Genomic DNA, 284825 nt, shown 5'->3' on the forward strand with positions numbered 1-284825 from the left:
CATATTTATGCAAAAACAACTTATTCAAAACAGCTTATTTATGCAAAACAGCTTATTCGAAACAACTTATTTATACAAAATAGCTTATTTGTGCAAAACAGCTTAATCAAAACAACTTATTTATACAAAACAGCTTATTTGTGCAAAACAGCTTATTTATTCAAAACAGCTTATTCCGATTTCATTTTAAAAAACAACTTATTCAAAACAACTTATATATGCAAAACAACATATTTACGCAAAACAACTTATTCAAAACAGCTTATTTATGCAAAACAGCTTATTCGAACCAACTTATTTATACAAAATAGCTTATTTGTGCAAAACAGCTTATTCAAAACAACTTATTTATACAAAACAGCTTATTTGTGCAAAACAACTTATTTATACAAAACAGCTTATTCCGATTTCATTTTAAAAAACAACTTATTCAAAACAACTTATATATGCAAAACAACTTATTCAAAACAGCTTATTTATGCAAAACAACTTATTCGAAACAACTTATTTATACAAAATAGCTTATTTGTGCAAAACAGCTTATTCAAAACAACTTATTTATACAAAACAGCTTATTTGTGCAAAACAACTTATTCAAAACAGCTTATTTATCCAAAACAGCTTATTCGAAACAACTTATTTATATAAAATAGCTTATTTGTGCAAAACAGCTTATTCAAAACAACTTATTTATACAAAACAGCTTGTTTGTGCAAAACAGCTATTTTGCACAAAATAAGCTTTTTATGAGTTAGAGAGAGAAATGAGTATGGATTATGAGTTTCTTTACTGGAACGTTGTTTAACATGTTATACACTGAAATTATTACTGAAACCATAATTATGGTTTAATGGTTTTGATAATCATGTATGTGAAACCAAGATAAATGTGTAATGATTTTTAATGAAATTATTATTGTTAGAAGGTTTTGAATAATGATTAAGATATTATACACTGAAATTATTACTGAAACCATAATTATGGTTTAATGGTTTTGATAGTCTTCTATGAGAAACCAAAATAATTGTCTAATGGGTTTGCTATGGCTATGGTTTCTGTGAGTTGGTTTCAAAACCATTTTGCTGTGGAAATGGTTTCCGTGAGTTGTACTCCAAAACTGGTTTCCGTGAGTTAGACTCCAAAACCATTTTGCAGTGAAAATGGTTTCCGTGAGTAATGCTAACACCAGATCCGAACCGGATTGATTATAAACAACACAATTCATCACAACATTCTCAATAATTCATCAAATCCGAATTCCAGCTTATACCAACAGATTTTACATCGAATCATTTCCCAATTCCAGTGAAAATGGTTTTGTAATAAAAAAATTGTGATAAACATTTAAATCATTATTAAGTAACCACTTAATAGTACACACTTATAACCTAATGTGAATTAATCAATAAGTAACCACTTTTTTGTAAAGCCTCGTCATCTCTCTTTTATTTCTTACGTTGTAAAACGAATTTCTGACTTTGTCTAAATATAATCGCGCTTTAATGGTTTTAATAGACTTGTATGTGAAAGAAAAATAATTGTCAAATGCTAAATAAAATAAAAGAATAGTGAAAATTATTATTGACAAATGATTTTAAATAAAAACTATTACTGAAACCATAAGTGTGGTTTAATGGTTTTGATAGTGTTCTACACGAAACCAAACTAATTGTTTAATGGTTTTGCTATGGGTATGGTTTATGTGAGTTGTACTCCAAAACCATTTTGCTGTGGAAATGGTTTATGTGAGTTGTACTCCAAAATCATTAGATGTACTTAATGGTTTTCTTTGATCCAACATGGTGCATATCACAATCAAAAATAAAAAACATATGGAATTTTCTAACCATAACAGAACATTTTCAAAACCATCAGATTCAGGCACCAACTTTGAATTCTTAGCAACAGAATCACAATTCTCAGAAAAATTCCCAATTTGATTTCGACAATTTCTCAAACCAAGTCCATCATCAATTTTCCCAAATTCAAATCAATCCCTAATCCCTCCAACTCATTACTCCCAATTCTCCTCCTCTTCAACGTCGTCCTTTCACAATCAACGTCGTCCTTTTTCTTCCAAAAATCAAGAATGCAAAGGAACTTGAAAATCTCCAGCAAACTTCATCACCAAACCAATCAAACCCATCATCTATATGTAACCAAAATTGAAAATCATAGCAAGATTTGAATTCAAACACAAAATCATCGGTAGTAACAGTTGACAAATTCCTGAAAGGATGGGACCTGAGAATTGAACCAAAACAAGTGAATGAAATAAAACTGAAGAAAATAGGAAATTAAAACTAGCTGTTTGTGCAAAATAGCTTATTTTGTGCAAAATAGCTTATTTTGTGTAAAATAGCTTATTTTGTGCAAAATAGCTGTTTTGCACAAATAAGTTGTTTTGTATAAATAAGTTGTTTTGAATAAGCTGTTTTGCACAAATAAGCTATTTTGTATAAATAAGTTGTTTCGAATAAGCAGTTTTGTATAAATAAGTTGTTTTGAATAAGTTGTTTTGCACAAATACGCTGTTTTGTATAAATAAGTTGTTTCGAATAAGCTGTTTTGCATAAATAAACTGTTTTGAATAAGTTGTTTTGCATAAATATGTTGTTTTGCATAAATAAGTTGTTTTGAATAAGTTGTTTTTAAAATGAAATTGGAATAAGCTGTTTTGTATAAATAAGCTGTTTTGAATAAGTTGTTTTGCACAAATAAGCGGTTTTGTATAAATAAGTTGTTTTGAATAAGCTGTTTTGCACAAATAAGCTCTTTTGTATAAATAAGTTGTTTCGAATAAGCTGTTTTGCATAAATAAGCTGTTTTGAATAAGTTGTTTTGCATAAATATGTTGTTTTGCATAAATAAGTTGTTTTGAATAAGTTAGTTTTTAAAATGAAATCGGAATAAGTTGTTTTGTATAAATAAGCTGTTTTGAATAAGCTGTTTTGCACAAATAAGCTGTTTTGTATAAATAAGTTGTTTTGAATAAGTTGTTTTTCACAAATAAGCTATTTTGTATAAATAAGTTGTTTCGAATAAGCTGTTTTGCATAAATAAGCTGTTTTGAATAAGTTGTTTTGCACAAATATGTTGTTTTGCATAAATAAGTTGTTTTGAATAAGTTGTTTTTTAAAATGAAATCGGAATAAGCTGTTTTGTATAAATAAGCTGTTTTGAATAAGCTGTTTTGAACAAATAAGATGTTTTGCATAAATAAGCTGTTTTGAATAAGCGGTTTTAAAAAAAGTGATCCTAATAAATTGTTTCGAATAAGCTGTTTTGCATAAAGAAGCTATTTTGAATAAGTTGGTTTTTAAAATTAATCGGAATAAGCTGTTTTGTATAAATAAGTTGTTTTGAATAAGCTGTTTTGCACAAATAAGCTGTTTTGTATAAATAAGTTGTTTTGAATAAGCTGTTTAGCACAAATAAGCTCTTTTGTATAAATAAGTTGTTTCAAATAAGCTGTTTTGCATAATTAAGCTGTTTTGAATAAGTTGTTTTGCATAAATATGTTGTTTTGCATAAATAAGTTGTTTTGAATAAGTTGTTTTTTAAAATGAAATCGGAATAAGTTGTTTTGTATAAATAAGCTGTTTTGCACAAATAAGCTATTTTGTATAAATAAGTTGTTTTGCACAAATAAGCTATTTTGTATAAATAAGTTGTTTCGAATAAGCTGTTTTGCATAAATAAGCTGTTTTGAATAAGTTGTTTTGCATAAATATGTTGTTTTGCATAAATAAGTTGTTTTGAATAAGTTGTTTTTTAAAATGAAAACGGAATAAGCTGTTTTGTATAAATATGCTGTTTTGAATAAGCTGTTTTGAACAAATAAGCTGTTTTGCATAAATAAGCTGTTTTGAATAAGCGGTTTTAAAAAAAGTGATCCTAATAAGTTGTTTCGAATAAGCTGTTTTGCATAAATAAGCTATTTTGAATAAGTTGGTTTTTAAAATTAATCGGAATAAGCTGTTTTGTATAAATAAGTTGTTTTGAATAAGCTGTTTTGCACAAATAAGCTGTTTTGTATAAATAAGTTGTTTTGAATAAGCTGTTTTGCACAAATAAGCTCTTTTGTATAAATAAGTTGTTTCAAATAAGCTGTTTTGCATAAATAAGCTGTTTTGAATAAGTTGTTTTGCATAAATATGTTGTTTTGCATAAATAAGTTGTTTTGAATAAGTTGTTTTTTAAAATGAAATCGGAATAAGTTGTTTTGTATAAATAAGCTGTTTTGAATAAGCTGTTTTGCACAAATAAGCTATTTTGTATAAATAAGTTGTTTTGAATAAGTTGTTTTGCACAAATAAGCTATTTTGTATAAATAAGTTGTTTCGAATAAGTTGTTTTGCATAAATAAGCTGTTTTGAATAAGTTGTTTTGCATAAATATGTTGTTTTGCATAAATAAGTTGTTTTGAATAAGTTGTTTTTTAAAATGAAATCGGAATAAGCTGTTTTGTATAAATAAGCTGTTTTGAATAAGCTGTTTTGAACAAATAAGTTGTTTTGCATAAATAAGCTGTTTTGAATAAGCGGTTTTAAAAAAAGTGATCCTAATAAGTTGTTTCGAATAAGCTGTTTTGCATAAATAAGCTATTTTGAATAAGTTGGTTTTTAAAATTAATCGGAATAAGCTGTTTTGCATAAATAAGTTGTTTTGAATAAGCGGTTTTTAAAAAATCATTCTAATAAGTTGTTTTGCATAAATAAACTATTTCGAATAAGCTATTTTGCATAAATAAATTGTTAAGAAAAAAATTATAATATGGGGCTTTATTAGGCTCACAAATAAATAGATTTTATAGTGGACCCAAATAATTTTTTTCATTTGGGGTGTAGAAAGCGATTATGTTGGGTGTAGAAAGCAATTATGCACGGTGCATAAGGATCTCCTTATGCATAATAACTTTTGCCGATTAAAAATATTGGCCGCGTAAACAACCAAGTAAATAACTCATTTGTTTTCCCATTGTTTTCTAAAATTGGAAAATAGTCAGGTGAAATGGTTTTGAAATAACCAATGTAGGAGTGGCAGTAAAGGATAAGAGATTGAAAGAATCATATTTCAGAACTCCAAAAAATGTTTACAAACCAATGCAAGAGAAAATTAAATCACCAATCATTGATTCCCTTCTACCTTATCCGTCTCATTTTTTTTGTGTCTAATTTCGGAAGAAGTAACCAAGAAACTATGGTGACCGATGTTAGCATAAATCTTATTCACTCAAAGGTCATATTTGGTTCAAAAGAGGAGAGGAGAAGAGAGCGCATGAATTTTAAAATGCTTTATGTTTGGTTCGTCGAGACAACTTGAAAGGGAGCTAAAATTAACTTAGGAGGGATATGACTCACCTCCCTCACCCTCATCCCCACAAAAAAAAAAAACAAATCAAACCAATATAACTTATCATAACTATCCCCTACAGTCAATTCCCCTCATCCAAACAGACCTAAAAGGATTGTTCAAATTTATTGCATTCCTTGGGAAATAGATCAATAACCTAAAGGACAAAACCATAATAGAAAAACTTATAACCAAAAAAATATAATAAAGAAAATAGAAATAGAAGAGTAATGAAAAGATTTCACTACTCATAAGTCACTTGCATTAAATAAAATCATCCATAATTCAAGTGCCTGCTTGGTATCTAATAATTCTAAGGAAAAATTGATGGAATTAAGAACCAAAAAAGCAACTAAAGAACAAGAAACATGAGAAAAGCCTATAAAGCTAAGAAACTCAGAAAAGCACTTCCAATTAATGACAATTAGATCAAATTCACATCTGCATCTGCATAGAAAACAAAGCAAAACAAAAGTCAAAAATAAAATATCAAAAACAAAATTAGTGGTGATTGAATAGCATGAAGTGAGAATTGACCTGCATGTTACTAGAACACCTATAACAGTATTGCATACTGAGTGGAATTTGCAAGTAAATTCAGACTCAGTATTTTGTTTAGGTTGCATATTTCTCAGTTGCTACAAATATGGTTTCTTTACAAAACTGATTTAAAGTTGTTCAGATAGTTATTCACACAAATTTTGTGATAGCTTGCATACCCCAAAAGAATGCATTTTTTTAAGGGGGGAACGACAGAGCATGACAAAGAATCGGCATTTATCACATACAAAGTCATCCCTTTCACCCTTTTCCCACTTCCTCAAAACTCAAAATATAAATACTTTCTCCTAATTTTTCTTAGCGCCATCTTTATAAAATATTAATTACTGCATTTTGTGGAGCAGTGGATTTTTGTTAGCTTATCTGCCTATGCCTACTACACTACCCTTTAAAATAAACTGATTATTCCTTGTGCAACTAATAACCTATGGCAATATACCTTAAAAAGAAAAATTGGTTAAGGATAATATTTCTTAATTTGTGCACCGAGACAATGTTTAGGACTACCTTCATAGCAGCACATATTTCATCAAACCACCAAATCGAACGATCTATATACTACTTACATAATCATATATGTTATCAATAAAATGAAAGTTGACATGTTGCAGAAGCCCTTGGGCATGGAGATAATTGACTTTCAATTTCAGATTGTTTATTCTTGCTCCAGATTGACATAGTTTCTAAAACGCTTGCATTCTCCAGAAGAAATCTTGCTAACATAATGTGATTACGTTGTAGGCCAAATAATGCGAAGTCCCGCATAGTGCAAGTTGTAAGGTTTAATGAAACGCAACTTGGAACAGACTTAGGATAGACCCAATATTTTATTGTAAAGTCCTTATATTGCTGTTTGTCTTCTTGTAATTTCTGTTAATAATACACATAAAAATGAAAGAATAAAGGTATGTTAAGAAAAGATAAATCAAATTATTCAAATATGATTCTTAAACTTAACAAACAAACCTGATAAAGTTCAAGATTTTGAAGCTTAGGGCAATGGTGGAGCACTTGTACAACTATATCCCAATCATAATTGAGCACCAAATGGGTCAAATTATAGAACGTAGGAAAGTCATAAGGGCGATCAACCTAAATTATACATAAATAAAAAATAAAAATAAAAAAACCAGAGTGTAAATTCCCCAAATCTAAATACAAATGGATCACATATTGTTCTTTCTCATTCCATTCTATAATAAAACAAACCTTAGATAGTTGTATACGGAGAAACTCCAAATTTGAAAGAGATTTCACCACAAAATAGCAATCACAAGCGGTAATATCAGCTCTGTTCAACTTTCTTAACATTGAGCTGCTTTTAAAGTAACCAAAACGAGCACGAGTGTAATATTTCAAGTTTCCATCAGATATTTTAGATAGTTGAAGTTCTTCAAGAACCGGACAAGCATTTAGAAGCCTCATCAATTCATGTTGGTGAGGGAAGTACATCTTTCAAATGTAGTGTTTTGAGTGAGGGCAAATTAAGTTGAGAATGATAAGGCCTTAAGAAACAAAGGCGACGGAGCTTGAGAACAACAAGGGTTGTACAAGCAATGATACTAGTACGAAATTGAGAGGAATTACCAACAACGAGAGAATGAAGTCGAGGGGTATATGTTTTACCGTGAAGGATGAATGTGTCGATGGAATGGTTACCGGCGGATTCTCGCGAGCTCAAGACAGAGATGATGAATTCCTCGAAGTGAGAAAAGGATTCCTGGTCTTTCAACTTGGTTTCGCTAAAGTCGAGAACGAGAACGGGAACGTAAAGCCATAGATGAATCCATCGCTTTGAAAGAATGGAAGTGACAAAGGCTTGTTTGGTAGAAACAGAAGAGAGAATATGAATCAGGATATCATCCGGTAAACTGCTGATCCTATCTACCGCCTCCGTTGAAAGTTCCTGCTCAGACATCCTTCCTATTGCGGCACAGTGTTTGTTCCTCACAGTAGAAGTGTTCTATTACGGTGACAGATAGGGTTTGGAAGCAATAACGATTTAACCCTAGAGACCTGTTAACAGCCTGGTAGGGTAGCTAAAAGAATTTTAAGCTTTTGTTTAAATAACCAATTTATTATTTTCCCTCAAAAAAAAAAAAACCAATTTATTGTCTTTGGTTTAGGCTTTGATTTTTGTTACGAGGGGTTAGACATTCACCTACGTATGAAATTTAAGAAATTCCAACACAATTTTAATAAAAAGGCTTTGATTTTTTTTTTGTTACCAGGGGATGCGAAATTGCAATTTTTTTCCAAGTAAACGTATACTCACGAGTCAAATTCCATTCTCTAATTTTGTTAGAACATCGTAAGAACCTTCACCATGAAATTTTAGAGTTTTTAAACAAGATACAAATTAATTATGAATTGTTTAAGAAATTCATAATTACGGGGAATAAAAATTCATCCCTAGTTGGAAAAATCTATTTTTTGTGTGTAAAACCATGTTTTAAGATCCTAAAGATGCCTGGAAAAAAAATCATAAAATTCAATATCTAGATCACTCTTTTGGACCACTCGTATATTATAGGTTCAAAAATAAGAAGAATCTCAAATTACAAGGTTAAAATATCTATTTTTTATTTTACAGGGTCATTTTTCGGACATCGCGTATTTTCCAGAGTCAATTTAAACAATTAACCCAAATAAATTTGTAATATTTGGTCCACATCGCATAATATATGCGGGGGCCGGGGTTCGAGCCTCGGACACCCCACTTATTCACCTTTCAGGTGAATTTCTTTAGCCACTAGCCTATTTAAACAAAAAAAAAAAAACAATTAGTAATATTTGTAAAGCACTAAACTTTTACATTTCTCTAGTCACATAATTATTTTTATTTGATGGAGTCAATTACAAGGAAGTTTAAAACATATATACTAAAAGAGAGGAGGAGATGGCTGGTGGTGTTGCAAGTGAGTTGCAGCATGCTAGTAATTTCAAGGAGACACTCAACGGTATTTTTATTACTTATTTGTTTATTAATTTTGATTTTGAATGAGGAGAAGCAATCAACTTTTATTTTTATTCCAATATGGTTTACAATTTCATAGGAAGGGATGAGATTGTGAAGAAAGGAGGAAACGAAAATTAGTTGTTGTTCATGGAAACCGACACAGAGAAGGAGTAGAAGATTAAGGGGAAAAAACATGGAAGAATTTGCAATGACGTTAAGTTGATCGAGGAAGAAGATGTGGAATAAAAAATGAAACATTGTTAACAATAAATAGTTAATTACACAGTTGCCCTTCAGCTTGACTTGTGTTTAAAAAGAAAAGTTTGGGTTTTTTTGTCATAACAAAATGGTGTTCAATGCTAAACCACACCTTCACAAAAGTATATGGGTGTTTTGTAGCATTACCCTATATATATACAATTTTTTTTTTAAAACCAAACAATAGCCTTGTACGTCACCTACCACTACCTGGTCGTTGCATCCTCATTCTTCTTCTCGACATGCAATTTTCAGAAATTTTTTATTTCACATTTTTTGTAGTGTCGTTTTTGGTTTTGAAGTTTTTGATTATGGAGAAACTGACAGAGTTACTCTCTCCTTCTCTCTCTTTCTTGCAGTTTCTCTCACTTTCTTGGGAATTTTTCTTTCGTGAGTCTGCAATTTCATTCACATATTGATGATTAGTGTTTTTTATTTGAGGTATCAGTAAAATAAAAAACATAATAAATTGGTTTTTATTTTCCAGAAAAAAGATGAGGCAATTGACAAAGTCACGTTGTTGTACAGTCATACTAGAAGCGACGAGCATTTTGCTATCAAAGTTCGAAAGAGTTTTTTGTTTTACTTAATTATAACGAATTTACAAAGCTATCCCTGCATTTAAAATTGGTTGAATAATAGTAACTTGATATTTTGGTAAAAGACAAGTGGGAGCAGGGTTGCTAACTTACTCCTTCATGTTTTTAGGTGAGAGTAAGTTAGCAACCCCATATATATATCTTCCCTTACCAAACACTATTAGGCAAAGGAAAAAAAACACTAAAACAAACTAAAGAGGCAAGAAATTTTAGCCATCTTAATATGAAACCACCTCCAAGCTACCACTTTAATCTCATCTACTATCACTTCCAGCGATCAAGACTGATTTGCGAAGACCTTATCGTTTCTTGTTTTCCACAACACCCAAATGGTCGGTTGCCCTTACCACTTTGGTTGAAAATTGACATGCATTTCATCAGTTACCTATATGGCTATACATATCTTGATGTAAATGGACTTGTTCTTGCAATAATAAACATCTTATTTATTGCATCTGGTTCTGCTAAAATATTGTTGTTATTTTTTTTAGGATGCCCCTAATATGGGCCCCTAAATTAAAGGGACCTTGGTGAACCTCAACAAATGACCTGCTGTAGCCGGTCATCTCTTTTAGAAAGAAAAAAAACTCATTTTGTCTTCCTCAAAACTAAAAAAAGTAAAACTCATTTCATCTATCGAAATCTTATTGATAGAAATTTCAAAATATTAGTTTTTTTTTTATTAAAGTAAACCGTCTAAACGAATAATCTTCATAAACTAGAATGTAGAAGGTGTGATTTGCTGATCTTCTATAAAATATGTCACTGCTCCATTTCAATGGAATATATTGCTTTCTTTGTATTAGAAAAAAAATACTTAAAATCTAGTGTTGAAATGAATTTGGAGCTTGGAAAATCATTAGAGTTGAACTTGAACATACTGAGAAAATAAAGGTCCATATTAGGGGCTTCCTTTTTTTTAACCATCAAATATATTAATACTACTCATTCCATGTACAAGACAGACCCCACTAATGCTTTCGAACATAGTGAATAGATTCAGAGACATGACCAACACCAAACCTAACCATCGAAACGCATCATACCAAATTCCAATGGTAAAATCACAATCGCATCATACCAAACTCGAATAGCAAAACCACGATGTAAAAATAAATGGAAGGTTGTTTCCGGTTTATGCTCATTAGTTTGCAAACTACAATCATACTTATTTCTAATATGAATAACATTGCTAACAAAATATGACAACCCTAATTCAGATGGTTTTGGCTCCAAACTATTCTGGCCGTTAGATGCATCTGTGTTGATCTCCACATAATCTATCTGTTCCCAATAAACAGTCTTTCAATGTCAACTCACAATTGCATTGGTAACACACACGGTTCCTAATCCAATAAACTTAGACCAATATTCTCTTCCCACTTTCCAATATTCTCCCACCACTACCTTCTCTGAAACTCTCTCTCCATTGCCTCATCGAGAAGCTGCGACCACCGTGAGGATGCCGGCTTTGAAGCCTCATATATTACTGCAATTTAAGCTGCAATATGTTTTTTTTCCTCAATTTCTTATTTGATTTGTTCTTTCTCAATTTGATATCGATTTCACAAATTGCATCGTTAATATTTAATTCAAATTGGGTTGATGATAACATTGAAGATTTCAGCTTTTGATTCGTTTCTAATTTAGGTATTAGATCACATCATGCGCCATGTTGCAAAGGATTGAAGGACCAAGGTTGAAAGTTACTCCAGTGAGGTTTTTTCTATCTCTATTAATTTGTTTTGTGTTCATTCCCATAATTGATTCTCAAATTTTGTGTGTGCACTTCTCTGTTCATGTTAATCACTCTCCTGATTTTCAATTTTTCAATTTTTTACAACCTGAGTGAACAATAATTGTTCTATTTCAAAACAATTTTTTTAGAGAGGAAATTTCAAAACATTGTTGGAGGCTGAATTTGTTTATTAGATAAAATATGGAGGACATTTGGCTGTTTGATTTTTTTGGTTATTCTTTGTCTTCATCTTCTTAAGGACCTGCATATTTATGGCTCTGGTGCATATTATTCGTTGTCTTCACTTTTTAGTATCATTTAAATTTTAGATGTAGGTAGTTGGGAGGATTTCACCAAAGTTGGTCTGTTTGTGGCAAGAGGTGCGGAAAAAACACATGTCTATGAAATTGATTTTGTAGCAGGTTAATATCTGCAGTGGCAAGAGGTACGGAAATCTGCTTCCTGTAATTGCAATATAAGGGTGGTTAAAATCACTTGAATGGTTTTTCTATGTTCCCCCTAACTAAGTTATGAAAAAAACTTTATAATACTATCACCATGTTGTATAGATCTCTTAAATTTTAGTAACTCTTTATATTGATGTGATCATGAGTTTTTTTTTTATTCATGTTGAAGGAAACCTGTTAATTGATTTAAATGAATTTAGTAAAGTTTCTCTACATGTTTTGTCACCCTTTCTCACATTTTGTCATTGATTCCAAATTATAGTAGTGCATTTCTTTATCCAATCAGGATTGATCATTAACTTGAAATGAATCTAATTTGTTCTTCAACATGAGTTTTACGTCATAGGTTCAAATTTCACAAGATCACCTCTTCACTCTGCACACAAGAAAATAGCAAGGATTTTTGCTCACTCAATTTGTTGCTTGGGTGTGCTTGGTGTTTGTTGTCTTTGAAGGTTATTTCCCTTATGCTGTTGTGACTTTATGGCTCTATTTTACGTTCATGTTTGCATAATTGACATCAACTATGTGTTACGTGATAGGCTGCAGAGTGTTATTCCTCCTTCGCGTGCTTTCATTTTGTGGAGACTGTTTCACAATAAAATCCCCACTGATGAAAATTTGAGGAAAAGGGGCAGTTGTATTGTCTCCATATGTCACTTCTGTCTGAAGCAGTCTGAAAGTTCATAACACATTTTCTTCGGATGCCCTGTTACTTTCTCCCCTTGGGATTGGCTTATGAAAGGTATGAATAGACAACTTGATCTTTCGAATTGCTGCAATCTGATTTTGGGTACTTCTAGCATTGGTAGCAAACTGGCTCATCAACTTATGACATCTGACATTGTTCATGTGCTATGGATTATATGTATTGAACGCAATAAAAGGAACTTTCATGGTATACAGGCTAACATTGGAACCCTCATTAATAAGGTCATTTCTGAGGTTCGTCTCAGTTTTGATATAGTTCTTGCTAGAGGCATTTCCTCTATGACAGACTTTCGCATAACACAACTCTTTCATGTTCCCTTACTGCCCCCGAGGACTGTTGTAACAACTGATATTTTATGGATTCCTCCTGAGATGGGATGTATCAAGATAATTGTGGATGGATCCTCTTATGGCTCACCCTCTATTAGCACCATTGGTGCTGTTTTCAGAGACTGGCAGGCAGGTTTCTTAGGATGCTTTGTGCAAAATATAGGCCATTCTACACCATTGGAATCTGAATTTGGTGCGTTGGTGTTTGCTGTTGAGAAGGTTCTGGAACAAAATCTGAGTGTTGTTTGGTTAGAGAGTGATTCGTTGATGGTTGTTAATGCTTTTAATACTAACGGTGATGCTGGTGTGCCTTGGCGAATGCGGGTCTGATGGAACAATTATGAACAGATGGTTAATCAGCTTGGCTACAAATGTTCTCATGCATTTCGTGAGGGCAACATGGTTGCGGACGCTTTGGCAAAAAACGGACAGGGGCTGGCTCTTTGCACATCACAATGGTGGAAATACCCACCACAGTTTATTCTTTCACTGTTAAACAGAGAGCAAATTAGGTTTGCCTTTCACTATGTAATTCATTGTGCATATGGTGCAGGCCTTTCCTGTTTGTTAATACCATTCATTGCTTGATGGAAAATTGTTAAATTTTTTTGTTCAAATTGTTAAATTTTTTTGTTCGTCCATTGAAATTTTGTTCGTCCATTGAAATTAATAACACATGATATTTCAATTTAATCTTTTGTTTTCATTCTTTTATTAATTCTAGAAAGAGTTTTCCTACTCAGATTTTTCAAAGTGTGTTGTCTTATTGACTGTCTACTTGAGTATATGTTATCATAAACAGGTTCTTTAAAAATATTTTAAATGTAGTTTTATATCATGTATCATAAATAGATATTGCAGCAATGCTTACTCACCGAAAAGTTGTTATAACTAGCCGACCAAATAGTTTGTCTTTTTATCTCATTTTGATTATTATTATTATTGTTATTATTATTATTATTATTATTATTAAATTTATTTTAATTCATATACTTTGCATGCTTCATACTACAATTACAGGGGTTTTATTGAAATGAGATGCATAGTTTTTGTGGAAAGGGTCGTTACAACTATTGTCCTTGAGATTATTTCGAACACTTTGCTTCCGAAATACAATAGTTGTAGCCTGGAGGGTGAAATTCACTGCATGAAACAGTGGTAAAATGCAATGGAGGGACACCTCTTACTGTTTTGCATGTAAATTTAAATGTAGACTTTACTTATATAAATGCACTCAATGTTTTTCAAATGTAAGGGATCTTCAACACATATGGACCTTCCTATCTAATGTTTCAATGCTTGCAAATACCATCACAAATATTTCTAAGTTTCTTGCTTCACTAATATCGGTGCAATTGATTTAGACTTAAGTGTATGAAAACTTATTTTTTTTATTTGTAGGAAAGTTTTTTATTCAAATACTCCATTTGATAGGAAGTTTTTTTATAGTTTTTTTTTTATAGTAAGGTCCTATAAATAAATAAATAAATCTTTTCTCCCATTCATCCATTCAGATTATGTAGCAGCTAATCTTCTATTCCATTCATCTATTCATCTACTCATCTGATGAATATGACAACTGCATTAATACGACTTCAAATGTGGTGTATAGAGAGATTTTTTGAAACGTGTAAAACCCGACTTATAAAATCAAGTCATTTGTATTGTTTTTGGATTGCAGTTGTTATAACTTTGTGTGACGTTGAATATTGCATTGCAAAGAATGTTTGTAAATGTACATGACCCGTGCGATAGCACGGGTGGACGATCTAGTTTGATGTAATACAAGGTGACAACTTCACAAAATGTACTTACATGACTAGAATTAGAGAATTGCAAACTAAATTTGAATTACCTATAATAAATCCTTGTAAAACAATTGAATAATAGTTAAACGTTGACACAACTGTCATTGCAAATCAAAGCTTGCAAAAATTTGATAAACCATTTTGTAAATTTCTACAATTAACATTACAAAACTCAAATCTCAAATCATACAAAATATACATTATGGTTCAACTAATACAAAATGTTTGAACTATAATAAATCATGGATAGCACGGGTTGGCAATTCATAGTTCAAGATATTAGCCTACTACCATTTTTTTTTTAAAATTCAAGACCTATTTTACAAAACGAATTCTTATATCCTAGCAAACAATCAACATCAAAACTATAGATTTCATAAAATAACCCAATAACATTTTGTTATGAAAATAATGGAAATGCGCTAATCTGGAATCCGAGATCTGTTTTGAAATCTTGAGTGATTTCTCTAACCAAATCTTTGGAACGAAAGTTTCAAAATATAGCTCCTTGATTTTGTTGAAAGATTGGAATTGATTTTATTACAGGACCGAATAGGGGAATATCCTTTATAATTAGTTATTATTTCTTGTGCAGCAAATAATCTTTGCCAATAAATAAAATCTTCATTAAGATTATGCAAGTACAAACTAAATAAGTTCAATATAAGTTGTGCACTGACATAAAGTCAAAACTCATAATTCATCAAACCACCAAATCCAACAATTTCATGGTAGAAGCTAATGAAACAAAAGACATAATAGAGAAACTACCACCAATAAATTGAAAGTTGACATGTTGCAAAAGCTTGACATAGTCTCTAAAACTCTTGCATTCTCCAGAATAAATCTTGCTAACATAGTGTGATTACATTGTAAGCCAAATTATAATGCAAAGTCACGCATAGTGCAAGTTGAAAGGTTTAATGAAAGGCAGCTTGGAACAGATTTAGGATCCACCCAGTTTTGTATATAATATCTTGTAAGTTGTAATGTACTTATTTTTCCGAATGTCCCCTTGTAACTTCTGTTAGTAATACAGATAGTCACGATCAGATACAAATAAAATAAAACAATACATAATAAATGCACTATAAGAAAAGAGAAATCAAATCTGATCTTATATTTAACAAACAAACCTGATAAAGGTCGAGATTTTGAAGCTTAGGGCAATGGTGGAGCACTCGTACAACTATATTCCAATCATAATTGAGCACCAAATGAGTCAAGTTATCGAATGTAGGAAAGTCATAACAATAAGGATAACCCTGCATTTTTTTTTTAAAACAAAATATGAGAAAATAGGGTAGAATTCACCAAAATAAAGAATATAACTGAATCACATTATTCTTTTTAAATGGAATGCATCATCGTTCATTCTTAATAATGAGACAAATCTTGAATAGTTGTGTGCGTAGAAACTCCAAATTTGAAAGCGATTCCACCATAAAATAACAATCACAGATGGTAATATCAGCTCTGTTCTTCTTAAGCTTGAGCTGCTTACTTGTTTATGAAAATGAGAGAGACCGTTATAGCCTATAATAGATACTCGAAGATCTTCTAGAACTGGACATCCATCCAGAAGCAACGCAAATTCATCTCGTCGGTCAAAGTAAATGTCTCTCAAATGTAGGGTTTTGAGTGAGGGAAAATTTAAAAGGGAACTTGCACCCATAAACGAAAACCCATGGAGCTTGAGAACAACAAGGGTTGTACAAGTAATGATACTATCAGGCAAATTAGGGGCTATTGTTCCTTTCCAATCAACAGGAGCTTGATGACAGAGATTGAGACATTGAAATGTTGCGTTTAACCACATCGCCAACCCATTCTTCGATGTTGTCAAGGCTACTTAAGAGAAGTTCAGAGGAATCATATTTAACGTAGAGGATGAAACTGTAGACGAATTCATTGAAGTGGGACGCGGGTTTCAATTTGGTTTCGATGAATTTGACATCGGGAACGTAACGCCAAAGATGAATCCATCGCTTTGAAAGAATGGATGTGGCCACGGCTTGTTTGGTAGGAACAGAAGAGAGTATGTGAATCAGTATATCGTCAGGTAAACTTCTGAATCTATCTATGCCTATGGCTGCCGTTGAAACTTCCTGCTCAGACATTTTATTACGGCAGTGTTTGATCTTCACATAAGAAGTGTTCTATTACGGTGACAGATGAGGTTTGGAAGCTAAAATGCTGTTAAGCTTTTAAATAGCCAAGGTTGCGGGTTGGATTGGATCGGGCCGATAATTTCATTCAGTCCTGTTTTATGGTTGACCAGTCAATATCTTTTAAAAAAATACATTATATAAATTCTCTTTCAAAATATAAAAATACGTAAATGTTAAGCCAATTTAAGAAAATCAAAATATATAACTAATGACTATACTAAAAACAACAAAAACATCTTGACAAAAAAAATAAGGTTTAAATGTGTCATTGGTCCTTGCACTATCATCAGATTTTGGCATTGGTCCCTGCACTTTTTTTTTGTTTGGCATTGGTCCCTGCACTTTGTAAAAATATTGGTCCCTCTGTTAACTTTCTGTTAAAAAAAAACACAAAACTAACGGAGTGCCACGTGGCCCAATCATTTCATGCCACGTGGCACCAATACCAATATTTTTACAAAGTGCAGGGACCAATACCAATAGTTTTGTGTTTTTTTTTTAACAGAAAGTTAACAGAGGGACCAATACCAATATTTTTACAAAGTGCAGGGACCAATACCAATATTTGCAGGGACTAAAGGCATATTTAAGCCAAAAAATAACAAAATTATCATTCAAACAAATAAATTACATCATCTAAAAATCTATAATAAATCAACAAAACATCCAAAATTAAAACTTCATGAGTTCACCAATTGACTAACTAGTAAAAGCATCAGGCTAAAATCATGAAACAAAAGCAAGCAGGACCATGTGCAAGTAAATTAAGGCCCTTGGCACAAAGCCTTAAAACTTAGTGGGGCCTCAAAATTCGAAAGGAAAAAAAATCTTGTACAAGGGAACAAAATCCGTCATTAAATGTCATTTTTCCTTAGGTAAAATTCTAGAAGACAACAATTTTGCAATCAATTATGCATCCATGATAAAAGTCACTATAAGTGGTCTTGGATTTTTGTTTCAATTCTTTTTAAATGAAAGTTGTCAACATTATAAGAGGACATCTGAATTGTCGAAGGCGTCCTTGGAAATTAAAGGAGTTTCTTATCTCTACTTTATGAAGAAGAACATTGGAAAACTGATTGTAAGTTATAAATGTGATTTTTTTAGTTAATTTCAAGCCAACAGGTAACCCCATTAGCACTCCATTTTTTAGCGGGTTAGGTGAGACAGACAATCTACTAGTGAAGAGTTCAAAATATCAATCCACCTCGCTAAAAAGGGTGGGTTAAATGGGCTAATCTGGTGGGTTTAACCCTTTTTTTTTGAAAGGGGTTTAACCCATTTTGTCATCCCTCTTCGATATCCAAACCAATCAACTGTCTTTTGTTTAGGCTGAGTGTTCAACCTATGCTTTTAACATTAAGATTTAACCAAACTAATCTAATTTGTATTGGGTCGGTTTCACGCCTGATAAAGAAACAAATTAATTCTAAATAAAAAACAATTCAACTATTTGTGTTTTTTTAATGGCAAATGTAAGAATATTACTTCTTCCATTTCATAATAATTGTCGTTTTAGCAAAAAAATATTTGTTTTAAAATGAATGTCATTTTCACTTTTCAATATAGAATAAGTTTTTTTTTTCTTTCAATTATACCCTTTAATTATTACTATTACACTAATCTTAAAACAATATCTTTTACTTTACATTTATGATGATTAGATACACACCAATAGTTAATAGGGTTAGTTTAGTAAAAATGATGTATTTTGATTACTTTATTGCATTTCTTAAATTGATCCATAAAATGTGTAAGTAATCATTTTGATTCATAAATTTGTGAACCAGTGTTAATGTAGTCTTCGAATGAATCAAAACTACAAAAATCATCCATGAATACATCTTCCTTATCAAAAAGGACGATTTGTGGATCAAATTAACGAAGATGTGTATAATCAAACTGACCGGAGTTAGGTAGCTCAATTAGTTGAGTATTACTTTTTCCACCCTATAGGTTTCTCGCGCGCCCTGCGTTTTTTCCAAAAATGCCCTTGTGCAGTCCAGATTTTAAAATCCGGATTCATGTTTACAATTTTGGATTTTATAATCCGGACAATTCTTATGTATAATCAACCATCAGACTCTCTCACATTTCAGCAGTTTTGAGTTTTGCTTTTAAAAACAACAAAAAAGCTAAGTAAAAAATGCTAAAAACATGTCAAATAAAATCATAAAAATATAAAAATACCACCAAAAAAATTCTTAAAATCAAATAAAACTAGTGCAAATTTTTTCGAATTTTTCTGAGAATATAAATAATTAAAAAAATGAAAAATGGGTCTAAACGAAGGAATTTTGGATTTTGAGGGGCGGAGTCCCGTAAGCAGTCTCTTCTAGGGGAGTCATGGTCCTTGAATTTTTTCTGATTTTTTGGGGAAGTTTCAGAGAAATCCGATCAAGTATCCCGAAAACCCGATTTTTGACTATGAACAGGTAACAATGACCCAAAACAAAAGGATAAGAGTTAGGAAGATTAATGTTGTCCCTAAAATCGCTATACATGTTACAAACATGTTTAGGATTTGTGTTGATACAGTTCGGATTATATAATCCGAACTGTTTTACCTTGAAAAAGGGTGTTTAGCTGGTTTCCGGATTATGTCATCTAGAAACATCATGTAACGCACCCTATTTTTTGAAGTTTCCGGATTACAAAATCCGAAAAAATCCGTAATTCCATTTTTCACCCTATAACAAAGGAAAACACCATTCCGGATTATGAAACATCAAGGGCATTCTTAGAAAAAACGCAGGGCGCGCGAGAATCCTATAAGATGGGAAAAGTAATACTCCAATTAGTTTGACACATTCAGCCTTCAGGTGTGTTTTTATATAAGTTTGACACACTCGGGCTTATTGTGAACTCCACTCATGCATTGACTAACATGACTATTAACTTGAATTGTGATTGATCAAGTATTGTGTGAGTATTGTATAATCGTTGAACAACAAAGGATTGTAAAAACGAAGAAACAATTCCAATTACTTCCATCTTATTAAAGACCAATAAAACGAACAACGACCACAAAATGTTGGTGAACAGTACAAAGAGTGGCGATGATAATGACAATCCGAATTCAAAGTCACTAATAGTGCAACTTGAATATTATTTTTTTTTTTTATATAAAAAGGAAGGAAATTAAATTACGAATTCAAACAAGACAAAGTAGTGTATCTAACATCATCGGCTAAAATAATACTTAAAGGAGGAGGAGGAGGAGGAATAGCATCAACTAAAACCTAATCAAAAGAGGGAGCAGAGTGCCCCATATTTGCTAAAGAGGTCGGTGTGTGAGGAGGGTTCCATGTGAAATTTATGCAATGTTATGTTGGTGAACTTTTTCTCTATCACCATTAGAGCATATACATATTAAATATATAGGAGCTAGGGTAGCTTTGACCCACTTCCCTTAGTCTTTGTGCTCTAATGGTGATATGTATTTCTCATGTAGGTTACTGAGTGAGTCTTATCAATTGGGGACCTGCAAATTTTCTAATTCTTCAATTAGGAAATAATTTTTGTTTATGCCCTCAGATCTTACATGCCTGAAAATTAACATGCAGCCACAATTTTAATCACCAAGACTAAGCTTTTCCTCGATTTTTAGTCATGTAATCACTGCATTTTATGGAGTGGTAGATTTTTGGAAGTATATCTACCGACTAAACTACCCTCTATAATTAACCTATTATTCCTTGTGCTACTAGTAACCTACGTCAATAAGCAAATCTTCATAAAGATCATGTAATTACAAACTAAATTATTTAAGGATACTATTTTTTAACTTGTTCGCTGAGACAAAGTCTGTGTGACATTCATATAAAGCTCATAGTTTAAACTACAAAATCAAGCAGTTGCATAATCAAAGCTAATGAAACAGAGGGTAGAGAAACCCTTACATGCATATCCTATATGTTATCGATGAAATGAAAGTTAAATGTTGCAGAGGCCATAATAGTGCCTGAATACAATTTTCATTCTATTTCAGGCGACCGTTCCCTGACACCAGATTTTCATGGTTTGTAAAATTCTTGCATTCTTTAGAATATGTCTTGCTAATATAAAGTCACCTCGTAAAACTCTTTCTCCTTTCAAGCAACCACCAAGAACAACTCAACCGTTTTGTGTGGCTGAAGCAACCACCAAGAGAGTCACCTTGTAAAACTCTATCCTTTCAAATAACCACCAAGAAAGACTAAACTGTTTCAGTAGGTCCAAAACTGCATACAAAATTAAAAAATGTTTTGCGTTAATTGAATTGCATAAATTCAATAATTTTGAAGTAAATTTGCCATATAAACTTTGCATTCAACACAAATACAATATAATGCTTGTTTCTCTAACTTCACAAATGGTACTGTTTCTAAAGTAGAAACATATTGATGTTATCTGGACACTGCAAATACTCGTTTTAATTTTTTTTTCCACTGCAGTATTCTCTTTTGAGACAATCTGAAGATATCTTTTTCTATCAAAAACTTTCATGGCTCTATTTGAAGGTCAAATCTCCAATGTCACATGCAATGTTTTCTAAATAATTCCAAAACAGGCTGCAGTCAGAGGCAAATTAGCAAACTTCATAATCATTATAACACACAAGCATATAGACCCAACTAATCTAGTGTGTCTAGTTCCTCAGAATCTTCATCTTCTATATAACAATATTCTTGTAAAGTAAGGTAACCATTAATACATAATTATCAACGCTCTCTACTCTAGTTTCCAACAATTATATATATTTACAATATCAAATGGCTCACAAAACTAAAGTGCAGGGGTGGACCATTTTTTCTCATGGTAAACCTTATATGGAGCCAGGATTATATATTAGATGAAAGTAAATAAAAGTACTGAGAGTGAGAACAGCGTAGATATTAGCAGTTAGCACTAGGTAATACCATAAACTATGAAGTCCTTATTACTAGAAAGATAAAACAAGCTAGATGATGTAAATTAAACAAATCCTATACGGAGAACTGAGACGGAAAAATGGGAGAAGTGGAAACTAGAGGAACCACTCGATCACCAAGGTTAAAGAGTCACATGAGGGACAACAAGTTATTTGGAAAAACAATTCCATGGTGGACCTTCCAACAAGAATTAAAGCTAATGCAGTTTCCTTCCACACAAAAACCTAATGTAGTTCCTTTTGACATATAAGCAGTTGGGGAAATAGCAATGCATATTTCAAATCTTTAACCTAGAAAATTAGGTAGAAAGTACAGCCTAAACATTACAGCACAAAAATAGCATGCTAGATCCTTTTTATATCATGCAACATGACACCCTTTAGTGGTGACAACATAAATGTATTTCCCAAGCTGGTCATTGGCCTATTAGAGTAAACAATCAAATTAGTCCCAGTCTCCCTGACTTTGTAAGAAACTCTCAAATAGGTCACTGAGATTATGAATATTTCAAAAAGGTCCCTGACTTTGTCAAATTTTACTCATACTAGTCCTTCTGAAAACATGTTAGGGACTAAATTAATAATAAGCGGTTAAAGATAGGGACCAAATTGATAGTAAGTGGTTAAAATACAAGGACCTAATTGATAGTAAGTGGTTAAATTTAGGGACAAGGTTGACAATTTAATAGTCGGGGACCTTTTTGAAATATTCATAATTTGATAGTTTACTTGGCCTATTATCCATTGCCACTGACAATTAGGGACATGTAAGTATATCATTGCCTTGCATCTGAAGTTTTCCGATTCTTAGGTCAATCCAAAGACAATTGTTTGGAAGTCAATCACTGTATCGGCCAAAAATTAACATGCAGCCACATCTTTAATGCCATTGAAAAATATTAGAGCCAAATATGTAACACAATCAGTATCACATTAAGACAAAATTAAAGGAGAAAAAATAATGGCTCTTAAAAAATGGCAACAACCTGAAATGCTTAGTACTATAGAAATATGAATATGGCCTGTAGGAAGAAATAAATGCTTAGTTAAGAATTTTGCTTGAGTAAGATATCAAACAGAGTGCTAAAAAAGCATAGTAAGATATTAGAGGATGGAAGAGTGTCCTAGCCCTACTCCTCTTGAAAGTTCTATTAACCATACTTAAGTGATCTCTTTCCTTTTTATCTGCTTCGAAGGTTCTTAAAAGGAAAAAGCTTCATTGGATTTAGTTCTTAACAAGGTGTTTTAAAATGTTGTTTGGAAAATGGTCGCGGCTGCGTCGCAATCTTTGATATTGCAGAGAATCACTGTCAGACGCGGTATTAAATAAATAGTATCACTGTGTCACAATCTTTGATGTTGCAGAGAATCACAGTCAGATGCGGTTGGTGAGGCCTCAATAACAGAACCACGATGTTGTGGCCTACATCACGGTCACATAATACCGTGGTTTGTGATACACTTAGCATAAGCTTCTAACCAGGTGTTATAAAATGTTGTTAGGATAATAGCAGCTGTGTCGCAATCTTTGATATTGCATAGAATCACTGTCAGATGTGGTTGGTGCGGCCTCAATAACAGAACCTCGATGTTGTGGCCTACATCACGGTCACATAATATTGTGGTTTGTAATACACTTAGCATAAGCTTCTAACCAGGTGTAATAAAATGTTGTTAGGATAATAGCAGCTCATGTGTCGCAATCTTTGATATTGCAGAGAATCACTGTCAGACGCGGTTGGTGAGGCCTCAATAACAGAACCTTGATTTTGTGGCCTAGACCACGGTCACATACTATTTACCAATGTTCTTAATACACTTAGCATAAGCTTCTCCACAATCACAAGTCATACGATTACTGCATTTTGTTTATGGAGCAATAGATTTTAAGCACCTTATCCTGCCTACTAAACTGCCCTATATAATTACGACATTTTGTGGAGCAGTAGGTTTTGGGCAACCTTTTCCTGCCCTACTAGACTACACTATATAACTACTGTTTATTCCTTGTGAACCTTAACTTCCTAGTAAACTCGTCAACAAAACCAAATTTTCAAAATGATCATTTAGATATAAGTTATTATTAATGGGAAAACCAAAACATTAAATGCTATCAAAATGCAAAGAAGGATAAGTATTGATGCATAACCAAAGGGAAAAATAATAACATTATTTTGATATAAGTTATTATTCTGCCCTCTGGTTATGCATCAAATCTAAATTCAGCATACAAGTGGCCATAAAATGGATAAGTATTGATCTAATTGTAGTCACAAACAAGTTTAATAAATAAACATATAAAACAGGTAAACAAGTGCTAGATAAATCATTTAAAGATGATTTTTACTTAACTTGTGCAGCGAGACAAAGTCATGACTTCCATAATAGCTCAAAATTCGAAGTTCAAACCACCAAATCAAGTAGATGCATGGTAGAAGCTAATGAAACGAGATACAAGTTAGAGAAACTACTACTTACATAGTCTATATGTTATCAAAAACAGAAAGTTGACATGATGCAGAGGCCTTCGGGCATGGGGACAACTTCGTTTCTATTTCAGGTGGTTCTCTTTTGCTCCAAATTGTCATTGTTTCTAAATATTTTGCATTTTTTAAAATATATTTTGCCACCGTATACTCTCTCCGCAAGCCTGAGCAATCTCGAATAGTGCAAGTTCTAAGGTATGATGAAAGGCATTGTGGAACAAATTCTGGTTCCATCCAATTTTCTTGATCATCTTGTTGATTCGATATCGACAGGTATAACTCCTATTTATAGTACACAAAAATTAAAACAAAACATAAAGGCGACTTAAGAAAAGATAAACTGAATATTATTCTAAAAGTTGACAAAAGTTGACAAACCTGATAAAGTTGGAGATTTTGAAGCTTAGGGCAGTGGTGGAGCACTTGTACTACCAAATCCCAATTATTGTAGAGCTCCAAGTGGGTCAAATTATGAAAGATGGGAATGTCAACACAAGGGCGCTGCAGCTTATTTGCCTAAATTATGTACAAAGACACACTATCAAATCAGGGTAAAATTCCTAAAAAATTCCAGATGAATTACACTTTTTATGTTTTCCATCCCACTCAATCAGTGTATTGTATTCAATTGAGATCTACGAAGCACTAATACATGTCACGGCTGAGAAATAGAATCCATGTGTCGGCGTGTTAAACACCGACACATGTCAAACACCGGACTCCTCTTCAATATGAAATGTTAGTGTTATATAGATTGAGGTGGCATGCATTATATCCATAATCAAACTGACCTTGTAAACTCTGTCGTCTTTTACATAAAACATAGATGTTTCCATGCAGAGAGACACCGAAGAAGATAGTGCTTTCACCATATAACATGAACACCAACATTTACTCACATCTGCTTTAGTCAGTTTGGGTAAGGTTAAGTTCTTAAACTCCTGAACGGTATGAGAATCTTCCTCGTAATAGAAGAACACAAGAGCCGCATGAAAATCCTCAAGAATCGGACATCCGGCTAGAAGCAACATAAAATCTCGAACTTTTGAGAACTTAATGAGTCTCAAACTAAGGGTTTTAAGTGATGGAAATCCAAATCCAACAGAAGTAAAAGAAAACCCATCTACACGGAACCAACTGAGATTTAGACTTACAAGGGTTTTGCATGTGAAGATGCTAATGGGCAATTTGGGGAAGTATGGGTAACCACTAAAGTGATCGGGAAGAGGCACACGAAGACGGAGATTAAGATACTTGAGTCCGCGTTGAACAACAAAGTTGACCCATTTAGTGAGAGTGGGGAACTCTTTATTATAGGCAAGATGAGAATCACTATACTGAATGTTGAGGTGGAAACTGTCAATGAAACGAGATCCAGCAGCGTCTCGAGAGACCAAAACAGAGTACACAAATTCGTTAAAACGGAGATTGGATTCAACCGTATTCACTCTGATGTCAGTGAAGTTGATATTGGGAAGATAATGCCAGAGATTAGTCCATCTCTTGGACAAAACGCTTGTAGCAACGACTTCTTTTGTGGAGACAAATGAGAGAATGCGGAACAGGATTTCGTCCGGTAAACTGCTGATCTTATCCACCTTTGCTTCTGATGTTGAAATTCTCGGTCTCCGTCGCTGCATTTCACCTTCCTCTTCGTTTTCACACAAGTGGAGTTACGCAGATAATCAACAATTAAGGTGTAAATGAGGATCTACAAATTGAAGAAATGCAGCTTTTCCATCAACCTAAACATCAAATTTTCACCAAACAAAATTTCAAAATTGCAATTCAAACATAATATAGCATAATTTTTTAGTGAAAAAAGTAAATCTGAAATTAAATCAAAATTATGAACAAATTCTATGATATTAGAAAGAACAATTACAAAACATAGATCAGATCAAAAAAAAACATAGATCAGATCAAGAAAAGAGCGAGATGAAACCTGGATAAGAGGTAGAGTTACACAGCGCATGAACGGTACGGGTAACTGACTGGTAAGAAATGAGTTTCTTCAACGTTTGGCAGCGCGTTAAAGTTGGACACACTTTACCATTTTTTGCGTGTGGTAATAAATTTCGACACACTTTAAACTTCATCTTTCATTAAATATGTTTTTCTCTCTGTCCCTTGATAAATGATCTTTTTTAAATTCATTTAAAACAAGTTTTCTCTCTCTTTTATTTATATATTTTTTTAATAAATGTGAAATGAATAAATGATTCACTTAATTCAGAACTAAGAAGGTATGTCCCCGTGAGCTTTGAACTAAGAAAAAAAATAACTAAGAAGGTATACTATTCTTTTAGTTCTATAAATATTTCCATATAGTTCCTTAAAAAATAATTAAATCTCAGAAAATTTGTTCAGGAACTATGTAGAAATATTTTTTTTCTTTTTCCATACAAAAAATATCCACATAATTTCTATATAAGAGGAATGTTGCGGACACTCTTTTTTAAACACTTTATCTAACATTCACTCTCTTATTAGATTAAATTAATGTATGTCACACCACTTTATATGAAATCTATTTCCAAAGTATGATATTCATCTTGATTTAAATCAATGAAAAAGTAAGTTTAAAAGAGTGTTAAAAAAAGAGTCTTACTAGCATTAAATTTTCTCGGATTTCTAGTTTTAAATTTTTTTCGTCAACATTTGTTATTATTGTTCTTAAGTTTGAATACGTGTGTCTTTATGATATTTCAATGATCATTTTTTTTTAATGTTTAAAATATGATTAGAAATTTTTTTAACAAAAAATTAGAATTATTAATAAATATAAATTAAATAAGAATTTTAAACCAACAAATCATAAAAAAATTGTATTTAATTGATTCATTGTTAGAATAAAATTTGAACTTTTGCAAGAAAAAAATTCTATAATGTACTAAATATGATTGTGAAAAAATTTAAAATTTTGAATGATATATATGAGTTGATTTAAAAGTTGAGATTAAAAGCGGTGATGAAAAAATTTTGATGGACTAAAACGAAAAAATTTAAATATTTCTAAGAACAAAAGCATATTTAACTCTTACTTCATAAAAAAAAAAACATATTTAACTCAATATCATTTATACAAAAAAAATGGTGAGTCACTTCGAATGTAACACAAAATTAGAGCTTCTCATTTGGATGCTAATCGTTTACTCATAACTTGTTTATCTAGTAAAAGACATGTGTATCCACATTATATTCTTTTATAATTGATATATTATAAAATGGAGATAATTTAAATTAAATGTGAAATTAAAAGATGAAAAAAAAATTGAAAGAGAAAATAAAAAATTTAATATTGATTTTTTTTTTGTGGTGGCCGGGGTTTGAACCTCGGACCTTGCATATATGCATTGTCCCATGATATTTTGAACATAGTCATCAGTTTTCAAAGTTTTTAAAATTTTATCATATTGTGTTTCATATATATGGGTATATAAAAAATTGTCTCCATAAATATAAACATATAAAATTTGCAGCGGACGCAGTGAAAATATATAACGGTGTTTTACATATAAAATAACAAAAAATTTTATAGAATTTTCTAAAAAATAAATAAATATTTAATAGAAACATTTTTCAAAAAATATTTAATAATAGAAACATTTTTCAAAAAAATATTTAATGTTTTTCAAAAAATATTTAATGTTAATATTTTGTTTTAATGTTAATATTTTGTAAAAATATTTAATGTTAATATTTTGTTTTAATGTTAATATTTTGTTTTTGTGGTGGCCGGGGTTCGAACCACAGACATTGCATATTTTATGCATTGTCCATACCAACTAAGCTAAGGTCACGAGGACTGATGTTAATATTTTGAAAATAGTCATGGGTTTTCAAAATTTTACCATATCAATTTTCTAATATCATTACATTTTTTTACTCATCTCACACCAACACATAAACATTTATTTTTGCAGATATAGAAAAATAAAATTCACAAATATTTTTTTAATAGAAACATTACATTAATGTCGATACTAAAATAATTATTTTTTATAAAATTACCACAATGTTTTTTTTTTTGAACAAGCCAAAATGAAATATATTAACAAAGAATTCTACTCTCTAGCACAAGGAGTGGCAGAACAAAGTTACACAAACCAATCCTTTTTCCAAAAGCTGAACAATTGATTTAAGTTTATTAGAAAACAGCCTTTGGTTCCGTTCATTTTATATGACCCAGATACAACACAGCCAAATCATGTGAAGGAATGAATGGCAGGGATAATACCCACCGGCAGAGAACCTGAATTGCTGACAATGATCTAGAACACTTTGGGGATCCACAAAATACACACCAAGCCAATTTTTCACGTGTTGCCAAAGAGAACCAAAAATAGGACAATGAATAATTAAATGGTCTGCTAATTCAATTTGACCACACCCTAAAAGACACAATTGAGAGTCCAAAGAAATAATCCCACGACGCCTTAAGTTGTCCTTTGTTGGCCACTTATTGCGTAATAGATGCCACGCACAGATAGAAACCTTCAAAGGAACGCTTTTATGCCACACCGCATCCGAGACATCATCATGAACGTGTATCTCCTTTCTCATGAGCATTCGATACACACCACGAACAGTGTACTCGTCTCTAGCATTCGGACGCCAAGTCCAAGCATATGGCCTAGAATCCTGTAAAGACACATTAGAAAGTAAAAGCTTAATTTCCCCCCACCGACTCCTCCTTCCAGACCATCAACCTACGCCTCCACGTCCAGGCATTCCCTTCATCCTCCCAACCCAAAACTTTCATCTCCCCCATCATCTTGTCCTTATGAATGGACAAATCATACAACCTCCTAAATCTCGCCCTCAACTTCATTGATCCAACCCAACAATCTAACCAAAAGAATGTGTTTAAACCGTTCCCCACACTCTTAGTAATATTCTCTTCAAACCAACTCCCACCCTCGACACCTATCCCTTCCTGGATTCTCACTATCTCACGCCACCATGTCGACCCCCTTCTACCACCATCTCTAATATGGTCTCCTTCCTCCCCAAAACGAGAAGACAAGACCTTAAACCACAGTCCATCCCTATCCACTAAACACCTCCAACACCAATTACCTAACAAAGCAATATTAAATTCTTTCAATCTCCTGACCCTCAAACCACCAACCTCCTTTCTCAAGCAAATTGAATCCCAGTCAACCCAGACTATTTTCCCATTATCCTCACACCCACCCCAAAAAAAATTAATTAAAATAGATTCAATGGAGGATATTATACCTGCGGGAGCTCTGAAAAAAGAAAGGGCATAGACAGGCAGAGAGGACAGGACGGACTTAAGGAGAATCAAGCGACCACCAAAAGACAAATTCTTACTTTTCCAATCAGACAGTCTAGACTTTATGTGATCAATAACTGGATCCCAAAAAGACAAGCGTCTAGCATCACCACCAATGGGAAGGCCAAGATACACAAAAGGAATTTTCCCAATTTTACAAGATAAACACAGAAGCGGCTTCACCCAACCAGGACTCTTCGACATTTACACCAACCAACATGCTCTTATGAAAATTTACCTTCAACCCAAAAATAGCTTCGAATAAAGTCAGAATCGCCCGCAAGGCTCTCACATTCACGCCAAACATAACAATGCAAGGGTGTTTTACTTGTTTGTAATAAGTTTTTATAAGTTTTTCTTTTTGTTAAACAAGTTTCTCTTACATCTTTATATTTTGTTTTCTAGTTCTCCCTCAGCAACAATATTGTCCTTATTTTATTTGGATGCAAATTATTTGAGTTCTCATAATATCCAAAATAGACTATCGAATATATTTTGTTTAAGGGTACTATCGAAATTTATTGACCGTAAATTGCAAAATATTAATGGTTTTAATTCATGTGACAATTCGAAATGTTTTGATTGGTTGTGTGTGCAAAATTATTTTGGACTCTCAATCCACCACCATTAAACTCTATTAAAAGAAGTCACATATCATAATCAATAATCTCCTCTAGTACTAAAATATATTAGAGGTTGAACAAGCCACAGACAGCGAATCTCATTGATTCCATCACAATATTTGGTTTTTTTTCTTCATATAAGTGTCGATGGACGCCAGTCGATAAGGAAGTTGGATCTCTTCTTCTCTCATTCTCTTATTCTCTATTTTGTGTCTTTCTCGCTCTAAATTTTAGAGAGAAGATCAAGAGAGAGATAAAAAAAAATAAGATTAAGAGTGAGAGAATATCAAGAGAGAGAAAGACACGATGAAGAAGAAGAGGAGAATAAGAGGAGAGGATCCAAATTCGTCGATAAGTCAAAGTAAAATTTTTGAACGTTTATAAAAAGATAGGAAAAGGGTCTTTCATCTTTCTAAGACATAGATAGAACTAATTTATCAAGAATAAGAAATCGAACAATCCGTATTTAAACTTGAGCCTCAAACGCTTTTAACCTTTTAGCTCAAACTAATTGAATTACACAACCCCTTCAAATTGCAATATACTAACAAGTTCAGAATTTTGAATTGATTATTTTAACACGACTCCTTTCTTACATATACTAATTTTGGTCGCAAGCTTACTAGTAGTTACAAATATTTTGTTTCTTCAACAAAACAAAAGAAAATCCAAAACTTATTTACTATATAGGTTAGTTGCATTTTCAAAATACTTTCTTTCTACTTACGCACTAAAATGAGTTAGTTCTTTACTTTAAATTGTACTAAAGACCAAATTCCATAGTTCAAATCATTCGGTTGAAGTTTACGACAGTAGATGTACTTTCATCCAAGTATTTTTCTCTCTTTAACCTATCTGTCACATCCGAAGGCTCTGTCTATGTGACACTATTGTCAGCTCGCTCATAATATTTACTCTCATATTACTTTGAATTTGTTTTCTTTACCATATCTCTTTGTTATATGTCTATTGATAATAATTTAAAGAGTCTCACTACCATTTCAAGGAACACTAGCAATTATGAAATTTTGACCAAGAAACCACAGACTTTTTAATTTCAAAGTATTGGAAAGATCTAATATTGGAGTTGAGGCTTGCATGCCAGAATCAGTTGTTCATCAGCTCCCCTTGATGTTTATAAAAAAAAAAAAAAAAAAAAAACAAAGTTGAACATGGTTCTTTTCACAATTGTCAAGGTTCTTTTTTATAAATACAACATACATCCTTGTGTCAAATTGTTGTATGGATATGAAACATGTGGAAGGTTAGGAGCAAAACGATCTTTCAAGGGACATAAATCCATTAGTATGTTTGGGAAATCAAAGAGATACACAGTATGTGGATAGAATGGTAACACACGGACGGCAATAGAAAATGTAATTCAATTCAAGGTGGAGGAGCTTTGAGGTGCAATGTAATTCAATTCAAGGTGGAGGAGCTTCGTGGTATAGGCGCACAGTGTTGGTGAGATGGAATATTTGGATGTATTACATTTTAATATTATGGTGCACATTGTGTTTAGACTGTACTGGATTGATTTTTACGAATCAAACATGCTATGCTGGTGATATATGCATGGTGCTTGACAGTTGTTGTCAAGATGTGTCGGAATGAGAATGTGCAGAATATAAAGATGGTGATGCACTGATGCAGATATTTGACGGTGTTGTTGTACAAATGAGTGGAAAGGGAGGCTAAATTGGCTAGAATTTCAACAACTATACCTATGTTCATAAGAGATAGCTGGGAAAATGCAAACAACTGAATTAGATGTCACTTATAATGTGTTGGTCATTCTTCATTGAGTTGCTTTTGTATTTGTAAAAGAATTAATATTTGCGATGGAGCCGTTCTAGGGGGGTTATTTTGGAGGAATTGGTACAATTTGTAAAAGAATTAATATTCATGTTGTTGGTAATTGGCTTGTGGAGGAACATGTGTTTATGTAGAATGGTATATCAACTGTATATATGACCGAAATTAAACACTGTTTCTGCTGAAAGTTTTTTTTCCTAATCCTAATGCTTTGATTATTGATTATTAATGCAAGTTTGACTCTTAAAGAAACAATGTTTAGTATCTTGTGAGAACAGAGAGGGAGAGGGAGAGGGATCAAATGACAGTACATAATGCATCGATCCCTCATAATAGAGGGTGGGAGAGGGAGGAGGAGGAAGGAGAGAGTGGGGAAGAGGTAAGAATCTATGGCAACAGAGAGGGATATAGGGGAAGAGACTCGTGTGTGAGTAAGGTTCCATGTGAAATTTATGCAATGTTCTTCAAAAAAAAGAAATTTATGCAATAATGTTAAGTTGGCGAAAGTTTTCTTTTTATGTTTTACTAACTTCTCTAGTCTTTGCGTTCTAATGGTGACATGTATTTCTCATGTGGGTTAATGGGCAATTATCAATTGCCATTGGCAATTGGGAATATGCAAGCATCACATTGCCTTATTGACTTGTATCTAACATGCAAGTATACGAGTGTATCAGGAATGGCTTTTTTTGTACCTCAAATCTTACATACTTGGTTACTTTTTAATGCCTGAAAGTTAACATGCAATTTGGATCACTAAACTTCTCAATGACAGACCAATCAATTACTGCATTTATAATTGACTCACTACTCTAGTCCAGCTAGTAACCTATGCCGATAGCCAAATCTTCAAAACATCATGCATGTACAAACTAAATCTGATAAAACTTAAGCACAGGAGGACAACCCAAAAGACTAATCCATTAGGCAGGAGAGTCTTATGGCTTAAGTACAACATCTAACACTTTTATTTACTCACTTTCATTAGGTGGGATTCCTAATAAAATCATTTAAGGATCAATTTTCTTTAACTTGTGCACCAAGACAAAGTCTGTGACACGGCTTTCATAAATAGTTCATAGTTTAAACAACGAAATCCAAAAATTGCATAATAGAAGCTAACAGCTCATAGTTTAAACAACAAAATCCAGAAATTGCAGAATAGAAGCTAATGAAACAATACCTACAAATCCTATATGTTATCATTTAAACAAAAGTTGACATGTAGTAGAGGCCCTAGAGCATGAAGACAATTTACTCTCTATTTCAGGCGACCGTTCTCCGACAGACCATATTTTCATGGTTTGTAAAACTCTTGCATTCTTTAGAATATATCTTGCTAACAAAAAGACACCGTGTAAGCTTGTAAGTTCAAAGCCCCGAAGAGTGCAAGTTGTAAGGCTTAACGAAAGGCAACGTGGAACATATTCTGGATCTGTCCAATATTCTTTATCTATAATGTAGTCATCCGAATCGCATTGTGACTTCTATTAATAATACAAATAAAACAATACATAAGATACGGGTTTAGAAAAGATAAACTAAGTATGATTCATTAAACTTAACAAACCTGACGAAAGTCGAGATTTTGAAGCTTGGGACAGTGTTGGAGCACTTCATTAAACTTAACAACTCTACCACAATCATCGTAAAGCTTCAAGTGGGTCAAATTATGGAATATAGGAAAGCCATCCTAAATTATGTAGAAAGACAAAGTAACAGAAATTAAGGAAAAAATTACCTAAAATAAAATAAAGATGATTCACAACAAAAGGACTTCCAACAATCAAACAAACCTTCCAAGATTCTATGCTCAGAAACTTCAAATTTGAAAGTGCTTCCACCCAAAAATCATGACAACATTCTCTAATACGTGCACCGGTCAAATTTCTCAAGCTTGAGCCTTTAAAGACATGATCAAAATCAAAAGGGTTTTTCAATTCCAATTCCAAAAACCTAAAGTGCACATTAGATACAACTAAATCTTCAAGAATAGGGCAACCAGCTAACAGCAATATAAATTCTTTGTATCTATCAAAGTACATTTCTTTCAAATGAAGAACTTTAAGCAATGGAAATCCACTAAAATCCGAAGAAAGACCGTTCTCCACATATAACCAATGAAGCTTGAGAACAACTAGGGTTGTACAACTGAATACACTAATAGGCAAATTTGGTGGCGGATTTTGATTTTGAACATAATATACATCTAGATAAAGATTGAGATGTTGAATTTTGCGATCAACAACATAATTAACCCAGTTTGTTACATTGGGAATGCTATGACGAAAGGCGAGTTTAGCGTAATTGTATTCAATGTCAAGGACGAAAGTGTTGATGGAATGATTACCAGCGGCTTCTCGAGAGAGTAAAATTGAATAAACGAATTCGTTGAAACGATAATTGTCTGCTAGATTTGAAAGTTTGGTGTCGGTGAAGTAGAGATTGGGAACATGGCGCCATAGATGAATCCATCGCTTTGAGAGAATGGAAGTGGCGAAGGCTTGTTTGGTGGGAACAAAAGAGAGAATGTGGATTATGATCTCGTCCGGTAAACTTCCTATTCTATCCATCGCCGCCGTTGAAGCTTCCGGCTCAGACATTCTGTTCGGTCGTTCTTCACAGCAGTAGTGAAAGCTCAACAACCAGAAGAGAGAGAGAGAGAGATGCAGCGTTAAATACTAATATGGATTAGGGTTAGCAAATTTAGGGCTTTGGTCTATACTATTACGACCTATTACATTTTGTCTTGGAGAAAATCATCAAATTGATCTTTGTGCGCAACTCACTCCTGTTTTGTTAAAAGTTTATCAATTAAGTCCCTGTCTTTTTTTTTTTTTTTTTCTTTTTCACATGACAAATGACTTAATTGAGAGACTTTTGACAAAGATAAATACTAGTTTAAAATATTAATAGAGTACAAATTTGAGAGCGACTTACAAGACAGAGACCAATTTGGTGGTTTGCTCATTTTTGAGTAAACCATCAAATTAATCTTTATCTTTGTAAGCTACTCTCAAATTAGGTCTCTATCTTTATGTTTTTGTCACATGATGAATGAATTAATTGAATTTTTTTTGATAAAACAATGATTAGTTTGAAATATTAATAGAGTTAGAGACTAAATTGAGAGCGACTTATAAAGACCGAAATGAATTTGATTGCTTCCTCTTTATTTTTTAAGTTTAACATTTATACTTCCTTCGATTGTTATTATAAAAAAAATTAAATATATTTTTAATCCATATAAGCATACCAACTTTCGATTTAGTTTAAAAAAATTCTTCAACTTTTGTAAAAGTTTTCTATCACAACTTTTAGTCCATCTTTTAAGTCAGCTAATCTGTAGACTTCATATTTGTTAATGAATTTTACCTCAATGTTTAGAATATATTATAAAAACCTCTCCCAAAAAATATTAGATTTTTTTTAACAAAACATGAATTAAATATGATTTTTTATATTTTTGAAGCTTAAAAATTCATATTTAATTTATGTTTTGTTAAAAAATTCTAATTTTTTCTGCGAAAGATTGTTATAATATTCAACACATTTATGCACAATTTCATTCAAAAATATAAAAGCTACACATGAGTTGACTTAAAAGTATGGGCCAAAAGTGGTGATAGAAAATTTTCTAGGGTTAAAAGTCGAAAGAAAAATTTAAGACACTAAATCGAAAAGTTGGTGTATTTATAGGGATGAAAAACATATTTGACCATAAAAAATCATTTTTTAAATTTATTGAATAACTTATGTATCTGATTTGTAATATAAGTCAGATACATCGATTATTCAATGAATCTAAAAAGTGTTTTTTTGTTTCTTATAACAGTGTCCGGAAGGATTATATAAAATTATTCATTTTAGTTTTTTTTTTAGTTCAAGTAGATTTAGTAAAAGTGTGCATTTAATCATGTAAGTCGTAAAATATTTGCCCAATGATCCTCTTTCTATGAAACTCGTTACAAAGTGCTTATGTGGATGTTTATTGAAACGTTAGTAGTCCAAATTTATTGCTCTCATAATCAGTGTTGATAACTATATTATTCAATTTTAGTTTAAAAAAATCAATCGATTACTTGATTTATAATTTTGTTGATGAAATATTTATATGTAAATTATGATTGAATTGAGAAAGAATGAGAAAAAAAATGTATGTAAGTAATTATGTTTGATGTCATAAACACATTTTGGACGCTCCCCATCAATGTTATGATCATGTAAACACAATTTAACAAAGTTGGATATATTATGACTAACTTGTTCACTTTTATTGACATATATGACAGATTTAAAACTAAAATAACTAAAATGGAACCCACTTAGGTGACCTGATGATGTTGGTTTGAGATCTTGGGGTGTGCTCATTTCATATTTTTAAGTTCGATTTTCTCTGATTTCAATTTCGATAAGCTAGTTTGCCTTCTATAAAACTTTCTTCTTGCGTAGTTTCTGTCGTCAGCACTCAAAAGTTCATGAGTGTTTGAAAGAGTTCGTATTTTGGATATAAAACAAACATTTTTCATTTGTGTAATTGGTAAGATAAGTTTATAGAAATAGGTTATGACCAGCAGCGGAGCCACATTGAGCTGAAGGGATACTCTTGCATACCCTGACACCCTCTTACCAGGAGTTGTAGTGTAATGTTGCTTCTCTCTTACCGTCCCCTTGACATTCTTAAAAGGAATGCAGTTTAAATTCAGTTAGAAGATAGTCAAATTTGCCTCTTTCCAATTGAGTATTACGTTGCCAATTCCCACTGAGTTGTAGTGTCGCAACATGTTTTTTTGAAATAAGTGTCGCAACTGTTATTGTTATTATATTATGGGTTAATAGGTCTTTACCCATGTAATATAGGTATTTCCGGTTTTCCCCACTGTAATTTTTTTTATTTACCACCCTGTAAAAAAAATTGTTTTGATTTACCCCTAATAGGTCAAACAAAAACGAAAATTTCTTGAAAAAATAAAATAAAATTGGTTTTTGTTTGGCATATTAGAGGGGTAAATCAAAACAAATTTTTTTTACAGGGGGTAAATAAAAAAAAATATTACAGGGGAAACGAAAATGACATATATTACAGGGTTAAAGACCTATTAACCCTTATATTATACTCCCTCCGTTTCAAAATACATGTCCAAGTCAACCACTTCACATATGTCAATGCACAATTGCATGGTCAAAGTAAGTCAAGTGAATAGTGCACATTGCAAAAATTGGACATGTATTTTGAAACGGATGGAGTATAACGTTAAATTAAATAATGGTAGCATTTAAGTAATCATCCTACGGTCCTAATTTTGAAAGATGTTTGATAGATCTTTAGTTTCATTTATAAAATGTATCTACTATTTAAATTAATATTTTAGTCGAACAGTCCAATAACAAGAACTTGATATATTAAGTGTAGAAAAGTGGAAAATCATGAATTTTAATTCGCCTCCCAACCCATTTTAGTAATACTAGCAACTTTCACAAACTTAGAGTTTTGATCAATTAAGATCTTATATTTAGAGACGATAAAAAAGGTGTTGTAGACTTATATTTAGGAATAAGAGATCTAACAAAAAAAAAATTAGTTGAAACTAAAGGACATATGATTTTGTAACCAAAAAAAAAAAAAAAAAAGACATAAGATTTTTATTGCGAGTCTACCAACTAAAAAGGTTGGTGTGGCAACGGGCAAGTCATTGTTTGCTACAATAGTTGGAAACAAAGAAAGCTTGCTAGAAAAACTCCGGACAAAGAAAATGAAATAAACAAAGGTGCTACATCAAACATCCTTTCTGAACCACTAGTGGATAAACCACAATTTGCAATAAATTTTGCCAAAATGACCCCTTAGTCTTTCACCTTTAAGTAACCCACCAAGAAGTACTCAACTGTTTCAATTGGGCCAAATCTGCACACAATAAAAAATGTTATAATAAGATAAGATTAATTGAATTGCTTAAATTTAATAATTATGAATCCAATTTTCCCATATAAACTTGACATCCAACACAAATGCAATATAAACTTGACACCTACAAATACTTGTTTTAAACTTTCTCCATTGCAACATTTTCTTTTTGAGACAATTTGAAGATTTTTTTTTTTCTATCAATAATTTTCATGGTTCCATTAGGAAGTCATATTCTCCCATGCCAATAGTGATTTTCAAATAATTCCAAAACCAATTGCAGTTAGAGGTAATTTAGCAATCTTTCAAAATCTATATTACACAAGCATATACACCAAAGTAATCTAGTTCTTCAGAATCTTCATCTTCTACCTAACAATATTCTTGAAAGTAGGGTAGCCATTATACTTTTCAACAGTCTACTGTCCATCTATTAAACAATCACACACATATATGGACCATTTTCTTCTCATATTGGTACACCTTACATTAGCAAACTTCATAATCAATATAAGGCACAGAAGCGCATGTAGACCCAACTAATTCTCTATCTCAATCTAGTTCTTCAGAATATTCTACCTAACAATATTGGTAACCAATTGATACATGCTTTTCAACAATTTCAAATCATTATCACTAGAAATATGAAAAAAGGTTGATAAACTTTCAAGTCCTTAAGAACCTATGTCGGCATCATAACTTTCAAGTCTTCTTTAATGGGCCAATCAAAACATTATATGCTATCAAAAGACAAACAAGGATTCCTTTGAGAAAACATTATTTAATCTTGTACACATCTCCTGCCTTATGGTTATGTATCAAATTTGAATTTAGCATGCAAAAACTGCCCAAAAAATGGATAATTTGATCTAATTGAACTCCAAAAGTGGTTTAATAAATAAATATACAAACAATCATATAAGAAAAATACTAACTAAATCATGTTTACTTCACTTGTGCAGCAAGACAAAGTCATGATCTTCATAATTAATAGCTCATAGTTCAACTCAAACCACCAATCCAGAAGTTAAATTATGAAGAGAGAGAGAGAGAGAGAGAGAGAGAGAGAGAGAGAGAGAGAGAGAGAGACTACTACTTACATAAACTGAAAGTTGACATGTTGCAGAGCCCTTCGGACACTTGAACAATTTTCTTTCTATTTCAGATTGTTCCTTTTCACTCCAAATTGTCATGGTCTCTAAAATTTTAGCATTCTTCAAAATATATTTTTCTAACATAAGCTCACTTTGTAGGCTTAAAAAGTCCCGAATTGTATAACTTTTGAGATCTGATAAAAGACATTGTGGAACAAATTCTGGTTCGACCCAATTTTGTTGATTACCTTCTTCGTTTCCGATTGCCGTGTATAACCCCTATTATTGTACACATAAAATGAAATAAAATAAAACAAAGCATAAAGGTATGCTAAGAAAAGAAAAATGAAATGTGATTCTTAAACTTAACAAACCTTGTAAAGTTCAAACTTTTGAAGCTTAGGTAATAGGTGGAGTGCTTGTAATACATGAGTATTCGTAGCCACGAGTACCAAGGAAGTTAATTGAGAGACGGGAATGTCATCATAAGGATGTTGCAGCTGATTAACCTAAATTATCAAGAAAGACACCGTAAAAATTCAGTGCATCACAAATATTCACAATAAAACGGATGACTTGCATTTATCGATGCATAAATAATTTGAATGAGAGAGAACTTTTACCAGATAACCGAAATAAAGATGAGTGATATTTGCTCTAGCTAATTTGGGTAAGCTTAAGCTTTTAAACTCTTGATGAATGGTAAGAGAATCTTCTCGAGAATGAAAGCGCATATAAGACGCTTGTAGATCCTCAAGAATTGGACATTTGGCAAGGAGCAACATAAAATCCCGAAATTTTAAGAAGTTCATGACTTCTAGACGAAGGATTTTAAGTGATGGAAGTCCAAATTCATTCGAAGTAACAGAAAACTCCTCCAGCATGAATCGACAGAGGTCGAGGCTTACAAGGGTTTTGCACGTGAGAATACTTAAGGGCAATTTGCGAATGATATTATGTTCGTCCACATCTAAACGGAGACGAAGATACTTGACTTTGCGTTGAACAATAAGGTTAACCCATTTGACGACGTTAGGAAAGGAAAGATCATTGGCAAGATTAGAACTACTGTATTTAATGTCTAGATGGAAACTGTTGATGAAATTGGAACCAACGGCATCTCGAGAAGCCAAAACAGAGTACACAGATTCGTTAAAACGGAAGTTTGATTCGGTTGTATCAATATTGATATTGGTGAAGTGGAGATTGGGAACAGAGAGCCACAGATGAGTCCACCGCTTCGACAAAACGCTTGTGGTAACTGCTTCTTTGGTGGTCACAAACGACAGAATGTGGCAAAGAATCTCGTCTGGCAAACTGCTTATCCTATTCATCGATGCAAACGAACAATAAGTTGTGCCGCTAACTTTTTCACTAATACTCTTGTTGTGAGTAAAGAGATACTATGCTGTGCGGTAAAGAAAGTCTCTGCTCGTTTCATCAATTGGACTGTACGCAATTTATCAACAAACAATTAGGGTTCAACTAGTCATGATTCACGATTAGGCTTATGTTTTTGAGGTTTTGGCACTCGAGTCATGATTCACGATTAGGCTTATGTTTTTGAGGTTTTGGCACTCGATTCGTTTTTGTTGCTAGGCTCTCAATTTTATTTTTCTTCAAGGAACTAGGCTTTCAATTTTATTCTTTGGGTTTGGCACCGCACCAAATTTGGACTAGCCTCTTATCAAAAGAAATTTAACACTAATTAGGAGCAAAAGTTTTATATAAATTTATTTGGCACCTTTTTTCCACCTTATTGAGTTTTTCATGCGTCCTACGTAGTTCAGATTATAGAACTTGAACGACATAAAGACCCTATAAAACTTTTCAAAACATGTTAAAACATTTAGAATTTTAGAATCCGAACATGATGCGCGAGAAAATCAAAGGATGGGAAAAGTAACTGCCAATTTATTTAAGAAATGCTAACAACTGATGCAACAGGTCAGGCTAATGGGCCGGCCCATTAGCCCATATTTTGTGTTGGGTCGGGCCTCAAAACAGCTAACCCAATTGCACTTGACCTTTTTTTGCCCTAGCCCATTTGGCTCAACCCACTCTCAACATTTGATTTTTGTTAAAAAATACATTTTTTTTTTAAATTATCAACTAATTTCAAACTTTTTTTTAAGGAACTAATTTCAAACCTATTAATAAAAAGATTTAAATATGCAAACTTAATAAAAATTGATAAATTTAGCTAAAATTTTAAAGTTTATAGATTATAAATTATTAATTTGATTCAATTGAAGGAATAAATCTCCAATTTAATTAATATTCAATGTTAATGTAAAAATTATTTACACTTTTATGTTCATTCGATCCTGTTTTAGCAAATAAATAATTGTGAGAAACTAATATATAAAAATGACAACAAAAAACAAGAATGAATAAATAAAAAAAGAAAAATAAATCAACTGCTTCTAGAGGCCCAAATCCGCACGCAATAATTTTTAATTCAATTTTTCCGTATACACTTTTTTTTAGGGAATTTTTCCATATAAACTTGGCATTTAATACATACAATATCATACTATATATAAAAGTTGCCCCAAGCCATCATTTTAGCCCTAATTAAACCTAAACCCTAGAGAATAAAATTCCTGTTTTAACCCTAACCTAAACCTTAATTACGAAACAGCTATAGTAACAAATGAAGAGAAAAAAAAGCCGCGAACAACAGAATAGAAACCAAATTATGAGAATAACCACATCTCTCTCTCTGTTATGCATGTTTTCTTCTCTCTCGCCCCCACTGCTCTCATATGCTTCTTCAATCGATCTCAGGTATCTTAGTTCATATACTCTTTCCTTTAATTAATCGATTCACTTTATTTTCGTGGTCGCACGCTACACTATATGGCTCGAATTTCATTTTTTGATTCTGTTTTCAGGGGTTTTGAGGGGATAAACATGATCTTTTGATAGTTTAGTAAAAATTTGATTTTGAGTTTGATTTTATATACCCAGAGACCTTTTTTTTCCTCATTTATTCTCTTCTGCTCATATCTAAATCACTCTTTTTTCTTTTGCCCAGATCTTCATTTATGACAAGTTACAAACTTAACTCCGAAGATACAGGTAATTCCATCACATTCTCCATGGTTCTTTTATTTTTGCTTTTGTCCCATTTCAGTTTATTTTTCATTTTTTGAACAATGAAATTAAACTTAATCTTATTCTTATTGTGTATGCAGAAATTTGTGCTTAAAGCGAACATATGGGATGGATGCAACCATAAAGTCAAGAAAATCTTGCAGAAAATTGATGGTATGCACCTATTAATATGATTTATTTACATCTTAAAAAACATATTATGCTTTCAATTGTTATTATCCGAAGTTAAACAAAACCAAACTGGAGTGTGCATCTGTTTCTTATATTGTAGGCTTTGTGAATCAGTTTTTCCACTTACTTTTGCCTCCCCCATCTGTTTGATATAATGCTTTTATGAACTGTCACCTATAATTTGGCTTATATTGTGATTTGTGTGTTTTGGCTGCAGTGATATAATGCTTTGATTTGTGTGTTTTGGAATCATGCCTCAGACAATCTCTAATATGTCCTTAGTTTGTTTATTGTTTGTTCTTTATAACTTCTCTCCACTGTTGAATCAACGTCGCCAAATGTTGTATCAAATTTGGCACTGATCTCATCCGTCAAGATTGTTGGAAAAACACTATAATTCTTTTATTCCTTCCTCTGTTTTTCTCTTTCGAAGTGCTCAAAGCGGCCGGCGGCGGCACCAATTGAAGGTTTATTGTTCCTTTCTTTTCTTCTAAAAAATTCTAAAAACTACATTTGGTGCTAATTTTTTTTTGACAGCATAATGTGGATGCACCGGTAAAAGAGGAATAAGACGTATATCAATGAAGAAAACAATTACTAAAAAGAGGTTTTATCAGTTGTTTCATAATTGTTTTTTAGCTTAGAACAACAATGATATGGGATGGTGCACTGCATTTTTGCGGTCTATTCTTTTTGTTTCTAAAATATATTTAATAAGGTTGCTTCAAGTTGAGCCCTAAAGCTTATAGTTAGTAAAGGTTCAGATAGCATATATTAATTACTCAAAATATAAAAGAAAATGTTCATCAGTAAGGATTATAATAAGAATATGGGAAGGAGTTGAGTTTAGTTCAGGGTTTTGGAGCAACTACTGTTTGTTTGAGGGCTGATGCATTTTTGTACTTTTCTGTTTCGGCTGCAAGTTTGTTTCAATTCTTTTATCGTCTGCTTGGATTTGTTTTCCATCTGTGTTTGTGCTGCTGTAGTTTTGTTTTGCAGGGTTATCAATTCAGGTTCATTGTTGAGGCTGTTTTGTTGTCCTGCTGCAGTTTCGTTTGACATTGATTTTTTAGCCAATTCATTTTGTTTCTAAAATAAATTTATTAAGGTTGCTTCAAGTTGAGCCCTAAAGCTTATAGTTAGTAAAGGTTCCCTTAGCATATATTACTCAAAATATAAAAAGAAAATGTTCATAGTAAGGATTAGAGATTTCAAACTTGATTTTGAATTATTTTCCCAGTTATGCAAGCAAGTGACTTTGAAATGCATTTAGTATCACCTTGCTTCTCTCATATCTACTCTAATTATTTTATATGATATGTGTAGTGGCCTTCATCTTTTGTTTAGTCTATTCAATTAATCTCTTTTGTTATATTTTTTTTTTTTAATTATTGAGTTTGTTTTATCTTTCCATATATCATATATATATATATATGATGAACGCACATATCGTTAAGGGTTTAGAGGTCATTTTAGCCCTAATTAAACCTAAACCCTAGAGAATAAAATTCCTGTTTTAACCCTAACCTAAACCTTAATTACGAAACAGCTATAGTAACAAATGAAGAGAAAAAAAAGCCGCGAACAACAGAATAGAAACCAAATTATGAGAATAACCACATCTCTCTCTCTCTGTTATGCATGTTTTCTTCTCTCTCGCCCCCACTGCTCTCATATGCTTCTTCAATCGATCTCAGGTATCTTAGTTCATATACTCTTTCCTTTAATTAATCGATTCACTTTATTTTCGTGGTCGCACGCTACACTATATGGCTCGAATTTCATTTTTTGATTCTGTTTTCAGGGGTTTTGAGGGGATAAACATGATCTTTTGATAGTTTAGTAAAAATTTGATTTTGAGTTTGATTTTATATACCCAGAGACCTTTTTTTTCCTCATTTATTCTCTTCTGCTCATATCTAAATCACTCTTTTTTCTTTTGCCCAGATCTTCATTTATGACAAGTTACAAACTTAACTCCGAAGATACAGGTAATTCCATCACATTCTCCATGGTTCTTTTATTTTTGCTTTTGTCCCATTTCAGTTTATTTTTCATTTTTTGAACAATGAAATTAAACTTAATCTTATTCTTATTGTGTATGCAGAAATTTGTGCTTAAAGCGAACATATGGGATGGATGCAACCATAAAGTCAAGAAAATCTTGCAGAAAATTGATGGTATGCACCTATTAATATGATTTATTTACATCTTAAAAAACATATTATGCTTTCAATTGTTATTATCCGAAGTTAAACAAAACCAAACTGGAGTGTGCATCTGTTTCTTATATTGTAGGCTTTGTGAATCAGTTTTTCCACTTACTTTTGCCTCCCCCATCTGTTTGATATAATGCTTTTATGAACTGTCACCTATAATTTGGCTTATATTGTGATTTGTGTGTTTTGGCTGCAGTGATATAATGCTTTGATTTGTGTGTTTTGGAATCATGCCTCAGACAATCTCTAATATGTCCTTAGTTTGTTTATTGTTTGTTCTTTATAACTTCTCTCCACTGTTGAATCAACGTCGCCAAATGTTGTATCAAATTTGGCACTGATCTCATCCGTCAAGATTGTTGGAAAAACACTATAATTCTTTTATTCCTTCCTCTATTTTTCTCTTTCGAAGTGCTCAAAGCGGCCGGCGGCGGCACCAATTGAAGGTTTATTGTTCCTTTCTTTTCTTCTAAAAAATTCTAAAAACTACATTTGGTGCTAATTTTTTTTTGACAGCATAATGTGGATGCACCGGTAAAAGAGGAATAAGACGTATATCAATGAAGAAAACAATTACTAAAAAGAGGTTTTATCAGTTGTTTCATAATTGTTTTTTAGCTTAGAACAACAATGATATGGGATGGTGCACTGCATTTTTGCGGTCTATTCTTTTTGTTTCTAAAATATATTTAATAAGGTTGCTTCAAGTTGAGCCCTAAAGCTTATAGTTAGTAAAGGTTCAGATAGCATATATTAATTACTCAAAATATAAAAGAAAATGTTCATCAGTAAGGATTATAATAAGAATATGGGAAGGAGTTGAGTTTAGTTCAGGGTTTTGGAGCAACTACTGTTTGTTTGAGGGCTGATGCATTTTTGTACTTTTCTGTTTCGGCTGCAAGTTTGTTTCAATTCTTTTATCGTCTGCTTGGATTTGTTTTCCATCTGTGTTTGTGCTGCTGTAGTTTTGTTTTGCAGGGTTATCAATTCAGGTTCATTGTTGAGGCTGTTTTGTTGTCCTGCTGCAGTTTCGTTTGACATTGATTTTTTAGCCAATTCATTTTGTTTCTAAAATAAATTTATTAAGGTTGCTTCAAGTTGAGCCCTAAAGCTTATAGTTAGTAAAGGTTCCCTTAGCATATATTACTCAAAATATAAAAAGAAAATGTTCATAGTAAGGATTAGAGATTTCAAACTTGATTTTGAATTATTTTCCCAGTTATGCAAGCAAGTGACTTTGAAATGCATTTAGTATCACCTTGCTTCTCTCATATCTACTCTAATTATTTTATATGATATGTGTAGTGGCCTTCATCTTTTGTTTAGTCTATTCAATTAATCTCTTTTGTTATATTTTTTTTTTTTAATTATTGAGTTTGTTTTATCTTTCCATATATCATATATATATATATATATATATATATATATGATGAACGCACATATCGTTAAGGGTTTAGAGGTCATTATGAAAGTGTGCGAATGTTGAATGAATGCCAAAAGGGTTTGGTTGTATATAGTCCCTTGCATATATAAAATATGTTTAGTATCCCTTTCGGTTGATAGCTTTTAATACTAATCAAGTTACCTTCTAAAAATTCTGAAATAAATATGGTTGAAGTGAAAGCAAAATTTCTTTGGTATCCCTTTTCTGGTTTAAGTGGAAACGTTAGTTTACTAATATTTTCATAGTTGAATGGCTGGGGCAAAATTCTGAAATAAATATGGTTGAAGTGAAAGCAAAATTTCTTTGGTATCCCTTTTGTGGTTGAAGTGGAAACGTTAGTTTACTAATATTTTCATACTTGAATGGCTGGGGCATATCACATATATTTCATACTTGAATGGCTGGGGCATATCACATATATTTTATATATCTGTTTTGGCATTTTATTGTTTCATCCCCCGTGATTTTGGCTTATAGTTACGTGTTTTTTCTTCAAAAAGTCTATGGTATGCATAGTTTGTTCCCTTTCAATGTGAGGGCAACCCTTTTTTCAGTTGATTCTTTAGTATGCCTTTTTAAGTTGATAGACTTTTATGCAACACTTTGATGTCCATGCGGTGTCCCTTTTAATTGTTTTGGTGGGAAAACATTCCTTGGCCTAACATGAGATGAGAGTATTATGAATTTGTTGTCGTTGGGCAAACGAATCTTATACATTTCTTTATGATTTGTTTGTCTTTGTTATATACTCAAGATTAAATATGGGTTCTGCCATGTAGTTTAATGATAGACTCACTTTTTTGTCAAATTCATCTTTGTGATCATAGTGATTTTGTATTAATTGTCATAATGTGGGCTGTGTGACCATAGTGCCTTTTAAAGGAAAATCTGGAGTAAGCTTGATTATGAGTTTGTATAGAGGGCTTGGTTTCTACTAATTGAGTTATTGAGGGAGTTTGTAACCTTTTGGTTTCATTGTGCAGTGAAGAAAAAATATGAAAAACATGAAGTTGTGCATGAAAGGTTGTTTTAAGTCATACGCTGGCACACTCTTGAATCCTTGCTGCAGTTATGCCTCTTGGTGTGTTGATAATGAAGTTGTGCAGCCTTCTTGAGCAATGCAACAACGGTTCTGTCATTTACTACTATTTCGGCTTGGTTTTGTACTTACTGATGTTTGAGTGATATGGCTGCTTAGTGTCACGTTGTAAAATTGATGTGGCATAGACATGTAATGATTATACTTTATTTGTTTTGTATTGTACCAATGTTTTTTTTTTTTTTATTTGGGGAGTGAGGAGTCTTTAATTGGTGTAGTCTTGACTGAATGGTGTTACTCTATTAGAGTTGTTTTGTATTGAAGACTTTGAACCCGTTTTTTAAAATATATCATCTATTAAAATAAAATGTGATCTTAATAGGCTTAATTAAATGAGCAAGCAATAATATGACAGAAATTTTTCTTTTTAGTATTTGAAAAATAAAGTAATGCTTCAAATTGTTAGATACTACCAAAAAAAAAATTGTTAGATTTTTTTTTTTTTGAAGTTTCAAATTGTTAGGTAAATACATGATAGTTTGCGTATTTAATACATGTATTTGAAGTATGTATTAAACTGGTAATCATTTTTCTTTATAGTGTTCCTTCAATACCGTGTCTTTTTTTTTAAATGATACATATTAGCGGTTAGTTCTTACATTATTTTTTTTCTTCGTTCGGGTTTGAACGTAAAACATTCAACTACTTATTACTTAACTGAAATCAGTTGAGCTATGTAACCCCCAACTTCATTACACGTGTCTGATTAAAAATACTAATAATTTAAGATCTCAGACCCGTGCGTCGTGTGGGTTTGATGTGCATACTCATGAATTTTTGAACACGATTGTTGCTTCTGGAATTCCAAAAGGTTTACATTTCAAGGTTATCATTGACTCCATCAGACAAAAGAATCTCATTCAAGTTTCAACGAAGACAATTTCCATTGGTTGTTTCATTTGCTATGACTATGAATAAAAGTCAAGATAGTCGCTTAAACATGTTGGAGTCTATCTGCCTCAATCAATTTTCTCTCATGGGCAACTATACGTTGCCATGTCTAGAGTTACTAATAGGAAAGGCTTGAAGATATTGGTTCATGATGACGAGGGTGATGATACAAATGTAACATCAAATATGGTCTATAAAGAAATATACCAAAATGTACTTTAGTTGGTTCGTATTACAAAAAAACTTTGGATATCCTTATTAATGTGTTTTGTTATACTAATACTTTTATTTCAAATATGATGTGCTTGCTTTATTTATATTCTAACGTTTGTCAAGGATTACTTCACTATACATTGTCCAGTATTATTAGAGACCCGTGCGATAGCACGGGTCAAAAGTCTAGTCTCTTTTAAATATTGCTACTCAAATAATCTTATTTACTAAAGCTTAACCCGTAAAGCTAACCCTAAACCTAATTTTTTTCCCCCCATTTTTTCATCCACTTTTCTAAGCCATTGGATCTTGCGCATTTAGGCGCCATTCAATTTTAGCCATTGATCATATTATATTTATCTCTTCTATTTTTCGAAACAACTATTTCGTATTTATCTCTTCTATTTTCCGAAACAACTATTTCATATTTATCTCTAACTATAATTTTGGTCATATCCAAAATTTGTTATCAATTCACTTAAATCCGAAATTTGTTTTCCTATAGTTTTGGCCATCCGAATCCTTATTTATTAATTAACCTAACAAATTTCCCTTTCAAAAAAAAAAAATTAACCCAACAAATTTCATTCGTATCCTCCTTTTTTTTTTTGAAACAAATATTTTCTACACTTTTACGATTGCAATTTAACATAACAAATTCCATCTAAAAAAATGCATCGCACAAATTTTATTCTTATCCTCTTGCCTTTTTTTTTATGAAGCAAATATTTTGGTTATATATACGAAGTCCTTAACCTGTTTCTCTCAATCTTATATATTATATCTTATATATAATAAAATCTTATATCTTATATCTTATATATAATAAAGTTTAACCCCTAAAGCTATTTCTAACCCTAATATTTTCCCCCCATTTCTCCCTCCACTTTTCTGAACCATTGGATCTTACACATTTAGGCGCCATTCAATTTTAGCCATTGGTCATCTTACTTAATTAATGCCAGCCGAATTCTGTTATCAAGTTTGCTATAATTTTGGCCAGACGAATTTTGTTACGAAGTTTGCTATAATTTTGCCATATTTCCATCTCTTTAGTTGTGAAGCAACGCATCACACGATCCATAAAAGTAGAACTATATTTGCTTGCATTCACTAAACTATCTACCAATATCACTAAAACTATATTTGCTTGAGGTTCACCTCTTCGAATCTCTTCTCCCGATTCTGCCAACTTCGGATTCATGAAATTGCTCCGTCATCATTTTTAGGTCAATTTTCAATTCTTCTTATCTTAAGCTAATAATATTCCTTATGCATTTCTCATCAATTTTTGTCACTCTAATAACTTTCACGAACACGCCTGCGATTATAGTTGAATTCGATGAAATCTCACTCAATTGTTTTGATTATTATTATTTTTTCTAATAATTTTGTTGATTTTTGTTTGTTCGGCGAGAACTGTAAATGGCATCTAAACAAGTAGCTAAATAGAAACGATTGGGATCGATTGGAGCAAGAAATGTGTGAATGGGTCGTCCTCTTCAACAACTTCGTCATCTAAACACTGTCGGCGTCGGCGTCAATGCGAAGTAAGCCACAATTTTATCATGAAAATGTGCCTTTGGATTCTCAAAAAACCAAAGAGAATATAACTATGACTATTCAGTTTTGTTCTTTAAAGTATGTGATTGTAAATTTTGTTATTGTGTTGTGCGATAGCTGTTGATGTTAATTTGATTGATGTGTGATATATTATTTGTGTGACAGTCAGAGGGAAATTCGTGGCAAAAGATTGCTGGTATACAGATGGAGATACTATAGTGAGAAACGAGTATAATCCGTCTATAACTTATGCTTACGGTAAAAAATAGCAAAGCTCATATTTGTTAATAGGTTTTTTGCTGTTTAATTTTTTTCATTTGGTATTTAGGTTGAAGTATTGAGTAATATTTCAAAGGTCATACATTATAGTTTTGAGATTTGGGTTAGAGATTCAAAGCTCTGTATGTCATCAAATTAAGATGGCAACATAGGGAGAAATATTTCAAAGGAAGATTTTACATTAAGCCATTTAGCATTGATCACACCATTGCCCTTCTTATTTGTATTTACCTTAGAGTTGGTGGTTACAAATGATTTGTATTTCAATGGTCAGGAATTAATGTGCCAAAATCACATAGGTTCTGGTTTAGGATTTCCATTGAGTGATATAACAAGTGGTAAGCATAGCTTTCACTAATCATGGTAATTATGCTTCTCCTTTTTAAGGTTCAAGGAACTGCCACTAAGGATGTATTTTTTCAGTGTTCAAACGCAGCAGCTGTAGCAAAGAGTCTTCTAAGCTTCTTGGACCTGGAAAACATGTTTTATCAAATGCAAAGCTTCAGAGAAACCTCACCATATCTTGCCCTTATGCAGACTCTACTGAGAATATTGAAGGTTGCAGTAAACCAAACAACTCAGGTTAGCAGATTACGGTTACGGACCTTTAAGCAATTTTAATTTTTGGCAGAGTTATACTTCTATTTTTTGACATTCTTTCTTATATATTATTAATTTATCACGTATAGGCCATGGTTCAGGCGTGGACAATGGAGTTTTAGCCAAAAATCCGGTTGTTGGTGATTTTATTAAAGAGACAGTGGTATCCGACATTAATTTCATGCAAAAGAGTTCAGGTCGAAACATACATTATTTGCGAAGACTTTTTGCAGCATTGATGGTCTCTGATTAGCTGTCCAGACCAGAGGTTGTTTGGAATAACACTTCGCCTAATCTATTTGATGATAATTTGCACAAACAAAGACGTGTACTTGGTGCGCCTGGTAAGTCTGATTGTTAAAACTGTAGTGTTTTTTTTTATAGGTTAAATTTACTTCTCTGTCTGGATAGCTAATCTGAATATATCACTTATTTGTTTATGGCCGGTTAATTTAGAGGGTGAAACTTATGCATCGACATTGTACTACATGCTTAATTCGTATTGCAAACCTGTGTGTAGGAAGATTAGATACTAGCCAGCATGAATTACACTATATTTCATGTACTAATATACTCAAACAAATTTGTAGTTTGTTGGTGTATAGTTTACAATCTGAATTACACTATATTTTGGCCAATTTTTCTGCGCCTACTATTTAGTTATCAAGGGAACTCTAATTTTGCTCAATTTTAGTTATTCTCATTGATGTCGCAACTCTAAGCCTATTATTTAGTTATCAAAGGATACAAAGACACAGCTGTAATGCGTATTCAATGCACATTAGTTGTTATCACTTGCACCTTTATTTGTATGTATCAGCTCCCTGTATATATCTAAGGTACTCATCTCTTTACTTGCGGTAGCTTGGAAACGAAAAACAAAGGTTATACATGGTGATTTTTGATTTGAAAGTATGGCCAACACTTACACTCCGCTCTTATAGCTGTTACTAGAGGAAAGAGAGATTTTAAGATGAAAGTTAGAGTAGCTCATATTTGGTGTATACCAACAAAGAAAATAGTTAAAAATATCAAATAAATCGATTGCCTTCTCATAAGGTAATATTATGCTATGAAATTTCATATTGTGTTCTATATTTAATATGATATGATGTTCATATCAGAGACACTTATGTTTTCGTGGTGTTTAGATTTTTCAATAGTGATGCATCAACATTTTGTTTTTTGTAAGTTGTAACCATCCTGTCGTATGCTTCATTATCCATAGTTTAAGTGCACTTTAGTTGGATTCTACATAATTATTTTTTGATGGATTGAGATGAGACTTATTTTGGAATAGCTTCTTTTTGTGATTTTAAACAATGGATTCATGCTCAACAACTTTTTTTTGTGAGATTGTATATATTTTCAGCATAAGTGGTGAACTAATATTCGGGGATTCAAAATACTTATATGTTGCTCTAATTTCCCTGCCGTACGTTATTTTCATTCATACTCTTGATGGTTTAGCAGATACATGGACGACAAACAACAATTGCATCAGTATTAGGAGGTGAGAATTCGTACTCATTCGAGAAGAAATTGTTTTCGTTCAGAGTAGTTTGCCAAAGATGTTCAGGAGTTTTGGGCAAATTATTCATCAGTAGCAGTCTACGAGTATGTCTTGAATGGAGGAGCCAAATCCCACGCCCAGTTTTGTATCAGTCTCTGTTATTGTTTCCTAGCAGTAATTGGCACTATTGTGATTCTGTGTTTGTTATTTTTAGAGATATTGAGGTCCTGTTTTTGTTATTTTAAGAGTAGACACGTTTTTGTGGAGAGAGCTGGAATGAAGTGTCACATTTTTTTTCCTGCATCTTTTAACATGTCAGTCTATTCTTTATCGAATAAATTAATTAGTTTGGGGATCGTCATGTTGTCAGTCTCTCTTAATTGGTCTGCATATTGGATCTTTACAGTATTTTGAAGTTTTCCATTTGTAGTGCTTTGGATTGTTTTGTATATAGCCCTAGATTATGAGGTTGTGGAAGGCAATTGGTTTAGTATTTTTAAGTCATCCAAAGGAATATTTTGTAGGGTTTAGATGTGAATTTGTTGAGGCTTCTTTAATAGTAAGTTGATCGAGTTATATTCATAGTATGATGCCTTCTCTAAGCTTACTATGATACTATTATTCATTTTTAAAATTGCTTTGCGTGTCACTATAAGTCATTGAGGATTTGATATCATGTAAATAATAAAGTAAATCCTAACACATTCCACATAAGAATGAAGATATTGGTTTGGAATCTTATAAGTCATTGAGGCATGTTGATCTTATTGGTTACAGGTGTTGGAATGATTAACGAGTAACAACTTGCAAATTTACTTTTAAGTTTCAAGTTTTGTAAACCCTACCATGTTCTTGAATATCTTATTTGAAGTGACGGAAAATGATTAAGTTTTGTTAACTATTCAATATAAGTTTCTTTTGGTATCGCGCTTAAAATTTGTGGCTGCATCATTCTAAATAGCAATTTTCTAAAATATATTAATGTCTCTCTTTGTTCAAGCCTCAAACTCTAACGATGTCAATTTAATATGAATTGTGTAATACATCATAATCATCATGTGAACTATTCAATTCCCCTAAAAAAAAAATATATATTCAATTACATTTTAGTTATCCGGTAAAACTTATTCATGACTTTTTTTGGTTGGTTTGACCCGTGCGATGCACGGGTCGATGTTCTAGTAATACTTAATGCCACTTATATGATAGTACCAACTGGCAAAAAAATAGAAACAATGGAAAATATTAGGGTTGCAATCCCCTGTATTATTCAAAATATCACCTATTGTTGTTAAAAATAGTTTAATAGTTGTGCAGAGATTATTTACTCAATTGAGAGAAATAAGGAAGTAGAGTGACCTCATTCCTACAATAATATCTCTTTATTATGAAGTTCATAACTTTGTCTTGCTACACTATAGTTAAGGAAAAATTATCTATGTATGATTTAGTTAGTACTTGTCTACCCGTTTATAAATATTTATATTAAATCTCTTTATGACTTCAGTTGGATCCATACTTATCCATTTTCTGGTAACTTGTATAGTTGTATGCTTAATTCAGATTTGATGCATAACTACAGGGCAGGAGGCGCTTATAACTGCAGCGCCAGAAGTGCTGGAAAACATTTAGGTGTTGTTGTGGGCGTTGAGTCCTTGCTGGTGGTAATTGAACTCTTTGTATGTTCTATGAGTGGGAGTGGGGTCCGATATATTGTATGGCTAAGTAATCGGCTTTTAACCGGTCTATCTGCGTTGTGCCTGTTTTGTTTGGCTTCGATGTTGGATGCGTATTTTGGGTTCTGTTAGGGGGTGGTTCTTGTCATGGTGGGTGGCAGTAGTTCTGGTCTTCAGTGCAAAGTTTTGGTGTTCTGGTGTGCGTCGAGGCGCTAGTTTTTGACAAATAACATTTAGTTATTATAAATTTATAATTGTAAATTATAGAAAATCTTCCACTTTTTTCAAAAATAAAAAACAACTTATTTAAAGATCAGGTGTTCTGATACACTTCAATGTCAATCGCTTCACCTTTCAAGAGATGTTGAAACTAGAAGCTTACACCATTGGAGAAAGAAGGGGTGAAGTCTATGTTTTGCGTTAAACATCATCTTAGAAGCCTCTACGCCCCCAAAATAAACTTCCAATAAAGTAACTTGTTCAAAAAAAAAAAAAAAACCCAACAAAGATAGCCTCATTCAAATGAATATATATCAAGCAAAACTCAGTACTTTAAAGATGGAAAAAATACCACACAGGATACTTTCAACTCTATTGCACAGGAAAGAGGGAATGACTTCTATAAAATCTCAATAATACCAAATTGAAACATACTTTATAAGAAAAAAATTATTGCCAATGTCCTAAGAATAGAACATTATTCTTGAAAAAATAAAACTAAATCAGAAACAAGACTGAAAAGCTCATAACTGGAGTTTTCCTTTGCAGCAACGACCTTCTACAGTGGCTCCTATGGTAGAGTAACAGTGGCGCTTTCTCTGTTCAGGTTTGATGACATCGGAAGAAAATGATTAGAAAAGAGTAGAGCGTGGAGATAAAATGAGAGAAGTATATGTCTATGTAAATTCAATTTCAAGAGGAACGTCGAACCTTCAAGTTGCCAACTCAGTAGCGAGAATGACTTTAATTATGAGAATATTTCAACGCATAGTAAAAAGTGTTCTATATTTCTTGTTTATGCAATGTTTTTTCGGTGTTAAAAATATGAGGTATGTTTTATATGAATGTTGTACTGGAATGAAATGGAATGAGGACATAGCAAAGTCTATTGTCAGCAACCCAAAGTCGTGACAGTGAAATTCGAAGAGCGAGATAGAGTAGCAACCTTTTGTATTTCAAGTGTGATAGGAAGAGCTCATATTTTGGACTTACCTTATAAAACAAACATTTGTGTAATTGATAAGAAGAATTTAGAAAAGTAGGTTATGATATGCTTATAAGTTGTTTTAAGTTTATTTTTATTAGATGTTTAAGATAGCTGATATAAAAAACTTATACATAACAACATATATCCTTTCTTTTATTGTAGAAATAATTTATGTAAGTTTAAACTTGCATGTTAAATCAGCATGATTGCAAAAGTAACAACTGTTTTTTTTTTATACCTAATTTGCATAAAGAAATATTGTTCTTATTAAACCTGCATGTAAAATCAGCATGACTGCAAAAATAACAACTTGTTTTTTTTACCTAATTTGCATAAAGAAATATTGTATGTTGTCACACACACCATTTTTCGCACTGCTTCCTTGTGTAATGGATCAAAAGAATCCTCAAAATAATCTTGGCTTGGACTTACAAGTCATGAAGGAAACAAAGAAACACTACAAGTTCATGCTCTAGTCAATTTGATGAATGGTAAGAGAATCTTCCTGAAAATAAAAGTACATACAAGACGCTTGTAGATCCTCAAGAATTGGACATTTCGCAAGGAGCAACATAAAATCTCGAACTTTTGAAAAGCCGATGAGTTCTAGGTAAAGGATTTTAAGTGATGGAAGTCCAAATTCATTCGAAGTAAAAGAAAACTCCTCCAGCTTGAATCGACAGAGGTGGAGACTTACAAGGGTTTTGCACGTGAGAATACTTAAGGGCAATTTGTGAATTAACTTATGTTCGTCCACATCTAAACGGAGACGAAGATACTTGACTTTGCGTTGAACAATAAGGTTAACCCATTTGACAACGTTGGGAAAGGAAAGATCATTGGCAAGATTAGAATTACTATATTTAATGTCTAGACGGAAACTGTTGATGAAATTGGAACCAACAGCATCTCGAGAAGCCAAAACAGAGTACACAGATTCGTTAAAACGGAAGTTTGATTCGGTTGTATCAATATTGATATTGATGAAGTGGAGATTGGGAACAGAGAGCCATAGATGAGTCCACCGTTTCGACAAAACGCTTGTGGCAACTGCTTCTTTGGTGGTCACAAAGGACAGAATGCGGCAAAGAATCTCATCAGGCAAACTGCTTATCCTATTCATCGTTGCAAACGCTTTAACTTTTTCTGAAAGGCAGAACCAATAATCTTGTTGTGAGTAAAGATATACGTACGCATTTTATCAACCAACAATTAGGGTTCAAGGGTGATTTATTTTGGAACTGGATTCGTTTTTTTTTTTAGGGTAAAATATGCATTTCATCCGTGCAATTATAGGTCATTTGATTTTTCATCCCTGAGCTTACTAATCCTCCCATTTTGCCCCTGTAAAAATTATTCATTTGAAAATTTGTCCCTCATCAGAGTTAATCACTGCCACGTCACTGATTTGATGACGTGGCACTGCTAATTGAATCATATGCACGCGAAATGACCAAAATGCCCTTAGTAAGCTCAGGGATGAAAAATCAAATGGCCTATAATTGCAGGGATGAAATGTATATTTAAGCCTTTTTTTTATCTATTTTAATTTCTTTTTTAGAAAAAATTAATTAACAATGAAAAAAAGGACTACATAAGTCTTTACAATCAACAAAACAAATGTCCTAGTGAGCATAGCTCAGTTGGTATAGACAATGCATAATATTTGCAAAGTCAGGGGTTCAAACCTCGGCCACCACCATAAAATCAACAAAACAAATTATCTAAAAGGGGGCCACCACCAAAAAATCAACAAAACAAATTATCTAAAAGGGGACAAGAATGCTCAATAGAACTTTACAAAGAAAAGGCCAAATAATCTAGAGAAGCAATTTGACAAAATATATTAATTGGGAATTGTTTCAAAGTTATTTCGATATTGATTTTGATTGGGTGAGCCATACCAAGCAGCATTCAACTCTTCAGTTTCTTTGTTATATGTATGGTCGGTCGGTCGGTCGGTCGGTCATATGAAAATGAAATGGCGCAGAGGAGGAATAGAAAAGTGAATTTTGAAAGCATTTGAATTGAAGCACATGCTGCGTTTTGAATATTTATTTTTGGTTTGGTCAAAAAATATTTATTTTTTGTTATATAAAAAAAAGTTAAATATTATTTTTTTCTCTATAAATATATCAAATTTAAGTGGGGTGTCCGGGATTTGCCCCGGACCCTGCATATAATAATGCATGTCCATGCCAACTGAGTTGTGCTCACGGGGACATCAAATTTTTGTTTTTTGAGTAAAAAAATTTACTTTGATTTTTAGTCTCTCTTTTTTTTTTTGGTACAGATTTTTAGTCTCTATAAATTTTACTTTGATTTTTAGTCTCTCTATAAAATATTTAATCACCACTTTTGGTCCCAAATTTATAGTCAACTCATATATTTTTTTTAATGAAATTTAAGAGAAATGTTGTAAAAATCTCTCCCAAAAAAATAGAATTTTTAACAAAACATGAATTAAATCTGAATTTTAAACCGCAAAGAATATAAAAATTCACGTTTAATTCATGTTTTGATAAAAAAATTCTATTTATTTTTTTTTAGAGATTCTTATAATATTATTAACTTTTCTGCAAAATTTTATTTAAAAATATGAATTCTACGTATGAATTTACTTTAAATGAGAGATTGAAAATGATAATGAAAAACTTTTGGAAGATTAAAAGTACGTTGAAGAAATTTTTTAGATGAATTATATTAAAAAATTGGTATATTTATACGGAACGGGTGTTATGAGCCGAAATATAGTTGTTAATCTCAATATGAAATGAATACCGAAACAAATAAAAGGACATTTAATAAGTAACTATTGTCAATCGATAGTAATGTATAGTTAACTAAAATGCAACACCATTACATGAATTATTGTACCTTCTTCTAAATGTGGGTTGTTTATACTACACGTTACAGAACACTTCCTCATAGACGATGTTGGATGTCATTTAAGTGTCTTCACCGTCTTCATTTGTGATTAATATCTTCAACCCTTCTCTAAAAGTAACCCTCGAAACCGCAACATACAATTGGCCATGAGAAAATACAGGCGTTTAAAAATTATAGGAGTAGACATGTCATGAGTTTCTAAATATTGCCACTCTTTTTGGTTTAATGGTTAAAATCTATAGAGACACACGTTTAGCAAAGGGAAACATGCCACTAAGCTTTAATTTTAAATCATAAATAAAACAAAACAAAAAAATTTATTGGCTAGAATTTATAGAGACACACGTTTAGCAAAGCTAAACATGCCACTATGTTAATTTGAAATCCTAAAAAAAACAAAAAAAATAATTCACTTGAAAACAGATCAATGTTTAATAAGCTATCAAAATTCTATTATTTTCTTTTTCTTCCCAAGACCTTGAGTTTATTAATGACATGAACCTAATTTTTTTTTTTTCTTTAACAACATTACAGCAACATTATAATACTCAAATGTATACACTGTATGATTGTACGTTTTTAAACTTAGATCAGTAAATATATACCCAGGTAATTGTTTGCAAGAATGATAAATACTTATACTTTTTTCCTAATTGTTGAACATGAAATTTTGGTATAGTTATAAACTAAATAAGTACTGTCAAGTGTTTCCAGATACAATCTATCTTCTTTAACTATAGAATCGCAGCAAATCTTATTTCATGTCTTCAATCTTCAACACTATTTTAATTTAAATTACTTCTTGGTGGTCCTAATTAAGAACAGCGAAGTTAACAAAAAACTTAAGAGTGGTAGATTCGACAGTAAGAGTATGACATACAAACACTGTATTATTTATCCAGGATTTCTGGCATATTTTGTTTCCTTTCTCTGCATTAGAAACTTTCAGACAGTTGCTTTTAGGATATTAAGATATGAGGATGGTGAACAGCTTTTAGAAACAATTAGAGTTGGCTATTTTGTTCTCAATTTTTTTTAAATTTTTTCTCATTTCATCAAGAATGAAACACCATTCTCTCCTCTCTCAAGTTCTCAACATTTACACCATGAAGCAAATATCTTGAAGAAAGCAAAAGGGGCAAGCAAAGAAAGCACGGGGAATAATTATTCTGAATTTTTTGTGAAGTAAATAGCAAAACTCCACCAGAAAATGTGATGAATATTCAACAACGTGCAATCTCCCTGGGGTTTAGTTTACGTATTGCAGTCAATTGAATGATACAAATAAAGCTGGAAGTAAGATACTTGGAAACAAATGTTAAAAAACTTGCAACTATTTAATTGAAAACCAATACTTGAGCCTAAGACAAATGTTATTACATCCATGTTGAATGTTATAGATGAAAAGAAGATGCAAGGATGTAGTTAAAGATGAAAAGAAGATGCAAGGACGTAGTTTAGTATAAAAATTTGCTGGTATTTATAGAATAAAGTGTGTGTGTGTGTGAAGGGCTACCATTGTATGCATTGGAAACGCATAAAAAGAATTAAAAGCTGCAGATGTTATCCAACAACGAAGTACGAACAACTAATCTCGTTGTTGGATAACACTGCAGATGTTGAAATAACCCATTAATCCATTGAAATTTTTACACTTGATATAGTATAATATAGTTCTAAATGAGAGGCCTGCCAACTTTCTGGCTTTGACCTTAACCGACCAAAGCTTTTCAATGTGGTTGCATAACAGAATTAAAGTATAGATATTAATTAAAATTTGTCGGAAACTTCTTTCACTGTCTGCGCAAAACTTTTGAAGCATCATTCAGCTATAGACCTTGCATGGCTTGTTGTTGGAACATTGGTGTGAAGATGGAAAGAAATTGGAAGGTTGGAAGATTAAACACCTAGTTATTAAACTTTGATCTAATGTTGTGTGAATTGAAAATATAGAGTGTGGGGGTCCCACATAAAACAGAACACACATTAATAGTGTTTAAACAATGGTATTTAATTTTAAATACCTGATAATGATGAAAATAATAATTATTATTATTCTTTATTCATGGATATCACTTCCCATAATTTTAGGTTATGTTTGTTGTGATAAGATTGAGAATCCAACTGAATTTCTTATCTTTCCTTCATTAGTTTGTTTCAGCTAATCTTGTGGGTTTGTTTCTTTTTGAACTTATCCGATTAGTTTGTTACTTGAGCTGATCTGTGGGTTGCTTAATTTTTAAGTTTACTTAATTCTTAAGTTTCTCCAAATTAGTTACAAACTCTCCCTATAAAACGAGAGCTCACCTAGTTCAAAAAACACACCAAAGAGTTTCATTGAGTTGTCGGGAACTCTTTCTCTCTTCTCCCTTTCTTGACTTGTGTTGACGAGTCTTTCTTCTCTTCATCTCCTTTTTCTGTCCCTTTGGAATTAAGAGTGTTCTTAAGACCATAGTCCCTTTTCGGTTTAATGTCCCTTCGGAATTAAGAATGGTCTTAAGTTCATAGTCCCTTCGATAATTTTATGTCCTTCGGAATAAATAATAATTTAAGATCATAGTCCCTTTTCGGTATAATGTCCCTTCAAAATTATGAATGATCTTAAAATATATTCTTCTTCGATTCTTGAAGAAGTTAGACGTTAGAATGGTGTAAAACCATATTTGAGTGATCATAGTATCATAGTTGGAGAAGTTAATAATTAGAAAGGTGGTAACACCATATTTGAGTGGTCTCAGCACCATAATAGAGTGGTAACAGTACCATATTAAAGTGGTTTCAGTATTAAAGAGTGGTCTTGGTAGCATATTTGAGGGTGTAATTCTCGAACGGTTTTCTACAGTGCAGTAGTTAATCGAACAGTTGTAGCTGGGCTTGTTTTATCCTGGAGGCGGCGTGGTTGATAGTCTGCCTTGCACAATTTTAGGCAGTGCCACGAAACGTCTTAAAGAGAGCGGCCTGGTCGTCACTCAACATAGTAACAACTTCGGTAGAAAATAGAATTTGGAAAACCAAAATACAACACTTTGGAAATCCAAAAACAACACTTGTGGATCCTTCTCTAGGCAACATATGTGTATCATTGAAATGTAATATCATTGAAAATCATAAAAGATACTAATAACATACAAATCTCATTAACAAGATTTCTTTAAGGAAACCATCGTCTCCTGAAGCTGCACACAAGAAAGGAAATAAGTGTCAAGACAATAATGCAAGTCAAGTGACCGGAACTCAATGAATTTATCAAGTGAATAAAAGAATTTGAATCATCTGATGAAACAACTTATGCTTTGAAAAAGTAATTAGAAACTACTCCCGCCTTCAACAATTCCAACACACAACAAAGGTAAAGTGCAACAACTTGCCAACAGTTTTTCCTTTGCAGAGATGTCATGTTTGAAACAAGAAAATGCATCAGAACCAAAGCCTGGGGTATAAAGACCATTCCATAATGCACAAAATTACTCCAAAACTCTAATTTGAAAAGAAAACAAATACTAAAATGTTCCGGTACTAAATATTGTGCAGATTTTGTTTAGAAAAAATACCTGTTGCCTTTTTAAAAACTGAGTAAGGATTAGCACTAGCAGCAGCAAAAATATAGAGCAAAGACTTCGAATAAAATAATGTTTCGTCAGCAACAAACAGATCTTATTGTTAGTTCCAACTTCCAATTATATTCAAGCAAGAGAAAGTAAAGAAAGCTCTATTGTGCCAGATAAACTTGCATGGAGAGAACGGAGCAAGTGAGAAGCCAAATTTGTAGATCTCTCCTCGTTTTGGCGAAGCTTAAGTTCATGGGAAACCTCGTCTGAACATAGCAGATCAGGAGCAGATCCAAATAAGTGGGTGGAAGATTGTGAGATAGGAAAGCAGCAGGAGAATAAGTTGGTGCGAAGGATGGTTTAGACTAAGATTTTGTTGAAATGTTAGGGTGATATTTGAAGCAACTGTATGGACAGGGATCTGGAGGATGCTCAATCACAATGGAAGTTGAAGGTAAGGATACTTCACAGTCAAAACAAGGTGTCTCAATGGTTGTTAGGGAATATTGGAGAATAAGAGGGAGTTTGATATGATGAAATTAATGGCTTAAGAGTGATCAATTAACTGTGGAGATGGAGCAGGTAGGTAGGCATGTAGTGTATGCTTTAGAAAAGAAGATAATCTAATGTCTTTGACTTAGCCAAAAACTAGCATTATCAAGACTTGTTTGAGCTATTTGTAGTGTATGCTTGTGTAAGAGATCAAAACAGAGTGCTAAAAAGGTGTTAGAACATAAGCTTTTTGTTTTGGAAAATAATGAAAAAAACACAGTAAGATATTGGAGAATGGAAGAGTTTCCTACCCCTTCTCCTCTTAAAAAAACTTCCGTTAACCTACTCTTAATCGATCTCCTTCCATTTATTATCTAATTTGAATGTGCTTAAAACTTGAAAGACTCATTAGTTCTTAACAAGGTTTTAAATTGTTATCGCGGTAACGGTCACAGTTGTGTCACAGTCCTTGATATTGTGGAAAATCGTAATTGAATGCAAATGGTTTAGCCTCAATAACGGCCATATTGCAGCAACGGAGACAAAACAAACCTTGATGTTGTAGTACAGTTCACGGTCACAGACCTTAAAACTTCAGTTCTTTATACCCTTACTGCAAACTTCTCTCTAATCACCCTTAATAATAGCGTATTATTCCTTATCCAGCTTAACTGCCTATGACGACAAAACCAAATATATAAACAGATCGTTTAGATCTAAGTCATCTTCAGTGAGACAATTAAAACATTATATGCAATCAAAAGACAAACAGAACAGTGAATGAGGCAACCACTAACAACAAACAGTAGCACCAAGAGGCACAAGAATGTGAATGTTATTTCTCGTTGGAAAATTGGCAACTGGTTCAATTGATATCCAACAACAATGGGCATACGAGATTCGGCTTATTTGCAACAACCGGAATGGACAATAGAAGAAGTAGGGGCTATTGCATTTCTTGTAAGCATTTAAAACCTAAAAGATTCAAGAGTCCAGGAACATGTTTTGACGGAATTTTTCAAACTATCTATCTATAACAAGATTTTTGGCAGCTGGAGCATTTCACAACATATTTGAAGTACGTGAATCAGCCATGACTATGGAAGCACGAAAAAATGTTGCAGCAGAAATATATAGATTATCTATGATAAATGATTGTAAAGTGCAAATTTGAGCAAGTTCTAAAGCCATGCATGCTCTAGTTGGACTACTAAAAGAAAGTACATCAATCGGTTTAAGAGATACCGATACTGCATTATTCACTCTTGCAGCTTATGATCCTTAGAAGTTAAGTATTGTAAAAGCTATATTAGTGAAAACGAAGCGTGTCACTCATGAAATTAAACGTGTCAAAATTTGACACGAGTGCAGAGGCAAATCCTATTCCATTTGACAAGATTTTGATAAAAATTTCTAAAATCATCCATAAAACCATGCTTCAGTGCAAAATCCTCGAGAGCTTATCTTTCACCTTTCAACAAGCAACCACCAAGAAAGACTATATTGTTTCCAAAGGCCCAGATCTGCATGCAAAACAAATAAAAAAATGTTATATGTTAATTGAATTGCAGAAATTCAATAATTTTGTGTTAAATTTCCCATATAAACTAGACATCCGACACAAGCACAATCTAATACTTGTTTCTCTAACTTTACAAGGTGGACCATTTTTTCTCTTGGTACACCTTATATGGGGCCCTGATAACATATACATTAGATAAAATTAAATGGCCATTGATCATTGAGGGTGAGAACAATGCAGATATTAATATTAGCCATTAGGTAATACCATAAACTATCGAGTCCTTGTTACTAGAAAAGTAAAACATGTTATCTGTTGTAAATTAGACACATCTGAAGCTAACAGAGTCAGAAAAATGAAGAGGGAAGTGGATACCAGAGGAACCACTCCACAAAGTTTAAAAGATTTGAGTAACATGTGGGACAACAAACTATGTCAACAAAACCGATTATTCCTTGTGCAGTTTAACTGTATGGTTATCAACAAAACCAAAGAGTTGTTGGGCCACTCAAAACATCATATGCTATCAAAAGACAGACAATGATTCCTTTAAGAAAACAACTACTTATAAAACCTTGGTATCCGCCTGTTGTCCTATGGTTATGCATGAAATCTGAGTTTAGCATACAAGTGGCAATATAAGATAAGCATTGATCTAATTACAGTCATAAACAAGCTTAATAGATATATATGAATAAGCAAGTAGACAAGTGTTAACTAAATCATTTAAAAATGGTTTTTCCTTAACTTAGTGATGTAGGGTAGAGAAACTACTACTTACATAGTCTATGTGTTTTCAAAAACTGAAAATTGACATGTTGCAGAGGCCTTCAGGCGTTGGGACAACTTTCTTTCTATTTTCAGCGGCTCACATTCGCACTCGATTGTCATAGTTTGTAAATTTTGTGCATTTCTCAAAATATATTCTGCCAACAGAAGCTCATGTTTCCGGCCTAAAAAGTCCTCAATAATGCAAGTTGTAAAGCATGAAGAAAGGCATTGTGGAACAAATTCTGGTTGCTCCCAACTTACTTGATCATCTTCTCCATCCGACATTAACACGTTATACCCCTGTTAATATTAGACAGTCATTAAAACAAAACATAAAGATGTGCTAAGAAAAGATAAACTGAATATGTGATAGGGCCAAACCGCAAGTGCACGGCCTATCGAAGTAATAGTAGTAAGTAGAGTTATCGTTCCGCTAGGGAGTTGGTCAATCCAATTAGCTTTTAGAAATTGATTAGAAGAGAAAGAAATAAGAAGTTGGAGAGTGCAGTTTTTGAAGGTAAATAACAATAATATTAAAAAGCCTTGGGATCATTAGTTCATCATAATAACGAATCCTTTCACAAGCAAGCCTTAAACTTATAATTAAACGTTAATCCTAATTACTAAGGACAAGTCTCTCTTTAGCATATCACAGCTCCTCTCGAAGTCAGTGAGTGTATCCCTCCAACAACCACACCTATTCTCATGGGTGATTGCCTTTGGGACCCTTGAAGATCGAAACTTTATGTGTCCCAAGGTTTGCTAGACTATTCTCATGTTTCGCAAACCTTGTCTAAATTCACTTGTTCGGATATCAAAGCTCCGCGTTCGCTTTATGAATTGATATCTGTGATGATGAATTAACCATTATCAAACCCTCCGCGTTCGCTTCCACAGTTTGATAATAATTAATTCATGTTAAAACGGTGAATTTAGATTAGGAATTAGGGTAACAATTAATTAGGGTTTAAGACTTGGCTTGATCCGGATTACGTCATTAGACTTATCCAACGATCCCAAGACAAAGAAGTCTACTCACTCATGTTCATCGTAGACATGGGGGAAGAAGAGAGAAAATAACAGTAAAGTAAATTGCAAAGAAAGTAAAAGGAAAATAAAGACTTTTATTAAAATAGCTATTGAAATAAACAAAGTAAAAGGGTGTCTTGTTTATGGTGGAGAGCTACTCTATTTATAGTTTTACATCTGACTTAGAAACTAAGCAACTAAAGGGATAAAACGGTAAAGCTGCAACAGGGTAACTTGGGCCCGAAGAAAAGCAGCAAAAGAGTATCCTGGGGACGGGCACGGCCGTGCCACATGTTGGCACGGGCCGTGCCAAGCTTCTGAGTTTGGGGGAACATATTTTTGTCCTGAATCTTCGTATTCTTGCGCTGTATTTGCTCCAGTCCTCTTTCTTTCACTCCAAGGCATCTTCCACCATATATTTATTCCTAAAATAAAACAAAAGACAATTTGAAGTAAAATATTCTAATATAAAATAAAATGCAATAAAACTAAATCAAATCTAAAATAAAACTAAACTAAATAAGGCAATAAATATGACTATCTATGACTCATCAATATGATTCTAAAAATTCAACAAACCTGACAAAGTTTGAGATTTTGAAGCTTAGGACATAGGTGGAGAACATGTATTACCGTAGACCAATAATCGTGAACCTCCAAGTGGGTCAAATTATGAAAGATATAAATGTCATCATAAGGGCTCTGTAACCGATTCACCTAAATAATGTAAAAAGATACACTATCAAATCAGGGCCAAGTTCTCAAAAGAAAATGCATATGATTAACATTTCTACTGTGTTTTCCATCAATGTATTGTATTCAAAATAATGGTCTATGAAAATGGACACCGGATACAACACTTATATATGTGTGTAAATTTTTTGAAAAACGGAATCAATGAAAAAGATTGAGTAGCATGCATCATATCATTATTCACATTAAAACATACATCTTCATTTGTGTACAATATTGTATCGATGCTCAGAGACTTCGAATTAGTAAATGCTTTTGCCGGAAAATTACACCAAAATGCACTGATATGTGCTCTAGTCAATTTGGGAAAGCTTAAGTTTTTATACTCTTGAATGGTAAGACAATCTCTCGTATCTTGGAAGTGTATATCAGACGCTTCAAGGTCCTCAAGAATTGGACATCCGGCTAGAAGATAGACAAAATCATTAACTTCTGAAAACTTAATGTATACCAAATGAAGTGATTTGAGCGATGGAAGTTGAATTCCATTTGCAGAAAAAGAAAAACCCTTCACATGAAACCAACGGAGGGCGAGACTAACAAGTGTTCTGCAGGTTAAGATGCTAGTGGGCAATTTGGGAAGAAAATTATTATCAGTATCGAGATGAAGATGGTTGAGTTTGTGTTGAACAACAAGGTTGATCCATTTAGTGACATTGGGAAAGCTGAGATGATAAGCAAGATTAGAGTTACTGTAATGAATGTGTAGGTGGAAAGTGTTGATGAAATTGGCGGCTTCTCGAGCAATTAAAACAGAAAACACAAACTTGTTGAAAGTATAAATGGATTGAATGTCATTTAAATTGATTTCGGGGAAAATTAGATTGGGAACATGATGCCATAGATGAATCCATCTCTTTGAAAAAATGCTTGCTGCAACTGATTCCTTCGTTGTGAGAAAAGAGAGAATGTGAATCAAAATCTCATCTGGTAAATTTCTGATTCTATCCACCGCTGATGCTGATCTTGAAATTCTCCGTCGCGCCATTTCTTGTTCTTCAAATAATTTGCAAGAACGGTTCTTTTCTTGAGGATGGTGAAGACTGAAGAGTAATGCTGACGTGGTGGAAAGAGAAGAAGGTAGGGGAAGTAATTGCGAGGGAAAACAAAGGAGATTGATTTGCTTGGGAAATAAGACAATAGGGAGGGGAAGTAAGTGTAACTATATAAGTGATGGAGGGGTACTATGGGCAGTTGGGCACAAATAGGACATAAGACCACTTAGAGAGCATGCAAAGTAAGTTAACATTGCCATATATATATATGTCACATTTTCCAATTCTTTCTTCAAACAAAACTCCGGAAGCAAAAATTAGAGCCATATATGTGCCAAACCTGGTATAAAAATTAACATGCTGTCACATTTTTAATACAATCGAAAAAATATTAGAGCCAAATATGTACCAGAATCGACATAAAAATGAAGGCGCTTTAAAAATAGCCCTTCTCCTCTTGAAGAAGCTTCTATTAACCTTAATCGATCTCTTTTCTTTTTTTTATCTAATTTGAAGGTGCTTAAGAGTTGAAAGACTCGGGTCATTAGTTCTTAACAAGGTTTTAATTGTCATTGCGATAACAGCCGTGATTTCATCACAATCTTTGATATTGCAGAGAATCGCGATCAAATGCATATGGTCTGGCCTCAATAACGGACATGTTGCAGTAACGGGTACATAACGGACCTTGATGTTGTAGCACAATTCGCAGTCACCAACCTTTAAAATTCAGTTCTGCAAGCTTGTCTCTAATCACAAATCATGTGAGTGCTACATTTTATGGAGCAGTAGATTTACACACCTTTTCCTACATTCTACTAAATCACCCTTTATAATAACTTATTATTCCTTGCCCAGCTTAACTGCCTAGTAACCTATGACAACAAAACCAAATCTTCAAACAGATCATTTAGATCTAAGTCGTTTTTCAGCGAGACAATCAACACATTATACGCTATCAAAAGACAAACACAGATCTCTTTGAGAAAACAACTACTTAGTTTAATCCATGAACACGCCTTCTACATTGTGGTTATGCATCAAATATGAATTTAGCATACCGGTACTAACTAAATCATTTAAAGATCATTTTTCATGAACTTGTGCAACAAGACAAAGATAGTTCAAACCAGCAAGTTGCATGGTTGAAGCTAATTAAACGACAATCAGAATAGAGAAGCTACTACTTGACATGTTGCAGAGGCCTTCAAGCATGAGGACAGTTTTCTTTCTATTTCTCCTTTCCATCGTCTTCGGCTCCATACTTTCATGGTTTGTAAAATTCCCGCATTCTTCGTAAATAAGTTTGAACTTAATGCGGAACTTATCTCACTTGTGCACCATAAAATTTACCCTCCAAAAATAATTAAGTGTTTAACTCCCACGTCATTTCCCCACCTAATAATTCTCTCATATTTTTGGCTCTTCAAACAAGAAAACAACAGGTGGTTCACATATTCTAAAATTTCAAATCAAAAGACACATGAGAGATCGTGGAGATCACTGAAGACACCTCTTTTATTCAAAGCTTTTCTTGTTTTGTGGGTGGTCTATCCTGCAATAGTGTCCCACAAAACACATATTTTTGAGGGACACTACAACATTTTTGGCTTTAGGCAACGAAACTTTAGCCCACGTCTGAAAAACCGTTGGGTATGGTATTATATGCCACGGATTTTTACGCGTTGACAGGTTTCTATACTTTTTTTTTTGACCAGCTGAAAACCGTTGCCTATACAAATATGGCTACGACTCTCTAATTGTTGGATTAGAGTACCCGTTGCCTATTACCTATAGGCAACGGATGTTTTATGTTGTTATTTAAACCACAATCCAAAAGCGTGGCTTTTCTTTTTTAATAGGTTGCACCTAAAAAAGCGTGGTGTAAACTCCTTCTGACCACACTTTTGTTAGATATTACGCCACATGTAATAACCGTTGCTAGTAACTTCGTGCCTAGGAAATTGCCCTCTTCTTTTTTAGTGATTCCTTCTTTTTCCATTAATAATAAAATAAAATAGAAAGTGTATCTATGTTTTAAGTTTAAATATGTTACTAGTCCTTGCATTTTGATCATAATTTGACATTAATGCCTGCACTTTTTTAAAATTTTGCAATTGGTCCTTCTATTAAGTCCACGTTAAAAAAACAAAACTAACAATGTGTCATGTCGACCAATTATTACACACCATATTGCACACTAAAAGACAATTTTTAGAATTAAAATATTCCAAAATTTTTAGACCTCGCACTTTTGCACTTTTTTATATTGGTCCCTACACATTGGTATTGATCCTAAATGCTTTTTTTTTAGAAATTTTTTTCAATAATATAATTATGTTTTATAATAAATTATTATTTTGTTGATTATTTTTATTAATACGAATTATAAAAAAATAACTAAAATAATGAACATAATAATGATAAAACATAATAAATAATAAATATTGGTATAACGTGGGATAAACTGTTTATCAAGTATTGGCATAACGTGAGATAAACTTTACAATTAAAATGAACAAAATAAATAATAAATATAGACAAGGTTTAATTTTTTTTAAGAGATTTTAGATATATTTTTTGTCTCTATAATATTATGAATTTCCTTCTTAAAAAAAATTGCTTCGACTTTTAATCACTTTAAAGTTTTTCATCACCGCTTTTAATCCTTACTTTTCAATCAATTCATGTATGCATCATTTGAATTTTTTAGTGTGTTTGCAGATTATAATATTACTACGAGAATCTCCCCAAAAAATTGAATTTTTAATAAAAAAGAATTAAATACTAATTTTTATGTTTTTGGCGCTTAAAAGTTTTTATTTGATACATTTTTTGTTAAAATATTATTTTTTTTGTAGAGATTATTTTCTAGGACCAAATGTGTGGACTAAACAATTTTGGGACTAAACAATTTTGGTTGAAGGTTTAACTATAGTTTTGATCCCTCCATTTTAAAATAACATAGTTTTGGTCCCTCTTTCAAATTTTGAAATTAAAAGTAGTGACAGTTCCACATCGTTGGATCTTATGACACGTCATTTAAAATATGTGACATCAACAATTTTAAATTTGTAAAAAAAAAAATCAATTTTGAGTTAAAAAATATTAAAAAAGGGACCAAAATTGCGTTTATAGCATAGCCTATAAATTTTTCCTCTTAAGCTTACCCTTATTTTTTTATTATTAAAACTTTATTTATATCCTTTATAATTGATCGGAATTGACCAAAATGTTACTGTCGAAAATGGGTGAGTGGTTGCTTTAACTGGAACAACGAAGGATGCGTACCTGCAAACACTCCGACGTTCAAGTCAGTGTTGTGTTTAGAAGAGGGTGCTAGGGGAGTAGATAGAATCTTACCTTAGGGACTGCTGAGAGGCACCTTTATATAGTGTGGAGGTGCAAGAGCCGTTATAATGCACACACAGGGCTTCAAATTCGTGGGAACCGTAACCGCCAAGCAAGATTCGCGTAAGCGTGAGGGGATTCAAGCTGGAATAGATATTCTTTTTGCTACGAGCACCCCCCCCACCCCCCTCGCGCCCATAAAAGGGCTTACGAAAATGGGTCTGTGAGCATTTGCTCGATCTAGAACAATAATTATAAGTTATTATACTTTAAATATGGAATATATGACATCACAAATAAGCTATAGTAAAATGAAACACTCATTTACGATAAATAAATAAAATGACATTACAAAAACAATCCAAATAGTTCTTTCTTAAAAAAATCAAATAGGTGACAACAAATTTAAATGAAAAAGACAATCGAAAGATCTATTTCATTAAAAAAAAAATTCTTTTTTTAACTTTGACATTTTATTACTATGTTTAATTTTTTTTATAAAGTATAAACACTTAAATGATAATTAAATAAATATAAAGTAAATTTTAGTACATACAAATTAATTTATTAGTAATATATAAAAAATTAAATTAATAATTTTAAATTATTAAATACTAAGATCGGTTATATGATATGAAATAGGTCTCTTATAACTTAACCAATGTCCTGAGTTTGTATCTAGTCTTAGGTATGAAGCATCGTTAAAAGTTTATCACTCATTTTGGTCCCACAAGATTAGATAGATTAATCTCCGCGGTTACGCACACAAAAACTCTTAGAAAAAATTTGTCACTCATTTGGGTCCCACAAGACTCGAGAGATTAGTAATTGGTTTAGTTTTGTAACAAAAAAAACCCAATTACCCATTACCAATTTCACCGTATAAAATAATTGGTTTAGCTTTGTAAAAAAAAGTATAAAGTGAGCATAGTTCAGTTGGTAGGACAATGCATTATTATATGCAGGGTCAGGGTTCGAACCCCGGACACCCGACTTATTCACCTTATAAGGTGAATTCTAGCCACTATGCTACCTGACAAAAAAAAAGAAGTATAAATAATAATTTAATAAGTACAATTACCAACTACTTTCTAAAATTTCTAAAAAAAAAACCCATTATCAATTATGCCACGTGTATGTGAATAACCTTTAAGCACTAACACGTGAGTGTTTGGAAAAAAAGCACTAACACCTTTTAGCACAAAAGCACTAACACGTGAGTGTGTAGAACAAAAGCTACAGACCCACAATTCCATTGTTTTATCTCTCTTTCAAAACAAATGAGTGTTTGGAGTTGAAGGTTCTTCTTCCCCTACCAACAAAACCCACGCCTCCAGTCACCTCTCCTCTTTTATCTTCTCTGTCACGGTAATGTCTTGTTCCGGCTATCGTTATTTATTTTCTTTCTTTTGCTTTATGGTCTCTTCTTCTTTCTGTTTTCCTCTGATTTATTTTCAATCTAGATCTATTTTAGATCAAACCACCACCTGGATTCATTCTTGCAGTCATCGTTATTCAGTCTCGCAGTCACCGTTAATCAATTGTAAGTGACACTGTGACCTTACTTCATTAGATTTGCTCAGATTTCACCATTAGATATAAAAAAAAAACCCCAATTTTTTTTATCTAAAACCCTAACTTTTTTCTTTCAAATTTGACATTATGTGTAATTTTAAAATACTTCTAACTCTTTGCTTTGTAAAATTCATATTATGTTGATTTTGGGTATGTGATTGATAATTTTCTCATGGTTTTATTTTTAAAATCAATCTTTTTATATATATTTTTGGTCTCATTTAATCATTAATTGTTTGTCTCACTAAATCAAAAAGCTGGATTGGTATTTGATAGTACATAATGTTTCTGAGTATTTCTATTGTTTGTATTATCTTTTGTTGATCCTATTTTTCCTTGTTTTTTTATTATTATTGCAATTTATAAGTAAGCCATGGTTAAGCATAATAATGTTCTATTACTTGAACATAGTTTCTATGCTTCGACTACAACAGGTGCTAGAAGTACTAGATGAGATGTTCACGTTCTATGCTTTTGACTACAACAAAGTTGAGCATATATATAGGTGATTCAATAATTTCTGTGTGTGAAGTTAGGCACATAACTAGATTCAATAGTTAGTTGTTGCTTTTGCGCATGTATGTGTGGCTGAAGTTTTTCTATGAAGTATGGACTCCGACACGGACACCTGACATGGTATTGACACGGACACGTCGACATTGCTAATGTATAAAACATAGGACACCGACACCGATACTCATATATTAAGTTATTTATAAAAGATTTACATTGAGAATCAAAATACATACATATGCATCTAATTTGAGCAATTTATTTCATTAAAAAAAGTTTTATAACAAGGTACAATAGTATTTGGCCTTTATTTACCCATCTACAATCGAAAAATTTAAAAACGATGTAATCAAATTTAATGTCTATATTCCTCGTTGATCAAAGTTTCTCAAACATCATTAACTCTTGAATCTACTATGTGTGAAAGTTGAGAATTTTTTTTAGAAATTTATCTCAGTTGTCCGACACGCCTCATATAAGTGTTATATAGGTGTCGAACACCAGTCTAAGGAATGTCGAAGTAAAAAAGAAAACAATTTATTTAAGGCAATTGTCCGACACATGACGTACGAGTGTTATATGAGTTTTGAACACTGACGCGTGTCAGACACCGCGACACGTTTAATCCTAGAGGTGTCCGTGCATCATAGCCAAACTTACATAAGCTATGTAGGATATTGAAAGTTGGATATTGAATATAATTTCTTTGGTAGAGTTCTATCACTAGATATATTAATTGTTACCAATCAATTACTCCTCTTTGACCTCTAATGATCTTCTATTTGACCCTATTATCTATGTTTGTAGATAAAGATACAAAAAATCACAAGATTGTTTAGAGGAGAAAATATGACAAGTTTAATTGAAAAGAGTACACTTTAGCTTAATTTAATCTTACTCTAGTTTCACTTTTTATCTATTCCTCCTGCAGGGTTTAGTTTTTAGTTCAAGAATGAATTTACTTCAACACTTTAAGAAGCCTTGCACTCATGAGCATGTTGAAAGTCCTTGATGTTGTTATAGTGTCAAAAATCTTATCTTTATGAGTTGAAGTGTGTTGTCATTTGGTGATAATTTAGATTTCAGATGTAACAATTTTAGTAGACATTTAGATGCTAATTTTGAAAATGTAATTACAAAAAGAATCTGTGAATTTGGTCTCAGCTTCGTTAAATTTATGTAGTATATATTTTGACGTTGAAAAAAATTTAACTGTTGTGTGCATCTTTAAAATTGACAATTAGAGTCTCTTAAAATAATTGTTATTGAAGAAAAAAAATATTGAGTGTGAAGTAGTGCCACTGCAGTATGTAACTCAATCTGGGAAAAGCCAATTTTTTTTTTTTTTAAAATGTCCCAATAGGCAACGGTTTTACAGCGTGGTTAACAAAGAAACCGCACCCTAAAGTTATTAATGCATACCGTGGCCTAAACAACAGGCGATAGTTTACAATCGTCGCATATAAGAAACCGTGGACTAAAATAGACTCTTAAAGCGTTGTCTATTCACACATTTTATTCAACGGTTTCAGGATTCGTGGCCTAAAGACAAAAAACCGTGGCATATGGAATAGGCAACGGCCGCATATACCACGCCCGAAAAATCGTGGTAAAAACGTTTATGCTACGGTTTATGCACTTCTAGCCACAGTTTTCCGTTGTTGCCTAAGGCGAAAAATGGTGTAGTGGGAGCTTCACTTTTTCAGATAAGATTTAAAGCAAGTGAAATATTTTAGACCAAGTTTTCTTAGCCGATACAGTTTATAGTAGGATTTCCACCAAAGCCATTCGATCTGTCCAAAGTCCAAGTCTAAAGTCCTTTTTCAGTAGACCAGATTTACTATTTCCATAATTACTTTCAGCTCATGTACTAGTTCAGTTTTCTGTTGAGAAAATTTATTGGCCTACTGTCATTGCCATATCAAAAATAGAACACAAAACAAAACAAAACAAAAAAACTAAAGAAAAAATGGCTTGCTCGTTATTTCATATGAAGAACAGGAAAAAAAACTTTAAAAAAAATCGTGCTCGCCATTCCATTTGCAGAACACACAGAATGTTCAAAAAAGGTCTGCAATAATATTGAACTATATGGATAGACATATCAATTTTTTTGGTGATAGGGGCAGAAAAAAAAAATTCTCAATTGCTAGTCTTTAAGGTTGAAGATATCCTTTCTCCTTCAAGTATCCCTCTAAGTTTCTCTCAAATTTTTCATGTTACTGATCGTGGAATCGGTGAATGAATAATGGAGAGTTGTTATATATAATAATCCCTCTATTAACTCCTTCTCCAAAAAATGGAACTAGAATGTGGAATAGAAGAAAGTGGGACTCTAGGTCAACTAGGAATGAAGTTGCAATTTACTTCCAAATACACGCACTACTTATTCAGAACTCAAGAACGTGCCCCTTTTTATTTTCTCTTACTAACATTTAATTTCCTATTATTAGATAAAGGGATGATGACAATGCTAAATGGAAATCAGCCATATGCATGTACATCAAGAACTAGTACATGGTGCAAACAAGTCAATATCTCTTCCTAAATAATAGGCATCATAGTCATTGCATATCATAGTCATTGCCTTAAAAATCTATAACAGAACTAATACGTATATATTCTCTTGGTTACCTAGGTGTCATCCTCTCCTTGTCTAATAAAATTAATTATCTTAACCATACCATTTATAGCTCACACTTTTTTTTTTAAAGAAAATTATTATTCATATCTGTTTTCAAAATACTTTAAACTAAAATAGGGCATCCGTTAAATTACTTGTAGCTTTAACTTGACTAAATATTGAAAAAAAATTATAAAGAGATGCTATCACTTAAATACTCAGACATAAATTATTTTATGTCAAATTAAGATATGTTACTCTAGCACAGAGGTAAGATAAAATATCCTGGTCTTACATCACCAAACGGTTGTACAAATATCATTACTCTAAACGTTTGAGGCACCATTAAACTGTTTATTCCTTGCATGGCTTGTGAATCCTTCATTGGGAAACATCTTCACATCATTGAAATGTAATATCATTGAGAAAAACAAAATATTTCTCTGTTGAAATCACCACCAGCTAAAGCTGCACAGAAGAAAGGAATAAAACAAGTATTAAGATATTAACTAAAGCAAGTCAAGTGACCAGAACTCAATGAATTTATCAAAGCGAGCAAAAGAATCTGAATCATCTGGTGCAACAACTAATGCTTTTAAAGATAATTAGAACTCAATGAATTTATCAACTGAACAAAAGAATCTGAATCATCAAACAAATTTTTTGTCAGTTCCAACTATATCCAAGCACACAAAAGAAAGGAAAGAATGGTCTATTATGGCAGATAAACTTGCATGGAAAGGACAGAGAAAGTAAGTGAGACACCAACTTTTTAGGGGCAAAAGTATTGAAAGAAAACAAGCATTTGCAGGTCACTCAGTGTATCAGCTGAAAATTAACATGCAGCCACATTTTTAACACCATTCAGAATATTAACACCATTAAGAATATTAGAATTTATTAGAGCCAAACATGTGTCAAGTTACGAACTTTGCTTGACAAGAGATCAAAACAGAGAGCTAAAAAGGTGCTAGAATACAAGCTACTTTTTTTAAAAAAAAATAATAATGAAAAAAGTATATTAAGATAAGGATGGAAGAGTTTCCGGCCCCTACTCCCCTTGAAGAAACGTCTATTAACCCTCAATAATCACTTTTTGTCCTTTTTTATTTTCTTCAAAAGTGCTAAAAAGTTGAAGGCCTCATCATAGGTTCCTAACAAGGTTTTAAACTGTTGCCGTAGTTGTCTCACAATCCTTTCTGTTGCGTAGAATTGCGGTCAAATGCGGTTTCTGCGACCTCAATAATGGTCATGTTGCAGTCACAGAAACATCACAAACCTTGATTTTGTGGTGACCCAGATCACAGTCACAGCCCTTAATCTAACACATTGGTTCTTAATACCCCAATCGTAAGCATCTCGCAAATCACAAGTCATCTAATTACAAAATTTTGCAGGGCAGTAGATTTTAAGCACCTTTTCCTGAATACTAAACTACCTGTTATAATAATTGAGTTTTCTTGTGCAACCTAACTACCTGGATTCAAAACATTATATGGATTCAAAAGAAAGACAGGGATTTCTTTGAGAAAACAAACCTCCTTCCCTATGGTTATGCATTAAATCTGAATTTAGCATACAAGTGCCCAGAAAATGGATAAGAGTTGATCTATAATAAATAACAGGCATAATAGAGAAACTACTACTTACATAGTCTATATGTTAGCATTAACTAAAAGTTGACATGTTGCAGAGGCTTTCGGGAATTGGGACAATATGCTTTTTTCACATTCACTCGAGATTGTCATGGATTGTAAAAAATTTGCATTCTTCAAAATATATTTTGCTATCATTCGTTTACTTGGTCGGATTGCTAAGTACCGAAGAGTGCAAGTTCTAAGGTGTGATAAAAGGCATTGTGGAACAAATTCTGGGTCCACCCAATTTTCTTGATCGTCTTCATTTCCCTTTGCCGCATATGACCCCTGTTTATTGTACACAAAATAAAACAAAACATAAAGCTTTTTTGTTAAGAAAAGATAAACAGAGTATGATTCTTAAACTCAACAAACCCTGTAAAGTTTGAGATTTTGAAGCATAGGGCAGTGGTGGAGAACTTGTACTACCAAACGCCATCTATTGCAGAGCTCCAAGTAGGTCAAATTGTGAAAGATAGGAATATCATCATATGGGGGCTGAGGCTGACCGACCTATATTACGCAGAAAGACACTAACAAATTAGGGTGACATTTCCGAAAGAAAAAGAAAATAAATCACTACAAAACACTGACACTGACACTGACACCCACCCTAACATGTTGATAATAATAATAGTATGAGAAAAGTTGAATTATAGAATGTAGTCAGATGATAGTGTCTGTTGTTTGTGCTACAAATGCATTGTATTCATAATAAAACGGACCTGGTAGACTTTGCGGTACAACTTGAATGTATCTAAGCGCAGAGAGTTAGAAGTAGAAAGTGCTTTCAGCAGAAAACGGTAACACACACGTTGAGTGATATCTGCTCTAATCAATTTGGGTAAGCTTAAGCTTAAGGTTTTAAACTGTTGAATGGCAAGAGAGTCCTCACCACGACGCAAGTATATACGAAATAATTTTAGATCCTCAAGAACTGGACATCCAAATAGAAGCAAGATAAAATCTCGTTTTGTAGCGAATTCAATTGCTCTCAACCAAAGGGTTTTGAGTGATGGAAATCCAAATCCAATGGAAGAAAAAGAAAAACCCTTGACAGAGAAGCGATGGAGGTCAAGACGGTTCGGCAGGTGAAGATGGTAATAGGCAATTTTGGTAAGTAGCTATTATCATAATCATCCACGTCGAGATGGAGATCATCATAATAACCCAAATGGAGATTGAGACGAAGATACTTTAGTTTGCGTTGAACAACAAGGTTGACCCATTTGACAACATTGGGACAAGTGCGCTTATACTCAAGATGAGGGTTACCGTACCCATAACGAGACGAGGCTTTTGAGCCTCTCAATATAATAAAATCAATTTTAAAGTGCTTGTTAAATTATTATTATTATTATTATTTCAAAATAATAATTAAATAAGAACAACCTCACACAATATTAAATCAAAAGGAATGGTGAAATGGTCCAACGTCTTAGCAAAAATAGATTATCTACCACGTGAATTTTGCTAGACTAATGAGAGATCTTGATTCCTATGATTGTATAATCAAGACACACTTATGATAGAATTTCAACTGCAGATTGGACAGACTCTGATAACTACACTTGTCCTAAAAGTTGGCAAACTAATTCACAGTGTATGCACCAAGAGCCTTGTTCACTAACAACAACGGTAGAGTGAGGCACAAGAATGAGAATACTATTGCTGGTTGGAAAATTGGAAGCTGGTTCAATTCAAATCCAAAGACAATTTGCATATGAGATTCAATGGACAATAGAATAATCAATAGCAGAAGTAGGGATTATCCCATTTCCTGCGGTGTCTTGGGTTGAATTTTTTATTACTCCTCGTAATTTATTCCTTCACTTGGAATGTTGGGGTGCGGACTCGAAATCAAAGAAATTCAAGGAAGGAATTTGGTTAATTTTACATGCGATGATTTGGGTGACTTAGAGATTTCGTAATGATAGGATTTAGAGCGATAAAGTTAATGAGGTCGATGATATTGTTGAAGCGATTAAGCTCTTCATTTAAAAAAAATCCATTAATGAGGTCGATAAAATCCATTTCAAAAAAAATAATTGTATTTTTAAGACAAAGTTTCTATTAATGGATTTCATAGCCAATGCCTTTAAGACACGTGTTAACAAAACTCATTTCATCTTTCATAATTTCTACAATATCACCCCTTTTTTTAACAAAAGTAAACGATATCCATTCATTCAAATTGATGGAGTACATCGATACAATACAAATCCAAATTCGCTAAAAACAAAAAGGATGAATATGTGAACAAACTCACAGCATCCATGTTAATAGCATAAAACGGCAAAGTATATATGCCTACAAATATGACTAATATGACTATATTCAAGTCTCCAAAATACTCATGTCTCCGGATCTGCAACGTTGACGACGCCAAAGTCATTGTCATTGATCGGATCTGCACTTGCTCAAAGTTAATCTTTCAACCTGAATCAAATAAACACCGCACTAAGACGGGAAATCAAAAACACCCCGCACAAAGACGGGAAATCAAAACAAACAGAGTCGTTCAGAGACGACGAAATCACAAAAACAAACGGAAAAAAAAACAGAAAATATGTGAAATCACTTATTCAATTAGGATATAAGGAAAAACAACTCAGAGGGGTGATTTTTGAGTCAAAATTGACCCTAAATCACCCCTCTGACAACAAAGAAAGGGGTGACGGCTAGGGTTTGAGAAGGAGAGAAGAGAGAGAAGAAGAAGAAAGGGGTGACTAATATCACCCCTGAAAATTATTCCATTTATGCTTGTCCAGATAGTTTGTGCGTCAAGCCTTAACCCCGTGAAAAATACAGTACCAATTTGTAAAAATATTAATTCTGTAAAATCAATAAATATTGAAGACTTATTTAATTTCAAACTTAAACAATGCGCATGAGAACTAGCAAAATGTTTCCCTGTAATCAAGGTGTTGGGGTTAAAGGAACTTGGAGTCTATCATCAATCTCACTTCAATGATTAGTTGATTGCTTGGTTTTACTTGAAATGTTACTATTTGTCAAGGTGTTGAAGTTAAAGGAACTTATCAGATGGATTAAGGTAGGTGGCTATGTAGTAACGTTGCAGAGGTGAGTCATGCCAGAGCCCAGAGACAAACTTTTGACGCATATGGTCGACAGTGAAAGGTTTATTAGTCCGCGGGTTTCTTTCAGCACATCAGCCACTTGTTCGTGTGTTTTATGCGAAAATATATCCACACCATATAGCACTGCTGGTTCAAAGCTTCTCTTGTAAGTGATCTATCATGCAATAGTCTCCAATCAAACACATTTTTATGGAGCTTCGCTTTTCCAAATAAGATTCAAGGCAAGTGAAAGATTAGAATCCAAGTTTACTTGCCGCTGACCTGAAATGTACTAGTCATTCATGTACTAGTTCAGAATTCAAATTTGCAGAATTGCTTCCACCTCATGTACTAATTCGATTTCCTGTTGATAAAATTTGTTGGCCTGCTGCGCAGAATTGCTTCCACCTCATGTACTAATTCGATTTCCTGTTGATAAAATTTGTTGGCCTGCTGCCATTGCCACCTCCAGATCCTATTTACAAAAAATCCATGTTCTGCAACTGTAGAATTCTTCTGCCTCAGTAGAGAAATATGGTTGGGAATGATTACTTCAGAGAGTGTTACTACCTAGACATTTCTCTTTCAAATATGATATTTGTTGATTATCTCTCAAATCATTGTTAACATTTGGCAGAGAACCAATGTGTCCCATTACGCATCAAAATTTTCTGCTTCTAGGACATCCCTCTGACAAAATTGAGGCTTGACCTACACATACTATTCTAATTTCTAACTAACCTAGTTGATATACCGCAACTCTGCCATTCCACCCTGCAAACACGTGATATTTAATTTATATATATATATATATATATACGATTAATAAATAAGCACTCAATTGAAGGTTACCTTCCGACACAGCTTGAGATGAACCACGTATGCAACCAGCCATTGAAGCCTTAAAGAACTAATTAATGATAAGAAGCCTCTAATTATAACTTAATGATGGATACGATGATTGTTGTGTGTGCGATCATGAGTAATTACCTTATTACCACTTGGGTTGCGCTAGACTGTATATGGGGGAACTCGTGATTGTATCATCAGGGCACACTTATGTTAGAATTTCAATTGCAGAGTGGATAGACTCTGGTGACCACACTTGTCCTGAAAGTAAACAAAGACTAATTCGCACCAAACTATGCATTAAAGATCCTTGTTTGCCAACTAGGAAAGTAATGTTTCAGTGAATGAGGCAACCACTAACAACAAACAGTGGCACCAAGAGGCACAAGAATGAGAATGTTATTTCTTGATGGAAAATTGGTAACTGGTTCAATTAATATCCAACAACAATGGGCATACGAGATTCGGCTTACTCGCAACAACCGGAATGGACAATAGAAGAATCAATAGCAGAAGTAGGGGCTATTCCATTTCTGGTAAACTTTTGAAATCTAAAAGATTCGAGAATCCAGGAACATGTTTTGACGGGTATTTTCAAACTATCTATCTATAACAAGATTTTGATCATGGCAGCTGGAGCATTTCACAACATATTTGAAGTACTTGAATCAGGAATGACTATGGAAGCAGGAAAAAATGTTGCAGCAGAAATATATAGATTATCTATGATAAATGATCGTAAAGTGCAAATTGGAGCAAGTTCTAAAGCAATGCTTTCTCTAGTTGGACTATTAAAAGAAAGTACATCAATTGGTATAAGAGATACTGATACTGCATTATTCACTCTTGCTGCTTATGATCCTAAAAAGTTATGTATGGTAAAAGCTATATTGATGAAAACAAAGTGTGTCACTCATGAAATTAAGCATGTCAAAATTTGACACGAGTGCAGAGGCAAATCCTATTCCATTTGACAAGATTTTAATAAAAATATCTAAAATCATCCATAAAACCATGCTTCATTGCAAAATCCTCAAGAGCTTATCTTTCACCAAGAAAGACTATACGGTTTCCAAAGGCCCAGATCTGCATGCAAAATAAAAAAAATAATGTTAGATGTTAATTGAATTGCAGAAATTCAATAATTTTGATGTTAAATTTCCCATATAAACTAGACATCCAACACAAACACAATATAATACTTGTTTCTCTAACTTTACAATTGTTCGGCGATTAAAGTAAAAACATAGTGATGTTACTTGGACAACATAAATATATATATATATATAGGTGGACCGTTTTTGCTCTCGGTACACCTTAGATGGGACCCTGATAACATTCTACATATATATATTAGACAAAAGTAAATGACCATTGATCATTGAGGGTGAGAACACTGCAGATATTAGCATTAGGCATTATGTAATGCCATAAACTATCGAGTCCTTGTTACTAAAAAAGTAAAACATGCTAGTTGTTGTAAATTAGACACATCTGAAGCTAACAGACACAGAAAAATGAAGAGGGAAGAAGAGGGAAGTGGAAACCAGAGAAACCACTCCACAAAGTTTAAAAGATTTGAGTAACATATGGGACAACAAACTGTGTCAACAAAACAGATTATTCCTTGTGCAGTTTAACTGTATGGTTATCAACAAAACCAAAGAGTTGCTGGGCCACTCAAAACATCATATGCTATCTAAAGAAGTAACAGGCAGAATAGAGAAACTACTACTTACATAGTCTATATGATACCATTAACTAAAAGTTGACATGTTGCGGAGGCTTTCGGACATTCAGACAATTTTCTTTTTTCACTTTCATTTGAGATTGTCATGGTTTGTAAAGAGTTTGCATTCTTCAAAATATATTTCTGTAACATAAGTTGACTTTGTAGACCTGCATTGTTCCGAATAGTGCAAGTTCTAAGGTGTGATAAAAGGCATTGTGGAACAAATTCTGGGTCCACCCAATTTTCTTGATTATCTTCATTTCCCATTGCCGCTATTGACTCCTGTATATTGTACACAGAATAAAACAAAACATAAGGATTTGTTAAGAAAAGATAAACCGAAAATGATTCTCAAACTTAACAAACCTCGTAAAGTTTGAGATTTAGAAGCTTAGGACAGTGGTGGAGAACTTGTACTACCAAATGCCAACTATTGTGAAGCTCCAAGTATGTCAAATTATGAAAGATAGGAATAACTTCATATGGGGACTGAGGCTGACTGACCTATATTACGTAGAAAGACACTAACAAATTAGGGTGAAATTTCCAAAAGAAAAAAGAAAATAAATCACATTGTTACATTAGTGTATTGTATTCAATTCAGGACTACGAATGAAACACTGACAACACCCACCCTCACATGTTGATACCAATAAAAGCATGAGAAAAGTTTAAATTATGGAATGTAATAAAATGATCGGTGTCTGGTGTCTAATACAGACAACTTGTGTCGGTTGTCTGTGCTACATAGATTGAGGTAACATGCATTGTATTCATAATAAAACGGACCTGGTAGACTTTGCGGGCTTGTGTGTACAACGAGAATGTATCTAAGCACAGAAAGTTAGAAGTGGAAAGTGCTTTCAGCGGAAAATAGCGACACATAGATTGAGTGATATCTGCTCTGATCAAATTGGGAAAGCTTAAGCTTTTGAACAGTTCAATGGTAAGAGAGTCCTCCTCATCGCAAGTCAAGTATATATCATACAATTTTATATCTTCAAGAATAGAACATCCATACAGAAACAAGACAAAATCTGGATCTTCAGAGAAGTCAACATCATTCAAACTAAGGGTTTTGAGTGATGGAAATCCAAATCCAATGGAAGAAAAAGAAAAACCCTTAACAGAGAAGTGACGGAGATCGAGACTAACAAGGGTTTTGCAGGTGAAGATGGCAATAGGCAATTTAGCAGTAGGCAATATGGGTACGATGCCATCATCAATGTCCGAGTAATCCACATGAAGATGGAGAAGAAGATGTTTGAGTCTGCGTTGAACAACAAGGTTGACCCATTTGACAACATTCGGATAACTGAGATGATATGCAAAATGAGGGTTACCATATTCAATGTCGAGGGAGAAACTGTTGATGAAGTGAGAGCCGGCGGTAGCAGCGGAGTCTCGAGAGACGAAAACAGAGTAAACACAATCGTTAAATCTTGAATTAGATTCAATGCTATCAATTTTGATGTCGGTGAAGTCGATATTGTTAAGATAGCGCCAGAGATGAGTCCATCTCTTGCAAAGAATGCTTGTTGCAACAGCTTCTTTGGTGGTGAAAAGTGAGAGAATGCGACAAAGAACATCGTCCGGTAAAGCGTTGATCTTATCCGCCGCCGTTGGTTTTGAACTTCTCTTTTCCCGCATTTCACCTTCTTGTTCAAACAATTACGGCGGGTAAGGTGTAAAATCAGGTTTTGGCTCTCAAATTATATATAAATCTCTCAATTGGAACAGCTGTGTTTTTTCTCAATTGAAAGAATTTATTAAACCTTTTTTCTTACTTATTTTAGGAAATAGTTTTTTTTTTTTTTCAAAGTAATCTTTATCTTTATCATACTAAAAGTTACATAGTTTTATCTAGCCTTAATCCTGTCTTTTTTGATGGATCTAATTAATTTTTATAAAACTTTATACCACTGCCGTTTTTTATATTTAAGTCTAACCATAATCCCGCCTTATTAGGATACCTAAAAATTGATTTGATTTGTACACAAAACTTATTCACATACCATTTCTACAATATGTGATTGCGATTTTCTTTTAAATTATAAACGTATTTATATAATCTAAAAAAAAATAATGAGATAGTATAAAAATTGTGGTCTTTAAATTTTGACACGGCAATTTGTGTGATCTTCCCATGTGGTTATAATCTCACTTAATGGGATTAAACTAGTGTTGTCTACGGTGAGAGACCTCTATAGGTCTCCTACCGGTGGGAGACCCCCACCTTTTTTTTTTTTGCAAATCAATTAAAAACCATTGGATGTATTGATGAAAGACATTGAACGGTTGTGATGTACAGGGAATATGGCCCATAAAAATTAATATTTAATCATAAATTTTGATTTTAAAAAATGAAATGGAAATTGAAATTAAACTTAGGAAAGGGTGTTTTGGGAATTGTCACAAAAAAAATTTAAAAACCCAGCACGGTTTGGAAACACTATATTCAATTTTTTTTTTTAACAATTGCTAAAACATTATAATGGAGTTTGATAATTTTTAATTTAATTAAACCTCTGCAAAATTAAGCCTATTTTAATTTAATTTCTTTTCTGTCCATCTGGATTGTTATTATTTCTCTTCTGTTTTCGTTTTATTTCCAAAACAGTCGTTGTGCATCTTATATGGACTAGCATTATAATGGTTTAATTAAAATAATTTTTTTGGATTGTATTAAAATAAAATTTAATTTTAGAGAGGTTTAATAAAATTTAAAATTATCAAACTGTTGCCGGGTTTTTAAATTTTTTGTAACAATTCCCAAAACACCCTTTCCTAAGTTTAATTTCAATTTCCATTTCATTTTTTAAAATCAAAATTTATGATTAAATATTAATTTTTGAGGGCCATATTCCCTATACATCACAACCGTTCAGTGTCTTTCATCAATACATCCAATGATTTTTAATTGATTTGCAAAAAAAAAAAAAAAAGGTGGGGGTCTCCCACCGGTAGGAGACCTATAGAGGTCTCTCACCGTAGACAGCACCGATTAAACTCGGTTGTTATTGTTGTTACATCTTTCTTTGAGTCACGGGATATTAGTTCAAGATATGTACAAGATACAAATCGCTTTTAGTATCTCAAAGACCCTTTGGTTAAGAAAATACCACTTATGTCATCAAATGTAGCCAGTAAAATCAACTTATTAGCTTAACACTAGAAATCCATTAAATTGAGTGTTCAATTAACATGGTGTTCTAATCATTGAGAGTGAGAAAAATAGAGATATTAGTGTTAGGTAATACCCAAAACTATAAAGTTTTCATTACTAGAAAGGTAAAGCAAGATAGATATAGTAAATTTGACAAATCTAAAAAGAACTGAGTACGAGACATAAAAATGGATGGATAAGTGAAAACCAACAGAGGAGCCACTCTACCAGGTGAATGGATTTAAGTCACATGTGAGACAACAAACAATTTGAAACAACAATTCCATGGTAAACCCTCCAATGACAATCAAAGCTGATGCAGTTTTTGCTGACATATAAGCAATCAGGAATATACCAAGACATAAATATAACACCCTGATATGGTCAAGAATTACTATTTCGGAATGCTACACTGAGACATGGATAATTAATATTACATAATTCAACCACTTCGTAAAATAACACTTCGTTAACTTGAGCATTAAAATAAATTTAACTAAAGATAGTTCAAGATTAAGACACAAAAATGCAGTTTGGTTCCAAGACAAGAACAAGGATTAACACCAAAAGTCGACAACTTTGACTAAAATTTAGTTCAAGACATCAAAAGGAAAATCACATAGTTGCGCTCATCCAAAATAAAACGCTCAACAGCATAAACATTACAAAGATCCATAAACTTAACACATAACAAAATAGCAAGATTCAATAATTAATCATTTGTTCCAAATCAGTCTGCAACGCCCTTATCTTGTTGCACCATCTGAAAAAGAACAAATAGCACAGGATGAGATCTACTTATTTTCGTGTGTTCCAACTAATACCATAAGTGTGGCCTCTAAATTCTAATTTGCCTTCATTTACACATTCCATGTATATCAATAATACATATGCATTCCAACATGCGCACACCCCCCCACACACACCCACCCACACACACCCACACCCACACCCATATTACAGCACATATATAGCATGCATTTCCAAACGGTGGCCATAGAAAACCAAGGACATGGAAGTAAAACAATGCAGCATAGATCACATTTTAAAATTAACAGGACTAAGGAGGCAACCGATAGCCAGGTTAATTAGTGTATCAGCCAAAAATTAACATGCATAACAAACCTTGATGTCGTAGCTCAAGTCAAATCACAATAACAGACCATTATTTTAAACCTCAGTTCTTAATGCCCATACTGCAAGCTTCGGCCAAATCATAAATCATGTGAATGTGATTATTGCATTTTGTGGAGTTGTATTACCTAATATCCTATGACAACAAAACCAAATTTCCAAAAAGATCATTTAGATCTTATTGGTATTTAGAGAGACAATGTAAACATTATATGCTATCAAAAGACACACCCGTATCCCTTTGAGAAAACAACTACTTATTTAATCTATGTACACAATTACTGCTCTGCAGTTATGCAACAATCGGAATTTAGCATACAAATACTAACTAAATCATTTAAAGATATCTTTTTGTGAACCTGTGCAACGAAACTTAGTCATGATCTCGTACTACCCCATAGATCAAACTACCAAATTCAGCAGTTACGTGGTAGAAGCTAATGAAACGACTGGTAGGATAGAGAAACTACTACTTACATAGTCTAAATGTTATCAATGAACTAAAAGTTGACATGTTGGAGAGGCATTGGGGCATGGGTACAACTTTCTAGCTGTTTCAGACGGTTGCCTTATGGTCCAGATTGTCATGGTTTGTAAAAAATTTGCATTTTTCAAAATATATTTTGCCAACATAAGGTCACTGTGAAAGCCGTTAAAGCGTTTAATGTTGCAAGTTCTGAGATATGATGGAAGGCATTGCGGAACAAATTCTGGTTCCGCCCAAGGGTCCGACCAATCATGTTGACAATATTCTTCATTCCACTTTGACGAGTACTCCTCCTATAAATAGCACACGTAATAAAATTAAACATAAAGGCACGTTAATAAAAGATAGACTGACTATGATTCTTAAACTACACAAACCAAATGAAGTTCGAGAATTTGAAGGTTAGGGCATTGGTGAAGCACTTGTACTACCAAATCCCATCTATTGTGGAGCTCCAAGTGCGTCAAATTATGAAAGACAGCAATGTCATCATAACATTGTTGCAGCTGATTCACCTAAATTAGGTAGAAAAACAAACAATCAAATCAAGGCAAAACATCGGAAAAAATACTCCATCACATTTTTGTTTTGTTTGTTGTCAATCACATTCAAGTATTCAATTGAGGTCTATGAAGTACTAATACATGATACAACACAAAAACACCAGAATTAATTTGAGAAAATAAAGTTATTTGACTGTAACAATAACATGTGGACATGCTGATGCCGATACATGTGATTATTTGTAATGAAACGGACCTTGTAGTCTTTATTGTGATACAAAGTGGATGTATCTAGGCAGAGTGAAACCGAAGTAGAAACTGCTTTCACCATATAACAGGAATACGAACATTGATAGATATCTGCTTTAGTCAATTTGGGAAAGCTTAGCCTTTTAAACTCTTGAAGGGTAAGAGAATGTCCCTCTTCCTGAGAATGCATGCATATACTAGACAATCGTAGATCCTCAAGAATTGGAGATCCGGCTAAAAGCAACATGAAATCTTGAACCTCATCGAACTCAATGAGTTGCAATGAAAGTGTTTTGAGTGATGGAAATCCAAATCCAACAGAAGAAAAAGAGAATCCTTTGACAGAGAAGCGACGGAGGTCAAGAGTAACAAGAGTTGTGCATGTGAGAATAGCTGTGGGCAATTTGGGAAATTTCCTGTAACTATCATCATCAAGGTGAAAGTGATGGTCAACATCTAGACGGAGATGAAGATGGCTGAGTCTTCTTTCGCGTTGAGCAACAAGGTTGACCCATTTGGTAATATTGGGAAACCCAAAATTATAAGCAAGATGAGGATGACCGTATTGAACGCACAGCTGGAAAGTGTTGATGAAATTAGAACCATTGGCTTCTCTCGAGAGCAAAACAGAGTACACAGATTCGATCAAACGGGAGTTAGATTCAATGTCATTGACTCTGATGGAGGGGAAGACTAGATTGGGAACAGAGAGCCATAGATGAGTCCAACGCTTTGATAAAACGCTTGAGGCGACAGCCTCTTTCGTCATCACCAAAGAGAGAATGCGGCAGAGGATCTCATCCGGCATACTGCTCACCCTATCCACCGTTGCTGCTGCTGATGTTATTGGTTGCTGCATTTCACCGTCTTCTTCTTCACCCACTGCAGCCATCATCAATTAGGGTTCGTTCTACGGGTAAGTAAAGGGGTAAATGAAAATGAATATTTCAACTAAGCATTGGAACAGAGAAGATTATAAGTTGTGAGGCATTGGAAATATTGGGATGTGCTTCAAAGTTAATAATATTTCGATTTTTCTGTTCCTGCTTGTATGTATGGTCGGTCATATGAAGCGGCGCAGAGGAGTCATGAAAAATGAAAATTTTGAAAGCATTTGAAGCACATATATGTTGATGTGTTCAAAACCGAACCAATTCAAGAGAAAAACCGCAAACCGAACCAATCCAAAACAAAACTGCAAAAAATCGCATTTTGTTCAGATGTAATCGGATCATTTTCTTGCTCAACCGCATGGTTTGGTTTGGTTTGCAGTTTTCATTTTACCAACCAAACCAAACCAAACCAAACCGCAACTTAAGAAAAATGTTGATTAAACATATCCCACCTAGACCAATACTCATAGAAACTCAATGGAACAAGTTAGATTCTTTCTTTACTACGTGCTATTTGAAATTTTAGAGAAAGATTAAATCTTAGTCTTTTGCATTTCTTACTAAATAGGATTATGTTTTGTCCATGTTTTTAACTTGGTTTATGTTGTTGGAAACATTGTAAAATGAAAATGAAATTGTAATATTTGATGAAAACATTGCAGAAAATATGTTGTGTTTAAGCTTTTTAACTTTTTAATGTTGGAAACAAAAAATTGTATCGTCTAAAAAAACCGCACAAACCGATCCAACCCAAACCGCATTGGTTTGATTTGGTTTGGTTTGGATTTTATTTTTAAAGTAAACAGAACCGAACCAAACCGCAAACTTTTTTATCTTGCGGTTCAGGTAACTTTTACCCTCAAAATCGAACCAAACCACACTGTGAACACCCCTACGCATATGCATCTAGATGCTCATATTGTTGATATCACAAATTTGCCCTTCATTTAGATGGAAAAAATGGGAGGGAAAACATAATTACTCCCTTATCCCTATATATAAACCCCTTTGTATTTTTCAGATTTCGTTAGTGCAATTAATGTGTTTATTTTAGGTGTTAATATTACCAAATTATCATTTATTTGAATGTGTATTACTTTTGACTTTTAACATTTCAATATAAGTTAGTATTATTAATTATGAGTATATTTAGGAGAAAAAAAAATGAGTGCATCTGGTCATTTGAAAAATGGTTTATATTGTGGGACAAATTTTTAGTCAAATAGGTGCTTATATATGAGGACAGGAGGAGTATTAATATTCCATCCAGCCGTCGCACCTTATATTTGGAACAAAAAGTTGTGTTGTCATTTAATGGAGAACAAGAATTTCGATTTTTATCTTGTCACTTGCCTTCAATTTGTCTTGTCCCAGATCAAACGCATCCTATTTGTATCAAAAGTAATTTAACAATTACTTTAAAAAAAGTAATTTAACAATTTTTATTTTATTTTTTACAAAAATAGACTATATGTAAAAACTATCAAAATTGTTATATCATTTACTAATAGATAGTAGTATTTTTTAACTTTTCTTTTTGACCTTTTTTTAAACATTTTATTGGCTATTTGTCTCCTCCATGTTTGGATAAAATTGTATTCTTATTAACTTTTGGAAGTGTAGAAAAGGCAAGGGGAGGGAGAGCAAGAAACGATACCAAGTACAAACAACTAAACTCATTGTTGGATAACACTGCAGATGTTCAAAAAAACTCATTAATCCATTGAAATTTTTACACTTGATATAGGATAATATAGTTCTAAATGAGAGGCCTGCCAACTTTCTGGCTTTGACCTTAACCCACCAAAGCTTTTCAATGTGGCTGCATAACAGAAGCAAAGTATAGATAATAGATATTAATTGAAATTTGTCGGCAACTTCTTCCATTGTCTGTGCATAACTAGCATCATTAAGTTGTAGTCCTTGCATGGCTAGTGGATCCTTCTCTAGGCAACATCTTCGTATCATTGAAATGTAATATCATTGAGAATCATAAACGATACTAATAACATACAAATCTCGTTAACAAGATTTCTGTGGAAACCATCGGCTCCTGAAGCTGCACACAAGAAAAGAAAAAAGTGTCAAGACATTAATGCAAGTCAGGTGACCAGAACTCAATGAGTTTATCAAGTGAATAAAAGAATCTGAATCATCTGATGAAACAACTTATGCTTTGAAAAAGTAATTAGAAACTACTCCCGCCTTCAACAATTCCAAAATTAAGCACGCAACAAAGGTAAAGTGCAACAACTTGCCAACAGTTTTTCCTTGGCACAGATGTCACATTTGAAACAAGAAAGTGTCACCATTTAAGACCTAGTACCTGATAGGTACCCCCATTGTGGGAAAAAAAATATGAGGGTCTTTTACGACCCAGGGTCTAACTTAAGACCCTCATCTTTAAGTGGTCCCCACACACTTTTTTATTAAAATAATATGTTAGTGGTGAAATGTAAATGATTAAGAGTTAGTGGTGGGACCCATTTAGACTCTTTGTTAGAAGATCTCCATTGGAGTGACTGAATGCCTATTAGGTACTGAATACCTATTAGGTACTGTTATTAAAAAATAATAAAAAAGTGATGTGTACAAGTGAGACCCGTTTAAGACCTTCAATTTGAAGGTCTCCATTGTGGATGCTCTAAAGACCATTCCATAAGGCACAAAATTACTCCAAAACTCTAATTTGAAAAGATCTAAATATTAACATAACACTAGAAATCCTTGATGTTGTGACCCAGATCGTGGTCACAGACCTTTATTTAACAGCTTGGTTCTTAATACCCTTAAGTTTATCCCCAATCACAAGAATTATCCGGAATTGGAACCAAAATACAAACTAACAGTAGTGGCATAAAATTCAAAAAACATCAATCCACACGATGCAAACAAAACCACTGCACCACCAGCCACTAAAATCCAACCAAAACAGAACCAAAAACAATAAAGCCAAAATGCAGGCCTAACTCGAAAACATCCAGCTACAGAGACTCAAAACCTTGACTAAAAACCACAAAAATCACAGAAAATATACATGAGACAGCACCAGAACTACCAGAGAAGCCACTCCATTAAGGTGAAAGGATTTAAGTCACATGTGAGACAACAAACTATTCGGAAGAACAATTCCATGGTAAACCCTCCGATGAGAATCAAAGTTGATGCAGTTTTTACTGGCATATAAGCAATCATGAATATATCAAGACATAAATATAACACCCTGATACAAAATGGTCTAAAATTATTATTTCGGAATGTTACGCTTATGCATGGAAAATTAATATTACATAATTCAACCAGTTCAAAAAATAACACTTCGTCCAACTTGAGCATTAAAACAAACAAGGATGCACACCAAAAGTGAACAATCTTGACTAAAATGTAGTACAAGACATCAAAAGGAAAATTACATAGTCTGGTTCATCCAAAATAAAACACTCAAGGGCGTAAACATTACAAAGATCCATAAACTTAACACATAGCAAAATACCAAGATTCAATAATCAATTATCAATCTGCAATGCCCTTACTTTTCTGCGCACGCGCGCGCGCGCACACACAGACACACACACACACACACACACACACACACACACACACACACATATATATATATAGGGATTTGCTAGAACACACCCACTAGTTTTTATGTGGGAGTGTTTTAGCAAGTTATAACTAACAAGTTAATAAATACACCTTAAGGTGTATGTTGCTATAACACACCTTCTAAAAAAAATAAGTGGGTGTGTTCTAGCAAATCCTATAGGCATTTGCTAGAATACACCCACTTATTTTTTAGAAGGAGTATTTTAGCCTGTGAATAACTAAAAAGTGGTTAAATACACCCTAAGGTGTAGCTTTGCTAAAACACTCCCACATAAAAACTAGTGGGTGTGTTCTACCGAACCCCATATATATATAGCATGCATCACATATATAGCATGCATTTCCCTAGCCGGCTATTACCCTGTTATAGGTTGCCATTGAAAACTAGGTACATGGAAGTAAAACATTACATTATATGTCACATTTAAAATTCTTTCTTCAAACAGGACTGGGGAGGCAACCGATTACAGATCAATCAAAGTATCAGAAAAAAAAAAGAAAAAATAACATAACATCCATAGCAAACCTTGATGTTTTAGCACAAATCGCAGTCGCAGGCCTATATTTTAAATCTTAGTTCTTAATGCCCTTGCTGCAAGCTTCTGCCTCATCATAAATCATGTGAATATAATTATTGCATTTTGTGGATCAGTAGATTTTACAAACCTTTTTCTGCCTACTAAATCACCCTTTATTATTATTGTTTATTCCTTATCCAGCTTAACTACCAAATATCATATATAAAACAAAACCAAATCTACAAAAAGATCGTTTAGATCCAAGTTGCATTTAGCGAGAAAATATAAACATTATATGCTATCAAAAGACACACCCGTATCCCTTTGAGAAAACAACTACTCATTTAATCTATATGCACAATTACTGCTCTGCAGTTAAGCAACAATCTGAATTTAGCATACAAGTACTAACTAAATCATTTAAAGATCTCTTTTCGTGATCTTGTGCAACGAGACTTAGTCATGATCTAATAATAGCTCATAGTTCAAACCGCCAAATCTAGCAAGTTGCATGGTAAAAGCTAATGAAACGACAGGAAGGATAGAGAAACTACTACTTACACAGTTTATATGTTATCAATGAACTAGAAGTTGACATGTTGAAGAGGCCTTCAGGCTTGGGGACAACTCTCTTGTTATTTCAGACGGGTCTCGCTTCACTCCAAATTGTCATGGTTTGTAAATTTTTTGCATTTTTCAAAATATATTTCACTAACATAAGGTCACTGTGATAGGCATTAAAGTGTTTAATGGTGCAAGTTCTAAGATATGATGGAAGGCATTGTGGAACAAATTCTGGTTCCACCCAAGGTTTCGTCCAATCATATTGACTATATTCTTCATTCCACGTTCTATAGTACTCGTCCTATAAATAGCACACATGATAAAATTAAACATAAAGGCGTGTTAAGAAAAGATAAATCGACTATGATTCTTAAACTACACAAACCAGATGAAGTTCGAGAATTTGTAGGTTAGGGCATTGGTGAAGCACTTGTACTACGAAATCCCATCTATTGTGGAGCTCCAAGTGGATCAAATTATGAAAGACAGTAATGTCATCATAACAGCGTTGCATCTGATATTTGTAATGGAAAAACAAACTATCAAATCAAGGCAAAACTCCGGAAAAATACACTACAAGGTCTATGAAGTACCAACACATGATACAACACAAAATACTAGAATTAATTTGAGAAAATGAAGTTATTTGAATGTAACAATCACATGTGAACATTGTAATGGAACAGACCTTGTAGTCATTGTTGTAGTACAAAGCGGATGCATCTACAGAGTGAAACCGAAGTAGAAACAGCTTTCACCATATAACGGGAATACGCAAACGAACATTGATAGATATCTGCTTTAGTCAATTTCGGTAAGGTTAAGATGAATGTCCCGATAATTATGACCGATGTCTATACGAGACAGTCGTAGATCCTCAAGAATTGGAGATCCAGCTAGAAGCAACAAGAAATCTCGAATCTCGTTGAAATAAATGAGCTGCAAGGAAAGAGTTTTGAGAGATGGTGAAGCGACAGAGGTCGAGAGTAACAAGGGTTTTACATGTGAAAATAGTTGTGGGCAATTTGGAATAGTCAAAAAAGTGGCGATTGTCATAGTGATCCTCAACATCTACATGGAGATAAAGATGGTTGAGTTTTCGGGCGGGTTGAACAAGGTTGACCCATTTGGTAATATGGGGAAACCCTAAGTTATAAGCAAGATAGGTATTACCGAGTTGATGAAATTAGAAGCAGTGGCGTCCCGAGAGACCAAAACGGAGTACACAGATTCGATAAAATGGTAGTGGGATTCAATGTCATAGACTGTGATGGAGGGAAAGTGGAGATTGGGAACAGAGAGCCATAGATGAATCCAACGCTTTGATAAAACGCTTGAGGCGACAGCCTCTTTCGTCGTCACCAATGAGAGAATGCGGCAAAGATCTCATCAGGCATACTGCTCACCCTATCCACCGTCGCTTCTATTGATTGCTGCATTTCACCGTCTTCTTCACCCGCTGCAGCCATAACAGGTGTAAATGAAAATGAAGATTCCAATCAACTAAGTTTTTAAGCACCATCTAGATCCTCATACGGTGGATGTGACAAATTTGCCCTTCATTTATAAGTACAAAATGGGAGGGAAAATGTTAATAACTACTCTTAGGCTCTGTTTGGATAGCTTAAATTTAACGGAGCGGAATGGAACAGAATGAATGGAATGGAACGGAACGGAATGGAACGGAATAAAGATATCATTCCACTGTTTAGATATTTTATGACGGAATGGAACTAATTTCCCATTCCATTGTTTGGGAAGTCAACAGAACGGAATGAGCTATAACTTTTATTCCAATTTTACCCTTTCATGTAAAAAATAACATCAAATAAACAATAATAAAATTATTGACTAGCTGAACATAATTAAGGACAAGAAAATTGAAGATTATTCAAATCTGTATCATCCCATGAACTCAGTACCTATGGCGCAGCTTCTCTAGTTCCATCATTTTTATTGGCTTTTAAAATATTAGAATTATTTAAAAAAAAATTAAAAATTACTTAATTGATAATACACTTTATAATGAAAAAGTTGAGTACTCGAATAAATTATTTGTTCAAGTTAATCTCCATATTTTCTTGCATGTCTTTTATTCTACGTCCATATACACAACTAATGATGTTTCTCCCATAAAAAATAAAAAATAAAAAACACAATGCTTTTGAATTATTTGTCAATTACGTTGAAATTTTGCTCTATGTTGTTTAGAAGAAAGATAAACAGAGAAAGAAGAAGAAGAAAGTCGTTGATGCACTTGAAAATAAATGGCCGGAAAAAAAAAAAAAGGAGAAGTGGAAGGAAGATATGGAAAGTGATGAAATAAAAAATAGGGGTGAAATGATAATTATGTAATAAAGAAAGTCCATTCCATTGCATACCTCCCAAATTGGATGGAATGAAAAATAAGAGGAAGTGGTGGTATAGGATGGAATGGATTCCATCATATTCCATTCCACTCCATTAAAATTTTACAAATCCAAACAATGGAATATGATTTCATCCCACTCCATTCCATTCAATTCCATCACATTCCATCAATCCAAACATGGCCTTAGGGGAGGGGAGTTAAGATCTTCTCCATTTGATTAAAATAAATGGACATTGTTATTTGGCGAGATATAGATACAAGTATGTAGTGGATCTCACCATTATGTGGGTCCTACCACTATTAATTATTTTTAAATTTCGTGTTTTTATTTTTTCAAATGGACGAAATGGAGAAACTAATAAATGGAGAGGATCTTAACCTTTGTTTAAACTTCTAAAAGTATCAGAATTTTATAATGAAAATTGTGTAGTTATGCTTTTACATAAATTTTACTTGTATTTGCAAGACAATTTCTTTTTGTGGCTTCCTTAAACAACGTCTTTAAGACACTTGTTAGCAAAACCCTTATTAATATTTCTTCATCCTTTACATTAAAACAAAAAGTTGTATTGTCGTTTAATGGAGAACAAGAATTTTAATTTTTGTTCTGTCACTAGTCTTCAATTTGTCATGTCCAAAAAATTGTTTTACAAATTAAACATTATTCAACTACAGCTATTTTGCCATGTCATTTACTTTTTAAGATATCAAACACACATTATTTGTATCAAAAGTAATACAAAAATAAACTATTTGCAAAAACTATCAAAATTATTATAGCATTTACTACTAGATGTCTTCTCCATGTTTGCAAAAACTATCAAAAATAAAACTATCAATTCTTTTTGACCCTTTTTTAAACATTTTATTGACTATATGTCTTCTCCATGTTTGGATAAAATTGTATTCTTATTTACTTTTGGAAGTGTTAAAAAGGTAAGGGAAGGGAGAACAAGAAACTATACAAAGTACGAACAGCTAATCTCATTGTTGGATAACACTGCAGATGTTCAAAAAACCCATTAATCCATTGAAATTTTTACACTTGATCAAATACAAAGAATGGTTCTTTTGACATCTAAACCTGATTTTGCTTTGGATCATGTTGTTTATTGGTTGACCCTTTGGGATCAATTTCAAGCTTCATAGAGGATAATATATTTCCAAATGAAAGGCCTGCCAACTTTCTGGCTTTGACCTTAACCCACCAAAGCTTTTCAATGTGGTTGCATAACGGAATTAAAGTATAGATATTAATTAAAATTTGTCGGAAACTTCTTCCATTGTCAGTGCATAACTAGCATCATTAAGTTGTAGTCCTTGCATGGCTTGTGGATCCTTCTCTAAGCAATATCTTTGTATCATTGATATGTAACATCATTGAAAATCATAAACGATACTAATAACATAAAAATCTGATTAACAAGATTTCTTTGTGGAAACCATCGGCTCCTGAAGCTGCACACAAGAAAGGAAAAAAGTGTCAAGCCACAAAGTAAGTCAAGTGACCAGAACTCAATGAATTTATCAAGTGAATAAAAGAATCTGAATCATCTGATTAAACAACTAATGCTTTGAAAAAAGTAATTAGAAACTACTCCCGCCTTCAACAATTCCAAAATTAAGCACGCAACAATGGTAAAGTGCAACAACTTGCCAACAGTTTTTCCTTGGGAGAGATGTCACTTTTGAAACAAGAAAGTGTATCAGAATCAAAAGAACCAAAGCCAGGGTAATAAAGACCATTCCATAATGCACAAAATTACTCTAAAACTCTAATTTGAAAAGAAAACAACTATATCCAAGCAAGAGAAAGTAAAGAAAGCTCTATTGTGCCAGATAAACTTGCATGGAGAGAACGGAGCAAGCGTGACACCAAATATTTAGATCTCTCCTCATTTTGGCGAAGCTTAAGTTCATGGGAAACCTCGTCTGAACATAGCAGATCAGGAGCAGATCCAGTTATGTGGATGGCAGATTTTGTTGTAGGAGAGCAGCAGGAGAATAAGCTGGTGTGAAGGATGGTTTAGACTAAGATTTTGTTGAAATGTTAGGGTGATATTTGAAGCAACTGTATGGACAGGGATCTGGAGGATGCTCAGTCACAATGGGAGGTGAAGGTAAGGATACTTCACAGTCAAAACAAGGTGTCTCAGCGGTTGTTAGGGAATATTGGAGAATAAGAGGGAGCTTCATATGATGAAATTAATGGCTAAAGAGTGATCAATTAACTGTAGGGATGGAGCAGGTGGGTAGGCATGTAGTGTATGTTTTAGAAAAGAAGATGATCTAATTTCTAACTTTGCCAAAAACTACATTATCAAGACCAAGATTTTTTCAAGCAGAGCCACTTATTGTTTGAGCTATTTGTTTCAATCTATGGGGAAAAATTATTGAAAGAAAGCAACCGTTTGCAGGTCAATCACTGAATCGGCTGAAAATTAACATGCAGCCACACTTTTCATACCATCAAAATATTAGAATTTAGAGCCAAGTTATGCGCCAGAATCAGTATAGGAGAAAATTAAAGCAGAAGAAATAAAGGCACTTAAAAATAGCAACAACCATAAATGCCTTAGTAAGATATTGGAGGATGGAAGAGTTTCCAACCACAGAATTAAAAAATGCATAAGACTCACAAAGAAACAAATGCTAAGTTAAGAACAAGATCAAAACAGTGCTAGAATACAAGCTAGTTTTTTTCAAAAATAATAAAAAGAGCATAGTAAGATATTGGAGGATGGAGAAGTTTCCAACCCCTACTCCTCTCAAAGAAACGTCTATTTAACCCTCACTAATCAATTTCTATCCTGCTTTATCTGCTTTGAAAGTGCTTAAAAGGTGAAAGCCTCGTAGGTTCTTAATAAGGTTTTAAATTTTTTTCGCGGTCGCCACGCAATCCTTGCTATTGCAGAGAATCGCTGTAAAATGTGGTTACTTTGACCTCAATAGCGGTCATGCTGTGGTCACAGGAACAACACAGACCTTGATATGATGACCAAGATCGAAGTCCCAGCCCTTAATCTAACACCTTGGTTCTTAATACCCCAATCTAAGCATTTCCCTAATCACAGGTCATTTGATTACAACATTATGTGGAGCAGTAGATTTTAAGCACCTTTTCCAGCCTACTAAAGTACCCTTTATATTCCCTGTTCCTATGAAGCACGGAGTGTCCGACACCAACGCATATAATTACACAGAATTATGAGATTTTTTCAAATTAATAGCGGTGTCAGCGTGTCAGTGTCCGTGCTTATGCAGCTTAAATGCCTAGTAACCTATGACAATAAAACCAAATCTTCAAAAAGGTCATTTAGATCCAAGTCCTTATTTTTAATAGGGCCATCAAAAGACAAGGATTCCTCTGAGAAAACAACTACTTAATTAATATTTGTACATGCTTCCGGTGATGCATCAAATCTGAATTTAATATGCAAGTGCCCAGAAAATGGATAAGAATTGATCTAATTGAAGTCATAAACAGGTAGACGTGTACAAAGTAAAGAGGTAGACAAGGACAAAGTAAATCATTTACAGATCATTTTCATTAACTTGTGCAGTGAAACAAAATCATGACCTTCATAATAGTTCATCGTTCAAACCACTAAATCTAACAGTTGCATGGGAGAAGCTAAAGAAATAACAAGCAGGATAGAGAAACTACTACTTACATAGTCTATATGATGTTATTAATAACCAAAAGTTGACATTTTGCTGATGCCTTTGGGCATGAGGACAATTTTCTTTCTAGTTCATGTTGTTCAATTTTACTCGAGATTGTCATGGTTTGTAAAAGTCTTGCATTCTTCAAAATATATTTTGCTAGCATAAATTCACTTTGTAAGCCTCCATTGTCCTCAATAGTGCAAGTTCTAAGGTGTGATAAAAGACATTGTGGAACAAATTCTGGTTCCACCCAATCTTCTTGATCATCTTCTTCGTTCCCCAATGCCACATATACCCCCTATTTATTGTACATAAAATGAATCAAATATGAACGTTGGTTAAGAAAAGATAAACCAAATATGACTCTTAAACTTAACAAACCTCTAAAAGTTTGAGATTTTGAAGCATAGGACAGTGGTGAAGCATTTGTACTACAAAATTCCAACGATTGTGGACCTCCAAGTAGGTCAAATTATGAAAGATAGGAATATCATCGTAAGGGAGCTGACTCACCTATATTATGTAGAAAGAAACTAAAAAATTAGGGCAAAATTAAAAACAAAAAAATAAATCACATTGTTGCCTTTGCTTTTTCTATGACACTCAATTGGGGTGGAGCAGTTAAGTGTATTCAACTGAGGTCTATGAAACACCGACACTAGACACGACACAAACATATCAACATCAATAATAATATTTAAAAAGTTGAATTATTGAAAGTAATCAGATGATTGGTGTCTATTGTCTGATACACACACAGACACTAGACACCGATCATTTGTTGGTTGTCGGTGCTACATGGATTGAGGGCATGCATGCATCATATTCATAATAAAACGAACCTCGGGGACTTCATGGTATTTTGTGGACAGCTTCTGAAACACCCCTACAAGCAAATTTCCTAGGATATCTAGCATGAGTGTTAAACTCGGCATCGGGTACATTAAAATTACAATAAATAAAAACTCTCTGAATAAAACACAGAATTTCTCACCTGTTAACTCAGAAATAGTACCACTGACGTGTACTTTATGTTATTCAGCTACTTCTGCTTCTTCATCAAAAACCATCCCGTCGTATAATAATTCGTATATCTGAAATAAATAAAGGGAATGGGGTGAGACAAGATGTCTCAGTGAATTCCACCTATCTTAGGCTGTAGGCAACCTCGGGGAACCTAGGATCGCCATCTGTTTCTAAACTCAACCCATTTTGGATTTATACTATTTCATTTGGCATAATTGAGCGATTAGGGAATAACTAGAATCGCTGTCTCAAATACTACTTTGATTATATAACACGCATAATCATAATCATAACCTTAATCAAAAATATAATCACCATAATCATAACCATAATCATAACCACAATAATCATAATAATCATAAACATGTCTCCAATATATCGTATTTTGGTATAGCTTATACTTTGACATACTTATCTGGGTATGTCTCTAGTTCTTTTCTCATAATAACTAGTTTCGGCTAAACTAAGCCGGAGTTCCATAACTAAAATTCCTCATTTCCAACGATTGGTAAGAAGGCCCATGAACTATTACTTCGTAGCCAATTTATTCTAAACATAATTTTCGTGTTAATATGTGTTTGCTATGTTAGTATTCATGTTGGAGGGTCCTTAGAATTTTTCCTTGGTTCCATAATTTTATTTTTGTTCTCTTTCAAATATTATTCGAATAATTCTTGACTTAAAATCTCATATCATTAATTATACATTTCATTCGTTACTATGAGCCGTACCTCATAGGCTACATTATCTCTCGTTGTAGCAAACGGATAAAAATTCATTACTATGACCCGTACGTCATAGGCTACATTATCTCTTCGTTGTAGCAAACGGAATATACCACATTATCTCTTCGTTGTGGCGAACGGAAATATACCACATTATCTCTTCGTTGTGGCGAACGGAATATACCACATTATCTCTTCGTTGTGGCGAACGGAAATTTCATAAAATATCTATGAGCTTGTTACTCATAGGCTGCATTATCTCTTCGTTGCAGCAAACGGAGTTTTTCTCAATAGTCTCATTTCTTTCTTTCTTTCTTTCTTTTTCTATGAGCATGTTACTCATTTCAATTTTTCTCATCATTTCCATTTTCTGTGATTTTCTATGATTCACTGTGAGCATATTACTCATAGGTTGCATTTCAAATTTTCTTTCAAATCATTTCTATAAGTATATATATACATCAATTTTGTTGTTAATTTCCCTCCAACATTTATACTAACATAAACATACTCTTAACATAAAAGAGATTTTAAGTTACACTAATAAGGATATCTAATTCATAAATTCTCATTCTACTATCTCATATGGAGTACAAGACTCATCCATGTGGAACATATAGCTCATCTCAAACACATTTACAATTAACAGCATAATCATCATTATAGCAATCATTTCAATCCAATCAATTCTAAGCACACCCTATAGAGAGGTTTTTAAGTGGGGAAATTCTATGTTACCTCAACAATTATGAGTTCCATGAAATTCTTACTAATATAACACAATTCCACGATAAATCTCTTATTGTTTCACATGTTTAAGGAACCAAATTCATAAAAACTCATTTTCAAAGGAATTTAAAAACAATATATAAATCATGACAGAAATCACAAAGTAATTCATAAAATGGTCTATTTATTCGTATTATCTTAATAATCTAGCATAATCATAATCGATCTTCAAAGGTGAGATCTAAGCTAAAGGAACTCACCACTAATAATCACTTATGGAATCTTTAATTCTCCTTGATGCTTCAGCTAAATTTCCTTCAATCACTTCTGCCTTCATCTTCCCAAAACAGCCTATTCCTCAAAAAACATACCAAAAACCCGTAAGCACTACCCAACAGAATTTACCAAACTTCAAACGCATTTTTCGAATCCGTTTTTGATCCGAATCATACAAAATTTGTGTCCAAACTGTAGGGAATTGAATGAGGAATCCAAAAATCCAATAATTACTCAATTATGGTTTACACAGCCAGATATACGTCCCAAATACCACAAATCTGTCCTTATGAAAATTTTAAACTAACATGCCAAAATATTCAGCTTTAAAGTCTAACCATCACACTCAGTTTCAACACCACCACTCCATAATACAGCAAAAATAATTCATTTCAAGGTGCTCATATAACTATTTTCATCCAATCCCATATCAATTTCTTTAATCTCAATTTACCAACTTCTCTAGTTATCATGAACTCTCATAACTTGCACATACAATTACTACAGCCTTTAACAATTTCAGTCATCAATTCAACTTCCAACTTAGTAAAGAATTAGTAAAGAACTCACCTCATTTAAAAAATTTCATCTTGTGATCCTTGAGCCAAAATCCAAACTCAAGCCACCAGTCTTGACCACCCTCAACATAATTAGCATCCCTTATGTTTATTCCTTCATGGGTATCTCCAAAAACAAGTTTACAAGTGAAATTCCATGAGTTTGAGTGAAAATGAAGATTTGGGAAGAATATGAGAGAGGGGCGGTTAACCTACAAAGAAAGGGAGGGATAAGTTTTGCTTGCTACACACTTGCAATAACACTTCTAGGAACCCATGGCATGGTTATTATAGTGATTCTTAAGGATTTGGAAAATTTGGAGAAGATTGAGGAAATAGAGAGGGAGGGCCGATGGTTTTTTTGAGAGAAAAGGGAAAGATGTTATAATTTTTTTTTTTTGAGAAGAATGAGTGGAATTGTCTAGAATTCTTTAGACAATTTCCTACTTTTATGGTATTAAAGGGGAAATTACCATTTTGCCCTTAGTTCAAAAAAAATCTCATGGAGGGATATTACAGCTTCACTATATCTAAGCACAAAGACTCAGAAATAGAAAGTGCATTCAGTGGAAAACATGAACACAAACATTGAGTGATATCTGCTCTAGTCAATTTGGGTAGGCTTAAGTTTTGAAACTCTTGAAAGGTAAGACAATCCTCCTCACAATTCAAGTATAACAGAAATAATTCTAGTTCCTCAAGAACAGGACATCCAGACAGAAGCAACATAAAATCTCGATCTTCAACGAATTCAATACAATTCAAACTAAGCTTTTTGAGTGATGGAAAGCCAAATCCAATGGAAGAAAACGAAAAACCCTTAACAGAGAATCGATGGAGGTCGAGACTTACAAGGGTTTTGCAGGTGAATATGCTTATTGGCAATTTGGGTAACCGGTGAATATCATAATCCTCGTCATCATCATCATCATCATCATCATCAGAGTCATCTACAGCTAGATGAAGAAGAAGATACTTAAGTCTGCGTTGAACAACAATGTTGATCCATTTGATGACATCAGGATAGCTGGAATATGCAAAATTAGGTTTAGTGTAATGGACGTTGAGGTAGAAATTGTCTATGAATTCAGAGCGTGCAGCGTAACGAGAGGCTAAAACGGAGTAAACAGACTCGTTTAAACTGTAATTAGATTCAATGCTATCGACTTCGATGTCGGTGAACTCGACATTAAGAACATGGAGCCAGAGATGAGTCCAGCGCTTTGACAAAACGCTAGTGGTAACTGCTTCTTGGGTGGAGAGAAAGGAAAGAATGTAACACAGGATCTCATCCGGTAAACTGCTTATCATATCCACCGGTCTCCGTCGTCTCATTTCTTCTTCTCCGTCGCCTTATCCGGTAAATGTTAGGGTTAGGGTTAGTGATGTTTGGGCAGCGACTGTGTATATGAATGGGCGAGGTGAAGTGAACTATGGGGAAATCTTGGCTCTCAAACATTGGCAACAAATTCGAACATATTTCTTTTTATTATTATAAGAAAATTTCTAATAAGGATCTTTATAGAAAATAAGTAAATAAAATTTTTTTTTTGTCAAGTAGTCTAGTTAGGGATGGCAATGGGTACCCAATGGGCAGGGTACTATAGTACCCATCCCCATACCCGCGTTTGTAAAAAATACCCGTACCCGAGCCCATACCCTCGTGGGCAACAACTTTAGTGTCTTTCCCCATACCCTATGGGTACTTAAGTGCTCATACCCGCACCCGTTACCCGCACTTTAACCATGAAAAGAAAATAAAAAACACCACAATTGAAATAAAATTATGATCCAAAAAATTTCAAATCAAATAATAAAATAGTATGAATCGTAGTATTTAGTCAAATAAAAAAACATCCAAAATACAGTAGAAACTCTTTAAATTAATACTCGATAAATTAATAAACTCTCTAAAATAATAAATTTGTCCGGTCCCGACTTGGGCCAATGTAAAAAATTGAAAAACTCGATAAAATAATAAGATAATAATTTTTCGGGAGGTCCCTTTATAATTTCCGGTCCCAAGAAAATCATAAATTAATAATTCATAGAAACTAAAAAAAAATATATTAAGAATACATTAAACACATTTGTTCATCTTGTTTACATTTACGGTACTTCAAAAGTCATTATTGATTTCCAATGCATATGAACATAGTAGTTACTAATTTACGTTGAGTCCCAAGGTTCGCTGCAACGTAATTCTAAGAGGCGTAGACTAATTTGCCTTTTTGTTTGGTATGTACAGTATAATTATTTAAAAACTCTTTAAATTAATAATTATTAATTTATCGATAAATTAATAACTCTCTAAATTAATAAATTTCTCCGGTCCTGACATTATTAATTTATAGAGTTTTAACTGTATCCCTAGAAAGAAGGAGAAAATAGATATTTTACATCAGTTATACGTTAAAAAGTTGCAATTGCATGTTAAATTCATAATAAATTGTTACTAAAGTTTTTATTAAGTTGCATTAAGCTGTTTTAGGGTTAGGCTTAAATACTTACATAAATTAATTAATTGTACACAAAAAATAAATAAATTATTTTTCATATTATATAAATACATATATATGCGGGTTGCGGGGCTGGGTAGTACAGTGCCCATACCCGTGCCCATACCCATTCAAATTTGCGGGTAATTACCCATAGCCAAACCCAGACCCATGAAAGCGGGGTTTTACCCTACCCATAGCGGGTATTTTTTGCGGGTGCCCATAGGGTCTGGGTCCAATTGCCATCCCTAAGTCTAGTGGCCAGAACAGAACTCACACAATTTAATTGTGGAGAAGTGGAGTGTCCGGAGTTCAAACCCCGACCCCTATATTATACTACATATAATATGCAATATCCCTACCAACTGAGCTAAGCTCACAGGGATAATAAGTAAATAATTTCTAGCATGAATAAATAATTATTTTGATTTGTAAAAAAAAAAATTGATTTTATTATCCTCTGTTTGGTAAAAATAGGAAATAGTTGATAAATTAGTGTATGGCGTATGCGCTTATAATTTAGCTTATGGTTGATAACGAATAAGATATGATTGAATTTCCCCCCCCAATTGCGTTGAATCTTCATAATTACTTTGATATAATTGAGCATCCGATGGATATTGGTATTTTCTTGCAAAATTTAAGGAGCATTTTCGGCTGATACATAAGAAATTTGATGAAATTCAAAATTCAAGAATCATGAAGTTTCTACCTCCAACAATGGCAAATGATGGAAACATCATGGATGATAGAAGGAAGAAACGAAAAGAAAAAAAAAATCAAGAGGTTAAAAACATAGGCTTTAGAGAAGAATGTGAATGAGATTGATGAGAGAGAATATAATAATGGTTAAAGTGCACTTTTCCTCCCTTAACTTTCAAAAATTTGTAATTTTGGCCCCCTAACTATGAAAACTATAATTTTGGCCCCCTAAGTTTTAGCCCCATTGCAAATTTGGTCCTTTTGGTCAATTTTGACCGGTCAATGCCCATGTGGCATGCCACGTGGGTAATTATTAAATTAAAAAAAAATAAAAAAAGTCACTTAATCATTTTTTAATTAAATAAATAAAATATCTAATTAAAAATATTAAAAAATTATGGAAAAATGAAAAATAATAAAAACATTGAAAAAAATATGAAAATTAATAAAAAAATTGAAAACAAATTCTGAAAATATTAAAAAATTCTGGAAAAATGAAAAATTAATAAAAAATTGAAAAAAAAATATAAAAAAATTCTGGAAAATTGAAAAATTAATAAAAAAGAAATTTTTTTAAAAAATACGGAAAAAATTTAAAAATTCTGGAAAAATTAATAAAAATAAAAAATGATTAAAAAAATAAAATAATCTAATAAAATGAAAAATAAAAATTCTGGAAAATATTTAAAAAAATTTCAAAATTTTCATTGTAATATGCATATTTCGAAATTTTCATTGTAAAATTCCCGGTTTATAAATACACAAAAATTCCCGAAAAAAATACTAATGAAAATTTTGAAATTTCGAAAAATACACAAAAAACATAAGCTCGGTTTATAAATACACATATTTTTTCCCTTATTCTCGGTTTATAAATACACAAAAATTTCCGGTTTATAAATACACAAAAATTCCCGGATATTTTTTTGGAAATAAATACACTGAAAAAACCTAAGTCGACATATATACTAATGAAAATTTCGAAATTAATTTCAAAAATTTCATTTTTTTAAAAAAGATTAATCTTTTTAATTTTTTCGAAATTTTCAAAATTTTTTAATATTTTTTTCATTAATTTTTCATTTTTCCAGAATTTTTTAATCTTTTTTATTTTTTTTAGAATTTTTCATTATTTTTCATTTTATTAGATTATTTTATTTTTTAATCATTTTTTATTTTTATTAATTTTTCCAGAATTTTTAAATTTTTTTCCATATTTTTTCAATTTTTTCATTTTTATTAATTTTTCAATTTTCCAAAATTTCTTATTTTTTATTAATTTTTCATTTTTCCAAAATTTTTTAATATTTTCAGAATTTTTTTCAATTTTTTTATTAATTTTTCAATTTTCCTGATTTTTTAAATACTTTTTATTTATTTAATTAAAAAATGATTAAGTGGCTTTTTTTATTTTTTTAATTTAATAATTACCCACGTGGCATGCCACATGGGCATTGACCGGTCAAAATTGACCAAAAGTACCAAATTTGCAATGGGGCTAAAACTTAGGGGGCCAAAATTGTAGTTTTCATAGTTAGGGGGTCAAAATTGCAAGTTTTTGAAAGTTAAGGGGGGAAAAGTGCACTTTAGCCTATAATAAATAGTCTTAAAAGTGAGATATAAAATATTGAATGCCCACATTAAGATTTTGATGAATAATTATTGACCTTTAGATTAAGTGTGTGTTTGGTTCAGCTTTGAATATAATTGATTCTGACAGAATTGATTCTGATAGAATTGATTCTGACAGAATTGATTCTGAGAGAAGAGAAATGAACGCTTAAGATTTGGTGTCAACAAATTCGTTGACACCTGATGTCAAAGGATCCTGACTCTAACTTAATTGAGAAAATTTTAATTAAAATAATGACTAGTTTAAAATATTAATAGATTGAAAACTAATTTCAAAGTGATTTATTTATAAAGACATGAATTAATTTAGTGGATTGCTCGAAAAACAGAAAGGAGAGAGACCTTACTATTTTACATCAAATGTTTCTCTCTTCAAGTAAAAAAATGGACAATAAGCCATCCTTCTTGTTCATATCTATATCGCAAATTCCTTTTATACATCGTTATAGATAACAATTGTAAACTATAGAATTTCATCTAAAGCTGTTATTTTTTTAATGTAGACTATAATCTTCATTAGAGAAAAACGGACCAACGTGTACTTTTGTGTGTATTCCAGTAATACTTCAAAATAATAAGAAAAATGTTATTAAATTTCCTTAGACAATTGTTAATAAATCGAATATAGTAAATTTAGTATGAAACTGTCTCATAAGTCCTAACTCAACTGGCAAAAATGCCGAAATTATTAGGTCGGACGTCATGACCGGGGTTCGAACTCCGATACCTCCACTTTGTGTGTGTGAGTTTATGATGGCAGACTGTAGTCGATCTCTTAAAACTATACCAAAAAATACATTTTTTTTATTTCCTTAACAAATGTCTTAGGGGTACCATTTTACGGTATTGACCTCCTCCCTAAATTTGTCATGTCCTTGGAACGATCTTAAAATATTGTACAGTTGAAGTTGTCACGTCTTCTTAAAATATTGTACATTTGAAGTTGTCACGTCTTATTCTTTATTTTTTAGAAGATCAAATCGAACTGGAACGATCTTAAAATATTGTTTGAAGTTGTCATGTCTTATTATTTATTTTTTAGAAGATCAAATCAAACTTATCACTATGTGTTCTAATATTAGTATGACACAAGAAATGATGAAACAAACAAATGTCACTTAATCCACCTTATTTTTGTTCCCAACATTATAAAGTACAAAACCACTTAACCTTGTGTTTAGCTCCAAGATTACACAATGATCCCTTAAAAGTTAACCCCGCCACTAGCAACCATCTACGTAACTGAGAAAGTTTTCTATGATTACAACCCCAAATCAAAAAGATTTGGGCACACTCATAAAATAAAATGAAAATTTAAAAGAGAGTAAAATTCAATAATATTAATTGATGTGACTAAAAGCCCGTTTGTTATAGCTTTTTTAAGGAAAAAAAAAAATCACTTTTTTTTAAAAAAATAATCATTTTTAAGAGTTTTGCATCCGTTTGTTACAGATTTTTTAAAAAAATCAGAATTTAAAAACAGCTTCAAATGAGAAGCTGTTAAGAGCAGCTTCTCAAAAAATAGATTTTTTTTATAGGAGAGAGAAAATATGATTTAAAAGATTGAGTAACAAAAAATCCCTTTTATATTTGTATCCAAACAAATTAGATTATTTGTTTAAAAAATGTGATTTTTATTACGGTAAACAAACGCAAAATAGATTCTGATTTTTCACAAAATCTCTAAAATATAATCTCTAATTATTTTATGTCAAAATCACTTTTATTTTAATCCATAACAAACGGGCCCTAAATTAATTTTGTTTTAATTCTTCAGTTTATATAAGTGTGTCTAAATCTTTTTGATTTAGGTTTGTGAGTATAATAAACTTTCTCCTACATAACTTGAGCCCTAAGTGTACAATATTGATCCGTCTAAGTGACATTTCTTTTATTTTTATTTTTATCAGTGGAGTACCATTTCATTAAATTAGCTAGTAAAGCACCCCAATTTCTTATGGTAACTTTTTTTTAATATAAACAACATTCATATATTCAAGTCGGCTAAACAAAAGCCCATATTGTCACTAGAGGAACAATTCAGAAAGTGCATTTGCTAGTTGATGTAAAATCAATCAGGCGCCAGAATAAGCTGACATCCGTCAACCAAACACTTGACCTTAATGTGAAATGAAGCCTCTAGATGAATCTAGGATTGATAACCTATCGCAATTGGATGCTCAATCAAATCATACTTAATTAAAATCTTAGGCAGTCTGATAAGCCTAATTTGTTTGCCCTAACCCCATTTGCAACTCCCGTTAACCCTAATTTGATTTAAATCACGTGTTAAATAACCTAGCATAGAGCAGTGCAAGTAATAAATGATGGGAATAACAAACTGAACACTACTTTTATTTAAAGCTCATGCTAATTGATCATACATAGAGCAGTGCACCTAGCCCGCCATTTTAAACTTGAGGCTATAAGGTTGTTAAGCTTCTGATTTAAAGTAGTTGTAGGGAATCATTGCTATATTAATGACAACTACTCAATCTAAGCCTTATGCAAAGTTCAAGTTTAAGCATGCTTAGCTAGAGTGTAATTAATCACTATAGGTAGGGATATGAACTCACTAGACGTGTTAGGATTTAATTGTCATCAGACTTTGCTTGCTCAATGTAGTTGTATGACATGTGTCGTGTGGTAATTGTACCGAGCTCATCATTTATACTCCCTCCGTTTCAAAATGAGTGTCGCTTTAGCTAATTGCACACATATTAAGGAATGGAATAAAGTAGTCAAATGTCATAGCAATTTTACCAAATTATCCTAATCAACTATTGGTTTGTTTTTCATTAAAGAAAAAATAATACTTTGAAAATAGTGTAACATAATATTAATTGAAGGGTACAATTGAAAAGAAAAAGTTATTATTGCATTGAAAACTGAAAGCGACATTCATTTTGAAACAAATTTTTTTGGCTAAAACGACACTCATTTTGAAACGGAGGGAGTACTTGAAAATCTCAATATAGGGCGGCTCATGCTAGGTGATATAGCTTTAACTTCAAGTCTACTTGTGGAGCTCAATGTAAACCAATTACTCATGTGCCATTACAAATACTAGACAACATTCAATTGCAGGTGTTTTCTCCCAGACTTTTGTTGGCAGTTCAATCTACTCTTGAGGGCACAAAAATTAAATGCAAGGTTGCTCATGCTAATCATGTCTGTGGCAAGTCTTCTATAGTCATCATGTCAGAGTCACTATATATATATACATGTACACTACCAAATGTTATTTATGAGTAACACTATAACAGACCCGTGCGACAGCGCGGGTCAAGAGTCTAATGTAGTGTAACTAGTAAACATTATTATTACTCGCATAATGGGTAACACTTATAAAAAAGTTCAAGCAAGTGAGGTTGGCAATTATCCGCCTACATCTCAATTATCCCCTAATAGTAATTGTTAAATATTGCCAATTTCTTATTGAAATTCAAGCAATTTCTCCTAGTCAAAACATCAAAGTAATTGTGGTCTTTTAAATTGTAAACAAGTACATGACAAATTTGCAAATAAGTATTATTGTTTTATGAACTCTAAAAACCAATGCATAATTTAGTGCAATAGAAATATTGATCGAGTTTGTACCCAAAAAAAAAAATATTGATCGAGTAATTGTGGTCTTTTAATTTGTAAAATTGGAGTTGTTAAATCTCTCTCTAAGTCAAAGGGAATTGGTTCAAAATATGTATTTTTATTGGCTATCAGTATCTCAAAGCCTCTTAATTGAGAAAATACCAATCATATCATCAACTGTAGCCAGTAAGATCTAAATATTAACATAACACAAGAAATCCATGAAATTAGGCATATATTCAATGGTTTTTAAGTCAATTTTCCAATGTAAACTTGGCATACAACACAGATACAATATAATAATACCTGCTTCTCTAACTTTACCAAGTGTTCTGTGATTAAAGTAGAAGCATATTGAAGTTATCTGGGTACAGCCAATACTTGTTTTTAATATTTATCCACTGAAGCAAATTCCTCTAAAGTAGAAACATATTGAAGTGCTCAGTACTATAAAAAATACATGGCCTGAAGGAAGAAATGAATGTTTGGTTAATAATTTTTCTTGTGTATGAGATCAAAACAGGGTACTACAAAAGTGTCAGTAAACACAAACTCGTTTCTTTGAATATAATGAAATCACAACAAGATATTAGAGGATTTAAGAGATTCTAACCCATTCTCCTATTGAAGAAACTTCTATTAACCTTCACCAAATTGCTCTTTCCATTTTTATCTGCTTTAATAGTGCTTAAAAGGTCGAAGACCTATCGATTCTTAGCATAGTTTTAAATTGTTGTGTTTATGTCGCAATCCATGATGTGGTCACGGGACATGTCAAACCTTCATGTTGTTACCCAAATCGTGGTCACAAACATTTATTTAACACCTTGGTTCTCAATACCCTTATCGTTTCCCCCCAATCACGAGATTTATCCGGAATTGAAACCAAAATACAACCTAACTGTCGAATCAGTGGCAACAAATTAAAAAAACATCAATCCACACAAAGCAAACAAAACCACCAGCCACTAAAATCCAACCAAAACAGAACAAAAAACAATAAAGCCAAAATGCAGACCTAACTCGAAAACATCCAGCTACAGAGACTCAAAACCTTGACTAAAAACCACAAAAATCACAGAAAATATACATGAGACAGCAGCAGAACAAGCTCAACCGTGGGAAGAAAAAAACACAAAACTGGCACCTTGACACACACCAGAACTGCTGCCACCGACCAGGACAAAAGCCATCCCCTAACAGAACCCAAAATACGCATCCAACATTGAAGCCAAACAAAACAAGCACAATACAACTAGACCGGTTAAAAGCCGACTACTTAGCCATACAATTTATCGGACCCCACTCCCACCAGGAAGGACCCAGCGCCACAACAATACCTAAATGTTTTCCACCACTTCTGGCGCAGTTATAACCTTAATCAAAAGTCATGTGATAACTACATTTTGCGGAGAAGTATGATTTAAACGCCTTTTTCCTGCCTACTAAAGTCTAAACTACACGTTATAATTATTGATAGTAACTAATGTCAACATACCAAATCTTCAAAAGATCATTTAGATATAGTTTCTTTTTAATAGGCTATCAAAACATTATATGCTATCAAAAGACGGACAAGGATCCCTTTGAGAAAAACAACCACTTAATCTCAATACGTGCCTCCTGCCCTGTGGTTATGCATCAAATCTGAATTAAGCATACGACTATACAAGTGACCAGAAAATGGATAAGTATTGATCCAACTGAAGTCATAAAGAGGTTTAATATAAATATATATAAACCGGTAGACAAGTACTAACTAAATCATACATAGGATCGGTTTTCCTTAACTAGTGCAGCAATACAACTTAACTAGTGCAGCAATACAAAGTTATGAACTTCATAATACTAAATCATACATAGCATAGGATAAGTTTTCCTTCACTAGTGCAGCAATACAAAGTTATGAACTTAATAATAAAAGCTAATGAAACAACATGCAGGATCGAGAGGATCGAGAAACTACTGCTTACATAATCTATATGTTATCAACAAACATAAAGTTAAGTTGACATGTTGTTGAGGCCCTCGGGCATATTGACAGTTTTTTCTCCATTTCTGAAAACTCATTCCTGCTCCTGATTGTCATGGTTTGTAAAATTCTTGCATTCTTCAGAATAAATTGCTCCAACATAAAATCACTTTGTTGGCCTGAAAAGTTCTCAACAGTGCAATTTTTAAGGTCTGATAAAAGGCATTGTGGGACAAATTCTGGTTCAACCCAATTTTCTTTAGTGCCTTCTTCATGCGCCATTGCGTCACATAACCCCTATTAATCATACACATGAAATAAAACGAAACATAAAAGTGTGTTAAGAAAAGATAAACCGAATACAATTCTTAAACTTGACAAACCTTGCAAATTTTGAGACTTTGAAGCTTAGGGCACTGTTGGAGCACATGTACTACCAAATCCCATCTATTGTGGAGCACCAAGTGAGTCAAATTATGAAAGATAGGAATGGCATCGTAAGGGCGTTGTAGTAGATTGACCATTTTAAACTAAATTATGTAAAACAAAAAAAAAAAAAATAACACTACTAAATGTGAATCACATTTCATTGTATTGAATTGAAGTAGCATGCATCATATTCACAATCAAACGAACCCGAATCACTGGATGGTCGTCTGTATACCAATATTCCACGATATTAAGGACCTTCAATGTATTTATGCACAAATACTTTATAGTAGAAAGTGCATTGACAGGAAAACAGTGACAACAAATTTGAACATCTGCTCTTAGCAATTTGGGGAAGGTTAAGGTTTTAAACTCTTGAAGGGTAAGAGGGTTCTCATGACCACGGAGTAATGCTTCAGATACTTGTAGATCCTCGAGAATTGGACATCCAGCTAAAAGCAACATAAAATCACGAACATCTAAGAAGCGAATATGTTCCAATTTCAGGGTTTTGAGTGATGGAAATTGAAATCTATCTGAAGAAAAAGAAAAACCATCGACACGGAACCAACTGAGGTCGAGACTTACAAGGGTTTTGCAGGTGAAGATGCTAACAGGTATTTTAGGGAACTCTTTTGGTAAGTAAAGATCAATATCAATATCATAAAAATGATTATCAATGTCCGATAAATCCACATCAAGGTTAAGAAAATGGAGACGAAGATGCTCGAGTTTGCGCTGAACAACAAGGTTGACCCATTTGGTAATACTGCGAATGGCGTAACCGTAACAATAAGCAAGATTAGGGTTATCGGATCCAATGTCGAGGCGGAAACTGTTGATGAGATTGGATCCAGCGGTGTCTCGAGAGACTAGAATGGAGTAGACGAACTCGTTAAAAAGAAGAGTGGATTCAACGCTATCGACATAGATATCGGGGAAGTGAAGATTGGGAACAAAGAGAAAGAGATGAATCCATCTCTTAGAAAGAACGCTTGTTGCAACAGCTTCTTTGGTGGTGAGAAGTGAGAGAATGTGAATCAGAATCACGTCCGGTAAACTGTTGATCATTTCACCTTCTTCTTCTTCTTCACTCCCCGGATTCAATCTCGGTGTACTAAACTAACGTTCATGCGGATCTCATCCGTCTCTTTGTGGCGTGTAGTTGGAAAAATTAAGGTTTAATAGCAGTTTTGCCCCCTAAGTATTAGGAAGTTACGATTTTCGCCCTCTAACAAAATAAAATACACATCTAAGTATTGTCCCTTTTGCAGGTTTGGCCCAGGCCAATTTTGACCAAGTCGATGCCGACGTGGACGTTACGTGTGTAATTTTTTTATTTTTTGTTTTATTTTTATAGTCATTAAAAATAAATAAAAAGTTACACATGTGGCGTCCAAGTCAGCATTGATTTGGTCAAAATTGATCTGAGGCCAAAACTGCAGAAGGGACAATACTTAGGAGCTTAATTGTATTTTATTTTGTTAGGAGTCAAAATCACAACTTTCTAATACTTAGGGGGCGAAAACTGTTATTAAGCCAAAAATTAATTGTTTAATAAGATACAATGATGTGATGATAAGCTATAAATAAACTATTGAAAAATGTTACTCCATAAGTTAGTAAAAAAATGGTTGTTGTCCCCTTGAACTTATCTCGGTTGATAAAGACAATGTATAGTTTATGTAGGGGGCAGAGTTTGAATTACGAACATCCCACTTCTTTAAATTGAAAATGTGTGAGTTTCAATCACTAGTCCCGGACATCCCACTTCTTTAAATTGAAAATGTGTGAGTTTCAACCACTAGAGTACTTGATAAAACAAACAGGATCCTTTGGTAAAACATGTTAATTTATGGTGGATAAGCTTCTATAACAAAAGAAAAACCCTGCTTGATAAATGTTATATCATCACACACTTATAAGTTATTTTACGAGTTTATAATGTATTTTTCATACGTTATTTCAAGTGTTTAAGCTTATATCAGTGGGTTGACATTTCCTTTATTGCACCAGACTCAGTTCATGATCATCTTCATCAGTTTGGTCATATGACGGGGTTACCGTGGTTTACACATTTTTTTCTGAAAGTAATTTGGCATGTTTCTGCCTGGGTTATTTGGAAGGAATGGAACAGCGGTATTTTTACGCAGAAAGATTTGGATTTGTATCATTTGACAGACAATGTCAAATGTATGTCTTTTTTATGGCTAAAGGTCAATAAGCTCACATTCGCTTTCAGTTATAATGACTGGTGGCAGCACCCTTTACATTGTATGTGTGTTATAGTCAAGGTCGTTCCTACGAATCTAGAGGCTCGACTCTGTAAGCAAAAAGAGGCCCGTAAAAAAATAAAAATGCAATTTTTTTTAAAAGATCAATCTCTTATTTAAATTGAAAATGAAATCCGTAAACATAAGAAAAAATGATGATAATTTAAAATTCTTTATGGTACGTAGTATGAATATGACAGTACTGTATTATAGAACAGTGAGTCACAAATATTTAATGTATAAAATGTCGCATCATGCCAAGGTATGAGATCAAAGATGTCTTTCTTAATTAACAGAAGCATGGTGGTGTAGCTAAGTATATTTTTATGTTATGATATTGGGCTATAATTTTTTTTTTCAGGCCCATACATTAGAGAGACCCAGCTCAATCCATTGAGTTGTTTGCACCTCGAGGGTCCGGCCCTGTTATAGTGTAACTTTCTTTTTGTTATTCTTTCGTAGTCTTTTTTTGATGGCATCAAACACTTAACATTGTATTTTTTTTGAGTTGTTCTCTTTTGCACACACCTCATGCGAGATGAACCATTTTTTATGATTTAATATATTTCATTTTGCCTTGTTAAAAAAAAATGTTTAAGCTTATAGCTTATTATTATTTCTTACCATTTTACCCTATTTATGTCACCTAAAATCCCGTTTATAATTTATTATTTTTTTAGCAATAATCTATTATAGTTTAAAATAAAATAAGCACGTTTTAAGATTAACTTTTTTAGTTGAATGAAATTTTGTTTTTGTTGATACATTTAATTCTAGTTAATTATATATTTTTGTAAGGACAATTAACCTATATTGTCACATATCCTAAAAAAAAATCTTACACTGTCGCATTTTATTTGTCCCGCTTTATTTTTTTTGCCTTTTATATCAATTCACGTCTACTTGTAAAAACATCATTTCACGTCTATTTATTTTCTGAAAAAATTCACGTTTATTGATGTTTTTTATGTCTTCACTTTTATATTTTATATCATGACATAATTCACGTTTATTGATGTTTTTTATGTCTTCACTTTTATATTTTATATCATGACATCTATTTTTTTTTTCATGTCTAAATCTTTTACTCTCTGTATTTTATCGTTATGTTTGATTTTTTGTATGGTATACTGAAGTAGAAAAAATACCGGAATATAAAATAAAATATATTAAATTAATAATTTTAAATTGCTAAATTCTAAATACTTGAATATTAATGGATGTTAATTTTATTATGAATTAAGATTGTCATTTTACATTTATTAGCTAGTTGAATGAATAATTTTATCAAACACTTCAACAAGCTTATCAACTATCAATCATCAGTCATAAACTATTAGATAACTTAACAGTTATCCGCTATTTTTATCAAACAGGGTCTAAGTTATAAACTCACGAGAAAGTGATAGCTATCAAATGTATTTTTTTTAGTAAAATGAATTTATAAGACATAAGCTATAACTCAATAAACGTCTTTCCAAGCAGACATTAATTGTCGCATTTATGTTGTGTGTGATTCTTATGAAAATTATTGGTTGAATTAATTTCAATGGTAAACTTAGAAGAAGCATTACCGAAACATCTTTATTAAATATAAGTAGTTAAACACGATGAAATACAATAAATATAGTATATTCATGACAAAATAACAAATATTACATTGTTGTTTTAAAATGACAATCATATTGAAAAAGAAAAATAATAGTACAAAATTGACAATTAAAATGAGGTGGAGGGAGTAAATTGTCGTGGCTATGAATGAATATTAAAATCAGCTAAAGCTAAAAGTATTTGAGGATTCTATATTATTTTCTCGTTAACTATTTAATCTTTTGATTAAATTTCCAATTGTAGGGTCGGCTAGTAATCTCTTGTTTATGAAAATACTTGAAATTAATCTTTAAACTATTTGTTAGTGATTTTCTTTTTAAGAATGGCTTACGAATCTTCCCTCAGAAAAAAAAAAAAAAAAAGAATGGCTTACGAATCTAATTAGGAGGAGTCTCTACATCGGGACTCATGAATTTGATATAAGAATTTAGGTTTAAATGTGTAATTGGTCCCTGCACCTTCAACAGATTTTGACATTGGTCCCTGCACTTTTTTTTGTTTGACATTGGTCCCTGCACTTTGTAAAAATATTGGCATTGGTCCCTGCACTTTTTTTTGTTTGGCATAGGTCCCTGCACTTTGCAAAAATATTGGTATTGGTCCCTGCACTTTGGAAAAATATTGGTATTGGTGCCATGTGGCATGAAATGATTGGGACCAATACCAATATTTTTACAAAGTGCAGGGACCAATACCAATATTTTTACAAAGTGCAGGGACCAATGCCAAACAAAAAAAAGTGCAGGGACCAATGTCAATATTTTTACAAAGTGCAGGGACCAATACCAAACAAAAAAAAGTGCAGGGACCAATGCCAAAATATGTTGAAAGTGCAGGGACCAATTACACATTTAAACCAAGAATTTATATAGGATTGAATAATCATATCCTTTGAACTATTGTTTTGACGTGGAATTAAGTTTGATTTATATCACTATAATAAAAAATACAACAAAATTGCAGATAATATTGTTTCAATCATGGTTGGTCGGTCATCAAATTGAAGTTGCTTCCACCTCAACAAGGATGAAGGAGTTAAAAAGTTGTTGATATTGAATGTTTTTGCGGTGACAATGTTGTTTGTAGAACACTAAATTACAGAAGTTTCACCCCAAGAAGAATGTTATGCACATGATCTATGAGAGTGGATTTTCAATGTGGTGTCTTTGTTCAGTTGGGAGAATTGGGAGAATATAAAATGGTTTGAAGACTCTAAAACATGGTCTGCTTCTTGTAGTTATATCTGCATTTGTTGTAGTTACGCATGATGAAATACAAAAAATAGGGTTATATTAAGAAATCGACTAGAAAAACAAATAAGCACTCAAATGAAGGCTTCTTTCCAAGACAGCTTGAGATAAACCACATAAGCAACAGCCATTGATTTCCAAGACAGCTTGATATTATGATTGTTGTGTGTGTGATCGTGAGTCATTACCTTATCTACCACTTGGATTTCACTAGACTAGTGAGGGATCCTATGATTGTATTATCAGGGCACACTTATGATAGAATTTCAATTGCAGAGTTGATAGACTCTGATCACTACACTTGTCCTACAAGCGGATAAAAACTGATTCACAATGCTTTAATACCAAACTATGCATTAAAGAGCCTTGTTCACTAATGGTGCTACGGAAAAAATGTATCAGTGAATGAGCCAACCACTAACAACGGTAGAGTGAGGCACAAGAATGAGAATACTATTTCTAGTTGGAAAATTGGCAACTGATTCAATTGATATCCATAGACAATTAGTATATGAGATTCGGTTACTCTCAACAACCAGAATGGACAACAGAAGAATCAATAGCAGAGGTAGGGGTCATTCCATCTCCTGTAACACTTAAAATCTAATGATTCAAGAACCAGAAACATGTTTTGATTGCATCATTCAAACTATCTATCTATAACAAGATTTTGAACATGGTAGCAAGGGCAGTTGACAACATATTTGAAGTACTTGAATTTAAGAGAAAATGTTGCAGCATTAATATATAGCTTATCTACGATAGATGATTGTAAAGTGCAAATTGGAGCAAGTTCTAAAGCAATGCTTGATCCAGTTGGCCTATTAAAAGAAGGTGCACCAATTGGTGAAAGACATGCATAAACTCTTCCAGTTTATAATCCCAATAAGGCAATCACTAAGAAAGACTCAACTGTTTCTGGAGGCCCGGATCTGCATGCAAAACAAAAAATATTGTAAGTTAATTGAATTGCATAAATTTAATAATTTTGATGTTAATTTTCCCATGTAAACTTGGCATCCAACACAAGTACAATATATCACTTGTTTCTCTAACCTCACAAATTGTTGTGATTAAAATATCAAATAAAATGAATATCTAGCTATTGTTCACCTATTGCTCTTACTAACTGTTCTCTCTTTGTGATGGGAATAATTCAAGCCAAAAACAAATGGTTTAATAGTTGTGTTTACTCAATTTGGTGCATATTTTGAGAGAAATAAGAAAGTAGAGTGAACTCAATATGGATCCAATTAATCTAGTTAAACTCATAGTCTATATGATAAAATCATATAGACCCAATTAATCTAGTTCATCAGAATCTTCATACTTTCCAATTGTGTGTTACAAGTACGTATGGATTTTGTCCCGAAGAATCCAAGAACATTTGCATCCAATAACTCATGTGAACTGTCGCATGAAATCGTAGACTTAAGCTGCACAAGAACTCTTGTGGCTCCCAAGCTTCTTACGCAAGTGTTGAATTTCGTTGAATTGAAGGATTGATAAGGAAATGATGAATTTAATGTGCTTTGATGAGAGGTTCTACCTGTTGAACCCATAACAAGTAATTTCCAGAATCTAGATACTCCAAAATTGCCACACAAAAAAAAAAAAAAAAAAAACGGTTTTTTGTGCGTCTAAGAAGACTAAGTGAGGAGAGACGCAGCAGTAGAAGAAGTGGAGGCACCCATTCTCGCGGTGGTGAGCTTGGAAGAGAGATTCTTCTAACTAGATTCTATTGATTCAATATTTTGTTATAATTGTGAGTGGGTAGGGTCCTTATATCGGCCTAGACTACAATGGACTTAACTGGTCAGGTTTTGCAACCAGTGAAGCATACTAAAGCTGGAACATAACTTAGCAATACAAACTAGAGTTGGTAACAAAGATAATTTAACCAACTGAAGTTTTTTTTTAAGAGTCATCTACCCAACTAACTGAATGTTAGTTAAGTCTTTCCTCCAATAAGCATTGATCTAATTGTAGTCATAAACAAGTTCAATAAATATATAACTAAACAAGTAGACAAGTACTAACTAAATCTTTTAAAGATGATGTTTTAACATGTGCAGCAAGACGGTCATTTAAAGATGACATTCATAGTAGCTCATAGTTCAAAGATCAAACCACAAAGTCAAGCAGTTGCAGGGTAGAACCAATGAAACGAAAGGTAGGATAAAAAAACTGCTACTTACCAATATAAACTGAAAGTTGACATGTTGCTGAGGCTTTGAGGCACGCGGACAACTTTCTTTGTATTTTAGATGATTTGCTTTTGCACCAGATTATCATTGTTTTTAAATTTTTTGCATTTTCCAAAATATACTTTGCCAACACAAGCTCACCTTGTAGGCCTGAAAAGTCCTGCATAGTGCAAGTTCTAAGGGACGATAAAAGGCATTCAGGAACAAATTCTAGGTCCACCCATTTTTCAGCTTCTTCATTCTCTATTGACCCGTATGAATCCTAATAATAGTGCACATAAAATAAAATAAATAAAATATTAAGGAGTGTTTTTTTTAAAAGAAGAACATTAAAGTGTGTTGAGAAAAGATAAACTGAATATGATTGTAAGACTTGAGAGACCTGATAAAGTTTGAGATTTTCAAGCTTAGGGAAGTATTGGAGCACTCGTGCTACCAAATCCCAACAATCGTGGAGCTCCAAGTGGGTCAAATTATGAAAGGTAGGAATTTTATCATAAGGGTGTTGCGGCAGATCCCCCTGAATCATGTAGAAAGACAACTATCAAACAGGGGCAAAATTCCCAAGAAAAACAATGGAGTGAATCACAATTTTGTTTTGTTTTCCATCACATTCCATTGACGTATGGTATTGAATTGACCGACATGTTGACACCAATAATAATTTAAGAAAATAGATTGAGGTAGCAAACATCATAGTCATACTAAAACTGACCTGCAAGAATTTAAGGCCTAGTGTGTACAAATTGATAGGATCTACGCATAGATGCTCATAATTAGAAAGTGCTTTCAGCGGAAAATAACACTCACATTGAGTGATATCTGCACTAATCAATTTGGGTAAGCTTAAGCTTTTAAACTCTTGATGAAGAGTAAGAGAACCTGTAGGAGAATATGTAAGAATAGAAGACGATTGGATTTCTAAATAAGCTCGTAGATGCTCAAGATTAGGACATCCAGCTAGAAGCAACATAAAATCTCGATCTTCAGGGAAGACAATAAACCTCAAATTCAGGGTTTTCAACGAGGGAAATCCAAATCCAATTGAAGAAAAAGAAAAACCCTCCACACGGAACCCCAAGAGGTCAAGACTTACAAGGGTTCTGCATGTGAGGATGCTGATGGGCAATTTGGGATCTTCGTTCTCGTTCTCGTCCTCGTCCTCGTCCTCGTCCTCCTCCTCCTCCTCCTCCTCATCATCATCATCATCATCATCACGGTTAATCGCATGAAGATGGAGATAAAGATGCTCGAGTCCACGTTGAACAACAAGATTGACCCATTTGGTGATATTGGGAAAGCCGAGAGAGGCAAGATGAGTGTCAATGTATACAATGTCGAGGCGGAAAGTTTTGATGAAATGGGAGCCAGCGGTGTCGCGAGAGACCAAAACGGAGTCCACAAATTCGTTAAATTTGTGATTAGAATCAACGTCATTCACTTTGACGATGCCAGGGAAATCGATACTATCAACAGATTTCCATAGATGAGTCCATCTCTTGGAAAGAATGCTTGTTGCAACAGCTTCTTTGGTTGGGATAAGAGATAGAATGCGGCTCAGAACTGCGTCTGGTAAACTGCTGATTTTATCCACACCTCTTCTCCGTCGCCCCATTTCTGCTTCTTCTTCGCACAAATAGGATTTTTTACGGGTAAAGTAAAGGTGTAGTAAACGAGGTTTTGGCTCTTTAATTTGAAGGTAGCGCGTGAATTTTGGAAAGACCTTGTTCAAACTTCCTTCGTTGGTTCTTAATATAAAAAAAATAAATTAAAAAAGAAAATTGAGGAAAAAATAAATTAATTTTTGTTTACTCATTTGTCTTTTATAAATTAGAAGGAGTGATGTTATTTTTTTTTTAAGTGAATTGTTTGAAGATTCAGATTCGATTCTTCCGAGGTAAATTTTGATGGACCGATTTCATATAGAGGTTTATTTTGGCTTTAAATGATAGCCCACAAGTGTACCCTAAAATTGGATCTTTCAGATTAGCTGATCGTTAGATCGATAACGAGTTTTAAAAAAACATTACAATTGTGATAGTTAACTTTGAGATTTTCCTAAAAAAAAAAACTTTGAGATTAGATTTCCTCAAAAGAAAATAAAAAACTTGGGGAATTAGTCACTTTAGTCCCTGAATGAAGATAAATTGCAAAATAGTCCCTGAATGTAGACTTTGTTAGTCAATTTAGTCCCTGAATGCAGACACCGTTAGTCAATTTAGTCCCTGAATGTAGACTTCGTTAGTCACTTTAGTCCCTGAAATTGACCATGCAGGGACTGTTTTGCATATTATCTGCATTCAGGGACTAAATTGACGAATCGTTCCCCATTCAGGGACTAAAGTGACTAATTCCTCAAAAAAACTTTTAGATGGAATTGAGTTACAACGTGTATATCAATGACAATGGACAAAATTAAAGGATACACATGGTTGATGTGTAAGGCGAAGCTAATAATTTTTAAATTAAAGTGACACCGAGAAAATAAAAACTAAAAATAACTATTTAAATTTGTTTTTGTTTGAGTTCGATGACAAAATGGTCAAATTTATCTACAATCTACAATTGACTTTATATTAATCTGATTAGCAATGTCTACCAAAATTCATTATCCGTTTTATTTTTAAATCATGTATCGACGGTTTTCATTGATAACAAAACTCTCTTTATAACCAATAAAAAGTCCAAAAGTATCAAAAAAAAAAATAAGATGAAACAAATTTATCAAACAAGGGAAAATATTTTTACTTTCTTTTTCGTTTTCCTAATTCATGATGGAAAAAAACTTATTTAAGGTGGCTAGATATATATTATTAGGATAGCTAAATATAAAATAAACTTAGTTATACAAATAAAAAAAAATTGGGGTAGCCCAAACTACCGCATAGTTGTTCATAGCTTCACTCCTTGTAATGTTGGTGCGACATTCTTTGACAATAAGGTGAAGATAAATATGTGTTTGAGATATCATGATGAGAGCTTTATAAGTGTTAAAATCATGCGGTTACCTTTGAAATATCGAAGTGGGGTGATGCTATGTTTTTTTTGTCAAGTAATCTAATGGTTAGATTCACATACTATAAGTGTGGAGAAGTGGATAATTCAGAGTTAAACTCATGACCTTACAATCTATTGTCTATGGAGCTACCAACTAAACTATTTACATGATGAAACTTATGGTTTATTAGTTGTCATCAAGTGGATTGCTGGTCTCAATAATGTATTTTTGAGATAGATGCAAAGTGGATGAGTTGAATAATTTCAATAAGCATTTTGAAGATTTGTCATATTTTAGTTTTATTATTAGAGGCTGTATTTCTTGCACATTATATATAAACACAATAATTTAGATTATTACAAGACAACAATCACGAGGAGTGACATGCAGTGATATAAATGTAACAAGAAATGTTCGGAACCTTTTTTTTTTTTAGCATTTTCTCTAACATTCACTATTTTATTGGGTGAAACTCATGTGAGTCTCACCACTTTATGTGGGATCCATTTTTAAAGTGTGGCACCCACATGGATTTTACTCAACAAGAGAATGAATGTCAGAGAAAGTGCTACAAAGAGAGTGTTACTTACACTTCTGAAATGTAACTTATCCAAAATTATTATTGATTATATTGGTATTCCTAGCATTGTTAAATTGATATTCCTCCAATGGTTAGTTGTTCATTTGTAGGTAACAACTTTATTATTAGCATGTCCATGTAATAAGTGTGTAATAAGTAGTCGACTCCTTAATCCTGAACCTTTCCCTATTATCGAATCCATTGGTTTAGTAGCTTAAAAGTTGCAATGGATCATATCTTCCATGTCTCATGTTTGGAGAAGTTTTCTATGGTTAGAATCTTTAGTTCACCTACTCTACCCCCTGCACTGTGAAGTTTCTATACCAGCTACATATGCTTTCCTGGATTCTCAAAGAGTGCTCAAAAAGAATATGAAGGACTTTCTGCAGCTGATGCCTCTTGCAAGTCGGCTCCATCATGCATAAATGACACTTTGGTATGTACATTTGCGTTTGAGGATAAGAATTGTAATAACTAGAAAGTAATGCTATGGTCGCTGGTTAATCAAGCATGGCTGCTAAAGTTGTTCCTTTTTCTTAGGTTAATCGGCGGAGGAAAAGAAAGAATCCAAGAACTTAGTGCCAACCATTATACCTAGTCAAATGATTTCTTCTTATTGGAGGTTACTGCCACCTGTTACTATAGCTAGAGATGATCCACTTATGCAACCAACCATTGATGCCTTGGCTTCAGCCATTTACTCTCTAGAATGTGATGACAATTAATAACTAATGAATGAGAAGTTTCTAACTATAACTTTCTTATGGCTATGTGAAGGTGGTGGTGGATATAATGAGTCATTACCTTATCAACCACTATAACTAAAGACTAACGAGGGATCCCGTGATTGTATCATCGGGGCACGCTTATGATAGAATTTAAATTGCAGAGTGGATAGCCTAAGCAATACACATGTCCTAGAGGTGGACATTGGACAAAGACTAATTCACAATGCTATGGAAATAATGTCCTGGTGAATGAGCCAACCACCGATAAGAAAATTAGCAGCAAGAGACGCAAGAATGAGAATGCTATATCTGGTTGGATAATTGGCAATCAGTTCAACTGATATCCAAATACAAATTAGCTCACGACAACCAGATTGGACAATAGAAGAATCCATAAAAGAGGTAGGGGATATTCCATTTCCTGTAACTCCTTTAAAATCAAAAGATTCAAGAACCAGGAAAATGTTGACTGCATTTTTCAAGCTATGGATCGATAACAAGATTTTAACATATTTAAAATACTTGATTCAGAAAAGACTATGGAAGCAAGAAAAAATGTTGCAGCAGAAATATCTATAGCTCATCTATGATAGATGATTGTAAAGTGCAAATTGGAGCAAATTCTAAAGCAAAGTTGGACTGTTAAAAGAAAGTGCACCAACTGGTAAAAGAGATGCTGATACTGCATTAGGTCTTGCAGCTTATAATCCCAAAAGTATTGCAAAAGCAATATTAGTAAAAACTAAAAACAAAGTGTCCCACTCATGAAATTAAGCATGACGGAATTTGACAAGCGCACAGAGGCAAATCCTATTCCATTTGACAAGAATTTGACAAAAATATCTAAAACATCCATAAAACCATGCTTCAGTGAAAAATCCTCAAGAGCTTATCTTTCACCTTTCAAGTAACCACCAAGAAAGACTCGACTGTTTCAAGAGGCCCAAATCTGCATTCAAAATATTAAAAAAAAAATGTTAATTGAATTGCATCTATTTAATACACATTACTTGTTTCTCTAACTTTACAAATTGCTCTGTGATTAAAGAAGAAACATAATACCATAAACTATTAGCATTAGCCCTTAGGTAATACCGTAAATTATTAAGTAAAACAAAGGTAAACTGAGCATGCAACAACGGTAAATTACAACAACATGGCAATAGTTTGTCCTTTACAGAGATACCACGTTTGAAATCAGAGTGTGTATCGGAATCAAAGGAATGAAAGCCTGGGTCTAAAGACCATTCCATAATGCACAAAATTATTCCAAAACTCAGGTAAACAACTATCAACATATTCCAGCACTAAACACTGTACAAAATTTGTCAAGAAATAATACTTGTGGACTGTTCTAAAAACCAGGTATCCATTACAGCAAGGATTAGCACAAGCAACAACAAAAATATAAAACAAAGACTTCAAAAGGATAGATCAGGAGCAAGCAACTCTAATTGTGTGGATGGCAGAATGTGAGATAGGAAGCAGCAGGAGAATAAGCGGGAGGGAAAGGGTTAAAGTGACAGTTGAAGCATCTGTAAGAACAAGGATTTGGCGGATGCTCAGTCAAAACAAGGAGTGCGATATGGTAAAAATAATGGCTCAGAGTGATCAATAGCAGAAGCAGGTGGGTAAGCATGTAGAGTATCCTTAAGAAAAGAAGATAACCTAGTTTCTCTGACTTTGCCAAACACTACATTATTAAAACAAAGTTTTTTCTAGCAGAGCCTCATATTGTTTGAGCTATTTGTACAATCTTTGAGGCAAAATCATTTGATCTAATTGAAGTCTTACATAAGTTATTAAATAAACAGATAAAAAAAATAAACAGGTGGACAAGTAGTAAGAAAATAATTTAAATATTGTTATTCATTAACTTGTGCAAGGAGACAAAGTCATGTCCTACATAACAGCTCATAGTTCAAACCACCAAATCTAGCAGTGATATGGTAGAAGCTAAAGAAACAGCAGGCGGCATAGAGAAATTACTACTTACATAGTCTATGTGTATCACAAAAGTTGACATGCTGCAGAGGCCTTCGGACATTCGGACAATTTACTTTTTTCACTTTCACTAGAGATTGTCATGGTTTGTAAAACATTTGCATTCTTCAAAATATATTTTGCTAACATAAATTGACTTTGTAGACCCTCATCGTACCCAATAGTGCAAGTTCTAAGGTATGATAAAAGGCATTGTGGAACAGATTCTGGCTCCACCCAATTCTTTAGATCATCTTCTTCCACACACGCATATAACCCCTGCTTATTGCACACGGAATAATACAACGAAACAAAACACAGAGAAGTGTTAAAATAAGCATAAAGGTGTTTAAGAAAAGATAAATCGAATATGCTATTAAACTTAACAAACCTTATATTTGAAATTTCGAAGCTTAGGGCAGTGGTGTAGAACTTGTACTACCAAATGAACACTGTGCTGGAGCTCCAAGTAGGTCAAATTATGAAAAATAGGAATATCATCATATGGGCGCAGGGGATGACTCGCCTAAATTATGTAGAAAGACACTAAGAAATTAGGGTAAAATTCCTCAAAGAAAAAAAGAGAATGAATCACGTCGTTTCAACAATGTATTTTATTCAATTTGAGAAAAGTTGAGTTAGTGAATGCAATCAGATGATGAGTGTCCGGTGTATGATACCGACAATATGTGAGATAGCATTAGCATGCATCATATTCATAATTAAAACAAACCTTGTGATAGACTTCCTGGTAGACTTGGCGTTCTTGTGTGTACATCCTGAATGTATCTAAGCACAGAGACTCAGCAGCAGAAAGTGCATGCAGCGCAAAAGAGTCACAATTACAGTCATCAATATCCGCTTTAATCAATTTCGATAAGCTCAAGCTTTTAAACTGGGTATAATTATTCCCAGAGTACCATACTTGAAATAATGTGAGATCCTCAAGGACTGGACATCCCAATAAAAACAAGGCAAAATTTCCATCAAAGTTAACATCACTCAATTTAAGAGTTTTGAATGAGGGAAATCCAAATTCATCGGAAGAAAAAGAATAATTCGGGAAAGTGAAGTGACTGAGGTCTAAACCAACAAGGGTTTTGCAGTTCAAGATAGTTTTAGGCAATTTGAATAAAAAGCGTTCATTAACATCATACGCATTATCACAGTCATCAAAGTCATCCAGATTTAGATCAAGACTAAGATGTTGGAGTTCGCGTTTAGCAACAAAGTCGATCCATTCGAGGACCTTTGGGAAACTGATCTTATAAGCAAAATGAGGGCTACCGTATCCAATTTCAAGAGAGAAACTGTTGAAAGGTGTACCGGCGATGTATAGGGAATCCAAAATGTAATTCACAGATTTGTTAAACCTGTAATTAGTTTTCTTGCTATAAATATAGATGTTGGAGAATTCGATATTGGGAACAGAGAGCCAGAGATTAGTCCATCTCTTTGAAAGAACGCTTGTTCCAACAACTTCTTTGGTGGAGAGGAAAGAGAGGATGCGGCAAAGAACGTCGTTCGGTAAACTGCTTATCCTATCCGCCGCTCTCCGTCGCCGCAGCATTTCTTCTATCTTCTTCATTGTTACACAACTAGGGTTGTAAGTTGCGCATCAACGATTGGGGTTAGGGTTATGGCTGCTCGGTAAAGTGTGTGTGTGTGTGAGGCGAGCTGAAAACTAATAAGAAATTTTGGCTCTCAAATTTATTTTTAGATACAAAACCAATTTATCGATTTTGGCTCTCAAATTTGGCTCTCGAACGTTTTCAACTATTTAAGTTTGGGCGTTTGGCGCCTCTAAAAAAAAACTATTTGGATTTGACAATGATATTTAGAAATAAATAAATTTATAATTATAATTTATAAAAAAGATAAATAGTTATTTTGTCATTGTGAGCATAACTCAGTTGGCATGGACATGCATTGTTATATACAAGGGTTGGAGTTCGAATCTGAACACCTTGCTTATTTACATAGAAAAATGTAAATATTAGCCACTAGGCTACTTAATAAAAAAAAAATAGTTATTTTTACTCCAAAGCACTTTAATAATATGATAAAGACTCTCTTCCAACTTAATTCTATGTTTGAATCTAGCTCTAATAATATAGTAATGTTAAATATTTTGAGAAAGAGTTTTGACTTTCATTGTAGTCATACTCGGTTCGAGAGATTAATTTTTGAAGTTGCACGTAAATAATACATGATTGACAAATATGCTTATTATACTGATATTTATCTTTAGTTTAGAATATGTTAACAAAAATGTTTTATAAATGCATAGAAGATTGATAGTGATAATAGTTTAAAGTTTTATTTTGACATTGTTGATTAAACAGATGTACTTGTAAAAGTACAATAATAGAATCTATGGTTTATACAGTTTATTAGATGCCTTGAGAATGATCTTAAGGGTGGTATTTAAGCCCTTCATGGGCTTGTATTTCGTTGACTTAAGGCCCAAGCAGCTTGGGCCCTAAGTCACTCTAGAGCATTCTAGATGTTTCTAGAAGCTTGTCAAGACGGCGCCCTTAGGGGGATGCGCCTAGGGCTACAGAAGCCCTTCATGAGGGCGCATGAGCCCTTCTCAAGGGCTTATGTGCCCTTAAGGATAGATTGACGGTCCAACAGATAATGACCCTTTTTGTATATTTTGTATATACATTTAACTTTCCGGAGATACATTTAACTTTTGAACCTGGCCAAACACACATATCCTCACCATTAGCTATAGATGGAGGAAGAATTGCAATTATTCTATCAAGAACCTCCGTGACCAGCCATCCAACCACTTAAATTTCAATTATCTTCCAATCACCAATAGGAATAGTAAACCTGATATATTTGACATTCACCACGTTTAGGCTTTCACCGTTTCCACGTAACCGGCAGATTTTTGATATTAGGCCACAATTGCACCAACGCCTTCCCCAACTTTGAATCAGTTTGTTTAGGAACAACTTCTATAACTGATTAAGCTATACCAACCCTTCCTACAAATGATAAATGCTTTGATTTCCAAGCAGACGGTTTGTTTTTAAAGTGCTCCAAAATGTAATTAAAATCCTATCTTTTCCAAGCCCGGTGCAAATTGGAACAAATTCTAAAGCAATGCTTACAATAGTTGGACTAATAAAAGAAAGTACACCAATTGGAAAAGGAGTAATAGTCACTTTGGTCCCTGAAATTGTAATGAGTAGTCAAAATAGTCCTTCAATGTATCAAAACTTCAAAATAGTCTCCGATTATGCATTTTGTTAGTCAAAATAGTCCTTGATGTTAAAATGTTTAATTAATATTGTCAGATTAGTCCTTCAATATACTTACTTATTGTCATATTAGTCCTTAATAAGTACATGTTTATTGTCATTTTAGTCCCTATATGAAAAGAGTTATTGTGAACATTGAAAGGTTATTTTAGTGTCAAGGACTATTTTGACTAACATAATGCACAATCAAGGACTATTTTGAAATTTTGATACAATGAAGGACTAAAATGACTAACATATTCAGGGACCAAAGTGACTATTACCCCAATTGGTAAAAGAGATGACGATACTGCATTAGGTGTAGCAGTTTATAATCCCAAAAGTATTGTAAAAGCAATATTAGTGAAAACAAAGCGGCTCACTCATGAAATTAAACATTACGGAATTTGACGAGTACAGAAGCAAATCCTATTCTATTTGACAAGATTTTCACAAAAATATCTAAAACATCCATAAAACCATGCTTCGGTGCAAAATCCTCAAGAGCTTATCTTTCAACTTTCAAGTAACCACCAAGAAAGACTCGACAGTTTCCGGAGGCCCAAATCTGCATTCAAATTCAAGTGACCACCAAGAGAGACTCGACTATTTCCAGAGGGCCAAATCTGCATTCAAAATAAAATATATATATATATATATATATATATATATATATATATATATATATATATATATATGTTAATTGAATTGCATATATTTAATAATTTTGATGTTAATTTTTCCATATAAACTTGGCATCCAACACAAGTACAATATATTACATGTTTCTCTAACTTTACAAATTGTTCTGTGATTAAAGTAGAAACATAGTGATGTTATTTGGACACCACAAATGTGTGTGGGACCCTGATTACATATATATTGACCATTAATCAGTGAGGGTGAAAACAAGCCGGATATTAGCATTAGCCATTACATAATACCATAAACTATCAAGTAAAACAAAAGAAATTAATAGCATAAAAATTCCATTAGTAAGATTTCTCTTTGGAAATCACTGCCTGCTGAAGCCTTACAGAAGAAAAAAATAAGTATTAAGACATTAAAGCAAGTTAAGTGACCAAATTAGTCACAGAAAGAAAAAAAAGTTAAGCTACCAAAACTCATGATTTTATCAAGGGAACCTGAATCATCTTATGCAACAACTAATGCTTTTAAGGTTAATGAGAAACTACTCCCGCCTTCAACAATTCCAAAATTAAACACGCAGAGGTAAATTGCAACAACTTGTCAACAATATGTCCTTCACAGAGATACCACGTTTGAAACCAGAAAGTGTATCAGAACCAAAAGAATCAAAGCCTGGTGGTAAAAACCATTTCATAATGCACAAAATTACTCCAAAAAGCAAATTTGAAAGGTAAACAAATACCGCAATATTCCATCGCTAAACACCGTACAAAATTTGTTAAGAAAAAATATGTGTGGACTGTTCTAAAACTGGGTATCCAGCAACAAAATTTTGTTGAAGGGCTAGAGTGACATTTGAAGCAACTGTAAGAACAGGGATCTGGAGCATGCTCAGTCACAAGGGCAGGTGAGGATATTTCACCGTCAAAACAAGGAGGTTTCTTGGCGGCTGAGGATGTTGATTGTTGGAGAATGAGGGAACATGATACGACGAAAATAAGTGATCAATTAGGTTGGTAAGCATGTAGAGTATCTTTAGAATAGAAGATAACCTAATTTCTTTGAATTTGGCAAACACTACATTATGAAAACAAAGATTTATCCCAGCAGAGCCTCATTGTTTGAGCTATTTGTACAATCTTTGAGGCAAAATCATTGAAAGAAAACAACAGTTTACAGATCAGTCAGTGTATTAGCCAAAAATTAACATATAGCCAAAAGAAAGACAAAGATTTCTTGAAGAAAACAACTACTTATCTAATCTTTCATTCCTCTTGCCATGTGGTTATGCATCAAGTCTGACTTTAGCATACAAGTGCACAGAAAATGGATAGGAATTGATCTAATTCAAGTCTTGCGCAAGTTAAAAAAACAGGTAGACAAGTAGTGCAAGGAGACAAAGTTATGACTTTCATAACAGCTCACAGTTCAAACCACCAAATCTAGCAGTGGCATGGCAGAAGCTAAAGAAACAGCAGGCAGCATAGAGTAATTACTACTTACATAGTTTATGTGTATCACAAAAGTTGACATGTTGCAGAGGCCTTTGGACATTCGGACAATTTACTTTTTTCACTTTCACTGGAGATTATCATGGTTTGTAAAACATTTGCATTCTTCAAAATATATTTTGCTAACATAAGTTGACTTTGTAGACCTTCATCGTATCCAATAATGCAAATTCTAAGGTATGATAAAAGGCATTGTGGAACAGATTCTGGCTCCACCCAATTCTTTTGATCATCTTCTTCGTTATGCGCGGATAACCCCTGTTTATTGCACACAAAACAAATCACAGAGGGGTGTTAAAAAAATACATAAAGGTGTGTTAAGAAAAGATAAATTGAATATGCTATTAAACTTAACAAACCTTATATTTGAGATTTCGAAGCTTAGGGCAGTGGTGGAGAATTTGTACTACCAAATGAACACTATGCTGAAGATCCAAGTAGGTCAAATTATGAAAAATAGGAATATCATCATATGGGCGCAAGGGATGACCTGCCTAAATTATGTAGAAAGACACTAAGAAATTAGGGTGAAATTCCACAAAGAAAAAAGAAAATGAATCAATTGAGGACACGGCACTGAAATGTTAACACCAGCAATAATATGAGAAAAGATGAGTTAGTGAATGCAATCAGATGTCTGATACCAATAACATGTGTTGGTTGTCTGCGCTACAGAGATTCATGCATCATATATTCATAATAAAACAAACAAACAAACAAACCTTGTTGTAGACTTCCTCGTAGACTTGGTATTCTTGTGTGTGCATCCTGAATGTATCCAAGCACAGAATCTCGGAAGTAGAAAGTGCATTCAGCGAAAAAGAGTAACAAATACAATTAGTAATATCCGCTCTAGTCAATTTCGATAAACTCAAGCTTTTAAACTGGGTATAAGAGTTCTCAGTATTCATCAAGTATACTTCAAATAATTGTAAATCCTCAAGAATTGGACATCCTGATAAAAACAACGCAAAATTTCCATCAAAGTTAACGTCACTCAATTCAAGAGTTTTGAGTGAGGGCAATCCAATTTCAGTGGAAGAAAAACGCTCGATACGGAAGTGACATAGGTCGAGACTAACAAGGGTTCTGCAGTTCAAGACGCTATTAGGCAATTTGAATAAGAAGTGTTGATCAACATCATACTCATTATCACAGTCATCAAAGTCATCCAGATTTAGATCAAGACTAAGATGTTGGAGTTCGCGTTTAGCAACAAAGTGGATCCATTTGAGGACCTTGGGGAAACTGATCTTATAAGCAAAATGAGGGCTACCATATCTAATTTCGAGGGATAAACAGTTGAAAGGGGTACCAGCGTTGTCTCGAGAGATCAAAATTGAATTCATAAAGTCGTTGAATCTGTTATTTGTTTTAAGGCTATAAATCAAGATGTTGTTGATTTCGATATTGGGAACAGAGAGCCAGAGATCGGTCCATCTCTTTGAAAGAACACTTGTTTTAACAGCTTGTTTGGTGGTGAGGAAAGAGAGGATGTGGCAAAGAACGTCGTTCGGTAACCTGCTTATCCTATCCACCGCTCTCCGTCGCCGCCGCATTCCTTCGTTCTTCTCCATTACACAATTTGGGGTTAGCGCTGTGAATATGTGTGGACAGTGGCGTAACGTTCAAATTTTTTAGGGTAAATACAGACTTTGGTCCCTTAACTTATTTTTGCGTTTCATTTTGGTCTCTTAACTTTAATCTGTCTCAATTTGGTCCCACAAGTAACTCTCTGTTTACCAAAATGGTCTTTTCCGTTGGTTTTTTAAAAAAAACGTTAACTTTGTATTTTCTATTATTGAAAAATAATTTTAAATTATTAAAATTCATTCAATTAAAATCTGATCTGGTGTTCTTCATCCTCTCCTTTTTGCACTATTGTTCTTCATCTTCTCTTTACTCCTCTTTTTGTTCCATCTTCTTCCCTAGTTTATATTCACACCATAATCACATAACACAAAATCATAGAGCCAAGAACACAACCAAACCCACAGTATCTCCTAAACCCACAAAGTCGGGTCGTTACTGACCCAGAAACTAAAATCACGCAGAATCAGAGTGAAACCGTGAAGCTAGAACAAAAGCTTAAAACCCCAATTTGTGACCCAGAAAAACAACTTTAAAGCAACGAAATCCGAATCGCAGCCAATCGAGATCAGAAAACCCCAATTCATATCGAAACAAAAATCTAGATTCGAGTAAAATTCGGACACATATCAATTGAAACCAAATGGGCACGTTGAAATTAGATGAGATATAATCGTTGTTGTGTTTTCACTAATTAGAGTCTAATAGCAACTATGTAGCCTTGCCCAACAACAATGAAAGTCAAATTTGACAACAAAAAAAAAACACGCAACAGTAACATGGGAGAGATAGAGAGAGGCCGGAATTTTTTTTTTTGCTTTTTTGATTATGAAGAAAGGAAGGAACCAGAAGGATTTAACAGAGATTGGTTTGATGGAAAAAAAATATGGATATTTTAGAAAAGGTTTATAATTTATGGGTTTTATTGGTTTGAAGGTGATGAAGAAGATGAAGGTAGATGAAGATGGTGAAGAACACCAAAAAGAAGAAGAAGAAGATGAGGAACAAAATAATGGAGAAGAAGAAGGAGAGATAGAATCACGAGAGAAAAAAGAAGGGGATTTGAAGGGGATTTGGTCCCTTAACTTTTTTAAAATTATTTTTCAATAATAGAAAATACAAAGTTAACGTTTTTTTTAAAAAAACTAACGGAAGGGACCACTTTGGTATGCGGAGAGATGCTTATGGGACCAAATTGAGACAGTTTAAAGTTAAGGGACCAAAATGAAACGCAAAAATAAGTTAAGGGACCAAAGTATGTATTTATCCAATTTTTTATCATTGAATGTTTACTTCCTTTGTTATATTAATTTACGGATGTATCGAAATTACGAATAAATTTACATGTGTCTATTTTATTAGTCGTTTTAGTCCTCAAATTTGTTTTTAAATAGTTAATTTAGTCTTTAAAAGTGTTTTTGTTGTTCTTTCAAAAAAAAATGTTTTTATTGTTCAATTTAATCCATAAAATTACAATGATAGGGTCATTGGAAATATGTTTTGAATTTAAATATATTTAAAACTCATAGTATTAGTGTCCCACACATCCAACGATCAAAATAGTTATTTGTCTATCTAGAAACAAAAGAGAGTTGGTGCAAAGCTAGTATTTGAGGGGGTTCAAATAGAGAAATATATAAGATAATCTTAATCAAACTTATTTCTAATACTAATAACAATGTTAAGAAAAATTGACAACCCTAATCCTACCTCTCTTGGCGCCAAGGATTCTTTGTTCCATATTAATTGCATGCACAATTCACAACAATTGATTCATATTCAAAACTCCCTTCATTACTAACATTAAAAACGCATATATTGGAGGAATGTGAATGATTCAGCTTCAAAACGTTTTAATTTTTAATAGTTTAATTGGTAAGCAAGAGGGTTGTCAGCATGCTATAACTTCTAGCCTTCTAAAATGAACGTTATGGCCATTTTATTTTGGTTCATGAAATCCAAAATAATGAAAAGTCATTCCTAACATTATATGAACATTAAAATGATTATGCTATCCAAATAAATTCTATTGATTAGATTGGAAACTCTAAAAATAAATGTTTTAATTTTTCCAATAAAATCTTTCCCCATCTTATCTTATATATATGCATGATTGCCCAGCTCTACTACCATGATCATTTATGCTTTTCTGCTTTGTTAAGGTGATGTGATTCTCCTTTTACTTTCCTTTCCTTTATTTTGTGTTTGGATTTACATTTTTGGTCCATAAATTGGATGATATGTTTTCTCAAAAAGAAGTTCATATATGCCACATATATAGCATAGAAAGTTATATATAAAAAAACACGTTATTTTTTTTAGTCTAATGCAGTTTTATTTTCAGGTTTTATCCATAATAATAGAGAGAGGTGTGATTGCTAATGGTGTCAATTTTTTTTATGTGAGTGAGGTTTCTCTTGCTTATATGTCTTATGAATTTTTAAGATGTACTTTTATATCTATTAGTTTATTTTAATAGTTTTCTTCCTTTTCAAAACTATTTGTTGATGGCCTTTTTGATAGTTGAATCAAAGTTTTTTTCCCTCATGATTTATTATTGTAAACCCATTTAAAAATAGTTGATTTTTTTTTTGAAGTGTGATATATTTTTTAAATTAGTTTGTTCATGGTCTTTACATGAAAGTTGTTTTCTCAAATTTAGTTTTGTATTTAGTTTCCTTTGAAATACTTTTATACATTGATTTGGATATTTGGTCATCTCACATTTTCATAGAGCGTATTTTAGTTTGGTTTGTTATCTAGCTCATGATGACATTTTTTAGGAATTATGATCAATATTTATAAAGACAAATATTTGACTACGTGATATTGGAGAAGGTTGTATATTGCATGGAATTTCATCTCAAACCCTGATAAAACCATTTTTTAAAGGCAATCATATGTCTCGCTAAGCCATGTACATGTATTATATTCTACGAGAGTGGTGAAATCTTGAGCAATTATTTGTGTTTGTATTTGAGTTATCTTAAGCTATAATATTGATGATGTGTTACCTCTAAAGGTTACTAAAAAGTATTCATTTAAGTTAGTGTCTTAGGTTGAACATGTATCTATGATCTTTAAAGCATATTAATATTGAAATGTACCTTTGAAATTTTGAAAGCTTAGATGTTTTTTAAGCTAGAACCGTGTTGATATGACACAAAAAAAAAGTCTCACTCTCTTTAATATGCTATGTAATTTTAGGTTAGAATTGTGATTGACCAACTCAAAGAAAAAATTCTCATCCTTATTCTATCTAATAATCACTAATATTAATGTAATTAAGCATAAGTTACAAAGAATAGGACCCTTTATTACTACATAATGTCTATATATGATTAAATAAACATGGTAACGTAAACATCAATTGAAAAAAAAATAGACAAACAAAAATATGAATTAAGCAAAGTGACAAAAAGGTGAATCAAACCGTTGGCTAAAATAATTTTGACCAAAAAAAGTCAATAAAATTTCATAAATGGAGGCCTTAAAATAAGCTAATTTAACACCATAATTAAGGATTATCTTTTTAATAAATTAGGAGACCTTAAATAAAAAATAGGAACGTAAAAGTTAGTAGTTAGGTCACATTGCTTAATTTAGAAAAACATGGTTAAATATGAAAAAGACAAAACCACCAAAAATTTATCATATCTTAACTCGAACTTATTGCATCATTTCTTATGAGTAACATTAACATCAAGCATAAATGACTCTAACTATAATAGAAAAGAATATGAGCTTCCAAGATAAAAAAACCAAACAACATATTATTACACCACTACGATACAATAAAAGAATTTTCTTATATGATTGCATTATTAAGATAAACTATGATGTATATCTTTCAACTTATTAAATATTATAGGATCCACCGAAAACTATATTATTTGTATTTAAAATATTTACACAAATCTACGATATAAATCAATATAAATTCTCATATGTTTTAAAAAGTACTTCTATTTTAGTATAAATTAGTATTAAAATAATCATATCACTACATTAAAAAAAATTATAATCCAATAAATAATTGTGATTATACTTATCATAATTTTTATTTTTTCATATGCAAGTTATAATCCAACCCGTTGGCCAGAGAGTTCCTGATGCTCCTTCATCCCTTGCTGTTGCGGGTTCGTGGCACACCAAAATAACATCCAAGCTATGCTTTCATATCAAATGTTGATAGGTGGTTCTCCAAAGTCTGAAACTTTTTTATTCATGGTTTCTATTTTTTTTATTATTGCGGTGATCCAAATAATGATCTGGTTTTTTAATGATCTTATTGAGCCTTTTCAAGAGATGTTCATAAGTTATATTTCGTTCTTATTCATTAAATGAGATGCTTTTGAAATATACTGATTTCTTTGTTTCTACTCCTTTTTTTGTTGATTGGATGATATCAGAGTTGGAATTGATCACTAACTTCATGGTTAATATAGTAGAGGTGAAGAACTAACTTTAAAAAATATTACTAACGTACTATGTGATTTTTTATATTGAAGGGGATTCTAACTAAACATTCTGGTTTTTTTTTTTTTACATTTTAATTAACTTTGAAGAGTCTATTGAAATCCATTCATGTGCTTCCAAGTAGAAATCAACATCTAAATATTCTCAAGGATATTAGTGGAATAATAAAGCCTTCAAAGTATCAATACAATTACTGTTCCATTCATTGATTTCTCTATGTACGTTTGGAACAAATATAACTTATTTCAATTTGCTTTTTTTCTCCTTCAGAATAACGTTGCTTTTGGGACCTCCGAGTTCTGGAAAAATGACACTTCTATTGGCTTTGGCCGGGAAACTTGATCAGAAATTGGAGGTTAGAACATTAATAAGAAGATAAACCCACCTCTTATCTATATTTTCTATTTTATCAAAATCATGGCATTTAATTGGTATACATGGTGGGATTGTTCACCTTTCAACTGACTTCAAATGATCCTGTTGAGTTGGAGCATTAAAAACTACAATTATTCATAATTAGTTGGTGCGATCCACTATCCCAATTGGTGGAACAATCGATGCATACATTCTATTGTGCTGTGCTTTTGCAATTCACTGATATATTTGTTATCCTAATCACTTAATTTCTTGCATTATTAATAAAAAATAAGAGGGTGAAACACTGTTGCTCATGTCATAATAAGCTCGGGCTGTGTTTTTGATCATTGTTGATCAGAAATGGAATCTACTAAAAGGCGCAAAACCAACGGTATGTAATTTTGATTCATAATTTTAAATAACATGAAGGTAGCATAGTGATTTTCGTTGCTATAAAAGTGACAAATTGTGTCGCAGTCCTTGATCAATGCTCTTTAATGTAGTTGACACTCCATCAACGCATAGAGAAAATAGAACTTTGCCATCAGATAAAGCAGGCCTCAAACCGATTGCTCCTGGAAAATACAATCTAAGGCATGTGGGAAATGAAGGTAGTATACAAGGAGGTGGAGATTGTATTGATAACACAACCAATGTCGTATACAAGGAGGTGGAGATTGCATTGATAACTCCACCAACCTTGAACCGTCATTTTAAATTTTTTGGATTTGTCATGATGTACTGTATTTTGATTTCTTACTATATGATGCTGGGCTTGGGACTATATTTTTTAAATTAAAGGCTATAAATGCCCGTGCGTTAGCACGGGTAGGAGAACTAGTCTTAATCTTAATCTTAATATATATAAATGTTGGACAGTCTGACCTAACCCTAATCCCGCCCTTTTTGTTGGGTCTAAATATTTTTTAATGAAAAAAAAGGTTTTCTAAGGATTCAAACCGAAAATCGAGTACCATATGGCTCCACTATACATGTCTCACCACTAAGCCACTTCCATTTAAATTGAAATATTGTTGCTTCCAAAATTGATATACCGTACTAAAACATTTTTTTTAAGTCACAAATACCTTTTTTTTTTTTTGAAAGAGGTCACAAATACCTTAGAAGTTCCTTTTCTTATAGCAATTTGTTTTCATTATTAACGATTCTTTTACGAAGATAGTTCTTTTTTTATTATTATTATTATTAATATTATTATTATTATTATTATTATTTTCCCTTTCCTTGTCATTTTTATAGATTTAAAAGTCATTGCGGTTAGGATCAGTTTCTTGGTGTATGCTTACTACGTGTAACGAAATTAAAGTTCCATTTGACTGATTCAGATGATAATTTTATTACTAGAAACTTCGCTTTTTAGTGTAATTTTGTTGGCCTCTTTGTTTCTCATATATTATATTTCCTGCCGTTGTTTATTCTGACTTTTTATTTGCAAAAATCACTACACTGGATTATAATGTTACTTTGTTTTCTCCCTTTGACTTTTCAAACATGTTTACTATTTTTAATTTGCTTATTTTAGTTGTTCTTTTAACGTGAATGTAGTTGAGTATAAAGGTTGAGTAAGAACAAATTTAGGAACACAACCTGGTAATATTATTTGATAAGAAAATAAAGTTAATAGCTTAAATTGGTATAGTTTTTGCATTTTTTTGTTGTGCTTTGCAGTCATTTTATAGTAGAGTATTAATATTTATATACGAAATTCTACAAAACATGTGCATTGCACGGGTTAGAGTCTACTTGGTATAAAATCATAGAGATGAGGGGGTTCGACTGCACCCCCTGGGTTGCAGCTGGCCCCGTGTGTCGAGGTGAACTAATAACAAATTTTGGCTCTCAAATGTTTTCAACTATTTTGATTTTGGCGCCTCTCCAAAAAAAAACTACCTTTTGGGTTTGGCACCGCCGATGTGGATCTTTTCCCGCCTTTTTGGTTCAACTCTCTCTTCTTTTTAAGATCAAGGCAGGATGAATATCATGAGAGGATACAAATCCTTGGCACCGCATCAGATTCGAACAGACTTTTTTTTTTGTGAAAAAAATGAAATATACTTTAACTCTAGTATTTAGAAAATTAAATAAATAAATAATTTGTAAGAAAGACTAATAGTCATTCTTACAAATGAGTATTTGGAAAAGATAGTCATTCTTTACAAATGCAACTCTAATAATATAGTAGTATTAAATTTCTTGAGAAAGAGTTTTGTAATAGATTTCAGTCATGCTTCTTTCATAAATCTGTCTTTGTAATTACATGTAGATAATACTCAATTCATACATATACTTTGCATACTAATATTTATTTTTAGTTTAGAATATGAAAAGTGTTTAACAACAATGTTTTATAATTGTATAGAAGGCCTATGATGATAATAGTTTAAAGTTGTATTTCGATATTTTTAATTAAATTTAACCCTTTTTAATGTTTGTTACAAATATGACTATTTTGTATATATTACTCCTTCCGTTTAAAAATACATGTCCGATTTTTCCAATGTGCACTATTCATTTGACTTACTTTGACCATATTTTTTAACTAATGTATAAATACAAATATTAAAGATATTAACAGTCAAAATTGTGCATTGACATATGTGAAGTGGTTGACTTAGACATGTATTTTGAAACGGATGAAGTATTTACATATTAAACAGATGATGGCTCTTTTTAAAAGTCATCCTTTTACTTTGCGGAGATACACTTAACTTTAGAACCCGGTCAAACACACATATCCTCACCATTAACTATAGATGGAGGAGGAATTGCAATTATTCCAAGAACCTCTCTGACCAGCCAACCACTTAAATCAATTATCTTCAAATTAGCAAAGATACCCACCAAGTCAGCAAGAGATATCTCTATAGACCTCCCTCAAAAAAGGTATAATAAACCTGATATATTTGACACTCACCACATTTAGGCTCTCACTGTTTCCACATACCCGACAGATTTGTGATATTAGGCCACAATTGCACCAATGTCTTCCACAACTTTGAATCAATTTGTTTGAATTCTGCTCTTTACCCAAACAGTTTCGCTCATTCCCAAAGTAAATGTCCAAAATACCCCCACGCATGTTAACTCACGCAGCATAAGTTAACTCGCGCTAGTGTTAAATTTGTGTGAGTTAACTCACGATGCGTGACTTAAGTTACTCAAAAAAAAATATACTAAAACCCAACGTGAGTTAACTCACGCTAGTTATAAGTCTGTAAAAATCACATTGAAATCCCAACGTGAGTTAACTCACGTTGGTTTTCATGGCTAGTGGGCAACAAATATAAGACAGTGATATTGCATTAAGCGGCACAATTAGATTAATAGTTTGAATCCCTTAATTTTCTTACATGATTCAGTCTTGCAATCACTGTCTGTGCTAGAGGGGTAGGTTTACATCTTATCTTATATATGTTAATATCTTAAATGGATTTTGATAAAGTGTATGGCCGAATAGTAGTATATATTGTTATGACAAACTACTACCAATGAAAGTGTATGGCCGAATAGGAGTATAGCTTGTTGTTGCCCACTAACCATGACATGATTTTATCAAATGATTTTAATCATGCGGTCCCTACCAACCATGAATGAATGTACCACTACTACCACTACCATGAACGGATGTACTAGTAGCAATGAAAGAAACCAACGTGAGTTAACTCACGTTGGGATTCAATGTGATTTTTGCAAACTTATAACTAGCGTGAGTTAACTCACGTTGGGTTTTAGTGTATTTTTTTTTTTTGGGTAACTTAAGTCACGCCGCGTAACTTAAGTCACGCCGCGTAAGTTAACTCATGCAAATTTAACACTAGCGTGAGTTAACATGCATAGGGGTATTTTGGACATTTACTTTGGGAATGAGCGAAAACAGTTGGGTAAAGAGCGGGATTCAATTTGTTTAGCCACCACAATATCCTTGTTTAAATCCTTTCTATCATATTTACTTTTAATGACGTACACCATAAATAACTATCGCCACTTCTCAGAACCTAACCAAGCTTCGTTAGACAAGCATTATTCATTGCATTCAGATTCCGAAAGCCAGGCCCTACCAAATCCTTCTGTTTTGTCACAACATTTCCAATTAACATAATGCACATGCTTTTCTCTGTCATCATCATCATCATCATCATCATCCCAAATGAGGTTCCGCTGAAGCATCTGAATCTCATTCAAACAACATTCCAGCAAGGCTATTGTAATCATAGGATAACTAGGAACAACTTCTATAACTGATCTAGCTATACTAACCCTGTCCCTTCCTACAAATGATAGATGCTTTATCATTGCTCACTTTTTTACCAGGAAGCTGACGAAATTGATTAAAGATAATAATAACACAATTCATCTGCTTATCCGTGGCCTGCCCAAATAACAAAAGATCACGTGCAAACATTAAATGGGTCATTTCCTCCTGCTCGAAACGCTTTCGAATCCCCACTATTTTGACTTTCAATGTTTTAAGCTATACTATAATGGAAACAGGGTAACGTTTAATATGGGAAATGATTCTTTTTTCCCATGATGGGAAAGTTGATGTTTCAGCCATTGATATATTATTATTTTAAATGAATGGTTCAGATCTGTTGATGGCAACCTTCTTACAACTTTTTGGCAAACAAAAAATTTAACCCCACAGAAAATTGTTTATATCTATAATTGATAGTGGGCCTTTATGTTTGTGAATGTGGGCTTCCGTTTATTTTCTTCTAATGATGAGTCATAGTTTATTTATTAATTAAAAGCAAAAAATAAATTGTTTTCTGGTAGATTAATGCTTTAAATTATTATTATTTTTTTAGTAGAATAGCACTTTTTTTCAACCGGTAGACTAACACTTTTAAATTAAAAATAAATTGGTTTTTCAAATTTAATAAATTCAATTCAAACCAAAAATATAAAAAGAAACCGACACTAAATTAAATATAAAAAAATGAGTAGAGAAAAATAAAAATGGTTTCTGTTCCTATTTCTTCTTCAGCTAAAAGAAGAATAACTTCCACCTTGCTATCTTCAACCTCTGCAATTCACGCACCACCACTAACACCAATGCCTTTAATTTTCTCTTCATTGTGATTGTTTGGAACACATATTTTTCTATCACTGTCGGTCACTCAATCTCCACCCTAAATCCCTTGCGTAGGACCCCACACGTTCAACAATTCCTCCTCCGATCCCTTGTAGTCTTGGTTGAAGATAGGAAGATGGCTAGAGGAAACTACAGAGATGGGTGGCGTATTCAAAATGGAGGATTGGAGGAAAATTAAATGGATGAGGTGTAGAGATGGGTGTTGTGTTTGGAGCAAAATCACAAGAAGGGAACTCGTGTGGCTGACATGTTGATAATACTCCACTGTTATGCAAAGAGCTGGGTTAATCTTGAGCTATGAGAAAAATTATGAAATGGGTCATACTCATCATTCACGATGGAGGATTGAGATATTCTTTATTTTGATAGATGAAGAGTAACAAAGGCAAGGTCTAAATCCTTTTTTATTGCAGTAAAGTAAGGGGGTGAAATAGCAAACTCATATAATTGAATAAAGTAAGTAAAAGAATATTTATTTTTTTAATTGTATCTGGTTGAAACCGGCTGGTGTCTGTTAATGGCCTCCCTTTCCCATGGTGGGAAAAAAGAATCCTTTCCCATATTAAATGTTACCTGGAAACAGTGTGACAGGTGCATATTAAGTTATACTAAAATGATTTGACATGGTCCACTTTACTCTTAATCAATAATTGGTAGATTAAACCAAATGTGTTAAGATAAGATGATATAAGTCTTTTCTAACTTAATCAAAGTCTTCGTATAACACCAAACCTCAATATTGTATGGGAATATTAACCAAAGTCTCTTGATCAATATTGTATGGGAATATTATTCAAAAACCATCCAAGTCTTCGTATAAGACCAAACCCTCAATATAAACCCACATAACTACCAAGCATGCCTTGACCAAAACAAAAACAAAAACTACCAAGCATGCAATGATCATTTACTTTCAAACCAGAATGATTAAGCACTTTAATATGAACAAGACATTGATAGTATATGTTTACTCACGGGAAGAAAAAAAAGTACTCCAATGAAAGAATTCCATTTTAAATGATAAATGTTACGTAGAACTAAATTAATGGAAAGTGCAAGCATAAATTAATGGATAGTTCAAAACAAAATAAAAAATGTTTTATAAGGCATTCAAACAGATGTTTCACTAAATTAAATAGTTAATCAATTGGGTATATAATAGTCCAACTAGTAACAAAATAAAAATACGGTTTGTGCTGCAGATGGTGGTGCATAAACAACGTCAAACCCTCATCAATGCAAAAAGTATAAACGATTCGAAACATCATCGCTGGTCATGGTGCAAGATATCTGAAGAGAGTATAAGGTTTCAAATATTATACTAACAAATCACCCTGTAATAAAGGAATAAGTAAAAACTGCATTGATGAGATCTTCCTTGGAATCAAACTGATCCGCTAACAAACCCCTCGGTCTCCAAAGAAGCTGTGTCACAGCAACTGCAACAGAAGTACATATTAAGACATGGCAGGATGTGAAAAAACTTATTCGGTTACTAATAAAGACAACTCGGAAGCTCAAAAACAGAATCCTTATTTTATTTTTGTTCTATTTAATATACCAATAAACCAAGCAATTATATATGTAAGTTAATCACTTTACATGCTTGTTCTTAATATCATTCCAAAGGTGCAGGCATTCTTTCTCTAACAGGCATTTTAATAAATTAAGATGCAGATGATACTATCAAATGAAATGTACAATGAGAGTTAATCAAAAACATAAATTCACATTTGTAAATTGTAAATTGAAATCATGAGTTACTCAGGAAATAGATCAGCCTTTGCTATGTTAAACTACAACATGTATTGTGATCCAGGTGTATACTTAATACAACATGCAGTATATGATAGTACCAACTGGCAAAAAATAGAAACAAAGAAACAAAGGAAAGAATTGGGGTTGTAATCCCCTGTATTATTCAAAACATCCTTGATCATGATGATCTGAGACAGAGTACAATGAATGAGTAAATTTCAAGTCACCTCAATTCTCCCACAAGAAATTGTTACTAACCAACTCTACGTATAGGGGTTAGCTACAATCAGTTAAAGGCATCTATAAGGCATCTAAATCATATATTGATTTTGAAGGTTGAGTGATAAAATTAAATTTGATGTGTATGTTTGGTTTGAGAAATAATTTTCTGTTTTTATTTTATATTTTTACTTTTAACTAAAATACAATTTTTTTTAATTTTCTGTTTTTCAAATATCTATACATGAAACGGTGAAAACAATACAAATAATATGACAGTTTCATAATTAAAAGTGAAAACAGAACACATTTTACCATATCCCTTGATTTCTTGTATGATAACAAATAAGAGATACTTTTTGACAAGAATTATGTGCATCCAATTTTCAGTACTTACTCTCCTTGGCTTGGCTTCTTTCTTTGAGTTCACCTAGGAAGTATCAAATAAATGAATTTCTAGCTATTGTTCACCTATTGCTGTTACTTGTTCCCTCTTTGTGATGGGAATAATTCAAACCAAAAACAAATAGTTTAATAGTTGTGCAGAAGTTATTTACTCAATTTGGTGCATATTTTGAGAGAAATAAGAAAGTAGCGTGAACTCAATATGGATCCAATTAATCAAGTTAAACTCATAGTCTATATAATAAAAGCATATAGACCCAATTAATCTAGTTCTTCATAAACTTCATATTTTCAATTGTGTATTACAAGGTTCGGATCAGAGTTGGAAAAGCTTCCATTAGTGTGTTGTTAAAAGTACACATGGATTTTGTCCCAAAGAATCCAAGAACTTTTGATCCAATAACTCATGTGAGCTGTCGCGCAAAATCATGGACTTAAGCTGCACAAGAACTCTTGTTGCTCCCAAGCTTCTTACGCAAAGCAAGAGTGTTGGAACTTGGAATTGAAGGATTGATAGGGAAATGATGAATTTTACATGTTTTGATAGAGGTTCTACCTGTTGATCCCATAACAGGTCATTTTCAGAAATTAAGCAGGTGTTGGTAGAAGAGGTGGACACACCGTTTCCTGTGTTGAAAACGGAGTTTTGTGCGTCTGAGAAGACAAATTGAGCAAGTGGTGGTGAAGAGGTGGACGCACCGTTTCTTGCAGTGGTGAGCTTGGAGCCATTGGAACATTCTGGCTTGCTGATACCAATGTTAAATTTCTGTGATTCTCAGTTTTGAGGTCATGGATTGAGAGAGATATTCTAACTAGATTCTATTGATTCAATATTCTGTTACAACTGTGAGGGGGGTAGGGTCCTTATATAGGCCTAGAGCCCTAGACTACAATGGACATAACTGGTCTGTTTTGCAACCAGTGAAGCATACTAAAGCTGGAACATAACTCAGCAATTGCAACCAGTGAAGCATACTAAACTGGAACATAACTCAGCAATACTAACAGAGTTAGTAACAAAGATGGTTCAACTAACTGAAGGTTAGTTGAGTCTTTCCTCTAATAATTATTAATCTAATTGTAGTCATAAAAAATTTCAATAAATATAAATAAACAAGTAGACAAGTACTAACTAAATCATTTTTTCTTAACATGTCTAGCGAGACAAAGTCATTCAAAGACGACCTTCATAATAGCTCATAGTTCAAAGATTAAACCACAAAATTAAGCAGTATAAGCTAATGAAACAACAAGTGTGATAGAAACAAAAAACTGCTACTTACTTACTCTACATGTTATCATCAATATGAACTGAAAGTTGACATGTTGCAGAGGCTTTAACGCACGCGGACAACTTTCTTTGTATTTTAGATTGTTTGCTTTCGCACCAGATTATCATTGTCTGTAAATATTTTGCATTTTCCAAAATATACTTTGCCAACCCAAGCTCACTTTGTAGGCCTGAAAAGCCCCGAAGAGTGCAAGTTCTAAGGGACGATAAAAGGCATTCCGGAACAGATTCTAGGTCCACCCAATTTTCTTGATTCTCTATTTCCTCCCCTGAGTCCTAATAACAGTGCACATAAAATAAAATAAAACAGAACATAAAAGGTGTGTTAATAAAAGATAAATTGAGTATGATTCTTAGACTTAAGTAACAAACCTCGACAAGTTTAAGATGTTGAAGCTTAGGGAAGTGTTGGAGCACTCGTGCTACCAGATACCAATTATCAAAGAGCTCCAAGTGGGTCAAATTATGAAAGATAGGAATATCATCATAAGGGTGTTGCGGCTTATCCATCTGAAACATGTAGAAAGACACACACTATCAAATAGGGGAAAAATTCCCAAGAAAAACAATGAAGTGAATCACTTTTTTGTTTTGTTTTTCATCACATTTCATCAATAATTTAAGAAAACAGAATTATCGAATGTAACTAAATGTGCCGGTGACACCAACACCACTTCAACATTTAGTGTGGATGTTAGTACATAGATTGAAGTAGCAAGCATCATATTCATGATAAAACTGACCTCGTAGAATTGGAGGCCTTGTGTGTACAACTTGAGTGTATATATGCGTAGATACTCCGAATTAGAAAGTGCATTCACCGGAAAATAAAACTCACGTTCATCATCAGTGATTATCACTGCTCTAGTCAATTTAGGTAAGCTTAGGGTTTTAAACTCTTGATGAATGGCAGGAGAATTTGTAGCAGAATCTTGGATGTCTATAAAAGAAGCTAATAGATCCTCAAGATTAGGACATCCGGCTAGAAGCAACATAAAATCTCGATCTTGATGAAAGTGAATATCGATCAAATGAAGGGTTTTCAATGATGGAAATCCAAATCCAATAGAAGAAAAACAAAAACCCTCCACACGGAAGCTACAAAGGTCAAGCCTTACAAGGGTTTTGCAGGTGAATATGCTAATCGGTAATTTAAAGTCGACTTCTTCAACATCCGGACAACCAATGTCACACATATGAATTTGGAGAGAAAGATGCTTGAGTCTTCGTTGTACAACAAGGTCGATCCATTTTGTGATATTGTGAAAGGTGGAAGAGGCAAGAGCAGTTTCATCGTATGTAATGTTGAGATCGAAACTGTTGATGAAATTGGAGCCAGCTGCGACATGAGAGACCAGAACGGAGTACATAAACTCGTTAAATTTGTAACTAGATACAGCGTCGTTCACTTTGACTTCAGATAAGTTGATATTATCAACAGATTTCCAGAGATGAATCCATCGCTTAGAAAGAATGCTTGTTGCAACAGCTTCTTTGGTTGGGATAAGAGATAGAATGCCGCTCAGAATCGCGTCTGGTAAGCTGCTGATTTTATCCACAGCTCGTGCTACAGCTACTCTCCTCCGTCGCCCCATTTCTTCTTCTTACAATTAGGGTTTTACGAGAAATGAGGTTTTGGCTCTTCAATTTATAAGCAACTAGATTGCACAATTTAAGCATCACATGAAAATAAATTAAAAAAGTGTCATTTCAAGATCACATAGGACTCCCTCCGTCTCACAATAATTGTTTTTTTTACCCATTTTTCTTTTTCTCAAAATAATTGTCACTTTAGAATACCAATGCAGCATTTATTATTTTTTTCCATTATAATACCCTTATTTATTGAACTTTATCCAACTTAACTACTCCACTAACTACAATTAATAAGGATGTTTTAGTAAATGATACTAATTTTATCATCAAAATCAACATAATTAATCATTTCCTTAATAATCGTGCATCAATCTTAAACGACTACTCCCTCCGTTTCAAAATGAGTGTCGTTTTAGGTGTTTACACACATATTAAGAAATGCAATGATTAAAAGAAAGAGAATGGTTATTTTATCAAATTATCCTTATTAACTATTGGTTAGTTTTAAAAGTAATACTTTGGAAGTAGTGTGCAAAGTATTAATTGGAGGGTACTATTGAAAAGAAAAAGTTATTATTGCATTGAAAACTGAAAGTGACATTCATTTTGAAACAATTTTTTTTGGCTAAAGCGACACTCATTTTGAAACGGAGGGAGTATTATTTAGAGACAGAGGGAGTAATAATGTTAGCTAACTAACATTTTAAAACACTTCTTTATAAACTACATTAGATGTAATATTTGTATCTTTTGTCGTCAGTTAACAATATCTCTAACCCTTTTTTAAGTAACTATGGACTTTTGATCCGTGCGTATTAAAAATCATGCTAAAATATCTTTCAAAGGAATATATGGATAAACCTTTTACCAATTGGTCTTTTAAGTTATTTTTTGTTACAAATTGGTCATTTAAGTCATAGAATTCCTCTCAAAAAAAAAGTCATAGAATATTTACACTGTCATCCATTTTTCAGCCAATTTCGTTAAAAAGTGTTTATATACCATTTAACATTAAGATGGTAGATTCAAAAGTGCTTATGACATTAAAAATGATTACTTGTGCACATTTTCTTCTTCTGGTTTTTGAATTTCTAGCCTAATTTTACATATAAATATTCGATCAACAATAATATAAATCAAGTAATCAGTCAATTTTGTTTTGAATCAAGATTGAATAACACACCTATGAGCTCTAATTTTGAGAGCAATGAATTTGGATAGACCAACTTAACATTAAACATCCACATAAACACTTTTTGATTAAGTTTGATGAAATTAGGATAATGGTGCAAATATTTTATGACTTAAAGAACCAATTTGTAACAAAAAACTTAAAGGACTAACTTATTATAATCATGTAACTTAAAGGATCGAAAATGATATTTGGTCAATATTTTTATATGATTAGCATTTCTAAAAAAAACTTCTTGAAATTTATGACAAATCTGATTGCTTTCAAAAAAGGTTTTCCCAATATCTAGAGCTTAAACCATTTTCTTTTCTAAGATGAAGATGAAATTAGGATAATGGTGCAAATATTTTATGACTTAAAGAACCAATTTGTAACAAAAAACTTAAAGAACTAACTTATTATAATCATGTAACTTAAAGGATCGAAAATGATATTTGGTCAATATTTTTATATGATTAGCATTTCTAAAAAAAACTTCTTGAAATTTATGACAAATCTGATTGCTTTCAAAAAAAGGTTTTCCCAATATCTAGAGCTTAAACCATTTTCTTTTCTAAGATGAAGAAATGTTGTAAATCTGTGTTTAGTAATTACCACTGTGTCTTTAGCAGGAAATCTTAATGACCAAAAGGATTGTATAAGAAAAACCATGAGCACTTTATTTGGTGATAATATTAGGACCTTTTATACCTTGTCTAAACTTAAATCAACATAGTGTATCCATTGAAGATAAAACACACATAGATAGAAGCATCATAAGGAGAATGCTTAACATAATTTATAACATGCTGCAAAGATAAACGAAATCAACATTAACTGACCATTCATTCAATTTATAGACGAATACAGAAAGCAAACATAACATACACCAAAAGGTGCCTTCAAAATAAACAAACCAAAGGCCCTAGATGGTTCATATTACATACGGAAAGACATACACAGGTAAATAAGAAACACAAACACAAACAGGTTCAACATAGCCGTAGCACATATCACAGCATCCATCTCCACGGAAATGATCTTGCTTCAGTTCATATCTCCGGCTTTGATAGCAACGATCTTCGCGTCTTTAGTGGCTAAGCCTTCTCCAAGCTCAATGCATTCAGCCCATCGATACTTTCAGCTGGCCTTTTTCCTAGCATTTTGCTTGTTGGGGTGTCAGTTCCTAAAATGGAACATTTGTCACTTAGCTTCTATGAGCAAGCTTAACAAACAGATTTATATATATGTTTGTATTTACACACGCAAAAGGGATGGTTATATTCAACTTGTATGCTTAGCCAATGATTTCCAGCCAACTAGTAATATAGAAGATTTACTATGAGAATGATGTTCATTTAGAGAGACGTGTTCATCTAGTATGCAATGATGATAATCATGAAGAAATGCACATACCAATGCACTTTGTTACATTTGGCAATAGCAATGATGACCATAAATCTTATATCCAAAAGTGCAAGTTACATGCATGAGAGATTATCAGTTGCTTGGCCAACACACATAAGAAAGCATTCTTGAAGCCAACTTTGATATCCACAACTTGTCTTAGTCTTAAGCCAACGAAAATAAATATTTTTCCATCTCAAAGATGGCACAAAGATTGTATCAGTAGATTAAAATGTTGCTTCCTTGATTAATTTGACTTATGTCCTCACTTGTAAGATTAGACCAGTGCTGTCATTATGGAAAAATTGAAGGAATTTAGTGCCTTATTTAGATTACCTTCATTATTTATGACAGAAATCCCATGACTATAAGATAATCTCAATGCATTCTCTAGTTTTTTCATTAAACAGTTCACTTTCAAAAACTTTAATCTCGGATACGATGAGATATCGGCTGTCATTAGCAAAAAGTGGTTGTTTCTTTTGCAAAATTAATTTGAAATGTATCTCATCATAACTAATCAATAGTTGCAGACCAAATATAGTTGATGTGCTTGTATCAATACGGATCAAAATATTCCTAGTACGAAATTTGGTTGGTTCATTCTTGTTCGATATCAATACAGATGAAAATATTAGCAATACAATGTTTGCTTAATGTTCAAGCAAATGGAGAGCATATCCCTAAAGTGACACCATGACAGAAGAGAACATACCCTTGATTTTTCAAATATTGAAACGAATACACATTTGATCAATAAAATTTTTGGATTCTCAGCTATAAGGATGATGTCGAAATCAAAAGACTGATTCGCGCATCAGTGTCATTGTTTCTTGATGCATTTATATGCCAAGGCTGTGATATGGGGTGTCTTATACCTGATATCCGTATTGATATGAAAGAATCAGTCGTGCTATGTGCTGCAATATCAGGTTATGACGGGAATATGCTTTTTAAGAATTATCGTACAGTAAATGTCAAAGATGAAATTTGGCCGGTAAATTCTTGTGCGAGACTAATATGGATCAAAATAGTGGCATTGTAATGTTTGCTGCATGTTGAGGTAAATGGAATGCATAACCATAAAGTGACACTATGGTAGAAAAGGGGTTGAAAAAAAATACCTTAGTGACAGAAATGAAAACACATTTAATCAATTCAATGTTTCGGGATTGTCAGTTAAACATATGAGATTGAAACCGAAAAGAGTGTTTGGTGCATCAGTGATCTACTTTTTGTTAGCGTTCATTGCTCGAGCCCGAAATAAGCGGCATTGACAGCTGAGCTATATTTGCTGTCAAAACGGATATAACCGAAACGGTTAATACGCGCTGAAGGGAGCCACGGGTGCCCTATTCCTAACACATCTACCAATCTGTTTCTTTTAGCGTATATAGTACTTAGAAATTGTGGACTTCTCAGGTATATCGAAGACTTTTTAATCATTGTCTCTGCACCAGATTTGTTGTGCCGGTTATACACAATCGTTGTGGAAAAAATCGGATAAATCTAAACAATCACAGTCACTTTATCAAGGCATACTATCAACATAACAAAGAAATCATATGATATTCAACATACTCTGCAAATAATCCTTGACAGAGTTATCAGCAGGTTTCTTAAACTGCAACATGTTTTGAATTAGATTTTAAGTAAGCATTTAATCTATAACAGTCACATCACAGTAAGTGCATAAGTGCTATGTTGCATCAAATTCAACTGTGATCAGAAAACTCTGTAATGACCGGATTTTAGACGAAAAAACAATCACAAACTTAACATAGATCAAGGTTTACCATCTTACTATATTAAAGGGAGCTTAGCACTGCTAGCAAACCCTAGAAATTTTGCTCTGCCAAGTTGCTGGTTAGTTCCTTTGCAAACTCAAGGATTTTGTACTGCAAGCTCTTAGGCGGGAAAACCCTAGATTTTGCATTTTGATGTGTGTTTTACTTCTATACCCTTCTGATGCAGACCTGTTCATGTCCATCCATTGATTGCCAAGTTGGATCCTTTGAAAAAATAAGCTTCAGATCCCTTAGACAGCAAAATGATACACATAAAGTGGGCGGTGCACACCATTCAAAGGTGGACGGTGCAGACTACTCAAGTACTGCCATCACAGACACATTAAGCTAGACCGATTGGAGCATAAATCTATTGAATGGAAAGTTGAGACACAAAATCTCTATAATCTCTATCCCTCTATTTCCTCTTCAATTCTGATCTCTACCAATCCCTCTAATTTTCCTCTTCAATTCTGATCTCTACCAAATAAGTTTAGTAACAAGGCAATTTGAGGATCGTGGGCAATTTGAGGATCGTCAATCTGATATAAGAGGGAAATCGATGGTTCCTTCGCCACCATGACTGGATTTCAGAAATGCTTCATCTCAGGTAATGTGGGCCGCTTAACACTCCATTTGTAACATAATCATCTCTTTCAATTCTCTTATTAATTCCTGTTATTATATGTTCTTGGTATGTTATGCTCATGAGGGGTTTTGTTTGTAAGATGTTTGATGAAATGCCTCAATGATGACAAACTTTTGATTTGATTCAAATACAATTATGTTGTTGCAAACATACGTTGTATTATTATTAATTCTGTTTGGATAAAGATTTCATTTAGTGCTTATGAAATAAGCTAGAAACAGCTTATGGACACGTCATAAGTTGTTTTTATAAGCTTTCTCAAACAATTTTACAAGTGTTTATGCAGGTATTTCTGAATGAGAGATACCATATGAGAAGTAAGTTCATCAATTACAATTCCCAAATTTATTCAATTTTTTTTTTTTGTTTCAGTTCTTTTTTATGGTGATTTTTCCCTAAAAAAATGATGGTGATTTTTTTTGTGTGTATATATTGGAATTAGATGCTCATGCAGAGTGTCAGGAAGCAATTGACCAAGTTGTTCGGGGAGGCTTTCAAAGCTAATGTTCTCACTGAACCTTATGTTGCAAAAAATGGCGTCAAACATGCTGATTATCAATGGTCAGTTTCTCTAAATCGACTCATTTACCCTTTGTTTGGATTTCAACTCAGTTTAATTACATGCATGATAACTTATGAAAACAGCTTATATATTAAAAATTACTTATACATAAGCACTTAATTAAGCTGTTTATCCAAACAGTCACATAGTGTTTTAGTTGCGCTGTAAATTATTCAGTTTGTTTTTTGGCATCGTAGATATTCAGTCACTTCGATGTTTATCCCCTAAAAGTTTTAAAAGTGTGCATTTATTTTATATCTATCCTAATTCACCAACAAATTGAAAAAGTATTTTGTTATCTTATGTTCTGTATCTATTTATGGACTGTCCTGTTTCTACGTAAATGTGGCAGTAACACGGGTACAAGGATACGCGATGGAGGTTGTCTGGTCATTTTAAAAAGAAGAATGGAAAAAAGAAGAAAGTCATTGACATTGCTCTTGAGGATTTAGAGTAAATCTTAGTGTTCTGTCTCTTTTATATTTCAGTTGTATTCTTGCACTATCCTTTAACTTTCTCTCCTTCATTTTCTATGGACTTGGTTGGTGTATGCATGTTTAGCTTTATAATCTAACATTTGATTACATACAGAAACAATCAAATAAACTGCTTTCTATGGAGTAATTTTGCTGGAAAAATAGAGTCATATTTTGCAACACATGACATGTCTTCACCAGTGATTTTGATCCTTCAGTTTGGCAAGTTAAAGAAGTATTTAGGTGCCATTTTGGTTCTAAGGTAATTTTAAATGGAGATTTACCTGAGGTTGATGCATATAAGACTACTGTATACAATTTAGTATTCTTACCTAGATTATAGATTATCAAGTGCATATGATTTAGTCTTCATGCTAAACTACTGTATAAAATAGGATGAACAATGGAGAAATTGAATTGACTCAGACTATTAGTCAGAATTCTGTACATAACATTTTAGCATTGACTGAGGATTTGGTTAAAACAAAGCTGATGACAATTGAAAATCTGATCGAGTCAACCAAGGTATTTCTTACAACCTGGCTTTTAATTATTTTTTGGGATAATTGCACAACACCTTAAGTACCTTTTTATCAATGTTGTTTTAACTTATATGGGCATGTTGCGGATCAGTGTTGGCGACCATTTGTGAGATTGAAACATGTACTGAATGGTATTTTCAATCATGTACTCAATGTGCATCATTGGTTACTATTGTTGATGAACAGCTGTGTTGTAAGAAATGTGTGGAATGCTAGAGCGTCGTTCCTAGGTATACTAATATTTGGCCATCTATATGATACACATACATCCTGCTTAATGATGTAGTAATACTAAATATATGATAATTTTATTAGATTCAAAGTACATGTTATTGTCATGGAAGACGCTGGATCGACAACTTTTGTGCTATTTGATCGTATTGTTACTCAATTTATCAGGAGGACTGTCCAAGATTTGATTTCTGCGGCTGAAAAGGTGATTCATCTATTGTTGTTTATGTGGAACACATAATCTCTTATAAACATCAAATTTAACATTTAGTATTACTATATTAATTTGCCATTTAAGTCCTTGCGATGGTGACTTTATATTAGACAAACCCTCAAGGTGACTACCCAGCTTATTTCAACTGTATGCTAGACAAGCAAGTGCTATTCAAAGTGGAAGTTAGCAGAGGCAATGTGCACAATAAGTGGCGCAATTATGCTGTGAAATACGCACCACTGATGTCGAAATTGTTCAAAAATGGAAAACTAAAAACAACATTGATGTATAATATATTTTTTTAAGCAATTTAAGCATATTGCCCTATATTAATTCTAACATGATTCTTTAATTTTCCAGGCCTTGCAGGGTGTTGCTGGTGTTGATCGTAATGATGTTACTCCTGACAAGATTAATTGTCAACGTTTCACAGGTTAGCATATTTTTCATTTTGTTTCTTATATGCGTTCAATATCTTGGAAGATGAGAGGCTTAATATGTTTCACAAGTTGGATATACTGTTTGAGGAAGACACCTTTAGGAACATTAATAAAAGGAAACTGAAACTTCATGAATGCATTGAATTTCTAACCAATTACCAAAGACAACAAAATTGAATATTTTTCAGGCGGACCTTGCTTTCTATGTGATTAATGACCTACAAATGGCTCAATCAGCCAAAGCTTTTGTATGCAACAAATTTTGCCCATTTTAAATTCATTTTACTGTTTTATCAATTATACATTCTGAAGTTTGACTATGATGGTGCTGATAAAACTTTTTGACGATGACTGGATAGGTTCCTGCAATCATATACATCAGCAGTTTCATTGTATCGATTGCATTACAGGTTCACTTTTATTGTGTTTGTGTGTGTGTGTGTGTGTGTGTTATTTTTCTTCATTGCATTTTCATTTTGTCAATCTCGATTTTTAATTTTGTTTAATCTTTGTAGGAGATAGCATGGACCGGCAAACTTCTCAAAGCTTACTTACTGCTCTGCTGGATCCATTCTTTGGATTTTTTGTGGTTATCATACTTTTAACTGACCACATGAGTTATGCCATGTACATAGTTTCAGTATTTATTGGGATAGCAAATGCCCTCATGATGGTATGATATGATTTTTACTTGATTAATTGTCTATCAGAAAAAAAAATCTTTTATTTTTCGGGGTGTTTTGAAGACAATTTCTCTATAAGAGGATGCATCCAGTGCTCAAACTTTATGCTGAATTAATATAAGTCTCTAACAATTTCTCTATAAGTTTGTAACAATTTCTCTTTCATTGTTTCTCCTAAAGTTTTGTAACAAACTATATATGCACAGTGTGATTTTTTTTACTGAGTTCAATAAACCAAAGAATTACTCCAAAAATAATAAATATGCACAGTGAAGAACAATATCTCACGGCCTTTTATGCAGACATAGCTAAACTAAGTAATATATGCATGTTTTGAAATTGTCATTAGCCATACCAACTCTAAGCCATGAAACTCAATTATAGGCGCAGATTGACACTAACTTAAAGGCTACTGTTTGGGTTTATTTGCCTCAAGCCAATTTTTTCTCATGGGCAGCTATATGTTGCATTGTCAAGAGTTACATCAAAGAAAGACTTGAAGATATTGATTATTAATGATAAAGGGAAGAAAAAAAAATGTACTTTAGTTTTTTAATGAACTGTTTGACCTTCTTATATAAAAATTCATGTCATTATTGATCAATTCTACATAATATTCTACAATGATATATTTTTCAAATTGATTGAGTTGATTGTAATCAAAGCATATTAATCAATAGTCTATAACAAACCCGCGCGATAGCGCGGGTCAAGCGTCTAGTATCATACAAAGATACATTAACCAAACATGCAAGAGGACCAAACTGACCTCAATACAAATCATCCAAAAAACACGGTAACCAACTACACAATACCAAAAGAGCACCAGCCCCAAAAAATTACAGCCTCCATGTCTTACAACACACATCATCTCAAATGTCACTGCACTTTTTCCTGAGTGAACACTGGATGAAGTAATGGTTGACCTTATACACATGCCTAGCATCGGTATTATTCATCGATTTCACGAAACCTCTATGAACGCACTGCAAAGGAACGTGCCTTATATGAAGGATACCATTCCTTGTATTTTCGGTGACAGCAAGCTTTATAGCATTACCTTTGACTAATCTATGCGCAGAGCATAAAAGTTTCCAGTCACCTCCAATCCTGCAAAATACAGTATCTTCCATCCTGATGAATACCATAAGATCACACTTCCAAATATTACCATAATGATCAATGATAGAAAGTCGAGTTGCAATTGTGGGCAACGCATCCTCGCCGAAACCTAACCAAGGTACAACCTGTATTTAAGAGAATATAAACCAACATTACTAATCATAATCAAGAATCTAAATTCTAACCATATATTTTTCACACAATGCTACGACATTTACCAAATATTCAGAATCAATGTCAGACGAAGTCAATATATGAACGAATGTGCGGTAAAACTGCATCACTGGTTTGCCATCGCTTGGAATGATCATCTTTGATATAGGAGGAAGACAGTTGTTAGGATAATCAACTTCTACTCCTGATCTGTCTTTTATGGTAATGTGCAGAAGGTTTGATTCGATATAGGTAAGGGTGACCCATGCACCAAGGCCAATCTTATAGAAATCCTTCAACCCTATCCAACCACCCCTAAAGTACACCTTACCATTTTTCTTGTCGACTTTAACCTCAAACATATTCTTGTTTGGATCACACAGCATAACATAGTCATCAACGTGAACGCCATATTCCTTAGCAAAACACGATGGTAACCTCGTCTTCAGCTGATATATACAAAAAACACATGTCGCGGTTATTTCTATTGGGAATAGAATACTGGCACAGTATATAGAAGAGAAACAAATAAGTTAAAAGCATGTCAAAAACTAAGCAGTCTTGGTGATAACTTGCTAGCCAAGCAACATGATTGCATATCACATAAACGTAAAAGGTTGTCTGCGTTTAGGATAGATCTGCACTTGAATAATATGCAGAGGTAGCTAACTAACAATTATCGCCTATGCTTTACGTGACAAAGGGCCGATAACTTAAACAACTGCGAGCTATTACTTTCTAGAAAATTATTTTCAAGCAATTTGGCTTAGGAAGATTAAATCAGTTGAATCAAATCCAAATTCTTTGTCATATCAACTGGTCTTTGTGCGCATTATACATCAGTGCCTCAAACTTAAATTTTCATAGATTCTTTTATACACAATCATAATGACCATAATACATATTGTCTCACTGCAACACTATATCCCAAAAATATGACCATCATAATATGCAAGTTGTCCTTAAAGATTATATGAAATCATCGTATATGATCCGATGAAACAGCTAGCAGACTTATTCTCAAGTGGAAAACATTCCTCCTTAACATCTGATTTGACAGACTCATTTGAATGAGGATGAATGCAATCAGTTGAAGAGCTGTGCAAATTTGCCTTCATAATAGAATTGAGAATACCATGAATGCAATAAGTTAAAGAGTCGTGTATGTATCTACGGCAACTTTGCTATTTATCTCATTATCAAGTAACTAGACTGCATAAGTTTAATAAATGGCAAGGTAATCCATACTCTTATCAAGACGTGAAAAAATGGTCCACTGTAGATTCTCAAGTTTTGGTGGATTGACTTTTGTGCCATTTTATTTTTGGACTTTTCCCCGGTTTGGTAATTTATTGGAGGTATGATGTGAAGGCTGTTTACCTCTCTATAGTTGTTTTTTTAAAAGGTTAAAAGACTATTTACATAATTACCAACCCATGATTTCGGCGGCTGTCTTCACCCTTTTAATGAAATTATATTATATTTTAAATGGATTTTGGCTGCAATAGTTTCATCACATGGGCTTCTTCATTGATTGTGATGCAAGTAACCACTTAACCTGATATTGTCAAAGACTTTTTTTTGTCAAATCACATCAAGACCATTTGTAAGTAAAATGCTATAAATGTTGCTCATCCCTCATTTCTCACGTTGTGCATTGCTCATTCATTTGCCATTTTCAACGTCCTTCATTCTCTACATGATAAGTGAATCTGTAAGTGTTTATCCTTCTCCATTTTTATGCATTTCTTATGTTTATACATTTCAAATGCTTATTGATATATAGATTCTTCATGATCTAAAACTGAGTATGTATGTTGGATGATAAAAACCAAAAGCTTTATCCATCCAATTTCTTCCATCTTCTTTCTCTCCACCCTATAGGATTCAACAACCAAAGGAGGTGCTAGAAGAAACTACACAAGCAGCAACAAGAGACTGGAGGATACAACACTAGCAACAATGAAGACCTACGAAAAAAGTTCCAAAGTCGGATCAAGCAACAAATCAAAAAAGTTATGATTTTTAAGAAATTGAAAAATTATAATCAACATGTTGTATTGATGATCCATGCATTTTAATTTCAAGATTTGTCCCCACTAACATTGCTTAAATATGCAGTCATACAAAGTTCAATTATACACAAAACTTTAGCTATTCCTAACTTCAATCAGGAAAAGATGTCGATTTGCAAAGATTACTGTGACCCAACCACCAGCCAAAATGCCATAAAAGTTCTTCAAAATCAGCAAAATAAACTTTCCCGTTCTTCTTTTCAATTGCAACCTCAATCTCATTCTGGTTATGATCGCGCAGCATAACATACGGCCCCACCTGTAATCCAAAACCTCTTGCAAAGCAAGCAGGCAGCCTTCCCTTACGCTGCATAAATGATCGATAATCATGGATTACTTTGACTTGTGATCAGAAGGAAAAACCAAAAACAATGACCCCCATTCAACTATGTAAATCAATTGCATCTTAGTAACACAGTTGAATAAGAAACTCATATGAAATACTTAAAAGGTGTATCATATAATCTAACGCATCTAATCTTTTACTATTGTTCATACATACATCATGTTGAAACCAAGCATTATGCCAACCAAACACACCATTAAAAACACAATATTAATGTAGCACATATCACATACTTAAAGAATGAATTAATTAGTAGCAAGTAAACGAACTCACAGAGCATATGTCGTACTCCATGTGAAATGTCCGAAGGCTAACCAAATCCCTCATAACACGTCTGTCAATCTCCCCACCAGCATTGCTTTGAACTGTTAACACCAAATAGAATATGCACAAATAAGAGAACATAAAACGGCCATAACACATGACAAAACAAACACACAAAACTTGGAGCAAGACAAAAACACAGTTCCAGCTTAAGGAATAACCAACAGTACTATGAAAAACAACAAACACGCACTACTTAATGTTTGATCTTTTTGATTCAATCATTTCATGTGATAAAATTTATATACATATCAGTTATTTCATACATTCCCCTGTTTCAAACATATAATTAAGGCTTAATACATGCTTTGGTCCCTTAACTTATTTTTGAATTTCATTTTGGTCCTCTAATTATAAAGTGTCTCAATTTAGTCCCTTATCTTTACTTCCGTCAATCAAATTAGTCCTCTCCGTTAATTTTTTGCAAAATCTATTAAACACTTTCCACATGTCATTTAGGATTTGTGATCAATGGCTGGATTTTAAAAAACACATGATATACAATGGAGACGCAAACATATGATAACTTCTTATTGTCTTTCCGTATTTTTTTATTTTCCTAAAAATAAAAATTAAAAATTACAACAATATTTTCATCCTAGCAGCAGCAACACATACCCTGCTGCATCTTCTTCTTCTCATTCGCTCACTCCCTCTTCTTCAATGGCCATCCAATTCATGCAAAAACACCTGCAAAAACTCCCTCTAACGTTCAATCTGCAGCTGCTCTGGCTCTATTCCTTCTTCATCTCTAAACAGTAACTAATCTTTTGATGTAGTAACTGCACTGGTTCAGCTACTTCTGACATAGATTTTAATAAGAAAACTGCATAAGTTCCTGACTCAAAGAAACCTTTCTGCATAACTTTTGTTAAGGATTCAATAAATTCGCCGTTTCTGAAAGCCAGTAGTTTCTTCAATCCAGCTTCAGACACGTGAAGATTATGAAGTATGCTTAATGCTTCATCAACAGTGTTAGTCTCTGATAAAGATCCAGAGTTGTTAACAAAGTCAATGTTGCAACTATTGTTTATTACAATAGAAGCTATAAACTCAACAACACCTGCATCTTCTATGCAACGTTTGTTTGTTTCACTTCCAGAAGCCATAGATCTAAGTCTTTTGAGGCATTTAAGCTGCACAGTGAGAGATGAATAAGAAGCTTCTTTGATGAGTTTTGTGATTTGGGTTTTGTTGATTGGTGGTTTTGTGTTCTGTTCACACCTAAACAATTCAGTTATGTAATTTTTTTATTTTTATTTTTTTACATTATAGAGCCAGAGCAGCTGCATATTGAACGTTAGAGGGAGTTTTTGCAGGTGTTTTTGCATGAATTGGATGACCATTGAAGAAGAGGGAGTGAGCGAATGAGAATGAGAAGAAGAAGATGCAGCAGGGTATGTGTTGCTGCTGCTAGGATGAAAAGATTGTTGTAATTTTTAATTTTTATTTTTAGGAAATTAAAAAAATATGGAAAGACAATAAGAAATTTTCATATGTTTGTGTCTCCATTGTATACCATGTGTGTTTTTTAAATCCAGCCATTGATCACAAATCTTAAACGACATGTGGAAAGTGTTTAACAGATTTTGCAAAAAAAATTAACGGAGATGACTAATTTGATTGACAGAAGTAAAGATAAGGGACCAAATCGAGACACTTTATAATTAGGGGACCAAAATGAAATCCAAAAATAAGTTAAGGGACCAAAGCATGTATTAAGCCTATAATTAACATATCTTGTTGATAAAAAGAATATATATCTCTTTGATTCAAACATTTCTTTGTGATTGCAGATTTGAAATATAAATGGGAAAAGCATAGCACTCATGAAAAAACACCATACATGCATCATCCAAAAGTTATTCATTAACACCTTTCATTAATATTCTTGCATAAGAGAGTTCTGTGAAACAATAAATCATCTAAATGACAGCAACCACAGAACCAGTTAGTGCTTGAGACATTGATAACTCACAATTCATGAGATAAACTGTGGTAAAATAAACACATAGATAAGAACTCCAACAAAAAAAATAAACACCAGTTTACACCAAAAGAACATGTCTTGCATACCACAAATATAAGTGGCAATATCAAACTCAGGTTATCAATAAAACACTCAACAGATAAAAGCTTTAAAAACATACCTTTAATCAAGCACACAGCACCAACAACTTCACGATCCTTAGCATACATTGTGAAGTTTCCAAAATTCTCCGTTGCTTACTTTTGTTTCGAAAAATGAAATGTGGTTGATGTGTTGTGGTTTGGGAAGGCATCAACTTCGTTTATATAGATAGAAGAACAGGCTAATCTCATGACTTCATCTCAAATACAAATCAAACATTCAGCGTTTGGTTAAATCCTTAGTAGTGAATTGAGGCCATCTCAGACGTCCATTTCAAAATGCCAATGCAATTCCTCACCCAAGTGTATGGTTAAATGCCACAACCATCATTACACAAGCCTAGATAACGTGTGCTCATTTCTCCATGCAGATTTCCTTCAAACCACAAGCTACTTGGTTCCCAAGGCAACAACACATGACATCAAGGACAGCAAAGTAATTTGCCCAATTTAAACCCTAGGGTTTTCCCTCCACATGAATTGCTAGTTAAATTTGGGAAGAATTTGCCTAGGGTTTTTGAAGGTTTTGCCTGCAACACTGCTTTTCTTTTATAAATTTAAGATGGTTGTCGTATAAATATATTATTATATTTTTATAAGAAAAAAATTGAGGATACTATTTTTCTTTTTGCTCAACTTTTGATGATAATTTTACTTATAGAAAATTATAAATTAAAGATAGCCAAAAAAAAAAAATACTAAAGAGCCCAAATTTATCTATAATTGATTTTATACTTAAGTGACTAACAAAATGTTTTTTTAATATAAAGGATTAATTCATTAAATTTAAGCAAAGTTATAAACATTGCCGAAAATTTATATTCAAACATATGAATGTTACACATTAGCTGACTTAAAGTATCGACCAAAAGTGATGATGAAATTTTTTCGAGGGACTAAAAATTGAAAGAAAAAAAAATGTATAGAGACTAAAATGAAATTTTTTGTATATTTATATGGACTAAAAACATATTTAATCCTTCAAATTTCACTCTCATTTCATGTTAATAAACTAGTAATAAATTTTCTTGTTAAAAATAAAAATAAATAAAATCCATACAAAGGGAGTTTGCGTCAAGGTCGGCTAATGATGTTGGTTTGGAACTTTTTAACGTGTTTTTCGTAAAGTTTCAAGTTTGATTAATGCCAACAGTTCTTCACTTTCTTCACCTAATGATTCGTAAAGACTGGCATTTTCCTTAAATGATTTATCGTATTTTATTTATTGGAAATTGCATTTCTTGTACGTAGTATACAAACAAATTATAAGGCAACAACGAAGAGGAATGACAGAGGATAAGCAATGTAATGATATAAATGTTAACTTATCCAAAATTATAATTGATTATATTGGTATTCCTGGCATTGTTAAATTGATATTCCTACAAATGTTAGTTGTTTATTTGTAGGCAACAACTTTATTATCAACATGAGGTCGCATGTCCATGTAATTAGCAGTCGACTCCCTTAATCCTGGACCTTTCCCTATTACAGAATGCATTGATTTAAAAGTTGCAGCTGCCAAGGATCTAAGTTTCATCATATTTTCCATGTCTCATGTTTGGAGAAGTCTTCTATGGTTAGAATCTTTTGTTCGCCTACTCTGCCCCTTAATTGTGAAGTTCCTATTCCAGCTGCATATGTTTTCCTGGATTCTCAAATTATGGGTGATCAAACAGAACTTCACATCTATTAGGAAGGACTTTCTCCAGTTGATGCCTCTTGCATGAAACTTTGCTATGTAAATTTACGTTTGAGGATAAACAGTGTTCTAACTGGGAAGTAATACTATGGTCGCTGGTCAATCAGACATGGCTGCGAAAGTAGTTCCTCCAAGAACCTGGTGCCAACTATCATGCCTAGACAAATAATTTCTTATGCTTGGAGGCTTATTGCCACCTGTTAGCATGTCGGTTTCGTTTGTGAGCAGAATCGGATGTTTCGTGAAGAATATTAACTAGTACGCAGAAAAATGAAGGGGAAACAAACTTTTTTAAGATTGAGTACTTTTACTACATAAAAGAGCCACATACGCAACCAGCCATTGAAGCCTCATCTTTAGCCATTTACATTCTAGAATGTGATGACAATTAAGAGCTAATGAATGGAGTTTCTAACTATAACTTTCTTACAGCTATGTGGAGATGCTGGTGGATATAATGAGTCATTACCTTATCTACCACTGGAACTAATGAGGGATCCAGTGACTCTATCATCAAGGCACGCTTATGATAGAATATTAATTGGAGAGTGAATTAGACTCTGTTCACCTACACTTGTCCTAAAAGTGAACACAAACTAATTCAGAATGCTCTAATACACAACTATGCTATAAAGAGCCTTGTTCACTCTAATGGTGCTATGGAAAAAATGTATTGGTGAATGAGCCAACCACTAACAACAACGGCAGAGTGAGACACGAAGATGAGAATGCTATTTCTGGTTGGATAATTGGCAATCGGTTCAACTGATATACAAAGACAATTAGCATATGAGATTTGGTTACTCGCCACAACCAGAATGGACACTAGAAGAATCAATAGCAGAGTTAACAATATTTCAAAATCTAAAGATTCAAGATCCAGGAACATGTTTTGACTGCATTATTCAAGCTGCCCCTCTATAACAAGATTTTGAACATGGCAGCCGGAGCAGTTAACAATATATTTGAAGTACTCAACTCGGGAAAGACTATGGAAACAAGAAAAACTGATGCAGCAGAAATATGTAGATTATCTATGAGACTATGACGGATGATTGTAAATTGTAAATTGCAAATTGGAGCAAATTCTAAAGCAATGCCTACTCTAGTTGGACTATCAAAAGAAAGTACACCAGTTGGTAAAAAAGATGCTGATAGTGATAATGCATTAGGTCTTGCAGTTTATAATCTCAAAAGTATTGTAAAAGCAATATTAGTGAAAGAAAAGGGTCTCACTCATGAAATTAAACATGACGAAATTTAACAAGAGTGCAGAGGCAAATCATATTCCATTAGACAAGATTCTGACAAATATTTAAGACATCCATAAAACCATATGCTCCAGTGCAAAATCCTCAAGAGCTTATCTTTCACCTTTCAGGTAATCACCAAGAAAGACTCAACTATTCCAGAGGCCCAAACTGCATTCAAAATAAAAAATATGTATGTTAATTGAATTGAATATATTTAGTAATTTTGATGTTAATTTTCCCCTATAAACTTGGCATCCAACACAAGCACAATATATTACTTGTTTCTCTTCTTTACAAATTGTTCTATGATTAAAGTATAAACCTAGTGATGTTATTTGGACACCACAAATATATATATGGGACCCTGATTACATATATATTGACCATTAACCATAGAGGGTGAGAACAAGGCCGATATTAGCATTAACCATTAGGTAATACCATAAACTAGTAAGTAAAACAAAAGAAATTAATAGCATACGAAATCCCATTAGCAAGACTTCTCCATGGAAAACACTACCTGCTGAAGCCTCACAGATGAAAAAGAATAAGTATGAAGACATTAAAGCAAGTTAAGTGACTGGAACTCGTGATTTATTAAGTGAAAAAAAGTTTCTGAATCATCTGATGCAACAACTAATGCTATTAATGGTAATGAGAAACTACTCCCACCTTCAACATTTCAAAACTAAGCACGCAACAAACGTAAATTGCAACAACTTGCCAACGGTATGTCTTTCACAGAGATACCACATTTGAAGCCAGAAAGTGTATCGGAATCAAAAGAACCAAAGCCTGGGTCTAAAGACCAATCCATAATGCACACAATTACTCCAAAACTCAAATTTGAAAGGTAAACAAATACCGAAATATTCAAGCACTAAACACTGTACAAAATTTGTTAAGAAAACATACTTGTGGACTGTTCTAAAAACTGTGTCAATTACAGCAAGGATAAGCACAAGCAGCAACAAAAATATAGAACAAAGACTGCAAAAAGATAGATCAGGAGCAACTCTAATAGTGTGGATGGCATAATGTGAGATACGAAGTAGCAGGAGAATAAGCAGTAGGGAAGGATGGTTTTGAATAAGATTTTGTTGAAGGACTAGAGTAACATAAGAAGAATCTGTAAGAACAGGGATTAGGAAGATGCTCAGTCACAACGGAAGGTGACGATATTTCAGTCAAAATAAGGTTTCTTGGCTGTTGCTGAGGATGTTGGAGAACGAGGGAGCGCAATATGGTTAAAATTATGTCTCAGAGTGATCATGATCAGTGATCAATAGCAGAAGCAGTTGGGTAAGCATGTAGAGTATCCTTTAGAAAAGAAGATAACCTAATTTCTTTGACTTTACCAAACACTACATTATCAACACAAAGATTTTTTTCCAGCAGAGCCTCATATTGTTTGAGCTATTAGAACAATCTGAGGCAAAATCATTTAAGAAAACGACATTTTACAGATCAATCAGTTTATTAACATACAAGTGCCCAGAAAATGGATAGGTATTGGTTCTAATTGAAGTCTTACACAAGTTGATAAATATAATAGCTAAATAAATAAACATGTATTCAAGTAGTGAGAAAATCATTTAAATATCATTATTCAATAAATTATGCAAGAAGACAAAATCATGACCTTCACAACAGCTCATAGTCAGAACCACCAAATCTAGCAGTGGCATGGTAGAAGCTAAAGAAACAGCAGGTAGCATAGAGAAATTAGGACTTACATAGTCTATGTGTATCACAAAAGTTGACATGTTGCAGAGGCTTTCGGACATTCGGACAATTCACTTTTTCCACTTTCATCGGAGATTTTCATGGTTTGTAAAACATTTGCATTCTTCAAAATATATTTTGCTAACATAAGTTGACTTGGTAGACCCTCATAGTACCTAATAGTGCAAGTTTTAAGGTGCGATAAAAGACATTGTGGAACAGATTCTGGCTCCACCCAATTTTTTTTATCACTATCTTTGTAAGGCGAGTATAACCCCTGTTTATTGTACACATAATAAAACAACAAACAGAACAGAAAGGTTTATTAAAAATAAAACATAAAGGCGTGTTAAGAAAAGATAAATAAAATATGATTCTTAAACTTAACAAACCTGATATTTGAAAGTTTGAAGTTTGGGGCAGTGGTGAAGAATTTGTACTACCAAATGAGCAGTATGGTGGAGCTTCAAGTAGGTCAAATTATGAAAAGTAGGAATTTCAACATATGGGCGCAGGGGATGAAGCCTCTATATTACACAGAAAGACATTAACAAATTAGGGTGAAATTCCCCAGAGAAAAAAGAAGATGAATCACATCATTTCGTCAATGTATATTATTCAATTAAGGACTATGATTTATGAAGCACACCCGACACGACACAGATATGTTGATGCCAATAATAATACGATAAAACTTAAGTTATTAAATGTAGGCTTAATTGCAGTTTTGGACCTCTAAGTATCATAATCTTGCGATTTTGGCCTCTATAAAAAACAATAACAAATAAGCCCTCTAAGTTTACCCCTTTTGCACTTTTGGCACCCGAACCAATTTTGACTGGGTTCACACGTAGCACCCATATCACTTTATTTATAAGACTTAATTGCAGTTTTGACCCTCTAAACATTACAATCTTACGATTTTGACCCCCAAAGAAAATAGAAAGTCACACATGGCACCTCACTTTAAGTGATGTGGGTGCCAAGTATGCGTTGACTTTGTCAAAATTGGTATGGGGCCAAAAGTGCAAAAGGCGTAAACCTAGACGGCTGATCTGTTATTGTTTTTTATAGGGGACTAAAATCGCAAGATTATGATACTTAGAGGACCAAAAATGCAATTAATCCTTAAATGTAATCAATCATATGATTAGTGTCTAGTGTCTGATACTGACAACATGTGTAGATTAAGTTAGCATGCATCATAATCATAATAAAACGAACCTTGTTTTTGATTTCGTCGTAGACTTCACGTTCTTGTGTGTGCTTCTTGAATGTATCTAAGCACAGAGACTCAGCAGTAGAAAGTGCATGCAGCGCAAAAGAGTCACACGAACAGTCATCAATATCAGCTTTAATCAATTTCGATAAGCTCAAGTTTTTAAACTGGGTATAATTATTCCCAGAGTAGCATATTTGAAATAATGTCAGATCCTCAAGAATTGGACATCCAGATAAAAACAAAGCAAAATTTCCATCAAAGTCAACATCACTCAATTTAAGAGTTTTGAGTGAGGGAAATCCAAATTCATCCGACGAAAAAGGAAAATTCGGGATAGTGTAGTGACAGAGATCTAAACCAACAAGGGTTTTGCAGTTCAAGATAGTTTTAGGCAATTTGAATAAAAAGCGTTCATTAACATCGTACTCATTATCAAAGTCATCAAAATCATCCATATTGAGATTGAGACGAAGATATTCAAGATTGCGTTTAAGTGCAAAATTGATAGATTTGATGACTTTGGGGAAACCGAACTTATAGGCAAAATGAGGGCTAGCGTAGCGAACGTCGAGGGATAAACGGTGGAAAGGAGTACCGGCGTTGTCTCGAGAGATCAACATGGAATTGAGAAAGTTGTTGAATCTGTTATTTATTTGAAGGTTCCAGATAAAGATGTTGTCGATTTCGATATTGGGAACAGAGAGCCAGAGATTGGTCCATTTCTTTGAAAGAACGCTTGTTCTAACAGCTTGTTTGGTGGTGAGGAAAGAGAGGATGCGGCAAAGAACGTTTTTCGGTAACCTGCTTAGTCTGTCAGCCTCTCTCCGTCGCCGCCGTGTTTCTTCGTTCTTCTCCATTGTACAGTTACGGTTAGGGTTTTGGATGTTGGGTAGTGTGTGAGGGGAGTGGGTGTGTGTGTGTGTGTGTGTGTGGCGAGGTGAATTAATAATAAGAAATTTTGGCTCGCAGATTTAGATACAGTACGTTTTTGGCTCGCAATTTTGGCGCTCAAATGTTTTCAACAATTTGAGTTTGGCGCCTCTCCTAAAATATTTTGGGTTTGCCTCTCAAATTCGAACAGACCTAATTTTATCAAACCTTTGACTTGATATTTGGAACAAACTTTAGTATATATACTAATTTATAATTTCTAATAAGAAATTTTAGGAAAAATAAATACATAATTTGCAACAAAAAGTGAGTAATTGAGAATTCATAGTTGACACTTCGGCCTCTATATATATATTTTGATGTCTCTATCAACTGAAATATTCTCACGAGAACAATGACAAAGAAAAATTGGTTTTCTAAATGCGTGAGGTTTTTTAAATAGACACAAGAGTGACATCAAAATAATTTTGTTAAACCTTACACAAGCAAAATTGATCTTCTGTAAATCTCCTCCGAAAAAAGGATGGAGGAAAACGAGAGTATCCATATTGCTCTCAAATGCATCTACTTTTTTTCTTCACATTTCAATGTTTTCCTTGTAGGCTAAAGACTCTGTTACCATAATTTTATGCATATAAAAACACATATTTTAAGAACTATGGCATAATTAAACTTTAAAACACCCAAAATCATATTAATAGAGTTCTTTATTTTATTTTATTTTTGAGAAATAAACAAGATTCCTACTCGTACATTTTACTCATATCTATCCTTTGTATAAAATTGAATTCTCATTTACTTTTGGAAGCAAGGAGAAGGTTAGGGCAGGGAGAGAGAGGAACTATACAGAGTGTGAAAAAACTAATCTTTGTTGGATATTACTGCAGATGTCTTACAGATTCAGATGCTCAAAGAACCCATTAATTGAAATTTTTACACTTGATCAAATACAAAGAATGGTTCTTTTGACATCTACACCTGATTTTGCTTCAGATCATGCCGTTTGTTAGTTGACCCCTTTGGGATCAATTTAAAGCTTCATATAGGATAATATAGTTCTAAATGAGAGGCCTGCCAACTTTCTGGCTTTGACCTTAACCCACCAAAGCTTTACAATGTGGTTGCATGCCAGTATGAAAATATAGACATTAATTAAAATTTGTCGGAAGCTTCGTCCTTTGTCTGTGCAAAACTTTTGAAGCATCATTAAGCTATAGTCCTTGCATGGCTTGTGGATCCTTCATTAGGCATCGTCTTTATATCATTGAAATGTAATATCAGAGAAAAAGAAGAGATACTGATAGCATACAAAATCCCATTAGCAAGATTTCTCCGTGGAAATCACCGCCTGCTGAAGCTGCACAGAAGGGAAAAAACAAGCAGTGAGACATTAAAGCAAGTCCAGTGACAGGAGCTCGATGAATTTATAAAGTGAATGAAAGAATCTAATCTTATCAAGTATTGTCAGTTCTAGTTATATCGAAGCAATAGAAAGGAAAGAAGGGTCTACTATGACAGATAAACTTACATGGAGAGGATGGACTAAGTAACTGAGAAGCCAATTTTTTGGATCTCTCCTCGTCTTGGCGAAGCTTGACTCCATGAGAAACATCGGCTGCACGTGGCAGATCAGGAGAAACCCGAGTTGTGTGGCTGGAAGTATATGATATAGGGGAATCAGCAGGAGAATAAGCTGGAGGATGCTCAGTCACAATGGACGGTGAAGGTGAGGATACTTCACGGTCAAAACAAGGTGTCTTAGCAGTTGCTGGGGATATAGGAGAATAAGAGGGAGCATGATATGGTGAAATTAATGGCTCAGAGTGATCAGTTAACTGTGGGGATGGAGCAGGAGCTGGTGAGTAAGCATGTAGCGTATCCTTCAGTAAAGAAGATAACCTGATTTCTCTGACTTGGCCGAAAACTACGTTATTAAGGCCAAGATTGTTTCCAGCAGTGTGTTTTACTGTTTGAGCTATTTGTTTCAATCTTTGTGGCAAAAGGCTCTCAAACCCTCGCATGACTGAAGCCTGCACTACTACAGGACAAGCTACTGTTGAGCCGCGTGCATTTGTTATTTGCACATACACATTCTGCAATGGCAAACAATTATGCAAATGCTTGTTATATCAATCTGTGAATGTACTTACTTCCAACTTCTAAAATTTAAATTTCATTTGCTCAAGGTATTAAACATAGCAATTTACTCATTCTTAATCAACTCATGATTTAGGCTATGCTAGTTTGATTAGGCAAAGAAAGAAAATTGTAAATTTGAAAACTAATAAAATTACATGAAAACAAGAATGTAGAAAATGGCAATGCATCTGGACTTTTTATTAATGAAAATTGTTTTTCACCCACTCAAAAAGGTACACCCTAAAATATTGCCAGAGACCCGCCATTAGTTATCAGCTTCTAGTTATTAACCAATAGAGAACTAGGTTTTAATCTTTGACCAAAAAATGCAAAATAATAACAGTAACAGCAGCAACAACAATAAATAATGAATCTTTCTTGTGGAATAAACTTCAACAGCCTTTATTCTTTAAGTTAAAAATTAGAAATTCGTCTTTCTTTGTTCCTTTCCTTCCATGAATATTTCAGAAAATTGTTAACAAAATATAAAAAAACCAGACAAGAAAATTTTGTTTTGATTAAATTCTATCTGATTTTGAGAGAAGTCAGAAAGGTATTGCAACTTTAAGGTTTTGACTTTTGAGTGAAATGGCACTTATAAACCCAAATTGCAATTCTCAAAATATTAAGTGAAACAGGTTATGAGGCTGCACCTCATCAGACTTCAGATGCAATCCAAACTTCAATTCTTCCTCAAAATCATCAAAGTTATCCAGGACTTCAGATATGGAATGATGAAGAGTAAAATTAAACAGAACCTCACGTATCTGCCACATAGAAACAGACTGCACTGGTATTACAGTCAACCCACCAGGAAACTTTAAGATCTCAAACAAAGATGCATTCCCAAATACTGATGTTGTTACAGTCAGGTAGGTTTGCTGGAGAAACAGGTCAATTAGTGATGACTTCAGCACACTCAAGTACACTGGATTTATTGGAACGTTCATTGGATCAGAGAGGACACCAAATACCACGTCAGACCAATTAGGTGCAACACTTTTGTGGATGGATAGGATAGCCACCTGTGTTAAGAGTAACTAGCTTATTAGCCACTTTTTATGTCTGGGTAGAGAGACCTGAGGAAAAAAATGTAAGAGAAGAAGCTTGGCTAATACCTTCGTGTTTGGCAGAGATATTTCGTCAAATATTTCATCTTCTAATCTTTCAATGTATGGAATAAGCTGTGAAACTGGTTTTTCCAGCCTGAAGGATGCTTGAACATGAGCTGAAAATTGGTCGAGGAAAACAATTATCGTCAATAAATTCAGTAATGTCACCAACAATAAGAATTCAAATGAAGATCTCAACACAGAAGATTAATCGCAGGAAAATAATACAAAAAGAAACCATAACAAACTTATGAGTGATAGTTGCACGGATCACATGTATAGTGCAGTACAAAGGATGTGAACTGCAAAATAAATTTGTTTTCACCAGTAAAAGATATCAATGTGCAACCTAAAAAATTTAGTTATTTTGGTGACAATTACACATTACAAATCTATCAATGAAGTGAATTATATTTTCCTTCAAAGTTTAAATTTATGGAACTCACAATTTTCCAGGATTTGGAATAAATATCCTCAATTCTCTAACTGTATTTAGAAACTAGTAATAATGCAAAAGAATTATCTGTGATGAAGCATTGTCAGGCTGTATTACAGTAGTAAGCAGCTGATTCCCAGATTCTGAATATGCTTGAGTGAGTAGAACACTCAGCAGAATGATACATTTAGGAAATCAAGATTACAAAGATAATAAATTCTGAATGCAATTTACAAAATGAATGATTAGACTGACTCTGTTACCTAAAAGATCAGATACAACGAATCTATCTTACTTCTATACATGTAGTAATCTAATAGTTGTAATACTACTTGGAAATAAATATTAATTCCATTCTATTTCCAACAGTAACTATTATTACAATCAAAATTAAAAAAAGCAACACAAATTGCTTATATGATTTACCTGAAGGTAAAAATGACAAATTGTCTACATTTACCAAAAAGAGGAACGTTTGACAACATATTTTCAAAAAAAGTGAACAATTTACAAGGTAAGATAGTTACTATAGTGATTATTTCAAAAATAGACCAAAACATCAAGAGTCTTCTAGAGTTGTGAAAAAAGGTGTGTTGCTAGCATTTCTCTTGCCTGCCATAAATCATAATACTATCTCAATACAAAGTATGGATCTTGCCGATAAGGCAAACAACAATTGCTAAGGTGCAGGTCAACAATAAGTCAATAGCCACTAATTGACGATTTAAATTTTCAACAAGATAATGTTTTTCCAGTTTTGCACGCTCCTCTTACCAACCATAAATCATAATACTCTCATACAAAGTATGGATCTTGCCGAAGAGTCCAACAGCAAGTCAACAATGACTCAATAGCCACTTACTGACGATTTAAATCTTCATTAACATCATGTATTCCCATAAACACACCTCAATAAGAATGTTTGTATGCATATCTCATTAACATGTAAGGGAAGTCAAATAGTAATCAGTAATCACACGCCCTAATTACGCGCATCCGATGCTATCATACTATTTTCACCTCCGAAATCAACAATCTATAATAGGCATGAATCACGGTTTCAAAGATATTCTTGCTGATCCACTTAACATGTTATACCTGAATTTGATCCAAAAAAAAAAATCTAATCCCTACTTTTGAATTTTGAAATCGTCAGACAAAACTCAAAACTCAAAAGTGATCACAAACACCATAATCGGTATAAAATTATAATTCATCAATTCAACTAATAACGAAGAAGTCGAAATTAAATTACACTGTAATTCACTCAAAACACATCAAAACCTAATTATGACAAATAGCATCAGAATCAAAAAACCGTTTCAATACACCTCAAATCCAATCGAATACAGCGAAATAAACAATAAATAACTGAAATAATCACAATAAGAAAATGAAATAGCGAAAACATAAAATCAAAACACGAAATTGAAAGTGGAGAGTTTACCTCTATGCTTAATTACATCATTAGCAACAAAACTAGCTTCGAATTTGTGTTTAGGAATAATCCAAAAGATTACAGAAACGAAAGCCGCTAAACTGAAAAAGAGAATGAATAAACACTTGAAACTGAAAGCTCTTCGAATCACCGAACACCGTGCACCTTCATCGTTTTGCCTCTGTTCTTCTTGTTGCGCGTGTTCTTCATCTTTTCCAATTTTCCCCATTGCCAAAGCATCTGGAATCTCTCTCTCTCTCTCTCTACAACGCGTTGTTATGATGGTGTTGTTGCTGGTGGTTATGCCTCTCTCACTCTTTCTCTCTGTTTCTCTCTCTAATTAACTACAGTATTAAATTTGATTTAATTTTAATTTATTCACAGTTTACACTTTGCAACTGTAATAACCTCTCTATAGTGTGATTTACGCTGGCAAATGTAAACTCGTATCACTAATTTCCTTTTTTTTAATTTTAGGGTTAACTTTTTAGGCTACCGAACGTTGAGGGGAAGCAAAGGTGAAAAAGAAAGAGTACAATACAAGAGTATAAAGCCGGGGGAATATCCTATTCCCACCCATAATCATTTTTTTATTACATTCTTATCATCATGGATATAATTTAATCAATGTGTGATCATAGTAGAAATCCCACTAGTAAAGATTATAGAAGTAAACAAAGTGAAATCAACTGGTTATAATTAATTAAGATAAAATATTTTTTTACAATTAGTCGATATACCTGTGCTACATCACACGTAGCGCGGCTGCGTTACGTGGCGTGGAGTATGGTATATATTGTATACGTTGAAGTTTGATTGGATAATAATATTCTTTAGATAAAATTTGTTTAATATTTAAATAAAAGCTTTACATGACAATAACGGGTAGCACTTTGGTGACATTAATGTCACCGTGCCATTAAATCTGGGCCACGCATTTTTGGTGTCATAGCATCTGGGCCACACAACACATCTATCTTGGCCGAAAATTGTTTTTTTGACATAGAATACTTCCTATTGACACATGGAAATGACCAAATTACCCCCAGCGGTAGTTAACTACCGTTGAGGACCCGGCGGCAATTAACTACCGTTGAGAACCCAGCGGTAGTTAACTACCGCTCAATTCATTTCTTTCACTTTCTCTGTCTTCTTTCTCTGCCTTCTTTTCTTCTTCTCCATCTCTGTCTTCTTTACTCAACAAAAAACCCATAAATTCATTCTTATTTAACTCAATTTTTTTTACATGATTCCCCTAAATCAAATGTTACCATTTACCAATCACAACACAATCAAATTCATTGTTGTTTCATTAATTTATTGGAAAGGATGTTGCAAGGAGATTGTTAGTCACTAAAAAATTAATAGGTATATAATAAACACACACCTTAATTATGGTAGAATTGATGAACAAATTGATCATGACATGTTTGTTTTCTTTTAATCTTCCTCACCTTTTTTCCCCTCTCTTTTTCTCTTGATATTTTTATTTGTTTTTGACACCGTTCTTAACTTGCAGCAGCTCTATTGCTGTTTTAGAGCCCCAAAAAATATCAATTTCTTCTCTTGTTCCATCTTGTTCCATCTCCCGTATCAGCTTTATTGTTCTGGTTTGAAAGTGCAGTTTGGAATAAGCACAGAAGCCATTTTCCAGCGGTAGTTAACAACCGCTGGCACTCAGCGGTAGTTAACTACCGGCGTGTTTCCCAGCGGTAGTTAACAACCGCTGGGGGTAATTTGGTCATTTTCATGTGTCAATAGGAAGTATTCTATGTCAGAAAAGCAATTTTCATCTTGGCCACACAAACACCTTTGTGTGGCCCAGATTTAATGTCACGGTGACATTAATGTCACCAAAGTGCTACTCGACAATAACATTGATTGATTGGATTATAGATACCTACTTTACCAAATTATATGAGTAGCATTGTGTTCTTTGACAAATTTGAGTCAATAAAATAATGTCAAATATTGATTGGACTTTTATTTTATTGGAAAATGTTAACGAAAGACACTTTTTTAAGAGTTTAAAGAAAAAAAATTAGACTATTTAATCAATTATTTATATTTTAAATTATTGACTATTGTTTTTAGACCGCATGTTAGCATGACACTTACTTATTCTAACATCTTTTTTTTTTAAGAAATTTTTTTAACATCTTTTGTATTCTTTAATTGTTAACTAGTCATGTATGATATTATCCCTCTAAAAAAATGTATGATATTATAACTATAATACCTTTAAAAAAATGTATGATGATATTATAATGGTATATGGGTTATGCTAGTGTATATGACTGAGTTTCTTTTTTGGTAGAAAGTGTGTATGACTGTGTATGTAGTTATTTTTCGCTTTTGTGAGGATTAAGCTAACAAATTGACTAATAAACCCCAAGCACGTGGAATTGAGAAGTGCATATTTCTTTTTTTGCAAACCAAGGAGACTATGGATATGTGCATGTCACACGTAAATTAGATTTTTTTTTTTTTTTAAGTTACACGTAAATTAGATGACAGCTATTATTTGGATTGGCCAACGCTCTTCATTCCCAACCCATATTAGGGGAGACAGGTTGTATTTGAAAACACGTGGATAATTAATTCAGTATGATTCAGCATCAGTGAAAAATTGTTAATTAAAGTTGGAAGTGGGTTAACATGGATCTAAAGTTGAGCCTACTTGTAACCCAAAAAAAAAAAAAAAATTGAGCCTACTTGATCGAACCAATTTTTAAAATAGAACAGGTTAAGGTTTTTTCAAAAAATCTATTGAGACAAAATATTATAAAAGATGACACATAATTTGAGACTGATATGAAATGAGTCTTTAAGTAGACTTACCGATCATATTAGGCTCAATTTTATATTTTCATGTCAATAAAAGTTAATGCTTCTAGACCAAATTTTTAATCAGATATATTAAATTTTATTGATCAAAATGTCTTTTATAAATAGGACTGAATGAAATATTTGAACTTCGAGAGCATTTTCTTGTGAATTTCATTGTAACCTACCAAATGTTATATGGTTGGAAAATGAAATTAGAAACTATACCAAGACAAGTTACACAGTGAAATTAATAAGCCATATTTTCTAACAAATATGAATGATATTCGGGAAGAGGTGTGTTATTTGAAGAATCGTTTATGTGACAATTTTTAAAACAGCCGTAAATTTACAAAGAAAAGCAAAGTATTAACACGGAAACCAAAATAATAGAGAAGAAAGAAGAAACACATTGTGTGTACTCCTTCCGTCATAAAATAGAGACACATTGCGTGTACTCCTTCCGTCATAAAATAGAGAAGAAAGTAGAAACACATTGTGTGTACTCCTTCCTTGATTTTTATGAAAATGATTAACTGTGTTGATTTCAATAATAAAATTAGTGTAATTTACTAAATTACTATTATTAACTGTAATTGTTAAAGTAGTTAAGTTGGATTAAATTTAATAAATAAGGGTATAATAGTAAGAAAAAATAAATTATGCATTTATATTCTAAAGTGACAATAATTTTGAGACCGAGAAAAAATGTTAAAAGAACAATTATTTTGTTCTTTTTTGGGTCAGGTAGCCTAGTGGTGTGGTTATAATTCACATTTTTCAAAGTGAATAAGTGGGGTGTCCGGGGTTCGAACCCCAACCCCTGCATACAACAATGCATATCCCTGCCAATTGAGTTATGCTCACGGAAACTTTTTCTTCTTTCCATTACTTTGATTTTGCGTCAATCACTCTGTTTCTATGTACTTTGGTTGTCCCAAAACATGTAAATGGTTGTTCATTCTCATTTACCTATTCTAACAACGGTCTCCTCGTATTCTACACATATACTCCCTCCGTCTCACAATAATTGTCACTTTACCATTTTTTCTTTTTCTTAGAATAATTGTCACTTTAGAATACCAATGCAGCATTTATTATTTTTTTCCATTAATATACCATTATTTATTGAATTTCATCCAACTTAATTACTCCACTAACTACAATTAATAAGGGTGTTTTAGTAAATGACACTAATTTTACTATCAAAATCAACCCAACTAATCATTTTCTTAATAACTGTGCACAAACCTTAAACGACTATAATTTAGAGACGGATGGGGTACTTTAGTAAATATTAGCTTAGATCTGAGAACCACAAAACAATGGTTCAAAAACAAATATCGATGGCGCAAAAGCGAAGAACAATGAGAACGAGTCAATAACCAATTCAAAAGAACCTTAAGTAGAATTTCTTAGTTTCAAACTTTCAAAAATATAAAAGATTAATGTAAGTGTGTTTGACTATTAACTACACCTTTTCTTTTGTTTACGAAAGTAATGAGCTAAGAAATTCTACTGAGGGTCTGTTTGTTTTGGCTTTTCAGCAACAAGAAGCACTTATACAAACCTCAAAATTGGAAATTGAGTTTTCAATGTTGTTTGGTTTTGGCTTTTGAGAATTGCTTCTATCCTCCAAAAACAATTCTCCTTAAAGCTACAATTCCTAGCTTTTGACTTTCCTAGAATCAATTCTACATTAAATTTAATATTTTGATTATCACAACCTATTATTTTCCTTCATTGCCCTTTATCAATTCTCCTTCATTTTGCTTTGCAATTAATTTGATGAACCAAATTTAATAAGAAAACTTAACCGCCCAAATTAGCCCACGAAAAATGTTTATGGTCATGAGTTACCAAGTTTTAGATTTTCCTTTACAGTGTCCCCATTCAGATTTACTGTATTTTTTCTTTTACCTTTCTTTTACGCTATATTTTATCATTTTTTGCAACTAATTCTAGTATTATTTAACTTAAATATATTTTATCAAAAAATATATAATATATGAACAAATATTTTGTAAAAAAATTAGTTTAATGATCGTATTTATTATGCTTTAAATTAATATATAGAAAATTTATTTATTTAAATTAAATAATATATCTACATTTAGTATTGATATACATATACATTCAACTATGCACATTTACTTGAATTTAGCTATGTCTATTTTAGTAATTATACATTCAAAATCAATTTTGATAAAAACTATCCAAACAACATTCAGTTTGTTTAATCAATTCTACATTATTGTATCCAAACACAAATCAATTCTCTCATAATCAATTATGTCAGAATCAATTCTGTCAAAATCAATTATATCCAAAGCTGAACCAAACACACACCGAGGCTTCATGTGATTTTTTTTTTCATTAGTCATGGACTCGTGGTTGACATTGTTGGTAGAAAATACCAAGGATACGTAAAGACTTTTTTTTTCTTCTTTTTTTCTTTTCAAGGAGTAAAGAGTAGGTTTTATCGTCGAATAACTTTATGATGTAAACAAACAATTTGAAACTCCAAATTTTGTTTTATATATAACTTTTTTTAATGATTTTTGACGTGTGACATATGTGAAGAGTGAACCCTCGAAAAAAAAAAAAGTGAAGAGTGAGCACAAAAAACCTGGGTTTGGTGCAACACCAAGAGAAAATGACAAATTTAAGAACTATCCAACCAACAAAAATTTGATATATGCCTACAGCAACTTTCATGGTGGTTGGATTGTTAACGTGTGCCTGTCCTCTACTGTGACAATGTAGCAACTAGGCTGATAATGTAATGGACACATACATATGCCTGGCCCTGGATTACTTAATTCGTAAATAAATAAAATCAACGAACCACTGTATTTTGCACATCACTAATTTATTTGGAGTAGAATCTTAGGTAAGTGTAAATTAAAGTGATATTAAGTGATTTAATGTAAATATCAATTTGGCACCTTAGGTGGGTTTTTTAAAAGTATTTGGTCAGTTTTTAATCTGATATGACTATCTTGTGTGTGGGTGATTTGGATTGAAAGAAACGCCCTTTCACTAAAAGGAGGCATCGCTTGATCAATTACTCGACAAAGTTAAGCTTCAATAATTCTGGTGGCTGAAAGCGAATCACCCTAACTTTGTTTACTCTTATCATTTTTTGTGGTTGAATCCCTTACCTTGTTTGGGAATTGATCTGTATTAGGAGGTCTTGGCACTTCACCCCATTTTTTTGTTATGTTACCTTGTTATTCCGATGTAAATTGACACTCTTTCAACTGGTTTTTTCTTTGCACTTCTTGTGCTGATTTTTCCAAACTTTCAATAATATATTTCATTTTAACTTCTTAAAAAAAATGTAAATATTAACACTGATCTTTACTTGTATTATTTTTTATAAGAAAATATTTATATGAATTGGATTTTCGGACTCTAAAGTTAAAAATATCTAATGACTCAAATACTAACTTTATGTTAGATTCTTCAGAAAATAATCAGTGGGTGTAAAAAAAATGTAAATATTAACACTGATCTTTACTTGTATTATTTTTTATAAGAAAATATTTATATGAATTGGATTTCCGGACTCTAAAGTTAAAAATATCTAATGACTCAAATACTAACTTTATGTTAGATTCTTCAAAAAATAATCGGTGGGTGTAGATAAACCCACCACCATTCTATAAAAAACAAAATAGAGCCCACTAAAATGTTGTCAAGTACGAGCTCTACACATTAATTGAGAGGATTAATTGAGTTGCCGGAGTGTTATGTTATTTTTTGTTTTTGAAATCTTGAAACACCCACTTTATATTTTGAAAATTTGATTGTGTAAGAAAAATAAATCTTAAAAGAAATAAGTTTTTTTTTTTTAAGTGAGAAGTCAAAATAGAGATTTTAAAAAATGTAAGAGTAAAACGTATAAGTGTGAGGTACTGAGAGTAAAATTTACATTAGATAATTGGAAGCAAAGAATCGGTGAAATCCAAATTGTCCAAGACGTTTCAACTTTGTACTGTTTACCTTGTTAGATGACATAAAAATTCAATGAAATTGTCGACCTTTGATAATTACCATTTCGCACTCGTTTGGTTGTGCGTTTAGAAACCTCAAACATGAGTTTAAAAAGGTATACCTGAGTTTATTAAAAAATACAAGTGTTTGGATAACCATTTTTCAAATTGATTATAGACCTCAAAATCGATTCACATGGAAGCTAGTACTTGTAGCTTCTGCGGTCACGGTGGAAATTAATTCAACTTGATTAGTTATTTTAATAATAGCTGCTCCCAATTTCCATGTTTATCCTTATTTTCATTTCATTCAACAACCATCGATTTTATAGTTTTCCTGGCTGAGTTAGCAGGTTATTGTTTTATTTTTGTTGACGTTCAGATTAATTTTGTTGGTGAGTTGCAATTTTTTTCAATGTTGAGTTTCCAAACCCATTTTTATCTTACTATAGATTTCTTGGAATTCTTTTATTATATCAACCTATTATATATTTGTTCAAAAAAAAACTATTATATATATAATTTAATAATCTATAAAAAAAATTCACCTAGAAAAATCTGTAAAAAATTGTGAAAACAATTCTTTATGTAAATAATTGAAATTAATAATACAAATTAAATTTAAATAATTATATAAAATAGAAATTAAATCTATTTTTAATATACGTATTGGAACCTTTTTTGGTAATTACACATTCAAAATCAATTTTTATTCAAATTATCCAAACATCATGAGTTGATAAGAATCACTTTTATGTTAAGGTATTCAAACATAAATCAACTTATGTTCAACTCACTTTTAACCAAAATCAATTCAATCAAAATCAATTTTGGTCACCGCAAAACCAAACACACACTTCATAAAGTTATAAAATCAAATTCTTTCAAAAAAAAGTTATAAAATCAAATTGTCACCTTAAAATTTCAATGACTAAATTTTACAACAAACTTAAATATCATCATTGTCAAACAAGGTGAAATTTAAATTAAGCTTTTGAAAAGAGGGGTTCTATATGTTCAATGCCATCAAAAAAGCAGATGACGACTTTTTGTTAATCTCATTGATATTTGCTCAAATAACTAATGCGTCTTCATCAGTAGGTGGCACATGTGTGCTTTCTTTACAGGTTATTACGGGTGGGTTTGGTATGGACAAACACAATATTTGTGCATCATGCACAAGTTGTGCATTTTAAAAGTGAAAGCAATTTTGAGCCATTGATATATTACTATTTAATTGGAACGGTCAGGATCTGTTGGGAAAGTGGGACAGGTGACCTGCTGCCATCAAGTTATCTTTGTGCAGGCGGGTCCCACGCATGGAATAAATCAGACTTTTTTAATGGATTTTTTTGGCAAGTGTTCTGTTGGGCCTTATATTGGGCTTATATAGCAGAACCAGGTCCATAACGCGAGCACGACCGTGTCGTTTTTCAGCGCGACCGTGTGTCTGTAAACAGGATCGAACACGACCGGGGCAATATACAGCACGACCGTGTCAAATAAAACTAGGCTTGAGCACGACCGTGTAGATAAAGAGCACGACCGTGTGTCTGTTTGTATTGGGTTTAATGGTATAAGAAAATGTAATTCATAATAGAAATTAAATATACAATAAATCATATTTATAAATTAAAGAAACATTAAATAAAAAAAGAATAAAAATTTAGCAGAGGTTGTTGTAGTAAATTGAGAAAAATTAGATAATTAGATTTTGTTTTATTGTTTTAATTGGATTTAGATAATTAAATGAAAATCACCATTTTAGAAAACCCTCGTTTACATATATTAATTAATGAATAAATATAAAATGTCAAGTTTAGGTTATTCTGGTGACCAGAGTGTGTACATTATTGTTGAATGGGTCAAGGTAAATGGACATTAAAATACGCACAACATTTATACATTAGCAAGAAAATAATTTGTAAGAAATTATGTTTGCATTATTTATTATTGAGTTTATTTGATTAATGTATTATTATGTTATTTTCATTTCAATGTGTTTAAAAAATAAAATGTAATTTGTAATATATATTGAATTGAATTTATAATTTAGTTTTATAATAATAAAGAAAAAAATAATTAAATACAATCCACGTAGTGAATATCTTGATTAATAAATTAAAATTTATCTAAGTACTTTCCGTATAAGATTATTTTTGTTAGGGTAAGTTATGTGGGTTTGATTAGTCGTTGTGTAATATTCATCTAACTATTAGCATTCTTCCAAGAAGTTTAGGTCGAAGTACTGTCGTTTTGAAATTTTGGAAGTAGTTTACGTCGAAGAATCTTGTAGTTATAGTTTTCATTAGCGTTAGATTTGTAAGCTTGGTTGTTCGATAACAATAGTTTGATTAGTCAGTGAACGTTCATCCAAGTACTTTGACTACGAGATTCTTTCAGTTAGGGTAAGAGTTGTGAGTTTGATAGGTCGTTTTGAAATCTTAGAAGTTGGTTAGGTCTAAGAATCTTGTCATTAGGGTTATAGTTTTCATTAGGGTTAGATTTGTAAGCTTGGTTGTTCGATAACAATAGTTTGATTAGTCAGTGAACGTTCATCCAAGTACTTTGTCTACAAGATTCTTTCAGTTAGGGTAAGAGTTGTGAGTTTGATAGGTCGTTTTGAAATCTTAGAAGTTGGTTAGGTCTAAGAAACTTGTCATTAGGGTTATAGTTTTCATTAGGGTTAGATTTGTAAGCTTGGTTGTTCGATAACAATAGTTTGATTAGTCAGTGAACGTTCATCCAAGTACTTTGTCCACACGACCGTGTCATTTATACACACGACCGTGTGTTTGAAATTAACAAGGACCAGAGTCTTCACACACGACCGTGTTACTCATAAACACGACCGTGTGTTTAAAATTAACATAAAGGACCAGAGTATTCACACACGACCGCGTCATTCAGAAACACGACCGTGTGCTTTAAATTAATATAAAACAAGCCATTTAAGCCCCACCATTCACTCATTCTCAACAGTTACAAACGAGTTGCTTCTACACACAGGACCTGCTTCTCCCATACAACCATATCTCTCCAACACTTCATCATAACCACCCAAATCTTTGAAGATAAACCACCAAATCAATCTAAATCTTCCCTTTTCTCCCATAGTTCCTTATCTCTCCAGATCTTCATCTTCATCTTTATTCTTCACTTTATTTCTCCAAATCAATCCCTTGTAAGTGACTATATGTCTTATTCTTCATATTTATTTCTCCTTCATCAACATTTCTCCAAATCAATCCATTGTAATTGACTATATGTCTTATTCTTCATCTTTATTTCTCCAAATCTTCCTTGTTAATAAATTAGGGTTTTTGATTTTTTGTTAAAAAAAAATATGATTCTTAAATCTCATTATTTATTAAACTCTTGAAAGATCTTCCTTGTAAGATTTGATATTACAAGTGCATTTTTTTAGCAGTTAAAATTGGAATTTATCCATTAAAATCCACACATTTCAAAGTTCAAATGTTTGATCTAGCAGTTAAAATTGTTAGTGTGTCTATGAATATGTATATGAATTTGGTTTTTTTTATTTGGGTATGAATTTGGTTTTTTTATCATCAAGAAATGTTAAATACTACTATTTGGTTGTTTTATTTGGTTAAGAATCTTGTGTTTGTGTTTGTATATAAATTTAATCATAACCCTAACCCTTATCAAAAGAGAAGGGGATTTTTGATTGTTGTTACTAATACAGCTATAATGGAAAATTAAATGCCGTCGTGGGAATGTGGTAGTGGTTTCTCTTTAAGGTTGATTTATAATTATTTTTTTTTGTTTGCGACAGGAACAAAAGTGTTCAAAAATGGCTTCTAAGGGAAAGGGAGTTGATGTTGGTTCCACTTCTCACTGCACCAAGAAAAAGGGTATACAAAATGCGAGGGGGATTATTCTGACCTCCGAATCTGAACGGGAAAGGTACAACATGCTTATGAATAGAGAAATTTGTGTGAATAGGTATCCCGATTCACATGCTTTAGAGGCATTCGGGATAAAATCCAATGTTATGACACTCCTTAATAACATAGGTTGGACTGACTTTGTAGGAGATACGCATTACACCTTTGTAACATCTACACTTGAATTTATGAGTACCCTCTGTTTTGTTCCGGATAGAGAAAATTCCAAAGTTTCATTTAGCCTCGGTAACGTAGAGTACAACATGTCACTTTCTCAGTTTTGTGACAAAATGGGTTTCGCAAGCGCGGGGCTCATTCATGTCTCTCGTAACCGCGTTAATAGGCCTCAAAATTATGACCAACACGAGTTTTGGTTACAAATAACTGGGCGGGGCCATTTTGAATCTAGAACTGCCAAGGCTAGTATGATCCAAAACCCTGTTTTCCGCTATTTACATAGAGTTATGGCCTGCACCATATTCGGTAGGCCAGAAACGGCAACGGTGAGGGCTGATGAGCTATTCATTCTATGGGCTATGGTTAACAACCGTGCTGTAAACACTGGCTACTACCTTCTAAACCATTTGGCATATGTGGCGGCTCAACCCAAAGGTAAGATGATGGCGGGGGGATTGATTAGTTTCATCGGTTGGAAGTTGAAAGCAAAATTGGCAACCGACGAAATTGGCATTGAGGGGAAATACACCATTGATATTGATTTTTGTAAAACTATACATATGGTTAGGGACATAGATGGTGAAGGCAAGAATTTTAGATTGTTGGTATCCGACGAAGATTCAATTTTGTTGCCGGATCCATCGAGAACTGACACAACAAATCTTGCAAACTGGCTTTATATTGATTTAGATCCACAGGTACCTCCAGGGCAGCATGCGCAAGATGAAGAAATGGGTGAGGGACAACAACCTACGGAAGGAAGGCAAGACGACGATGATTGGCGTCGAAGGATGGAGGCTAAGGCTGACAGGACGCATGAGGAGGTTGTTTTGATCAAACAAATGCTTGCATCACAGACGCAACAACTCAACATGCGATATCCTCCAGCCGGTCCACAATAATCGTGTTGCACCTATGACACCTTACTTAGCTCTGAACTTGTTTGAAGAATTATCATTTTGTTGTAATTTATTTAGCTCTTAACTTATTTAGCTCGGTACACACTCATAATGAATATTCTGGTATGTTGTGTAAATATTTTTTGTTAATGATTGTTGATTGGTTCAATTGGATATGTGCACTTGTTCATACGAAAAAAGTGTCAATATAGACATAGGAAATATCAGACTGTGGTTTGATACGGAGATGAGACACGTTAAAAAACAAGATTTTTGGAGTCAACTGTGGTTTGATACGGAGATGAGACATGTTAAGAAACATGATTTTTTGCTTATGGGTGCCATCAACTATTTGTTTTGGCTAAAGGGCCCATAAATTTTGATGTTCTGTATACTACTATTTGGTTAATATGTAATGTGATTGATGAACCAAAATCATGTTACTCATGAACAAGATTCAGTGTTACCGGGGCAAAATTAATTTTTATTTCATATTTTTGTCATAAAATTTGCCTCAGGTTTAATATACATTTGATTGAAAAATGAAAAAATCAAAACGATCGAGCGAAATAAACGGACATCGGTACTTAGACTCAGGAAAAAATGGTATTACTTGGTTACATTGGACGCACGCCCTTGTCAAATATATGCCAAACGTGTCAGTCAATGCCCATTTAAAAAAAATAAAGTGCCAGAAAAATTAAACACGACCATGTCAATATAACACACGGTCGTGCGTGAGTACAGGGCAAATTGTTTAGTTGCAGTGAGATTGCACACGACCGTGTGTTTAATACACACGGTCGTGCGTATGCTTCAGCACAAATCCAAGCAAACTTCCAGTGAGATTGCACACGACCGTGTGTTTAATACACACGGTCGTGCGTATGCTTCAGCTCAAATCCAAGCAAACTTCCAGTGAGATTTCACACGACCGTGTGTTTAATACACACGACCGTGCGTTATTAAAAAACATAAAATGTCATTCAGTAATCGTAAATGAAGACAGCTTCCCAAACACAATTCGCGCAAAAGTTCAATATAACTACTTTTGGTCTCATAAAGTTCAAGATAAATACTTTTGAGTTTCAGGGAACTCAAACAAGAACGCTCACAACAACATAATTTTAAATTTCTTAACAAATTCAAAACCTTAAGTCTCAACATACACAAACCCACAAAAACAGTTTTAACAAACTACATAAAACGAACAAATTCTTCGATCCTCGAACATCTCCACTTCAACAACATACTTCAAACTTCATTCTCCTCCATCACTTATCACTTTTAATTCAAGCCATCCTACATTGTCAAATTATATTAAATTAGTTCAAAAAATTGATAAGAATTTGGACATTTCAAAATAACACAATAACAGCTTCATACATACCATAGGAATGTTCCAATCTTCGTTATCATTATAAAAGTCTTGTTCATGATTGGAATTTGAAGACTGAGTTTCTTCTTGACGGAACCGACATGACACGCGATTGTGACCCTTTCCTCCACATATTCCACATTTAGGCGTGCTCCGTTTTTTTTTCGCATTTGCAGTTCGAGTTGAAGAATCGGCTGCTGCTCCACCTCTTTTCCTAAGCCGCTGCGGATTACCTAAGCTTCTTCCTGTCTCTGGACCCACAACAAACATCTCATCAACTTCACCCCTGTTGAATGATTCCAATGTCTCAGTGTGTTGTTCAACCATTTCCATGGTTTTGTGTATGTAATCTGGATTGTTACACTTTAACACGGCGTTTGCCATCCTCTTACAACGCTCCACAAACATAACATACGTAGTTACAAATGCAGGATCCCGGTGACTTGAACTATTAGCATTTTGGGCATTGATTACATCTTTAGCACGTTTGGTCCATCGTTCCATCACAACAGATTCCGGCAATTTTCTTATGTTCATATACACTAAAACAGCTACGATATGTTCACAGGGAATACCAAATGTCTCCAATTTCTTGCAAGAGCATTCAAATGTTAATCGTTCTTGGCAATATGAAACAGTCCAATGAATGTCATCTCTAGGGTATTTGAAAACATTATAATTAAAAATGGAACCATTGCACACCTTTTCTTCGATTTTACAACGACAAGCTCTCTCCAATACAGGCCTAAAAAGCTTGAAAACTGACCTTGTATACTGTTTTGCAGCTGATTTCTCTAAACTCTTATGCTGAGTTTGCAGAACGGTTTCACCAAAGGAAGATGCATAATCCGCCTCTATTTCTCTGTATCTAACATAATTCAGCCACCGGATAAAATGATTTAAAAAATCCACCAGATTTGACAGCACAGTAACATATTTTCCAAATTCAGAATGAAGACCTTCACACCTTGAGGTTGTTCTAAAACCAGCATAGAATGTACCCCGAATGTGGGCGGTTGACCATTGATTCCGCTTCTGATACAACTCATGAATCCACTTGTTATTTTCCAACTCAAATTCAGCAACCAAATTCTCCCACCTACTTTCAAACTCTTCGATATCAAAATCACCAAACATACATCGTTTGAATTTCGGGACAAATTTTGGATTTTTTATATTGCTTGATGCATTTCTTGCCAAGTGCCAGGCACACAAACGATGATGAGCGTGTGGAAATACACTTCTAATAGCATTCCTCATGGATAAATCTCCGTCAGTTATAACCGACACAGGTGCCTTTCCGTCCATTGCCTCAAGAAATTGTTGCAAGAGCCACACGTAACTTGCCTCAGTTTCATCACCAACAATTGCACTGCCGAATATTACACTTTGATTGTGATGATTTACTCCGGAAAAAATAACTAACGGTGTATTATATCGAATTTTTCGATAAGTAGCATCAAATGCCAAAACATCTCCAAACACCTTGTAGTCCATACGGCTAACCCCATCACACCAAAATAAATGTCGAAGTGTTCCATCCTCATTAACAGTGTGCCTCCAAAACATCATATCGTCTGTCCTAGACAATCCCTTCAGAAATTCAACTGCTTCATCTGCATCTGTTGTCTTCCTCTCCCTCTCCTTGAATTGTTCATTGTACATTGTCCTTTTTGAATATCCTAGATTTTTGAATCCACCAGCTTGTGAAGCAAAAAGACCATAGATACGTGTCGTAGGAATTCCAGCATTTCTCATTGCTTTCATTTGAAATTTGTCATAATCACTCATCTTTCTATGAGCAGGTAGCATCCCCTCATACTTCTCATCCAAAAATGTGTGATTATGAATATCGTCAAACATTTTTATGTACCACCGGTCACTACCGTAGTCAACGTGTACTAGAATTTTTGCCATACACCCACACCTACTAGTTGGCTTGTGCTCTCTTTTTCTTTCATGATTATTGACATTCCTTGCATCCCGGTGACCTTCTCTATGACAAACAAAGGCTTGTTGAATAACTTCGCCATCCTTGTTCTTAACAACACGGGATCTTCTACCAGCAAATCCGTGCACACAACCGTACATATTGTAAAACTTGAATGCAACTAGACGATCCGGAAAATGGTACATCATAATTTCATCAGAGCTTAATTCCTTGAAATTAATTTTCTCAAAGTCAGTCGTGCAATCAACCGCAAATTCATCATCGAAACTGCACCCATACATCGAATTGTACGCGTCTTCCATATCATCATCCGAGGAACACGCAAAACTCTCCGAACAAGAGCCACTGTCCAAGTCCTGTAGAATATAACATGCTAAATAACTTAGTAATTGCAAAACCTACTACCGTAATTAACGTATGCTTTTCGCTAATATATGCAACTTCTATAATATTTTAGACAACAATGTAATCACTTTGACATACCTCTGAACCTTCCACACCTATGTTGCCTTCCGCAGTTGTGTTGCCTTCCCCAGTTTTGTTGCTCACATTCGAAACTTGAAAAATTTCAAGAATTTCACTAATATCCATTTCGATGTTCCTAATACATACATAAATTCAATTAGACACAATCATTTGGATAGCCAAACACGGCAGGAAAACAAAGTTGGGTATACTAGTAGAAGAAAAAAAACTTATTCAATGAAGCTTTGGTACAAACCATTCAGTGCAAACCAATTAAATTTCCTGATAACTGTAACACGACCGTGTCAATATAACGCACGGTCGTGCGTGTTCCAGGCCATATTGAGTTTAGGTCCAGTGAGATTGAACACGACCATGCCAAAAAACCACACGGTCGTGTGTATGCTTCAGTACAATTCCAACTACAATTCCAGTAAGATTACACACGACCATGTGTTTAATCCGCACGACCGTGCGTTACTCCATAAAAGTAAATCTAAAATCGAAAATTCAGAACACTCAAGAACAACAACTTCAATGGTGACCATCTTGTTCAAAATGCATTTCAAGTATGAAAACTAGTACTAGTATGCAACAACCATACTTCATCATATCTACCAAGCTTATACATACCTTCAAGTTTAAAGATTTCAGAAATCTACCAACACCTTCAATGAATTCAGATCTACAAACCAAACTAAGATGCAATCTCCAACCTTCAATGGAAAAATGAACTGATATTGAACAATAATTGATGGATAGATTGGTTGATGGTGAGTGAAAATTTTACATTAATGGGTAGGTTGGTTGATGGTGAATATTAAATTTCTGGAACTATGAAGAAATGAAGAACATGAAGGAGAAAAGGATGCAAGAAGGAAAACGTGAAAAAAAAATTATGTGAGAAACTAGTTGTGCTGATGTGTTACCAAGGGTGAATTACTACTCTCAATGTTTAAGTTTTGGGGGGTGTATCCAGCAAAAACAATAAAATCAATATTTTCCTTTATAATATGTTTTCCTTTTATTATTTATTTATTTTCAGCAGGTTACCACACCCCACCAAAACTGCCACCTGTCCTTAAATTTGTGTATTTTTGTTATTTGTGCATGGTGCACAAATCTTACATTTGTGCATGCTAAATGCCACCTTTCGTTCCTCACAACCATTTATCTCATGTTGTTGGTGTTGAGATAATATATGCCGTTCATCCCACCTTTCCCATTGTTCCAACTAACACATGCATAATAGAAATCAAATATATCGTGTACAATAAGTGGTGGACAAAATTGTAACAAAGAAAATTGAAACCTGATTCCAACATTTATAGGTTTTGTTTGTATAAAATTATAACTCACTAGACTTTTCACCCGTGCTTTCGCACGGGTCTGATATAGGTGAAGATTATTTTTGAACAAATGATTTTTAAATTGCTAGTTGCGACTAACATGTATGACATTTATATTATATTCGCAATAAGACAATCGAATATAATGACATGAAACAAAATAAATTTATCACAACTTTACACTAATATAAGATTTTATCTTACAAAAGTAGTCTAAGTTATAAGTTTTTGCTGGATGGGGTAATAGGAACGTGATCACTACTTGATATTTTTTAGACAACTTGATCACAACTTAATCATATTAATGTTCTCCACATGTTTGATTGTTTCCTCTGTGATCCAATTCTGTTCACTCTCTATACATCCAATAGCTTATTTTGTTGTTTCAAAACAAAAAAAACAATAGCTTGTCGCAAAAGTGTGTCTAGGAAGCTTATTAATGCATTGTTCAATATCAGTGATTTATGATTTTTAAGATTGAATTAGTAATGTGACATAAACACACTTCAGTGGAATACAATTGTATTTTACTCTTTATTCTCTTTCAATTTTACTAAAAGTGTGCCAATTGATTAGGAACATACCTAATATGCAAAACCTGTAGTTTTTGAAAACTTGGAAATAAATTGATACTTCACTTGCTGTTAAAAAATAAATAATTTGATACATCAGACAACAATAGAACCCTTATAAGAGTGTGAAAGCCACTGATCCAAGATGACATCACTTCACTATAAAAAAATCATGTGGGAGTGCTCTTGGCTTAAAACAATATGACTTTTTTAGGAGAATTGATGGTTGTTCTTTATATAGTTAGTAAAATTAATGTATTAGAATATTTCAGCATAACTATCACTATAGTTTACATAAGTATTCAACACCAATAAGTTGGTCACGGACTTACACCATTACAATGTGGGAAAAAGAGTGTTATAACACCAAAGCCACTAAAAAATTCATCAAGACACATTATTTGCCTCAATTGAAAGAAACTTGATCACTTATACTCAGCAAACTATACAGAGGCAACTTCTGCTACAGAGAAGCATGAGTTGCACAGTTATAAGGCACCTATCACAAAATACAACAGTCTAAATGAATTCGGCAAGCTGAAAAACAGTGATATGGATAGTCTGCTAGCTACGTCTCTCTTGATTGATACAACAACTCCCCACTGAAGATACAATACAGCAACCAAAATCCTGAAACAGTATGCATATATCAACACTGCAAAAACTACAACACACTACTCAGACAGAGCAACTCCAACTCGAAGACAGGCTAAATCAAAGGCAAAATGACCAAACTATCATGACTTGACTTCCCCTTTTTTGTATAAGAAAACATGTCAAAAACAATAAGATTAAAGAAAACATGTAGAGCATCTCATCAAATATAGCTTTAGTTGACCACATTATGCCAGGTTTTGGTTGTGATATGTCAGGGTAAAAACAACATACTCTATTATCATATATTTTTTCTCTATCGAGACATGAAAAACTCAGGGCATGTGAAAAAGTAAAATACATCAAAACAACTTCCAAAATTCCTACAGGAACCAAAAAACATGATAAGTAATAAGCCTCCAAATTATTCATCAATGTATATCTAAAGACTAAAGAAAGCAAAATATAATCAAGCATCATTCTCGTATTACGACAATGACTTCAACATAAAGAGATGCAAAACTGGAGTAGCAAAGCTAAAAAAAATACATAATTGTGCCATAACATCTGAAACCAAATTGAAGAAAACAAAACCGACCTTAACAATTCTGCGAACCTGCTAATGGGCAACCACAAAACTCCAAGCAGAAAAATCACTAAGGCCACAAAACCAGTTGCTTGTCCCACTTAATATCAAGAGTAGAGTTTTATATTCTTAGGTTACCTCTAGAAGACAGTAGTGAAGTTTACAATCTTTCATGTCACAATGAAGCCTGCTTAATCAAAGGTTTATCCCAACAAACCGAGTGAAATGGAAATTGTGTAGGAGTTTATTCAATGGATAGAAACATAACAACATAAGACCAACTAAAGCTTCATTCCAATGAGATAGAAAAAATAAATAAAAAATTAACATAATTACATAAACAATAAAACTTATATACAACTGCATTATGTAGAATAACTTCCTTTTTTATAACTATGCACGAAATCTTATGATAAGATCCACCGCAGGTATTAACACAAAAACTAATCCAATTGAATTTAGTAATAGTTGATAGCAATCATACCAAATATCAAATCCGTTGAATCATCATAGTGTTTTAGGAGCTTGGAGCACTAAACATATGTACAATTAAATAAGAGTAGTTTCAATGGAAAGAACTTCAGTACCTGGTTCCCTACAGTACTCACCTACCGGTTGTTGTAGCACTGCCACAATGTTCCCATCTCCCAAATACATATCCGTTGCCAAGAATCTAAAAAAATCACTACATAATTAGTGTCCAATTCTTTACAACTAATTCAATAACTAAGAAGCATCTTAAAAAAATCAAGAAATAAGAAGAAAATTAATGAAACTAAATATGACTTAGTCATGGACATAGCAAATTAACATCAAATTAATGTCATATCATAGTAAATTCACATTAGATTTTTTATCAGTACAAAATCTGTGAAGGAAGAGACTTCTAGTCTAAGTGGTGTAGTCGCATAAATAGAGAACAAAAGAGAGATAATTTAGAACAAAAGAAAAAAATGAAAACAGCCAAACTTGTTGTGGGATAAAGAAAATCAAAGGATCCCCAATTTAAAGAGTTGGAATTGAAAAATTGAAGAAACATTATGCTAAAAGAAATCCATGTAAAATCAATAGCAGTGGCCAAACCTACCTTCTCTACTGAGACGGAAAGGAATTTCAGTTCCACCATTAATCTCAACAAAAACAACCAGCTGTGAAACAATGAAAAATAACGTCAACCAAAAATTAAAAAAGATGTGATTTCAGATCTACCAAAAAAACATATACACCGCATTTCATTAAAGGGAAAAAAAGAGGGAAATCATAAGCCAATTGGGTTGGCTATGGTGAGGGCAACATATCGTGTAGAGAGAGAGATAGAGAAAGAACTGACCGTGGCGGTAGCAACTGATGTTATGAGTTTGCTGTGATGATCTGAAGTCATAGACGGTGGCGATGGAGTTGACGGCAAGGGTGGTGTCGGAACCGAGAGCATTGGCGAAGGGAAGTGATGAGAGGAGAAAGACAACAATGAAAGTGGAAAAGACACATATGTGGCAAAGGAGCGATTTAGCTTTGCATGAGAATAGGTAGGAAGCGATTTTGATATCTGTTTATCTGTTTAGGAAAATCAGGAGTGATTGGTATGAGAGAAGGTAGGAAAATAAGAGATTTTGTTAAGCAAAGGAGCGATTTTGCTATGCATAAGAATAAGTAGGAAACAATTTTTATATTTGTTTATCTGTTTACGAAAATTAGGAGCGATTTGTTATTTCTTTATTTTATTTTATTTTATGTTTATCTGTTTAGTAGGAGATTAGGTGTGATCTGGCCGATTTGTTTCAACAAAAAAAATAGGGTTAATAGGGTTAAACAAATTGGAATTAAGCATTAGGGTTAAAACAATAAATTCAAGCATTAGGGTTCAGGTTAAAATTAGGGCTAAAATAAGCTTTCGGGTTAACTTTTATAGATAAATAGATTAACGATTTAGTTAGGATAAAACAGTAATTGTAGCCATTATGGTTTTGGAAAAATTAGGGTTAATAGGGTTAAACAAATTAGAATTAAGCATTAGGGTTAAAACAATAAATTTAAGCATTAGGGTTTAGGTTAAAATTAGGGCTAAAATAAGCTTTCGGGTTAACTTTTATAGATAAAAGCATTAGGGTTCAGGTTAAAATTAGGGCTAAAATAAGCTTTCGGGTTAACTTTTATAGATAAATAGATTAACGGTTTAGTTAGGGTAAAACAGTAATTGTAGCCATTATGGTTTTGGAAAAATTAGGGTTAATAGGGTTAAACAAATTGGAATTAAGCATTAGGGTTAAAACAATAAATTTAAGCATTAGGGTTTAGGTTAAAATTAGGGCTAAAATAAGCTTTCGGGTTAACTTTTATAGATAAAATAGATTAACGATTTAGTTAGGGTAAAACAGTAATTGTAGCCATTAGGGTTTTGGAAAAATTAGGGCTTCAAAATTAGCTTGGGACAACTTTTATATATAGATAGATTTCGCTTCGTATACTATACAAACAATGGGATGAGAACTCTATTCAATCCCGTCATAACATATATTAATAGTTCATTCCACTATGCTCCATTCAATTCCGTTTGATTTCGCTCTGTCGGACAGGGCCGTTCCTAACGTTTTTGGGGCCTTAGGCATTTTTTGAAAAAATGGCCCCTTACATAATACATCATAAACTTTTTTAGTTTTTTGTTATGATTTTACCAGCGCTTCATTTTTTTTTCTTCGCTTTTCAGTACAAGATAAAAGTTTTTTTTAGGCAACATCTTCAAATAAATCAAATAATCCATATAAATTAAAACTAAACAAAATATCATAGAATTAGAGAACAATAACTACTGCAAAGTAGACTGAAATTTTAACACCTGAATAGTAGACACTGAAATTTTGACATATAATCATAGTAACACCAAAAAAATAAAAGCATATCAACATGTAATTAATTAAATTTTAGACATTTGGATACAAAATTCTCCAATGTAAAACGCAAAACAACAATAATACTTGATAAAAAAAAATCAATGTTAGACTTTTTAGAGTAATCTAAGATACAAGAACTCATTTCTATGCTATAAGTAAATCATTCCTCTTTTTATATGCTACAAGTACCAAGTTTATATTACTATATTGGTATAATTAATTTATTTTTGATACTTTAAAGGCAATATTAAGATTAGTTTCTCTAGTGGGCCTATTTTCAACTAAAATATAATTTGTTTGTTATGAAGATTCTCCCAATTTTCTGGATAATAAACATCACAAATATTTTTAATATTAGTAAGACACATTATTAGGAATAAAGAGCCCCAAAAAATATAAAAAAATTTCTTGGCACATTATTAGAAATAAAGGGCCCAATTTTTTTTGGGAGGGTGTATATAGAAAGTTTTTTTATATGGGGTATATATAGTAAATTGTATAAAAAAGACCAAAACAATAACAGATTTTAGCCCATCTTTTCATGACAATTTTTGGGCCTGTTGGTATATTTTACTATACAAACCCCCAAAAATTCAATTCTTACTATATACACCCCCACCTATATAATTTTTTTTAGGGACCCCCTACCGGCATGGGCCTTAGGCCGTCGCACTCCCAGCCTATGCCTAGGGCCGGCCCTGCTGTCGGATTGAAATCATCCAAATAGAGAGTCATAGTGCACTTCCCATAATACCCCTCAACGTCTCATTTCCCAAGCAAATCAATCCCCTCGTAATTACTTCTTCTCCACCGCCACGTCATCACTCTCTTCTCCCTCCTCTCTTCCCACAAGTAAAAAACCTAATTGTGTTAAGAAGAGATGGCGCGAACGAGATTTTCAAGATCAGAACGAGCGCGAACGAGAATCAACAATTTACGAGACGATGTTCTGATTCACATTCTCTCATTTCTCACAACGAAGGAATCAGTTGCAACAAGCATTCTTTCAAAGAGATGGATTCATCTATTGCACCGTGTTCCCAATCTTCACTTCCCCGATATCAATGTCAGATAGCGTTGAATCCAATCTTCTTTTTAACGAGTTCGTTTACTCCATTTTAGTCTCTCGAGACATCACTGGTTCAAATTCCATCAACAGTTTCCTTCTCGACATTAAATTCGGTAACCCTAATCTTGCCTTTCGTTTCGGCTTTCCTAATATCACCAAATGGATCAACCTTGTTGTTCAAAGCAAACTCAGCCATCTTCATCTCGATCTCAATGTTCGAATGCAATTCCCTTGCAGGACCCTTGTTAGTCTCAGTCTTTGTTATTTCCGTGTGAAGGGGTTTTCTTCAAATCAAATTCAACTTCCATCACTCAAATCCATTTATTTGCAATCCATTGAATTTTCTGAAATTAAAGATTTTGTCTTGCTTTTAGCCGGATGTCCAATTCTTGAAGATCTTCAAGCTTATGATATAGTAGACTTCTATTATGATGGGAGAGATAATCTTACCATTCAACAGTATAAAAGCTTATGCTTTCCCAAATTGACTAGAGCACGTATCAGGTCATTTTGGTGTGATTTTCCAGCAAAAGTACTTTCTAATTCGGAGTCTGTCAGCATTGATTCAAAACTGTATACAAATCACGAGGTCCGTTTTAATATGAATATGATGCATTCTACCTCATTATACGCAGACACTGATACACGTGATTACAATTTTTGTTCAATAATTCCATTTTTTTTTTTTCAAATGATTACCAGATATGTTAGTGCTGTGTCCCCTGTCCTTGTTTCGTTGACCATAATTGAATAGAATACATTCATGGAATGTGATAGAAAACACAGCAGAAATGTTATTTGATAGTGCATCTTTGTACATAATTTAGGTGAATCAGCTGCAGCGTCCTTTTGATGACATTTATATCTTTCGTAATTTGACACACTTGGAGATTCACGATTTTTGGGAAACGGCAATACCTGTGCTCCACCTATACCCTAAACTTCAAAATCTCAAACTTTGTCAGGTTTGTTGAGGTTTAAGAATCATATTTGGTTTGTATTTTGTTAACACACATTTATGTTTTGTTTAATTTTATGTTTTCTATTAATAGCTATGTACCGTGGAAAACTGGGATGGAAAAGATGATGAAGAAAGTTGGGGGGAACCAAAATTTGTTCCGCAATGCCTTTTATCGTGCCTTACAACTTGCAATATTATGCACTTCTTAGGCCTGCAAAATGAGCTTCTGTTGGCAGAATATATTTTGAAAAATGCACAAAATTTACAAACTATGACAATCGAGTGCGAAAGGCAGCCACTGAAAATAGAAAACTTAGAAGTTAGATCTAATTTTAAATTATCTTTTTGAAGATTTGGTTATGTTGACTTAGGTTACTAGGCAGTAAGCTGCACAAGGAATAATCAGGAATAATAGGTTTTGTTGACATAGTTTGTTTTCCCACGTGTGAATCAAATCTTTTGACCTTGATGGAGTGGTTCCTCTGGTTTCCTACTTCGCCATCCATTTTACTGTTTCAGTTCTTTTAGATGTTTCTATTTTTCAACTGCCAGCATGTTTTATCTTTCTAGTAACAACGATTTGGTAATTTATGGTATTAGCTAATGGCTAATGCTAATATCTACATTGTTCTCACCCTCAATGATTAATGGTCATTTACTTTTATCTAATATATATGTAACCAAGGACACTTATAAGGTGTACCATGGTCCACCTATATATATATATTTTGCAGTGTCCAAATAACTTTAAGATGGTTCTACTTTACTCACAGAACAATTTGTTAAGTTAGACAAACAAGTACAATATTGTCTTGTGTTGGATGCCAAATTTTTATGGGAAAATTGACTTAAAAGTTGTTGAATTTATGCATTTCAATTAACATATAACATTTTTTTTTTTTAATTTTGCATGCAGCTTTAGGCCTCTGGAAATAGTTGAGTCTTTCTTGGTGGTTACTTGAAAGGTGAAAGATCGACTCTTGAGGATTTGGCAGTGAAGTGTGATTTTGTGGATGATTTTAAATACTTTTGTCAAAATGTTTAGGCAAGAAAATACATTTTATATGAGCTCTACACTGATTAGAAACGCCATGTATATAGTGGAATGCCCAATTTCATAGATTTCTAGTGTTATGCTAATAGTATAAACACCATCCAGATATCTTTAATACACCATTGAAAAAAAGATTGAAGATGGAATAGGATTTGCCTCTGCACTCTTGTCAAATTTCGACATGTTTAATTTCATGAGTAAGATTTCAATAATATAGCTTTTACAATACTTACCTTGTTAGGATTATAAACCACAAGATTGAACAATGCAGTAGCAGCATCTATTTTACCAAATGGTTCATGTGCACCTTCTTTTAATAGGCCAACTAGAGCACACATTGCTTTAGAACTTACTCCAATTTTCACTTTACAATCACCTATCATAGATAAGTTATATATTTTTGCTTGCTTCCATAGTCTTTCCTGATTCAAGTACTTCAAATATATTGTCAACTGCTTTTGCTGCCATGATCAAAATCTTGTTATAGATAGATAGTTTGAAAAATGCAGTCAAAACATGTTCGTGGATTCTTGAATCTTTAGATGTTAAAAGTGTTACAAGAAATGGAATAACCCCATTCCGGTTGTTTCTAGTAACCGAATCTCGTATGCCTGTTGTCATTGGATATCAATTGAACCAGTTGTCAATTTTCCAACGAGAAATAGCATTCTCATTCTTGTGCCTCTTGGTGCTACTGTTGTTTTTAGTGGTTGCCTCATTCACTGAGACATTATTTTCCTATCACCATTGGTGAACAAGGCTCTTTAATACACAGTTTGGTATTAAAGCATTGTGGATTAGTCTTTGTTCACTCTCAAGACAAGTGTGTTGACCAGAGTCTATCAACTCTGCAATTGAAATTCTAGAATAAGTGTGCCCTGATGATACAATCACAGGATCCCTCTGAAACACCCCTACTAGAAATCACCTAGGATATCTAGCATGTGTGTTAAACTTGGCGTCGGGTACATTAAAATTACAATAAATAAATACTCTCTGAACAAATCATAGAATTTCTCACCTGTTACCTCGGAAATAGTACCACTGACGTGTACTTTATATGGTCCAGCTATGTCTGCTTCTTCATCACGAGCCATCCTATCGTATAACAACTTGTACATCTGAAATAAATAAAAGGGATTTGGATGAGACAAGATGTCTCAGTGAGTTCCATCTCTCCTAGGTTGTAGGCAACCTCGGGGAACCTAGGATCGCCATATTTTTCTAAACTTAACCCATTTTGGTTTTATACAATTTCATTATCCATAACTGAGCGATCAAGGGATAACTAAAATCGCTGTTTGAAATACTATTTTGATCATATAATAAATATAGTCATACTCATAACTTTAATCATAAACATAATCACCATAATCACCATAATCATAATAATCATAAACATATCTCCAATATATCATATTCTGGTATAGCTTATACTTTGACATACTTATCTGGGTATGTCTCTGATCCTTTTCTGATAACAACTAGTTTCGGCTAACTACGCCGGAATTCCATAACTAAAATTCCACATTTCCAATTATTAGTAAAACGCTCATAAAATATTGATTCGTAGCTAATTCATTCCAACATAATTTTCATATTGATACACCTATCTAAAGTACACAGCTACTGAAATTTGACACATTCTCGTATACTTTATCATCGCATCTCACGATGTGAATTTACTATCAATAAAGTATATAAATTATTTTCTCTTTGGTACAACTCAATATAAACTATCTCATCAATATAAATTATTATCTCATTTGTCCACTCAGTATAAATTATCTCATCATTTATCTCTTTTCATTATTTGTACATAAACCACATTATCTCTTCGTTGTGGTGAACGGAAATATACCACATTATCTCTTCGTTGTGGTGAACGGAAATATACCACATTATCTCTTCGTTGTGGCGAACGGAATATACCACATTATCTCTTCGTTGTGGTGAACGGAAATATACCACATTATCTCTTCGTTGTGGCGAACGGAATATACCACATTATCTCTTCGTTGTGGCGAACGGATTACTATGACCCGTACGTCATAGGCTACATTATCTCTCGTTGTAGCAAACGGATTACTATGACCCGTACGTCATAGGCTACATTGTCTCTCGTTGTAGCAAACGGATTACTATGACCCGTACGTCATAGGCTACATTATCTCTCGTTGTAGCAAACGGATTACTATGACCCGTACGTCATAGGCTACATTGTCTCTCGTTGTAGCAAACGGATTTTTCATATTTTCTTTCTTTCTTTTTCTATGAGCATGTTACTCATTTCAATTTTTCTCATCATTTCCATTTTTCTGTGACTTTCTATAATTCAATGTGAGCATATTACTCATATGTTGCATTTCACATTTTTTTTTCAAATCATTTCTACAAGTATATATGCATCAATTGCGTTGTTAATTTCCCTTCAACATTTATACTAACATCAACAAACTTATTAACATAAAAGATATTTTAGAATACATTAATAAGGATAACTAATTCCAAAATAGTCATTCTACTAACTCATATTTATTCTACTTCCATTGTACCACTCATATAGCATAATAGTCATGCTATAATTATGTCAACTTATTCTAATAATTCATAAATAAATCATTCTTAATATAACTCTCATGTCAATGTAGCATTCATATGCTAGTACCTACGTTGGAGGATAATATAGCATTTTTATTACATTATTAGAAAACAAGTATTTTAAGTTTCTAGCCTCACAGTAGCCAATTTCACATGGTAAGAATTTGGTTTTAAAGGAAAACCAACAACCTGCATAATTTAAGTTTTCAATCTTCCAAAGCTTATAAAACTAGCAACGTGCAAAACAGAGTTGTTTTTCCTTAAGACATATCCTCCAACATTAGTTTCTACATATGAACACGCATATTAACATCAAAGAGGACACTAAGACATATAAATATATAGACCAATTCAATTGGTTATCTCACAATTTCACATTCTATTCCCAAGGTGAGTACTAATTCAAAAAGGAACTCACCTCAACAAAATCTGAATTCCCTAAAACAGCTTATGCTCAACTTAAAGCTTCTGCCAAATTTTCATTTCTTCCGTGCTATGTTGTTCCGCTTCTAATCTTTAGGTTCAGTCCTTTCAAGCATTTTAGAACCTTCTGAAGCTCCAAGCAACACCAGCCCCAACATCCTTCTTCAACCAAAATCTCTTCCTCTTGTTTCTAAACACCAAAAAGGCCCACTAGCTAAAGAGAAAGTTCGGCTGAGAGTACAAGAAAGGAAAAGAGAGTTTTAACACATGACATATTCAGCACCAAGGATTCATTTGCAAACATTAATTTAGCTTGAACTTTGAACAAAATCCCAAGATGGTGGGGGTGTTGAGTGGTTCGGTGAAGGGAAAGAAAATGAGGGGAAAGGAGATTCAAAGGTTGAAATAGAGATTAATTTACATGGAGATTGAAATGGCAAGGTTACATGTTGGATTGGTTAGAATTTGGATGATGAATTGAAGATTAAGAGTGAAGAAGAAGGGAGACCGTGAGAGGAGGAAGAAAAAATGAAGGAAAATGTTCTTTGGAATGTTTTAGAAGCTTTGAGAAAGTGGGAGAAAAATAACCCAATTCTAAAAAAAAATCTTATGTCCCAAATTACCAAATTGTCCTTCAAGGGAAAAGACACAATTATCCTCCGCTAATTCGTAACCATTTAATTTCTCATGTCCGTTGGAATAGTAATACGAGAAACTTACCAAATATCGTCGATTTTCTCACTAAATAATTAATCCTTTGAAAATTATTTCCGTTCTGACATGTAACTGATACGAAAATTTATTTAAAATTACACGGGATATTACAATCTACCCCCCTTAAAGAAATTTCGTCCTCGAAATTTAAGGATTGACTTGCTAATAATCACAAATAATTTCTCCAACTTTCAACTTTAGATTCCAACATATGTCTATTACGAACTGATTCTTTCTGACTTACTAATTTATCGATTTCCCTTGTTACATTTTTTTTTTCCACTCAGATACTTGTCACTATACTGGACTTCCCCCTTATGCCTGTGAAAAAAATCTTACCGCACAGGTACCAGCCACCATTGGCGTTGAATACTTCCTTAAGAAAATTCATTATAAGCTTCACATCCTGTCTTTCCTTCTTCGTACGCTTCATTCCTCCAAGGTCCTATCCAGCTCTCAGACATTTGTTCTAACTGTCATATACTAGTCTGAGTTGATCAGGCTCAGCCAGACATGACATTTGGAATAAATATCTGGAACCCAATAGTCCCACTACTTTTATTGAATTCCAATGACCCAAGGCACGATCTGAATCGACCTGCTCTGATACCAAATTGAAACACCCCTACTAGAAATCACCTAGGATATCTAGCATGTGTGTTAAACTTGGCGTCGGGTACATTAAAATTACAATAAATAAATACTCTCTGAACAAATCATAGAATTTCTCACCTGTTACCTCGGAAATAGTACCACTGACGTGTACTTTATATGGTCCAGCTATGTCTGCTTCTTCATCACGAGCCATCCTATCGTATAACAACTTGTACATCTGAAATAAATAAAAGGGATTTGGATGAGACAAGATGTCTCAGTGAGTTCCATCTCTCCTAGGTTGTAGGCAACCTCGGGGAACCTAGGATCGCCATATTTTTCTAAACTTAACCCATTTTGGTTTTATACAATTTCATTATCCATAACTGAGCGATCAAGGGATAACTAAAATCGCTGTTTGAAATACTATTTTGATCATATAATAAATATAGTCATACTCATAACTTTAATCATAAACATAATCACCATAATCACCATAATCATAATAATCATAAACATATCTCCAATATATCATATTCTGGTATAGCTTATACTTTGACATACTTATCTGGGTATGTCTCTGATCCTTTTCTGATAACAACTAGTTTCGGCTAACTACGCCGGAATTCCATAACTAAAATTCCACATTTCCAATTATTAGTAAAACGCTCATAAAATATTGATTCGTAGCTAATTCATTCCAACATAATTTTCATATTGATACACCTATCTAAAGTACACAGCTACTGAAATTTGACACATTCTCGTATACTTTATCATCGCATCTCACGATGTGAATTTACTATCAATAAAGTATATAAATTATTTTCTCTTTGGTACAACTCAATATAAACTATCTCATCAATATAAATTATTATCTCATTTGTCCACTCAGTATAAATTATCTCATCATTTATCTCTTTTCATTATTTGTACATAAACCACATTATCTCTTCGTTGTGGTGAACGGAAATATACCACATTATCTCTTCGTTGTGGTGAACGGAAATATACCACATTATCTCTTCGTTGTGGCGAACGGAATATACCACATTATCTCTTCGTTGTGGTGAACGGAAATATACCACATTATCTCTTCGTTGTGGCGAACGGAATATACCACATTATCTCTTCGTTGTGGCGAACGGATTACTATGACCCGTACGTCATAGGCTACATTATCTCTCGTTGTAGCAAACGGATTACTATGACCCGTACGTCATAGGCTACATTGTCTCTCGTTGTAGCAAACGGATTACTATGACCCGTACGTCATAGGCTACATTATCTCTCGTTGTAGCAAACGGATTACTATGACCCGTACGTCATAGGCTACATTGTCTCTCGTTGTAGCAAACGGATTTTTCATATTTTCTTTCTTTCTTTTTCTATGAGCATGTTACTCATTTCAATTTTTCTCATCATTTCCATTTTTCTGTGACTTTCTATAATTCAATGTGAGCATATTACTCATATGTTGCATTTCACATTTTTTTTTCAAATCATTTCTACAAGTATATATGCATCAATTGCGTTGTTAATTTCCCTTCAACATTTATACTAACATCAACAAACTTATTAACATAAAAGATATTTTAGAATACATTAATAAGGATAACTAATTCCAAAATAGTCATTCTACTAACTCATATTTATTCTACTTCCATTGTACCACTCATATAGCATAATAGTCATGCTATAATTATGTCAACTTATTCTAATAATTCATAAATAAATCATTCTTAATATAACTCTCATGTCAATGTAGCATTCATATGCTAGTACCTACGTTGGAGGATAATATAGCATTTTTATTACATTATTAGAAAACAAGTATTTTAAGTTTCTAGCCTCACAGTAGCCAATTTCACATGGTAAGAATTTGGTTTTAAAGGAAAACCAACAACCTGCATAATTTAAGTTTTCAATCTTCCAAAGCTTATAAAACTAGCAACGTGCAAAACAGAGTTGTTTTTCCTTAAGACATATCCTCCAACATTAGTTTCTACATATGAACACGCATATTAACATCAAAGAGGACACTAAGACATATAAATATATAGACCAATTCAATTGGTTATCTCACAATTTCACATTCTATTCCCAAGGTGAGTACTAATTCAAAAAGGAACTCACCTCAACAAAATCTGAATTCCCTAAAACAGCTTATGCTCAACTTAAAGCTTCTGCCAAATTTTCATTTCTTCCGTGCTATGTTGTTCCGCTTCTAATCTTTAGGTTCAGTCCTTTCAAGCATTTTAGAACCTTCTGAAGCTCCAAGCAACACCAGCCCCAACATCCTTCTTCAACCAAAATCTCTTCCTCTTGTTTCTAAACACCAAAAAGGCCCACTAGCTAAAGAGAAAGTTCGGCTGAGAGTACAAGAAAGGAAAAGAGAGTTTTAACACATGACATATTCAGCACCAAGGATTCATTTGCAAACATTAATTTAGCTTGAACTTTGAACAAAATCCCAAGATGGTGGGGGTGTTGAGTGGTTCGGTGAAGGGAAAGAAAATGAGGGGAAAGGAGATTCAAAGGTTGAAATAGAGATTAATTTACATGGAGATTGAAATGGCAAGGTTACATGTTGGATTGGTTAGAATTTGGATGATGAATTGAAGATTAAGAGTGAAGAAGAAGGGAGACCGTGAGAGGAGGAAGAAAAAATGAAGGAAAATGTTCTTTGGAATGTTTTAGAAGCTTTGAGAAAGTGGGAGAAAAATAACCCAATTCTAAAAAAAAATCTTATGTCCCAAATTACCAAATTGTCCTTCAAGGGAAAAGACACAATTATCCTCCGCTAATTCGTAACCATTTAATTTCTCATGTCCGTTGGAATAGTAATACGAGAAACTTACCAAATATCGTCAATTTTCTCACTAAATAATTAATCCTTTGAAAATTATTTCCGTTCTGACATGTAACTGATACGAAAATTTATTTAAAATTACACGGGATATTACACCCTCATTAGTCTAGCGAAATCTAATTGGTAGATAAGGTAATGACTCACGATCACACAACACAACAATCATCATATCCACGGCCACTCACAATCTCAAGCTGTGTTGGAAGGAAGCCTTCAATTGAATTTGAATGCTTATTTATTAACTGAAAAAATAAACTAAATATCACGTTTTTGCAGGGTGGAAAGGCAGAGTTACGGAATATTAACTAGGTTAGTTAGAAATTAGAATAATATGTGTAGGTCAGACGAAAACGGAATAAAGTTTGTTATGTATTACTTTTAGATATGAATCATTAGCCTTAAAATTTTGTCAGAGGGATGTCCTAGAAGCAGAAGGTTTTGGTGAGTAATGGGACACATTGGTTCTCTGCCAAATGTTAACAATGAGTTGAGAGATAATCAACAAATAGTAACACTCTGAAGTAATCATTCCCAGCCTTATTCAATCTATTCTAAGTTTGAGACCATTATCGACAAATAACATCTCTTTCTGTTCCGAATATCCACTTCACCATCAAACTTTTTTTTTTTTTTGAAACGGAAAATATTATTAAGCAAGGTTAGTACAAGGCGCACTATATCCGCAAAGGAGGAAAAAGAGTACAAACAAGAGCCATATATAGCGAGCCCTCGTCTCACACCAACTCAATAAAAAACCCCTAAAGTTAAGCATCAAAAACAGATACAAAACCACAACATTAAAACAAAGGCAGCAACAATTAACTATGCCTACCCCGCCCCACCAAACTTGATACCATTCAATCTATTCTTTGTTTTAACGAGTTTTTGTACTACGCTTTGGCCTCTCGTGACCCCGCTGGCTCTCATTTCATCAACAGATTCCACCTTGAGATTCTATTCCTTCAAAAACGTCATGTTAGTCGCTTTGGCTTTCCCAATATCACTAAATGGGTCAATCTTGTTGTTCAACGCAGACTCCAGTATCTTTTTCTCCATCTAGATATTATATGCACTCCGTTTGATGATCACTGCTAACCCAAATTGCCTATTAGCATCTTTACCTGCAGAACCCTTGTATGTCTCGACATCTGTTGGTTTTGTGTCAAGGCTCACTCAAAATCTTCGTTTGGACCTCATTAAGTTCTCAAAACGCCTTCATTTTTATAGCGATTCTGGTACATATTTGCCTCTAATATTTTTTTCGATTCTACTAAAAATGTGACTACATGTTAATTTTTATACCGATTATGGTACATATTTGGCTCTAATTTTGCCTCCTGAGTTTTGATTGAAGAAAGAATTGAAAAATGTGACATATATGGCAATGTTTACTTACTTACTTACATGTCCCTAGTTGGTCACTTGTCAATTGCAACGGATAATAGGGTAATAAACGGCTTGGAAAATGCATACTCTCTATGTGCTGTTATGTTTAGTTTCTACATCCAACCTAATTTTGTAGGTAAAGATTTGAAATATGTCTTGGTATATTCCCGATTTCTTATTTGTCAGCAGCAAAAACTGCATTTGCTTTGATTCTCATCGGAGGATTTACCATGTGATTGTCCTTCCAAATAGTTTAGTCTGCCACATGTGACTTAAATCCTTTAACCTTGGTGGAGTGGCTCCTCTGGTTTCCACTTCTCCATTCATTTTTTATGTTTCAGTTCACTTTAGATGTGTCTAATTTACAACATCTAGATTGCTTTATCTTTCTAGTTTAAAGACTTTATAGTTTATGGTATTAATTTGCCTTCAACTGCAGTGAGTTTTGGAATGATTTGAGAAACATTTCAGTCTGCCAACTTTAATGGATTTCTAGTGTTATGCTAATATTCTGATCTTACTGGCTGCCAACATTATTGGTATTTTCTTTACTGAGAGGCTTTGAGATGCTACAAGCAATACATATCCTTTGACTTGGAGAAAGATCTAATAACTCCAATTTTTAAGATTTTAAGACCACAAGTACTCAAGCACTACAAACTTGGCTCCTGTTCTTTGATCAATTGATAGTTCTATTTCACTTTATAGTACAAGTTTATCTCCACTAAATTATGCATCAGTGTCATGATTCACAATATGTACTAAATTATGCATTGGTCTTTATCGATCGTAAAACAATAGTACGTGTTTACAATTTCAATAAGACGTTCCAATTCCCTTTGACTAAGAGATTGATTGAATTTCAATAAGAAGTTGGCAATATAGTTTCTAGTCACAAAATATTTGATTTGAACCTCCATTTATGACAATCTATAAGTTCCAGATTCATCATCCAGAGGCTTCATTTCATATTAAGGTTAAGTGTTGGGTTGAATGTCAGCTTATTCTGCCGCCTGATTGATTTAGCATCTACTGGCATATATGCTTTCTGAATTGTTCCTCTAGTGACAATATGGAGTTTTGTTTGGCTGATTTACATACATGTTGTTTATAATACTTTATTCTCTCTTCTATGGACAAAGGAAATGATGGTTGTGTTTAAGATCAATCAATTATTTTAAATCAAAATATGTAATATTTATTAATTTATTTATAATTTAAATTAAAAATTAAATTATTAAATTAAAGATTAAATAATTATGTTTTTTTATTTTATAAAATTAAACAATTAAGTTATCAAGTTAATATTTTAAGGTTTTAACAATTGTATGTAATTAAGAAAAGTCATTTGAAACATGCGATGTGAACTTTTATAAAAAAACAAAGACTAAAATTGATAATAGAAAATTTACAGGGACCAAAATTTGAAGAATTTTTGTAAAGAGACTAGAAATGAAAGTTATACATTTAGAGGAATTAAAAAATATATTTTCTACATTTTTATTTACTAATATAATTGCGGTATAACAAGACAAAGTCTTTTGGTGAACAAGAGATATATTAGACGAAAAATATTTGGTTAACTTTTGAGTTTTTGCGAGTTTCATGACTTTATCGTATTTTGACGAGAGATAATGATTAATTCAGATCTTGAATGAAATCCATATATCCACCATACACAATGTGTTTCTTTGATTAGATCAATATGCGTCATTCTTAAATTATAATTTGCTTGGTCACATTAAACAAAACCTTATAACAATCTATAAAGATAACTTTACCTACAAGAGAATGTTAACAAGAGGCAATTAGTGCATAAGCATGACTTATCTCTCAGCAGTTCTCTCCACTCCCACTTCTACTCTGCCATTCAAATGTATAATTGATTCCCATCCTTCACAACCAAATCTTCCTTTTGCACCCCCACGACCAAAATTCAACACCACCAACATCATATTACCATCATCAGTAGCTGCTGATTCTGCAAAATGGAGGAACTTGGTTTCAATCTTCCAAGGTTTTCTAACTGGAGGAAGAGGAAAGGATGTTCAGAGCCTTAAAGTTGAGCTCTATGAAACAATTGAGCCACTTGAACGTGGTGCTGAAGCTACTCCTGAGGACCAACAACGTGTGGACAAGGTTAAAGTTATTAAAAGTACAAACAGTAACATGTTACATGCATAATAGTTTAGGTTTATGTGGCTTTGTTTTATTGTATTACTCTGTTTCCTAGTTTGTGATTGATTTTATGTGGATCTTGTCTAGATTGCTAGTAAACTTGAGGCTATGAACTCTGTTAAGGAGCCTCTCAACTCTGATTTGCTCAATGGAAAATGGGAGCTTTTATATACAACATCTCAATCAATTTTGCAAACACAGGTTGGTTTCTAGAGTAGAGGTTTATAACTCCAGATCCTAATGCAATATAGTTTCTCTGATATCCAAATTCCAATTATAGGTTCTTATTTATGACTTTTATATGGAGTAAATAAACATTTCAGTCCTTGAAATTGTAAGTGCCTATCAATTTAGTCCCTTGGATTGAAAAATATCAATGAATTTAGTATTTTTTTCTTCAAAATTCGCACCTCAATTTTAAAGCATATGTGCTTATATTGGATGCAACAAAAGACTATTTAAGTCGATATTTAGTACCATATCTTTTATCGATTTTGATGGATGTTCACTAAAGATTTTTTTGATGGAGAGATTAAATTAAATGATATTCTTTAATTTAAGGACTAATTTGCTATTTTGTAAATTTCAGAGATTAAATTGCTGGACCCTTACAATTTCGAGTGCCAAAATGTTGATTTAGCTATTTTAAATGTATTATGGATTCAGTTGGCACGTATCATAAGTCATAACTGATCTGTTTGCAGTTTAATTAACATGCTCATCAAAATGTGGCAATTAGCTGTACTTCCCATATTGAATGTAGACCGACCACTTACATTTTTTCTTTTAATAACAAAACAGACTCTTAAGTTTTCGGTTTAGCCCAATCTCGTAAAATAGACCTGCAAGATGTTTTTTTTTTTTTTTTTGAATAAAAAGTGATAACAGCCAGCCCAGGAATCAAACAGGGTTCTTTTAGGCTAACAGATGTGGATTGCCCATCTTTATAAGCTCTATCTATGCCAAAATCACTGTGAGACTTGAGTTTTTTTTTTCTCAGTATAAAACTACTCCTTTGTGTGGTCAAAAGGGTCAAATTGTCTATTTTGGTTACTCTTATTGACAGAAACTAATTTGATGACTTACCAGCATACTTATGGAAAATTTAATGATTTAGAGTTGGGCATAGATTGAGTCCTGTCAATAATGAGCAAGACAGTTTTGCTTGACTTACATTAGTTTATCAGTTGATCTTGATTCAAACAAGAATTGCACGTTCTAATTCTCTTTTTGTTGCTTTCATTATAACATGATCAATTTTGCGATGTTGTTTTTATATTTATATTCATTTGCCCTTGTAAAGTGATGATTAATTGATTGTAAACTGTCCTAGAGACCAAAATTCCTGCGACCAAATGGAAAGATCTACCAGGCAATTAATACAGATACATTGAGAGCTCAAAATATAGAAACTTGGCCATTTTACAACCAGGTACAATAGTTCTGCCCATTGGTTTAAGTATCTGTTTACATTGTGTAAATCCATGTAGTTGAAATATTGGAAATAAAAATCTTGCTTTGATATGAGCTGTTCAATAGAAGAATTCAAGAAACCTTGGTGTTGACGGGTTTTAGTGTCGCAATAGGAACTTATGCTAATATGATTTTGAGATGAACATGACCACGCAAATGTAAGTAACAATGTCTTGTTGTAACATGATGTGTTGAAGACCGTTTTAAAGCTTTTCAATAATAAGTTCCTACATGCTAACTTCATCAAATTCATAATGTACTGTAGCCCGTAAATTTTCACTGTTGTTGCAGGCCACTGCCAATTTAGTGCCACTTAACTCAAGAAGGGTAGCTGTCAAGTTTGACTTCTTCAAAATTGCTAGTTTGGTATGTACTGCCAGTATTAACTTTTCAATTTTCATATTTAGCCTATTTGTCATCGTCTTTTAACATACGATCATGCATTTGAGTTGTTAATTACTGGCTACGTCATGGTTTGTGTCATGGAGAATGGATTTGGATTATATCTAATCACAAATCAACACATTCGCGGAGTTAACACAATGGTGACTGTTGTATTGAAATCTAACAGTACAAAAAACATGTAGATTTTATTTTTCTTGTGCTATAAAATATTAAGTCTGGAACCAGGACTATCTGATCTTTAATCCATCTGCCATCAATATGCCGACTGCGTGAATGTGTGAGATTTGCGACTGCATACAGTCCAAATCCCTGAAAAATATGTTTTCCTGACAAATAAGTGTACAATGCTAATTACAGATACCTATAAAATCATCTGGGAGTGGTCGTGGTCAATTGGAAATTACGTATTTGGATGAAGATTTAAGGTGAGTTGGTACTAATAGAATTAATTGTCCCTTCTCACATGATCACAGCTCATTTGTTTCTGGAATTCAACATGGTTTGCACTTCAAAATCAGCAGTATATGGTTAAATACTAGTTTGTCAAACATAACATATATGCACATATAAGTGATCAGGGTTTGAATTCCATGCTGATTGAGTATGAATATCTTTCTTTTGCCTGAACCTGACAGAATATCAAGAGGTAATAGAGGCAACTTGTTTATCTTGAAAATGGTAGATCCATCCTATAGAGTCCCTATTTGATGCGAGTGCTTCAAGATTTGCTGCTGGTTGTGGATGGCTTCAACTTACACTTTGCTGCTGGTTGTGGATGGCTTTAACTTACATTTTCCTTTATAAACAAATTCAAACCTCTCTGTTTTATTTTTTTTACGAAAATATTAAAATTTTGCAAAACAGTTTTAATTAGTTAAATGCTTAGGGCACATGTAACATGTTAGCATTTGCCATAGTAAGTATCCATAACCCAACAATTTTTTTGTTGTTGCCTAAATTATTTAATTTAAATTCATTTCTAGAAGGGCCACGTGATTGTGAATGTCTGTCTGCCTCATCTGTTTCGTCCTATGCAACCAATGCTGAAATATTGTCTTCTTAATACGTCAGTATGTATACTTTTGAAAGTCACACAAGTGTACATTAAGATATTCAACTTGAATTTTAATTTAAGTCACAGCAATACATGGATGTATTCTGTCAAAGTATCTCTCTATGTTATTTTTTTAGTCAAAGCGGTAAACACGATTGAAAAACTCACGCACACATAAGATATATCTCAATCCGTCAAAAAAAAAAAAAAAGATATATCTCAAGTTTAAATCTAGATTGAAAGAAAAATAAGCTCAATAATATCAATTGAGCTAAACTTTATGAACATTTCTTATATTTATTTATTCTTTTTCCCGTTATTCATTTATCAACCATTTGTTTACCAAATAGTCTAATAGCGAAACTCACTGACATATGAAGAAAACAAGGGTTGTTTGTTGCATATTTGAACTTGTATCAAAACATATCAAATGTCCATGTAAATGGTACGGGTTGCATTTATAGGATTATCAACCTTATTCAACCGCATAAACATTCAAGAATATTCATATCAAATTTAGTGTCCTTTCGGAAAGATTCTTTATAGTGTTTTAAAAAAAACAAAATTTCAGTGCCGTACCGTCCACTAGAACTAGTAGTATATAACCACACAATTAGACATTTACCGAAAGAAAAAAAAAATGTGGGTGTATTACCAAAAAATGGGGTTCAATCAAATAGCGACTTCCGTCCAAAAACGAGGGAAAGTCGTCATCGTGGAAATCGAAATAACGAAAAGTAATAATAAAGAAACCAATCAGAAAAGAAGAGAGGTTAGAGAAGTAAAAGTACTATCGTGTCCTCTTCTCCGTTCACGCAAATGGGGTGCATGGCTCCAACTCCATCCATCTCCTCCTTCTTCATCTCACCTTCTCAAGCTCACCGTTACCGTCACACTTTCCGTTTCCGTTTCCCTAACGACGTTAACCTCACTCTTCTCCCCACGCGCACTCAATTCAATTCTCCACCACGCGTTCAACAACACTCCACAACTCCTTCTCCCTCTCCTCCGCCGGAAGAAAAGAAATCCTTCGCCGTCGTCACCGGAGAACTCTTCTTAGGTATAGCTTCACGTCTCATCAACAGCCGCGAATCGACTCCGGTGGCGATGTTCGAGAATTCGAATCCGAGTTCAACGGTAATGTACAATGGGAAAGAGAGAATTGGTGCTGTTATGGAAGATGAGATTCAACCTGATGTGATTTGGGAGCAGAGAGTGAAAGATATTGAAGCGGAACGGAGTAGAAAAGTTGTAACTACTCCTGGTTTTAGTTTCTCTGCTGCTGGTCTTCTCTTTCCTTATCATCTTGGTGTTGCTCATTTTCTTATTCAAAATGGTTACATTAAGGTCTATCCTCCTTTTTTTAATTCATAACTATTAAGGACTTGTTTGGATTGGATTTATTTATTTAAGCTTATGCTTATCTAGAGTCTGTTTGGATTGACTTTTTTAAGTTTATCTAATTGCGTAAGTACTTGTGACCTATGAAACAATGATACAGACACTGACACTTACACATCGACAACACCAGTAGTAATTTATGAAAGTGACACACAATTGAATATGTGTAGTGTCGTGTCTAACACCAGACACACCTTCAGTTAGAAGTGTCGGTGCTACAGAGCTTGTGACACTCTTTGTGAAAAGTGAAAAAAACTTATGACATGCTTATGACAAGCAGTTATGCTATAAGCTGCGAAATAAGTTATTTATTCAAACAGGGGCGTAATTGTAAAACCGCTTGTGAAGCAGTTTGGGAGAGCCTATGAAAACAACTCATGGCGTTTTCATAAGCTATTTTCAGCTTATTTCTATAAACTCTTCAAGATAGCTTATGAAAATAGCTTATAGGTTATATGAAAAAATTTGTATTTATTTTATCTTTTGTTGTAAAATTAGCTTACACATAAGAACTTACATAACAAGCGCCCATGTTATAAGCGATTGATTGAGGTTTTTATCAAAACAGGCCATAACCTATTCTCTCATATCATGTTTGTATCTTTGTATGTTTATCTAGGGATTCCAATTGAATGTTTTTGTTATTGAAATAGAACTGGAATTGTTGATAAGGTTTGTATCATTGTATGTTTATCTAGGGATTCCAATCGGGTGCTCATGTAATTAGTTTTGACATTGGTTATCTGGAGTTCATTCACTGTGTATCTTGTTCATTTCGGGTGCTCATGTAATCGGGCGCTACTGTGTATCTTGTTCATTCACAGTATAGCTTGTAGGCACTATTGACTCCGTATTTTCTTGTTGGTATACTATGCTTGTGCTGCAAGTTATGTAATCTACTATTTTGGAAACACTTTTATGTGTGAATTTTCAATATGAGTCATCTTGAGGTCATAATGTTAGTTTTGTGATGCATTTCCAGGAAACCACGCCATTAGCTGGTTCTTCTGCTGGAGCTATCGTCTGTGCTGTAGTTGCTTCTGGAGCTAGCATGGAAGAAGCTTTGATAGCTACTAAAATATTGGCTGAAGATTGTCGGAAGGGGGGGACTGCATTTCGGCTGGGGGTATGCCTCTATACTTGGCCTGAAAGTACTTCGCGTAGTTGGTCTCGCTCTCAATTTTAGTTGTCAATGCTTGTTTGCTCATGGTCCCTTATCCTTTGAGCTTGAAGTGTGGTTAATCTACAGTCCAGTTTACCATGTGTTGAAACTTGAAGTTTAACTTTTATTGGGGCAAACATAGGTCAATTTCTAGGTCACAACTATCCCAAAAAAGCTTAGCTATTTTTTTTATATTACATTGCTGACGAGAACCTTGGAGACAGAACTGAAATAAGATCCTTGTGAATTTTGGGACCCAAAAAAGTCTTGATGGATAGGATTTGGTGGGTACGAGTTCATGTGATAAGTGGTTACTTCTCCACTCTTTTCTCCTTTTAAGCAATGCCACTTTTTTTTTTGGATTCTATTGGAATTCAGAATGGTAGAACCTATCTTGAAAGTTATTAAGTATCAGTTATTGGTGAATGGTAAAAAAAAAAAAAACCTCTAGCATTTTTAAAAGATATAACTGTTTTGGGGCTATAAATATTGATGATATTTCTGTTAATAGATATAACTGTTTTTGAAACCAAATAGGAGCTTATATGATGTGCAGAGGTCTGTGAAAATGTAACTAAGTTATTATCGACAGTGGAAAGCTGAGATTTTCTTTAGCTGTGATAATATGCATGTGGTTTTTAACTTCTTTTTAATAGATAAAAGAATGTTCTAATCTCATAGTGCGGTGTTCCTTACGAGATATATATAATTTCATTTGGTGATATAATTGTTTTCTCTCGACAGGCTGTTCTGCGTGATATTCTTCAGAAGTTTTTGCCAGATGACGTTCATATAAGATCTAATGGGAGAGTTCGAGGTAATATTGAATGATCTGCACTTTAGTTATTTTCATTATAGAACTGGCTTGTAGAAAGAAAGACTTGAACTGGAAAATCTTCACCTCATTATTTATGACTGGAAGAAGCACACACTTGATGAGAAAAAACATATTGGTTATTTTAGTTATTAAATTACACTTATAAATTACATGGTTTAACTTATTAAATTAAACAAAAAGAAAATAAGGATTCTGTTTCTGAACTTCAGAGTTGTCTTTATTAGTAACCGAAGAAGTTTTTCAAGTCCTGCCGTGTCGTAATATGTACTTCTGTTGCAGTTGCTGTAACACAGCTTCTTTGGAGACCCAGGGGTTTGTTGGTGGATCAGTTTGATTCCAAGGAAGATCTCATCAATGCAGTTTTTACTTCTTCCTTTATTCCAGGGTGATTTGTTAGTATAGTATTACCTCGGTTTCATGTGATGTTTTATTCTTTCTAGATGATTAAGTCAATTTCAAACCTTATACTCCCTCCAGATATCTTGCACCAAAGCCAGCTACGATGTTTCGAAATCGTTTATGCATTGATGGGGGTTTGACGTTGTTTATGCCACCGACATCTGCAGCACAAACGGTATTTTTATTTAGTTACTTGTTGGACTATTTTATACCCAATTGATTGATTATTTTGTGAAACATCTGTTTGAATGCCTTATAATTTTTTTTTTGGACTTTATTAATTTAAGCTTGTATTTTCCATTAATTTAGTTCTATGCATTTATCATTTGAGATGGAATTCTTTCATTGGAATACTTGGTATCTAGGCCCTATTCACGTTCAAGAACTTAATCATTCTGGTTTGCGAGTAAATGATGATTGCATGCTTGGTCACTAGTTACGTGGTTTCATGTTGAGGGCTTGGTGTTATACAAAGATTGAGATGGTTTTTGAATAATATATTCCCATACAATATTTAGATAATCTACCAATTATTGATGAAGAGTAATAAACTTTAGGGTGGAAAATGCTTTTTTAGGTTATTCATTTTTATGATGTACTTTTCATTTTCAAAATGAACTTTTGGTATATTCCTTTATAGTATTTAAAACATTGAAACTGTATGATTCTATTCAACAGCTAATTGGAAGTATTAAAGATAAATTGATGGTTAAGAAAATAATTCTAACTTTCTCAGGATATCTGAGAAGTGATTAATGTATTTTTGCTTTTATTGAAGAAATTGACAAGAGCAAGAGAAAGCTAAGTATGTTTAGATAAGCAAACTATTCAAAATATTCATGCACTGTGATCGGTTTGCTTCAATTCTGATGCGATTAAAAAGATTTTATGATTTATCTAATTTATTATCACATTTTAACCTTGATAAACATTTATCGCTTTACAGGTACGTGTTTGTGCTTTTCCAGCAGGTCGTATGGGATTGCAAGGGATAGGGATTAGTCCAGATTGTAATCCCGAGAACGCATCTAGCCCCCGTCAGGTATCCCTGAATTTTATGAGTTAGCATATTAATCTTCTTAACGACTAGTAGACGACTGATGAGTATTTTGGATGAAATCATTTCAGCTTTTGAATTGGGCTCTTGAGCCAGCAGAAGATGTAATTCTTGACCGACTCTTTGAGTTTGGATATCTTGATGCTGCTGTCTGGGCAAAGGAAAACCCAGTTGAAAAACTAGTTCAAGATGATACTACTGCTCCTGCATTCGGAAATAGCATTGTACAATAGCACATTATGGATTGAAGATGCATGAGGGAATAACAAATTGAATTCAATTATGCTACCCTTTAAAAGGACATCACCTTAATTATCATTGGAGGGAGGTCCGCAGTTCCTAACTTCTAAGGGTATAAAACTATAAATCTCATTTATTTCATGTATTTATTGTATATTGCGATAGAATTCTTGCTGGGGGGAGAAGAGGGGAAGAAAAAGAAAGCAGAAACATTTTATTTAATATTTACAAAATAGGGTGGTTATATAGTTTGAAATCTCAGATTTTTTTGTGGATTACAAAATAAATTAGAATTTATAGCCAGTTTCCCTATGGATGACAAAGTTATGGCACTTGAGTTTTCTCTGAATTGATGTCCTGTGATATTCAGAAACAAATTGAAGTTTCTTTGCTTCTTGATTTTGTATTTGGGGAAAATTGTAAACTAAGGAGACATTTGGAATAGTTATTTGGATTTATCTTATGATATAAAACACTTGTCTAATCATTTGGAAGAACTTACAAAAGTAGATTATGGTATGTCCATAAATTATTTTTGGGTTATTTTTATGAGATTCTCAATATAGCATTGCTTATGTAAAGTTTATGAAGAATTTACCTCCACCTCCATCTTCTCTTATTTAACTGAGAATGCAAACGAGTGGGTGTGCCAGAAGTGGCTCCACATAAAACATAAATGAGTCTTGTTGTGCTATTTGAGTGCATGTTTGGATTTAGTTTTGTGATAAGTAAAAGTGATTTTTAACCATTTTTTGAATCATTATTTGAATGTTTACGTGTTTTTGAGTAATTATGCCGCAATGAATTCTAGCTTGAAAGTTGGGATTTAGAGTTTCCCTGAAGTGAAAGTAATGTTAGCCTCAATTTTTTTCTTCTTCTTTCGATTCACTTATAAGTGGATTTATTTAAACCTAAATTATATTACAATCAACATGCTTACAAATCCCCTTTCCAAACAAAAAACAAGCTTGCAAATCTATTCATTCAAATGAGACACAAGCTTACGAAAACCCTTTGTTATATTTCTTTCCCTTATAACTACTGTCAAATAAACTAGAACAAAGCAGATCATGTGTAAACTAAAATTGTTTCAAAAAAAAGTGTAAACTAAAACAAAATAGACCACAGGTTTTATCAAAAAGAAAAAGGATACACCGTCATTCCATTTCCAGGTTCACCTTTTAAACCACCGTGAAGATTGCTTAAACCAATTGCAAGCATATAAAGCTATATAAATTAGGGGTGTTCGCGGTGCGGTTTGGATCGGTTTTGAGGCAAAATGTCAACCAATCCAAAATAAAAATCACATGCGGTTCGGTTCGGTTTGGATGAGTATTCTAAAAAAATCCGAACCGAACCGATCCAAATATATGCGGTTTAATTTGGATCGGTTTTTGGATGTCCAAAATGCAAAATATATTTTTTTATTTACTCTTTTTTGAAGAATATAAATTTTTTATTAATATTAATATTACACAAACACGGTAAAATAATAGGTTTGATGCAAAATATATTAAAAAAATAAAATTATAGTATGAAAATTATCGATTATTTTTGAAACATATGAAGTAATAATAATATAGATTAAATTAGTGCAATGTATAAGATTAAAATTTAACAAACAACATAATAATGCAATCTATAATACTAATAAAAGAATAAATAAGTATTAATATTTATTTTTGCGGTTCGGTTCGGTTTGGTTCGGTTTTGAAAAAGTGATCCGAAATCCGATCCGATCTTAGCGGTTTTTACAAAACAACATCCAAACGCATCCAAATATATTCGGTTTTTTGCGGTTTTCGGTTTTTTTGGATCGGTTTGCGGTTTTATTTTGGATCGGTTTGGATTTGAACACCCCTAATATAAATAGCTCAACCCAACAAGATGCAGTTTCATATTACTCATAGCAACTTCAAAATGCATGAGAGATTGATAGGCGTGAATTAACTGAATCAAATTTTTGACTCCCTTTCTGGTAGATTCGTTTAGCCTAGTTAACTCATTTTTGAATGATGTCTTTTAGAAAGAAAAAAATATGTGATTTTTATTGTATAAAATCTTTAACAATAAATATTTAAGTTAGTTATTACCAAAAAAAAAAATATTTAAGTTAGTAAATGTCAAAATATCTTTTTTAACTTATACAATTGAGTTTGAAATTCTTTTAACTTATATAAATGAGTTTAAAATAACTTCTAATATTTGAGTAAATTTTAATATATTTTTTTTGTGGCATTTCTTCTAATATTTTCATTTTATTGTCTTTTTTCACATAACTTGTTTTTTTTTTTTAGAAAGAAGTTGACTTGTTGTTATGATTATATTAGTTATAATATCAGTTATCCTGCCAAACTTGTAGGTACAGCAAACTATAATCTGTACGCTTCTGTACGTGGCGTAATAACATAAAGAAATTGAGTAAATAGTCAATTAGCCTTCTGAAATTGTAAGTTTCGTCAATTACCCCTCTAAAATTAACAAAACTTCAATTACCCCCCAAAATTGCATAAAGTTAATCAATTTACCCCCTTCGTCAAATTTTCTGTTAGTCAACATGACGTTTTGCAAAACCCCCCTGAAGTTTTGCACTTATGTGCAAAATGCCCCTCGAACTTGAAAATTCATATTTTTTTTTCTTATCGTTGAAAATTTATTTTTTTTCTTTGCAATCATTTTTTGTTTTATATTAGGGTTAGATATATTTTTAATCCTTATAAAATAATTTTTTAAAATTTGGTCCCTGCATATATTTCAATTTAAGTCCTTGTTTTGAAACCATTTTTTTACAAAATATGTGTGTTTTTTTATCCCTCAAACTAAATAGTCTCTTTAAAAGTAAAAAGACACTAAAATTGAATAAAATTTATTCATAAAGAAAAAAAACAGAACTATTTTTATTGATTTTTTGAACATGTTTTATCCATTCTTTTTAATATTACATCTTATTAAAAAAGTAATTGATCATATCAAACTTTGAACTCATTTGTTGATGTTATTTAGTTTCAAATAAAATAATTTTTTGTTTTGAAATTAATTGTTCATAACTCAATTATTTTGAAATAAAAAACAAAAGAGCAATTCCCACTTCAACAAAAAGTATACAAATCTTACAAAACTAAAAATTCTAAGATCCATCTGTAGATTATACTCTAAGTTAATTGTTAATTGTTTTCCTTTAATATCATTTGAGTTAAGGTTAAGAAAAAAAAATATAAATTTTTAAGTTCGGGGGGCATTTTGCACATAAGTGCAAAACTTCAGGGGGTATTTGCAAATCGTCATTTTGATTAACAGAAGAATTTGACGGAGGGGGTAAAATGATTAACGTTGTGCAATTTCATGGGGGTAATTGACGAAACTTACAATTTCAGGGGGGTAATTGCCTATTTACTCTAAAGAAATTCTTTGCGCCTCACTATTCTTTTCGCTATGCTTTGGTATAGAATATTGAATTGTATGCCTTCTTCAAGGAATAACTACTCACTCTCTCCTATATGATTAACTGATCTTGCTCATCTAAAATGATTTTTTTTTTTGACAAAAGCTCATCTAAAATGATCAACTCACTTTAAAATGTTATTAATAAATTAAGAGTACTCATGAAACATTTTAAGTATTGTGAAAGAATAAATTATTTTATAAAAAAAGTCAATATTTTGATTTTCAATGCATTGATTACACATATTTTCTTTAAAAAAAAATACTATTTGAAGTTCTTATATCCCAAAGACACTGATTAACATTTCTCATAAATTAAAGATAGATATTACAAATACATCGTAACAAATCAGAATTTGTTATGATAACAACCCTTATTTTTTCACTTTACACTTTATTCACTTTAGAGATCATTTTTCTATTAAATTATATAACAAATCAAACTACCCATTATTATCTAATTCAATGACACCAACAATATAATAAGAAAATATAATCTAAATACTTATTTTTTAATGACGTCAACAAGAATCTTTACTATAGAAAAAATTGTTTAAGGGTATAATTGGGATAACGAAAAAGTAAATATAAATATACTCATCTTTATTATAGAAAAAGTTGTTTAAGAGTATAATTGAGATGACAAAAAAATAAGTATAAATATACTTATCTAGTTTGTTACACACTTTAAATGATAAAGGAAAAAAATGGATATATACACATACACTCACACATACACTCATATCGTATTTGTTACGCTTTTATTTTAATATTTGAATCTACTGTTATCTATTTGTTATATGTGTTATTTGTATTAAAGTATTTGTTACGCTTTTATTTTAATATTTGAATCTACTGTTATCTATTTGTTATATATGTTATTTGTATTAAAAATTGATGCTAAACTTGGAAAGAGAAAAAAACCAGTTGAAATGAGTTATTTTATTTATATATAGTATAAATATAAATATAAAAGATATAAAGATAATATGAGATTTATATTATACCTTAAACAAAGGCAAATTGAAAACCCACCAACTCTTTGTTTCTCTTCAGTTGAGCGAAGAAAGGAAAGAGAGATGACCAATATTTTCCATTTTCCATTTATACCCTCGACTTCATTGCTCCTCCTTTTGCCTAAAACTTTTGTACAGTGACCAAGCTAAATTTATATCCCCTATCTAGATCAGTGAGTCAATGAAACACCAAAGACCACAATTATCACTTCGCCATCTTCATGTCCATTTCCCACCATAGTTATTCTTTTCAATTTGGATTCATGTTCTAGAAGTTGCCCAAAGTTGTTTCTTTCCACCATGTCTTAGTTTATATGAAACTGTGGATGCGAGGTTGATTGAAAAAGGAACATATGGAAGATAGCAGATTGAAAACCAAATGGGTGTGAGCGTTGAAAATTAAATTAGTTCATTTGAACAATATTTTAATGGGTCTTGTTAACCAGTGCCCCCGGGGCACTGGTTAAGGAAGTCAAAAGAGGAAATTTTAAATAAAAAAACAGACTTTTTCAGCTTTTAATGCACTGATTACACATCTCTCAATGCAAATCCTACTATATTTGAACATTAACCAGTGCCCCGGGGCACACTGGTTAACATTTTCCTATTTTAATTGAATAACAATCCCAATTAATTTAAAATGAAATTAAATAATGTGATGAGTATTATAAAATAGGAAAATCCTAATTAATCAACATTTATTTCTTCTCTATCTCTCTTATTTTTCTTTCATTCCAAACAATCCACCAAATCTACTATATTTCTCACATATTTCTCTCTTCCCATACTCTCTCTCACCTATTTCTCTCTTCACAATTTCTCTTCGGAACCAAACATACCCTAAGGGAATATACAATTTTGTGATGATTTTTTTCTTTTTTAATTATACATGCAACTAAATTTGTATATAAAATTGTTATATTGATGGCGTTATTCAAAAAGATAAAAGTTTTATATTTATATTTGTTATATTATTGGTGTCATTAAAAAAAAAATTTAGTTTGTTACGATTCAAAAAGATAAACGTAGTTTATTATTGTATATATGAATGTGCAAAAAGATAAAATCTGAAATTCATACTATGTATTCAAGAAGAAAGAATAATATTTGCTAAAAAATAAGTTTAAATATGTTTTTAATCCCTATAAAATTATAAACTTTCAAGTATAGTCTCAACATAAAAATTATTAACTTTTAGTCTATATTTACATTTGATAGGGATTATTATAACAAACTACAATATTTTAAAAGAGTAAAATTACCATTAAGATTTTATAGGGACTAAACTTAAAAACTCATAGTATTTTTTAAGGATTAAAAATTAAATAAATAATAATAACATGATAACAAAACACGTTTCTTTTATCTGTAAACAACATCGAGAAGACCCAAGAAACAAAACAAAATTGTCAGTATCTTTTGTTGGGTCCGCTCAATCCCATAACAAAGTTAAGATAGAGTGGTCCCTATATCCTCTCAGTCAATCCAAATATAAATAACATGCCAGCGAACATCACCATCATCACTCATCGCTGCAAATCCACCAGGTGCGACTCTGCATGTACCTCTCTTTTTCCATTCCATTCCATTCCAAGTTTTTTCTTTTATTCTTTTCTAATTTTTGTACTGATTTTAATTATTTTCAATTTGGATTTTCGATTAGCTTATTTATATGACAGAAGATGTTTATGAAACCGATTACTATAGCTTAACAACTTCTGATTCTAGATGTATTTTTTTGATTGAATTCTGAATCATCTTTGCATGTGTTTTTTTTAATAGAATTGTGGTTCATTACTGAAATTTGAAACCTGTAAAATTTGTGTTTTTTTTCTTCTCAACATTGCAAATGATTAATAGTTTCATACTCATTCTTTCACAGAAATCGTGAAAGATAAGTGAAAACTAAGTTATGGCCGAAGAAAGCGTTGATGCTTTTCCAAAGCTGGAAACTGTGTATAGAGTGACCGGTTACAAATTCAATCAGCCGAGTCGCAAAGTACCCGACACCAAATCGAATTCAGAACAAACTGGTGAATCCAAGGTGATCCCAATGCCTTGGTGTTCTCCGAATTCTAGTTCAAATGCATGGAGCCAACCAAATTTGATCCAGAAGCTGAAAAAGAGGGGTTATAATGGACCAGGACTGGTTAACAAAAGCAATAACCTACAGGTGAAAAGCGATTCTCCAAAGACTCTTAATGGAAGTGAAAACGGAGTTTTGGACCACAACAAGTTACCTCATTGTGTTGAAGTTGATACAGCTCCATCTAAGGATTGCAAGGATGGTCAATGCGATGATGAAGGAACCCCAAAACCCAATTGTGAAAACATTGAGAATGAAGGAATCCCAAAACCCAACTGTGAAAACATTGAGGGTGAAGGAATCCCAAAACCCAATTGTGAAAACATTGATGATGAAGGAATCCGAAAACCTCAATGTGAAATCAATGATGATGAAATTGTTGATAGTGATACTGATATTGTGTTTGATAGCGATGATGATGATCTTTCTTTAGATGACACTGACTCAGACACCGGAGAGAAAAGCCATGAAGGGAGCAAGAAGAGTAAGTGGTTTAGGAAATTCTTTAATGATTTAAATAAACTGACAGTTGAGGAGATCAGTTCACCAGCAACTCGGTGGCACTGCCCAGCATGCCAAGACGGTCCTGGGGCTATTGATTGGTATCATGGACTGCAGCCCCTTTTGAATCATTCTAGGACAATAAAAGTAAGGAGGGCAAGATTGCATCGAGCGTTTTCTGAAACTTTGGAGGAAGAGTGCTCGAGGAGAGGAGCTCCATTGATAAGGGGTGGTGAAGCCAATGGACTGTGGGAGGGTCTCGATAATAAAGTTAAGGATCATGAAATTGTTTGGCCTCCAATGGTTGTCATTATGAATACGAAATATGAGCAGGATGAAAATAACAAGGTACAATATATTTTCTTGTTTTCTAATTTGATGAAATATATGTGTAGTCTTAGTCTATTTCCTTTTATTTGTTTTTAAATCGCATACACATTGCAGCTAGTTGTTGGATTTTTACTTCATAAATTATTAAACAAAATTTCGTATCTCCTATAAGAGTCTTAGTCCTTTTGTGATTTTCTTTTAATTTATCTAATGTGAAGTTCCTCTGTAGTTTGACCTCACTGAGTTGAATTGTAGTGGACAGGAATGGGGAATCAAGAACTCCTTGATTGCTTCAGTGATTACGGTGCATTGAAGGCTCGACACTCATATGGTCCACATGGGCACCGAGGGATGAGTGTTTTGATTTTTGAACCATCTGTAGCAGGTTATTTAGAGTCTGTGCGACTCTACAAGCATTTCAAAGAGCAAGGAAGAGATAGGGAAGCTTGGGATCGTTGTAAGAATCCATTTGTCCCAGGCGGAAAGCGCCAGCTTTATGGCTACATGGCTTCTAGAGAAGATTTAGATGTTTTCAACAAGCACTCTGGTAGTCATTTTCCCTCTCTCTCTCTCTCTCTCTCTCTCTCTCTCTCTCTCTCTCTCTCTCTCTCTCTCTCTCTCTCTCTCTCCCCCTCCCCCTCCCTCTCTCTCTCTCTCTCTCTCTCTCTCTCTCTCTTTTAATTACCCTTTTTATATATTATGTGTCCAATTTTTCATCTTGTGGAAAGATTGGGGATTGAAATAATTTATGATCAATTTGAAGATAACAACTGCTTTGGTAGTTTAAGAATTCTTAGATGGCATACTTCTCTCTATTTCACTAAGGGATGGTGTTAGATGTTCTTATTTGGTTTTTGGCAATTGTTATTCCTTCTTATTTTCTGTATAATTTTTGGAAATGGAGTGAATGTTGTTGTCTTGCTGATATATGATCTATCTATACTTGTTTAGGAAAATCAAAATTGACGTTTGAAATTAGATCATATCAAGAAATGGTAGAGAGCAAGATTAAGCACATCAATGATGGCAGTCAACAGCTTGACATTTGTAAGGACATGATAGCTAAAGAACTACTCAAATCAAAAGTAAGTGAGAACTTACGCAAAACAACTGAAGAGAACCATGTTGTGCGAGAACGTACTAAAGAACATCATCTACAAAACAAGGAGGAGGTAATGTTATGAGACTAAAATTAGATTAATATTATTCTTGTAATGCCCATTGATTTGTCTATGAAGATTCTTGACTGTTTTATTATTAATAAGTTGTGCATAAAATTGGTGAGGATGCTTTCCGTATTGAGGGTAATCAGCAAAAGGTGTTTTGCTTTTACAGCTTAGTTTATTTGTACATGTCTTCCGATGTCCCGTTTTGTGGTAGCTGCTCGAGCATTTATTGCTTGTTTGAGTGTGATCTTTCATTGGTATTGTTAGTATATAGATGAAAGGGGAATTATAGTGGTTAAGGGTGTCAGAGCAATTAATTAGTTAGTTGGTTAGTTTGTTATGTGGCTGTTCAGCCTATCAGCAAGTCTTTAAATAGCCGTAAATTGGTTGAAGGGGGGAATCTTTGAATAACTGAATGTATAGTAAACATCTGTGAATAGAGTAGTGACTCTATTGTAGTAGAAAGGAATCCTCTAGAAGAGTGACTCTGTCCTATTTTTTCAATAAAATTGTTCATTCTTTTCAATTAGTGGGTTCCTAACTGGTATGGATGTTATGAATTCACAACTTGATTTTCTTTCTTGGTTCTGGTAGTAGCTTTCCGAATGATGATGCTAAAAAACTTCCATGACTGATCATTGTATATATTCTTTTTTAGATGGACGAACAAGAAAAGTTTTTCCTTGATCAAATACAAATCATTCATCAATCAATAGCTGCAAAGGAAGATGAGTTTACGAAATCACAGCAAACTAAACAAGAAGCGATGTGTGCCAATGGAGATTCTTCTGTGAAAGAAGACGACAATCATATGTAATATTCTTATATTCCCTTATAGTTCACTGATTGCATATTCACTTTCTTTTTGTCACTTTTGGAATACATAACTAAGTGGCCAATATGTAAGATTCAATTCTTGATCTTTTCTGATGTAAAACTCAATCTTCTTTAAACAGAATGGAGAAAAATTCTAGTTTCACGAAGTCTCAAGACAAGGATATGAGGCAATTCGAGGCAATGAGAGATAATATCTTAAAAATGCATGGAGAAAAACAGTTGGCTCTGAAGAAGAAGCAGTGGCAAGAGCAGGTTGAACTTGAGAAGGAATTGGAAAATGAACTAACTCAGCTCATGAACAAGTATGCTTTAAGCCATTCTCAAGAAGAAAGCTGTTAATATTAAACAGCGTTTAAGTCCCGTTAACATTTGAAAACATGGAGAGAAGTGGTAAATTTTGCCTGAGTTTAATTTGAAAGTTGAAAGTGAGGGTTGATGAGGGCTATCATCACCAAAGTATTGTTCCCCATTTTGACTAGTTCCAATAGTTTTTAGCTTTGGTTACAATTTTTATTATATACTTGGCTTTCAAATGGTTAGAAATATAATTTTATTTTGATTGAATTTACTGTGTTTTGCTGTGTCTTGAAGTATATATGCATATTTTCACCTCAGGATTCAGCCTGAGTTAATCAAGAAATTTTATTGCACATGAAGATACTACATGACTAAATAAACTCAGTTGGGTCTCTTTTAAAATAGAAAACAATCAACTGAAATAAGTCAGTCATATGTAGCACTTAAATGTCCTGATTAGTTGCATATTAAAAATACGAAGGAATCATAATTCAGAAACCATATTCTTGAGATTTTATTTACAGTGTATCATTACATTGTTTTATTATTAAGAACTTGTGCATAGAATTGGTAAATGGCGAGGATGATTTCATATTGACGGTAGGCAGCAAAAGGTGTTTTTGAGAAGATAGGTAGTTGTCATAATCTCAATTGTTTTATTAGTATTTATTTTCTAAGGATGGTGGACATTAATTCTTTCAAATACACCCTCAGATCACTATTATAAGTAAAAATTAACATTCTAGATTTATTCATTAAATGATGTATGTGGTCTATAATAAAGACTATATACATCATTAATTGAATGAATCTCAAATGTGAATTTTTTCTTATAATAGTGACCGGAGGGTGTACGTACTAGAAGCCACAGTGGTATTTTATCATAGAACACAAATATAAGTAGTACTTATATTATTACAAGTGCCAGGTGAGGTGTTAAAGTAGAGAGTATAAAATAAAATATGGTTTTTAGTCCCACATCCCTTAATTGTAAAGCTTATTACGTAATGCTATTATTAACCCTATATTTTCCCTCTAATCACTCTGCATTAACTGCTTTTTCCCAACCCTAATTTTATTCCCTCCTAATTCAATTTTCATTTGCAAATTCGAAATTCAAAATCCACTATTGCATCATATTCAAAACCCAAGTCACTAATTAAGGGATTCCTAATCAGCATTCCACTTTAGAATTCAAATCCATGTTCCCAAAGTTGTTCAAGAGTTGTATTGTGTTGTTCAAGAGTTGTATTGTAAAGGCTTAATTGCACTTTTTGCCCCCTATCTTTCCAAAACCGGCGGTTACTGCCCCTTAACTAATTTAAATACAAAACAGCCCCCTAAGTTTGGATTCTATTGCAGTTTTGGCCCCCTGGTACTTTTTTGACTTGGTCAGTGATGACGTGGCACCCAAACCCCTTATGTTTGGTGCCACGTGGATATTTGTTTAATTTTTTTTTTTAAATATTGCAGGCTTTTTTTGGCATTTTTAAATTGGATAAAATTAAAAAAATAATGTCATTTAAGGGCTTTTTTCCTTCTTCTCTCTCTTTCATCCTCTCTCCTCCGATTCCTTTCTTCCATTCTTTATCCATCATCCCATTTTTTTTAATCCAACTCTTTTGTTCAAACTCTGGAATTTTGAAGATTTCTAAAACTCAACACCAAATCACAAAGAAGAGAAGGTGTTGCTGCTGCACCTGCGAGTGGTGGTGCTGCTCCTGCAGCTGCTGAGGCAAAGAAAGAAGAGAAGGTGGAGGAGAAAGAAGAGTCTGACGAATTGGGGCTGAAGGGAAAAAGGGGTAAAGTTGTCATTTTTATTGAGGGTTTCGATGAGGGAAGATCTGATACGGTTGAGGAAAGTGATAACATGGGATTTGAAAACGTGGGTGTCGAAGATTGCGAAGAGAACGAAGGGGGGTTCAATTAGGAAAGTGTAGGTGCGGATCAAGCAAACTGGCACAGGCAGCTGAACAAAACAGCAGAGCAGGAAAACAACAAAACAAAACCGCAAATCAAGCAAACTACTGCTACAGCCGAAACAGAAAAGGGGAAAAAGACCCAGCTGCTGTTACAAGTAGCAGATAAAAACAACAACAGAAAAAACCAGAGGCCAAAACCCTTCTGTTAACAGCAGGCATAGAGAAAAAGGAATGATTTGGAGGGGATTGTTCTAAGCATTTTGATGCTAATGTTTCTATGTTTGAATCTTTGGGATTTTTATTGATGTGATGTGCAAGTATTGTTGTTGATTTTGCAATGCATAGATAGTGGATTAGGTCTGGATTCCAAATCATTGAAGCTGCACCCATTTGTTTGATTAATGATTGAAAAATTAATGAGTTAATGGAAAGAGGTTGAATGATTGAGATGGGGATTTCATAATTTTGGTTCATAATTCTGGATTCCAAATCATTGAAGCTGCACCCATTTCTTTTTCCTTTTTTTTTTAATTTCTTCCATTTTTTTTAATTTCCTCCAATTTAAAAATGCCTGCAAGATTTAAAAAAATAAATAATAATAATAATATCCACGTGGCACCAAACATAAGGGGTTTGGGTGCCACGTCATCACTGACCAAGTCAAAAAAGCACCAGGGGGCCAAAACTGCCATAGAATCCAAACTTAGGGGGCTGTTTTGTATTTAAATTAGTTAAGGGGCAGTAACCGCCTGTTTTGGAAAGATAGGGGGCAAAAAGTGCAATTAAGCCTATCGTAAATGAAACATGTGATTACCCATGCATATCATTTTCAAGGTTATTCATTCTCCAATTCCAACATACGACTTCATAAGTTTCATTTTCATTTCCTCCCTCCTCTCATCAACAGAACGTGAATCACCTACATCACCTCCTCTCATTGTTATCAGCCCTCTCTCTCACCCTCTACTCTTTCTCTCTCTCTAATCGACAGAGGTTTAATATGATGGCAATGATAACATAATGAGGTCGAAGAGAATGAGATCGAGCGATCGTTGATGGTTGACCAGACTTTTTTAATGAGGAATTAAAGGGGCGAAGATGGTGGCTAATGTGATTATTCAGTCGAGGAGAGCGTTGTTTCTATTTGCCCCTCTTCAAAACTGGATCTCTTCATCATCTTTTATGTTTCTTCTCTGTTGATTCCTTTGTTGTTCAAAGTGGCTTGCAATAGCTCTTTTTGGCCTCTATTAAAATTAAGGTAATTTTTGTTCTTATGATTTTGTGGTTTTTGTTTGTTGATTTTGTAGTTTAGGGATTGTTTAATTTGATTTTTGGTTATTTGTAATCTAATGAGTTTTTGAATTGCATTTTTATCTAATATGCTATTATCTCTTAAATTGATTACTGCTGACTACAAATTGAACCCATTGGTTTTGTTTGTTGTATTTTTGAGTGCTGCAACTATTATTTTTGTATGTGATTCTTTTGGTCCCCTGTTTAATTAATTTGTCGTAGTGCAGGTATTGGCTCAAGGAGTTACTTTGTGTATTTGAACAATTACATCTTAGGCAAGGAAAACAATTTGAGATTGAATTTTTATTGAATAAAATTTAAGACTTTATTTTCTCTGATTTTTGTAAGCTGTTCTTAAAAGTGTCTATAATGTTATATGAATTACTGATACGATTGTATTTTTGACACGTTGACTGAAATTCAAACTGTCAAACAATTTCCCTTATATTTGATAAATATTGCTATTTAAACATGTTTAATGATTGTTGTTTTTTTTTTATTTATCAGAGTGATACTTGGTTCTCGTTATGCTTGATGATAATTTGTTGGATTCTTATTGAGTGGTGAAATGGTGATTGATTATTGAGATATGTTAGTTATTTTTAGCTATATTTTTAGCTGTATATAATCTGGTACGCTTGGTACTCCATTTGTTGTGAATTCAATGTGAATTGGATGCGTACCAATACGCGAAAGTACCCGGATTCGGTACTCGCGAATTGGTTCGTGGTTCTCCGCCAAATACACGAATTATGTTACTATGGTTTTTCTTCTTCTGACTTTTCGATTGTTTCTTTTTCAAAGTTTGATATGTGGTTGCAGGGGAAGGACTTTAGGAGGCATAAGACAGAAAGTTCACGCAAAACAGGTTTGAGAGTTCCACAAAGTACGGTGCCAAAAATTGAGTCCTTAAAAATGATGACACATGCTTGCTTTTCTTGCTTCCAACGTTGACACATTCAGTCATGTGTGGTTTACTACTCCATCATCCTTCAATCTCTGTCATATTTAATCGTTATTTTTTATCACAAAGCTGCTGCAACACAACGACGTGGAAAGCAATCAAGTGGATGTGGAGGATTCAGATCATGATTCAGTATCCTACAAGATGCCTATCTTATTTTTTTCTTCTCATTTATATCTCCATCACCTTATGCTCATCTGATTAGGATGTGGATTGATAGATAATCCCACCGGTCTATAATATAAGAAAAAAATTGATAAAAGTTTAAATTTTCCGTGCATTAGAATCTCAAATGATTTTCTCATGCTATACAGATGGAATTCACCTGCTTTTATGTGTGCTATTGTGCAAGCTTTTTTTTCTTTCTTCTGTGTCATGTTTTTTGTGCATTTATTGAATTGTAGCATCATGAACAATGCCATTTTGTTTGGATGTGATGTGTGCTGCCATAACTATACAATTTCCTTCCACTTGGTGAGCTAGATAGTATTTAAATGGGATATGAAGAACATGTTTTGTTGGCATGCAATGAAATAAAGTAACAAACGGGCACCATGGATATAGAACATGTCCCTTAATTTTACTTCTAGATTTCAAAAAATGGTTATTTTACCACTCAATAAGATTTTGAGTAAGAAATTCGAATTGAATATGACGTTGAACCAGAAATTGAATCAGAGAAGGAGAAACAGTGCGAATAGGAGACAAACGAAAATGAAATTTCGAAAGAATCACGAAACACACAATGTTGATCGAACAAGGAGAAAGATTTGAAATATTCAGATGATAGATGTAAGAGATAATCGATGAACAAATCAAGTAAAGGAACTGAATCCGAACAGAAAATTGGAACGAGAAGAAAAGCGAAAGTGAGAAAAGTTTAATTTTCTCGAGAAAGTGAGAAAGGAAAAAAAAAATAGAATGAGAAAGAAAAGGAAAATGAAACTGACGTGAGAAAATTAAATTTTCTCAAGAAAATGCAGCGGAAAATCCTTCAAGGAGGATACCATATTAGCTCTGATACCATGTTAGGAAACATGACATCCCATCCATGGAAGAAATGAGAGAAATAGATCAAAGTTCTTTGTATTGATGGAAAATGAATATTACAATATGAGAAAGTTGGTTACAATGTGACACCTTAAGCCTATTTATAGGCACTAACTAACTAGTGACAAGTAGACTAAACATATATCTCTAATAATGATTGAATTTTCTGGGTTATTCAAGAAATACTGTTTAACATGTATTTATGTTGCAAGTATGTCATTCTTAAATTGAAGTTGAATAAAATGGAGTAGTTGTAGAGTGTTCCACTAGTTGGATATTAGAAAAATGATGAAATGAAATAAAACTATATATATAATCTCAATCTACACTAATCTTCGTAACATTCTCGTATAGAGAGTGTTAGGTTTAGCATGCTATATCGTGACAATGAATATTTATTTTTCTATATCACTAATACCATAAAAACGATACAAAGTTTTTACTCAATAAACTACTCAGTTTAGAAAGAACACTCCATCCATCAGTAGTACACAAATTTGACATAAAGTTTCTATTAAAAATCGAACAATTAAGACCATTTTAAAGTGGGGTTTGAATGCTTGACATGTTTGGGAAAAAGACAACTTTTACAAACAAACAAAAAAAAAAACTTTTTTTGGTGGGTGCATCATGCCCATGTCTAGACAATACGAGAGAAGTCCAAATGTCGAATACCAATCTATCAAATTGACCTAACATTCTTAAAAAATAATTAAATATCGTGTAACTTATTGACAAAATATAACAAATATTAAACTGATATAAACATGTGAAAAGGACTAGAATTCCCCAATATGCATCATCCTTCACTTTTCTAAAATTCATTAATTGTCTTATTGAATTAGTCAATGTGAATGATGAAAAAGAGGATTAATAGCACTTCACAAAATCAATTCTAAACTGGATAGCCAAATGGCCGAGAAAGGTCTGAGTTGAAATGAGGCCTCCTAGCTGGTTTTATATCTTACATCTACTAAGTTCCTTTCTTGAATCCTTGATGCTGGACTTCTATGCAGCCCGGGACTCGTACGTATAAGCATACTGGGAAATAAATATCATTTCTCAAATTAAAGCTGTAGAATCATACAAGTTTGAGGTCAGCTACAAATATTTTGCAAGATTTTTTTGTGTAATGATGTTGAAGTTGTTTAGGCTACAGAACTTTCCTTGTAGCTTATTTAGATAGTTTATGGTTGGTACAGTAATGTCAAGTCCAAATAAGTTACAAAATTTATGTTGCTAGAAAGAACCAAGAAGGATATGCTGCTTAAGCTTTAAGTGGTGAAGTGAAAGGATAAATTACGTAGCCAACCATAACTGTCGAAATAAGTTACAAAAATTTATATTTATATTGGTTCTGCTTATTGATCGTTTGACTTTCGGTTTATGAAATTGTATAATATTAAATAAATCTGTTTCATTGATATATGAATTACAATTTTTGTACATTTATTAAATCTTAATCATTTTGGAATTAGATTAGCTTGTTTCTATGAAATAGCTCAGCAACTTCATTCTGATGTTAAATGGAGAGTTTTGATTGAATTACCCCATCATCTTTGCATGTAGGTTTCATTGATATATGAATTACAATTCTTTGAAATGATAGAAATCGCTATAAGTGATGAAAGTTGAATTATGGCTAATGATAATTGTTTGATCACATTTATCTTCTAAGGATGGTGGACATTAATTCTTTCAAATACTAGAAGCCACGGTACAATTCGATCATAGAACACTGCAAGTAAGTAGTCTTATAATTATTACAAGTGAGGTGTGAAAGTATATATATGGTCTTTTAGTCCCACATTGCTAGCAAGCAAACATAACATATATGAAGTTGTTGGCATGTAAATCTTTACCATTTGTCTTTTAAAAGGTGTTTATTGATATCCCAGTGACACTGTTCAAATGTCCTCCACAAACCAAACTGTCGACTTTTCATTTGATTAACAGTCTAGTTTTGGATGTGGGTTGATTTTTGAATAGTGACAATGGGGTTAAAATGTTCAAAATTTCTTCATTCTTCAATTGACCATCAATTACCTTCTTCCTCTTATTCGTTTCTCTGTTGAAATTATGTTTTTATTTTGCTTTGGTCTTTCAAATAAAGCTTGTTAGCTCCCACTATTGTACCTGAAACCCACCCACACTCACCTCATTAGTATTTCTTTATAAGCATATCCCTAATTAATTTAAAACTTTTTTGTATGTGTAATAAACACTCTAATGTAAAGATTAACTAATTATGGATAAAATTGTGAAAACAATATTAATTATCAACAAACTAATTATGATCTATTGCGAAGGATAAACATGTAAAAACAATACTAATTGTCAACAAGTTTAATGTTCTATCCAACTTTTTTAATTTTCGTGATTTACTCAATGAGTCTTATATTTAGAGACAAATGTAGTATATAATTGCCAAAAAATTACACTATTCTTAATTTATTGGTTCCATCATAATCATTAATATTATGTTTTCATCTTGTTCTTTGTTTGTTCCTTAATTATTTCATGATTCACTAGCTTCATTAGATTTTCTTAGAGATGGAATCTATGGTCGAGACAATATGGTTGGTGATGCAACAATGTGTCTAGGAAGTGTTGGGATATAATGTGTGAATTGAAAACAGGAAAATCTAAAGTGCCTTATGTGTTTATCTTTGGAAGAGAAATGATATTAGAAAAGGGATGAAATGGGATAAAACTGCTTAAGCTACAAAATTTATATTTGTTCTGCTTATTGATGATGCTTTGCAAGACAATGAACACGATCGCTTGACTTTCGGTTTATGAAATTGTATAAATATTAAATAAATCTGTTTCATTGATATATGAATTACAACTAATTTTGCACTTTTGACAAGTGTTTATGAAACCAATTGCAGCTCAGCAACTTCCTTCTGATGCTAAATGTAGTGTTTTGATTGAATTATCCATCATCTTTGCATGTAGTTTTTTTCTTGTGAACTTTCCAAGCGGTTAAGTTCTGAAAGTTGAATTATAGCTGATGATAGTGTTGATCCATTTCTGAAGTTGGAAAGTGTGTATAGAGTGTATGGTTCCAAATGCAAACTCAATTAGTTGGGTCATAAAGTAGGTGACGGGTATCCAAATGTTAATTCATATGCATGGAGCCATCCAAATTTGAGCCTAAATGGAAGTGAAAATGGAGTTTTGAATGACAGAAAGTTACATCATTGGGTAGAAGTTTATACAACTAGATTAATATTATTGCACGTTGGTTTGTCTAAGAAGATGTTTGATTAATTTGTGCATGGAATTGGTGAGAATTCTTTCATTTTGAGTGTAGTCAGCAAAAGGTGTTTTGCTCTTGAAGCTTAGTTCATTTGTCCATATGTTTCTGAGTAGATAGGTAGTTGTCTGAACATAAATAATCTCAATTGTTTGATCACATTTATCTTCTAAGGATGGTGGAATTTAATTCTTTCAAATACTAGAAGCCACAGTACGATTCGATCATATAACAGTGCAAGGAAGTAGTACTGTATAATTATTACAAGTGCCAAGTGAGTGTGAAAGTAGAGTATACATTAAAATACGGTCTTTTAGTCCCACATTGCTAGCAACGAAATACAACATATGTGAATTGTTCTATATAATAACATGAAATGCTCAGTCTTTATGTGTGCTTATGAACGGAGTTTATGGAAATCCTATTGACATTATTCCAAATCATCTGTAGTCAAGACAGTTGACTTTTCATTAGATTAACAATCTAGTTTGTCTTCTTGTCTTGATTCGGATAATTTGGAACACTGACAATGGGGATTTGAAAAGTTTAAAATTTCTTCATTCTTTATGTTTTTGGGTCAAGATCCTTTCCATTTATAACTTTTTCCTTTTGTTGCAATTTGGAGAGAGATAGACACATAAAAAATAATGATGGTGGGATCCACTTAGTAATAGGACCCATCACTTATTTTTTTGTGTCTATCTTTTTCTAAATTGCAAGAAATGGAAAAAGTTATAAATGGAGAGCATCTTTACCCGTGAGATTGAATAAATATATGTCTGTCCCTACACATGAAATTCTCTTGCATTTAGAAGTATATACAATTTCTTTCACAAAAAAAAAGTATATACAATTCGAAAATTTAAAGTGGATATTAGAAATTTATAATTTGATATTAAAATTCCCTCAAATTTAAAGAGAGTTTGTTACAATTTTTTGCATTTATCAAAAATCATATTTTGATAAGAGCAGGGTGAAATAAAATTTGAATTATTTATTTTTATTTTACTGATTTCCAAGTTTGTTACTATTTATTACTTTTGTAAAAAAAACAAATTAATTATTTTTTCCGCTTTTTTTCCCCGTATTTTATAGAAATTTTGCTTATAAATTATAAACGATATTTTATATAAAAAAATTATAAGTATAGATATTCGTGACTTTGAAATGTAACAAACTCAATAAACCATATTTATATTTTTCAATGATAACAATAATATCACAAATATAACAATTTTGTTTTTATATTTTTGAATAACATCAACAATATAATATTATTATATGAAAATTTGTTTAAGGGTATAATTAGAATAACAAAATAGTCAGGCCAAAATGTCCATGAAACCCCTTATTTTCTTTATATATAGTATAGATATGCCAAATAAAAATAAAATAAAAACTACTTGCACCTTTATTAACCCTAAAAAAGATCAATCACACCTTATCCCAGATTGATAAGGAGCTAAGAGAATTAAATGTTATTTGTTATTTTGATTTTTTTCCTTTCCAAGTTTGTCATAGTTTCTCACTTTTGTCAAAAATCAGAGTTTGCTAAAGAGCGGATGAAATTAAATGTGATTTATTTATTTTTATTTTCTTGCTTGTTATAATTTATTATGTCAAAATGCAATCAATACTCGAAAGATATATCACATGTGTACTATATTATTGATTATAGATAACAGAGAGGCACACAATGACCAATTGCGTATCTTTTTTTCTCATGATATTGACATGCTCTATTTATTTGATACTATCACTTAAATCATCTTCCTTCAAAAAAAAAATTCACTTATATCATCTTAGTGATATCTTTATATTTGGAAATTGATTTTTTCTAATTAATTAATGAAAAGAGTGATAATTTGAAAGAAGAAGAAGAAGAAATTAGTTAGAAAATATTTTCAGAGATATTATAAGAGATTTATACTTTTTTTTAACGGAATATTATATAAGAAGATTTGTTCTTGATAATCATTACTTTGTGATAAAGCTAGAGTCTTGTATTTCAAAATTATATATATACATGCATCAAACCTAGCTAACGTGGTTTTCATTTTTCAATCATACCATGTTTCTTTTACTTCTCTTTGTGATCTTCCTTCATTTTTCATTCTTCTTAGGGTTAATAGGCTTTTACCCCCCTGTAATATAGGTGACTTTTGGTTTTGCCCCCTAGGAAATTTTTTTTTTAGATTCCGTCCTTGTAAAATTGAGATTCTTTGGTTTTGCCCCCTGAGCCAGTTGACTCAGCAGAATCTCCTACATGGCAGCTGCGTGGCATTTTCTTTTCTTTTTTTATTTTTTTTTAATTCCACGTGTTGCCACGTGTTAAACACGTCATTAAAAATAAAAAAATTAAAATTTTTAAAAAACCAAATTTTTTTTTTCTGAAATGTTTTTAATTCATTTTTTTAATTTTAAAACATAATAAAAAATTTTCTTAAATAACACAGATCTTCTCTCTTCTCTTCTTCTCCAAATCGAATTCTTTCTCTTCTTCTCTTCTTCGTTGCTTTCTGTTCCTTCTCTTCTCTTCGTTCCTTTCACTTATCTTCTTTCTCTTATCGCCGTTCATTTTGCTTCCTTTCTTCTCCTCTTTCAGATTTGGAATTAGGGTTACTGAAATGGCAGGAAGCAAAGCATCTTCTGTTGGGGTCTCTGATGGAAGGAACAAACCCAAATGTGGATACAATGCTTTTATGAAACTGTGGGTATCAAACACAGACGAAAATCCAAAGAGAAAATTTTGGAGATGCAGAAATTTTTGGGAGGTAAGTTAGCATAGTCGATTGATTTTGTTTTTTTTCATATGGAAAATCCTTTTAAATATTCTGAGTTGATTTTGTTTTTGTGTAGAACGATGACCACTGCAATTTGTTCATATGGGATGATGAACTTGATCATCCCAGAGTAATAGCAATGCTTCAAAAAATTGCTGAAAAGAACCATAACCGTGAGGCTGATGGTGGTTGTAGCAAGTATCAAAATCTGGGTTCAACTAGCTCGAACAACATTGATAATCCGTCTTCAAATGTTGAAGTTGGTTGCAATAAGTGTGGATTGTTGTCTGAACACCTGAGGGAATTTGGCAAAGACATTGGAAAGGAAATTGGAATTGAATTTGGAAAGGAGTTAGGCAAGGAATATGCTAAGGAAAATGCCTCAAAGAAGCTTATGAAAACAAAGAAGAAGCTGCAGTACGAAAGGAAGAAAAGCTCAGGACTGATGATTCGTGGATCTTTTTTTCAGTTGTTTTTAAGTTGATGTAATTCTAGTTTAGTTCATCTAAGTTTATCCTTTTGTGTTTTGGTTTGGTGAAATGTAATCACAATTGAGATTTTTTATCTCTATTAATGAAGTTTGCTTTTCTGTCAAGTTTTTCTTATCTATCTAATTAACTTGCAATCTAAGATGTTAATGACACAAATTAATGAGAAGAACATTAGGCATTAGACAATAATGCACATAAAGTGCTATGTTTGAACAAAACATCATAATAATGCACATAAAGTGCTATGTTTGCAGGTTAACATTACACCAAAATATTGCACATAATGTGCTATGCCTAATTAGAACCTACATCACAGTAATGCACTTAAAGTGCTATGTTTGCAGGTTAACATTACACCAAAATATTACCAAAACACCAACAGTCATTACACAACTTGAAATAGTGAAAAGTTAACTTAAAACATAAACAGCTCAGTCTTCTTTAGTAAAAACAAGTGTAGGCATAGTTCTGATATAGGGCAACACAATTCCTTCCTTGGAAGCAATGACAGTAGGGTTTTGTGTTGGTTCTTGTGTTGGCTCTTGTGTCATGTCCTCATGTTCATCTTCATCTACGACCAAAGGCTCATCAGATGTAGCACCTGGACCCTGTATGTTCTTGCACCTCAGTTTCCTTAACCTGCCACTGCATCTCTTAGTAATCTTTGGGACATTCAGCATTCTTGGTCTATTCATTGGCTTTGGGACATTCAGCATTCTTGGTCCATTAATTGGCCTTGGGACATTCAACATTCTTGGTCCAAACCTCATATGTTGACCATATTTAACAGCTGTTCCAGTGTCAACTTGGTCATCAACTTGGGTTTCAGACTCACCAACCTTGGATGCTTGTGTTTCAGATTCACCAACCTTCTCAGCTTCTGTTTCAGTCTCATTATCAGCTTGTGTTTCAGTCTCACCTTCATACTCAGCTTGCGTTTCAGTTTCAGTCACAATGTCAGGTAATGATGCTAACACTTCATCTGATATATCATCAAAGAAATTAGTAGCTTCATTAGTATTTGCAGGGTGAGGGTTGACAGTTGCTTGACTTTGGTTGACATTAATCACATCACTTGCTTGAGGGTTGACAGTTGCTTGGCTAGTGTTGACAGTTGCTTGACTTTGGTTGACATTAATCACATCCACTTCAGTTGCTTGGCTAGTGTTGACAGTCTCACCTTCATGCTCAGCTTGTTTTAACAGTTTCTTCTACAGAAAATTGATTTAAATGGACATCAGTCAAAGTAGTTGCAATCAGATATCTAAATAAGGACATCAATTTGTTGTTTACCTTCTTTTTAGCAGGTGCTACGTTATCAGTTCCTGACTCAGTTAAGTTTGCTTCAGTTGGTGGAATGCTTGCAACATCTGGAATGCTTCTTGAAGTACCAGCAATGTCTTCAGCAGTATTCTTCTTGCTTGGCTTTCTCTGAAACACAAAAAACCAATTAACATGTATAACTGGATTAATCTATAAGTTTACAATTGAACTTGTATAAATTTACCTTTCTCTTTGCAGCATCTGGGTTCTGAACTGCAGAGTTGCATCTCCTTGCATTGTGACCTATTTTGTCACATTTGGTGCATCTGTAAGCCACTCCAGGCCTTCTTATCCTACCACCAAGTTCATCAAACTCTCTTATCCTCAATTTTTTAGGCCTTCCAGGGCCTCTTTTGTATTCAGGTGGCAAGAGTCCTTCTTGCTCAACTTCTGGCCACATCTCCATGCCATTGATGGCACTTATAGAATTCTGATAACACCTCTCATATTGTGTTCTTGAGTAACATTCATCCACATAATTCTCAGGGTTCCATTGTCTGTACCCCAAAGCTGCCACTGTATGCCTGCATGGAATTCCAACCAACTCCCAGAACCCACATGAACAACTCCTATTAGCAGTATTAACAATAAATTGATGGCCATTATAGGTATGTTGTACCTGCCATTCCTCATCAATTGATGGGGTTGGATTCCAATGCCTACTCATAAACACCTCCTTATCTAGTCTCTTCCTAGCCATAGGCATGATGTTGTGATGCCATCTATCAAGTTTAACTCTAGCAGTAGACATTCTATTCATTAGGTAATTCCTAATCCACTCACACATAGTCAAAAAAGGCTTATCTCTGGCCATTAAGATTGTAGCATTGAAAGATTCAGACAAATTATTCATCAGGACATCACACTTACAGTAATAACTAAATGCATGCTTACACCAGCTTTTTGTTGGGTGTCCCATCAACCACTCCCAGGCACCATTGTCAACCTGCTTAATCTCATCCATCTTAGCTTTCCACCCTTGATAATATGTGGCCTTAGCAGCTCCCATCATCAGATCCCTTATGAGAGTTCCTCCCCCAAATTTCTTCTTGAAGTTTGCATAAAGATGTCTTAGGCAAACCCTGTGCTCAATGCTTTCAAACATCTCTTCAAACACACTCATTAATCCCTGACAGTATAAAACAATATAAGTAATGGCACAAAAAAGGAAACAATACAAAAAAAATTGAGAAAATATGTGAATTTTAAAAGTAAACCTTTTGTTGATCTGATATGAAGACATATCTCCTATCCCTTCCAATGTCATCCATTAAAAGCTCCATGAACCATTTCCAGCTTTCCCTACATTCAGTTTCTACTATTCCAAATGCCAATGGAAAATATTGGTCATTTGGGTCCCTACCAACAGCTATTAGAAGCTGACCCCCATACTTGGTCTTTAAATGACATCCATCTACCCCAACAAATGGTCTACACCCATTAATGAAACCTTTCTTACATCCATCAAAACAAAAGTAGAAAGAACCAAACCTGGGTTGGATTGATGGGGTTAGTCTATCCACATTAATCTTCACATTATTTCCAGCATTCACCCTTTTCAGTTCTGCAGCATACCTCCAAATCATGGCATATTGCCTATCAGCATCACCATCAACAATACTCTGAGCAATCTTTTTAGCCTTCCAAGCCCTACCCATTGTAATACCCACTCCATGGTTTGTCCTCATGTCTTCCACAATATCTGAGATTGTTACCTTTTGTGAAGTCTGAAGCTTCTTTACCACAGCAAAGTTTGCCACCCACCTTGAGCTTGCAGATCTATTTTTCACATCCCTGGAGCATTTGTGTTTTGGCTGCAAAGTCTTTATTTGGTAAGTGTGCCTGTCCCCCACTTTAGAGCAATAAGCCAAATACCCACATTTACCCTTACAAACTGCCCTTGCCCTATAACTTTCATTTTTCAAAAAGGTAATTTCATACCTATTGAGCACGTTCCATTCACGTATTGCATCCTTAAATTGCTTAAGTGAATTGAATTCCATACCTAACTTAAATTGATAATCTGCATTTAATTGCTCTGGTCTAAACTTTTCAAACCTTATACCATGTTCACCATCAGATGCATCTGGATCTGAACTGTCAAGCTCCTCACTAAAATACTCCACATCATCAGATACATCATCATCTTCAGTTGCCTTTAGTTTAAGTTTCATTTGCTTTTTCAAAGAGTTTTTCTTCATAGGTGATTTAGATCCACACTTCTTTATCCTCAAAGACTTACCACCAACATTGACTCTATTGCTACCACTAGCTGGTACTTCAACTTCAACAGCTTCAAACCCATCATTAACTGGAGCACCCCTCTCATCCTCACTGTCATCAAACTTCACATGTCTAGCACCACCATCATCACTGCTATAAACATACAGGTTGTCTTCATCCTCATCACTAGACCCATTGATATCAACACAACGAGGCTCCAAGACTTTCACATAACTGTCCCTGATGTTATGCTCCACATATACATGACCATCTTCTTCTTCAGCAACAGCACGCATTGAAATCAAGTCTGCAATATTGTCCACTATGAGTTCAAAAAACTCATTGTCCACCCCATCCATCTTACCCCATATCCTAAACTCCTCTCTCTCATAACCCCAGCTCCTAACAAGTTCCTTGATAACTGCGACTGTAAAAACATCAGGGTCTATATCAGACACAATTGTTTCAACACCACCTCTGTAGAAAATGGTTTTATCCCTAAAAAACTCCCCACCATGGTGAAAGATGCAGTTGAATACCCCTTTCTTCTGTTAAACAAAGAAAAACAACCAATAACATTAAGACACGTGTCACTGTAGACCCCACACACATAGCAACAAGCAGCAAAAGACAACAGACAACAGCAATATACATGAATAAAAAACCCTAAAAAGTTGCTTCTTTTCCATCAACATGTTGTTCAATTAGAACATTCTCTGGGACCACAACAGCAAAATACACCCTTTTATGGTACTAATAAACTTCATTCACATGCAAACGAATCGAAACATTACAAAGTACGAAAAGGAGAAACTTACATTTCGAGATGCGCCATCTTCATTGTTCTTCTTTGATGCTAGTTCGTTCTTCGTTCTCGTCAATTTCGTGTTCATAATCACTTTCATCTTCTTCCTTCCGTCATTTTTCTTCTTCGTCGCATCCGTTCTTCTCTTCGAATCGTTTTTCTCCTTCACAGACTTCCCCTTCCACTTCATCGTCTTCTTCGTTTTTACTGTGTTCTTTGCTTTTCTGGGTTTGGTTTGTTTGGGAATCGAATCTTGGTGATTTAGGGTTGCTAAATCTGTTTGGGTTTCAGTTTTCACAAGTTCGATTGAGTTTTCACAAGTGTAAATGATAGGGGTGAAAAGTGAAAACCCTTCATATTCTAATTTAGTTAATTATAAAAAAATTACAAATAAAAAAATGAATTAAAAACATTTCAGAAAAAAAAAATTTGGTTTTTTAAAAATTTTAATTTTTTTTATTTTTAATGACGTGTTTAACACGTGGCAACACGTGGAATTAAAAAAAAATAAAAAAAGAAAAGAAAATGCCACGCAGCTGCCATGTAGGAGATTCTGCTGAGTCAACTGGCTCAGGGGGCAAAACCAAAGAATCTCAATTTTACAAGGACGGAATCTAAAAAAAAAATTTCCTAGGGGGCAAAACCAAAAGTCACCTATATTACAGGGGGGGTAAAAGCCTATTAACCCTTCTTCTTAATAACATGCATGGAAATGTCTCAGACGTTGCTTTCGAGATATTTTCATGGAAATTTACAAAGAGCTTTTGAAAGCTCAAATCAACTTACGAGTCATTGTCCTAATATTTTTAGAAGAAAAAAGTTTCAAAACAAAGCAAACTCGTAATTTATGGAGGAGTGGCACACATTCTTCTTCATTCAAAATTAACAAATAAGCCAAAGGTACGATAAAATAGTTGAATTGCATTTTTACCTGTATATGCCAACAATGTTATGGTATTTCTAACTATTTTCTTTTGTTTGTATCAAATTCAGCTTGGATCTTAGTTTCCAATGACGATTTAGTTTTTTGTCACACCAAATGACGACCCAATTGAATTGAATTGTTCATTTTTAATCTAATTATAAAGTCTCGGTCTTCTATTCCTACCCAAGAGTCACTTAAAAACATAATTTTGCTAATATAAATCTCATGCAAGATTGCTCTCATATCACTAGTTGGTGTGTTCTTTTGAAAATAGGATGGAATGATCACCAACTTGTTGTAAATTTCGTGTTTATCATGGCAAATAAGATGTGTGGAAAACAATATAAAGTGGTGTTTTTCCGAGTGGAAGAAACATGAATCTTGTTAGGAGATTAACTCACAGCTATACAGTTAGAAGTCAACTGGTTTTTACTAGCATGTTAATAAGTTTTTTATTAGAGTTAATTCTGTCATTAATAGTTTTATTACAGAGTTATTTTGGCAGATTTAAACTAGTTTTTTGTCAACTGTGTTTATCTATATATAAACACCAGCCTATGTAATTTCATTCTTAAGCAATTGATCAATGAGAATGCTTTTGCCTTTCCAATATGGTATCAGAAGATATTCTATAGTCTGTCGTCGTTGACCCTAAAGTCTCGACACCATGTCTGATTCTTCTGAATCTAATGCGGAGTCATCACCGATTCCGACTTCTCCACTTCCAACCCAACCTGTCAATGATTTTACCCAATCTCCATATTATCTTCATCCTGGTGAGAATCCAGGCTCTGTTTTGATTTCACCTCAATTAAATAACACCAATTACCATTCATGGAGCCGCAACATGAAACGTGCTCTCATATCAAAGAACAAGATCAAGTTCATCAATGGCAAGTTACCTACACCAGAGGAAGACGACCCAATGTTTGATTATTGAGAGCGTTGTAATAGCATGGTCGTGTCGTGGATCACTCGCACACTTTCTCCACAAATCGCACAAAGTGTCTTGTACATCGACAACGCTAAAGTTTTATGGGACGAACTGTGTCACCGGTTCACCAAAGGTACTCATTTCAAACTCTCTGATCTCCTTCAAGAAATTCACTCTATGAAACAAGGAGAACGGTCTGTTAATGAATTTTTCACCGACATGAAAATTGTTTGGGATGATTTAGAGGCTTTGCGTCCAATCCCTATTTGTTCTTGCAATGTTAGATGTAACTGTGATGCCTTCAAAATTATGCACAATCAACGTGAGATTGAGTATGCCATTTGTTTTTTGAAAGGTTTAAATGATTCTTATAGCACTGTCAGATCTCAAATCTTGCTCATGAAACCATTACCTTCTATTAGTGAGGTTTTCTCACTTATTATTCAGCAAGAAGATCATTTGGCTGGTACTACTTCATCCTCTCAGGCTACAGTCTTGTATAATGCAAGTGAAAGGTCTACACAAGGTAGAGGCATTTTTCACCCAGGGGGTCGTGGTCCTCTCAATAATTCTGGAGGAAGAGGGCGAGGCAGATCCCATATGGGAGGTCGTGGTAATCCAAAACAGTGCTGAATTTAATTACTTTGACCTTTACAACTCTTTTGGAATTGTGCATCAATTGTCTTGTGTGGAAACTCCTCAACAAAATTCAATAGTTGAAAGGAAACATGGTCATATTTTGAATGTGGCAAGAAGTCTACTTTTTCATGCGTGTCTCCCATAATGTTTTTGGTCATATGTTGTATCTCATGCAGTCTATTTGATAAACAGAATGCCCACACCTGTTCTGCATCAAAAATCCCCTTTTCAAATGTTATATGACAAACCGCCTGTTTTTGTAGATTTAAAGGTTTTTGGTTCATTGTGTTTTGTTTCCACTTTGGAACAACATCGCACTAAACTTGATCCTAGAGCAAGAAAGTGTATATTTCTGGGATATAGGTATGGAACAAAAGGGTATCTTACCTTTGATTTACATTCTAGAGAAATTGTTCTCTCTAGGAATGTAATTTTTCATGAATCCATATTTCCCTATGCTACCTTCAGTGGTGTTGTTGAATCTGCTACCCCGCATAATGCTCAAAGTTCATCTCAAAATTTTGATTTTTTATTTGACATCCCATCTAATACCTCTCAGCCCACATCTCCACCCGTTTCAACCACTGTTTCCATCACTCCTACATCTGATTCTTCACCCAAAATCAGAAAATCCGAAAGAATTCGCAAAGCACCAGCTTTCTTGAAGGACTTTCATTGCCAATTTCATTGCTCAGCAAGTTCATCATCTTCTAATTCAGGTAACATCAAGTATCCTTTGTCTTCTGTTTTGTCCTATAATTCTTTGTCCCCTAACCACTTAAAGTATACACTTGCTCTTTCCACTTCCATTGAACCAAAATCTTACAAACAAGCCACTTTGTCCCCGGAATGGATCGATGCTATGAATGCTGAATTACAAGCTCTTGCTGCTAATAATACCTGGCATCTAACGAAATTGCCTCCAGGCAAAGTTGCTATTGGTTGCAGGTGGGTGTACCAAATCAAGCACAAGGCTGATGGTACTGTGGAAAGATATAAAGCCCGTCTAGTAGCTCAAGGCTACACCCAACAAGAAGGGGTAGATTTTTTTGATACTTTCTCTCCCGTTGCTAAACTCACAACTATGCGTTTGTTACTTGCTATTGCAGCTGCACACGGTTGGTTCCTTAAACAACTCGATGTGGATAATGCTTTTCTACATGGTGATTTAAATGAAGAGGTATATATGAAACTTCCACCAGGGCTTCAACCTGAATTTTCCAATCAAGTTTGTCGATTGCAAAAGTCCTTATATGGTCTACGTCAAGCAAGTAGACAATGGTTCTCAAAATTGTCAAATGCTCTAGTTTCTATTGGTTTCAAAAATTCAGAATATGATCATTCATTATTTACCAAATCTCAAAATGGTTCTTTCACAGCCCTACTGGTTTATGTCGACGATGTTATACTTACGGGAAATTCCCTCAGTAGTATTGAATCTGTCAAGAAATTTCTGCATGATACATTCAAAGTTAAAGATCTTGGTGATTTAAAATATTTTCTGGGCCTAGAAGTGTCACGTTCCCGCAAAGGAATTCATCTTTGTCAACGGAAATATGCATTAGATATCCTTTCCGATACTGGTTTGCTTGCTGCTAAGCAATGTTCAACTCCTATGGTTCATGATTCCAAGCTTTTATATGACAGTTCTGCTCCACCTCATGATCCTACTGCTTATCGTCGCATCATTGGAAAATTATTGTATCTCACAAATACAAGACCTGACATTAGTTTTGCTGTTCAACAACTTAGTCAGTTTATGCAACATCCTACCATTCATCATTATGAAGCTGCCATGAGAATCTTGAGATACATTAAAAGTGCACCTGCACAAGGATTGTTTTTTCCAACAGAATCCTCTCTTCAGCTTAAAGCTTTTAGTGATTCTGATTGGGCTTCGTGCTTGACCACACGACGCTCCATTACTGGATTTTGCATATTTCTTGGTTCATCCTTGGTCTCGTGGCGTTCTAAGAAGCAAACCACAGTTTCACGGTCCTCTTCGGAAGCTGAATATCGTGCACTCGCATCAACCACTTGTGAACTTCAGTGGCTCACTTATCTACTTCAAGATCTTCAAATCTCTTTCATTCAATCATCTCTTCTTTATTGTGATAGTCAGTCTGCAAGACATATTGCTTTGAATCCCACTTTTCATGAAAGAACAAAGCATATTGATATCGATTGTCATGTTGTACGACAACAACTTCAGGCTGGTTTATTCCATCTTCTTCCTATTAGTTCTGCAAATCAGTTAGCAGATTTTTTCACCAAAGCTCTTGAACCTGCAACTTTTTGCAAGCTGTACTCCAAGCTCGGAGTGATGAACATTCACTCTCCAGCTTGAGGGGGGGTGTTAGGAGATTAACTCACAGCTATACAGTTAGAAGTCAACTGGTTTTTACTAGCATGTTAATAAGTTTTTTATTAGAGTTAATTCTGTCATTAATAGTTTTATTACAGAGTTATTTTGGCAGATTTAAACTAGTTTTTTGTCAACTGTGTTTATCTATATATAAACACCAGCCTATGTAATTTCATTCTTAAGCAATTGATCAATGAGAATGCTTTTGCCTTTCCAATAAATCTTTCATGCATGGTTTTCACTATAGCGATGTTCATTTTATCTCATATAAATATCGTTATTTTGTGAAATCAAGTTATTTTTATAAGCTATACATAATCTCTTATAGTATAGAGAAAATGTTATCAAGAGGAACTATAAAAGGTTGTTATGTCATATGCAACACGTGAATATTCAACCATGACAAAGTGGAGAGCATGGATCATTTCATTTATGGAAAAAGCTTGATAGTGCGATAGCATTGACAACGAAAAACAGCGAATACATGTGAACCGTAGGATGTGCATTAGATTTGCAATTTGTTTTGACTTTTCTTTATTTTGAAACTATAAAACCACTACCCCTATGTATCGTGTGCCAGTCGCACTTTGATTTATTCGCACCATATAGCAATTCTCTTCATTTATTTGGTGAGATTGCAAAAAAATTGTCTTTATGCCCATCCAATATATAATTAAACTTGACCGTATAAATAATAAATAATTGTAGTCTGTAGTAGTGGTTGGACTCCATAGAACTTTTGGTTGGTAGTATAACAATTGACTGTAGTTAAGTTGCATTGCATATGCAACAACAATAGTCCGTAACAAGGCATGGTTTCAACCTTAGTCCGACATGAATGGAGAGTATTTATTTAAGTTGGAGATAAATGCGGATATATAAATCCACATCTATGTTGACATATTTCTTCGACCATCATAAATATTTTCTTCTGTAGCAAAAACTAAAAGTTAGAGTTCACAAATGTAAACATCAGGATCTATTTCTGCTTTAATCCCGATGCTTTCACTCTCACTTTCAAAATCTTTTTCCATGAATCTATTTCATAATATATTCAAAAATTATATAGCACTCGTTTGGTTTTTTGGAAGTACAATCTCATTCATTGTGCTTGAACGCACACCCATAGTGAAAAATTATAGTTGTGACCGAACACTCGGATGGGATCATAAAAACAAACATCTGATAACATTTTTAAGATATTATGAAAAATATTCGTGGAAAAAGGTTTTGAAAGTAAGAGTGAGAGCATTGGGATTGAAGGAGAAAACTCATAGTGTTTACAGTTATGAATTGTATCTTTTAGTTTATGCTACAGAAGAAAAGATTTGTTGTTGTGGTTTGGATAGTGAAAGATTTATTATTGTCGAAAAAGTATGTGAACATAGTTATAGATTTATATCCTTGCTTTATCCCATACTCAGATACTCTTCTTTCGTGTTGGACTGATGATGAAATCATGTCTTATTAATGTTACATATGCAATTCTGCTTAATTGTAATTGCAAAAAGAAACACCAAGTAGTTATACGAGGAGTGATCTAACATGAGATTTGTATTTGCAAAATTATGATGTGGAAGACAAAGACTCTGTAATTTGTTTAGGATGAATGAAGAAACATGTGTGATTCTTCCTTAGCAAATTATAAGTCTTGTTTTTTGAAACTTGTTTTTTTGAAATTTTGGAGGATGACGCGCAAGTTGATTTTAGCTTGCAAATTCTCTTTTTCAGTAGCTATTAAAATATATTAAAGTAAGGTCTTGATACATTTTCACATTGTTGAGAATGATGAAACAGAAAGGAAGAGCGTGAGTGGAAGAGAATGTGATTAAAAAAAGGGTTAAGTATGTTTTATGCATGCATATATGAGGTCCTAGTCCTATCACAAAGTAATGTAGCTCTTGATGTTCCCATCCCATTCACTAGAGACAATGAAGTTGAAAAGGACTAATGTGTCTTGTTTTACATATATCACATAACTATGTATTTTGTCTATAATAAATAACTCATCATTGGAATTTTGTATTTTGTCAATAATAATGGTTGTTTAAGTTGTCGCAAGCCAAAATGTATTTGTTATCATTCACACAAACGAGGTACAAACATAGACTCTATTGCTCACACATTGTAACGTTAGATGTGAATCAACTGTTTGTCTTAGTTTTGCTATGACAAATTAATTTGTATGTCTGGTTTACAACATAGAGGCGTAAAGGGGGAAAATGTATTCATTGATTTCCCCAACTTTTGTGAGGAACATAACATAGATGTATAAGCCATTAATCTTCACATATTTTTTTACACACTTTTTTATCTCTTAGGCTCTCTTTGGATTAATGGAATAGAATGGAGCAGAGCAGAATGAAATAAAATGGAAAGAGGCGGAGCGGAATGAAATAAACTGAAAAGGAGCGGAACGGAATGAAATGGAGTAGAGAGACCATTCCATTGTTTGGTTACTTTACAATGGAGCGGAACTGATTCCTCACTCCATCGTTTGGAAAGCTGACGGAATGAAATGCGTTATAACCTTTTTGTTTCCCTTAGCTAAAATATATTCTTCCATTAAAAATTGACAATTCGATAGCAAATATGTCTCTAATATATATCATCTACGTTGTACTTACAAGACATATCACTGTTATATAGTACTATGTATTAAAATGAATTTCAAAATAGAGATATATTTAAAAAAAATAAATGTATTTCATATGAATTATATACCTTTTAAAAATTAGTATAACTAAAAATAAAAATAAATCCATTTTTTTACGGTATTGGAATATATGAGTATTATTATCGAAAGCTTCTTTTGTGTATAATAAAGGAAGAAGGGTGTTATATTCAATTATTTAAACATAATCAAATATAATATAGAGTAATGCTGAATCTCGCGAAACGGATGATCACTAATTTGTCCCGAATTCACATGCTACCATCCACTTGCATTATTTTATTGGATAAAACTTGCATATTTATTTGTTTTGGGTGGAAATTTGCATTACCTGAAAACTGGACTCACCACTTGTGCTGGATTAAAATTAGGCCAAATACCTTCCTGGGTCCTTTAAGTTCCACGTTTGTAACAGATAGGTCCTTTAAGTTTCAAAGGTTACATATATGTCCTTTAAGTTTCTAAGGTTTCAGATAGGTCCTTTAAGTTTCGAGTTTGTTTCAGATAGGTCTTTTCTATCAACCTCCGTTAAGGACCTATCTGAAACTTTAGAAACTTAAAGGACCTATCTGTAACCTTTGAAACTTAAAGGACCTATCTATTACAAACGTGAAACTTAAAGGACCTAGGGAGGTATTTGGCCTTAAAATTATTATATAGTTTCGTATACTTTCAATTGGATTGAGGCATTGAGCTATACACTTGAAATGACGGTTTGGCGGTGGATTTTTCATTCTTGAGTACGTGACCTTCTGTTTTCATTTTATTTTAAATAATAGCCTTGTATATATGAAAGAAATGTAACTATATAAGTTTAACCGTTCGGGAGATATAGCATCGCCCTACAATATATTCTAAATTAACGTAAGTGATATTTTTTGTTTCATTGAATTGTTAGTATTTCTAACGAACATTAGTGGAAAGCTCAATATTTATAATGAGCAAAACAAATTAAAAGAAATGTGTTGCTCAAAAAATTAAAAGAAATGGTAGTCGGTAGCCACGCGCAGGCACGACAAAGAAGCTAAGAAGAATGAAATTGTAAGGTTGGGAGAAGAAGATGAGGCTATATTTGTAATTTAATAATAACTGAACAAATAAAATAATTAGCGATTCCTTTCCATTTCGTCTAAATTGGAGGGGAACCAAAATGTATGTAACTAATGGAAAGGATGGAATAACATTAGGTTCCACTCCATTCCTTCTTTTTAATAGGGTCATGTTAACTTGTGCCCTAAGACACATGTTAAGGATTCCAAAAAGAGAAACTCTACATTGGAAAACATGATATTTTAACTTTTTACAAGTTGACTACACGACTTTTGATGCATATATTTCTATAATGAGTTCCTTAACATGTGCCCTTGAGGGCACAGTTAACATTTGCCTTTTAATAAGTGTTCAAACAATGGAACATTAATTCATTCCATTCAATTCCATCTCATTCCATCAATTAACTATTTTTTGTGATCTTTCTTCAAAAAAAAACTATTTTTTGTGTTCTAAAACATTGTAGGTGGGGTTTTGTTGAAATTCAAGGTCTAACTCATCCTTACAAAATTAGCTTGTAAGATGAGGAGTGTCTCCTCTTTATAAACTCTGATCAAGCTTTCTATCTAACTGATGTGGGATTAAATCCACCCCCTCAAAGACAAGCCAACATAAGGCAACTAGGGGCAGATCGCAATTAAGGTGGAATTACCAACCCACCCCCTCACATTCGGGGCGGGATTTCCAATACACCCCCTCACGCTCATACCCAATGGGCATGAAGCGTGGCAATGCGGAATCCCGACAACGGTAGATTTTGGATAGGCTCTGATACCATGTTGAAATTATATTAATGAGTTGATTAGTTGTATTCTCTTCTATAAAAGGAGCATCATTTTCATTGAAATAAACAACTCTAAAGTTATAGAGTAATTTCTACAAAAACAAAAAACAAAAATGTTAAAATTTGGGGTCTAACTCATTCTTACAAAACCAACTTGTAAGGTGAGGAGTGCCTCCTCTTTATAAACTCTGATCAAGCTTTCTATCTAACCGATGCGAGACTAAATCCACCCCCTCAAAGACAAGCCAACATAAGGCAACTAGAAGCAGATCGCAATTAAGGTGAAATTACCAACTCATCCCCTCACATTCGGGGCGGGATTTCCAATAGGTTTCAATATTGAAAACATTTTTTATTTTGCCCAAAAATGTAGAAACTAAGGAAGGCATCACTTTATTTGGCGCAAATTTATGACAGACCAATGTAGATAATTCAAATATTAATTTTTCACACCATTGCCTAGGCAATTATCATACCATCACTAACTTTACACTTAATCAATTAATAAGTCAATTTTTGTCAAATTTAGCCAAGTGGCTAACACGTTCTCTATATATAATTGTCAAAGATTAATTTAGACACTTCTTTTGTCCATGATTAAAAGACATTTAGAAGCCTCGTAACTCAGTTGGTAGGGACATGCATTGTTATATGCAGGGGTCGGGGTTCGAACTCTGGACAACCATTTATTCACCTTAAAAAATGTGAATTATATAGCCACTAGGCTACCTGAAAAGGAAAAAAAAAAGACCATTTATAAAAAAAGGGTCATGTTAACTTATGCCCTAAGGGCACAAGTTAAGAAACTTAAAATGGAAAGTCAAAACAACTTTTATATTATAAATACAACTTTTAATGCATTGAATGCACAATTTCCAAGATTTTTTTTCTACATTTAACCTTTTTAACTTATGCCCCAAGGGCACAAGTTAACATTTCCCATAAAAAAATGTTTGCTCCTAACTATAACATCTTTTACAAATTTTCAGATGTATGATCTTTTTAAAATACGGGAATCAAATGGACCACATCCAAATATTTTTACATGTAAAATAAGGAGTATAATTTTTTCTGGTTGACTATAATGAGCCGCATCCAAATATTTTTTTTTTTTTTATTTCTGCTCTTCTCCCAGCACATTTTACTCGCGCACAACATAATTTTCAGACCTTGCGTGAGTTAAGTCACGCACCACTGGCCTATGCGTGAGTTAACTCACGCAGGTTGGCCAGTGGTCTGAGCTCAAGAACACACATGTTTTGGACGGTGGTCAATGCATTTTAATGGTTTTTACACGTTTTTTTTAAGTTTTTTCACGTTTTTTGATCTCATTAAGTGCTATGTTACATTAAACCACCTGTAAATACCCCTCCATACTTCCCTATTTACTCACACCATATCACTTTCTCTCCATTCTCACTCTCTCCCTCAATTTCTCTTCTTTCTTTCTTTTTTTCAATAGTCTCTTTGGGGGCAAAAGTGAGCCGACTTCTTGAGGCAAAATAGTGACTAGCCCGCTTGGGGAAAAAGAGATCAACATTTGGGGTAAATTAAATTTGCTTCTTTTTACCCAAAAACTTTTTACCGTGGGTAAAAAGAATATTCTTGGGTATAAAAAGAACCAGATTTAAATTTACCCCAAGTTGATGATGTCTTTTCCCCCAAGATGGTTTGTCACTATTTTGCCCCAAGAAGATTGCTCACTTTTTACCCCAAGAGGGTAAAAAGAAAATAAGTAGATTATTTAATGAATTTGAATAAATGTATCATGTATGAATTTTATTAATAAAATGAGATGTTGTTATATGTATTAATTTTGTTCATTTCTTTTTATTTATATTTTCTTTTATTTAATGAATAAATTCGAATAAAGCAAATAAATAATTTAGAATAACGTAAATAACTTAATTTGAATAAAGTAAATAAATAAATTAGAAAATAATTAAATTAGAATAAAGTGAAAAAATAATTTAGAAAATAAATAAATTAGGATAAAGTGAAGAAATAAATTAGAATAAAGTAAATAAAATAATTTAAATATGGTAAATAAATTAAAAAAACTTGCGTTAGTTAACTAATGGTAAATTATGTATTTCAGTTGGGCGCGAGCAAAATATGTTGGGAGAAGAGCATAAGTCTTTTTTTTTTTGACAAAAACAAAACGATATTCATTCATTAGAATACATCAGAATCAACGTAAAGTATGAATCTGCGAATAAACTCACATCACCCAAGTTAATAGCATATAACGGCAAAATGCCTACAAAAAATATGATGAAATCTAAATCACCAGAATACTCATGCTTCTGGATCTGCAACGTTGGTGTCCAAATCATCGATTGAATATGTGATTGACTGAAGTTGATCTTTCAATATGAACCAAACGAACACCGCAACAAAGCGCGGAATCAAACAACGCCGCACAAGACAACGAACAACACAACGCCGCACTCAGACGACGAAATCACGAAAAAAACACAAAAGAAAACACTTGATATATGTGGAAATCACTTATTTAGATTGAAAGAAAAGAGAAAAATGATGCAGAGGGGTGATTCTAGGTCAAAAAAATGACCTAAAACCACCCCTCCTCGACGAGTGAAAGAGAAAGAAAACTTAAAGAGAAGTTGAAGTTTCTCTCACTAAAAAACTAGGGCCGGCTGCGTCTTTTTGTATAAGTCTTATTGTTTTGGTACAAACTTTATCGTAGTTTTATTTTTCCTCAAAAAAAAAAAAAAAAAACTTTATCGTAGTCAACCGTAAGTTCCAAATGTTAGTAAAAAATTATGGTTAATGATGATGGTAAAATTTGTGGTTATTAGTTAAATTGTGAAGTAAGGTATAAAGAGAGAGAAGGGAAGCTAGATCCGCGCGTGTATGTGGTGTAGTTGTTGATGTTCCAATCTCATCTGCCGAAGAGAGTGAAGTTGCAACGACTGATCCGAGTTGAATTGTGATCTTCTTCTCTTTTGAGCATTCTTTTCGGCGATCCAATTCAGCAATAACAATATCAAGATCAAGATCGAGATCCATGTTGTTCGCATCTTCTTCACTCCTTCTCCTCCTCCTCCTATATTTATTTTCATTTCTATTTACCTCATTTGCATCCATCCACATCTACAATCGCGAACCTTTTCAAGATGTCGGCAATGCTTTTCTTCTCTCCGGTGGCAGTGAAGGCATCGCCGCCTCCATCTCCACCGCTTCCCATACCGATTCCATCCACGACGGCCGTTCTTACATTCGGTAATGCTTCATTTCTATTCTCACTTACTTTACTTATGCCCACTTTAGATGGATTTGTCAATTTCTACGAATTACTAATACTAGTATTATTCAGTGTCATAAAAGTGTTAAATTTTAATGTTGCTGTGCCAATTCATATCAACATTTCTGTCTTAGGAATTGTATAATTTGATGGACTAGATGCTAGACTGAAATGAAGGGGAGGAGGAGCCAAAATTGATTCTAGAGGGAGGTGTCAAATTGATTTTGAAATATTTGGTTGCACTCGAGTAGAATTGATTTGGCCTTTAGAATTGATTCTAACTTGAAACTAAAATACGTGTGTCTTAATTTTTGAAATGTAAAAAATTGCATATGGAGTTACATTTTTTTAGTGGCAGATATTAATATTGTTAATTATATGTTAGGGGTGAGAATTGAACCGTCTCCCTCCTTATCACTCCACTATTTATCTCCTCCATCCCAACCATAAAACCAACCTTATATGTTACATCTCATTGTATATGGATTTATATGGTTCATATCTCTTTCCTCATATTTGAATGATATGTCAAACATAACAGAAAACACTGACTTTTTCTGCTTGTGGGTGATAGGTTTGAAAATATAACCATTAGGAGAAGAAAATCTGCAGCCAGGGCGCGTGGTACCGTGCCAATGCACATTATAATTTTTGAGGCTGCTGATCGTGATGATATAGGCGGTTCTGTTTATGGAGGACAACGAGCAATATGTTGCACCTCTGATTTAGCGAAGATGGGAGCTTGTAAGCAAGGAGAGGTTATCAGGAGACCTTCTGCAACTGACACTAATTGGCCAGTCATTATAGATCTATATTTCAAGGGGAAATCCCGAATTATCAGTTTAGATTCTAAGGAAGTTTCTATCACAAAGACTGGAATGTATAATTTGTTTTTTGTAGCTTGTGACCCCAAGCTCAAGGATATCGTGATGAGCGGGAAGACAATCTGGAAAAACCCTGATGGGTTTTTACCCGGCAGAATGGCCCCATTAAAGAAGTTCTATGTATTTATGGCGCTGGCTTATGTTTGCCTTGGCATTGTTTGGCTCCTTCAGTATGTGAGGTTTTGGGATGATGTATTGCTACTTCAGCACTGTATCTCAGCTGTTATTGGTCTTGGATTGTTTGAGATGATTCTCTGGTATTTTGAGTATGCCCATTTCAACAATACTGGAATCAGACCTATTATTGTCACAACATGGGTTGTCACTGTTGGGGCAATAAGAAAAACAATAGCACGCCTTCTCATTCTCTCTGTTTCCATGGGTTATGGTGTTGTGCGACCCACTCTTGGCGGTCTTACATCAAAGGTCCTTTTGCTTGGAGTAACTTACTTTCTTGCATCAGAGTTGCTGAATATAACTGAATACGTGGGGACCATTAATGATGTATCTGGAAGGGCAAGGCTCTTTCTAGTTCTTCCTGATGCTTTCTTGGACGCATTTTTGATTTTATGGATTTTTACTTCTCTGTCAAAAACACTAGAACAGTTACAGGTATGCATAATTCATAATTTGTCCCGTACCTATTATCTTTGCTCAAGTTCCTACTATTTTACAGCACCCTACCTCTAAATTTTTCTGTTATGGATTTCTGACTATCCTCCTTTTTTCAAATATGTTTGGCATTCTGTCTGTATCTTCCTTGTCAGGCAAAACGGAGTTCTGTTAAATTGGATATATACAGGAAATTCTCAAATGCACTAGTAGCAACGGTTACCTCTTCAGTTGTCTGGATAGGTTATGAGGTAAGTCTTATAATCAATTTATTTATTTTGTGCAATATAACATGGACCTCTTGTATTAGTAACTGAAATTATTGTCTTATCTCAAGAAACAACTGATATTCCTGTTTCGCTGTGTTATATTACATTGCTGCAGTAGAAAAGAAACCCAAAAAAAAAAAAAAGTCCAATCCCGACTTTAATTTACTTTCTCTTTTCAAGCTTTCTTTATTTTCAATCCATATCACCTTTGCATTTAGGTACCGGGCCTGTTCCTTTATATTTCCTATTTCTCACAAGTGGTAAAAATAGAGTAATGTGATTTATCTGGAGAAGAGAGAAATGAGTGAAAATAACTTACAGGAAGGAACCAAAATACCATGCAACACATTCAGTTGTCAATGTATGGGTGTATGTGTCCCAGCTAAGGGCTCTTAAGCTTCTGAAATGAGCTTGTCTTTGTCCTAGCTCCCTCATGTTTGGAAACTGGCCACTCCTTTAGAGCTTATCTACGTTGTTTTTATCTGCAGTGTAGAAATGCTAGCATTTGGAACTAACGTTACTTTAAGAAATATTAACTTGTTGAATGGCACCTATTAGTATTTATTATTTTTTCCTGGGTAAATATCAAGTGGATATGTGAGAAAAAAAAACTAAGAGGCTTCTGATTAGAAAAGGGAGAGGAATACCTGAGAAAATAATAAGAAAATCGATGTTTTTACAAAAAATTGATGTTTGATAGAGTTCAATGATACTGATCCATGTAGCTGACCTTCTACCTATTAGAATAAGGCTTGTTATTATTGTTGCCGTATCAAATATCAAGAAAACAAATTATTAATAGAGAAGAGGGAGCTCAAAGAACATTGTCAAGGAAACCTCAAAAAATTGGAAACTAAATATGTGCCACTCAACCTATCAGCCAAATGAACAAGAGAAAAATGCATGATCAAAGGAAAACATGAGAAGTGCACATGCATGTAAAATAAAATTGATCAAATGGTGTATGAATCAAGTGATGACTAAATGGGATTCTTCATTTTGTGGATACGTTTGAAAGAAACATCCAGAGGTGTTTATATCCCTGCTTTTGTTTGTGTTTGACTTATCTGAAGCTTCTTGTCTCTATTTCAGATAAATTACTGAAATGTAGTTTTGTTATGCAAATATACTGTAATCTGACATTCTTCAATTTTTTTATCTTGATCGCCATCAATATATGCCAACTTTACTTTTACAGGTTTACTTCAAAGCAACAGATCCATTTAATGAGCGCTGGCAGAGTGCTTGGATCATCACTGCATTCTGGGACATTCTAGCATTTGCACTACTCTGTGTTATATGTTATCTCTGGGCGCCTTCCCAAAGTTCTCAAAGGTGCATTGTATTTTTCAAGTCGTTAATTACTAGTTATTTTGAAATGATTCTTTAAATTAATCTCATCAATAAGTAAGCTACAAGCTTTTGAAATTTACAATGTTGTGTGGGTGAGGCTAATTATACACTTGTAGTAGTAAAGCCGTAAAAAAAAAGGGCAAAAAACAGTATGTCATTGACTCATTTCATATTCTAACGTCTGATTCAGATGGTTTCCGATAGAGTCTCACTTCTTTTGTTTTATTTGCCTCTGCGAACTACGTAGGTACGCATACTCAGAGAAAGTGGGAGAAGAATCTGATGACGAAGAAGCCATGTCTCTAACTAAGGGAAAGCAAGAAGGACAAGGAGAAATAAGTTTAGTCAGGCAAGAGAAAAATGGCCAAACTGATGCATCTTCTGATGATGAAGATGACGAGTCAGAAGAGGATAAAAGGGAATAAGCTTTTGACAGCTTTCTTTTACCACGTCTGTACTGTTTTCCCTGCTGGGTTTTCAAGTCTCAAGACGTCTTCCCCGACCCTCAATAGGAGGTGTTGTAAAATTTTGTTCATTTGTACTGGAAAATAACTAGTAACTACATCACATTCTTTGTTCCAAAATGGTTTTATATCATGTATGTAATTAGTGTATAACAATTGTTGCACATGTTGATGATCAAATTTGTTGCGTTCTTTTAGCCCTTGCATACTAGGAAATCCCACTGACTATTGAATTAAGTGTGTCTGTATTTAAAATCACATTCTCCATCCCTAACAGATATAAAGTATGAATTTGAACTTTGAATTGATTCATTTTGTGTTTAAAATCAGAAGTTTCTTGACCAAGGTTTTCAAAGATACTTTTTTGTTTTTGAGTGGAAGTTTTCAAAGATACTTAAACTTTTGGTTCAAAACAAAATGATATTTATACATGAGCACGGTCGTGAGTCATGACTAACTTATTTATTTTTTATTTATCAAGGAGAATGGAGGAAAAATATGATCCAGGACACGTTCCTTTCATTGGATATATAACAATGTTTTATTAATTTTTTTTTTCAAAATGATTTATCTCGTTGCTAAAAAACGAATTGCAATTTGCAACCAACATTACTGCTAAACTTATTGATTAATTGGACTCTAAGTTGGCATTGTTAATTGTTTTTGGTTGATTGCACTTGAGGTGTTAGATCGGTGGTAAGAGTTTAATCTGATAACTACAAGATACGAAGTTTATCTTTTATCTAAAACTGTTGTAAAATGATTCTTCTCGTAAGTTAATTCTCTCTCTCCTAGCTGATGCTAGTGGGGTTGTGAGGATCATGGAGCAGTCTTTTTTCTTGGTTTTGTTTTCTCTTCTCGTTTTATTCTCCATCGATAAAAAAAAGGGTTAATTAAGTTTTTGGTCCCTATAAATATCTGCAGTTTTGTTTTTAGTCCCTATAAAAATAAATCATACTTTTTAGTCCCTACAAAATTTTCCGTTAGTGTTTTTAGCCTCTGTTAAATTAAAATTTGTTTAATAATGCTTAAATTTTAAATTTTTTAATGATTTTTTACATACTTGTTTAAAACATTATAAAAACGTTCCGCCGCAATAAGTTAGCTCAAAATTTTATTTTTAGGTCCAAATTTTCGTTAGTTTTATCTTGAATTTCTGGCGTTTTAAAAAAAATTATATTTAATTCATTACATGTTAAAAAATTCTATTTTTTTATAAAATAGATTATTATAATGTTCTTAACATGGCTGTTAAAAATCATTTAAAAATATAAAAGTTTAAGTATAATGAAACAAATTTTAATTTAATAGAGACCAACACATACTTTTAGTCCTTGTAAAATTAAAATTTGCTTAATTGTGCTTAAACTTTTAAATTTTTAACATATTTTTGACATACTTATTTAGAACATTATACAAAGTTCCTCCGCAAAAAAGTAACTCAAAATTTTATTATTAAGTCCAAATTTTCATTAATATAATCTTGAAATTTTGACTTTTAGAAAAATTCGTATTTAATTCATTACATGTTAAAAAACTAAAATATTTTATAAAAGAGTGGCTTACGATGTTATGAACATGTCTGTAAAAAATCTTTCAAAAATTTAGAAGTTTAAGCATAATTAAACAAATTTTAATTTAACAGGGACTAAAAACACTAACGGAAAATTTTGTAGGAACTAAAAAGTGTGATTTGTTTTTATAAGGACTAAAAACAAAACTGCAGATATTTATAAAGACCAAAAATTTAATTAACCCTAAAAAAAATATAATAACATGAGTACAGTCATGACTAACTTAAGATGGAGGCAGGATTTACTTGTCTCTCGTTATTAAATACTGTACCCATTAGTGTAAATTTTACATGTAACTCTTTTTTTTATACAAAAGCATAGCTCAAGAAGAAGACAAAAATAATAAATTAAATTCACATTTCTAGGCAAGTAAAATTCAGAGATATATTCCCTCCGTCCCTATATATAACCACATTTTCTCTCTAATAAATGGGTGTTTACATATAAGGTCGGAGGGAGTAGTTAAAAAGGATACTTTGAATCTGACTTGCAGAAATTTGCAAGTCAATCTTAACTTAAGTTTCCTTCACAAGTACTTTCACTCAACATGCAAGTCAATCTTAACTATGTTTCCTTGACAAGGGAGTATGAGTTACTTGGATACGACAAACAAAAGTGAAGTACTTTCACTCAACGTGCACTTGTTCATAACCATATCAATGAAACCTAGAGTCACTTTCCATTCCACACTGAATCATGAGCCAAGCTCAACCGAAGAGAGACCCCACATTTCTTTGTAGGCAGCATCAGAGACCCCAATCTTCCGTGTATAACCTTTGAGCCATCTATCATCAAAGTTACAAAGAAGACTGCCACCGCCAACTAGCACACCCTTGCCTTTATTGGAGAGGTTTTCAGCCAAGCACAATCTCAAATATAATATGTTTAGGCGCACTCACAAATACAAAAAACTTAATAAAAAATAATTTATTAAATGATGTTAAATAACGTGATTAATTATTATTTTTCTTGGAGAGGTTTCCAGCCAGGCACAACCCCGAATATAATATTTTTGAGCGCACTCACAATACAAAAAAAATATTAAGAGAAAATAATTAAATGATGTTAAATAATATGATAAAATTATTATTTTTTTTAACTTTTTTAATTATGTGTGTGTCCCAAAAAAAATTATTTAGGGTTATGATTGTGTATGACTTCGTCTCGTGACCACCAAACTGTATCTTATGTTGGAGTTCCTATGAAATGAATTTTTATTTGTCCAGGTTGCACAAGAAAATTTTAATGACTAATGGATTGTTTGGATTTTATAAAATGAAAATTTTTATAAAATATTGTGAGGGGGATCAAACTGTATCATGATTGTAATAATAGTAATTAAGATGAGAGGAGTTTAGATGATGAATCTTATTGGACTCAAAGTATGCGTGACAGTGTAATTTAATCTAAAACTTTAAGTCAACGAATTTACGTGAGGTTTTTGACTCATACTTATACTTAGGGAAATTCTAACTTGGACACAACCTCAAATTAATTTTATTTGGGCACACACTCACAAATAAACTTTTTTTTAAAAGAGAATAGATTTAAATGATGTGATTGAATTTTTAATTTTTTACACTTATATATGTGTGTTCAAATAAATTTGATTTGAGTTTGGGCAAGAATAACTCTTTATATTAAGTATGGAACAAGCGGATAGTAGAATTTAATCAACAAATTAGTCTTTCTTTAGATTGGATGGATTAAAAAAAAAAGGCTTAAACGCACTTTTTGCCCTCTAAGTTTACAAAAGTTGCAATTTTGGCCCCCTATTAAAAAAATGGCAAAAGTGACCCCTCATGTCTATCCCCTTTTGCAAAACGTCAATTTTGACTAAGTCAACCATATGTGGCACGCCGCCTGTACATTTATTTAAAAAAAATATTTTTTTATTCCACGCGTATAATTAACTAATTAAAAAAAAACAAAAATTGGCAAAAAAAAAAGGGCAGGCACGTGTGAGGATTATCATCATCATCTTCATAAGGCATCAAACCCAGAAGCTCATTTCATAATTAAAAACTAGAAAGCTCACCAAGCCCCTGCAAATCAAACACTTAAATTTCTCTCTCTCTACTTCATCCTCTATCAAACTCAAAACATATCACACCCTTATTCTCTCCCAATCCTTCTTTCCTCTTTAAATCCTTCCATTAAACTAGGCATCAGAAACTGCTGCAAACCCACAACCAAATCACAAATCATTGAAGCTGCACCCATTTATTTAATTAAGGATTGAAAAATTAACGGGTTAATGGAAAGACAATGAATGAATTAAGATGAGGGATTGAAGAAGAAGATGAAATGTCATGTGCACATAACAGCCGCAATCACAAACGTAAACTCCCTCTTCACTCTCGGCATATTCATCGGCCTCTTCTTCAACCCAAACGACCCCTTCAACACTCTCAACACAAACCCGTCCTGCATCCCCACCACCGACATCGCCGAAGACCTCGTCGTCGCAGTTCAATACTCTTTGAGAGTTGGGATGCTTGTTTCTGGAATTGGATTTGTTTTAGGGTGTGGGTTTCTTGTGCTTGCTCTAGTGAAGTTATGCAGATTAAGCTTGGGATTGTAGCTTGTGGGAGTCAACATGTTTTAGTTGTTGTTGTTCCGCTTTTTGTTTTTGTTCCGATTTGGTTTTGTCTTTATGTTATTATTGTTGTTTATGATTTTACTCATTAGGTTTGGATGAAATCATTGTTGTTCAATTCAACCAGAGTGCTTTGTTTGTGGTTGAAGATGAATTTTTGGGTTTGTTTGAAGATGAGTTTGTGGATGTTGAAGATGATTTTCTGGGCTTGTGTAGAAGATGAAGATTTATGAATTTTATGGGTTTTGTAATTTTTTTTCATTTATTTAATTTCATAAATGATTAATTGATTATGTGGCATTTTTTTATTTTATTAAATTAGTAATTACACACGTGGCATGCCACACATTCAAGTGAGCTGCCACGCAAGCATTGACTTAGTCAAAATTGACGTTATGCAAAATGGGTAGACATGGGGGGTCACTTTTGCCTTTTTTTTAATAGGGGGTCAAAATTGCAACTTTTGCAAACTTAGGAGGTAAAAAGTGAGTTTAAACCTAAAAAAAAACATGTTTGTTTTTGGGGCCGTCAAAAAAAAAAAAAAAAAAAAACACACACCTTAAGTGTTATTGTTTTATGACAAAAATTAAGGTTTAAATACTAAAGCAGAAAAATTGTTTGGAAATTTGATTAGCGAGAGTGAGTAGCAGAGAAAGAGTGAGTGATGTCGACGAGTGAGAGAAGCGAAGATCAACAACAAGTGAAGCAGAAGCAGAAGCAACCAAAAGATGGTGAACGGATCCTCGCCCCGACCCGTCGACCCGATGGTACACTTCGAAAACCAGTTCGCATCAGAGCTGGTTATACCCCTCAAGATGAAGTCGCTATTTATCAACCTAAACCCGCCCTCGTATGTTTTCTTCATAACCTAACTAAAGTTTCAATTTTTAACTTCAATTTTCAAACCCCATTAATGGCTTTTAATTTATTAATTTAAATAAATTATGCAGATGAGAAAGGAAATGGCCTCACACATTGGTCCTCCTGGTTATGACCCTCAATTGGATTCTAAACCTAAAACCAAAGCTGTTAAGAGGAATGAAAGAAAAAAGGAAAAGAAACGCCTTCAGGTATATTACTTTATTATAAGTGTTTATATATGATAAGTGCTTATGCATAAGCTGAAAATTAATGAGGGTCAAAGGGTTGTCAATTAGGGGCTAGCACTGTAGCATAGCGAAATTTGGGGCATTATATTAGAAATTAAGCTATTGTGTATGTGTTATGTGTATATGTTGAGATTGCATCCCATTGTTTTGATTGTGAATAGAGAAATTAAGTTGCCAGAGTTATTTACTTTTTGCAGGCAAAGGAAACTAACTTAGAAGAACCAACTGTAGTTGAAGATAGTAGAAAGCAAGAAAATGTAATTGTGGAGAATTCTGTTCATTCATTAACTTCTCAGATCAATGAACTAGCTGTTTCTGGAGATACATCCATTGTTACTCCTACCACCAATTCCGTGGAAGCTTCAGAGCCAATTGGGTCGGCTCAAGATTTAGACAAGAGAATTCGAGCATTGAAAAAGAAGGTGCCTATACTATGCTTTTACTTTCTGCATATCTCAAGCATGCATGTGATAAAGATTCTATAAGAATTCATTGGTTTTGAGCGTTTGATGAGGTTAATTTTGGTAAAAAAAAAAAATAGTATTTGTCATGCATGTCTAGATAGTAGATACCTTGATGATCCTCTTTTTTATGTGTTCTCCACACAACGTTTTAGTAACTTAATGCAGCTAGGATATTATTTGAGCATAAAATTTAATGTCTGAAATTGAATTATATTGATTTCACATTGGTAATTAGAGTGAGGCAAATGATATCGATTAAACTTTCCAGTCTCGGATTATATTTAAAATGAGGCATGCAATTAGAGAATAGCAATTTTGCTAATGTGGCTCATGGACGTAATTTGGTCCTTCTGGTATAGGTTATGTTATGGATTATTCCATTGGTCGCACAGACGCACAGTTGCTAGATACTCCTGCTTACTTGTCTCTCTATATCAGCATCATAACATAGTATAGAAGTACTTAAAATGCTGCTGTCGATCCAGTATTTCAGTATTATTATGGTTGGGATTTGTACACCTCTTTACATTTTTAGGTATCCTTGTGATGGTCTCAAAAGAAGAACTCACTTGCAATGCAACTTATATTGCTGTCTAAACATCTAAACCCTGATCTTTTACCAATTTGTCTTGATCTTATTGATTCACTTCATATTAATCAACTTCTTGGATTCACTCGAATATTTGGCTACGAATCATTCGTTGAGATTGAGCCGACAAGGATCCCCACTCCTTGATTCACATATTCAGTTTCTTTGTTTATACCAATTTCTTTGTTTCTTGTCTACCAAATTAGAGTTTATACTAGAAACAATGCATAGATACCATGGCAGCTGGAAGCTCAAATAAAAATTTGTGTCATCCATATTATTCTTGTCTAGTGGCCTTAAGCTGTAGCCAACATTTGAATTGTTTCTATTCCAAAGGACTTAGAAGACTGCTCATAGTTTGATGGTTATTTTTTTAACTTGTTTTGTTATGGGATAGGATTGTATGGGGATGACTATCATAGTCATGACATGGTATGTGTATTTTAATTTTCCCCATCTTGCTGAAGAACTAACATTTTACTTAACATTTGACTGTTGGGTGCAGATTCGACTTACAGAAGCCCTACAGGAGAAAACTGCAGAGCAAGATTTAAATCCGGAGCAGTTAGAGAAGCTAGCAAAGCTGGAAGATTGGCGTAAGGAGCTAAAACAATTAGAGGATAAAAAGGCTGAAACATTGGCTGTGTGATTAAAGTGTTTAAATTAGGATGATCAGAATTTGTAGTTCTTAATGTTTCTTGGTTAGATATAAACTCCAAATCAGTAATCTATCAAGGATTTTCTTTTCATCGTCTCTTTTTACCTTGCACTTTGCGCTATGATATTTTAGTATATAACTGTTAGGGAGTTACCCATCAATAACCTTATATACTAAAGAAATTCAACATGAGCTTTGTGTTTGCTTGAATATTTTTAATACTCAATCCTTGGTAGAGGAATGATATTCATAACATGGTCACATGTTCTCCATTGAGAGTAACACTTATTTTTTTTCATTTATTATATATTTTGGGTTGTAAGCTCGCCTGCACATACTCACTCTCCCTCTCTGGGAAGAGCTTCCCTGGCTGCTTCTGTATCTGAATCTGCTGTGAGTGCTCCTTGCTACTGCATCCATTGCGAGGTCATTCCTCTGCACATTCTCAGTCCTTGTTAATGAACCTATTTGGGATATTAATGAACCTATTGGGATATTGTTGGTTTGTTAATTTGATTAAGACTCTGATTAGCATTTCTTTCGAGTACTGTTTTACAGTGGCAACTTGTATATTTTCCATTATATCGTTAAATCAATCTCAGGGAGCGCATTCAAATGATATCCAATCTATTTTTTCTAAATGTTTTCTTTTTAACCCATAATGTATGTTCCAACTGGTTGATTGAGACAGTGGTTAAATGGCTTAATTTTTATGGGTTGCTTTGGGAATTCAGCGGTGAACATACTTGCATGACTTGATACTTGCATGACTTGACAGCACTCATAGTCATAGGTCAAATGAGGTTGGACTCTGTTAGTTATAGGCAAAGAGCTTGTTTTCATTTAGTGTGTGTTTGTTATAGCATTGAATTTGACGCAGCCGTGCGTTTAAAGAGAAGCTTGCATTTCTAACTTTACAAAATCATGGCAAAGTGGAAAGAGAAGCTTGCATTTCTAACTTTACAAAATCATGGCAAAGTGGAATTGGGACGCGATAGCGTTAGCTTAAACACATAATCAAACAAGCCATTAATGAACCTTTACCTCAGTTTATGGCGACTAACATTAACTGAATTTCACAATGAACTTCTGAATAGTGAAATGTTCTTTCATTTTCTTGATGTTGCTCATGTGACAGTGTTCCTCTTAAACTCTAACAAGTACACAAAACTTAATTTACTGATGTAAATGGACTAATAAGAATTATAACAAAACTTAATTTACTGATGTAAATGGACTAATAAGAATTATAAGATGGATGGAGCGTCGTAGAGGTTGATTGATAAGGTGGTTATGAATTTATTATGGGATCAAATCTTCCTACTAAAAATAACGATTAACCAATACTTGTCATTCAACGAAGCTTAATCATCATAATCATTTTAAACCATGCTTGTCCCATAGTTACAATGTCGAAGTAAAAGGAGCAAAATTACTCGGTATCTTCATTAACTTATTTTAAAGTTAATTCTTCTTTTAACTGTTATATGTCTTAAGTTGATCCTTGTACTTAACAAACCTCTTGGAGTAGTTTTGGAAATATACATATTTGCAAAGATATAGTCCATTTCTATATAAAAAATCACTAAGTATGATGCAACTGTAACCATTCCTCTACCTTGAAATAGATTTCTTATATTTGGTTTTTAGTTAATCTTATTTTCTTTACCACTAGTTTTAGTTGATGGAAAACAGAGATTAAACATGATTATGGTGTTGGTGTCACTAAGGTCCAACATCAGCAAGTGGATGTGTCTTGCGTTCAAAGGACTCCAGACTTCAATAAGTGTAGGGAGTGAAATGCATGTTCGCAACAAAACTTCTAATTTGATAATATAAACTGAATATTGGTACCAAAAATATTTCTAGTTCACAAAATTTGATTCTTAAGTTACGGACCATACAAGCCACATCCCTGCTGAAAATACATTCATCAACTCTACTAAAAATGCATCTGAAAAACTCCAATACTACATAGTACTGTATCACTACATCAAGGTAGCCTCCAAAGTAAATTGCATCCACACCATATCTTGTAATCTTCAACATTCTAAGTTGTTTACTGTGATCATTCAACATCTGAATCGCCAGGCCCATCAATGTAGAGTTCAAAATCATCCTCAGAACCCCATCTACAAACCAGGTTCAGTCGAAACGTAGCCATCATATTTCCCATCAAACGCTGTCAAAAGCAGCAACAATGTCAGCCACATTATAACGTTGATGATGTACATACTATAATAATGGTGCTAATTGAGGTGAGCTTATATGCTTATTGCTAACCGAGACTAATTAATTACTTCAATAACCAAGGTCAAGATGTTGGATAGAACATTACTATTGAGAATTTAACAAGGAAACAAAAATATATGCATCATTTTTATATTCACATCCCCCACGAGTTAAGATCCTCTCCATTTATTATTCTCTCCATTTCATCCATTTGGAGAGATATAGACACACAAAAATTTCGAAAAACTAAAAAGTAATTAATGATGGTGGGACCCACATAATAGTAGGACCCACTGTCTATTTTATGTGTCAATCTCTCTCCAAATTGCACTACCCACCCAAACAAGAAAAAATCAATGGGGATAATGTGAACAATCAAATGGTCGCTACATAAAAATGAAAGATATAGGGAGGAAAAAATCATGTTAAAATTTTTCAATGTTCTCACAATCAAAAAATCATCCTACTCCACTTCGTTCTATCTTTGGCCTGAAATTAGTAACACTAAATATGGTCGAATAACCCATAGGCAGGAAGTAGTTATTAGGTTGAAGTGTGAGTCATCCCTAGAGTAGTGCAACTTCAACTTTCGAAGTCCTGATATTGCAAGTTCTATTGGACCACATTTATGTTCGCCAGCACATAGCACAGAGCAGAGGATTTGGGTAATAACAACAACTAACCAGTATACGAGATGCTTCAGGTGACAAAGGCTTTCCCTCCTCACAAACAACAAAGTCAGAAACAAGCTCCACAACACCTGTGAATTTTGGAAACGTCAATTATTAGTCTTCAATTGGCAGGTTCACTTAAAAAATAATTACAAAACAATGCAGTCTATAGTGTACCTTTATTTAACCGAACAGGCATGCCTTGCTTCCGGAGAAAAGGTTCCATATCATGTGTGAACTGCTCTAAAGGACCCTCCTTGAGTTCAACCTGAAACAGTCAGATCTTGAAAGTATGAGTTTTATTTACTAAATATTCAACACATGCCAGATGCATGAGCAACTACAGGATATGTCAGGATGAAATAGTTTCTACCTTTGTAGCACCAACACTTTTAATTGAATGAGTGTCTGGTATCGAACATAACACCGACATGTGTGATTCCATTCAATTATGTCATTTTCTTAAATTATTACCGGTGTCGACATGTCAGTGTTGTTTCGGTGTCTGTGTAGGTGCATTATAGGTTTCTACTAACAAGGCATTTGTATAAAAATAAACATTAAGTTAATAATGAACTAGATTCAACCTACTTTTTCGGTGGCAATGCTTCCTGTTCTTGCAAAGTCGCATCCCTCAAATTCATTAAACAGCCTATAAATAGCATCAATAAAAATCAGGTTCTGGTCAAATAAAGAACAATGAGATGAGACATTTCAAGCATCTCAAGAAAACCCCCCTATTGAAAAAGGTTAACGATCCAATGTTTATTCAAGCAAAATTTTCACCCCAGAAACATGTTTAGCATATCAATAGCATGCCAAATTACCAATTGAATATCAGCTACTATAAGACAGTTACATAGACAAAGAACACATACATATATGCTGCACAGACCAATAATCGTACATTAAATTTGCTCATTTCTATGCATAACTAAACTTGCAGTTCAAAAATCAATTACCTTTCAACTTCTTCTTTAGACAAATTCGTAAAAATCATTCCAGCATCTCCACGCAATAGCTGTAACAAAACAAAAAAGTACAATAAGAAAATATTCATAAAAAATGTAAGAGGCTGTTTGTTACAACTTTTTCATGAAAAAATCACTTTTTTTAAACAAAATAATAACTTATACTAGTTTTGAATCCTTTGTTACAGATTTTCAAAAAAATCTAAAAACTGCTTCATTTGAGAAGTTGTTTTTCAGGCCCGTTTGGATTGGCTTATTTTGTGAGCTTATGCAAATAAATAAGCTTTTATGTATTATTGATAAGCTTGTCAAGGTAGTTTATGAAAAAAACAACCGATGAAGATACAATTTTAGCTAGTGAGAACTCGTGAATTAACCTAAAAGCTTATTTATTTGCATAAGCTATTTTTTCATAAGATTAAAAAAAAAAAAAATCAAACCAAACGGCCCATTAGTAGCTTCTCAGAAAATCATTTTCAGAACTAATTTTACAACAGAAAAACGCAAAATGATTATCATTCAAGTAAAATAACACAAAGCAGCTTCCGCTTTTCTTAAAAATCTCCAAAAACTAATCAAAATCACATTTTTCTAATCCACAACAAAAAAATAAAACAAAAAACAGAACGATATTGCAAGACAAAACAACCTTTGAAACTTTGTGAAGATTGGGTTTGATTTCATCAGAAGCAGAACGACCAATAGCAACTTGCATTACTTTGTTAGATCCAAGAAAAAACTTGCTACTTGATTGTAATTGTTCCCTAAACTCTTTCAATTTCGAATTTCTCATATTCTGAAAATTGAAAACGTAAATTGAACTGTATTTTTCAGCTGCGTCTCTTATTCCATTAATTATCAATTCTTTGTGACCTCTTCCTTTTTTCGTTGTCTTTGAAAGTGTAACTGCAATATTAACATAATCATCGTTAACATCGTGTTTTTTTCTTCAATTCAAATCATGATCATCGAATGAGTAAAAGACATAACATAATCATACCTTGTTTGTTTCTCTTGGATTTTGGCATTTTGAACTATGGAGGCTGCTTCGCTACCCTCAATGTGACTGTGAAATCTTTGTTTCTTAAACCCTAATTTTGATTTTGCAAGGGTTAAGAAATGAACTTGTACGTTGTGTCTCGTTGGTTCGGGTTGGGCTTATAAGTGGGCTTTTTTTAATCTCATTAATGGGCTTTTCAAAACTCATACATCACTTTCAAAATTACTCTTTAACACTCCAAAAATATGTAAATGCCTTCAGCGGCAGCTAACTGTCACTCGTTAAATGATTGCAACGGCAGTTAACTGCCGCAGCTGATAACTTTTCCGTATTATGTAGACTCTTCCACCTCGCTTTATATTCACTATTTTCTTTCCCTCTTCCTTTCAAAAACCCTCGAGTACGAATTTATGCTGCAGAATCATTTGAGAAGGATTCCTAAAAGGTTTCTACACTAATTTGACGTCAATAAACATGTAATGCAACTTTTTCTTAATTTTTTTTCTTTGCACTATGAAAATAAACTCAAAAGATATGATAATATCATAAACACGTATAGCATCGTTTATGTTCTTTTTTACCTTTTTCAAGAACCACACAAGTAACATCAAACATGCATAACAGGCTTCGAATATATCATGTGAGAACCCCATCAATTATGTGTAGCTCTTTGTAAAATGCCTATTTCATTCAATCCACTTTTTGTTTCAATATCGTCCTTATCAGTCAATTTTGTTACGATAGTTGCTTGAGCAGCCGGAATTTGAACATGTCTCCTAGGAGAAACAATCATAACATTCGCAATCAATGTTAAAATTGCAAAAAAAATGTATCAACGTAACTAACCTCTTTAGCAGTTGTAACTAGAGCAGGTTATAGCCGATGGGCAAGACAATGGATGTAATATGCATAATGACAATCTTTTATGGATAAAACATGCAACCCATTCCACTCAACACGCATATTGCTAGCCACATCATATCCTTGACCATGAAATTTTTTAATATCAAGACAGTAATGAGAGAAAGAGAGAGAGATCACCTAAAATTTTGTTCTTCGATGTTAAAGAACGAGTGTCGATAACATGAACGAGATCAAACAATCTCTCTTTATTTTAAAACGAAATGATGGTTATAACCGATTATAGATTAATATTGTCCAAAGCTTTATATCAGAAACATGCTTTAAGTGTGAAGTCGTAACTTTCTAACAGAATACATTGTAAGAGTTTCAATAAGTAATGATGTTTGTAAAGTCCGTCTTAATTATTTGATTATTTAAAAATATATTTATATATATGATTTAAGTGATTTTCATGATTGATATGTGTGAATTTTATGATTCATGAAGTTGAGTGGTTTATATGATTTATAAATGAATTATGTGGGGTATTTTGTTGTGGTGAAGTTGTTATGTTGTTATGACTTATTTTATTATTAAATAAAATAAGATATGATAAATAAAATAAAAATATTAGAAGTTGGGCTGTGATGTGTAAAGAGTAAGTTTAGAGGTGAGAAGAGTAATACGAAAAGATAAATAGGGCAAACAGAAGTTAGAAACGTTTTTACGTGAAACGCTTTTGGAGAAAAGGGAGAAAAGTCAGAAAAGAGGAGAACTAGAGGGAGAGTTGCGATTTCATCATAACCAGGTAAGGGTGAGACTAATTTTCAATATTATTAAGAGTATGATTCTATAGGATGAATTTAGCATGATCAGGTTAAGTTTTGGTGAGAATTGAGAATTAGGTTTAAGAACAATTTTGATGATTGAACCATGAACAGATGTTAGATTGATGCTAATTTAGTGTACAGAACTCAGATATACCATAAGATGATAATTAGATGTTGAATTGAGGTTAGAATTAGGAGATTAAGTGAAAAGTTGGGATTTTTAGGTTTCTGGCCGTACTGACATTCATCGCTCGCACCTGCGAGAAAGAACACTCGCAACTGCGAGCTAGAACCCAGAACTCGCAACTGCGAGCAATGCAACTCGCAACTGCGAGTGACCTGTGAGCCCGCAACTGCGAGCAGAATAACTCGCCACTGCGAGTAAATACGTAGGAACCCAGAATGCACACTTTGCTCGCCATTGCGAGTGAAGTTACTCGCCACTGCGAGTTAGGCTGTTAGTTGCCCAAAATTGTCCCGATGCGATCCTTTCGCACGTGTAGTCTTGAGATGACCTTAGAAGTAAGTTAGAAAGCTGTTTAGGATACTTTCATAAGCTCCAGAAGTCTGTTATGGTGACTGAAACTAGAAGTGTTGCTGCATGAATGCTATAATGATGTTTTATGATATTTATATTGATGTAATTAATTCTTTATGTGAATGTTAACACATTCAAGCGTTGTTAATTGTTGTATGTTGCTGCTGTTTTCTGTTGTCGACTGTTAGTGTCTTGAGGTTGCATGAGTCGGTCTATGTTGTTGGAATTTAAGAAGTCGTCCGTGATTATGAGTCGTATGGGTTGTACACGTCGTTGTCTAAGTTGTTGGAAGTTGAGTTCATTGCATACTCATTAAAGTTGGGGGCTTTAGGCCCGGCAGCCTTTGTGCTCATTAAAGTTGGGGGCTTTAGGCCCGACAGCCTTTGTGCTCATTAAATTTGGGGGCTTTAGGCCCGGCAGCCTTTGTGCTCATTAAAGTTGGGGGCTTTAGGCCCGGCAGCCTTTGTGCTCACACGTTGAAGAGCTTATTATGCTCATTTTGTTGTTGAATGGTACCACATGCATTTGCATATCAAGAAGTTTCATGTTGTTTAAGTTGTCAAGTTGTTGTTGAGTTGATAGAGTTGCATGGTCAAAGATGAGTTGTGTTGTCAAGTTGTTGTTGAGTTGATAGAGTTGCATGGTCAAAGATGAGTTGTGTCGTCAAATTGAGTGTTAAGTTGATTATGATTTGCGATGAAAATTAGTAATGGTATTTGATGATTGTATTTGTTATGAAATGAAAAATATGTTAATTGTTAATTGTTGATATGTTATTAATGTTTAAGTTGTTAAATGCATTTTATTAGATTATATGCTTAATGTATTGATTATGAAATCTCACCCCTTCTGCGTATATGTTGCCTCGACCGTGGATAATGTGCAGGGAATAAAGACTAGCTGTGTTCGTGAGTAGACTCCTCACATCGTGTCGTCTAGGATGCTCTGATACGTAACGGGATGGGGATTGTCTGATGCTTGTTTTCCTTGTTACGTATTTTATTTAATAAATGTTGAACATTTTTATGAAGACTATCTGAGATGTTAAGTTGTGGCCTTTTATGCCAAAGATTTTATGTGACGTTGCGAACTAAATTTCCGCTGCATTTGATCATTGAATTTTATAAAGACAGGTTGCTTAAATAAATAGTATTTCCTAGTATTATATTTGTTGTTAAATGAGGTATGTGATGCTCCGTTATGTTGATAAACTCTGATAATTTTTATGAAATTTTTAAGTCGGGAAAACGGGGTGTTACAATTGGTATCAGAGCAGGTCGGTCCGTCCGGCCAAGTAGTGAGTCGAGTTGTGTCTTTAGGAGTTGGAATACCACTATTATGATATTCTAAATGTTGTGTGTTGTGCAGAGAAGAGACCTGGAGGCTGCGAATCATATTTGCTATAAGAGGACCAGAATGGCTGGAAGAAATGATGCTGCGATTGCTGCTGCTTTGGAAGCTGTAGCCCAAGCTGTGGGACAACATCCAAATGCTGGTGCTGGTGCGAATGCTGATGTGAGAATGTTGGAGACCTTTCTGAGAAATCATCCTCCTACCTTCAAAGGAAGGTACGACCCTGATGGAGCACAGACGTGGCTCAAGGAGGTTGAGAGAATTTTCAGAGTTATGCAATGTACTGATGATCAGAAGGTGCGTTTTGGAACGCATATGCTGGCTGAGGAGGCTGATGACTGGTGGGTGAGCCTCCAACCTACCCTAGAGCAGGATGATGCAGTTATTACTTGGGCTGTGTTTAAGAGAGAATTCCTAAACAGATATTTTCCTGAGGATGTTCGCGGGAGAAAAGAGATCGAGTTCCTTGAGCTAAAGCAAGGAAGCATGTCGGTGACAGAGTATGCAGCAAGGTTTGTGGAGCTGGTTCAGTTCTATCCACACTACACGGGGGACAATGCTGAGTTCTCCAAGTGTATCAAGTTTGAGAATGGTTTGTGTGCTGATATTAAGCGAGCCATTGGTTACCAACAGATCCGTGACTTTTCTGCTTTGGTGAGCAGATGCAGAATCTATGAAGATGACAGCAAAGCTCATTATAAGATTATGAGTGAGAAGAGGGGTAAGGGCCAACAAAGTCGCCCAAAGCCTTACAGTGCTCCTGCTGACAAAGGAAAAGGAAGAGCTAATGATGAGAGGAGGTCTAATAAGAAGGATGCTGGTGCTGAGGTTGTTTGTTACACTTGTGGCGAGAAAGGCCATAAGAGTACTGCTTGTACTAAGGATATTAAACGGTGCTTTCGTTGTGGCAGTAAAGGACATACACTTGCAGAGTGTAAGCATGCGGACATTGTGTGTTTTAACTGCAAAGAAGAGGGTCATATTGGGTCTCAGTGTACGAATCCGAAGAAGACTCAGACTAGAGGGAAAGTGTTTGCTTTGACTGGTACTCAGACTGAAAATGAGGATCGTTTGATCAGAGGTACTTGTTATATTAACAATACTCCTTTAGTTGCTATTATTGATACTGGTGCTACACATTGTTTTGTTGCTTTTGATTGTGCTTCTAAGTTGGGCCTTGCTGTGTCTGATATGAGTGGAGAAATGGTCGTCGAAACTCCAGCTAAGGGTTCGGTGACTACTTCTCTTGTTTGTTTACGATGTCCTTTGTCTATGTTTGATCGTGATTTTGAGATTGATTTAGTTTGTCTGCCTCTGAGTGGAATGGATGTAATTCTGGGTATGAACTGGTTAGAGTACAACCATGTTCTCATTAATTATTTTAGTAAGTCGGTGCGTTTCTCTTCTGCTGAAGAGGAAAGTGGAGCAGAATTTTTGTCTACTAAGCAGCTGAAGCAATTAGAACGCGATGGGATCTTGATCTTTGGAGAATCAAGCAGTGATTGATAAGTTGCAGGTGGTGTGTGATTTTCCTGAAGTTTTCCCTGATGAAATCCCTGATGTACCACCGGAGAGAGAAGTTGAATTTTCTATTGACCTTGTTCCGGGAACGAAGCCTGTGTCTATGACACCTTATCGTATGTCAGCTTCTGAGTTGGCTGAGTTGAAGAAACAGTTGGAGGAATTGCTAGATAAGAAGTTCATTAGACCAAGTGTTTCACCTTGGGGAGCGCCGGTATTGTTGGTTAAGAAGAAAGATGGAAGTATGAGGTTGTGCATTGATTATCGACAACTGAATAAAGTAACTATAAAGAATAGATATCCACTTCCTAGAATTGATGATTTGATGGACCAGCTGGTGGGTGCACGTGTGTTCAGCAAGATTGATTTAAGGTCGGGTTATCATCAGATTAAAGTAAAAGATGAAGACATGCAGAAGACGGCCTTTAGGACGCGATATGGTCATTATGAATATAAGGTGATGCCTTTTGGTGTGAGTAATGCGCCTGGCGTGTTTATGGAGTATATGAATCGCATTTTCCATGCATTTTTGGATCGCTTTGTGGTTGTGTTCATCGATGATATTTTGATTTACTCTAAGACAGAAGAAGAACATGCAGAACATTTGAAAATCGTTTTGCAAGTGCTGAAAGAGAAGAAGTTGTATGCTAAATTGTCTAAGTGTGAATTCTGGTTGAACGAGGTAAGTTTTCTGGGCCATGTTATTTCCGGTAGTGGTATTGCAGTCGATCCATCTAAAGTTGAAGCAGTATCACAATGGGAGACTCCTAAGTCAGTTACAGAGATTAGAAGCTTTTTGGGTTTGGCAGGATACTATCGAAGATTTATAGAAGGATTTTCTAAGTTGGCACTTCCGTTAACTCAGTTGACGTGTAAAGGTAAAACCTTTGTGTGGGATGTTCATTGTGAGAACAGTTTTAATGAATTGAAGAAGCGTTTGACGACGGCTCCAGTTTTGATTTTGCCAAAACCTGATGAACCTTTTGCGGTGTATTGTGATGCGTCCAAATTAGGTTTAGGCGGTGTGCTTATGCAAGATGATAAAGTTGTTGCTTATGCATCAAGACAGTTGAGAACTCATGAACGAAACTATCCTACTCATGACCTTGAATTAGCTGCAGTCGTATTTGTCCTTAAGATTTGGAGACACTACTTGTATGGTTCGAGATTCGAGGTGTTTAGTGATCACAAGAGCTTGAAGTATTTGTTTGATCAGAAAGAATTGAATATGCGACAGCGACGGTGGCTCGAATTGTTGAAGGATTATGACTTTAGTTTGAATTACCATCCAGGTAAAGCTAATGTTGTTGCGGATGCCTTAAGTAGGAAGAGTTTACATATGTCTGCTATGATGGTGAAAGAATTTGAATTACTTGAACAGTTTAGAGATATGAGCTTAGTTTGTGAAATGTCGTCTCGGAGCGTTAAGTTAGGAATGCTGAAAATTGATAACGATTTCTTGAAAAGTATTAGAGATGCACAGAAGGTTGATGTTAAGTTTGTGGACTTGTTGGTTGCTAGTAATCAAACTGAAGATGGTGACTTTAAAGTCGATGATCAAGGTGTGTTGAGATTCCGAGGTAGGATTTGTATTCCAGACAATGACGAGATAAAAAGGATGATTCTGGAAGAGAGTCATAGGAGTAGCTTGAGCATTCATCCGGGAGCTACAAAGATGTATCATGATTTAAAGAAGCTGTTTTGGTGGTCAGGATTGAAACGTGATGTGGCACAATTTGTGTACTCTTGTTTGATTTGTCAGAAGTCGAAGGTAGAGCATCAGAAACCTGCTGGGTTGATGACACCGTTAGATGTACCAGAATGGAAATGGGATAGTATATCCATGGATTTTGTGACGAGTTTGCCAAATACTCCTAAAGGGAATGACGCAATTTGGGTGATTGTTGACAGATTGACGAAGTCGGCACATTTCCTTCCGATTAATATTAGTTTTCCTGTGGCTCAGTTGGCAGATATTTATATTCGAGACATTGTGAAGCTGCATGGTGTTCCTTCGAGCATTGTGTCAGATAGAGACCCACGATTTACTTCTAGATTTTGGAAGAGTTTGCAAGAGGCTTTAGGCTCTAAGTTGAGATTGAGTTCGGCTTATCATCCTCAGACAGATGGTCAGTCGGAAAGAACAATTCAGTCACTCGAAGACTTGTTGAGAGTTTGTGTACTTGAGCAAGGTGGAACTTGGGATAGTCATCTTCCGTTGATAGAGTTCACTTATAATAACAACTATCATTCAAGTATTGGGATGGCACCTTTCGAGGCTTTGTATGGTCGGAGGTGTAGGACTCCGTTGTGTTGGTTTGAGACCGGTGAAAGTGTGGTTCTAGGACCAGAAATTGTTCAACAGACTACTGAGAAGGTGAAAATGATTCAAGAGAAGATGAAAGCGTCGCAGAGTCGACAGAAGAGTTACCACGATAAGCGTAAGAAAGACCTTGAGTTTCAAGAGGGAGACCATGTGTTCTTGAGAGTTACCCCAACGACCGGTGTTGGTCGTGCATTGAAGTCAAAGAAGTTGACTCCAAAGTTTATTGGTCCTTATCAGATATCTGAGAGAATTGGCACGGTGGCTTATAGAGTTGGCTTGCCACCGCATTTATCGAATTTGCACGATGTGTTTCATGTGTCGCAGCTGAGGAAGTATGTTCCAGACCCGTCCCATGTGATTCAGAGTGATGACGTGCAAGTTAGAGACAACCTTACGGTGGAGACTTTACCTTTGAGGATTGATGATCGCAAAATGAAGACGTTGAGAGGCAAAGAAATACCTCTAGTGAGAGTTGTTTGGAGCGGCGCTACTGGTGAAAGCTTGACGTGGGAGCTGGAGAGTAAGATGATGGAGTCTTATCCAGAGTTGTTTGCTTGAGGTAAATTTTCGAGGACGAAAATTCTATAAGTTGGGGAGAGTTGTAACGCCCGTCTTAATTATTTGATTATTTAAAAATATATTTATATATATGATTTAAGTGATTTTCATGATTGATATGTGTGAATTTTATGATTCATGAAGTTGAGTGGTTTATATGATTTATAAATGAATTATGTGGGGTATTTTGTTGTGGTGAAGTTGTTATGTTGTTATGACTTATTTTATTATTAAATAAAATAAGATATGATAAATAAAATAAAAATATTAGAAGTTGGGCTGTGATGTGTAAAGAGTAAGTTTAGAGGTGAGAAGAGTAATACAAAAAGATAAATAGGGCAAACAGAAGTTAGAAACGTTTTTACGTGAAACGATTTTGGAGAAAAGGGAGAAAAGTCAGAAAAGAGGAGAACTAGAGGGAGAGTTGCGATTTCATCATAACCAGGTAAGGGTGAGACTAATTTTCAATATTATTAAGAGTATGATTCTATATGATGAATTTAGCATGATCAGGTTAAGTTTTGGTGAGAATTGAGAATTAGGTTTAAGAACAATTTTGATGATTGAACCATGAACAGATGTTAGATTGATGCTAATTTAGTGTACAGAACTCAGATATACCATAAGATGATAATTAGATGTTGAATTGAGGTTAGAATTAGGAGATTAAGTGAAAAGTTGGGATTTTTAGGTTTCTGGCCGTACTGACATTCATCGCTCGCACCTGCGAGAAAGAACACTCGCAACTGCGAGCTAGAACCCAGAACTCGCAACTGCGAGCAATGCAACTCGCAACTGCGAGTGACCTGTGAGCCCGCAACTGCGAGCAGAATAACTCGCCACTGCGAGTAAATACGTAGGAACCCAGAATGCACACTTTGCTCGCCATTGCGAGTGAAGTTACTCGCCACTGCGAGTTAGGCTGTTAGTTGCCCAAAATTGTCCCGATGCGATCCTTTCGCATGTGTAGTCTTGAGATGACCTTAGAAGTAAGTTAGAGAGCTGTTTAGGATACTTTCATAAGCTCCAGAAGTCTGTTATGGTGACTGAAACTAGAAGTGTTGCTGCATGAATGCTATAATGATGTTTTATGATATTTATATTGATGTAATTAATTCTTTATGTAAATGTTAACACATTCAAGCGTTGTTAATTGTTGTATGTTGCTGCTGTTTTCTGTTGTCGACTGTTAGTGTCTTGAGGTTGCATGAGTCGGTCTATGTTGTTGGAATTTAAGAAGTCGTCCGTGATTATGAGTCGTATGGGTTGTACACGTCGTTGTCTAAGTTGTTGGAAGTTGAGTTCATTGCATACTCATTAAAGTTGGGGGCTTTAGGCCCGACAGCCTTTGTGCTCATTAAAGTTGGGGGCTTTAGGCCCGGCAGCCTTTGTGCTCACACGTTGAAGAGCTTATTATGCTCATTTTGTTGTTGAATGGTACCACATGCATTTGCATATCAAGAAGTTTCATGTTGTTTAAGTTGTCAAGTTGTTGTTGAGTTGATAGAGTTGCATGGTCAAAGATGAGTTGTGTTGTCAAGTTGTTGTTGAGTTGATAGAGTTGCATGGTCAAAGATGAGTTGTGTCGTCAAATTGAGTGTTAAGTTGATTATGATTTGCGATGAAAATTAGTAATGGTATTTGATGATTGTATTTGTTATGAAATGAAAAATATGCTAATTGTTAATTGTTGATATGTTATTAATGTTTAAGTTGTTAAATGCATTTTATTAGATTATATGCTTAATGTATTGATTATGAAATCTCACCCCTTCTGCGTATATGTTGCCTCGACCGTGGGTAATGTGCAGGTAATAAAGACTAGCTGTGTTCGTGAGTAGACTCCTCACATCGTGTCGTCTAGGATGCTCTGATACGTAACGGGATGGGGATTGTCTGATGCTTGTTTTCCTTGTTACGTATTTTATTTAATAAATGTTGAACATTTTTATGAAGACTATCTGAGATGTTAAGTTGTGGCCTTTTATGCCAAAGATTTTATGTGACGTTGCGAACTAAATTTCCGCTGCATTTGATCATTGAATTTTATAAAGACAGGTTGCTTAAATAAATAGTATTTCCTAGTATTATATTTGTTGTTAAATGAGGTATGTGATGCTCCGTTATGTTGATAAACTCTGATAATTTTTATGAAATTTTTAAGTCGGGAAAACGGGGTGTTACAATGTTACCTCTTTATTAGCCATTAGTTTTTTGCTCAAAAAATTATGTGATTGATTTGTAAGGTCAGATGTCATTGCAGTGTTGAATCCAATCATATTTAAGGACATAGCATGTTAAACTCCAGCTTCAATCTTACCCCTACATCTAAAATGGCAAGTTAAACCGATTGTGCCGATGAAATGGACCCGTTTTTCGATCCCTAAATATATAGAGGAGTGACATAAATATATATTGAAAAGTAATTAACATTTCAAGGATTTGATAACTTGAAGTTAACGTGACCAATGTGATGATAGTAGAAATGGTAGTAATTATGTAAACATTGTGTCATACGGAAGATGACTTTGTAGTTTGTAGTTTAATTTATTTTAGAATGATATGTTTAATTTATTTTGTAAACCTTTGTTATACGAAACATGACTCTGTAGTTTGTAGTTTAGAATACTGCAGTTTTTTTTGTCCTTGTGAGCCTAGCTTAGTTGGTATGGACAATGCATAATATATGCAAGGTCCGGGGTTCAAACCCCGGCCATCACCAAAAAGAATAGTGCAGTTTTATCCACTTGAAACTACCCCCATTCACCAAGACTGATGGGATAATTGGAATAAATTTGTTGTTGATAAGATCGATATGAAAAAGTTATATCAACGGCGTTCCTTAGTTTTTATTGAAGGTTTATTATAAAGAGAAATGAGATCTACATTAGCAGTAAGGTTCAATTTCACCATTGACGAACTGTATGTAATCAAGAAGAATATCATCATCGATGTGAAAGATACATCGAGTAATCTCAACAAGTTTAAGGCTAATATACATGTAAGATGGAATAATTTTGCTACGCTAGAAAGACAAACTTATCATCAACACAACAGTTACAAACGGTAGTAATGATAATAATAAAATAAACCGCGTTATTAAATTACCTAGTTGCTCAACATCATCTGCTTCAATAAGTAATGTTGTCACTTCTTCATCGTCTACTTGAGTATAATGATGTGTTTAATTTATTTTGTAAACCTCTGTTATACGAAAATATATGTGCAGTTCTATCCACTGAAACTCCATGGTCTCTATTCACCAAGACTAATGAGATAATTGGAATAAATATGTTGTTGATAGGATTTATATGAAAAAGTTATATCATTGGCATTCCTTAGTTTTTATTGAAGGTTTATTATAAAAAGAAAGAAGATCTACATTACTAGTAAGGTTCAATTTCACCATCGACGAACTATATCAAGAAGAATATCATCATCGACGTAAAAGATACATCGAGTAATCTCAGCAAGTTTAACGGTAATATACTATAAGCTGGAATAATTCCGCTACCCTAGAAAGACAAACTCATCATCAATACAAACAATTACAAGCGGTATTAATGATAGTAATAAAATAAACCGCGTTATTAAATTCGCCTACTTCAATAAGTAATGTTGTTACCTCTTCATTAGTTATTGGCTTTTTTGCTCAAAAAATTATGTGACTG

General features: G+C 33.4%; 26 protein-coding genes, 8 long non-coding RNA genes and 7 pseudogenes across 57 annotated transcripts; 15 read left to right on the top strand and 26 right to left on the bottom strand.

Annotated features, from left to right (window-relative positions):
- Positions 1-6498: 6498 nt before the first annotated feature.
- Positions 6499-7834, bottom strand: LOC146943428 (F-box/FBD/LRR-repeat protein At3g26920-like; annotated as a pseudogene).
- An 8316-nt stretch (positions 7835-16150) lies between these two features.
- Positions 16151-16991, bottom strand: LOC146943429 (FBD-associated F-box protein At2g26860-like; annotated as a pseudogene).
- A 3764-nt stretch (positions 16992-20755) lies between these two features.
- Positions 20756-26438, bottom strand: LOC146943430 (FBD-associated F-box protein At5g56370-like). 2 transcript variants are annotated; one of them, XM_085741696.1, is made up of 5 exons: positions 26301-26438; positions 25147-26066; positions 24734-24871; positions 24348-24637; positions 20756-21180 (listed from the first exon to the last, which is right to left on the bottom strand). In XM_085741696.1, the coding sequence occupies exons 2-4, from the start codon at positions 25993-25995 to the stop codon at positions 24353-24355; spliced, it is 1272 nt and encodes a 423-aa protein (XP_085597822.1). In that variant the 5' UTR covers positions 25996-26066; positions 26301-26438; the 3' UTR covers positions 20756-21180; positions 24348-24352. The 2 variants fall into 2 exon arrangements, with proteins under 2 accessions (XP_085597822.1, XP_085597821.1); XM_085741695.1 differs by having other exon boundaries at positions 25147-26100.
- Positions 26439-33136: 6698 nt separating this feature from the next.
- LOC146943431 (putative FBD-associated F-box protein At5g56440) lies at positions 33137-34754 on the bottom strand. The gene is made up of 3 exons (XM_085741699.1): positions 33892-34754; positions 33666-33788; positions 33137-33582 (listed from the first exon to the last, which is right to left on the bottom strand). The coding sequence occupies exons 1-3, from the start codon at positions 34696-34698 to the stop codon at positions 33298-33300; spliced, it is 1215 nt and encodes a 404-aa protein (XP_085597825.1). The 5' UTR covers positions 34699-34754; the 3' UTR covers positions 33137-33297.
- Positions 34755-37716: 2962 nt separating this feature from the next.
- On the bottom strand, positions 37717-40599 carry LOC146943432 (putative FBD-associated F-box protein At5g56440). Its single transcript, XM_085741700.1, has 4 exons — positions 39718-40599; positions 39469-39603; positions 39101-39373; positions 37717-38000 (listed from the first exon to the last, which is right to left on the bottom strand). Exons 1-4 carry the CDS (start codon positions 40426-40428, stop codon positions 37986-37988), a joined length of 1134 nt encoding a protein of 377 aa, XP_085597826.1. The 5' UTR covers positions 40429-40599; the 3' UTR covers positions 37717-37985.
- Positions 40600-41637: 1038 nt separating this feature from the next.
- Positions 41638-47410, top strand: LOC146943433 (uncharacterized). The gene is made up of 6 exons (XR_015025560.1): positions 41638-41884; positions 42135-42178; positions 42295-42367; positions 44333-44376; positions 44493-44565; positions 47032-47410. It is a non-coding gene; the product is annotated as an uncharacterized LOC146943433 (long non-coding RNA).
- Positions 47411-50412: 3002 nt separating this feature from the next.
- Positions 50413-52567, top strand: LOC146943434 (uncharacterized). Of its 2 annotated transcripts, none has more exons than XR_015025561.1 (3): positions 50413-50689; positions 50783-51037; positions 52167-52567. It is a non-coding gene; the product is annotated as an uncharacterized LOC146943434 (long non-coding RNA). The 2 variants fall into 2 exon arrangements; XR_015025562.1 differs by having other exon boundaries at positions 50413-50675.
- Positions 52568-55561: 2994 nt separating this feature from the next.
- Positions 55562-56247, bottom strand: LOC146943435 (F-box/FBD/LRR-repeat protein At1g16930-like). Its single transcript, XM_085747706.1, has one exon. The coding sequence runs from the start codon at positions 56210-56212 to the stop codon at positions 55562-55564; it is 651 nt and encodes a 216-aa protein (XP_085603832.1). The 5' UTR covers positions 56213-56247.
- Positions 56248-63150: 6903 nt separating this feature from the next.
- On the bottom strand, positions 63151-67081 carry LOC146943436 (F-box/FBD/LRR-repeat protein At4g00160-like). Its single transcript, XM_085741701.1, has 4 exons — positions 66290-67081; positions 65920-66042; positions 64388-64611; positions 63151-63541 (listed from the first exon to the last, which is right to left on the bottom strand). Exons 1-4 carry the CDS (start codon positions 67079-67081, stop codon positions 63517-63519), a joined length of 1164 nt encoding a protein of 387 aa, XP_085597827.1. The 3' UTR covers positions 63151-63516.
- A 4586-nt stretch (positions 67082-71667) lies between these two features.
- On the top strand, positions 71668-73871 carry LOC146943437 (uncharacterized). The gene is made up of 3 exons (XR_015025563.1): positions 71668-71807; positions 71903-71982; positions 73459-73871. It is a non-coding gene; the product is annotated as an uncharacterized LOC146943437 (long non-coding RNA).
- A 1489-nt stretch (positions 73872-75360) lies between these two features.
- On the bottom strand, positions 75361-80522 carry LOC146943438 (putative FBD-associated F-box protein At3g50710; annotated as a pseudogene). Its single transcript, XR_015027987.1, has 5 exons — positions 80438-80522; positions 77513-78092; positions 77163-77300; positions 76801-77075; positions 75361-75618 (listed from the first exon to the last, which is right to left on the bottom strand). The product of XR_015027987.1 is annotated as a putative FBD-associated F-box protein At3g50710 (transcript).
- A 218-nt stretch (positions 80523-80740) lies between these two features.
- LOC146943439 (uncharacterized) lies at positions 80741-82673 on the top strand. The gene is made up of 2 exons (XR_015025571.1): positions 80741-81231; positions 81350-82673. It is a non-coding gene; the product is annotated as an uncharacterized LOC146943439 (long non-coding RNA).
- LOC146943440 (F-box/FBD/LRR-repeat protein At4g00160-like) lies at positions 81607-84098 on the bottom strand. The gene is made up of 4 exons (XM_085741713.1): positions 83238-84098; positions 82815-82952; positions 82456-82730; positions 81607-81802 (listed from the first exon to the last, which is right to left on the bottom strand). The coding sequence occupies exons 1-3, from the start codon at positions 84096-84098 to the stop codon at positions 82461-82463; spliced, it is 1269 nt and encodes a 422-aa protein (XP_085597839.1). The 3' UTR covers positions 81607-81802; positions 82456-82460.
- LOC146943441 (F-box/FBD/LRR-repeat protein At4g00160-like) lies at positions 82815-149628 on the bottom strand. 4 transcript variants are annotated; one of them, XM_085741712.1, is made up of 4 exons: positions 148750-149628; positions 148379-148516; positions 148003-148282; positions 82815-82952 (listed from the first exon to the last, which is right to left on the bottom strand). In XM_085741712.1, exons 1-3 carry the CDS (start codon positions 149599-149601, stop codon positions 148004-148006), a joined length of 1269 nt encoding a protein of 422 aa, XP_085597838.1. In that variant the 5' UTR covers positions 149602-149628; the 3' UTR covers positions 82815-82952; position 148003. The 4 variants fall into 4 exon arrangements, with proteins under 4 accessions (XP_085597838.1, XP_085597837.1, XP_085597836.1 ...); XM_085741711.1 differs by having other exon boundaries at positions 147999-148282; XM_085741710.1 differs by lacking the exon at positions 82815-82952 and adding an exon at positions 145431-145772.
- On the bottom strand, positions 86065-89117 carry LOC146943442 (FBD-associated F-box protein At5g60610-like). Of its 3 annotated transcripts, none has more exons than XM_085741704.1 (4): positions 87995-89117; positions 87658-87750; positions 87226-87528; positions 86065-86377 (listed from the first exon to the last, which is right to left on the bottom strand). In XM_085741704.1, the coding sequence occupies exons 1-3, from the start codon at positions 88880-88882 to the stop codon at positions 87241-87243; spliced, it is 1269 nt and encodes a 422-aa protein (XP_085597830.1). In that variant the 5' UTR covers positions 88883-89117; the 3' UTR covers positions 86065-86377; positions 87226-87240. The 3 variants fall into 3 exon arrangements, with proteins under 3 accessions (XP_085597830.1, XP_085597831.1, XP_085597829.1); XM_085741705.1 differs by having other exon boundaries at positions 87667-87750; positions 87995-89116; XM_085741703.1 differs by having other exon boundaries at positions 87613-87750; positions 87995-89114.
- Positions 93584-95122, bottom strand: LOC146943443 (putative FBD-associated F-box protein At3g50710; annotated as a pseudogene). Its single transcript, XR_015025570.1, has 3 exons — positions 94260-95122; positions 93957-94085; positions 93584-93872 (listed from the first exon to the last, which is right to left on the bottom strand). The product of XR_015025570.1 is annotated as a putative FBD-associated F-box protein At3g50710 (transcript).
- LOC146943444 (F-box/FBD/LRR-repeat protein At1g78750-like) lies at positions 96903-104368 on the bottom strand. The gene is made up of 4 exons (XM_085741719.1): positions 103777-104368; positions 99993-100124; positions 99617-99909; positions 96903-97400 (listed from the first exon to the last, which is right to left on the bottom strand). Exons 1-3 carry the CDS (start codon positions 104257-104259, stop codon positions 99622-99624), a joined length of 903 nt encoding a protein of 300 aa, XP_085597845.1. The 5' UTR covers positions 104260-104368; the 3' UTR covers positions 96903-97400; positions 99617-99621.
- On the bottom strand, positions 113039-114878 carry LOC146943445 (FBD-associated F-box protein At4g10400-like). The gene is made up of 3 exons (XM_085741708.1): positions 113953-114878; positions 113700-113846; positions 113039-113613 (listed from the first exon to the last, which is right to left on the bottom strand). Exons 1-3 carry the CDS (start codon positions 114814-114816, stop codon positions 113323-113325), a joined length of 1302 nt encoding a protein of 433 aa, XP_085597834.1. The 5' UTR covers positions 114817-114878; the 3' UTR covers positions 113039-113322.
- On the bottom strand, positions 119343-122918 carry LOC146943446 (putative F-box/FBD/LRR-repeat protein At4g13965). The gene is made up of 4 exons (XM_085741702.1): positions 121802-122918; positions 121469-121606; positions 121078-121348; positions 119343-119811 (listed from the first exon to the last, which is right to left on the bottom strand). The coding sequence occupies exons 1-4, from the start codon at positions 122699-122701 to the stop codon at positions 119777-119779; spliced, it is 1344 nt and encodes a 447-aa protein (XP_085597828.1). The 5' UTR covers positions 122702-122918; the 3' UTR covers positions 119343-119776.
- On the bottom strand, positions 125951-129081 carry LOC146943447 (F-box/FBD/LRR-repeat protein At1g78750-like). 2 transcript variants are annotated; one of them, XM_085741717.1, is made up of 4 exons: positions 128109-129081; positions 127767-127901; positions 127389-127654; positions 126014-126341 (listed from the first exon to the last, which is right to left on the bottom strand). In XM_085741717.1, the coding sequence occupies exons 1-3, from the start codon at positions 128961-128963 to the stop codon at positions 127403-127405; spliced, it is 1242 nt and encodes a 413-aa protein (XP_085597843.1). In that variant the 5' UTR covers positions 128964-129081; the 3' UTR covers positions 126014-126341; positions 127389-127402. The 2 variants fall into 2 exon arrangements, with proteins under 2 accessions (XP_085597844.1, XP_085597843.1); XM_085741718.1 differs by lacking the exon at positions 127767-127901 and having other exon boundaries at positions 125951-126341; positions 128109-129064.
- LOC146943448 (putative FBD-associated F-box protein At5g44940) lies at positions 130919-134443 on the bottom strand. Its single transcript, XM_085741716.1, has 4 exons — positions 133514-134443; positions 133151-133285; positions 132784-133049; positions 130919-131255 (listed from the first exon to the last, which is right to left on the bottom strand). The coding sequence occupies exons 1-3, from the start codon at positions 134366-134368 to the stop codon at positions 132798-132800; spliced, it is 1242 nt and encodes a 413-aa protein (XP_085597842.1). The 5' UTR covers positions 134369-134443; the 3' UTR covers positions 130919-131255; positions 132784-132797.
- On the top strand, positions 138343-139989 carry LOC146943449 (uncharacterized). Its single transcript, XR_015028097.1, has 3 exons — positions 138343-139215; positions 139511-139608; positions 139721-139989. It is a non-coding gene; the product is annotated as an uncharacterized LOC146943449 (long non-coding RNA).
- Positions 149629-151591: 1963 nt separating the features above from the next.
- Positions 151592-170731, bottom strand: LOC146943450 (F-box/FBD/LRR-repeat protein At1g16930-like). Of its 3 annotated transcripts, none has more exons than XM_085741715.1 (4): positions 169819-170731; positions 168987-169121; positions 168606-168871; positions 151592-151959 (listed from the first exon to the last, which is right to left on the bottom strand). In XM_085741715.1, exons 1-3 carry the CDS (start codon positions 170671-170673, stop codon positions 168620-168622), a joined length of 1242 nt encoding a protein of 413 aa, XP_085597841.1. In that variant the 5' UTR covers positions 170674-170731; the 3' UTR covers positions 151592-151959; positions 168606-168619. The 3 variants fall into 3 exon arrangements, 2 of the variants coding, with proteins under 2 accessions (XP_085597841.1, XP_085597840.1); XR_015025565.1 differs by lacking the exon at positions 151592-151959 and adding an exon at positions 166703-167037 and having other exon boundaries at positions 168512-168871; XM_085741714.1 differs by lacking the exon at positions 151592-151959 and adding an exon at positions 166703-167037.
- LOC146943451 (uncharacterized) lies at positions 153920-157918 on the top strand. Of its 7 annotated transcripts, XR_015025569.1 has the most exons (12): positions 153927-154577; positions 154903-154933; positions 155059-155177; positions 155531-155631; positions 155770-155916; positions 156050-156179; positions 156288-156426; positions 156512-156632; positions 157002-157074; positions 157270-157329; positions 157441-157491; positions 157597-157918. XR_015025569.1 is itself a non-coding variant. In XM_085741721.1 (11 exons), exons 8-11 carry the CDS (start codon positions 156534-156536, stop codon positions 157758-157760), a joined length of 387 nt encoding a protein of 128 aa, XP_085597847.1. In that variant the 5' UTR covers positions 153960-154577; positions 154903-154933; positions 155059-155177; positions 155531-155631; positions 155770-155916; positions 156050-156179; positions 156288-156426; positions 156512-156533; the 3' UTR covers positions 157761-157918. The 7 variants fall into 7 exon arrangements, 3 of the variants coding, with proteins under 3 accessions (XP_085597847.1, XP_085597848.1, XP_085597846.1); XR_015025567.1 differs by having other exon boundaries at positions 153920-154577; positions 155531-155916; positions 156596-156632; XM_085741721.1 differs by lacking the exon at positions 157270-157329 and having other exon boundaries at positions 153960-154577.
- On the bottom strand, positions 158637-159401 carry LOC146943452 (uncharacterized). The gene is made up of 2 exons (XM_085747707.1): positions 159105-159401; positions 158637-159011 (listed from the first exon to the last, which is right to left on the bottom strand). The coding sequence occupies exons 1-2, from the start codon at positions 159399-159401 to the stop codon at positions 158637-158639; spliced, it is 672 nt and encodes a 223-aa protein (XP_085603833.1).
- LOC146943453 (uncharacterized) lies at positions 160708-164453 on the bottom strand. Its single transcript, XM_085741686.1, has 3 exons — positions 163935-164453; positions 161734-161825; positions 160708-161421 (listed from the first exon to the last, which is right to left on the bottom strand). Exons 1-3 carry the CDS (start codon positions 163981-163983, stop codon positions 161206-161208), a joined length of 357 nt encoding a protein of 118 aa, XP_085597812.1. The 5' UTR covers positions 163984-164453; the 3' UTR covers positions 160708-161205.
- Positions 170732-171558: 827 nt separating the features above from the next.
- LOC146943454 (uncharacterized) lies at positions 171559-176145 on the bottom strand (annotated as a pseudogene). Its single transcript, XR_015025564.1, has 5 exons — positions 175842-176145; positions 173965-174074; positions 173500-173871; positions 172236-172800; positions 171559-172064 (listed from the first exon to the last, which is right to left on the bottom strand). The product of XR_015025564.1 is annotated as an uncharacterized LOC146943454 (transcript).
- A 12533-nt stretch (positions 176146-188678) lies between these two features.
- LOC146943455 (protein FAR1-RELATED SEQUENCE 5-like) lies at positions 188679-192386 on the bottom strand. The gene is made up of 4 exons (XM_085741723.1): positions 192071-192386; positions 191456-191573; positions 189034-191328; positions 188679-188945 (listed from the first exon to the last, which is right to left on the bottom strand). The coding sequence occupies exons 2-4, from the start codon at positions 191561-191563 to the stop codon at positions 188931-188933; spliced, it is 2418 nt and encodes an 805-aa protein (XP_085597849.1). The 5' UTR covers positions 191564-191573; positions 192071-192386; the 3' UTR covers positions 188679-188930.
- A 1271-nt stretch (positions 192387-193657) lies between these two features.
- On the bottom strand, positions 193658-196645 carry LOC146943456 (uncharacterized). 2 transcript variants are annotated; one of them, XR_015025573.1, is made up of 5 exons: positions 195869-196638; positions 195626-195686; positions 195126-195211; positions 194551-194725; positions 193658-193988 (listed from the first exon to the last, which is right to left on the bottom strand). It is a non-coding gene; the product is annotated as an uncharacterized LOC146943456 (long non-coding RNA). The 2 variants fall into 2 exon arrangements; XR_015025572.1 differs by having other exon boundaries at positions 194551-195211; positions 195869-196645.
- Positions 196646-196942: 297 nt separating this feature from the next.
- On the top strand, positions 196943-200722 carry LOC146943457 (F-box/LRR-repeat protein At4g14103-like; annotated as a pseudogene). Its single transcript, XR_015025574.1, has 3 exons — positions 196943-199084; positions 199323-199460; positions 200373-200722. The product of XR_015025574.1 is annotated as an F-box/LRR-repeat protein At4g14103-like (transcript).
- On the bottom strand, positions 199549-207702 carry LOC146943458 (uncharacterized). 2 transcript variants are annotated; one of them, XR_015025576.1, is made up of 4 exons: positions 206979-207702; positions 203530-205080; positions 200744-201631; positions 199549-199667 (listed from the first exon to the last, which is right to left on the bottom strand). It is a non-coding gene; the product is annotated as an uncharacterized LOC146943458 (long non-coding RNA). The 2 variants fall into 2 exon arrangements; XR_015025575.1 differs by lacking the exon at positions 199549-199667 and having other exon boundaries at positions 200645-201631.
- A 3194-nt stretch (positions 207703-210896) lies between these two features.
- On the top strand, positions 210897-214141 carry LOC146943459 (putative plastid-lipid-associated protein 4, chloroplastic). The gene is made up of 6 exons (XM_085741729.1): positions 210897-211239; positions 211366-211479; positions 212612-212710; positions 213043-213117; positions 213514-213581; positions 213792-214141. The coding sequence occupies exons 1-6, from the start codon at positions 210922-210924 to the stop codon at positions 213862-213864; spliced, it is 747 nt and encodes a 248-aa protein (XP_085597855.1). The 5' UTR covers positions 210897-210921; the 3' UTR covers positions 213865-214141.
- An 844-nt stretch (positions 214142-214985) lies between these two features.
- LOC146943460 (Acyl transferase/acyl hydrolase/lysophospholipase superfamily protein) lies at positions 214986-219836 on the top strand. Its single transcript, XM_085741728.1, has 7 exons — positions 214986-215557; positions 216594-216737; positions 217518-217590; positions 217891-217996; positions 218089-218185; positions 218957-219052; positions 219139-219836. The coding sequence occupies exons 1-7, from the start codon at positions 215030-215032 to the stop codon at positions 219298-219300; spliced, it is 1206 nt and encodes a 401-aa protein (XP_085597854.1). The 5' UTR covers positions 214986-215029; the 3' UTR covers positions 219301-219836.
- Positions 219837-225285: 5449 nt separating this feature from the next.
- On the top strand, positions 225286-229248 carry LOC146943461 (protein SUPPRESSOR OF GENE SILENCING 3-like). 2 transcript variants are annotated; one of them, XM_085741726.1, is made up of 6 exons: positions 225286-225325; positions 225647-226699; positions 226937-227228; positions 227633-227853; positions 228506-228660; positions 228804-229248. In XM_085741726.1, the coding sequence occupies exons 2-6, from the start codon at positions 225677-225679 to the stop codon at positions 229021-229023; spliced, it is 1911 nt and encodes a 636-aa protein (XP_085597852.1). In that variant the 5' UTR covers positions 225286-225325; positions 225647-225676; the 3' UTR covers positions 229024-229248. The 2 variants fall into 2 exon arrangements, with proteins under 2 accessions (XP_085597852.1, XP_085597851.1); XM_085741725.1 differs by having other exon boundaries at positions 225286-225311.
- A 1288-nt stretch (positions 229249-230536) lies between these two features.
- Positions 230537-233494, top strand: LOC146943462 (uncharacterized). Its single transcript, XR_015025577.1, has 2 exons — positions 230537-232161; positions 232704-233494. It is a non-coding gene; the product is annotated as an uncharacterized LOC146943462 (long non-coding RNA).
- A 6461-nt stretch (positions 233495-239955) lies between these two features.
- LOC146943463 (uncharacterized) lies at positions 239956-240850 on the top strand. The gene is made up of 2 exons (XM_085748764.1): positions 239956-240246; positions 240332-240850. Exons 1-2 carry the CDS (start codon positions 240100-240102, stop codon positions 240737-240739), a joined length of 555 nt encoding a protein of 184 aa, XP_085604890.1. The 5' UTR covers positions 239956-240099; the 3' UTR covers positions 240740-240850.
- A 156-nt stretch (positions 240851-241006) lies between these two features.
- LOC146943464 (uncharacterized) lies at positions 241007-243289 on the bottom strand. Its single transcript, XM_085747708.1, has 3 exons — positions 242254-243289; positions 242040-242177; positions 241007-241957 (listed from the first exon to the last, which is right to left on the bottom strand). Exons 1-3 carry the CDS (start codon positions 243190-243192, stop codon positions 241178-241180), a joined length of 1857 nt encoding a protein of 618 aa, XP_085603834.1. The 5' UTR covers positions 243193-243289; the 3' UTR covers positions 241007-241177.
- Positions 243290-257339: 14050 nt separating this feature from the next.
- On the top strand, positions 257340-261515 carry LOC146943465 (Lung seven transmembrane receptor family protein). Its single transcript, XM_085741730.1, has 5 exons — positions 257340-257714; positions 258311-259232; positions 259388-259483; positions 260700-260836; positions 261102-261515. Exons 1-5 carry the CDS (start codon positions 257500-257502, stop codon positions 261277-261279), a joined length of 1548 nt encoding a protein of 515 aa, XP_085597856.1. The 5' UTR covers positions 257340-257499; the 3' UTR covers positions 261280-261515.
- A 3679-nt stretch (positions 261516-265194) lies between these two features.
- On the top strand, positions 265195-265777 carry LOC146943466 (uncharacterized; annotated as a pseudogene).
- Positions 265728-268521, top strand: PYM (partner of Y14-MAGO). Its single transcript, XM_085741731.1, has 4 exons — positions 265728-266341; positions 266442-266561; positions 266798-267022; positions 268159-268521. The coding sequence occupies exons 1-4, from the start codon at positions 266156-266158 to the stop codon at positions 268300-268302; spliced, it is 675 nt and encodes a 224-aa protein (XP_085597857.1). The 5' UTR covers positions 265728-266155; the 3' UTR covers positions 268303-268521.
- A 1597-nt stretch (positions 268522-270118) lies between these two features.
- On the bottom strand, positions 270119-273284 carry LOC146943468 (Ribosomal protein L10 family protein). Its single transcript, XM_085741727.1, has 7 exons — positions 273186-273284; positions 272835-273091; positions 272177-272235; positions 271806-271866; positions 271392-271482; positions 271227-271303; positions 270119-270493 (listed from the first exon to the last, which is right to left on the bottom strand). Exons 1-7 carry the CDS (start codon positions 273211-273213, stop codon positions 270380-270382), a joined length of 687 nt encoding a protein of 228 aa, XP_085597853.1. The 5' UTR covers positions 273214-273284; the 3' UTR covers positions 270119-270379.
- Positions 273285-284825: the final 11541 nt, after the last annotated feature.

The sequence above is a fragment of the Medicago sativa genome, chromosome 2 (assembly GCF_051527215.1).
Source record: "Medicago sativa cultivar Bolivia chromosome 2, Bolivia_mono, whole genome shotgun sequence".
Lineage (NCBI taxonomy): Eukaryota > Viridiplantae > Streptophyta > Magnoliopsida > Fabales > Fabaceae > Medicago > Medicago sativa.

Excerpts from the sequence above, each read along its gene's own strand:
- LOC146943430 (XM_085741696.1), bottom strand. The coding sequence starts at position 25,995 with ATGCAGCGACGGAGACCGAGAATTTCAACATCAGAAGCAAAGGTGGAT. Across the intron at positions 24,872-25,146 it reads AAGACGACAGAGTTTACAAG|GCAAATAAGCTGCAGCGCCC; the intron begins GTCAGTTTGATT and ends TACATAATTTAG. Across the intron at positions 24,638-24,733 it reads AAAATCTCCAACTTTATCAG|GAGTTATACCTGTCGATATC; the intron begins GTTTGTCAACTT and ends TACTATAAATAG.
- LOC146943431 (XM_085741699.1), bottom strand. The coding sequence starts at position 34,698 with ATGTCTGAGCCGGAAGCTTCAACGGCGGCGATGGATAGAATAGGAAGT. Across the intron at positions 33,789-33,891 it reads TGAGCATAGAATCTTGGAAG|GATGGCTTTCCTATATTCCA; the intron begins GTTTGTTTGATT and ends TACATAATTTAG. Across the intron at positions 33,583-33,665 it reads AAAATCTCGACTTTCGTCAG|AAGTCACAATGCGATTCGGA; the intron begins GTTTGTTAAGTT and ends TATTATTAATAG.
- LOC146943432 (XM_085741700.1), bottom strand. The coding sequence starts at position 40,428 with ATGAATAGGATAAGCAGTTTGCCAGACGAGATTCTTTGCCACATTCTG. Across the intron at positions 39,604-39,717 it reads ATCTTTATTTCGGTTATCTG|GTTAATCAGCTGCAACATCC; the intron begins GTAAAAGTTCTC and ends TTGATAATTTAG. Across the intron at positions 39,374-39,468 it reads AAAAGTTTGAACTTTACAAG|GGGTTATACACGGCAATCGG; the intron begins GTTTGTTAAGTT and ends GTACAATAATAG.
- LOC146943435 (XM_085747706.1), bottom strand. The coding sequence starts at position 56,212 with ATGAATAGGATAAGCAGTTTGCCTGATGAGATTCTTTGCCGCATTCTG.
- LOC146943436 (XM_085741701.1), bottom strand. The coding sequence starts at position 67,081 with ATGGCGCGACGGAGAATTTCAAGATCAGCATCAGCGGTGGATAGAATC. Across the intron at positions 64,612-65,919 it reads AAAATCTCAAACTTTGTCAG|GGGTATAACGTGTTAATGTC; the intron begins GTTTGTTGAATT and ends TAATATTAACAG. Across the intron at positions 63,542-64,387 it reads CCGCTGAAAATAGAAAGAAA|ATCTGGGCCTTTGGAAACAA; the intron begins GTTGTCCCAACG and ends TTTTGCATGCAG.
- LOC146943440 (XM_085741713.1), bottom strand. The coding sequence starts at position 84,098 with ATGCGGGAAAAGAGAAGTTCAAAACCAACGGCGGCGGATAAGATCAAC. Across the intron at positions 82,953-83,237 it reads AAGCCCGCAAAGTCTACCAG|GTCAGTCAGCCTCAGTCCCC; the intron begins GTCCGTTTTATT and ends TACGTAATATAG. Across the intron at positions 82,731-82,814 it reads TAAATCTCAAACTTTACGAG|GAGTCAATAGCGGCAATGGG; the intron begins GTTTGTTAAGTT and ends TACAATATACAG.
- LOC146943442 (XM_085741703.1), bottom strand. The coding sequence starts at position 88,882 with ATGATGGCTGCAGTGGGTGAAGAAGAAGACGGTGAAATGCAGCAACCA. Across the intron at positions 87,751-87,994 it reads ATCACAATAAAGACTACAAG|GTGAATCAGCTGCAACAATG; the intron begins GTCCGTTTCATT and ends TACCTAATTTAG. Across the intron at positions 87,529-87,612 it reads AAATTCTCGAACTTCATTTG|GAGGAGTACTCGTCAAAGTG; the intron begins GTTTGTGTAGTT and ends TGCTATTTATAG.
- LOC146943444 (XM_085741719.1), bottom strand. The coding sequence starts at position 104,259 with ATGAGACGACGGAGACCGGTGGATATGATAAGCAGTTTACCGGATGAG. Across the intron at positions 100,125-103,776 it reads TATTCACCTGCAAAACCCTT|GTGAGTCAGCTCCCTTACGA; the intron begins GTAAGTCTCGAC and ends TACATAATATAG. Across the intron at positions 99,910-99,992 it reads AAAATCTCAAACTTTTAGAG|GGGGTATATGTGGCATTGGG; the intron begins GTTTGTTAAGTT and ends TACAATAAATAG.
- LOC146943445 (XM_085741708.1), bottom strand. The coding sequence starts at position 114,816 with ATGATCAACAGTTTACCGGACGTGATTCTGATTCACATTCTCTCACTT. Across the intron at positions 113,847-113,952 it reads ACGACCATCCAGTGATTCGG|TTTAAAATGGTCAATCTACT; the intron begins GTTCGTTTGATT and ends TACATAATTTAG. Across the intron at positions 113,614-113,699 it reads AAAGTCTCAAAATTTGCAAG|GGGTTATGTGACGCAATGGC; the intron begins GTTTGTCAAGTT and ends TATGATTAATAG.
- LOC146943446 (XM_085741702.1), bottom strand. The coding sequence starts at position 122,701 with ATGGGGCGACGGAGAAGAGGTGTGGATAAAATCAGCAGTTTACCAGAC. Across the intron at positions 121,607-121,801 it reads TAGGCCTTAAATTCTTGCAG|GGGGATCTGCCGCAACACCC; the intron begins GTCAGTTTTAGT and ends TACATGATTCAG. Across the intron at positions 121,349-121,468 it reads AAAATCTCAAACTTTATCAG|GATTCATACGGGTCAATAGA; the intron begins GTCTCTCAAGTC and ends CACTATTATTAG.
- LOC146943447 (XM_085741717.1), bottom strand. The coding sequence starts at position 128,963 with ATGAAGAAGATAGAAGAAATGCTGCGGCGACGGAGAGCGGCGGATAGG. Across the intron at positions 127,902-128,108 it reads ACCAGGAAGTCTATCACAAG|GCGAGTCATCCCCTGCGCCC; the intron begins GTTTGTTTTAAT and ends TACATAATTTAG. Across the intron at positions 127,655-127,766 it reads TTCGAAATTTCAAATATAAG|GGGTTATATGCGTGTGTGGA; the intron begins GTTTGTTAAGTT and ends TGCAATAAGCAG.
- LOC146943448 (XM_085741716.1), bottom strand. The coding sequence starts at position 134,368 with ATGGAGAAGAACGAAGGAATGCGGCGGCGACGGAGAGCGGTGGATAGG. Across the intron at positions 133,286-133,513 it reads ACGAGGAAGTCTACAACAAG|GCAGGTCATCCCTTGCGCCC; the intron begins GTTTGTTTGTTT and ends TACATAATTTAG. Across the intron at positions 133,050-133,150 it reads TTCGAAATCTCAAATATAAG|GGGTTATCCGCGCATAACGA; the intron begins GTTTGTTAAGTT and ends TGCAATAAACAG.
- LOC146943441 (XM_085741712.1), bottom strand. The coding sequence starts at position 149,601 with ATGGGGCGACGGAGGAGAGTAGCTGTAGCACGAGCTGTGGATAAAATC. Across the intron at positions 148,517-148,749 it reads AAGGCCTCCAATTCTACGAG|ATGGATAAGCCGCAACACCC; the intron begins GTCAGTTTTATC and ends TACATGTTTCAG. Across the intron at positions 148,283-148,378 it reads AACATCTTAAACTTGTCGAG|GACTCAGGGGAGGAAATAGA; the intron begins GTTTGTTACTTA and ends CACTGTTATTAG.
- LOC146943451 (XM_085741720.1), top strand. The coding sequence starts at position 156,534 with ATGGAAGACGCTGGATCGACAACTTTTGTGCTATTTGATCGTATTGTT. Across the intron at positions 156,633-157,001 it reads TGATTTCTGCGGCTGAAAAG|GCCTTGCAGGGTGTTGCTGG; the intron begins GTGATTCATCTA and ends TTAATTTTCCAG. Across the intron at positions 157,492-157,596 it reads TTGTATCGATTGCATTACAG|GAGATAGCATGGACCGGCAA; the intron begins GTTCACTTTTAT and ends TAATCTTTGTAG.
- LOC146943452 (XM_085747707.1), bottom strand. The coding sequence starts at position 159,401 with ATGTTTGAGGTTAAAGTCGACAAGAAAAATGGTAAGGTGTACTTTAGG. Across the intron at positions 159,012-159,104 it reads ACATTGATTCTGAATATTTG|GTTGTACCTTGGTTAGGTTT; the intron begins GTAAATGTCGTA and ends TCTTAAATACAG.
- LOC146943453 (XM_085741686.1), bottom strand. The coding sequence starts at position 163,983 with ATGTATGCTAAGGATCGTGAAGTTGTTGGTGCTGTGTGCTTGATTAAA. Across the intron at positions 161,826-163,934 it reads TGCTGTGTGCTTGATTAAAG|TTCAAAGCAATGCTGGTGGG; the intron begins GTATGTTTTTAA and ends TGGTGTTAACAG. Across the intron at positions 161,422-161,733 it reads TGGAGTACGACATATGCTCT|CGTAAGGGAAGGCTGCCTGC; the intron begins GTGAGTTCGTTT and ends TCATTTATGCAG.
- LOC146943450 (XM_085741715.1), bottom strand. The coding sequence starts at position 170,673 with ATGGAGAAGAACGAAGAAACACGGCGGCGACGGAGAGAGGCTGACAGA. Across the intron at positions 169,122-169,818 it reads ACGACGAAATCAAAAACAAG|AGGCTTCATCCCCTGCGCCC; the intron begins GTTCGTTTTATT and ends TGTGTAATATAG. Across the intron at positions 168,872-168,986 it reads TTCAAACTTTCAAATATCAG|GGGTTATACTCGCCTTACAA; the intron begins GTTTGTTAAGTT and ends TACAATAAACAG.
- LOC146943455 (XM_085741723.1), bottom strand. The coding sequence starts at position 191,563 with ATGGATATTAGTGAAATTCTTGAAATTTTTCAAGTTTCGAATGTGAGC. Across the intron at positions 191,329-191,455 it reads TAGGTGTGGAAGGTTCAGAG|GACTTGGACAGTGGCTCTTG; the intron begins GTATGTCAAAGT and ends TATATTCTACAG.
- LOC146943459 (XM_085741729.1), top strand. The coding sequence starts at position 210,922 with ATGACTTATCTCTCAGCAGTTCTCTCCACTCCCACTTCTACTCTGCCA. Across the intron at positions 211,240-211,365 it reads ACCAACAACGTGTGGACAAG|ATTGCTAGTAAACTTGAGGC; the intron begins GTTAAAGTTATT and ends GATCTTGTCTAG. Across the intron at positions 213,582-213,791 it reads TATTTGGATGAAGATTTAAG|AATATCAAGAGGTAATAGAG; the intron begins GTGAGTTGGTAC and ends TGAACCTGACAG.
- LOC146943460 (XM_085741728.1), top strand. The coding sequence starts at position 215,030 with ATGGGGTGCATGGCTCCAACTCCATCCATCTCCTCCTTCTTCATCTCA. Across the intron at positions 218,186-218,956 it reads CGACATCTGCAGCACAAACG|GTACGTGTTTGTGCTTTTCC; the intron begins GTATTTTTATTT and ends ATCGCTTTACAG. Across the intron at positions 219,053-219,138 it reads ACGCATCTAGCCCCCGTCAG|CTTTTGAATTGGGCTCTTGA; the intron begins GTATCCCTGAAT and ends AAATCATTTCAG.
- LOC146943461 (XM_085741726.1), top strand. The coding sequence starts at position 225,677 with ATGGCCGAAGAAAGCGTTGATGCTTTTCCAAAGCTGGAAACTGTGTAT. Across the intron at positions 226,700-226,936 it reads AGCAGGATGAAAATAACAAG|TGGACAGGAATGGGGAATCA; the intron begins GTACAATATATT and ends GTTGAATTGTAG. Across the intron at positions 227,854-228,505 it reads ATCTACAAAACAAGGAGGAG|ATGGACGAACAAGAAAAGTT; the intron begins GTAATGTTATGA and ends ATTCTTTTTTAG.
- LOC146943463 (XM_085748764.1), top strand. The coding sequence starts at position 240,100 with ATGGCAGGAAGCAAAGCATCTTCTGTTGGGGTCTCTGATGGAAGGAAC. Across the intron at positions 240,247-240,331 it reads GATGCAGAAATTTTTGGGAG|AACGATGACCACTGCAATTT; the intron begins GTAAGTTAGCAT and ends GTTTTTGTGTAG.
- LOC146943464 (XM_085747708.1), bottom strand. The coding sequence starts at position 243,192 with ATGAGTGTGTTTGAAGAGATGTTTGAAAGCATTGAGCACAGGGTTTGC. Across the intron at positions 242,178-242,253 it reads CAGATGCTGCAAAGAGAAAG|AGAAAGCCAAGCAAGAAGAA; the intron begins GTAAATTTATAC and ends TTTGTGTTTCAG. Across the intron at positions 241,958-242,039 it reads TAGCACCTGCTAAAAAGAAG|AAGAAACTGTTAAAACAAGC; the intron begins GTAAACAACAAA and ends AATTTTCTGTAG.
- LOC146943465 (XM_085741730.1), top strand. The coding sequence starts at position 257,500 with ATGTTGTTCGCATCTTCTTCACTCCTTCTCCTCCTCCTCCTATATTTA. Across the intron at positions 259,233-259,387 it reads AAACACTAGAACAGTTACAG|GCAAAACGGAGTTCTGTTAA; the intron begins GTATGCATAATT and ends CTTCCTTGTCAG. Across the intron at positions 260,837-261,101 it reads CCTTCCCAAAGTTCTCAAAG|GTACGCATACTCAGAGAAAG; the intron begins GTGCATTGTATT and ends CGAACTACGTAG.
- PYM (XM_085741731.1), top strand. The coding sequence starts at position 266,156 with ATGTCGACGAGTGAGAGAAGCGAAGATCAACAACAAGTGAAGCAGAAG. Across the intron at positions 266,562-266,797 it reads AGGAAAAGAAACGCCTTCAG|GCAAAGGAAACTAACTTAGA; the intron begins GTATATTACTTT and ends TACTTTTTGCAG. Across the intron at positions 267,023-268,158 it reads TTCGAGCATTGAAAAAGAAG|ATTCGACTTACAGAAGCCCT; the intron begins GTGCCTATACTA and ends TGTTGGGTGCAG.
- LOC146943468 (XM_085741727.1), bottom strand. The coding sequence starts at position 273,213 with ATGCCAAAATCCAAGAGAAACAAACAAG. Across the intron at positions 271,867-272,176 it reads TCTAAAGAAGAAGTTGAAAG|GCTGTTTAATGAATTTGAGG; the intron begins GTAATTGATTTT and ends TGCTATTTATAG. Across the intron at positions 271,483-271,805 it reads GAAGCATTGCCACCGAAAAA|GTTGAACTCAAGGAGGGTCC; the intron begins GTAGGTTGAATC and ends TGACTGTTTCAG.